Genomic DNA, 288,358 nt, shown 5'->3' with positions numbered 1-288,358 from the left:
TTTTCGTCGGAGTGTGTAGAATTGATGCCTAGAAATGGGATTCTGTTATCCCCTCTCTCAGAGGCACTTTACATTGACTGCTGTGACTTCAGCAACCACATGCAGTACAGGCAACCTCACATCTGTTTATATTAGTGTAAATAGAAGAGCTGTAGACAGTTTTCTAGTTTTCTCTGCAGGCATTTTTGGGAATATATCTGTAGTGTGTTCTACTTTGTATATAGGATAGCAGCACGTCCCAGTTTATCTGTGGACTTTGGGGTCATCGTCTCAGTTGCCCAGTTATATCTTGGCATCAGTCCATCTTTCAGGGTTGGATAGAGACCAAATTTGTTTGTATGACTCAACTTTGATCCCTCCCACTGTCTAAATATAATCTGGAACTTCTTGCCTCAGGATCAGCTTTCCCGTAGCTCAGCCATCCCTCAGCTGTACCTTTATTCACCAACAGGGAAGATAGGTTATCCCTGTCCTGGAGGTATGCTAAACTTTGCCTGCATCTACTGTTCCCCAAACCACTGGTTTCTGAGTAGGCGCTCTAGCTCTTTGTTGTCCTCCCAGCACTGGCTTGATTCGTTGATTGGTGCTTTGCTCATTAGAAAGTACTGTCCGAGTTGTTGAGTGCATCAAGGCTGGCTAGCTGTGTATACAACGTTCAGATGCCATAGAGTTCATTAAATTGTACTGTATTTAACATTCTAATGCCTCTTAATTTTAGCTTTGCATGCTGAAAAGTAGATTCAGAAAGATAAGAAAACTATCTAGAGTCTGTCAGCTCCTTGAGCTAAAAAAGTTAGATATGGAAAGGATTACCTTATATGAGTATTAATCTTCCCATCTCCCAACTTCCAAAACTTGGTTACATTTGGAGAGTACCAGTACAAGTGATCTCTGCTGGAGAAAGGTGGCAAACCACATTTACTTACAGTACTTAACCTGAAGACATCTTTACCCGCTTAAATCCATGGACCACATTCCATTTTTTCCTTGTGTTTACTTCAAGAAAAAAAGATAAACAAATAATGAAAATCACCAACTATCTTGTGTTGACTGTGTAGATGCAGACATAATACAGAAAATACTTCTTTTAAGTTCTGCTTACACAAAAGTAAAGCTTCAATATTGTGTTCCCTCAAGCAATGTATGGTAACTTTAAGATAATACTGGTGGAGCAAAGGAAAAACAGACAATTTTTAAACTTTGGATTCTAAAAAGTAACTACTTCTATTAAACCCAAAAATTGTGTGTGGAATTGTAAAGAAATTGTACCAGGGTGCAATTGGGTTAATTATGCAACGTTTCTTACGAATTGTCTAGCCCTGTGTATTCTAAACACTAAAGCCTCAGTCTTTACGGTCTTCCTGCGAGATAGTTCCTTGGTAGAAGATCCCATGGTCTGTATTCAAGAAGTGCCTAACATTGATTCGTGTCGATTTGTAAGTCCTCTAATAAATTATACATGTTTTCTATGGTATTTAGTATATGTGCTTGTCTTACTGATGACACAGCCCTGTGAGTTTCTAACTCAGTTTGTGCTTTATTTGAGTAAAAGGCCTTGAAATTGAAAATACCCATCATAACCCTCAACAAACTAGTTTAAAGAAACATGAGTGAAACCACTTTCTCTCTTTCCTAATACAAATATTCTGTGACTGCGATGTTAGTTAATGCAGGGACTAGAAAACTGAACTCTTGTTTCTGTTTTAGAAAATAGTTCCAACACACAGAAAATTAATTGTGTGTTGTAAAACCTAGTAAAAGTTTGTTGCTTGTGTAAGAAAAGCCTCAGTTCTCATACTTAGTGGTTAGCGGTTTTGAGTCATTGGTGTCACTGAGATTGGGAGCCATTTCGTGTGTGTGTGGCCAAATCCCTCCTCTTTGTTTAGAATCTACTTAGAAACCAAACTATCTGATAGAGCCCTTTTATGTTTTTTTTAATATTGTTTCTATTTTTTAAAAAACCGTAGAGTATGACTATAAACTCTAGGGGCAAGGACTTGACTGTATTTTCAGTGATTTATAGTTACATTATGTTCATATGTTAAGTCATCCTGCATGGAAAAATGCAATGTGTATGTTATTTTAAATGACTGTAACATATACTGGTGCCCAGAACTTTGCACATCGATTATATACAGAATTCCTCTAATTATTTTTGCTTGAAACTATTTAGATTCAGATATCCTTTTCTTACATGTGTCCCTGTATGCTTCCTTGAGATGAGATGATACCTGCAAAGCACTTTTAAACATATTTTCTGGGTTAATGTTCAAGATAACACATTGAGGAAGAAGCTATAATTATATCTAGTGAGGGCTTTTTTTGGTTGCTAGAGGTGAAAAAATACATACTAATTTGATTTGTGCTTAAAATACATTTTACTAATTATATTGATTTTAAATGACAAATTCTTGTAGATATTAATCTTCCTTGCTCATTCTATTTTCCTAGTGAAAACTAGATGAAAATGTGTTCTAACAAGTTTCTTTGTGTAACTTCCCCTCCCGAGTTGAGCTACATATATTGACATAATTCAAACCACATTTAATGCAACAAACTAGAAACCCTTTTGAAAATTTTTAGGTTTGTTGTATTGAAATTTCTAATATGATTGAAGGTTTTGATTCAAGCTTTGTAAGCAAGGTGAGGCAGAAAATTTGTCTTATCTCTATCATTTTATGAACTTGCGTTTCTCTGTATCCTAGGAAGATTTTACACTCAAGGAATATTGCAAAAGTGATGATTGTAAGAGTCTGTGGGTACTTCCGTAATTCATCAGTGCTGATACGTTAGGTACCTGGGGAGATAATGCTTCAGTGGCTTCTTGATGAGACAGCTTCATGGGTGGTTGGGGGACATTTATGTTTGTTTTCAGGGTGGGAGGGTGTGGCAGATTGGAGTAGGGACTCTCCATTGGTAAAGCAGTGCAATCAGTTCTTTGTAAATGTATTACTTCATTATACTTGTAACAACATTCTTGTGTCCATCCTTAACTTACTGAAATGTTAAGCTACAGAAATGTAAGGCATTGAGTCAGGTGACCAGGAATAGGATCTTGTTTATAATGAAATAAAGGAACAATGTCAAGATATGTTTGATGGGGGGCGGGAAGGGGGGATATGACCAATAAGATTTTACTGGTGAATTTCTATGTTTAATATGTACATTAACTTTTTTTTAAAGTTGCATGTTAACCTGGGATAAAGTATTGTCTTTGCTTTATGCTTTGCTGAGTAAAAAGACAAAGAAAAAAAAGAGTTAAATTGTTACTCTGTTATGTACTATTATATATACCTTTTCTTTTAGAAAGGGCTAATTATAATCACTGTTCACACGTCTGTGTTGTCAGTGTTTTTATTCTGGTTTATTCTTTGAATGAGTGCAGACTTGGTGACGGTCGTTCCATTGTGTTAACTTCCCAGGGCCGGGACCCGTCAGGGCAGGCGCAAGGGTGTGACGGGTGCATGACGGGTGCATGACGCACACGCAGGAAAGGGTTGCCCTGATCTTCTCCAGGAGCATTGTATGGAACGTAGCCAATTGATAGAAGAGTGTTCTATCTCTTACTTCTGGAAATTTGAATTAGACACTAATCTGATACATAGTGACCAGTTTGTATGATTAATTTATTTGTCTTAAAACATGAGGCAAGTCGAGTCATTTAAAATGAGTATCATTAAAGTGAACATTCATAAGAATGGTTGATAGTAATCAAAGGAAAAATGAGGGGCAGGTTGGGGAGAGGAGTCGCCCACAGGCATATGCTTATTTGAATAGTGGTCTCTCTCGCTTCCACTAGAGTGTGCGCTCTGGGGTCCCAGTGACCATAAGTGTCGTATTTATGAGTTTGCATCTCAGGGCCGAGTGCAGTGCCTGGTTTGACAGGCGTTCAATTTATATGTTGGGATAAATGAATGAACTATCAATATTTTTGTGGGGTTCCTCCCCCATGGATTGGTTTTTCTTACCTATGTGTTTACAGCATACTGCCACATTTAATTCTTAATTCATATTTAATTCTGCCTTATTTTAAAAGGGATTCAAGGTGATTATATGCAGAGTTTGCTGTAACCACCTACAGACACTGAACCAGTAAATGGAGCAGTAGCTCTTTTGGGAGAAGGTCTATGTCATCTTCTTGGTCCTTTATCCCCTTCTTTTCTTTAGTGTATACATCTGGAATATCCTCCTTTTGCTAGTAAGTAACTTTTGTCCCATGAAAAGAATGAGATGTTTACACCATAAAATAGTCTTTGGTGGTCCTTTTGAATGTGTTCCTTATGACTGATACCAGGCTTGGGAGAAACCACGAGTTAGGTTGAGTGACCAGTTATTCACATCACTACATGCCTTATATTCTAGCAAAATCATTCTGTGTCAGAGTGGATCGAATCTTTTTGAAATACTTTCAGTGTTTCGTTAATTCTTGTATTTGTAGACCCCAAAATAATATTGTCATATTTCCATTATATTTTTGTGCAGCCTCTAACTTACAGTGGTTTGACTTAACAATTTTTCAACTTACAATGGTGTGGAAGCAATATGCATTCAGTAGAAACATAGGCTATTCAGTAATAACAGGCGAAGCTATGGTGTTGGGTAGGTTAGGGGTATTAAATGCATTTTTGACTTAGGATTTTTGTTTTAAAGATTTTATTTATTTATTTATTTTTAGAGAGAGGGGAAGGGAAGGAGAAAGAGAGGGAGAGAAACATCAATGTGTGGTTGCCTCTTGTGCGCCCCCTGCTGCGGACCTGGCCTGCAACCCAGGCATGTGCCCTGACTGGGAATCAAACCAGTGACCCTTTGGTTAGCAGGCCCTCACTCAATCCACTGAGCTACACCAGCCAGGGAGACTTAGGATATTTTTGTTTTACAATGGCTTTATCAGGACCTAACCCATCATAAGTCAAGAAGCACCTGTGCAAGGAACATGGTGATGGACATCTTTCACTGAAAGCTTTTTTCATAGTTAAGAGCATTTCTTTTTGCTAGACTCCCAGAAATGAAATGACTGGTACAGGATTTGAGAATGTCTGTTCTTCCATGTTACATTAATATTGTATATTTTTCAAAAAGTGCCTTTTCACTTCAATAAGAGGATAAGCATGTTGTCTTGTTTTTCACTTATTTGACTAAGACTTTTTCTGTATGTTTATTTACTCTTAACTGTTTTGTTACTTTGTTCACTTATGTGAATCCTACTGTTTTTCTTGTGAATGAATCATTCTTTAATATTAGCTTTTGGCCATGTTTTTGCAAACTTTCTAGTTTGCCCTTTAATTTTTATAATTTTTTTTAGCATAGAAAAGTTTTTCTTAATGTAAAAAATTACATAAAAAACATGCAATTTCTTTGAGTGAAAAACAGAAAAGAGACATAATAGGCAAAAACAAAATTAAAATTGTTCAGTGTCCCATTATCCTAAGAAAACTAGTATCAGCAGTTTGGAGGATATATATATTTGAGTCAGTGTTTTGAATGCAGAATTCTAAAAGTCCCTGTATTTTTACCACAATAAACTAAGTATTTTTTACATTTAAAACATTTTAATAGATGTATTGTATTTGCTGTTCGAACAGTTATAACTTATTTAACCACTCTACTGTTGATGTACATTAAGTTGTTCCTTATTTTTCACCATTAAAAACAATAGTGCACTTGGTACTCAAATTTATTTTTCACCTAGTTTACAAGTTGAACTGCTGTGTCAAAGTGTATGGATTTTTAGTGGCATTGTTGCCCATGGCCCAGTGCCCATTGCCTTCCCAAAAGGTTACCCACATCTTGGTCAGTTCTTTACTAGTTTCAGCATTACCAATTTTTGGCCATTAGTATTGTTTAAATTTTCTACCTCTTTAAAATTTTAGTTGGCTATATTAGGCTTTCTTTATGGTTTGTGCCTCTTGTTCAACCTGTTCTGTGATGGAGAAGATGAAAAGTAACTATAATCCTTGTAGGGTATTTTTATTTGTACCCCAGTGGATGGTAGTGACTTTCTCTTTATTTCTCCCCTCCCCCCCAGTAAAATGTTTACAGTTAGGACGATAAGATCAGCGAGGAGGACAAGACTGGTTGTTTACCTACTGGAATGTGTGTTCTGCATTTTTAAGTGTTTTTAAGAGTTTGCCTTCTTTGCAGAACCCTCCTTAAGCCATGTATTGAATACACTTTGAAGGTAAGAAGCTTTAAAGTACTGTATTAATTCATTAAAAATATATATATATCTAGTGTCGGTCCATCAATATTAAGGGATTTGTTAAATTAGAAGATGAAACATCCTGCCCTTAAGTTCTTTTTACAAGGAGCTTTAAATCACATGGGAGTGATTGATAGTTGTGACATGTGAGGTGGGGGAAAGGTGCAAACTTTTACACCTAGTGTAACCTCAGCTTGTTTGGGGGAAAAGCGTTTAAAAACAGGGAGAAATGTGTCTAACATTATATAGTATGGGTTGTTGTAAATATTATGTTGATATTTTTCTGATTCTTCATGTTTCTGTGTTTTTCAAATATGCTGCATTGGACACATTCCATTGATAAGTAGAGAGTAGTATTTGATCATTTTTGTTTTTAAAGAATCTTTAAAATGGGGGTGGGAAAGAATACAAAAATTTTCTTAATAAGTAAATAATTTGTAGCTCTGTCTTTGTTTTTATTTTTTTCTTCCTCTAACACTGCATTTGGGGCATTTTGAAGAGAGATGAAGGTGACTAGTAAAAATTAATTCACTGAGGCAATACCGTGCACAACCTCCAGGACAGGTTTCAGTGGTTTTGGTAGGCTCCCCATCACCTGATATTTTACTACATTTAAAGGATTCTTGAGCATAGATAATCTCCATTCACGTGGTTATTTTTAACAGAAAAAAGCAGAATGCAGTGAGAGTTAGAGAAAAAGTGGTTATTTCCAGTGGGAGATTCAAGAAGACTGAATGTGAGACAGAGTAAACCAAACCCTGGGTGGGAGACAGCCTGGGCTATAGACCCAAGTCAGCCATCAGTGTAGGCAAGGTTTTGTCCCAATTTTCCATGCTGTGAGACCTCAGCGTCTCCATTTTTCAGAACCTTTTTAGCAATAGCACTTTTTCCCTAAGTGGTATTCTGTAGAATCTGTATGTAAAACAGAAACATAATATTAATGTTTTATCTCTGTGTATTTTCTCTAAGTTTCCATACTATTGCTGGGTGAGAACAAGGGCAGTTTAATTAAAATTAAATTTAATTTAAAATTTACATTGATTTCTAAATATGTGTTCACTCTTTAAAAGTGGGAAAATAATTGACAAAAAATGGAAAAGATTGATTTGCCTAGACAGAAAGAAATTATAACTTTAAAATATTTAATGATTTTATTGTACATATAAATGGTATTAACATTTTGGCTTCATTTTAATAAGACTTAATTAAATGATGTATTTTAAAGAGAGTGTAGTAATTTTTTTTTAAAAAATGTAAAATCTTATTTCAAATTATAAAATCACCTGCTTGTTTTTATACTTGATAAATGAGACAAATTAAAATGATTTATAGTTTAATGAACTACTTTATTAATATATTTGCCAGATGAGAACATTACTTTAATAAAAGATGTGACATAAATTTATACATTTTAATGGTGAATATGGCATGACTTATTTTTATATTATCATTGAATTAAATAACAGTAATTTTATTCAGACAAAATCAGTTGCTGTCCCTGAAATGAATATGAGCTTGTTCGTGAAAAGACAAAGTTGACATGAGTGGAACTCAGAGGAAATGACCCTAATGGTTAACGGTGGCGTCTCTAGGGAGTGGGGTTGTGGAGATGCAAAATCAGACTTTTATGCCAATTATCAAAATGACTTAGTTGTAACGTAAATTTTTATTTTTACTTAATTTAATCATTAAATTGTTAGAGTATCAAATTAACTATAATTAAACAGTTCAGTCATAATTTTGATGTTAAGTTGGAGCAGAGGAGTATAAGAAATAAATATATCTAATGAATATAAACAAATTTAAAATTTTCTAGTCCTACAACATCAAATATAATTAGTATGCTGTTTGAACATTAGAAAACAAGCTAACATTTTAAACATTAGTAATAAATGTATTAAAATTAAGACAACTTTTACTTTAAAAGATGATTCAGGTAATTTATGCTAAACTTTCTATTGATTTAAGTTGCCAACAGATAGAATGTAAACAAGCATACATTCGTCCCTGCCACGTGGAGCCAGATGCAGTGGTTGCGGTCTTATTCAAGGACACAGTGCTGATGACATCGTTTCCAGAGTCAGGGCAGTGCTGCAGCTGGCTCTGTCAGTCTAGGGGGAGAGCTCACTTGAAAAAGACCGTGATGTAATTTGCAATTCAGGGGCAATATTTCAAAGGAAATGAGCTGGAAGTCTACACATTAGTCAAAGGAAACTGCTTTTTTAAAAAATATTTTTGTTTCTTCAACGTGGAACCATACCACATTACATAGCCCATTATGGATTCAGGAAAAGGGATGGTGTTAAAAGTTCTTTGAAGTTCTTTGAAGGGAGACCTTGGGGAAGAAATTCTATAGGTGTCTGGAATTTAAACCTATATCATTAATTTCATTGAAGACATTTAACATATGTGTTTCACAGACATTTACACCCTCCTTAGCTCAACGGAAACATAAATGAAGTGAGGAGCATTCAATGGACCGATAACGTGGCCAAAAACCCATTAAGTGCATATCTAGTTTCCTTAGGACAATACTTTAGCTACAAATGATTTTTTGGTACAATGTGTATCTCCTCACTCTCCTTATCTAGTATCCCAATAAATGTCCTTGGCTCCTCTGGGGTCATGCTGGACATGGCTCTTCCACTGCCCATAACGGAAGGCTGGCGAGAGGTTCCTTGGCCAGAAGGAATGTGTGTGGCTTTGAAAATGGATTGTAAGCAGTTACAAGAAGACGAGACCTTCGTCCATTGTCCTTTGTATAATTATAAAGTGGTTGTATATCTGAAAGGAGGGATTGAAGCAGGGTGCAGCCAAGAGGAGGGCCCCAAGAAGGGATTTGTAATGGGGTCCGGAGCTCAGGGTGTCCAGGAAATATTAGAAAAAGGTATGTGGGATGTCCTCACCCCCACAGGCTTGAGCCCGGTGGGGATGGGACACATGGAACAGGGCCATTAGCCACAGTCACTCGTAGTGCAGTAGCTAAGGTGCTGGCCCTTCAGAATTACCAGCATCAGTACCAGAAACTACAGCAGACTACTGATGCCCAGGAGTATAGCCAGCTCTATGGTGATGCTAAAGGAGCCCAGACGGCCTTTTAGCATCAAAAGGGGGGAATGTGACAGGCAACCTCTGTGTTAAGCCCCTGTGCTGCCGGGTTTTCTGCACTTTGTTCTTTGTTTTTACCAGCAGGGGGCTATTGTTTTTACCAAATAAGGTAGCTAGACCTAACTTCCGCTTTGGGCTTCTGTAACCTTGCTTTGCCACGTAGGCAGGAAGCAGGGGGCTATTTAAACCCTGGAAGGTCAGAGCTTGGGGCCCAGAATTTGGAGACTGCCTCCTCTGGGTCCACATGTGTAAATAAACTCCACTTCACTACCCCCCAAAAAATAAGTAAATAAAAATTAAAAAAAGAAAATGGATCGTAACTCCCTCCTTATCTCCTTTTGGGAGCAGCTTCTTGTCCTGTGACTGCTTCTTGACCTTTTCTCTCTGCCAGTACACACTGAGGTACTGTAGTTTACAGTCACGGGCAAGATACGTGCCCCTTTGTCAGGGACCCTTTAAAGGAAGTCTGAGACTCAGGGAGGTGCAGTCCTGCTTTGCTGATCTGCGCCATCGGTGCTCCTGGTAATGTGAGTAATAAAAGCTCTATATGTATGCCCCACCCAGTCGTCCTTGTGGTTTTTCCGGCTTACCCGAACTAGCCGTCGAGATCCCTGGACTCGACCTCCTGCATTACAGCTTCCTATATACAACAGCAAAATGCTGTAAAATTCAACAGGTACAAGAGTACCTACCAAGTCTTAGAAACTGCTAGGGGTCAGGGATGTAGAGAACGAAGCAATGTATGTTCTTAGGTAGCTTCATCTGGTGGGGAAGATGTATAAAATAGTTTGTCAGTGTTAGAAACATAACAGATGGAGGTATTTCTGCTTTTAGTCATAAAATTTCTGACCTGTGTACCCTTGTCTATAAGAAATAAGTACGTGCCAGAGCATCTCTCCCTTTTATTAGACATCAGTCATGAGTTTGGTTTTCCATTGGGATTTTTTTTCATATTTGCACCTACTGGCTTCTCTTTCACGCCTCCGTTGTGGGCATTCCTCAAGACATGCCTCCACTCTGCTACTCCAAGTCATTCAGGGTTTTACCAAACCTCCCTCTCCATCCCTGACCTTTTTGCTCTTTTTAAAAAAATTTATTGACTTTAGAGAGAGGGAAGAAGAGAGAGAAACATCAGTTTGTTGTTCCAGTTATTTATATATTCATTGGTTACTTCTTGTATGTGCTCTGACTGGGGATCACACCCGCAACTTAGCATGTTGGCATGATGCTCTAACCAACTGAGCTACCTGGCATGGCTAATGTATTGTTTGAAAAGTAGCCCTGGCTGGTGTGGCTCAGTGGATTGAGTACCAGCTTTCAAACCAAAGGGTTGCTGGTTCGATTCCCAATCTAGGGTGCATGCCTGGGTTGCAGGCCAGGTCCCCAGCAGGGGGTGCAAGAGAGGCAATCACACATTGATGTTTCTCTCCCTCTCTCTCCCTCCCTTCCCCTCTCTACAAGTAAATAAATAGAACATTTTTTAAAAAATGAAGAGTAAGTGGATAGGGAACAGTTCTGAGTTGAATTTTAAACATGTATTTAGAAATTTTCTAGTATCCTGAATATTAGTCTTTCTTCCTTCATATACATGAACTACATAAAAAAGCCTTTTGAATCTTTTAGTATACAAGAACCAAAATATAAAAGGAATTTTCTACAGATTTACCTATTTACCTGTAAACTTGGTATTGTTCCTAACAACTTTTCTGTACAACAAGTGACAGATTCCTTGAAGCTGTTTATTTCTGCCATAAGTGTTCAGGGCAGGTGTTCCATTTTGATGGCCAGGTCCTTCCATCTTGTGGCTCCACCATCCCCAAGGCCTTGCTGTCATCTGCATCAAACCTGAAGAAGGGGACAGAGCTCAGAGGAGGTAGGTCTGCTTCTCAAAGACTTGAGGGCGGCATGCCCGACTTCTCACATTCCATTGGCAAGAACTAGTTACCTGGCCACCCCAAGGTGCAGAGGAGGCTGGGAAATGTCATTCTTGACTGGGCTGTCACCTAACCAGTTACCACCATATCACAATAACGGGAAGAATAAGCTATGGCGGACAACTGCTTTCTGTCATGCAGTGTTTGGACAAATGAACGAGTAATTACAACACCACGTAGAGAATGCATTTAATGTGGTTAACTCAGACTGCGGGACAGATCAAGAAATGCTTTGGGGAGGAGGTGGCCTTTAAGCTGTGTCTTGAAAGAAGAGTGTGAGCTAACCAAGCGCAGAGGATGGAAAGGGTTTTGGACAGAGAAAACGTGCAAGTATCAGGGAGTATGAGAGAACATGCCTATTAGGGGGACAAAAGTAGTGTGATGTAAGTGGCTTGTACTGGGAACCACGATGAAAGGATGAGCCAAAAGATTTTTAGAACATGGGATCCACAAGGTCTGGAATGAGATGCTGCCTAAATGCAGAGAAGTCACCAGGTCGTTGGGTGGTTGGGGCCACCATATGTCAGGCGGAGGGGTTAGCAAGTGCAAAGGCCTCCGGTGGGACCGGGGCTGGAGTGTGTGGGAGGAGATGAGGACTGAGAGGTGGTGAGAGGCCACACCACCGAGGGCCTTTTAAAGCATGGGGACATTCGGGCTTTCATGCTAAATCCAATGGAAAGTTACTGGAAGATTTTAAGCACGTGAGTGAATTCATTCTGCAATAAGACTAAAGTAAGGACATGCAAGTATCTATTCAATCACAACAAATATATTCTGACCCCACTCCCCCAAATATAACATTTTCTAGATGGTGCATGTCAATGTAGTGTACTAGTGCGGAACTCGTTATCTCAGAGTGACACCGACATGTCTATTCGAATTAATGTTCTCAGCCGTCTCACAGTGAGAACAAGTCAGCATGCAACAGGAATAGAGAAACAACAGGTATGGGGGGAGAAAGGAGTGAAAAAAATGCCAAGTGTTCCTAATTTTAATATTTAAAAAGTGAACTAGGTATGGTTTTTGCAAAAGCCAAACCAAGATGTAGTGTTAGGGGAAGTCCCCAAAGAATGTCTCCCTCTCATGCAAGAAAATGGCATCATTTCCCCCAAAGGCTGTACCCTGATTCTCTCGGAGACTATGGAAGGTGCTGGCCCAACAGCTCCGTGCAGAGGATCCTGGGAAGAATTCAAGAAAAGTTCAAGGGAATTGTAAATTAGAAAACTGCTTCTAAAAAAGAATCTGGGACATGATGATCGGAAAATGTACTTTTTAAAAGAACTTTCATTTGACACACACAAAAATCACTTAGGAAAGGGGACAGTCTCAGGTACAGACCAAACCTTGACGCACTTCCTATAGGATGTGATGTGAGAGGCTTTTCCAAGCGGGTCCCTGTTCAAAATGGCTCCCCACAACCCCTTGCCAGCCCCAGAAGCTCTCTGAAGCACTTGGTACTAAACTGTGATTCTGTCAGCTATGGTGAGTTTTTACTGCAGAGTACAATGGAAATGCCCTTACCCTGATGGTGCGGATGCATTGATAACTGAATAACAGACAGGAGACCCATCTTTTACAGAGTGTCTCCCGAAGCACCTGACTCAACACGCAGAGGGGGCTCCCCCTGGCCCACGTGAGGGTATCGCAATACTTTAATGGACAATTCAGGTTTCCTCCTCCACTTCCTTTCCCCATCTTCAGCAAACAACCTTGTTTTATAATTTAAAAAAACACCAACAAAACAATGAAGGCTGTGGGGTGTAAACCTGATGTTCCTGCCCTCTTGTCTACACATTCATCTCCCTCACCCACGTTCTAGAACTAGTTCTCTCCCATCACTGAGGCTGATTCACAGCTCCTTCCTTAACTACACTCTTGGTTCCACTTTCCTTTGCATTAATTCCTTAATTGTTTGCTTCCTTCAAAAAACATTTTATTGAGCTTCTTAGTTTGGTTTTGTTTTTGTTTTAGGTGTGGTTGTTAATAACTGTGAGTTTGCTGTCATTTTTACTGTTCATATTTTTGATCTTCTTTTTCTTAGGTAACTCCCTTTAACATTTCATATAATAAGGGCTTGGTGATGATGGACTCCTTTAACTTGACCTTATTTGAGAAGCACTTTATCTGCCCTTCCATTCTAAATGAAAGCTTTGCTGGATAGAGCAATCTTGGATGCAGGTCCTTGCCTTTCATGACTTGGAATACTTCTTTCCAGCCCCCTCTTGCCTGTAAGGTCTCTGTGGAGAAATCAGCTGACAGTCTTATGGGAACTCCTTTGTAGGTAACTGTGTTCTTTTCTCTTGCTGCTTGTAAGATTCTCTCCTTCTGCTTAATCTTGGGTAATGTAATTATGATGTGCCTTGGTGTGTTCCTCCTTGGGTCCAGCTTCTTTGGGACTCTCTGAGCCTCCTGGACTTCCTGGAAGTCTATTTCCTTTGCCAGACTGGGGAAGTTCTCCTTCATTATTTGTTCAAATAAGTTTCTACTATGTGTGTACCACTGTATTTGATGCTGGGAATATAGCTCTGATAATTAAGATAGTCAAGGTGGAGCTTCCATTCTTACAAGAAAAATCTTCCTCACTGGATTTTCAATCTCTTTCTCTTAAGTGTCTCCATCTCTACAACCTAAAACAGCATCAATTCTCTCCCTATTAAAAATACAGAAAAATATTGAAAGCCACAATTTTATTCCCCCTTCTTGACACTATTGCTTTCCTTTGCTTGTCAATGTGGGAAAACACATTACAGTATCTGTAAAACATGTATTCACATGAACTATTTTTAAAGAATCTTGATCAATATCTAATATTGTGGACCAAAAAAGCCCCTCAAAATGGGATATAAACCTAACTGTAGAACTTAGAACTATACAAATTCATTAAAAAACAATACATGAAAATCTTTGTGACCTTGAGATAAGCGAAGATTTGTTAGACATATTACCAAAGTATGAGCAATAAGAGAAAAATGGCAAATTGGGCTTTATCAAAATCAAAAACTCCAAAAGATGCCCTGACCAACTGGCTCCGTGGGTTGGAGCACCACCCCGGACACCAAAAGGTGGCAGGTTTGATCCCTGGTTGAGGTGTGTGTGGGAGGCAACTGATCGATGTTTCTCTCTGGCATCGATGTTCTCTCCCTCTCTTCCTCTCTCTCTCTAAATATCAATCAATAAATAAATTTTTAAAAACTTCAAAATATTCTGGTAAGAGAGTGAAAAGATAAGCCACACATTGGGACACGGTGCTCCGGGACCCTCAGGGTCTGCATACACCCTCTTACCTTCTCAAGGCCTCCTCCCTGTGTTCTTTACAAGTCTGGCTCACCCCACTGTTACTGAACAGCAAGCGGGGTCCTGCTGCATGCTGCCACCCTCTAGGCAAAATCCCAGAGGCAAAGGTTTGGTGACAAAAGAAAGGAGTCTATTCAAAAACTACACAATTTTGCAATAACAGCTTTCCACATGCATTAGTCACTTAAGCCTATTAATTAAGGCTAAACTCTTTCGTACCTGAGTTCTTCTATCATTTCCCTCTGTTAGTTTTTAATTATCTTATTTCTATAGGGTTAGTTTACAAACTAAGACAACATAAAATACAAAGACTACACAATTATGGGAGAATGGCAGGCTTCTGAACTCGGAGCTCGTCCCCTCTGGAAACGCAAAGAAGAATAACCCTGCCCCTCTGCCAGGCCAGCCCCATCCTTGACTGCACCCAGAGTTTCTTCTCCCACCCAAAACCCATCCACGGTACTGTCCTTTGGGAAACAGGCAGCCACAGCACGATCATTCAGGCATCCTTGAGGAAGAGAGCCTGAGAACCAATCTATGCTCTCCTTTTATTTTAAATCTTCTGGCCCATAATTCCCTGTGCTCTGGAGGCATTCAGCTTCTCAGCCAGTCCCATCCTAGGCTGTTTACCATTGCCTGGGCAACCTCCTCCCATGGCCCCTCTCTGCTCCTCCCCAGTGATCTGCTCAGATCTCTCTGTATCACCATTTTCGGTCTCAACACCAATGTCACTTTCCTGGTGGACCTTCCCTGACTGCTCTAGATAAATAGGTATCACCCTCTGATCCTTGTTATTATCTATTGCGACATCCTGGTGGTTTCTTCATCCGTTTATCCAGTTTTGTGGTTATTCTCCTTTTTGTTTTCATATTTACTATCTATCGTCATGTGGGCGAAGGCTTTATTTCACAAACCCCACCATGTATTTAGCACCCACTTTAATGCCTGAACCCTAGAAGGTCCTTAATTCGAAGGATTAAATTGTAAATGAGATATTTTACAAAAGGACAAAGCTGGTGCCATTTGCTATCATGGTGCCGTTTGCCGAGCAGGCCCGTGACCTTGTTAAACATGACTGCCAGTTTATTCTTCTGCCCTTGTGTTCCCAGGACTGGAATTACTGGAAAAGCGTGAACAGAACATGAGTAACTGCCCCCACAGCCTCAAGCAAATGGTAACATTGGAACAAACTGCAGCTTATGTAAAACCAGCCGAAACCTCCTATGTTGCAAAGCCCCCAACAGCCCAGCGGCCACACAACAGCAAACTCCCACCCATTTATAAGCTCACAGTCCCAACCTTTCATGCTGGTGCATTTCTCCAGCCTAGCCCCTTTCCTCCCTTGGAAAGTGAATCAACTTCGCCCTCTGCATTTTCCTCTCTTTGTTACTTCTTTCACTGCCTGTGTAAACGGCCACCCTAACATTTTACATTTTTTGACCTGTCAGTGTAAGAAACATCCACACCTGTAGATAATTTTTTTCAAGAGTTTATTTGAGTCAAACCAATGGCATGCCTGGAAGCAATATCTCAAATGTTTCAGAAACTAAGTTTATGGCTTTGAAATTAAGGAGGAGACTTAAGGAAGATTGGAGAAAGCAGTAGGGGTTGGGTTATAGAATAGTTAGCAAGATTGTGTGCTCTGTTGAGGGTTAGTACCCACTTCCAAGTATTTGGATGGTATTTCGAAGGTGTGTTAACCTCGAAGCACAAGAACAGTGGACAGAGCTGGCTTAAAGCCTTGCACTACGGAAGTTATGTGCCTGGGGCATGACTCCCCACCGAGACCTGCCCAGTTAGGAATTTATGATCAGATCACCCTGTGAGGTTGCTTTCCATAGAAACCTTTTTTCATCCCCAGTACAAAGGCTTCAAAACTTGTGTTGTATTTTACACTTACAGGACATCTCAGTTTGAATTAGCTGTATTTCAGGTGCTCAGCAGCCACCTGTGGCTAGTGGCTGCTGTAGTGGGTGCAGATCTGGAACATACTAGCGCCCAATATATGGTAGCTGTTGAATAATAAAAATCATGCAAAGTTTCAGAGGAAGAAAGGCTGAGTTTTAGAGCTGGGGAAGAGCTCAACTTCCTAGCCAAGTTCACAGAATCAGTCCTTACCCACCTGTTAGCATCTGGAGTGGCAGTGAGATCTTGTGTGCCCTGGATGGATGAGTAAGGCCGCTGGACCCAGAGCAAGGTGAGTATCTATGGACAGCTCTTCCTTCCAGACAACCACAGAGAGGGTGGGGAGAGGAGGGTACCCAAAGAGCACCAGGCTTGTTGCGTGGGTGGGAGGAGACAGACCAGGAAGGCCTCTGCCAACAGAGTATCTCAAAATGGAACCCTTCTAGGCACCCTCGGAAATCTTAAAGAAAAACATACCACTCCTGGGGTTTGTTGGTGGCACAGTATATAAAGTAGATTTTTTTTTTATCTCTATAAAACTTCCTTTCGCTAATTCGTGGCCAGCATCTTCCACTTGGTAAGCTGGAACAAGCCAACTGGGTTGTCTAATGAGAAAAGTTGTACCCAGGTTTCTGGTTAGGAAATCGTCTTCTAAAAAGTGGCTTTTAGAAGTGCGCCACTCACTAGGTAATACCATCATATCCAGGCACAAAGCTTGGAAGAAAAATCTATTATGTGTATTTAAAACTCATCTTTAATGCTATGAGAGTAAAATGTGTATTGTACAAAGAAATAAGCCACTCACTCTGGTGTTGAAAGCAAGAACCATCTCCCACCCACATTTGACTTGCTTAATGCCATTACCCCTTGTCACTCTGAGTTCCTGAATCAGAGAGACCAAAGGACAATTGGTGCCAAGTCACCAGGCCCATCTCTTTGCTCTGAAGGAGCAGCCTGGGCAGTGGATCTGCATGGTCTCGCTCAGAGTTCCCCAAGACGTCAGTGGAGGTCTGTAAATACGAGCAAGCTGCGAGTGTTTCAGGAAGAACTCTTCTGGGCAGATATGAGGACCCAGCCTGCAGCTCAGAGTGAACAATTTTATCAGTTAGACCTCCAGAAAAGGAAGACCTCCCCAACACACACACACACACACACACACACACACACACACGTTTCAAAGGGTATCTCCCAGGAATATTTTGTTGGTGATCCATGACTTACTGAAGGTTCGATAATTTTGGTGAGAGATTTCGAAAGCAGGGATGAGTGGGGAATGTACAGAGAAAATGTTTCCCCCGCACTGGAAAGTCTGCTCACTTGACAAAGTCTAACGTCAGCTGCTGTTTGACAACAAACAGAAACATACCACGAAAGCACCACTGTTCCTTTCAGGCTGTATTAATAGAAAAAACTGGTAAACAAGAAAGATTAATACATGAATGTTCTACCAAGTAGGTCCAGTGTCTCTAAGGAAATGTTAATCCCCACTCACTACATTAAAAAGAAATGAGTCATCATTGTGTCACTGATTATTTTAAGAGATTTTATAAAGGTTAAATAGTGCTAGAGTCAAATGAGTCTTTTTTATTTCTTTTCTTACTCCTTCTAATATTTGAAAAGAAAGTTGCAGATATATTCGTAATGAAATAAGACGTTAAAATATATTTAAAGATGCTTATGGGCTCTTTGCCAGTATCATCTCTTTTCCCCTAAACATAAACTGTATTATTGTGTCTCAGGTCCATGCATATTGTGTGCTTGCCGTTTATATAGATCCATGGATGAAATGCAGTGTTGCCTTTGCATATTTTAAACTTTAAATGAATAGTAACGACTAATAATTTGTGTCTCCTTGCAAAAAATTCTATGACTATACAAGCATATATTTTTTCTTACATAATCTCATACTATATGCACATTTCTACACCTTGTGTTTTTCACTTACGGTATCATAGAGATCTTTTTATATTCACATATATATCAATCTTATTCAGTCTAACAGCTGTAGGTATTCCATGTTAGATGTGTCTTCAATTTAATTTCTTATCGGTGGGTATTTAAGTTGTTTCCTTTCCCCTGTTACCAACATTCCTCTATTAGGAATATTGAAGATTTTTCTGTGCATGCATAAAAGTTTATCTGTGAAGTAAATTTCAAAGGGTGTATTCATTTTAAATTTCAATAGACATAATTATATTACTCTTCAAAAAGTAGGAATGTTTCTCCATATTCTGGGTATTAGCAAATGATTGAACATTCATGAAGCATAGGTGAAAATGGCATTTTATCATTTGAATTTGCATTTCTTTATGTGTGAGACAAAACCTCTTTTCATTTGGTTTTAGTTCTTTATCTTTTTTCCCTTGAACTGCTTATTCATAGACTTTTCTCAGTTTTAAAAATTAGATTTCTTTTACAAATTGCTATATATGTACTTTTGTATATTAGGAAAATCAATCACATTCTTCTGTGTATTGCAACACTTTTTAACCAGTTTACTTTTGACTTGTGTATGGTATGTTTTAATCTACTAGATTCTGCAAGATTTGATTCTTTCTTACTTCTCGTCCTTACCGTAGACTGGGTCCTTGCCACTCAGAGATTTCCTATCGAACAATCACAGAACCAGTTCGGGGTACTGCCAGGGTACCTGCTTCACCAGACTGAGGAATTCCAGGCCTTGGAATGGTTCCAACAGGCACTAAAATTACCCGGCAGGGACGTTGTGTGGAGGACGGGGAGACTGGGTTTGAAGCTATTAGAGTTCCTTCTACTTTCAACCAACCCCGGGGAGCAATGAAGAGTCTGGTTGCAGTCGTTTTCTAGAGTCGTTCAGAATGAGCATTTTTGAATCCCCCTCATGGTCTGTCGTCATTTCCATTCATTGTAGGAGGGTTTTCCATCTTGGCTGCAATTTAAGCCTGCGTGGCCCTCTGGACAGAAAAGAGGTTGCAGACGTGTGACTCGGGCTGTGGCCATTCCTCCCCACACCCCGCAACACACACACCTCCTCTGCCCTTGAAGGTCCCAGCACCTCCCTGGCCCAGGTGGGGAGTGAGGAGTCGGTTTGTGTGGCCTGTGAGGCCTTCAAGGGTTGTGGTGGGACCACCTGTTGATCAGCCGGGACGTAGTGAATCCCACACTCAGTGTGTTAGCTAGCGTCTCCTTAAAGATGGACGCAATTCCCTTTTTTGTTTAAACCATAGACACAGAATAAACAACAAATGTTGGTTGTCATAATAAGCCATGGTTGCTGCAAAATACGATAAACTCTCAAATAAACCAGCATTAATGGGAGCCAAACAACTGTCACATCTCAGGCGCCGACTGAGCTTGCTATTTGTTAGCCTATGACCTTTCAGTGTGAGCCCACTCCCGCGTACCACTGGAGGAGGCCCAGCTACTTTCCCATAGTGCACAGGGGTGGCTTCTGACAGCTGTGTCTGCCCAACTGTTTGATGTCACCTCTCTATTTAGCCCACGGACTAAATCTGAGAAAAAAAAACAACAGCAAGTTCTAAACTGTAAACATGACATGACAGTGAAAATGGCTTCTTTGCTTAGCTACGGGGAATGCTCCACAAAGCTTGGCCTCGTGAGTCTGGATTGGCCTGGCTGCAGATTCCTCAGATGCGGCCTTCCTGGGTTGACTGGAGAGCGTGAGCCTGGGCTGCTGATGGGGAGAGGCTATTGAAGAGAGAGCAAGGGGTCCAATGGAGTGATGAATCATCACAGATTTCTTCACGGACGAAACAAAGATCCTGTGGTGGTGTGGGGCTGCGATAAAGGACCTGGAGTGTACAGAGTCCAGCCTCCAAGTCCTGGCTCCGCCTTGGCTAAGCTATTTTGTCTCTAGCCCTAGTTTATCTCAGTTTGCCTAGCTGGGTAATTGGTGCACCGGACTTCATTAGATGACGCCTCAGGCGTTTCATGAAACACCTCTGATTCTAAGAGCTTCAGTAACCTTTGCAAAGTTAAACAGACACCAGGAACAATACAGGAGTCCTTGACTTCACCCATAAATAAGAGACTTATGAACATTTTTTTATGTCCTCTGTGAAGTTTACATAAATTTTGCCACTCCATAAACCTCCATACTTCTTGGACTCTGTACTCTGAAGAGGGGTAGGGAGATGATACAATTTTGTGCTTCCATTCATTGGAACAGAGGGAGCTTGCCAAGCTGGAATAGTTGCTCAACCTTTTAAATTCCAAATCCAACTCTTGTCACTGTCATAGATAGCAAACACAAATATTCATAGTAAGAGAGGAACTTACTGTGTCAGGAACTTGGTTAAACACAAAATCAGCTCCATGCCTGACAGCCTCACACTGTCATAGTAGAGGCAGATTTTAAACAAGGTTAAAACAACATAGGGAGTAGCATTTGTGTATTTCAGTGGAAGATGGGGGCCAGAGCTACGGGGATGGGGGGAGCCCTGACACAAGTCTTGAGGAGGCTTCCGTGCAGTGAAGGGGAGCTGGGAGGTGCTCCGAGCCAGGTAGACACGATGAGCAAGGCCACAAAGTGCCATGTGTGGAAGACAGTGGGCAGGTGGGCCTCCGAAAGACAGGACCTATGAAAGTGAGTGCACAATAGATTCAACTGGAAGTGGGGTTTGAGGTTTTGGCTGACACTGCTTGTTACCCACCCCAATAACTTTTCTCTTCTTTCCTGGTAATCTAACACTGATTTTTAGCTAAGCTTCTTGCTGTTCAGAATGAAAGATTACAATTAAGCACCAGCCGGTGTGGCTCAGTGGATTGAGCAGCAGACTGAGAAGCAAAGGGTCACCTGTTCGATTTCCAGTCAGGGCACATGCCTGAATTGCAGATCAGGCCCCCAGTAAGGGGCACTCAGAGGTAACCACATATTGATGTTTCTCTCCCTCTCTTTGTCCCACCCTTCCCCTCTCTCTTAAAATAAATAAAATATTTTTTAAAATAAATATTACAGTTAAGTGTGACCACATCATTGAGTTCTGGCCAATAAAATATAAGCAGAAATGTTCTGGAAGGCTCTGGGAAGGTGTATGTTTATAGTTCCCCTTTTTCCTGCTACTTGGAATGCAGATGTACTGGCTGGAGCTCCAACAGTCATTTTGGACCAGGAGGTTATTTGAGAATGGACATCATGTGTTAAAGTTTATCAAGAAGAAAAGGAGGAAACTGGATCATTAATAATGCTAGGAAGCTGCATACTAGCCTAAGGCTGCTTATCTTTAGATTTTTTTTTTATGAGAGAGAATTTTAAGGCACAGTTCTTTAGTATCTTTCTGTTACACATATATATTGTCTAAAACAGAGCCAAATGTGGTGTGTGTAAGATTTTAGAATGAATTGTTTGGATTTAATCTTTTAGAAACCCTACGGAGTTTTAATCAATCTATCCATTATACTTCAGCATCTACTGTACATCAGACACTGTATAAATGCTGGAGGGATGTTAAGCTGATTTTCTAAAGAGCATAACACAGAGACACTTTTTGTGGTTCGTCTAAATTACAGCTTCCTGTACAGTAAGATATTTATTTTTCACTTTGGCTCATCACGTACCAATTAGAAAAAGGTTTCGTTGTGCTTTCATTGCTCAAGAGCATGTCGAATATAACAAATTCATGAGAATGTTTGGCTGAGGTAGGGAGGTGGGAATATTTTAAGGGGAAATTAATATTTTTAAGGTTGGCTTAAAAATAAACTGAGAGAAAACATAACAACTCCCCTCACATTCCTGTAACATGTACACACACACTAGCAGCTGAATTACAAGTAGGGCAGCCCAAGGCTGATTTCCTGACCAGCTCTCAGATGCTGCTGGTCCACAGGTCATGCTTCCCATAGCAAACTTCTAGGAAATATTACCCATCCCAGAAGTGCTAGAATTCAGCTTCTTATGAGCCCCGAGCTAGCAAGGATGAGACACGGGGGGCAATAAGGAAATGGATGGCCGTGGAAGGTGCACTGTTCCAATGCTAAGAATGTGGAACATCCAAGATGGCAAACCCATGATATTTCTAAGTATTCTTTTTGTAGCAGTAATTTCTAATAAAGATTGTGGTAAAGACGATATTAATGATGTGAAGAGTAATAATTGTAGCTAATCTTTTTTTTGAGTATTTACCATATGTCAGATGTTGCAAATGGTATATTACATGTATTACTTAATTCAATGCAAACAGAAACTCTGTACTAAGTATTATTATAATCTCCATAGTTCACCTGAGGGAACTGAGACTCAGGAAAACCAGGTAAATTTCCCAAGGTCACACGGCAGGTTCACAAGAGCAACAGCAAATATTTGCCTATGCCTTTCAGAAGAAGATAAATGCGTCCTCTCTATTGCCCCAGACAGGTGCAATAGAGGCTCATCTGTCAGGGACGAGGACACCGAAAGAGACACCTGGAGTCTGGTGCAGTCAGGGCAAGGTGGGAGCCCAGTGGTGCAGGTCGGACGAGGGCTCTGGCACCAGCGCTGCAGCTAATCAGCAATGTCCCTTACCTTCTCTGACGGCCAGTGTCTTCCGTGTCTAATGTGGGTGTGAACCCCTGCTCTGCAGGCTTTAGCATGTGACACTTACTCAATAAGTCTTCACTTACTTCCTTGTTGGCTCAAACTTTGACTATTGAGGCAGGAAACCACTTATGGAATATCATTCACTTGATAAGATTTCCCTTGCAGTTCATTAGAAGCAAAAGAAGGAGAGAGACATAGAGAGAGAGAAAGAGAGAGAGAGAGAGAGAGGGGGAGAGGTGATGGGGGAGAGAGGGAGGAATGGAGAAAATACAAAAGGCAACAGGGTTAGGGGTTAGTAGGGTGAATATTGTCCTGGGAGAGTCACGACCCTGAACTCTAGCTTCAGGTTTTACTGCTGACTGTGTGCCCTGGGAAAGCCACTCTACCTCTGTGGGTGGGCTTCATTTTCCTCATTTCTAAAATGAAATCCATAAACAAAGAAGTAATTTTTAGAGTTTTATACTACACAAAAATTCTGATCTTTGTCTTAGTCATTCAAGTTCTTTACCTACCTTTCACATGCCAGGAGCAAGCCCTCGTGTCTCCAGGTGCCTGTGTCCTGGGGAGGGAGGCAGATAATAAACACATAATCCATGGTGAAGGTCAGATAGTAATTAGCACCACTAAGGGCAATGTGATGGAGACAGACAGGGCTGATGGGCGCTGGCTTACACATGGTGGGAGGCAGTGTCGTTGGAGCAGACAGCTTAGTGGCAGACAGAGAGGAGCCCAGTGAGTACTTAGAAGTGTTCCAGCCAGGAGCTGCAGCAGGTCTGAAGCCCAGAGCTCCCAACAAGAAGACCAAGGGACTGGAGTACATTCAGGAGGGATGGGGAGCCTGGAGAGGAAGAAAGGGGGCTGATGGAAGAGACAGGGCTTCATTCCAAGTGTGAGGGCTTTCATTTTGTTTCAGCTCTCAGAGCTGTAGTTCAGTGTGTAACAGGTGAAAAACTGCTTCTCCAAGCCACTCCCCTTCTGGGTGGTGGTAGAGGTCGGGGAGGGGAGGGGAGGAGGAAGAGCATGGGAGAGCTCTTCAGAGAATTCATGAAGTTGATAACTGAAGGAAGGAAGCTGGAAATGAAACACATTCCAGTTCATCTTCTATTTTCAAACTCTGATTCACTGTTTAGAGTGAGAGAAGCTTATTTCCTCCCATCTTTCCTTTGTTCTCCTGGAGGGAGAACACAGAGATAACTGATGTCCATGTCTGTGCTTTGTCTCTTAGCTTATTTTTAAAGTATCTGCTAAGCTGAATAATTACGTGTTGTGCAGAAATTATTCCTGTATTATCTTCCAAAGTTGTTATTTCAATAAAAGCTTTTGAAAGCAAAGAAGAGGAAGAAAAATACTACCATCCCAGCCTTGGTCTTTCCTAAAAGAAATAATAAAATAAAATAAACTGATAAATAAATAAATAAGAGCCAGCCTGGGGTTGGATCAATGACTCTAGAGAAAAGGGCGAATACCAGTGACAGACATGGCGCCGCTACTTCCCATACTCAGATCAGCTGTCGGTTCACACTTTTCTTCTCTAAACTTGACCAAGTTGAAGGACCTGGACTGGCTGACTTGTGGCTTGCATTCTGTCTCACTCCCAGCTCACCTTTCCCAGACTCTACCGAGGAGGGACATCTCCAGAGGGCACGTAACAGGAGGAAAGAGACAGTGGGCTGAGTGAAGCCCATTTTGACTGAGCCCCATAGCATCCAAGACACTTGGATGGGCTCCTCTTCTCCACACGTAACAGTGGCGCTCTGGCCATCCCCGAAAAGTTTGGCAAGGACATTGGCCCAGTTGTCAGAACTAATACCTTTCCCAAGATTATCTAGGTGACACCTAGAAACCACTTCCCTTATCAAAACTTTCCAAAAGCATAGCAAGTGCCGACAGAATCTGACTCTGACATGTATTCCTGAATGGTCCCTGGCTAATCTCCATCTCTTCCTTCCAGTCTCCCTGGCTTGGCTTTCACTTGAATAGGTCGAGCACGTTCCTTCCCCAGGGTCTTCGCTTGTGTTGTTTCCTTTGCCTGGAATGGTCTCCCTCAGACACTCACACAGGCTCACTCCCTCCTTTCGTTGAGGCCTGTGCTCCAACTTTACAGAGCGACTGTGGCTCTCCCAACCCATTTGCCTCTTCGGTTAGAATATTACCGTACTCTTTCCCATGTATACTGTGGGTCTCCCTCACTAGAATGTTAACTCAAGAGGGCAGAGACCTTGTTTTAGTCATCACCACATCCACATCACAGTTCCTAGCACATAGTTGGCACTGGATAAATATCTGCTGGATGCATGCTTTGATTTGTGGGGTGGAGTTACACTTGCTGGTCCACCCAATGTCTGCAGCACAAGCTTGGCTCCTGTGCCTATGAATATCATTTGCATTGATTATATCCCCTGGTTGTGTGTGTGTGTGCATGTGTCCGTGTACATGCATGCATTTGCATGTTAAGAATAGGTCTAATAAAAATGCTACTTTAGCTTGAGGTTTGAAGATGGTGATATAGGTATGGTCTGGCTTGCATTCATAAGCAATGATGTCATTTAGCATCTGCTAATCCAAAATTCACTAAGCACAAATATTTTTAATCTTTTTGTCATTTAAGAACTATTTACTGAGTGCCTGCTATAATGCATTAAATTCTGCCTTGCTTTTCAGGAGCATAATTCCAGGTGCAAAAGAGGGGGAAATGGAGTGGTTCTGTCATATGCCATTATGGGGCAACCCCAGGGGAGTTCTCTACAACCACCAGGGATCTGAAGACTCTGGTCGGAAAACCTCTGGACAAGAATATTTGGGGGGAGGGGGAAGAATATTTTTGAATGCTAGGGAAAAAAGTGTTTTTCTCAGATCTATATCAGTAGCTAACTTTAAATAACATGCCTCCAATTTAAAAAAATATTTTAATTGAACTTACTGAGGTAGCATTGGTTAATGAAATTATATAGGTTTCAAGTGCACAATTCTGTAAGTCATCATCTGTATATTGTATTGTGTGGTCTCCTCTCAAAGTCTAGTCCCCTCCCCTTACCATTTAGCTTCCTTTTACCCTCTCTTACCTGCCCCACCTCCTTTCCCCTCTGGTAATGAAATACTACTCAGCCATTGAAAAGAAGGAAATCTTACCTTTTGGGACAGCATGAATAGACCTGGAGGGTAGTACGCTAAGTGAAACGAGCCAGTCAGAGAAAGACAAGTACCGTATGATTTCATTTATATGTGGAATCTAATGAGCAAAACAAAGAAACATGCATCCAATTTTAAACCACCGCCTGGCTAACCCTCTGGCAAACTACACACACTGTGCGGCAGGTGGACAGGGCCCAGCGCCAGTTCAGAGAAACAAAGGCCTCGCAGTAGCCAAGTGGCACACCTGAGACACTTGTGCCCAGAGCCACGCACTTCGGTCAGAGTCCTCTTCGTTTCCCGGCATCATGTTGTTCAAACTGCCAGTCAGGACTCTGATGGTTGAATGAGGTGTCTTCCCTGTAGTGTGGTCACTTTAGACAGGGGCGGGAAGCACTTCCCTTTCTGGCGACTGGTTTGAAGGCCGGCTGCCCTTAGAGCTCGGGCTTCCTGAATGTGTTCTCAGGCAACCTGGGGGACAGTTGGCGAGCATGTCGTCATCCTCTCCCATCTGACCCTCCAGGCAACCATCGAGATCGGCTGGACGGCTCCAGCGCTCAGGTCACCGAGGTTCTCGGTTAGAAATAACTCAATTTGCATTTAAGGATAAATAACAAAAAGCAACTTTTTATAGTGAGTTATAAATTAGGTGTCTTTGACGTTACATATTGCGAAGAAATTTAAAATATCCAATACTTCTGCAAACACACAAACTTTAATGAGTTCATTTTTGTTTTACCGTTCCTTGTCCTTTCGTTATATAGCTCATCTACGCATAACGGATGTGTTTAGCAGCAGGATTATTTTTGACCAAATGCCTGCCAGTACAGTAATCATTGCCCTGGCCTAATGGGAAAGGTCCTAACGTATCCAATCAAATGGCATTGACACCGACTTCAGAAATTTACACGCATACCCACACACAGGAGTACAGGGGGTTATGTGCTCACACGCATGTGTGCAATGCACTGAGAAGGAGAAACACTGAATTACTTGTTATGTCACCCAGATGTGCACTTAACATCTGGGTGACGTAAGTGATACAAGTGATAACTCATTTTTAATTTTAAACAGTTTTTCTTAGGCAAATCAGTAAGGCAAGTCAGTTGTCTGTAGTTTACTTTTAGGAAGATCCATAAAGGCCAAGTGTGTAGCTCAAGGATGTTCAGAGGTAAGGACCAGATCCAAGGTTGAGGCTGTGTGTCTCAGGTCCCATAATACCCCTCAGGCCCATTTTATTGCTGCCCTCATTTCTCACATCTGGTACCTTTGCGTGCATGCAAAGTTGGGAGGTAGTTCCCTGTTTGAGGGCTGGAGGCTGGATGTGAACTAGCAGCCATGGTGAGTCCCAGAGGTTTTTTGAAACATATTCATTGATTCAAACATGAATTTATTGAGCAACTGCTGTTTGTGGAGAAACAAGTGAAAAACACAGCTCCTGCTCATTGCCTAGTCCAGGAAGACAAACATAATGCATGGCGGGGGATTCTGTTCTAATGGATACCTGGACCGCCAACAAAGGCTGTCAGAAACAGACAGAAAATGTAACCTTGTGTAACAGTATCCAAGGACTGAACGTTCTAACGAAGTACTCCAAACTAGGTGGCTTAAAGCAGCAGAAATTTATTGGCTCACAGCCTTGGAGGCAGCAAGTCTGAAAACAAGGTGTCGCAGGACCGTGGCCCTACAAAACCTGTGGGGGAGAATCCTGTCCTGCCTTTTCTAGCCCCCAGTGTTGGCCAGCAATCCTCGCATTCCTTGGCTTGTGGGCGCAGAACTCGAATCTGTGCCTCCACCTTCACACGGCCATCTTCTCTGTGTCTCTGTCTTCATGTGGCATTCTCTTGTCTCTCCTCTCATAAGGACACCAGGCATACCGGATTAGGGCCCACCCCAATCCACCCAGCACAACCTCATCTTCATTATTACATCTTCAATGCCCCTATTTCCAAACAGTCACATTCTCACATCCTGGGGGTTAAGATATCAGCATATCTTTTTAGAGGGACACTCTTCCACCCATAAAACCCTGAGGTTCATTTTATAAAGTTAACATAACCCTTCAGGAGACTCAGTGCCTGGCCTCTTCCACCTCCTCTTTGGAAGCTCCTGGTCTATTAAAATTTTACCTTTTGCAACAGCATGGATGTACCTGGAAGGTATTAAGCTAAATGAAATAAGTCAGTCAGAGAAAGACAAATACCATATGATTTCCTCACATGTGGAATCTAAAGAACAATATAAACATGAACAACAGAAACAGACGCATGGATACAGGGAACAGACTGGTGGTCCCCAGAGGGGAGGAGGTTTGGGGGGACTGGGTGAAAAAGGCAAAGGGATTAGGAAGTAGAAATTGGTAGTCACAGAATAGATACAGGGATGTAAAGTATAGCACGGGAAATATGCTCAATATACTCAGTAGCACTCAATACATAGTACATACTCAATACTATGTAGAGTGCCCAATGAGCAGTGGAAATATTGGGGAACACTTTGTAAAGTATATGGTTGTCTAACCACTATGCTGTGCACCTGAAACCAATGCAAAATAATGTTGAATGTAGAACAAATGAAGATAAATAGCATGAAACATTGGGGGAGGGGTAACCTACCTCTAAGTAAATAAACAAACAAACGAAACAGGGATCTAGCGTTCCAGTTCTCTTTGACTTCAAAAAATAAATGCTTTTTTAAAATGTGTAGCTGGATTGGCAAGATTGTAAACATGCTGGGGACACTCTAAGTGTTTTCAATCAACACAGTAATTTATAACACAAAAATAGAGGGCAAAATAATTATGTTATCCACAAGATAGCTGCAGACTTTACCTAAACACTTATGTTATAAAAATATACCCAAAACCTTAAGTTCTCGTGTACTCTAAGAAGTGGGAGCAAAGCTTTCGGTCCCCTGGTGAAGGACAACCTATTTTAATCCCGTTGGTTCATCTCGGTCAGTGATTGCGCAATCTCATTAGACATAATGCCAACTCTTGATGCTCTTAGTGAAAATGAGGCTGGGCCCAGGGACCCCCTTCCCCCCTTGGGAAAAAAGCCATTTGGGGTTGAAATGTGCCTACTTCTTTCCTTTCTACCTGCTGAGCCAGCATATGCTGCCTTTGCTCTGGCTCAGCTTTGCTCATATTCTCGTGCCCCTGACTCAGAGCGGTGTCTGCTGTCCCCTGTCCTCGCCCAGCTGCATCCCGCCTGCTCTTCCCCAGAAGGCAGATGGACACCTTAATCTCCAGTCTGCAGGTGGCTGCTATTTGTGGCAGTGAGCTCCATAGTCAGTGCTGACCCCAGGACTTAACCCTGTTTGCTTTCGTCTGGTGACCCAAAGCGGGCTCGAGAGCTCAAGACAATTTCCTCAGTGCTACAAGTGTTCTCCTGAGACATTGTGAATGTGCCTATACATATAGTCTTCATATTTTGATGGAGAGGGGTTGATTGCTTTGCTTGCCCACATTGCTGCTGCCCCAAAGCAGTGAAAATAATAACAAACATTTATTGCACATTCAACATGGATTAGGCACTGTGCTCAACTGTTTACATGTGGTCTCTCACTCAATCTGCACAAAATCTTACGAGGTCTGTACAAGTATCTTCCTCATTTTACACATAAGGAGTCCAAGGCACTAAGCAGGTAGGCTGCTTGCCCAAGGTCACACTGTTAGTATCTTTGCAGAGCCTAGACTTACACTTAGGTGCCCTGACCCCAGAGGCAAGACCCTTCACCACTCTGGCCACCCACGGAGGAAAATGGTTGGGTGATGGCTGAGTAGGCAGACAGACAATAGAGCAATAGACTGGTCCCTGCATGGTGAGCTTGGCTGGCCTGTCTGGGATATGTCAGGCCCTTTGGGTAATGTTACATACACGCAGTCACAGACACGCTGGCGAGGCAGTAGTGCACAAGCGTTGATGAGCCCTGGGTGCCTAGCAATGGACAATTGTAGGGTGGGACCTCGCCCCCAGGGTGAGCTTTCCTCCCATAGGGTATCACTGGTCATGTGGTTCAGATCCTCCTCTGACCCTTTTTTTCCTGGCATGTCACTGAGAGTAAGAATGAGGGGGCTGGAAAATAGTCTCATATGAATCCCATGCAAGCCCCTAACCATTCCCTTAGGCATTAAGCCCCAGAGATAACATCTCGACCTCAATTGTGTTTCAGCTCCAGGCCCAGAAAAGCAGCAAGGCCAGCCAAGGCAGGTCTATGGCTGACATCAGGACAAGCTGCACTGACTAATGACCCTACCTTGGTGCTGACCAATCAGTAGAGACTGTGACCCTGAAAGGACACGCCTGGAAAGCTGGTGAGTATTCTATGGAAATCCTCCCATGAGGCCTCCAGATAAGTACCCCCAAGACAGAGGACTCGCTGTGTGTGTGCTCTCTCTCTCTTGCTCTCTAGAGCACGCCAGGGCCTTTCTCCTCCCTTTCTTCTCTTAAGGCGTGTAGGTACCTTTACTTTCTGTCTCCTAAGCTCCAAGGGCCCTTCTTTTGCCTCTATAACTTGTTTCCTCAGCCCACACAGCCCAGCTGGCTGACTCCCTCCACAGCTCACTTTTTCTCCCTCTGCGACTTTATAAATAAACTTTTGGTTGCATTTAAGCCTTGACTCTGAATCCTTTGCCAGCCAAACTCAAGAACTGAGGCTGCCGAACTGAGTCTCACATCTACTACCGTTTCACCATTAACAGGGCTCAGAGTTTGGGCTCTGGAGTGACACTCCCTGGGTTTAAATACCAGCTCCATCACTTTCAAGTTTTAAGAAAAGTGTGTGACTTTTAGTGAGTTTTTTCCACATCTGCATGCCTCAGTTTCCTCTTATGTAAAATGGGAGAACTATAGTATCTTATTTTTGGAGTGTTAAGAGGATTAAATGAAATGATGCATGTTAAACTTAGATTAAGGCCTGGCAAATAATCAGTGCTCACCAGATGTTGGCTAGTTGCTTTGAATAGTTACAAATAATTCTTACAATTATTTAACGACAATACCTTACTTCTGTCTTGTACCTCAAAGCTTTTAAAGCTTGTTATAAATATGTTCTCATCGGAACCTCAACCAGCTTTCTGCAATAGACAAGGCTAGCATTTATTTATCTCTAGTGTACAGAGGAATAATTCATCTCAAAGAGTTTAGGAACATATGAAAATCTAGAGCCCCGAATAGTAAATGCAGAAGGGGCTGGAAGCCACCAGACCTGACTGGGCCATGAGCGGTAAGACTTATCTTGAGGAAAACTGTAAAAGTGCAGAAAAATATAGTGTTGGCCCCTCACCCCTTTTTCTCTGTTCTCTGCTGCAGCCTAAACTGCTTTAGGCTACTGATCTCCTCCGAGATTTGGTATTGCCTTGAAGGGTTGCTTTTTACACGCCTACGTCTTATTTAAAAAGAGTCACCAGAGGGGTATTTTAGACCCTAAGGAATGCACCTGCAATAAGGACAGTTCAGGCCCCTCTTCGGAGGAGGGGGGATGGAGAAGTGCGCAGCAGATACCTTGGCGGGTCTGTGGTCAAGGAAACTTGAAATAGGCAGGAGCCAAATCACACACAGCTTGCATGCAGATCTTGAGGGTCTTGGATTTACATTTAGATGACAGGAAGTGCTAGAGGGACATAAGATATTTGCGCCCTAAACATATGAATCTAGTGGGTGAAGGAGGATAGATAGGAGGCCTGGACTCAGGGAGACCAGGTGGGAGGTTGCATGGATAATTCAGGTGATAAATACGGGTTAATTTGAATTAAATGGAGAACGTGAAAAGAGGTCAATGTGAGAGATTTTGGAGGTAGCAATGAAAGCTTAAATTGATTAACTAAATGTGAAGATGATGGGGAACTGGAGTTGGAGGTTTTTACAGTCAGGTCAAGGTGACGGGAAATACTTCCTTGGACAGCAGCTACCAGACTTCAGTGTGCATCACAGGCACTTGGAGGGATTGTCAAACCACAGAGGCAGGGCCGCCACCCAACAGTATCTGATTCGACAAGCAAGGTTGGGGCCCAAGAATTTGCACTTCCAGCAAGTTCCCGAGATGCTGCTGGTCCTGGAACTACACCTTGAGAACCACTGTCCTAGAGAACAATGTATTTACTTACATCTCAATGTAGCTTCTAGGAGGAATTTTAACATAGATTGGCTGAGAAGATGGAAGAGAATATTTCAGATTACTTAAGGCAGCACAGGGGAGGCAGTGGAAAGAGGCCCCTACTAGCCCTTTAGAACAGACTCTTGAGAGCCTGAGCATGGTAGGGACGAGAATTTCTGTTTTCACAGGCCCCTTGGCAGGATGGCCTGTTTCTGAGAACCTTTCTCCCTCATGTTGTGAAATGGCCATTGAACAGAACACATCTGAATGTGGGTTGTCCCAGATGCAGACACTGCAGAAGGATTTAAGTGGAAGCACTTCCCGGTCAAGTTGGTGGTGTAGCAGACATGGCTCACCTCTTCGCACAACCACATCACAATTACAGCTAAAATTTAGAAAAACCATCATTCAGAACTATCAGAAATCGAGTTGAATGGAAGTCAGACAACTATGACATTAAAGAAACCACATCTATCCAGACTTGTACTAGGGCCACAGATACGGAATGGGCTGGTCCCTCACCCATGTGTGGTGGATAAAAATTTGGGAGGGATATCTTGGGAGTAAGGAATCCCAGCCCCACACCTGGCCCACCCCCCACCCCCCAGGGTTCTACTGCCAGGAAGATAAGTCCCTACAACTTCTGGCTGCAAAAACCAGGAGCGATTGAGTCAGTGGAAGAAACTGCTGGGACCTGAAGCAGTTCCTCTTAAAGAACCTACTCACCATGAGAACCATGAGAACATGGATTCACCTACTCAGAATTACTCCCTCTGAGCTCAAGCACTGAAGTAGTAGCTTGAAAGGCACCAGTGGCATACAAGGAGGAACTGAAGTGTCTGGCATCAAGGTGAGCAGAAGCCATTGTCCCTTTTCTGAACCTTCCCCCCACAGAGCCCGCAAGCTGGTGCCATATCTGAGACTCCATCAACCTAGCTAACACTGTTTGCTGCACCTTGGAGATCCCTAGAGACTCTGCCTCACCCACCTTCAGGCCCACCCAAGCTGCTTTTCCATACGAATAGCTGGCCTTGGCTCATGCGTCATAACTTCCTAAACCCTCTCAAATAAGCAGCAGCTGGCCTCAGTGATCCCCAGTCCCAGCACTAGCAGCAGCCAGCCTAGATTCACAGCTTGGCTTCCCCTGTGATTCTCCAAGCCCAACACAAGTAGGAGCCACCTCAGATTGCTTTAAAACTCAGTCAGGGTGGCCCTGGGGGAAACACAAGTGGAGGTTGATCTTGGACTGTACCACCTGGGAAATCCCTGGGCCAGCACACCCAGTGGACATCTACAGACCACATGGGAGCACCACTACCCTGCCCCTGCACAGCTGATCCTCCACGGAGGGTGGAGGTTGGTGGCCAGTGGTCACAGCCAATCCTTGCTGCTGACTGGCCTGGGTAAATCCCTCCCATTGATCAGCCAACAGCATCCAAGGCTCAAGTACAAGAGGAGGGTGCACTCAGCCCTCACGAAAGGTGTACATCAAGTATTCAGCTTGGGTGATAGCAAAGGCTGTGCCACTGGACCCTACAGGGCACCTACTACATTAGGCCACACTACCAAGACATGGAGTCAAAGCAGCTCTACCTAATACATGGAAACAAACACAGAGAGGCTGCCAAAACAAGGAGACAAAGAAACATGGCCCAAATGAAAGAACAGATCAAATACCAGAAAAAGAGCTAAATGAAATGGAGATAAGCAATCTGTCAGATGCAGAATTCAAAACACTGGTTGTAAGGGTGTTCAAGGAACTTAGTGAGGACCTCAACAGCATAAAAAAGATCCAGTCAAAAATGAGGATACGCTAATTGAAATAAGGAACAATTTATAGGGAAACAACATTAGAATGGATGAAGCCAAGAATTAAATCAATGATTTGGAACATAAGGAAATGAAAAACAACTGATCAGAACAACAAGAAGAAAAGAGAATTCAAAAAAAATGAGGATAGTATACATAGCCTCTGAGACAACTTCAAGCGTTCAGAGCTTCCCAGACAAGAAAAAATTAAAGGAGTTCATCATCACCAAACCATTATTATATGAGATGTTAAAGGGAAGTATTTAAGAAAAAAAAGACCAAAACTATGAACAATAAAATGGCAAAAAATACATATCTACCAACAATTGACTCTGAAAACAAACTAAGCAAAGAGAACAGAGACAGAATAGTGGATACAGAGAGTTTTGATGGTTGCCAGGTGGAAGGGTGGTATGTGGGGGAATGGGTGAAGAGGTGAGGGGATTAAGAAGTAAAATAAGTAGTTACAGAGTAGCCAAGGGAATGTAAAGTACAGTATAACAAATGGAGTAGCCAAATAACTCATAACCATGGACATGAACAATGCTGGGGGGATTGCCTGAGGGAGTGGGGGATGCTGGGTGGAGAGGGGCAAAGGAGGAAAAGTCAGGACAACTGTAATAGCATAATCAATAAAATATAATTTTTAAAAAAGTGCTGACAACTCCAGTAGAGACAGCCATGTTATACAGGGAAGGGAAAGCAGAGCTATTAAACCACAGTGCAAACTGCATGCCTCAAAATCATCCCAGCCAAGGTGGGAGGGAGCTGGGGTATTTATACAAAAACTCCCGACAGTCATTGAGTGTGGTATCTGCTGACAAGGGGGTGTGTGGTACTTTTTGGCAAGTCTGTTCTACGGTACTCCTTAGTCCCGAGTAAAAGAACTTCAGGCACAGATGGGGCTTTAGAAGTGGTGGAACATATTCAAAGGGCCAAGGAGAGACTACAGTGATAAAGCACCACTTCAGGCAACCTCCAGATGAATGCCAGTAAGGGTCTCTGATGAGGCTCCTGGTCTGGACCTTTAGGTGGCATGGCAACCCAACAACCAGCCTTGTGATTCTGGGTTCACTTCTGTGCATCTGGAGAAAGAGAAAGTCGTTAAGGTGAATTGAGGTGGGATAAGAGGAAGAATTCCTTTGGCTTTGTAAGGATGCCAGGTACTTAGCCTCTGGGAGTAGTGCATTTTAGAGTTAATATTCTCTACCCATCCCTAATATGTAGGACTATTCTCTATCTATTCCTTATCAGTAGAGTTCTGATAGTCCCTAATATGTAGGACTATTCTCTATCTATTCCTTATCAGTAGAGTTCTGATAGTCCCTAATATGTAGGACTATTCTCTATCTATTCCTTATCAGTAGAACTATTTTTTGCTTATTCCAAGAAGCAGAAGTAAGTCTAAGCTTCTGAGGTGGTTAGGATTTGTTTTAGATTGACTTGAGATTAACACATTAATAGTTTAGCTCATAGTTTCTCACTACTTCTTTTCTCGATGAAAATACCACAACTTGGATATTTCTTTAAATATTCTTCTCTGGAACTTATATTTTCCTGGGCATTTAAATTAGATTTGCATTTTATCTTCCATCCCTTCCAGTCTCTGCAGCCTCAGATTCATTTTTAGATCAGTTGGAATGATATTCTATCACCATTTGGAGGTAATCAAAATGGCAGAAAAACCGAATGTTTCAGCTGCTTGTTAAGTTCTCATGGTGGTTGAATAAGGCGCACATGTAACCAATCCAGAAATGTACCAATCACATTGGAAAGTATTTTATTGCTTTTCATAAAAAGCCAAAAGAAACAAATAGAAAGTTTCTAGGTAAAATGTCAACACTGACCTGTGGCTCCCGGCGTAGCTTTAAGGGACACTGGAATGTCTCTCGGTTGTTTTCCTGTCCAGAGAAATTGCTCAGAAAGTATTGGCTAGCTTTAAACTTATTTTTTAAAATAAAAATCAGGACTATAATTCATATTTGTTAAGTAAAAATATACCATTGATTTATAGTGCACTGTAAGGGTTTAAAATAGTGTATAATGTTTTCTCTTGGCAGTTGCATTGGTCTTGTTTGAAAGTTACTGTGTCTAAATCATCAGTTATAAATTCATCCTGAGACCCAAGATATGGAACATCTATTTATGGATGATTAGCTGTGGTGTCTGTCACTCAGCAGCACAAGGGGCGATGGAGAGGTCAAGTTCGAAAGGGAACCTCACACAAGGGAAGAAAAATAATGGCAGAGCTGAAAGGGTCATACAGCTCACTCATTTTACAGATGAGGAAAATGAGTCCCAAAGCAGCAGAGGATTTCCAAGAGTAACACATTTAGTTGAAAAATAAATGGCATGTAGGTCATAGATAGGGAGGATCGTGAACTGACTCTCCTCCCGGCCTTGGGTGCCAGTTTTTCTCTGTGTCAGTCCCAACGATTTGGATTTAGACCAAGGGAGTTCTACAGTTGCTACTCTGGGCAAGTGTTAATGTAGAGTTTCACAAAGTATATTCAAAGGGACAAAATTAACTGACATTATGTAAAGATATTGTTCTGTGGTTGTAAAATTTTCAGACGTTCAAGGAGAACCAAAAGAAGAAGCCAGTAGGTTTCTTTAGTTCGAGGCTATTTCTTGGAGCCATTACAACTGAGTGGGTGCCAGCACACATCACAGAGGGGTGACAACGTCAGTATTTCCCACACTCACTGACAACAAAACCCTCTTCTCATGGACACATTGTGAGGCTAGTGATTCTCAGGACTGTCACTGCGAAAGGCCAGTCCCAATTCCTTTGTCTATTTATGAGGAAAGGAAGCCACTGAGAGGTTTTATGGGACAAGACTTTCATTTTGGGAAAAAATATTCTCAAGTTTAACCAAATGCTAGATCACACCCACTCTAGGAAGCTGTCTACTGGAATGATCATTCCAGGGGTACACTGAGTAAGGCTTTGGTTTGGATTTGAGTTTGTCTCTTAGGATGCAGTGCCATCTTGGCCTTCCCTAAAATGTATTTAGGTCACTGGAGGTAATAGAATTGACCCAGTTTTCCAGGGACTTCGGTAACGCTGATGTTCAGCAGATCAGCTAGACTGTCCCTCTCTAATGAACTGGATCTGGGTTCTAGATCTGGTCTCTAAAGATCTTCCTGGGACTACACTACACTTGCCAATCAATGGGACATTGTCATCCACCATTTCCTTGACCATATTTGCTCCGCTGTCAAACATCCCAACTTCCAGTGCCGTACGACTGATTATAAAAATGTATTGCTGACAAACTCTCCACTTCCCTACTTGGAAAACAACCTGTTCTGGCCCCAGTGACAATGACAGAAAGATGAGACAGCTATTAGCTCAAACTCTGTCAAGTGAGCTAGGCATTGTCAAACTGCGCATGACCTCATTTGAGCGTTAGGAACTATTTAATCATTTTTTTAAAAAGAACTGTTTCATAAATCATTGTCCATGGGTGGTTTAGGTGGGTTGGTTTGGCATATACAGGACCTCAAAAAATGCTGTCTCCTCCACATAGTCTTCTCTTGCTAACTAGAAAGTGACCTGATAGCTTCTTCCCCTAAGACCAGTCTATACAAAAACTAATGAACATGGAAATGCATATGCGTGATGCGGTTCCCGGTCCTCGGCGGGATCCATGTGTTATGGCTGCAGTGGACAAATTCACACGGACTACCGAGTCCTGTGGAGGAAAAAGGACAGCATGGCCACTCTCTCGAGAGGAGAGTGCCCCGACCCCTGCCTTGACAGACTTTTATTGCTTTTCTGGGCACATTACATTGAGGATGATCCTCATTTACAGTGCACAGGTTCGCTTTAGGCAGTTACAGAAAACAAAGGAGAGGGTGTTGCTAATTACATAAAAGAGGAAGGATATTTGCAAATGTAAAGGGAAAAGTGGTTGAACTGGTTACACTTGTCCTTGGAAGGTTCAGCATAGATTTTAGGAAGTTACTTTAAAGATGCAGTAAACTTTTGCTGCCTCAATTCAGGGTGAGGGAGTTTTATAAAAAGCAAGTCTCAAAGTGGCCTAGGTACCATGAGGGCCTGATTCCCCACGGGAGAACCTATCCATGGGTGTGGGTCCTGTGTGCTGGACCTCGCTTTCCACTGGCCTTTCTGAGTGGGAGCTGGGCCCACACCACACAGAATGGTCTCTTATACATGCAAATTTAAAAAATTATTGTCTGAGCTACAGGGACCTTTTATGTTGTAATTTCTTTGGTTGTCTCTATGTTTATGTTTACATTAAATGAATACATGTAATGAATAATTTTCAAACAGTAGACCTTATTTTTAACAGCAATGCAAGGACATATGTTCAAACTGTTATTTGGGAAGTCATTTTTCTGGGGAAAATACACATACACACATCATTTGTGTGTGAAGGTGATTTAGAGGCACTACCTATGAAGCTGTTTCACAAGCCACACAAGAAAATAAGCCTTGCTATTTTATATTTATATTTCACTGGAAATGCCTTAGAAGTCAGCAATTTAAACCTGGCCGTTTTTGAGACCCAGTCATTCGTGAAGACTGGTTAGAGGTGGGCAGTAAATGATAAATTCTCATAATTTACCCCATGACAATTGAGTCCCTAAGGACAGTGGGTTGAAAGAACAGTTTGGGGGGAAGCTGTGAGCGGGGAGAACAGAAGCCAAACATGGAACAGCCTTGGCTGTTCTCATTTCCACGCAGACTTCGAGAGACCCACTGCCTCAAAGTCAGCACTCTCCAAACAACACAGCTTAGCGAAGAGCTCGCATGGAGGACAAGCCCAAGTCCCACGAGAAAGCACCAGCAGAGAAAAAGGACCTAGAAATGGGTCAGAGGGTAATCGAACATTTTCAAATCTCCCTCTCCTATATTTATGTATTTTTCATAGAGTCTGATTTTACGGAGCATCAGAAGAGGAAGTAGGAGTATTTAGAAAGGATAAGTGGGCAACATTGCTGAAAGTTACTGTGTTCAACATGGATTTGGGAAAGCAGATAACACCTGAGAGTTCTGATAATTTGAGAAAGCCCTTATTCATACCTCTATACCCCGCTGTGTTATTGATTCTGCATGATTCATAATTGAATATGTTTAATTGTATACTGTATAATGTGTGTTTCTGATATACTTGCATTTCTACTTTGCTAATGTCTGATGGACTCAAAGCTCTACACTATGTAGAAGAGAATAGCACTGTGACAATGTCAGAACATACCTTTTTCTACTGCTTGGCTGGACACCGGGGCCTCCACAGCATGGCTTCTACCTTATAGTCTTTCATTACTTCTCTTCATATTCCTCACTCGATCTGAGCCAGATTAATCTTCATCCCCCAAGCATGCCACATACTCTTCCATCTTTAAGCAATTGCTTAAGTGGCCATAGATACTCGAGATCTATAGTCACTAACAGTGTGATACTGACACAGAACATCAAATAGATTAACCGAACAAAGGAGACTGTACTTTTTTAGGGAAATTGGTAAGCTGCTTCTAAATTTATATAGAATATCCAAGACAGAAGAGCCAGAATTCTCATAAAGTTAAAGCATATGGTGGGAGGACTTGCTCTTCCAGCTGTCAAGGCAGATCACGAGGAATTACAGGGAAAATGGGACAATAATAAAGAATTACAAGAGCACTGACAGTGTATTGGTGCAAGAGTAGCCAAATAAACAGGCGGAGAGGATAGGGAGCCCAGAAAGGACTCACACACACCTGGATAAGATTGGATGCAGAAGAGGAATTTTAACTAGTGGGAAAACAATGGAATTTTTAATAAAAGATACTGGCACAATTGGCTATCCATATGCAAAAGTAAAAATTAGATGTCTTGTTCATACGATATATGAAAAAAAAATTCCAGGTAGGTTAAAGATTTTAATGTGAACAGTGAAACGCCGAAGCTTCCAAAAGAGTATATAGGAACATATCTTCATGACCTTGAGACAGGATAATTTTTTTATTGAAAGAACTAGTCACAAGGAAGATGGATGAAGGTGACTACATAAAACTTAAGGAGTACTGTTAATCAAATGTCTGTGTGAAAATAATGAAAAGAGACGCCACAGAAAAGGGGCAGATATTCACAACAGAAATAACCACCAGAGCATTAGAATTCAGAATAAAGAAGTCATGTAGATCAATGAGCAAAAGGCCAATAACTCAAGAGAAAAATGGACAAGAGAATTAAATTGACACTGTTTAAAGAAAAAACACAAAACACCCAAATACCCGTAAACATCTGAAAAGTGGTTCAACTTTACAAGCAGCCATGCAAACGCAGATTAAAACCGCAAGATTACACTATCGCACATCCGTCAGAGAGACGACAGTTAGAGAGGTGAATCTTAACCGGTGGTCAGGTAGGAAGCATACACCACTGATGAAAGTATAAACTGGTACCAACGAAAAGAGGTAGCACATTATTTAATGAAGTTGATGAGCATATCCCCGTATGCTTAACATGAAAATTACAGGCCCTATAATTTTCACTTTTACTTACAGACTGATCATTTAGTTGTGTGTAAGCACCAGAATACATGTTCAAGAACATTCATTCCATCTTTGTTCCTAATTGACAAATGCTGGAAATACTCAATTGTCCTTCGACAACAGAATGGGTAAATGGGAGTATATTCATACATGGAATATTATACAATGATAGAAATCAACAAACATGATATTAAGTGAAAAGTTAAGCTACAGAAGTTGCATACAGTATGAATCTATTATAAGAAACTAAAAATAGATGAAACTAAACTATATTGTTTAAGTATGCATACGTAGGTGGCAAAACTGAAAATAAAGGCAAGGAAAGTTACTTGTGTCAAGGTCAGGAGAGAGATGACCTTCCTGTACCTGAGCAGTAGTTGTATAGATGCTCGTTTTACCACCATTTACTAAATTGTACACATAAGTCTTATATTGTTTTATGTATATTATACTTCACAATAAATATAAAATCAAGTAAAGTAAAACCCAAAAACCTAGGTGAAAAAAAACAAAACAAGAAAAAGCGCAAGAGATGAGAAAAAGACATACATTTTAATTCAACATATGCTAAAAATGGCATTTTAAACTCAATGCATTCAATTAGTAGTGTTGAAGCTGGAAGGAAGGGATTGTCAGATTCGACGACAAGTAAATATTAAAACATCTCTATGGCCACGGACACCACAAAACACTTGGAGAGAATGCACACGCACGCCTCGCAGCTCACGTGAGAGACAAAGGGCTAATGCCCCTACTATATGAAGAGTGGCCTATCAATCAATGTAGGAGGGCGGTATGCACAGTCAACACACAGAGAAATGGAAAAAATATTCAATAAACATGAAAAACAACCAACTTCATTAGTAATCGGTAAAATGTAAAAGAAAAAATTAATATATAGGGAAATTTTATTTTTTATTTAATAATTTTTATTGTATTTTTAAACTACTATCTTGTCCCCTTATACCCCCCTCTTCCCAGCAATCACCACACTGTTGTTCATGCCCATGAGTCCTTTTTCCTTTTTGCTCAATCCCTCTACTTCCTCACCTACTCCCCTTAGCTGTCATCCTGCTCTCTATGAGTCTGTCTCTATTTTGCTTGTTAATTCAGTTTATTCATTAGATTCCATGTATGAGTGAAATCATATGGTATTTGTCCTTCTCTGACCAGCTTATTTCACTTAGCATAATGTTCTTCAGGTCCATCCACACTGTTGCAAAAAGTAAAACTTTCTTCTTTTTTATAGCCAAGTAGTATTCCATTGTGTAATTGTCCCATAGTTGTTTTATCCACCCATCTATTGATGGACAATCGGGCTGCTTCCATATCTTGGTGATTGTAATTAATGCTGTAATGAACATAGGGGTACTTCTGTTCTTTCAAATTAGTGTTTTGGATATATTCCCAGAAGTGGGATCACTGGGTCAAAAGGCAGATCCATTTTAAAGTTTTTGAGGTATTCCCATACTGCCCTCCACAGTGGCTACACTAGTCTGCATTGCCACCAACAGTGCAAAAGGGTTCCCCTTTCTCTGCATCCTTGTTGTTTGTTAATTTATTGATGATGGCCATTCTGACAGGTGTGAGGTGGTATCTCATTGTGGTTTTAATTTGCATTTCTCTGGTCATCAGTGACATTGAGCATCTTCTCATATGTCTATTGGCCATCTGATTTCTTCTTTGGAGAAGTGTCTATTCAGGTCCTTTGCTCATTTTTTAATTGGGTCATTTGGTTTCTTGGTGTTGAGTTTTATAAGTCCTTTATAAATTTTGGATAATAACTCTTTGTCAGACGGATCAGTGGATATTTTCTCCCATTCTGTGGGTTGTCTTTTTGTTTTGTCAAAGTTTCCTTCTGTTATACAAAACCTTTTTAGTTTGATGTAGTCCCATTTGTTTGTTTTTTCTTTTGTTTCCCTTGCCTGGGGAGATACATCTGATAAACTATTGTTATGGGATATGTCCGTGATTTTGTTGCTTATGTTTTCTTCTACAATTTTTATGCATATACTGTGTTCATGGATAGGAAGAATTAACATCATTAAAATATCCATACTACCCAAAGCAATCTATAGATTCAATGCAATTCCTATCAAGATTCCAAAGATGTATTTCACAGAACTAGAACAAATATTTCAAAAATTTATATGGAACCACAAAAGGTCCCACACAGCAACAGTGATCCTGAGAAAAAAGAATGAAGTTGAAGGAATAACGCTACCTAGTATCAAACTATACTATAATGACATAGTAATCTAAACAGCATGGTACTGGCATAAAAACAGACACATAGATCAATGGAACAGAATAGAGAGCCCTTAAATAAACCCACACCTTTATAGTCAGTTAATATTTGACAGAGGGAGCAAGCACATACAATGGACTACAGATAGGTGATTCGATAAATTGTTTTGGGAAAATTGGACAGATACATGTAGAGAAATGAAATTAGACCACCTTCTTATACCACACACAAGAATAAATTTGAAATGGGAAATTTTAAGTAATCACTATATATTATCTGTACAATTATATATTAAACTTATTAAATGATAAAATAATTACAAAATATAAAAATTAAAGAAATCAGCCTTGGCTGGTGTGGCTCAGTGGTTTGAGCACTGGGCTACAAACCACAGGGTCGCTGGTTTGATTCCCAGACAGGGCACATACCTGGGTTGAGGGCCACATCCCCAGTAGGGGGTGCTTGAGAGGCAACCACACATTGATATTTCTTTCCTTCTCTTTCTCCCTCCCTTCCGTTCTGTCTAAAAATAAAATTAAAAATCTAAAAAATATTAAAGAAATCATTACATGTAAGGCTTCTTCTAGCTTTATTATTCTTAGTATATGATATATACCCTCATAGCCTCAAGATGCCTGCACTGCCCCAGCCATTACATCTGCATTCCAATAATGGAGAAAGGAAGAATGGCAAGAGGAAAATAGCACATGCCAGTTGAATCTGATCCTGCCTATCAGTCAAATCATACTTCTCCCAGAAGTCTTATTCCCTAGAATTGTACTTAAATGTATTCACAAACTATGTCATTCTTAGGGAATTGAGTGTAGTTTTTAAATGAGCATATTTCTGTTCCAGAGTAAATTGTAGTTCTGCTAATATACAAGAAGTGGAGAGTACACATTGCTTAGTCAACTAGTTGTGCCTCCTGTGTGAAGGAAGCACCTAGAAGAGTGCTTGGTACACTGTACATACACAAATATTAGTTAAGTAAAGGAATTGGAACTTTCATATTAAAATACGCATTATCCCGAGAATAACAGTGAAGAGGAATCAAGAGCTGAGCACTAGCTGCAGAGGAAACTAGTCCAGATGGAACAAAAGGCTCCCTGAGAGATTTAAGATGAAATGGATACAACTGTAGAATGCTACTTAATGTCTTTGAAAAATGCCAGAGCAGATTCAGACGGAAAGTTTTGGTAGTTAGTGATAACGTCTAGAATTGTGCTGCTCAACACTATGGCCACCAGCCACATGTGTCTATTTAAGTTTAAAGTAAATTAAAAAAATATAAAAACTCTGTTTTGTGGTCACACTAATCACTTCTTGAATGCTCGGTAGCCACATGTGGCTAGTGGCTGCCACATTGCATGGTGCTGGCATAGAGCATTTCCCTCACTGCAGGAAGTTGTGCTGGTTTCTGCTCGTCTAGAAAAATTGAACCAAGGAAGGAAAAAAGAAAGGGAGAGAGAGAAATATTGACTCCCAGAAAAACAAACCGTTGTGCAGGAAACAAAAAGTAATCATTAATATGTGGGTTTCAGCTGTGAATAGCATTTTGCTAATCATAATAATGTAGACATTGAATTCTGAATTACACAAACAGAACTTTATTACCAGGATAGAAAATTGGGAGATGAGGTTTTGTTTCATGAGAATGGAGGTTTACAGGACAGAGAGCTAAACCTCATTTTTCAAAGTGGTAACTTAACAGATATTGCCTATGATTGAAAAAAATCAGTAAAGAGCAATATAGACCTTTTATTAAGTGTGTGGAGATAAATAACAAACGATTCAGCTAAAGGAGTTAAAATAATTGTCTCCAGGGAGGATCAAATAGAGGAACAATGAGAATAGGGCATGCTGATTTTAGTAATAAGCCTTGAAAAACTATTTGATTCTTAAATGATGTGCAGATGTAATTTGATTGAGGTAATTAACAAAATGAAATAAACTGCAACGACAAAAACCCTGTTACAATGCCGTCTTCCTCATCGAATCCCTCTGGTCTCCTGACGCGACGCTTCTATGCCTTGATCTTTAGGAAAGCTTCGTCCTGAGCGTGCTGTTGGTGCCGAACTGTATACCCTGCTTTGCTTTGTAGTCAGTTATGCAAGCTCCTAGTCAAACTCCTATCGATTGTAAATTCTTAGACTAACTAATATCTGAATTCAGAAGCTTTGCAATATTTTGGTATTTCAGTCTAATACAAAGGAAAGAGCAAAGAATCTAATACAATGTAAAATATGGTAATAATTGGCAAATAACAATAGCCAACATTTATTGAGCACTGACTATGTACAAGGCATGTGATAAGAACTTACCAATAAACCAGGACATCAGTTTATTCTTCCACAGAACTTGGATAGGCCAGGAAAAAATAGAGCTCTCTTTCATCCCTAGATGGCATAATTCTAGATTAGCATTAGAATGTCTATGTTTATCTGCCCTTGATATAATTTTGTACTATATTTTTTTAAAATGGAGGCTGTATTACTTTTTAATTTGACACCATCTTTTAAAATGCATAATGAATAGTAAGTCCCAGTTCTTCTAGTACGCAGCTACCAAGTGGGTGACCTCATATCACACACTTATCCTTGGTCATAAGACCTGAGAGACGACGCCAAATGAACAGGTATAATTAGTAAACATGACAAAACGATGTTCATTTTTATTTACGACCATATGCATCACAGAAGGGGGGTAGGCACATATGTTTAAACTATGAGACTACTTCCTAACATGCAACTAAAAAAGAACTGTTACCATATGTTTAGTCTTAAATCTGTATCAAGATATGGGGGATCCATGGGGTTTTTGCTTTGGTATAGAGGAGTAGAGAGAGATTAAATCAGTGAAAATTGTCTTCAAGTAGAAAATGTTCAGGTAATTTTTACACAATGTCTTACACCCTGACTTGCCCAATGGAGCATCATCCATCCTAGTAATTTACTGATTTCCATTTTACCTGCTGTTGCTGTTCAGAAATTGCACCCTTTGGGGCCTGCATCCATGCTCTGCTTCTAGGAGCCGTCTGAGCACGTAGAAAATCAATAACCTCACTATGAGAGAGGTTCTGTGTTCCCAGCCCCTAGCCGTACCTGGGAACAGAGGAGACAATGGGCATGATCTTGGCTTGCTCTCCTGGCTCAGCAGCAGAGAAATGATGGGGGCCCATCTCTTTAATTACACCCCGTGGATAGCATATCCAGTGTCACCATCAAATATTTTCACCTATCATTTCACTTTTAAATTATTTTTGCCAATTTGATACTTTCTGGATCTTATTTTTCGGTTTGTTTTACATCAATATCTGTAACTTATCTGTAGTTCACCTGGTGAACTGTACATGGGGTGACAAAGGACGTGAAGAAAGCAGTTACAGAAGGTCAAAGCCAAAGCCCCTCAAAATCATGCTTATTTTCTCCTACATTCTTTTGCACAGATATGGCACTAAACAGGGCTGCAGTAAATGAGAGATTTAATGTAAATTTGAACCCCATATGGTGGAAGTTAGGGGAAATTCCACTACATTTGAATAGTTCTAAGCAAGCAATTTGTTAGCCTTTATCCTTTGGTGGAATTGATGAACAGGTGGTTTTCAGAAGATCACTCAGTATATTTAGCTTCTGAAATTTGAGCAACTCAAGATCTGATTGGCTGCTCTGGCCACATGATAACTCAGAGCCCAGGCACCTCGCAGGCTCTTGCCTGGGGTTCTCAGGAGGGGAGAGTTGGGAGAGGCTTTGCTGCTGAGGAAATTTATTTGATAGATTGAAGGTAAGGCCCGTTTGTGGCTTTTTCTGTAATGTTCTTTCAGGAGACATTCCACAACTTCCCTTGAAGCATTTTCCAAAGTTTCGGGTCATAACGGGGGAAATTAGTGATGGAAACGGGGACTAGGGAAGCCTGTAACCCCTCCGCGGTGCTCAGGCCCTTCTCATTAATATCCGACACGCAGTGTCCTGTTCTAACTCATTTATTGCTTGACTGGGTTGGCTGTCTTGTCTAACAAAATTGTTTTCATTTTTGCCTTTGATTTTTTTTCTAACTATATTAGTACGGAAAAGGATTTATATTTTACGTTCCTATATTTATCCTTTTCTACTGGGCTTCCTTTGCCTCTGGAGTGGCAGTTTCGCTAGCTTAACAAAACCAGCCATAGCAGGGTATTGGTTTACATGACAAATGTCTGGGCGAAGAAGGGACAGCTGCTCCAAGTCATCATCCACTTTTATGAAGAGAGAGTCCCACTCTCTGGCCTCAAACTACAAAGGCCTTGGGAGATCCTTTCTTTAGTTCCTGAATTAGAAGCTTAGGCCAAAGACCCACAATCTTACACATCCTTCAATCAGCGCTTCAAAAATTTGTTATTTTCCAGGTTTGGACAAGAGCTACAGAAACGAGAGAGAAAACTCCGTACAAGCCAATGGTTTTCAGGAAGAAAATACACACGTTGCCTTGAGGTTTCTATTTTTCTTTTCAAATCTATTGGCAGATTTATTTTTATAAGTTCTCATTGGACGCCTAAGTTATACTGTGTGCCGTGTAACCATTAGCGCACATGGCGACCTAAGGCAGCTCCCTTAGAATTTTGGTGCTACGTGGGGAAAATTACAACTTGTCCTGAAAGCCGAGCTGACCCTCCTTGTACTAAAATTTTTGTTTAAAAATATTGTTCTCCAAGCGTTTGGAAATTTAAGCGCTCTGTTCCTTTGACTCTAAACCCTCTCATACCCGTATCCCCACTTCGTTTTACAACTTGAACTAGGTTGATGATGTAGCTACAAGCAGCAACACCCAACATATCCCTGAGGGAATCAAGAGAAAGAAATTTGAAGCTTCAGCTTTTCAAACCTGCTTTTCAATGTTTTTGCTCACTTAGCCTGCAGACATATATGCGTTTGTAGAATGGATGAGTTTTAAATTCTGTTTTTATAATCTTATAAGATGATTCCGTTCTGGGGATCAATTCTAATGTATCTTCATTTGTCTGGAATATGAAAAGTTTGTAGGTGCCACTACTACTCTGAGAAAATGGCAGATGACGAAGAATATGAGGAGGTGGTGGAGGTAAGATTAAAAACAACTGACTCTGACAGCAAAGTATTTTACGTAGCAACAATCAAAGCCGTGTGGGTGAATTAATCATTTTAAAAATACATTGTCTATTATAACTTCACAAAGAGTCACCATTAAAGCAGGAGAAAGGAATATTTTATGTTCAGTCTCACTATAATTATGTAGGATTTAAAATTGGAAAGAAGTATCACTGTTTCCCACTTTTGCTTTTCTTTAAACTCTTGAAAAAAAACAAAGGGACAGAGGAGATGAAGGAAAAGCTCTGGAAACTGAACTCTATTTCTTCGGGTCTGCATAGAAATAGAGGGGAAAAAAATCTTTGCTTTAACCAGGTGATTATCTATAGGGAGATAGGAATGAAATGTTTAGAATAATGTATATGAGATTATATGCACACATGAGATTTTACATACATGTATATGTGCATGCACAAACATGTAAAAATAAACTCCCAGTGCTCCCAAGCGAGAGTTGGAGCCACACTTTCCCACCAACTGCGCTGTATTTACCCAAGAGGACAGAACTAACTTTTGCATTTGAATTTTGAAAAAGAACAAAGACCATAGTGGCATCTTGAAAAATTCCTTCCAGATTATTGGTGGGTGTTTGACACATTTAACAAAGTTGTTGTTTATTACATATATAAAAATATAATTTTGTTTTTATCATGTATGGTTTTTCTTTGCCAACTCTTGCCTTTAGTTTCGTATCCTTAAGTATACTTCCACTGAATATAACAGCGGCTAATAATTACTAATTGATGATAATTTAAATATATATATGTATATATATAAAAACTGGAGGCAGTTTTGAAAATCTGTACTTTTTAAAAAAAATTAAATTAACTTCAAGAGCTACCCAGAATCAAATTTCAAGTGAAAGTGCCAAAGTTTGTCTTCAGAAGTTTATTTTGTGGACCCATCTCTATTTAGATGAAGAAAATTTTATTTTATTCTACAATGAAAATTGCTTTTATTACTGAAGGATACACACAGGGGCCCAGCACAAATAACGCCCCTTTTTTATTACAAAATCATAAGCATGCAATTCTGTAACATAACAATATCACACCCAAGCACACCATATGACATTTTAGGTGAAATGTTGTTCAAATTAAAACTCTAAATTGTTACACCCATAGTATTACCCTACCAACCACACTCAAGCAGGCATCACTTCTGCCAGACCCTGTATGTGTATGAAACCCAGAGTGAATCTCATATAACATTCAAACTCTCCGGGGTCAGTGTCAAAGGCCACATTGCCAATGTTCAAAATTATTACTAGTGTACCTTTGTCATATGTCCCTAAGGGTAGAATAATCAGTCTCAAACTCTAACAAAATTATAAATGAAATCGCCTTTCCTATGATTGTAAAACCAGGAATACTTTTTTAGCTTCCAACTGAAATCCCGTGTCTTTCGTAAAATAATTGTGTTCATTGGTCACTGGACACTGTTCTTAGCACTAGGCTTGATTGATGTAATGAGATGTCATACAAATGGCGGGAGCTATTTTTAGGCATCTCATCCTTGCCATTTTGTTCCCATCACTGCTCTGGGTCTGACCGGCAGGTGCTAAACTAACAGACCTCCTGCCAGGGAGTGTTGAACCAAGGTCTCTCTGACCTCAAAAAAGATGACATGAGAATGGGATGGTGGCAGATTTGAGAAAAAAGTCAGGGGAGAGTTCACAAAACAGCGGGAATTGGCTTTTAAAGTACATCTCCTAGGGATCTTGGTCATCTAAATTAAATTGTACTGTCATTCTCTACTCAAATTTAAATAAACTTGGGAAGAAAGAAGAAGAAGCAAGGATGTACTATCTAATTAGTGTCAAAGCTTTTCAAAAAGTGATGTTTGGCTTACAAGTCAATGCCAACCATTTGGATAATGTTGCCTTTTTTATAAGCTTATTTCTTAGATACATTTAGTAGCCAAGAGAGCCCAGCAAAGGTAAAATTGGATGGCCACCAAAGAGCTGCTTTCACTTGGAGGCTAGCAAAATCCAAAACTGTTGTGAATCATTCACTTAAGTTCCAAGTTTCTTCTCAAGTCCCTGGTGTTTCGTGTGGCCAGAGGAATGATTCCTTGTGGGTCAGCATCAAACGGTGTTTCCCAAAGTGTCCAAATAACGTTTCCCATGTGACGAAGGCACAGGCATGTAAAAGGCATTCCCTGACCTGTCGGAGCTTGTGATTTCTGTCGTGTTGTGTAAGGACCCAGCGATGGAATTAGATTCCAAATTTAAAAACTAGGAAAGAAGCAAAGAAATTGCAAAAGTGAGGGACATTCGGCAAGGTTTATACTAATTTTACTGGGTGTGAAATAGAGCATGTGGTCTATTGACAAGGGTTAAATAATTGGCTGAGAGGTCACTGGACCAAGGGCAGGAGAAGAAAGGGCCACTGAGGGAAATTTTGCGTTCAGTGTTGTTCCATTTCTCTGAGAAAAGAAAAATGAAGCAAAAAATGGTGTACATTTGTGGTTTTTGCTGAGAAAATGAGCCAATGTTTCATTTTTATCCCCTTCCTTGTGTGCCTTGACCTAGCCCAGTCTTCCTGGGCTCCACCCGGTGTTGCTGGGAGAGGCTCGGGGCAGGATTCCACTCCCCTTACACATCTGAAACAAAATGTCAGCCAGTTTCTACCCGCGCCTATTTATTGCTGTGATGTCAGAGGTAGAACAAAAGTAGACTTGATTTCAGGCCCAGCCTGCAGGCATCTCAGAGCCATCAGTGGCAAATTGCTGCTGCCTAACTTTCCCACATTTTGTGATGAGGAATATTTTCATTTTTTCCTTCACTCCTGGACATTTGTAAAATTTCATCTTAATACCCCTTTTAGGGTCATCACGCTATTGGAAGGGATTCGCCCATCACTCTAGAAGAAACTCTTATTACTTAGCAATCAGAGGGGTATTGGGATAATTGAGATGTGTATATGCCTTTGGATCTATTATTTCCATGATACAGTCCACTTAGAAATTTTATTCACGCTGAGGTTTCTGTTGTGTTTTACTGTCAGTCAGCAAACACTGAGTTTTATCAGAGTTCCTCTCTGCACAACCCCCACACCCAAGATACTGTTATTATATTCTTTTCTCAGAAAATTTTACTTGGGTACCAGAAGAAAAACTTTTACTTGTCAAGTAAAGTAGCATCCCGTGAGGAGAAACCAGCCTCAGGTACCTTTCTCATCACGCTGCATCTCCTTGTCCAGCCTGACGGCGTTCACCTGGGCTTCTCAGAAGTTTCACAGGCTTAAAATGGGGTCCAAAATGTGAACAGGCTTCCTCTTCTACTTCCTTCCACACATATAGCAAACCAACTGGGCAAGTGAAATAACCAGGCGGCTCAGCTGAGGCAGAGGAGAGGTGATTTCTGCTTTGGTTCTCACGACCATACCTTTGTGCTCTATTTCTAGTACTACACAGAGGAGACAGTCTACGAACAGGTCCCGGGTAAGGTAAGACCCAACCCACACCTGCACGAACTGTATGCCCCTTCAAGCAGGAAGAGCCTCTTCTCTCTCACACTCCCAGGGCCATAGAGCTGGCAAAAGGGAGAATGGGAGGAGGGATACTCACCTGTGTGTGTTCAGCAGCTGGTGGTACAAGAATGAACGTTACCTGTTTGACAGGTTTTATCACCATTTTTGCTATTGAGCATACCCAAGATGCTGGGGGATGGTTTTCCCAATTGTTCAGCTGGTATTTTTGGTGAAGGTGATGCTAATTAGAGTAATGTCAGTGGCTGTCACCACTCCGACTGCAGCAAAGGAATGGCCTTGGACTTGTGATTTGCATGGGGACCAACAGTGGTGTTGTGTAGAGTTGTAACCTGTGGGGCACCATCTCCACTGACAGGGATGGTGCCATAAAATGCTACTTAGGTTTTAGCACATTAGTAATTCTGAGAAGGCCATTCTCATAAATATCCCAAGTTGGAACTTTCTTTCTCAGGGTGAGATACCTCAGTCATATCTCATTTTCTGCATGGAGCGGTTTCTCTTGAGCGGGACAATGCAATGAATGGTACGGGTGGCTAGCCCTAAAGCCCACTCAGAGAGCCTGCAATCGCATGGAAACTAACACCTGTAGGTGCTGTAAATTGGTTAGTTTCTCACGGTCGACCACCAGTCATTGATAATGAGCAGAAAGCAGCCTATTAGCAACAATCTGACGACACTAGGGGAAGTTGTCTTAGCTACACAATTTCCTTATTACTTAGGTTTTTCTTCTCAGAATCGATGCTGGAACTCTTCCCCTGATTCAGGTGGTATTAGCTGTAAAGAACATTATACTCTGAGGTGGACTGAAGACTAGGCTGCTTATCTTCTTTTATTACAAACAGTATTTTAACCTTGGACTAGACCCAAACTTTGGGCCTCAGTCTCTTCCACGTCAGCTTTTTTTGAAAGAAAGAGTAATTTCCTACCTACCACACACAGGACTGTTGTGAGGATAATTACCCCATTTTGTGTCATCCTTATTGTTGTCCACTTAAGCATTTATTAGTGTGAATGGCATTCCAGTTCACATTCGTTAGGTGACTAAGCCAAAGAATAATAATCGCTTGTAATATTGATGTGATTCATTTTTTATAAGGTTCATTATTCTTTGTCTCCTACTACAGGGGAGAATGCCCAAACACCTGCAGAATAAGCAACTGACTTCCTCAGACTTATTTAAAAGTCTTTGATTGCCTTCATCTTTTTTTCTCTGATCCCAAGTTTGCTTTTACTTTACCCAGAGAATTTAAGAAAAATTTTAAATATTTAAGAATATTTTACTTCTGATTTTTACCCCACCTTAAAGAGTTAGAGTTCCTTTCTTCAAATGGAATTTTAAGGCAATGTCCATTCAGAAGGAGTAACTGTTTAGTCTATGCAATCTTGGACAACCGCATTATGAATATAACATAATGTGCTGTCACAGATGGAGTGTGTGATTTTCTGCCTCGGCTTGTTTTAGTTTTAGAGAAATAACACCAGGAAATGTGTGACAAAGTCAGAATCCCAACATCATGCTTATCACGCTTTTTACTTTTATAACAATGCTGAACTGCCTGTCAAAATTTCAGACAGTAACAGAAATCTATGAAACCACAACCACAAGGACGACAACATCTGACTATGAGCAGTCAGAACCTTCCAAACCAGCGCTGGCCCAGCCAGAGCCAGCAAAGCCCGCGGAGAGGAAGAAGGTTGTCAAGAAGAAAGTGGACTCTTCGAAGTTCATGACCCCTTACATTGCACACAGTCAGAAAATGCAGGATCTCTTTAGCCCAGTAAGTTTCAGCCTGACTTCTTGCTAACCTGGTTTTATGATGGAGAAATTACTGATCTCAACCAGCTCTGTTTGGGATACCGGCTGGATTTTGTTTCTCACCAGTGTGAGACACAACTTATTTTGCAGAAATATATGCTCTTGTGAGTCTTGAATGTTCCTTTCCTATAATTTATTTGTACCATTGCAGCATGAAGAAAAGCATCCTTATGAAATTTTCCTGCAAAATAAGTATAAGGCCAATTATAAAGCATTTACTGGTATTGAATCACAGTTATCAATCTAGAATAATGAAACCATAAATATAGATTTAGTTAACATCAGTTCATGGAAGCGAAATAGCATCTTTTTAAATGATGTCTGGGCAGGATGCCTCTGAAGTGGGTTTCTCAGGGGCGGATAGTGAAGAAGAACATGCAGGGTAGGAAACCAGGACCAGACTAGGGCCCTGCTGACTGGAGCGTTTCCCTGCACCCTGGAGCAGGGGTTGTGAACTGTGGCTACACATTTAGAATCCCCTGAGAGCTTTCACATGAAAAATGCCCAGGCCGTTCGTGTTTAATCGCTCTGGGTTTGGGCAGAGTAGAAGGATTTTTCAAAGCTGCTCAGGTAACTCTAAGATGTAGTCCAGGCTAGGACTCATTGCTCTTGATGGTCCCTGGTCCTCAAAGTTAAGTTACACTGATTGGCAGCAGATTCAGACCCACTCATTAATTGTCCACGGTGGGCTGAGGTCTCATTAGGTAGACTGACTTTATGTCCTCTGGAGGCTCAAAAATTTATAAACTATCTTAGGGAACATTGGATTATATAGGACTAATGCTTTTGTCAAAGCATCCTGTTGTAGTTGGCCAGGAAATACTCACTTTTGGTTGAGTGTTAACTCTTGGGGACTACTTGGTAAATTTCTAGTTCAGATTCATTTTTTAAAAATATATTTTATTGATGATGCTATTGCAGTTGTCCCATTTTTTTCTCTCCTTTATTCCCCTCTACCCTGTACCCACCCCCACAATCATTCTCCCACCTTAGTTCATGTCCATAGGTTGTACATATAAGTTCTTTGGCTTCTTTATTTCCTATACTATTTTTAACCTTCCCCTGTCTATTTTGTACCTACTATTTGTTCCCTGTACCTTCCCCCCTTTATCCCCCTCCCTCTCCCCCCGATAACCCTCCATGTGATCTCCATTTCTGTGAATCTGTTCTTGTTCTAGTTGTTTGCTTAGTTCATTTTTGGTTTTGTTTTTATTTTTCATCTAGTTCAGATTCTTGACTGATCTAAACAATAGACTTCTAAGATTTAGATTTCTAAAAATAATATCATCTTGCCTCTTTTATCACTGTAGTATTCAGTAAAAATAGAAATTATTTTTGCTAACTTATTGCCATAAAATCTCATTAATTTCAGATGCTAATATCCTAGAATTTCTGGTAGACTGAGCAGAATGTTGGCACAGGTTTTTAATATTTTAAAAGTGGTTAGTAAGTAAATCAATAACATAATTTAGATTGTTGACTACTCCACTCAAGAGTACTCTTGAACCATTAATAATGATATATTATGCACATTATATTTAAGGCAAGAACTCATTGTATATTTAGCAGAAATAATTGAATTGCACTTCTTTTCAAAATACTCCATAATTTAGACAGTTCATTAATTCAGATGGTGTCTCAGCTGTCCAAATCACTGAGATTTAGCAGCAACTTCTGAATTGAATATTTTTGCATTGTATCAGCAGTTAAGTCTTTTCACATTTGGTTCAATTTCTATATTTATTTTCTAAAATTATTGCAGTTCAAGCTTTTTTATGTGTGCACTCAGACAATAAAAATGTTGAGAGAATCATTGTAGGGCATTTCCAAGACAATAGTCTGCAATACCATTCCTACTGTCTCCATTATAAACCATGTTTTGGAGGAGCAATTAATGAATCTATTTTAGTGTTTGCTGAGAATCAGGATAGGGGACAAAAAATGCTGTTATAATGGATAATTGTTATAACTCGCAGTACTTTTATTAGAGGGAGATGAGTGCATTGCCTGAAATTTCTTCTGCTGTATTTTAAGGTTTCAGGCTAATATCTGATATTCTTTTCAGAATAAATACAAGGAGAAGTATGAGAAAGAAAAAGGACAGCCAACCGCTATCACGACCGATACCCCAGAACATCGCAGAATCAAGAAAGTGCAAGATCAGCTCAGTGAGGTGGGCTGCATTGCTAAAATAAAACACACATCAAAAATATGCCTCCCCGTGGGAACTGGTTTTAAATAGGTGTGGAGAAAATAAGGGGTTGAGTTACTATGAGCCAGTCCAGAAGTCTAGAGGAAACATTGGCCATAGATGATGTTGCTCTAAATGTGAACCCAAAGAAGCTTCTAAAACGTTGGCTTTGAAAGTTAGCTTAAGAGGTGATACACTTTGGAAGTTCCGACTCATTGTGGTCCTCCATACTGGAGCACAGGGAGGCTGGAATTTGGCCAGGAAAGCAGACAAGCAATAAATACAAGTGCTCTGCAGACCTTTGAAGATCACAATTTTCTACCTGCAATTAAAAAACTTTGCTTTGTGATGCAAACATAGAGTGATTGGGTTGATGACCTTGGGTTATAAGACATTCTTTAATCACATGGTTATGCCTGTCATGAAGTCTAACTGTGCATTTATTTTGCAGGTTAAGTATCGAATGGATGGTGATATTGCTAAAACTATCTATCACATGGATGAAAAAGCAAAGGACATTGAACACGCAAAGAAAGTGTCGCAGCAAGTCAGTAAGGTGAGGTTGTGGTATGGATGGCTGGACACAAAATAGAATGTGTGCCACCTCTGCCCGGCCTTCGAGGGAACGCGGGACAGGCCTGATCCTGCTCACCAGTCCCACTGATCACAGGCACTGTGAGCTCTACATGCACACAGGCCAGCGGGGCTGCCCAGATGACTGAAGTGCCCGGGGCCGCACTGTGGGTTGGAGCCTGTGCAACTCGACCGCAGGCAATTGCTGCACGGAGTGCAGTCCCAGTGTCGTCAGACTTAATTTTTAACAAATTTCAAATTTCAAATGTAGGGAACTAATTAAAAATACTTTTTGAAAATACCATGTCAGTCAAAAGAAATGCATGTATCATCCAAATTTAGCCAGATAGGTTACACCCTTTGAAAGGAATCTGTAAAGAATCAGAGTCATGATTAAGGTTTTTTTAAAAAATAGATATTTTTCCAAGGAAAAGCTTACCAATGTGGGAAAAGTATTATGGGATGCTGACATGGTCAGTGTTTTCCTAATTGGTGCTGGAACCACATTGGCAACCTTTGTACGAGGGCACTTGGAGTGTGAAAAACTCTTCAAGATGCTCTTTTTTGTTACCTAAATCATCATGCCATGGGGGAGACATGAAGCTCTCTGCTCTTTCTGTTTAGGTTTTATACAAGCAGAACTGGGAAGACACCAAGGATAAGTACCTGCTTCCCCCTGATGCCCCTGAACTTGTCCAGGCCATTAAGAACACAGCCTTGTTCAGTAAGGTAAAAGCCTCTCCTCTGTCACCACCTCTATCTTCCTCTGTTCTCCTACCGTGTTGTCTAGAGGAATACTCACCACACTCTTGAGAATCTGAAATACGGTTCCCCAGTCTCTTCGTGAGTAGCCTTGAGACTGGTGTGGCTGCAGGAATAGGGTTTGGCGAGGAAGAACAGAGAAGAGAGTTCTGGGGAAGAGGAGAGGAGAGGGTCCTGTCAGGGACCTGAGCAACCTGGGAAGAGTGGGTGGGAAAAAACGGATACTCCTGAGGTCCAGCTCTGGAGACATGCAAAGTAATATTTAGTTTTTCTGTAGACCCTGTGCTACACTTTGGATATTCCTGCCTATCATTCTTATTAAGGGTCTGTTTTGTGACAGTAACTACACTAAGTACCTTCCTGGCTCCTTACACTTGCACTAGTGCTTGTTGCAGGAGTCAGGTAAACTCACAGAGAGGAGATGAAACAGAATTAGACACATCTGCCCTTCTGTAAGAAAGATTTGTTGGGAGAAGCAAGAGAATCTATTAATAAATATGATTCGAATTGGATGGAAAAGTGGGGGTTATCTGTGAGTTCCATTTACCTTTGCTCTTACCTTGCCCTTGAGTCTTTATGCCATTGATGGACGAGGTAAAAAATATGTATTTTCATGTAACTGTGATTTCATATTCTCACAGCTTTTTACTCTTCTCTGATTTAGAAACTGTACACTGCAGACTGGGAAGAAGACAAAACTTTGTTTTACCCATATAACGACAGCCCAGAGCTGAGGAGGGTTGCCCAAGCCCAGAAAGCTCTCAGTGACGTAAGTGGACTGCAGTCAGCACCGTTTGTAGTGTGGAATCAGGCACCTCAAATTGTATCTTCTGGCCAGATGCTCATTGCAATTATTTAGAAGAGACTAAGTGCCATTATTGCAGAGGAATACATCTAGAATCATTAGAACTTTTGATTCCTACTTTAAATTAGACTTTATAGTTTACATTAGATAGAATTTAGTCGAATCCGCTTTCCTGACAGGTTGAGTCTAAGGTCACGTGAAGTAATTAGTGGTAGACCCCGACTGGAAACCTGGTCCTGTGATCCCAAGACCAGAGTTCTTTCCACTAGAGCATGCTCCCTTCCGTCCCCTTGGCTGGTATTAAAGTTTTTTCTGTATAACAGAGTAACATTTTAAAACCTACTGGAATCATAGCCACCTTTTCAAATACATTAGGTAAATATATTACTGCAAGATTTTGATTTGTTATCCTAATCACGAAGTCAGAATTGTGGTGTGTCTGCCTTTCTGGGCATGGGGGCCCGGACTGGCGTACTTGTCCAGATGTGTGTGTGGTTGTCCCACCAAGACCTCTCGCCACTGGTGTACACAGAGTGTATTGCAGAGTCAGCAAAACACCGGCAGTCCCATTGGCTAGAATTTTAGTATCTTAGACCTTGAAAACTTAAAAGCCCTGATAGGTTTGTTCGGATTGAAAGCAGCAACAGAGAGCCTTGTGTGGGCCTAGCACTTCCCTTGCTTTGAGTTACTTTATTTCTTGCTCCCTACATTTGCTAGAGGCCATGTTGAAAATTCAGAGTGTTCAGGAGACTCTCTATTATAAAATGGCAAGTTGTTTTTCATTTTGTTGTCAGCTAGATCCTTAGAACCTCTTACATTCAATGTGAACTTAACAAGCCAGTTGGCTTCTTAAAACTTATTGGATTTACTTCCAATAGATCTTAGGATTCTATCTTGCTCTGAACTAACTTTATACACATACATTTGAGGTGTATCTGACTTTTGAGGTCTATTTTTTTTATTGCTTCTTACTTGTCATCACCTGCAAATTTAGTGGACATATTTTCTATCCCAGGTTGCATGTAATTGGTTAAAATATAGCAGATATACTCCTATCCTTGCACAGGGTAAGCTAGGAACTAAAGAAGATATAACAAAATTTCAAGGCTATCTAGTGTGCCAATTTCAGTGTGTGGGGACCTCCCATTTTTTTTTTAAGATTAGATTTTTGGTTCTGTATCTGATAAATATGTAATATTGTTTGACCTTTACCAAGTGATCAATCTTAGTCATTGAAAGTCCATTATACATGCATACCTGGCAAGAAAAGTGAAACAAGAAGTTTTCATCCTTTCCCTTGAAAATCTATAACCAAGCTGGTCAGATGAAAGTGCTATATACTAAACCATAAGAAAAAAAAGTTAAAAAGACACACACAAACTCTACAGTCTAATACTTGGTAAGAGAAAGACAAGATACATGTGAGGAATCAGAGAAGGCCACGTGAAGATGGTGATTCAGAGAGAATGGGCAGTGATGAACGGGAAGGGCATTTCAAATAGAGAGCACTCGAACAAAGGGACAGAGGTGCAATGAGCCTGGGGCTTAGGGCACAAAGAATGTGAATGCTGTGGGTGCCGAGTTATGAGGGCACTTGTATGAAACAGACAAAGCAGCTTTGACATGATCTGGTAGTCAATAAGAGGCACCATGAGATTTTGGAGAAATCGCATTACATGATAAAAGTAGAATCTGGAGAAATTGTGATACACAATATGATAGACTGGGACTAGGCACAATTATAGGGGACTATTTGTAGAAGACTGTTTTAGTAAGATGGGTGAATCAGAGGGATGATGGGGACAAAGAAGAGGAAAAAGAAATCTGAAGGTAACAAGTATTTAAAAAGTGTTAATGATATTGGATACTGGGGACGAAAGAGAGAAAGGGGCCACAGAGGAATTTGTGACTAAGACTGGCAGTCCGGGTGGGCAGAGGTATAACTGGTAAGGATGCATTAGTTAAAGAGAACTAGAGTTGAGACAATGGAGGAAATATTCAGATCAAGGCATCCTATGAATCAGTTAGAAATTTAGTACTAGTGCATACATGTGAGATGACAAGAGATTAATATTTGAGAGTCATCAGAATCTAAGTGACAACTGAAGACATGAAAATGTATGGGGGAGGCAAAAGAGGCTGTGACCAAAGGCGGAGTTTTGGAGGACACCCACACTGAGGACACCTGGAAAGGAGCCAGCAAAAGAATGAGGGAACAGACTGTGGGAGACATTGAAGAACCAGGAAATGCATGTCACGTAAGCCTAAAGAGAGGTTTCCAAGAAGACACTTAATCTCATAATGTCTCCCTTTATCCGTAAAGCCTCCATGCCACTGTAGTGCTATGGACTTTGAACAATTAAAGTTGGCCACATTTTTCTTGATAGAAGACGTAATCAAGTAAAACCTTCCCATCCTTGCTCTGAAAGACTTGGCAGTTAGCATAGGCTTTTATTTTCATCAGAGACCAAGCATGCACTAAGCATCAGATCACCGGCACGCCTATTAGTCCTGCTGTCAGTACCATGAACTTCTACAGTTATTGGGCACAGAGCAAGCAATTTGTTCACAGAATATATCACTGGGTAGGCATGGAGGTTTCAAGCTAAGGATTTGGGTTCAGAGGCTCCCTCTTCTCCTGTCCTTCCTGTGTTTGTCTTAACCCTAATTACCATGTTTTCTTTACAATCTAAATAGAGACCAAAGTCTTGGCAAACACTAAGAGAGTCCTTAAGCTGATCCAGAGTGCAGAATTCTAAAGAAACAGAATTCTGCCCGAGGTTCCTGAGAAATTAGGACTGCTAGATCTGATTTCTCTGAAGGTTCTTGACAGGATGTCATCATTAATCAGCATTTCTCCTGGAAGAACATTGTTTTCTCCTCTAGGCCTTAGCCAGAAATGCAAAATACAGGTTGCCTTGTGCCCAAAATAAGTCTTCATTCATTTAAATGCAATTAAGCAGTGAAATTCAATTAACACATTTTAAAATTTGTCTTTTGCATCCCAGTTGATTTAATGGTCACGAAAGCTTTTGTTAGAGGCACTAGGTAGATATTAGTAGGATGAGTTAGAAGGAAACTTGGTTAAAGAGTGAAGAAAATAATTGGGATCTCAGAACTATATACCTCTTTATAAATAAGAATATTGTCACAGGGAAAGAGAAATAATTTGTAGAAGTCTCACAGCTGAGCACTGGATGAATCGGGAAGATAATTCTCCTCTTCAGACTGGCCCCGATGGCCTCCGTGTGTAAACCACACATTCAGAAGTCAGTCACTGAGACCTCGCTCTTGTCAGGTACTGTGTAGGCCACAAAGGTTCCCAGAGGAGAAATTATGTTCTCTGCCATCCCAGAGCTCACAGTCGAAGTAGGGACAGAGGTGTAACCAACCAGTTACAGTATCGTCTGAGAATTTCTTTGAAGGAGGTAAGGGCTAAGTTGAGTGAGAATCTTGGAGAAGGCAATGGAGTCAGGGAGGGCACAGGAGAGGAAACTGTGCTTGTCCTGAGACCCAGTGAACAAGTGGCAGCTTGCAGGCAGACGGGGGGAAGGTAAAGTCGGGGCATGCCAGGGAAAGGGAGCAGCATGGATGAGGTCCAGAGACAGAAGAAGGCTTCATGCGTCTGGGGATCTATGAATACTCTGCATTGTTGGAGGCAGGAGTCAAGACTGGTGGGAGAAAAAGCCTAAGGAGTCAGTAGTGAAGAAAAGTGAAGACAAGCGTGAAAGGGATGCATAATTAGTGGGCAAGATACTTTTTTTAAGGTAAGAGAACTATTTCATAGGCTGAGGGAAAGGACTCACGAAGAGGGAGAGTTGAAGCTGGAAGAAAGAGGAGAGGTGGCTGATAGAGTTAGGCACACAGGGCTGCTGGAGGGAACGGTACCCTGAGTGCTGGGCTCATGCCCTGCTCATGCCTCTCCTCTGGGCCATGCAGGTGGAGGGGAGAGGTGAGAATGAGCGCAGAGAAAGACAAGTGTGCAGCCTTTCTTTACTCTATGGAAGAGGAGGCTGAGGATAAGATGCAATTAATTGGGCTTGAGGACAATGTTGGGGGTTGTCTCTAGTGGAGAATGACCAGAGACACATATGGGATGTTCAAGCTTCAGTAAAGGCAAAGTGGCAGTTGGGTAAATGTACAGTACTGGGCACAGAGCCCCAAGCTGGCTGTTGTTCCCAGAACCTATCATTGTACAGGCATGCAGATTTCAGGCTAAAGGCCCTGCCTCCTCTGTACCTTCTTCCTGTGGCTCTTTTAACCTTGGCTATCATGTTATCACTACCCAATCCATAGAATTGTGTGATTTTCCTCAGTAGCTCTCACATCCTGGATATAAGAACAACAGAAGTGTGTGGTTAAGTTGATGCAGAGCTGGCAGTTTGTTAACAAGTGTAAGGGAAAGAGAAGTCACTGGGAGTTGAGGGTGCTGGTTAAGAGAATAATTTCAGTTGCAGGTTATGACATGGAGCCAAAGGAAGGAAACAGATCTAGGGCCAACAATCTTGGAGAGGAGAGAAAACTCAAAGGGAGCAATCTCCAGGATGCTGAGAGGAAGGACATGCAACATCTACAAGGATAAATTATGGTCACGCAGTACACTAAAGTTTAAGACTTCTAGTCTAGATGAAAACATAGTCTTAAAATGCCAACAAATGGAACATGGACAGTATTAATGGAATAATTATCTATGGTTCATTTGCATCCCTTTTATTTTGACAGATTGCCTACAAAAAAGGTCTTGCTGAACAGCAAGCACAATTCACACCTCTGCCAGATCCTCCAGATATAGAATTTGCCAAGAAAGTGACCAATCAAGTGAGCAAGGTACGTAAATAAGGCTGGAACACTGTTTCCCTTGAAAACCCTGCTTAATAAGCTCAACACTCAGAAAAAGTAACGAAGGTGAAAAGACACAAGGTAAACACTGAGTATTTTTGCAATGACCCTAAAAAATGTAACAGCAAAAGCAATACATTCACAGTGTCACCACTGTGTGAGCGAGTGTTCAGCCAGCGTAACGACTCAGTGATTGATAAATATGAAAGCTGCCTCTGGAAAACAGAACCCGCATCCTAATATCCTTTGACATCTGACTTATGGAAGTGAGGTGAACAGGGAACCAAGTAATCACAGGATCTGACTGTTGCGATTCATTGTGAAGACCCCATATAGTTTTGCGCTCTCAGTTAGATTTGGGGAAAATAAGAATGCATGAGTGGTCTCTCAGACATAGCTTAAATTTACAGCCAGGGGGAGGGCACCTCATAACTTTTAAGGTCCTGGCAAACAGCCTGGTCTGCCTATATTTAGGCTGGTAAACTAGCTCTGAGGAATGCAGAGAAACAGATGTTCAATGATGAATAGACCATGTTAAGTTCTTTTTAAAAAATTAGTCCAAATCTAGCCACTTTCTCCTGGGATACTGCTGCTTTTAAATAAATACTTTTCTTAGCCCTCTGTGAAGTTGAGTCATAATTTGGTCTTAAATTTTGGTGGAACCTCAAGGTTTCTATCTTGTCCAAGTATTTTTTTTTGAAAGAACATGTCCAGTAAAGAAGAAAGAAATGTTATGGATGGTGAGGTCTCTTCAATGATGTTTTTTAGTGTCTGATACTGCAGTTACTTATCTGTAGAACCCAGGGCTACTGGGGTAAAGATCGAATAAGTACAGTAGGAATACCTCATAGGAATACCATGAACCTATTTTGTCAGGGCTAAGCAGAAATTCACTTAGAACTGTCCATAAAGAGATGGCCCACTGGAAGTACTGATATTGTAAATAAGATTGGGGAGCGAAGACCATTCATCTTTTTTGAAGAAAAAGAAAGGCTTTTTTCAAATAGTCACTTAGAAAGAAAAATCTATTTTAAATTTTTTTAAAGCATATTTTAAAAGATACCTTACTAAGACAACATTCTTTTACCTTATTTGAGTATGTAGTGCGGGTACTTAAAGGTGGTAAGAAAAAAAAACATGCTTTCAAACTCCCCTATAATCAATCTCTCTACAAAATTAGGCTTGCCAGCTCGTTTAGAGCTGCACTTTTCAAAATAGTAGTTTTTAGCCACACGTGTCTATTGAGCACTTGAAATGTGACAGATGAACTGAGAGTCCCATATGTGTAAAATACACACTAGGTCTTGAACATGCAGTAGGACAGATAGCTCATTATTTTATATTTCTTACAAGTTGAAACGGAATCTATTTTCTAAATCTATTGGGTTAAGTACAATACATTATTAAAATTAGTTTCCCATATTCTTTTTTACATTTTAAAATATGGCTACTAGATAATTTTAAATTATAGTGGTGGCTTGCCTTATATGCATATTGGACCACACCACTCCAGTTGGATAAGGAGAGGTTATCGGGAATTTTGAAGGCATTCCCAGGGCTGGGTTGCCCTTGTGGAGTAATACTGTGAGCCAAGGGGAGGATGGCTGTGGAAGAATGTCACCAGATTCTGTCACAATGATAGTTAACTCATCCTGGTCTTGCCCAGATTTCCAAGTTCTTTTTTAAAAAATATTTAATTAATTTATTTTTAGAGAGAGGGGAAGGGAGGGAGAAAGAGAAGGAGAGAAACATCAAAGTGGGTGGGAAACATCGATCGGCTGCCTCTTGCACTCCCCCAGCTGGGGACCTGGTCAGCAACCCAGGCATGTGTCCTGACCAGGAATCAAACCAATGACTTTTCAGCTTGCCAGATGATGCCCAACCCACTGAACCGCACCAGTCAGAGCAGATTTCCAAGTTCTTAGTGGCCATTGTGCATCCCAAATAATAGTTATGTTGGAAAGAAATACTTGTGATTGGTCACACCAGTTGAACAGCAAACCATCCAATAAGATAGGTGCAGGGCTGCTGGGGGACTCAGATGTGGGACTCACTTCCTTTCTCTTGACATCTTCCCTGCTGTCAAGCTGCTTTGACCCATGCTTCAGTATCATTTTCTTTCTTTCCCCAATAGGTAACATCTCCTTTACCTACTCACTTTCATGCATTTAAATTCTTACCATTTCCTTGTTGAATCATGTCTCCCAGATCCATCCCTTTGTCTTACAGCCCTCAGTTTCTATGTTAATATAATGTGTACATATCTGTAATGATGATATTGCTGTTACATTCTGTTTACCAGCCTTCCTCACTATACCTGTCAGAATCCCTACTCTCACCTTCGTCTTTGGCCAAAGCCATCAGCTACATGCCAGCACCTCCTCCTGGTTCAGCTCACTTTGTAGCTCTAGCACAGATGGGCAGGCAGGCAGAGTTGTTCATGTAGGCAGGCATTTCAAATGAGGAAAGTATGCCCACAACAACAAGCAACAAATGGGGTCCTGAATGCAGCACTGGGAAGTCCCTTTAGTTTCTCTGTGCCTGCCTCTGTGCTTTCTTCCAGATTCACAATAAGAACTGTAAGATTTCAGGTTGTAATTTCCAGGTAATACCAAATGGGATCTAGAATTAAAAGGAAAAACTCTGTAGTCATAACACTTCTGATAGTCGTGTGGTTAAGCAAGACATTAGGACACCTAATTTACAGTACAATGAAAGCACCCTCAGCTGGCTTCTGGAGAGGAAGGACTATGGTTTGCGGGAGCAAGCTGACTCATCTATAAACTTGTGGTTACCCTCTTGCCCACAGAAGATGTCCCAGAGCTTATAATTGACCTAATGGACTTTCCTCTGTTAAATGAACAAATGCAAAATCCTAGAGCAAGTTAAATCAATGCTTACCTCCAAGTTTCCATTGATCAACCACAAACAGGACAGAGTTAGAGAGAAGGGTTAGGGTGAGGGTTGGGGGAAGTTGGATGTTGGCCCCCTGATGTGGTTAATCCATCTCCATGTACCACACAAACACTCAGGCCTCCTGCAGAGAGAGGCCCTTTGGCTGGCGGTGGGGGCGGGGAGGTCCCATGTGGACATACACCTCTGTCTCTTTTTCATTCGTCTAGTTTCAGGCCTTTATCTTTTCAACTTCTCTTCTACCCCCAAATGAAGGGGAAGGCCGCAACTTCCTCAGCAGTAACAAGCTCCAGCCTCCTCCCTTGTAGTGAAAATCTTCCCAACTTGGAAGTACTCTGGAATGGGTTGTGGGGGATCCAACTCCACCCTGACCCACTTTGGCTCTGGGTGGGTGGAAGAGACAAGCTTTGGACATGAAAGGTCAGAAGTGGGGAAGGGAAGGACCCTAGATGAGGTGGTCTTCCACCCTTCTTTTGCATCTTGTTTTAATATCTTTTTTAAAAAAATCACATATCCGTCTCATGCTGTGAGAATTAATCTCCTACTCAATTTTGCTTAACAAATCTACATATGTGATTCTTATTTCTCTATAATAGCCCACTTTTGGACTTCATTAAGAATATGTTACCTTCTCAATTTTAAATTGTATTAATTATATCTCAATTTGGGGATGTGTCTGACCCGGTTGCCCCCACTCCCAATCCTGGAGTTTTTTTCCTTTGAAGCAGGCAGAGGAGTGTCTGTATCTCTTCAAAAAAAAAATTGTAGATTAGGAGATTGTAACCTCAGGTGTGTGTACATCAAATATCTCTGAAGTTGTAAATATTTATGGGCATTTTACAGCGCTCTCAGATTCCTGATGAGTTCTGTTCTCCAAAAAGATTAGAAACACTTATCTAGGCTGTCTTAGCAAATTGAAAAATCAGTTTTATTGACTTTAATTCTTTAAAACTTCAAAAGAGGAGGGTAGGCAAATTAATCGGTGGCATAAAGAAAGTTTTATCTCATGAAACTTTCCACTGAAGACCACACACATGCATGTGCACAATTTTCTTTTCTTCAGAATTTCGTATTCTCTGCTATGTTACAGTTTTTAACCTTACATTTGCTTATCACTGTTGAGTTTACAAAGCATTCTTTGGTGTATGCATGGTCTTATGTAATCTTCCCAACCATCCTCTGTAAGTATTTTTGTCAGCATGTATGGTTAAGAACACTGAAGCTTAAAGAGACTAAGTTATACCTTTAGAAATCATGGAGTTAAGTCTTGGGTCCAGAGCTTCTGAACTCAGGTCTGGGGCTCTAAAATTTATAGCTATTAAAGCCCCTTGGTTATTGATTAGCATATTAGCTTTTTGAGAAGGAAAGATATAGGGCATTTGAGAGAAGGGTGAGCTTCCTTGAACTCAAACTCACTGGCTCTACACATCAGTTAACCTTGGTACTTGTTCTGTTAAAGGTATACATACCAGAAAACCACCTTCCGCTTCCTTGAAGCATGTGATAGGGGGTTAGGCATATAAACACTCTGAACATTGGTAATGTTTATCAATACATTCTGTGAGCCAAGGAGGGGAATTGCTGCAACCCAGCTCTGACTCCAGCTCACATGCCCAGGTTTGGGGTTGGCTAGGCAAATTCTGCTCAAATAATGTTCATGCCAAAGTCATTCAAAACCACATACATGGCCTCAGTTCAACTTAGTGTAGTTGAACATTTATATGGTAACTTCTACATGCTGCTTTTGTATTAGACTCCGAGGACACAAAATGAAGAAGACATAATTCCTCTCTCCAGGGCTTCCACAGCCTGGGATCAGGTGCTATGGTGTTTGGGAACAAGATGGGGTAGCAGTTTAATTTTTTAATTACTTTCCAGTTCTCAGTAAAATTTCTTGAAGTCTAAACTAGGAAGTCTTAGTCATTGGCGTACAAGCCAAATTTTGTTGTGGTATTGCTTTCTGTATTATTACAAGTTTTATTAAAGCTCAGAATCAATGGCCAAGTTCATCTGGCATGGAAATTTGGGGTTGAGTGGTTTTATTGTAACAATGAATTGCAAATGGGGGATGCTTCTGTCTCTCTCCTTCCTCAAACAGCAGGGAACAAGTTCTGAGATGAAGTAAGTCCCCAAACTCAGTAAGAGGAGGCAGAGTTAGTACTTCTATCCCCTTCATTTAACTTTCTTGTTGGGTAAATTGAGAGTGTATTGGAAGATTTGAAGACATCTATTAAGGATCCAAGAAGAGTCTAGTCAAGATAATTTTGAAAGCTGCCCATGACCATTTATTTTGCTCTCTTATCTGTCAAATCCTGGATTTTGCTTGTCTTATTTTCTTTTTTTTTTCCTTCTAGCTAAAATACAATCAAGATTATGAAAATAAAATCAAAGGCAAATGGAGTGAGACACCTTGCTTTGAAATTGCAACTGCCAAGATGAATGCTGATAACATCAGCACAGTAAGTGGGAAGGGTGGCCAGATATCCTTAGGTTGAGAGGGAGACCCTTCCTTCATGACTTCTAGCCACCTGCTGCCCCTGAAGGGGTTGGTACTGGAACATTTATGTACTGGCACCACTTGTTGGGGGCAAGACTTGTGTAGAGTTCCCATTAAGAAAAAATAACCCCACAATCTTTCCTTTTTTTTGAGAAATACTGTTTTGATCAGATGCCCTTTTTTCTTGCCTCAATTTTCATAGGAATATTGTTTCAAAGTGAGTACAGGTGAAAGGGACCCATTTTAATTAATTCTTTGCTGGGTTCCCAAACAGTACACTTATGAGACTGATTAGTTTCTTCCCAGATTTTCCTCACTGGAAAACATAAGTCCTTTTTTTAATCTCTAAAGTTCTCCACCCCTGGCTTCGGGAGCTCCTTTTGAGTCTGTCTTTAATTCCGATGTTAACTAAGTGGCCTCTGTCCTCCGATGCAGAAGCCTCCCACAGCTTTTCCCCACAGGAGTTCTTCAGTGTGTCTAATGTCTTACAGAGGAAATATCAGGAGAGCTTTGAGAATATGAAAGACCAGATCTACTTCATGCAGACGGAAACACCAGAGTACAAAACGCAGAAACAAGCTGGGGTGGCAGCTAGCAAGGTATGAGAAAGTTCCCTCATTTGTCTTGATGATCTTAGTGTGGGTGAACTTCTTGTAACTCTTGCTTTTGCATGTAATGAAAAAAAAGAGGGTTCTTAGTGAACAAAAAAAGTACTTCAGTATTGTAATAGGGGTACTACATTGTTTAAAATTTTGTCGTGTGAGCATTCGCAATACCCTGTTACCATCTTCAATATTTCATAAAGGACCTTTTGAGACCCGGAAGTAGAAGCGTTATAATCTCAGACAGAAGACAGAAGAGACCTGCTCAGGAAAAGGCAACTGGCAGCCTTATATGAATATAGACACTCCCGCACTCACCACTACCATTATTGTTCTTACATTCTTACTAACTGGTGAAAACCTATAGACAAGACACATGAATCAGGGATAGCTCATATATGCCCTAGAGTGACTTTGGTAAATTGCCAGACTCCCTGGCATTCTACAGCAGGTTGGGCACTAAAAGGAGCATCAACTTCAAAGCCAATCTGACTTGATTCTAACCCCGGCCTTGGCTCTGCTGGAGGAGCGAGAGAAGGAAAATCATGTCACGTAGAAGGCTGTGTCAGTATCCAGGTGCTGTTCTGAACCAGGAGGGTAGCGGGACGAGTGATGAGGAGTATTTTGGAAGTAGAGCTGAACTGGTGTGATGATGACTTAGATGTGGAGTATAAGGACACGTGTTGGTCTAAGCAACTAGATGGAGAGGGTTTCCTTTTATCCAGATAGGAAAGATGAAAACAGTGAATATTTTTTCCTAAATTCTAAAAAAAAATTATTTACTGATTTTAGAGAGAGAAAGGAAGGAAAGAGAGGGAGAGAAACATTGATTTGTTATTTCAGATATTTATGCATTCATTGGTTCTTTTTTTTAAAATATATTTATTGATTATGCTGTTACAGTTGTCCCATTCCCCCCCCGCCCACTTCACTCCATCCTGCCCACCCCCCTCCCTCCCACATTCCCCCCCTATAGTTCATGTCCATAGGTCATACTTATAAGTTCTTTGGCTTCTACATTTCCTACACTATTTTTACCCTCCCCCTGTCTATTTTCCACCTATCATCTATGCTACTTATTCACTGTACCTTCCCCCCCTCCCCCTCCCACTCCCTTAATGACAACCCTCATGTTCTAGTTGTTTGCCTAGTTTGCTCTCGTTTTTGTTTTATGTGTGGCCGTTAATAACTGTGAGTTTGCTGTCATTTTTACTGTTCCTATTTTTGATCTTCTTTTTCTTAGGTAACTCCCTTTAACATTTCATATAATAAGGGCTTGGTGATGATGAACTTCTTTAACTTGACCATATCTGAGAAGCACTTTATCTTCCCTTCCATTCTAAGTGATAGCTTTGCTGGATACAGTAATCTTGGATGTAGGTCCTTGCATTTAATCTTGGGTAATGTAATTATGATGTGCCTTGGTGTGTTCCTCCTTGGGTCCAGCTTCTTTGGGACTCTCTGAGCTTCCTGGACTTCCTGGAAGTCTATTTCCTTTGCCAGACTGGGGAAGTTCTCCTTCATTATTTGTTCAAATAAGTTTTCAATTTTTTGTTCTTCCTCTTCTCCTTCTGGCACCCCTATAATTCGGATGTTGGAATGTTTCAAGGCATCCGGGAGGTTCCTAAGCCTCTCCTCATTTTTCCAAGTTCTTGTTTCTTCATTCTTTTCTGGTTGGATGTTTGTTTCTTCCTTCTGGTCCACACCATTGATTTGAGTCCCAGTTTCCTTCGCATCACTATTGGTTCTCTGTACATTTTCCTTTGTTTCTCTTAGCATAGGCTTCATTTTTTCATGTGTTTTTCGAATAGATTCAACCAAGTCTGTGAGCATATTGATAACCAGTGCTTTGAACTGTGCATCCAATAGGTTGGCTATCCGTCGCTTAGTTGTATTTTTTCTGGAGCTTTGAAGTGTTCTGTCATTTGGGCCTTTTTTTTTTTTTTGTTTGTCTTGGGGCGTCTGTTACTTTAAGGGGCGGAGCCTTAGGTGTTCACCGGGGCGGGGTAATGCTGGTCGCTGCGCTGTGACGCAGTACGTGGGGGAGGGGCTGAGTGGGAGCAATGGCGCCCACCTCACTCTCCTCCGGCTTTCAATCTTTCACTCCGCTACCCACAATCAAACTGGGCCACTCTGGTGCTGGTTCCCGAGTAAATGGGCCTGTGCACACTCTAGGCCCCTGTGGGTCTCTCCAACAACCTCTCCTGTGAGGCTGGGAGTCTCTCCTGTTGCCGCCCCAACCCCCACGGGCGTTTTCAATCAGAGGTTTGAGGCTTTATTTCCCTGAGCTGGAGCCCTGGGTTACGAGGTCTGCTTCGCTCCCCACCGTTCGTCCGGTTTATCTGTGGGCGAATGTGGTGCCGCAAGGTGCTACCCGCTGCTCTGCCTGCCCCGGTCTCTGCCACTCTGAGTCCAGCCCTCTGGGTTTATCTGTGCAAATGTGGGGCCACACGGTCTGCTAGTGCTCAGACTGCCTGTGCCATTTGTCCTACACTCCGCCAGTCTCAGTCCCGCCACAGCCACTCGAGTCCTCTCCACCCCAGTGCCCGTCTCCGCCCCTCCTACCAGTCTGGATGAATGGTTATTTTCTATTTTCTTGGTGTTGGTCCCCCTTGCTGTTCGATTCTCTGTCAGTTCTGGTTGTGCGAGGAGGCGCAGTGTGTCTACCTATGCCGCCATCTTGCTTCTCTCAGCCATTGGTTAATTCTTGTATGTGCCCTGACCAGCGATCAAGACCGCAGCCTTGGTGTATCGGATGATGCTCTAACCAATGGAACTACCTGGCCAGGACTTATTTTTTATTTTTATTTTTTGGAAGAGAGATGTGAGCTCAGCTTAAAACTTGTAAGATTTGAGATACCTTTTAGACATCCAAGTGGAGATGTCAAGTGGGCAGTTGATTATAAGTCTGAAGTTCCAGGGGAGATATCTGGCAAGGGTGTATAAATTTGGGAGTTATCAGCATATGGACAGTATGTTTTTTAAGATTTTTTAAAATTTATTTATTTATTTTTAGACAGAGGGGGAGGGAGGGAGAAAGGGAGGGAGAGAAACATCAGTGTGTGGTTGCCTCTTGTGTTCCCCAACTGGGGACCTGGCCTGCAGCTCAGCCATGTGCCCTGACTGGGAATCAAACTGGCAACCCTTTGGTTTGCAGGCTGGAGCTCAATCCACTAAGCTCCATCAGCCAGGGCAAATAGATTTAATGTCATAAGAATGGAGGCCATCAGGGGAGCGAGTGGGAAAACTCTAAGGGTTGAACTCTGGAGTGTTCCATGTGAAGACATCAGTGAGATGAGATAGGAGAAAAATCTAGAGAGAATGAATTCTTGGGAAGCAAGTCCAGGGAGGAGGGAGTGACCAAATGCATCAAATGTTTCTGAAATGGATTTATCACTGTATGGTCCCTGGTGAACTTAATAAGATCAATTCAGTTGAGTCTGCTTAGAGAGGGTTCATGAGTGAATGAGAAGAGAGAAATAGAAGAATGTAAGTATATTCAACTCTCTCAAAGGATTTGCTGAGAAGAAAAGAAGAAAAAGTTGCAGTAGCTGATGGATAAATGTGTGAGGAGGGGATTTTCTTTTTTAAGATAGGAGACAAAAACACCATATTTCTATGCTGATGGAAAATCCAGGGTGGAGGGAAGGTATGATTGTGTTGGAGGAGGAAGAGTGGCTGGAGAGATGTCCTTGAGCAGGTGAAAGGGAAGGGGCCTGGTGCTTCAGAAGAAGGACGGGTTGGCCACAAGCCCTGACAGTTCACCTGTAAAGAGGAGTGGCGGGGTGTGTCCCAAGTGCAGGTAGGGGAATAGTAGGGTTTGTGGAATTTCTTTTCTGACTGTTCCCATTTTTCAAGGAAATACATAACGCTATGGGGTTATCTGTGTCTTCTGTCCCCTGTGAGTCCTCTGTGTAGCCTATAGGGTGTGGTACCTCTGGGTTTCAGTGGTGTATCTCCTGCCTTTGGATATCAAGCTGATTGCATTTTTTTGTGAGGTTTTTAAATGTTTGAACTTATTTTACGGTTCTATTGCTGGAACAGATGGCTAGCCCTGGAGATCATGGTCAGAACTAGGGTCTTCTCCTTCCATTGGACACGTTCCTGACAGGGGCTTCTGAGCCCTCATGTATAGCTTCTGCTAGAGCTGGAATTAAAGGTGCAAAGTGGGAAAGGCAGAGAGAAAAGCTGAAGGGGCCACCATTCATCCAGCCCCAGCCCCTGCCTTCCCCTCCTGTGTGGGCATTAAGTGCACACTTGCCCACACACACAGTGACAGTTGAGATGTAAGAGTAGTGCATGATGCTTCCTTTCTTTTCAAATGTGTTGGCAGATAGGGTTCTGGAGCAGCAGGCATCTGGTACATGTGCTGTCATTATTTGTGCCTCCTTCTCTCTCCTGTTATTTATGTATCTATCTACCTCCATCTTTTGGGGCAGGGGCTATGTGTTACTTTCTCTTGTATGTGTCCAAGAGCCTGGCATGTAATAGATACTCAAAAATACCATGATGGATATTTTGGAATGAATAAATGAATAAGAAGAAAAGATACCTTGGAAATTTATGCAGTTTCTCTACTACTGTTATGAATTTTATACTTATGCTACTATAAGTATTTTGCTTGTAAATTGTCAAGCTGCCATTTTTCTAAAGAGAACACTGATTTGTGGAACTATGTCATAATTTTGTAATAGAGACAAGAGCAAAAATAACTCTTAGAGTTTCTTTATCACTTTATTTCATTCCTACAGGTAAAATACAAAGAAAACTATGAAAAGAATAAAGGAAAAGCAGATTATAATGTACTTCCTGCTTCAGAGAACCCTCTGCTCAAGCAGCTGAAGGTGGCAGGAAATGCCCTAAGTGACGTAAGTATATTCTTGTCAATGTGTTTTCTTAACTTCAGCTGCAAGAGAGACAAGCTTTCTTGCTTTCTATAATGACTAAATGCAAATACACATTGCAAGTGCTTTAAAGTTGTGATGTAGCAGTTCCCCTGTAACTATCTAACCACGGGAAGGCCTTAGCACCTCTGAGTATGATGTGTGTCAATTTGTGGGGCTGGGGGACATTGGGGTTAAGTTCAATGGGCAGGGAAATCCTCATTTGCTTACAGACTCCAGGTGCTTGTGCCTCCAGGGCTACTGTCCCTTCCAGGAGATGCTTTGTGATTTTGACAGAGGCAGAAGGAGATTTTGAAAGGGGAGGAGAGAAGGAAAGATGAGGCAGTGTTAGCAACCTCCCGGCTGGACGATGTCCTGTTGTGAAAGTTCCCTCCCCGCCTCTGCCATTGGCTCCTCAGATCATGGCCACAAAACCATCACTTGCAGACAGCGGGACTCAGAAGATGGCCCTTAAGTCTTCACAGGAATTTCTACTTGTGGAGTTGTTGAGAGCTTTACTAAACCATTAGCAATGAAACAGATTAGATAAGTAAGAACTGGGCCTGGCATTCGAAGACTAGCAGCCCAAGTCCACTTTTACTGTGTATTTAGAGACTGAACATGTGATCAGTGGCGTGTTTCCCTTATGGTTAGCTTATACTAAGCTTCTCCAACATTTGAGGGTTATATGTGGCTCTCTGGGTGCGCCAGTCTTCTTCTCTTTGTGCCCCGGGTTGTCAGCACTGCAGGAATGAGCACAAGTGATGAGAAGCGGGGTGAGTGAAGTGGCAGGTGAGAGAGTGGAAACGGACCTGTCTCAATAGCTCCACAGGGAATCAACCCTGCTTCCCAAATGAAGGCCATCTTTATCAAACATATAAAAGCCAAGGTTTGAATCCACTCTGCTGATAAAGACAGGACCATAAATATATTAAAAACGAATAGCAGCATTTACAATTTCAAACCCCAGTATGAAAGGCGACAACAATGTGCTTCCTCATGTGTGCATTTACAATCTTAATAATTGTTTATTGTTATTATCAGAGCAAAAGATCCTAGCAAAGGAGATGAGTTGGGAGTTTCATGATTTGAGTTCTTGTATATACTTTATGGTACAGTACTGGGTTTTCCATGGTAGAAGGAGGAAAAAAAGAGTGTGTATTTCTCAATATTTACTGAAGTTTTTCATGCAGGTTTGTTTACAAAACAGGAACACTTGCTGTTGCTCAGAATGTCCCTCTGTGATGTGCCACATCAGGGAGGGAAGTGTGTGTGGGGTGGTGCATGGAGAAGGTGGATGTTCAGAGACACACAAGAACCTCTGCAGCTGAGGGCTTGGTCGGAGGCAGTGTACAGGCTTTTTAATTTTTTGAAGCACATGAAAAACTTAGGCTTTGCCAGAATTGCTCATAGAAAAGGCTTATCACTCGTGACACCCTAGTATCTGATTGTCAGTTCTGAAGACAGTTGATAGGCAATATCTTTCTTCTTCTTCTTTTGTTTAGTGTTAGAAAATACAAGTGTTATAATCAGTGTGGGAGTGACAGAAATCCACTGAACTAGTTTTTTTCTTTACAGAGATTATACAAGGAAAACTATGAAAAGACAAAGTCAAAGAGCATAAACTACTGCGAGACCCCCAAATTTCAGCTTGACACCGTTCTGCAGAAATTCAGCAGTGATGTAAGCAATCCTACCATTACTCCTTTCTAAAAACAAAACACACACAAAAACCACCATTTCACAAATAAATAAATGAAATGTCTTGTCTTTCAGACTAAATACAAGGAGTCCTACTTAAAAGATATTTTGGGACATTACGTAGGCAGCTACGAGGACCCACATTACACACACTGCATGAAAGTCACCGCTCAAAACAGTGACGTAAGTTCTAATACAACTGTGAAGGTTTCCAAGTAACTCAATTTTAGGGCATGAATACAACGGTTGCATCCTTATGTCTGATTTTGTTTTTTCTCACAGAAAAACTACAAAGCAGAATACGAAGAGGACAGAGGTAAATGCTTTTTCCCCCAGACCATAACTCAGGAATATGAAGCCATCAAGAAGCTGGATCAGTGCAAGGATGTAAGTCTGCAGTGTGACTGTGAGCATCACCGCGCTCCATGGCATCCAGTGGTCCAGATATGTTTAAAATTTTGACACTTTTACAAATAAATGCAAACCAATAAATTGTAAGAAAGTAAATTTATTTAAAGTAGATATACTATTTTTTCTTTTGCCCATACATTTCATGAGCTAATTCTAGATTACTTTCCCAGAGAAGAGTTCTTGGGCATCTGAAGTTATGGGAAAGTTTCTTATAAAAGTATCTCTCAAAGATACTGCAGTCTAATTAGAAAAAAAACAAGTGTTTTATTAACTCCAGGTATCTTTTCTTTGGGAGAATGGGGTTCTGCTCACTAGTGTTGTAGGCCTACATGGATTTGACAGGCAATGTTGCTAAACCTGACTCCTTTTCTCCCCCACAGCACACCTACAAAGTGCACCCAGAAAAGATAAAATTCACTCAAGTAACTGACTCGCCTGTTCAGGTGCAAGCCCAGGTCAATGCTAAACAACTGAGTGATGTAAGTTCCTCTGCACTTCCAGGAAGTCCAGTTACGAGGGGCAGTATAGCATAACTCTGCACAGGAAGTCCTGTGACTTGTCGCAGTTACAAAGAAGGCTATGTAAATTGTATATTTGTACAATCCCAAAAATATTTTCTCTTTAGTTGTCTTGCATCCTCTGCATCTTTTCGGGAGGATATTACTTAAAGTAAAATGGTTCTATAAGGGAAACTAACTTAGCTTAATGTACCGGAAAGCACATGAGTCCTGAAGTCAGATAAAACTGGATTCAAATTCCAGCTCTGTCTGGGCAAATCATTTAACTTCTCAATGCTGCATAGTTCCTATTGTGGTTGTTCTGAAAATTGAGTGAAAGGAGAGATGTGCTTCGTCCACACCCTGGCCCCAGAGCAGATATTTAACACCTGGGATTTCTGTCTCTCAAATAAGTATTAGAAAATGGAGTGTTTGCAGTCAGTTTTATTATACGAGTTTTAAGTATGAATTTCCAAACTTACATTGAACTAAATAAAATAAGAGTAACCTCCGGAGATTTATGACCTGAGAAATGAAAGGCTTTCGTTAGAGAATCAACAAGCCGTAATGTACGCATGGGCATGGGAACCACACCAGGAGGAGGGAAAGTAGGGTTACAGTTGTGAGTGCATGAAACAGAGTTTATTCTTGTGTTATTACTTATTAGTTACTATATTATTTACCATATAACCAAACCTACTTTTGCCCCACCCTGTATTTTTTAGAAAACCTACTTTTGCCCCACCCTGTATTTGTTAGAAAAGATTCTCCTGTGAGAACTGACAATGAGAGGGAGGAAAGGGCTGTCCCCCCCCTCCCAGAATCTGCAGGGCCAGTTGTGCCATACGTGAAGGGGACCGGGCGTGAAAGAGCCACCTCCTTCCGTTTGGGCCCTACCGTGGTACCCAACGAGACAACAGCTGCCACATGTCCAGGACACAGGTTGTCAGTTGTGCCAGGTGGCCTACCCTAGCTCTGGACTTTCCTTTTAACAACTTTGTCAGTTTTATTTAAGGAAATTTATTTTACATTTTGTTATGAAAATTTGTTCTTTGGAACAATTCTTCTTCTGAAATCATCCTCTCTCTCTCTCTCAGCTAAATTACAAAGCGAAACACGAAAGTGAAAAGTTTAAGTGCCACATACCGCCAGATACTCCTGCCCTTATCCAGCACAAAATCAATGCATATAACCTGAGTGATGTAAGTTCCTCGCCACCATGCCATGCGGTATACTGACAGCTTGTGCTTTGACTTTTTAATTGTTTCATTAAATCGTTATTTCAATGTTAAAGATGGGAAGAACCGTTAACATTTGTATCATGTTCCTATGCCTCTGCCAATGCAACTGAATTTACCACATAACATGTATGTAGCAATCATGTAAGTAGCTTCATACAACTAGACATTACTATATTTTAGTCAACCTCTGAAATTCTGTCACCCATGTATGTGTAACTGGAAATTCAATGCTAGCTCTGTTAGTCATCTGTTCATTTATACTATGCTATAATTAGTTTTCCTTCAGGATTGCATTGTTTGAAGATTTAGCTTCATTTCATTTATCCTTCAGGTCTGTAATGTTTCTTGTTTCACGGAGATGGTACTTATCTCCACATGTAAGAGTACTTGCACTGGCGAGGATATGGAGCATTCGAAAGGTGTGGGGCTGGCTGTCCATTGCGATCTCTCGTTTCCACACTTAATTCTGTAGAAAAGTCACATTACCCTTAGATGTTTCCATTTCCTCAACAACCCTTTACATAAGTACAAAGATTGTCCAGCATCAATGAGTACTATAACGATTCATGAAATAACCTTTGCAGAGGACTTTGAGATCCAATTAAAGCGGTGCCTTTATATTATAAAAAGTTAACTATTGAATATTTGTGCTATTGTAAAAAATATTCAGTGTTAGGAATCAAACAGTAGTATGATAACTAGAATTAAGTTAATTTGATGAAATAGCCAAATGGAGAGTACATAAGATTAATCTTGTAGAATTAGAAGCTTCAGCTTCAAGAGAATTAGCTAAAATATGCATGATTTCATGGACAATGAAAAGTCCCTTTATATTAAGACAAAGTATTGGGTTCCCTTCTAGTCTTCAAAGTGTGATAACGTGCTTATCCCTTTTGTCAATTCCTTTGTTAAAATTTTCCTGCCCAGAGCATTTACAAGTACGACTGGGAGAAGAGCAAAGCTAAGAAGTTTGACATTAAAGTGGACGCCATTCCCCTCCTGGCAGCCAAGGCTAACAGCAAGAATGCTAGTGACGTGAGTGTGGCCTGGGGACCTGGGCTGGGGGACTCCGTGGTGTTCCCTGATGGGTGGGATCTGACATGTGTGATGTCTTTGCAGGTGATGTACAAGAAAGACTATGAGAAAAACAAAGGGAAAATGATTGGAGCCCTCAGCATTAATGATGATCCCAAGATGCTGCACTCTTTGAAGACGGCCAAAATGCAGAGTGACGTGAGTGCTTTTGCCAATCACCCTTATTTTCAGATGTGGCCACACCTACTGTTGAATGGGAGCTTGGATGTGATGTTAACCTAAATGAAATCTCAGATCAAGGAAGACAATCAAACATGAAAGCCCAGTGCTAAAGGATGATTAACTTCCTCATTTTTATGACCTCTGTGTCCTTTGAGACATCAATGAATATCATAAAGGTTCCCTTTGTCTCCTTAATGCCCTCTGTTTTATCAGAGGGAAATTATCCTAGCAATGTCACTTTCTTTATTTCTTTGCCTGGAAATGGGCTCAGTATCTCAGGATGTATAAACATGTATTCATTCATTCCATGCCATGACCTGACTTAAGGTACTTTGCAAAAATACATACAGAAAAATAAAAGGCGAGAAATGAGAAGATCAGGCTAAACATAAAGTAGGAATCACTAGATGAAGCATAACTTTAAAAGCAAATTATTTTAAGAATTTTATAAAATACTGATCTCACTTTAAAGCCTTTAGATTGCTTATTAAATATAAAATAAAACTCTTTACAAAACTGCATTTCAAATGCATACCCCAAAAAGTAAATACTCCCTAGTCTCTATCATTTAAGATATTCCTGTATTTAGTATGTTTTTGCATTTCTGCATGTGAGACTTAAAAGAGAATGTGAAGGAATATATGATTCATACAATAAAATAGGAAAACCATCTTCCATGTATTATTGCTATAAAGTAAAAGAGTAGGTCTTAATGATGAAAGCTGACTTCCAGAGGTTTCAAGCGCTGAACCGAAAACTTTCCTAAGACTGTGTCTAAGCATCTAAGGCTCATCTTGTACCTTTGACCTCATTTTACCTGCTCTTAAAAAATTAACACATTCAAGAGGAAATAATTATTTCATGACAAAAATTGCTTAGACAGCAGCATTCGTGGGCTCCGATTTATTCTGGATGAGAAATATTACGATTAAGTAGAGCAAACGTATTCATGGTTATCAGCAGAGTAAACCAGCCAAGACGTGAGCCTCTACCGTGTTCGTCCTGCTTGTTTTGCTTTGTGGGAAATCAGTGCTGCTAAACATACAACATTTGCCCTTTGGTTAAAGTATAGTAATAATGTGAATGACTTTTACACCATGAGATTTATTTTTTCCTTTGTTTGACTTCCTTTTTCCTTGGACAGAGATTGTACAAAGAAAACTATGAGAAGACAAAGGCAAAGAGCATGAATTACTGCGAGACCCCTAAATATCAACTTGACGCTCTGCTGAAGAACTTCGGCGAGGTTCGAAAGGCCGGGGTTACCTCGGGGGTTTGAGGGCTTTCCTACTGTCTGACGAATAACTGTCCATTTGAGTGCCATATGTTTTCTTTTCCAGAATAAGTATAAAGATTCGTATGTGCAGAACATTCTGGGTCATTATATAGGCAGCCCTGAAGACCCACATCAAATACACTGCATGAAGGTTTCAGCTCAAAACAGTGACGTAAGTTTGAAGACCATTGCTCTTGCCTCGCAGTGACACTAGGAACAATGACAATAATCATCTGTGTTGTTCTTTCTCATTATAGAAAAATTATAAAGCAGAATATGAAGAAGACAAAGGAAAATGCTATTTCCCTCAGACAATCACACAAGAATACGAAGCAATCAAGAAGCTAGACCAGTGTAAAGATGTAAGCCAGCTGCTCTGAATTCTGGAAATTGGGTTTGGGACTCTTGCGCCATCTAGTGGTAAATTCAGCAGGAGTTCAAATGCTAGCATCCAGTGATTACGTGTTAAATTCTTAATTTTGGCTTTTGGGTGGAATTGGGGAACACAGAAATTACTGCGAGGAAGCCTATTTGTTACAGAATAATTCCAGGAGTTATAAATCTTTGTTTCCACCAATGTATACATGGCTTAGGGGAAGGGGAAGACAGAGATTTGTGAGAGCTAGGTGTTCATTCATGAGGGGCTAGCTGGTGCCTAATGCTGTCCTTGGTGCTGACGAGGTGGGCTGCCTCTCATGGCGGGCCCTTGTGCAGGAGATACAGACAAGAAACTAAGAGCACAGAAGCAAGACAGGTACCAGGCAATGATAAGACAGGTAATGTAGAATGATGCTACAGAATTAAAATACAATGGTTTGGAGAGAAAGATTGGATGGGCATTGTAGTTTGGATGATCAAAGAGGGCCTAAGGCAGGAATGTGCAGCCGTGCCCAGAACAGGGGAAGAGCAGCAGGGAGAACCGTCTGAGGAGACAACAAGCTCCAACAAGGAATAAGGTGGCTGAAGTCCATTGGGGAGGGGGACAGTAGTAAGAGGTAAAATGGTAGGAGATGAAGGAAGGGGTGGTTTTTGTAGGGTGGGGCTGGTAAGCCAAGATACAGTTTAGAGTGAATATGAAGTCCAGTGGAGAATCATGTAGGGCTTCAGCAGAGGGAGGAGTAATCTGGTAGCTACACTGCAGCAGGGAGCCCAGTTTAGAAGCAACTTCAGCAGGTGGAGGGAGCAGAGAAAGAATGTATCAACCAAGTTTTCCAGAAGTAAACTAACTTTTGGCTAGAAACTTTTTATATGTTTGTGTGTGTGTGTGTGTGTGTTATAGTGTGTATACAAACAAGAACATAAAGATACGTTATGAAATTTCATTAAAGGACATCTTTTCTAGCATACCTACAAAGTTCATCCAGATAAGACCAAATTCACGGCTGTCACTGATACTCCCGTACTGTTGCAAGCCCAGCTCAACATGAAACAGCTTAGCGACGTAAGTGCCTTGATTTATGCATGTGTGGTGACCCGGAATGCTTTGATTATCTGAACCACAAGCATTTACATGTGTGATCTTCTTTTGTCCTTCTGTTATCTCAACAATGTCATTAATCAAGATTTCTTTAAAATCTTGGAATGAGGTGGCTGAGAATATGGTGGGGGGACAGTAGTAAGAGGTGAAATGGTGGGAGATGAAGGAGGAGGTGGTCTCTGTAGAAATATGTAACTGCTGGATTGAACTCCTCCCTTGAGAAAAATGGTGTTAGACAATAATTAAAATAAAATGTAACTTTCAATAACTCATCAATTTTTAGTGGGAATTTGCTCATTCCCACTGAAGATTATACCAAATCCTCAGGATTTAGCTGCGTTAATCATTAGGATTATACGAAAAGGAATGCAGGCTAAAAATAATGCATACTAAAGTTCTATGGTAACTTAAATAACAAAAGCATCCACTTTGCGTAGCTAACAAGTGACAAGGCAAGCATTTCCCATTCTTAAGTTTCCTAACAAAGACTTTGTGGGAAGAAAAAAGGCACAGAAACAAGAAAGGTGTCAGATGATAATAAGAAAACTAATATACGATGGAGACACAGAATTAAAATAGGATGACGTGAGGAGGAGGGACTGGGTGGGCACTTTAGATCGGGTAGCCAAGGAAGACCAGTGGCAGAAGGGTCCAGCCCTGCCACGGACAGGGGAAGAGCAGCAGTGTTTCTCAAACATTCACAGTCATGAGGCTCACCCAGGGACCCTGGTAAAATGCAGACTCTGATTCAATAGGTCTGGAGGGACCCATATTCAGACTCTCTGATGAGCTCCCAGGTGATGCCGAGCCTGCTGACTGGTAGACCCGACTGAGTAACAAGGTGCTAACACAGCTAAATCCCGAGGAGTACCGCATCCTTCTCAAGACAGCAAATCAAAACATAGAGTTTGCTCTACTTCGAAACCTGTTTCAATAACTGGAATTAGCCCATGTGCCAATTGGTAAAGAAGGGAATGGCATCAGTAGAACCCAGAAGTCATACTGGTTCATAAGCAATGCTTCCTAGCATATTAATATTTTGTGCCCCAGAAGCAACGGCTAATCATTAACGCCATGGACTCCACTGAACTTGAGGAGATGCAGAGAAATACAGTGCTGTACGCAGTGCCCTGTGCCCACACTCTTCTCGTCGGCCTTGCTAGGCCCCGGACTCTGTTCTGAAGATGCTTATTGCACAACCCTTCTCAATTGTGTCCAGTTGCCGTTAGCTTCACAATTCAACAGCCTATTTGCTCCTTATGCTGTCTTTCTTCCAACTAATGTTACTTTAAAAAAAATTTTAAAGTCCTTTATTTTTGTATTTTAATAAGAATTTCCATATCTCTTTAACAGTGCTAGCATGTTATTTAGAATTATTATTATTTGTGTTGGTGCTCTTGCAGGCTTTCATAGGTTTGGGGTGTTTGTGCCTTCAGCACAGCCTAGAAGTTTAGACCATACACATTGCATCTACAAAATGACGCCCAAAGTCTGGTTAAACCACAAGCCCCGAAAGAGGGACTGAGCCTCTGGGCCCCACGCAGCACTTCAACTGGATGGTCTTTCTTTGGGGTGTTTTTCAAAAAATGGTAGCAATGACTTAGCTATACAGATTCTCCTATGTAAATTCGAGGAAGTTCCCACCTTGAACTCTTTGGCCACCCTCTACTGTGTTTCAGCTGAATTACAAAGCAAAATATGAAGGCGAGAAGTTCAAGTGCAACGTACCAGCAGATGCTCCACAGTTTATCCAGCACAGAATCAATGCCTATAACCTGAGTGACGTGAGTACTAAAGCCACAGAATGAACGAGGAAATGTCATAGGGGCTCAGGAAGAACAGGTTAGGGGTCATGCAAATAAACAACTAGTGAGATCGTTACCAGAGTGTAGGTAGAGCTTCTAAGGCCTAAATGCTCCTAAAGATCTTACTCAGCTGTCGGACTTCATTTTCCACAGTCTCTGGTGCCATCAGAAACATTCTCTCACTTGCCCCTTTGCTCATCCCTAGGGTTTTACAAGAACTCCCCTGTGTAAAGGTCACATTTCACCTTCTCCAGGTGGTTTTCCTTTTATTATTATCCTGTAAATATCAGGCTAGCAGAGTCTAGAAATTTCACAGAACATTTTTAAAAGTATACTATACATGATCAGTGATGGGTGGACAAAGCTGAATGACAGATAAATAAGTAGTATGCTACCACTTGGTAAATACAGTATTTATAGGTGAAATAAGTCCACACATACAAATTTTCAATGTTTTTAAAAAACCTTTACTGTATGAATCTCTGTTAGATGTTTTTACAATTCCTTTGCTAAAATTTTCCTGCCCAGAATATTTACAAGTACGACTGGGAGAAGAGCAAAGCTAAGAAGTTTGACATTAAAGTGGATGCCATTCCCCTCCTGGCAGCCAAGGCTAACAGCAAGAATGCTAGTGACGTGAGTGTGGCCTGGGGACCTGGGCTGGGGGACTCCGTGGTGTTCCCTGATGGGTGGGATCTGACATGTGTGATGTCTTTGCAGGTGATGTACAAGAAAGACTATGAGAAAAGCAAAGGGAAAATGATTGGAGCCCTCAGCATTAATGATGATCCCAAGATGCTGCACTCTTTGAAGACAGCCAAAATGCAGAGCGACGTGAGTGCTTTCGTCAGTCTGTCTCGTTTTTAAGAAGGCATCCCTGTTAACGTGCCCAAGGGCAGTAGCGTATGAAAGGGTTCTATATCCATGGGATATGCCAGGTTCAAAACAACAAACTGCGGGAGAGAACTTCCCAAGTGGAATGATCCCCTAGATTCTTATACCTCTCATGACTGAGGAAAAACATTATTGATTCGTACTTGATGTTTATTTCACTTTGAAAAAATGTGTTAATATTTAATAGGATATCAGTTGTAATTCTTAAAACCTTTTGGAAAACATCACTAGATGTTTGAATACTTTCTTGTAATTGAAAAATGTCCTTCAAAATGATAGTTTTAAAACTGTCTTTATTTTGGAAGAAAATCTCGAGTCACAGATAAAAATCTTAGTGTAGCTATCAATTGCTCCTCATTGACTTGGTAATTAGCACTGGCCTAGGTCCCGGAAAACACTCAGTTGACCACAGGCCCTTTTGAGAATCCGATAAAATATTTGGATCATCCATCCAGAAAAACAAACTTTTTTCATACCTTTTGCCTAAATTTCAGAGAATTTATGGATTTCCTAAGGCTTGTCTATGGGCCATCTATTGTCTTTTGGTTAAACTTCTTACTAGAAAGAAGCAAACATCTACTATTGCAAATTGCAGTATCCAATGTGTTCAAAAAATGTTGAGTGAATCACTTAAGAGTGTTCAACAAAACTTGCAAATATTATTTACTCATAATTAAATAGAAGGATGTTTCTATTATTTGCTTTCATTTTACCCATGTGTTCATGTGATCTATATAATTCTATAATTTACCCCTCCCCCCAAAAAAAACCCCTGGAATTATGTTCTGCAGAGCAGGTCCCTTGTAGTACAGGCTTCATCCATTAGGTGAGTGTTCTAGTAACCCAGCTGAGTCAGTGTACCAGCTGGTGTTGCTCTAAGAGGCTGAGTTGGGCTTCAGTGAAATTTTTTTTGAAGTCTCTTGCAGTGCGTTTGCCCATTTCATGATGGGTGATTGACAAGTGCACCTGCCCACACCACGCTGAGTGCTCAGCAGTTATTGACCCAAAACGGCATGATCCCCATGCCCCACCCTCCCTATCTACCTGATCTCACCCCCAGTGACTCTTTTGTTTCTCTGGTTGAAAAAAGTCCTCAAAGAGAAAGGTTTTGCAAATGTGAAAAACATGAAACAAAAAAAATGACAGAAGCACCAAAAGGCATCAAAATCAGCAAGTTTAAAGAAACAGTGGAAAAAAATGTCTCGAAAGGTTTACTGCATCAAATGCGTAGTACTTTGAAGGTGACTGAAGTCTAAACATGTAAGAATAAATACACAATTTTTAATAAATAAATTCTGGGACTTTTGGGGGTTCCCCCTCATATACTTATAAAGAACTTTAAAATACCCCATTCAGTTACTTTATCTAATAACATTGTGCTGAATTATGTCATATATAGTGCTTACATGCACAAAATTATCTTGTTCTCTAGTTCCTTATCCCTTCTTAACTCAAAAAAGTTATAGTTCTCTCTTGAGAGCACATGTATTTTATCTTTGTTTTGCATCCTATCACAAAACCCATTAGAACACTAGGCACATAATAAATGCTCAATACATACTTTTTAATTGATTGATGTCAGCAACCAAATGTGGAGATAGTCAATAATGAGTCGTTCTCACATAAAATCCAAGTTCAACACTAAGCTACAGGTCTAGAACATGCATAGCTTTTTAAAAAGAGCCTTTTAAAGCCATTTGGACCTTTGACAACATTTTATATGTGCAGGTATGTGTGGACTGTGTGAAAATGAACAGGAGCATCAAAACAGTTTAGTCAAAAACACTTCCACATACCACCTGCTGTGCAACATTGCTTATCAGTTTATTTCTTTGGAAAGTTTTTTTTTAAAGGTTTTATTTATTTTTTTAGAGAGAGGGAAAGGGAGGGAGAGAGAGAGGGAGAGAAACATTCATCAGTTGCCTCTTGCATGTCCCCAACCAGGGACCTGGCCCAAAACCCAGAGATGTGCCCTGACCAGGAATCAAATCAGCGACCTTTCCATTCACAGGCCGGCACTCAATCCACTGAACCATACCAGCCGGGGCTATCAGTTTATTTCTAATAAAGACAAAATGTCTTTATTTTGTTAATGTTTTTTCATACCATTAGAAGATTTCCCTATTTATTTTCATAAACTAGGATCTAGACTTTACAACTAAGTGATACATTTATTCAGTGAAAGTTATTACCCACAAAATGTTAGAAGGAAATCACATTCCCTAAGAAAGCTGAAAGACTGGATCACTTGCAAAAGAAATTTCTACGGAAGATTTATAATATACATGCATACTCGGTAGCTTGGGTTACTGTCTTTAATGCTTATATGACTATGGGGACATAAAATGGGCTTAGAATTTTCCTAAAGGCTCTGGGTCAGAATTTGTCTCTCTGTTAAGGTCACTGGTGAGTGGACCTGATAAAGCTGGGACTTTCATCTAATTAGCAATCTGTCTAACCATTCCAGAGCACCAGCCAATGAAAAGTGCCTTCTGAGGCTCGGTCAGGATATTTGGATTATGAGAACACCGTCCAGAGGGGCAAAGGTTACTTTAATGGCTCGGCTTCCCACACTTCTCTCCTTTGAGGTGTTATAACTGCTGCAATCTGAAGCTTTTTAAAATTGTTACCAAAATTAAACTTGGTATGAAACAACCTTTGGGATTGTCAGTGGGGCTTATCTACTGTCATAAGTAGAACAGTCAGGTTGAAAAGCAGAAAGTACTCATTTAAAGATGACTTTAGAAATCCAAGAAGTCAAATGTACCGTTCTATGTATCAAGTAGCCTTTTTGCAAAATCAGAAGTGTGAAATGATTATCATATGATTTTGGTCAATCAAAAAAAAGAAACTCCCTTATTGGAAGACCCTCAAAGGACAACTTACTTCAGTAAATCATAGTGCGTGTTAGTGGTCTTTGCAACCCCCTGCTTTCCTGTAGAGGAAGACCTGGCGGAAGCAGACGCTGTGGCCCAGTCCTGGTGTCTGTCAGCTGTGCTTCGATCTACAAAGAGATTTGAAAAGATCTGTCCGTGTGATTTTGTGGAGCATTTCAACGATGTGTAACATGTGAACAAAATTTAGGAAAAAATAACCACTCAGATGTTTGAATCTGTTTTTTCTCACTTATATTTGTTGTTGATGGAGAGATCTCTGTGCTTTTCTGGAAATTCGTTAAGGTAATAAATGGAATTTTTTTTATTCACAGCGTGAATATCGTAAAAACTATGAAAAGTCAAAAACTAACTACACGGCACCTCTTGACATGCTCCCAGTCACTCAAGCTAAGAAATCTCAGGCAATCGTCAGTGACGTGGACTACAGGCACCTCATACACAGTTACAACTACCCTCCCGACAGCATCAACCTGGACCTCGCCAAGAAGTCTTATGCACTGCAGAGCGATGTGAGTAATCAGATTCCGTCTCCTCCTTTAAGGTGGAAACTGAAAAAAATTGCTAAGTTGAGTGAGTGTTTTGGCAATTCTCAGAGGTGTCTGCGTGCTTTTGCATGTGGGCAGGAGGTGATGAGGACGTCACCCTGTGGTCCTAGCAGAGCACAGCCTCAGCAGTTAGAAAGACCTGGGCTGGCATGCACCCCAACACTGTTGCCCGCTGGGGAAGCTACCCACCTGGCTGAGTCTAGAGTCCCCCTTGTAAAACTGGAATAAAACTCCATCATTGTTTGGAGGATTTAAAGGTATGCAAAAATACTCAGCAGGGTGCCAGGTTCATCAGTGCTGTAGCATGTACCAGAACTTCCTACCTTTTTGAGGCTGGGTGTTGTTCTCATAAAACATTCACTGTTATATCATCACCACTATCATAATGATCACATACATCAATATCGATAATTTTTTCAAAGATTGCTATCGTGTCTAAAAATAAAATCTATGATTTACAGTATCAATTTTTATAATAGCTGGGTTTTTTTCTGTAGATCAAAACTTGTTTAGGCAAGTTAACTTTAGCTACAGAATCAAATGCTTTATCTTAACAATTTTATTTTCTAAAAATGTGGCAAAATACACTTAACATAAAATTGACCATCTTCACCATTTTAAGTCTACACTTCAGTAGCAGCTCTTTCCATTCACACTGTTGTACAGCCAACCTCCAGACCTTTGTCATCTTGCAAAACTGAAACTCTCTGCACATTAAACAACGACTGGCCTTCTCCTCCTCCCCTCAGGCCCTCACAACCACCCTTTCACTTTCTCCTTCTGAGCTGGCCTACTGTAAAGACCTCATGTAAATGCAATAATCAAGTATCTGTCACTTTTTGTGACTGGCTTGTATCAGTGTTGAAGCGTGTGTCAGGATCTCCTACCTCTTTGAGGTTGGACGTTGTTCCATTTTACGTGACACCACAGTTTGTTCAGCCATTTTTCTGTCACGGGCCATTTGGGCTGCTTCCGTCTTTTGGCTGTTGCAAATAATGCAGATACGGACATGAGATCCCAACATTTCCATCACTAAGAATTCTGTTTTATATATTATCCTATTATTTATTTGCTTACTTTTTGCTATACTTCTGCCTCCCAAATAGATTGTAAGCATCTCAAAAGCAGGAACCAAATGGTTTCTTGATTTGTTTATTCCAGTTAAAAGGCCCACAATAAAGAACAATTTGAATTTTGTTTCTAGAGTGTTTGAGGTACCATCTATGGCCAAATAAGAAGGCTAGCTCATTATCTGAATAAAATGAAGTAACTGTCCTCAAAATCAGACCAGTTCCAGAACATAATTGTTCTCTGCAAGCAAATTAATGAGTGACCTGTGTGAGAGTGTACTGTTAGCCAACGTAGCAAAACTCCTAAGCTGACCATTACACATGAGGGGCACCGTGTGCAAACACTTAGTACAAACAGTGCTATCAAGTCTTACCTGGTCAGAAAATGAGCAAAACATATCCACTCTTACTGTGGCCTTCAGTCTTAATTTGACCTTTGAAATATAATACTTAGAACTCTAGTGAGCAAACATCTCACATTTGATTATCTAAATATAACAATTTCATTTATTCTTTGAAATATAGCTTTGAATTTAGCATTTCCCAGATTGAACTTCCATTCATTTGGAAACAGGGATGAAATGAAACATATGCCAACTGAAAAAACAGCGAAAACCTGAGGGCCGTTAAAATCTCTCACCAAGTATATGTTTAAAATGCCGTTAATGCATGGAGTGAGGAAGCTGGTCAGAAATCTTAACACCCTTTATGAATAAGGACAATGCTGAGCAAAAGAAATTTAAGCTTTCACTTGGTGTTTTAGGTCGAGTACAAAGCTGACTACAACAGTTGGATGAAGGGCTGTGGCTGGGTGCCCTTTGGGTCCTTGGAAATGGAAAAGGCAAAGCGAGCTTCAGACATCCTTAATGAGGTAAAGCCGGCGCCCCTGTCACAGAGGGAGGTTTGGGCACGTGCCCTGTGAACAATCCCCAGAACCATGGCAAGTGCTCCCTTGCTGCTTCATTCTCTAATAAATGGTGCTGAGGGAAAGACTAAGCACATGCTTGAATTATTCTGATATATAAACATACCGTTTTACATCACCAAGACTACCTATGTGAACCATTCATGATAAAAAATATTTTTAACAACTTTATCAAGGTATGCTTTGCATAACACAAAGCACCATGTTAGGTGTACACCTTGATGAGTTTTAATGGGTTTATACAGTTGTATAGTCATCATTACAATTGAATTCTTAAATTCTGCTAGTACTCCAAAAAGATTACCTGAAAAATTCCTGCTTCCATCTGCAGTGTCAGGCAATCCCTCATCTGCTTTCTATCTCTATAGTTATGCTTTTCTAGAAATTTCCTTTATATCAGTCTTCTTCCATTTAGCATAATATTGTTAAAGTTTATCCATATTCTTACAAGTGCCTGTGATTTGTCTCTTTTTCAAGTAGCATTCCTTTGTGTGGTTGTGTTGTATTTTGGTTGTCCAGTTAGCAGGCATGTGGAATTTTCCAATTTTTGGCAATTATGAATAATGCATATAACAAATATTATAGAACTTGTGTGAAGTATTATACCCTATGTCATATTCTTGATGGCTTTGAAATAGTTTCTGTTATTATTCAGTCTAAGAAAAAAAAAATGATGATCTTGCAGTTGTAAAGCAGCCAGGCTGTCTGTCCCTTCTCTGCCCACAGTGAAACATTCCTCAGCTGTCAGGTAAACCATCGTGAAGGACGTTAGACTACATAAAAAAGGGGCAGAGGTGCTCAGCGACAGCTGTCTTCCACACCTAAGATTTTGTTGTTCTTGTTGTTTTTTGCTTTGGTTTGTCTTCGGTGAAAACCATTTTATCTACTCAGAGATTTTTCAGAAAAAGTACTTTTCAGTTGGTAGTTGTCAGAATTCTGAAGTTGAAAGAGTGATGCAACTATGCAGAAGTGAGATATTTAATATGCGCAAAGTAAGAGGACGGGGTGGGGGGGGGATCAATGGAGAGGGATATTGGAATAAGTGTAGCTAGAAGTTGTCAGCTCCCAGTTGGATCACCTTCCAGGGTTCCCTTTCCCCTGCCTTCCCAGCACTTTAGTGACAATCTATATACTGACCGTATTAAGGCTTGCAAAGCCAAAATCCTCTCTATTTTTCAAATAATCTATAGCTGTTGTCCTAATTCTTCAGTGCCTCTACCCTCAACGAGAGAGCTTCTTTTCTTTAGCTGCTGATGGTGTGACAAGGAAAATGGCATCTTCGAAAACTTGGTAGTGTCATGCAAAGACACCCTAGGTTGTTTTTCTGCATGGTTTTCTGTTAATTCTTCACAAAAATTTGGGATGTTTCTGGATTCTGCTTAGCTGAGAGTATTCTCTTTTATGTCATAAGCAAGAAATTGAGAGAGTGACATCTGATTTCTGAAAGTTATATTGACTGTACTGCCCCATTAAATCCAAGATTAAGTCAATTTGTAAATAATGGTTTTTATATTTTATTTATTTTTCCCCCATCCAACCAAACATCAAATGTCTCAACATTTTAAAATCAGGAAAAGTCTTGTCTCCCCAAAATAACTTCAAGGATTTTTATATATTAACCTTCAGTGCAAGTAATGCTATTGTTTTTCTTTTTTTAATTTATCAAACAGAAAAAATATCGCCAACATCCAGATACTCTCAAGTTTACCTCAATCGAAGATGCTCCGATTATAGTACAGTCTAAGATTAACCAGGCCCAGAGGAGTGATGTAAGTGTTAATTTTATCTGTGTCTTAATGAATGTTAATGAGTACAAGTACGTTAGTATTCCAAATGTACTAATCACCTGTAGTTATTATAGAACTTAAAGAGCTTCAGTTACATGAGCAACTGTGCTATTCCCTCAGCTTTTCATTAATAAAACACACCTAATTCATATCTTTAGAGTGTTATGTACAGTGTGCTTACTGTCTTTTAGTATTTTGACCTTGCTTTCCAAGAATAAGGTAAGAGGGGCTTCTCTTGATAACAAGAAACACTAACAAGCCTATTTCTAGGAAAGACCAGGAAAATGAATGGAGGCACTACATCATAAGGAGGAGTTACATTTTAAGTCAGAGCTAAGACAAAAATTGTATGTAATAAAACCTACCTGTAAGCGCCTTTAGGAGCCCACCAAGTAGAATATAGATTGTTGGTGTATCCCACTGTTACTGCTTTCCTGTGCTCAGGAAAGTGTCTGCAGGCTAGCATCTTCATTGGGTCCCCTTCCTGGGCTACTTTCCAGCAGGTGCCCCTACCTAGGCCCAGGGGTTCCCCGAGTGTGTGCATACCAAGGGGCTTTTGCCCAGGCTGAACCAGCACAAAGACAAGACCCTGCGTAAGTGCATATGACACCTTGAATGCCCACATTTGCAGGTGAATGTGGGGACCCCACAAAGCGTCTTTCATAAAAAGCGCCTCTGTGCAACATGATCCTTTCTGAGATTCTTTTCCTGTGTCATTCAGTCCCTTTTCCTACTTTACTAGTTTGTTTATGCGTTTTTTCTCTTTCAGGTTGTCTACAAAGCCAAAGGAGAGGAAATTCTTCACAAATATAGCCTGCCAGCAGACCTCCCCCAGTTCCTTCAGGCGAAAGTTAATGCCTACAACATCAGTGAGGTGTGTGCACCGGGCTGATTGCGTGATAAACTTGTCCAAATGTGCACTGCATTATATCAAAGTGACGTTTTTCTTTCAGAACATATACAAAGCAGACTTGAAAGATTTGAGCAGGAAGGGGTATGACCTGAGGACGGATGCGATTCCCATCAAAGCCGCCAAAGCTGCTAGGCAGGCTGCAAGTGACGTAAGTCCAGCCGGTGGCCGCCGGTGTGTGACTAGCAAATGTAGGCAGGGGGACTTGTTGTCCGAAAGTGACCATATCTGCTATCTCCCACTGCAAGCAAGTCTGCTTGAAAACTGTTTAGAAAAGAAAGTTCCCTAGACAGACCTGAATTTTCTCAGGGGTAAGGATTCATGTAACCTTTACCGATCAGTTCTGATCAAGCACCTTAATCAAAAATTCTCCTCTATACTTCTACACAAATGCACTTTATTCTTCTTGTGGAAATAGATAAGTTACATACTATTTAAGTCATAATAACCTCCTGATGGTAAAATTTTATCTCGGGGCTTGCTTATGAATTCCCTGGTGCTCAAGTGAATGATTCTCTTTTTATTTCATTGCTTCTATGGATGATGACGTGGCTTCAAGTTTTATAGCCTCTAATAGTCAGGGACTAGGTTCCATTAAAGTTAGGAACGTGGTTTCGTTTGCTATCTTACTTTGACTCAGCTGTGGACCGGAGTCACTTTGTTCTTTGAGATTTCAGTAAAATTGACTAGAGCCCCACCTGTTATCCTATAGGAGGTGAGACACTCCCAGTGACTGCTGCAGGTGCCCCGAGCGTCCCCTGTCTCTGGGTTTGCTCACGATGGTTTTGCTCCGGTTTACTTGCCTGGGCTCGCCTTCCCTGGATTCACTTCTCTGTCTGCTCCGCACAAGCCAGGGATGGAACACAGCCCTTTGCTTTTGGTTTCTCCCAAGTCCCAAGCACTACTTTATTGACTGGTTGTTGGAAACGAATTGGCATTGCACCAATGTAAATACTGATGGCTGAATAATAAATGCCTGTGTCCTAATGGCCCTGCCATCCAGAATTCCTCACCAATCCCCTTTCTGTGTGGGTGGTTTCCTCCAGGTCCCCGACCCCTGCCCCACCCTGACTTACACACAAACCTTCCCTCACATCCCTGCTTCTCAGTTTCCCAGGTTCTTCCCAGGTCTCCCCAAAGGAGCCCAGTTCTCCTCACTTTATTATTCAGAGCCAATTAGTGTTTTCACAATGCTGGCTCTGGGCTCCCTTTGAATATGCAGATGCATTACTAATCCAATAGCCAGCTGTTTGGTATCTTTTTTAGCAGCACAATGTAATTGGCAGAGATTGTGAAATGCTTATCTTTTCCTTTGTCTCAAGTGTCTAAGTGGGAAGGAATATATTTTATTTCATCATTGGTATGAATTATAGTAATGCCCCCCATCTCAACTTCTCTCAGGTGGCAGAATCAGCTGTAACCAATCCAATGTGCTCAACATAACATTTTAATTTTACCTGGCTATGTACAAGCGGATATTTCATTGGTTACTGAAGTAATTTCTAGAAAGCCAAATTGCTTCAAACCATGGTCTCATTGTTTAGTAAAATCTTTATTACTACATTTTAAAATATGCCCACATTTACTTCTAATAGGTTCAGTACAAAAAGGCTTATGAAAAAGCCAAAGGGAAAATGGTTGGCTTCCAAAGTCTCCAAGACGATCCGAAACTGGTTCATTATATGAATGTAGCCAAGATACAGTCAGACCGGGAGTATAAAAAAGACTATGAGAAGACAAAGACGAAGTACAACACACCTCACGATATGTTCAACGTTGTGGCAGCTAAGAAAGCTCAGGATATAGTCAGCAATACCAACTATAAGCATCAGCTTCACCATTACACCTACCTGCCTGATGCCATGGACCTGGAGTTGTCTAAAAACATGATGCACTTACAGAGTGACGTAAGCAATGTTTACTCCAAGAATCAGTCCCCCTTCAAGGTCAGAGCCTGTGTGGGAGATCCCCTTGCCCGGGGCACTCACTCCTCTTTGTCCCCTTTGCTGTAGAATGCCTACAAAGAAGAATACAACAACTGGATGAAAGGCATCGGCTGGATACCTATCGGGAGTCTGGAAGTAGAAAAAGTCAAAAAGGCAGGTGATGCCCTGAGTGAAAAGAAGTACCGGCAACATCCAGACACCCTCAAGTTTACCAGCATCGTGGACTCCCCAGTTATGGTCCAGGCAAAACAGAACACACAGCAGGCCAGTGACGTGAGTACCCCAAAGCACAGGCGCCAAGGATGGGGGGAGGCGTTCATAACCTGAGTATCGGCTCACGTTTTTATTCTCCAGAGCCAATGGAGAATAAAATTCTCCATTTTCCTTTTGAAATTACTTAATTGAAAAGTAATAATTACAATTATTTTTAGTTTGGGCACCAATATTTTCTTTTTCTTCTGTTTTGGTTTTTACCTTCCTTTCTGAAACCTCTTCCTCCTTAACTACCTTGAAATACTATGCTATTGGATAAATTTGACATGGTGCAAAAAGTTCTACTCCAGTACTACACACACACACACACACACACTAAATTTAAGCTTAAAATCCCAGACATTTTATTGTGGCAAATTTATCATATCTATTGCTATACAAAGTTCCTCATATTTAGTTTTCATATATAACACAGGGAAATAATACAGAGTATATTATTTTGCTTCATCATGTGCAATTATAGAGACTGTTTTTAGAGACTTTTTCTTATGTCTTGGTGGAGTTTAGTACATTGTTTGCCTGCCTGTCCATGAGCCATGTATAGGGTCTGGCAGAAGTCAGAGCAAAGGTAAGTCTGGTGCATAGAAGAGTTAAAGGGACATCAAAAGCTTTCATTAATTAATTCCTTGAAGGAATGGTTTTGAACACCTTCCCTGTGCCAGACACCGTAGTACGTGCTGACGGTGTAGAGATGAGCGGGGTAGGGGCCGTGACAAGGAAATGGGACAGGGGTGTGAGACAAAGGCAGGGCAGGAGCAGCGCTGCCATACGGAGCGGTTCAAGCTGCGGGGAGGGGGCCTGTGCTGAGTGTGTACAAGGGACGGGGGTAACCGCCCCCCAGGGCTTCCCTGGCAAACAAGGGAAGGAAAAGCGCCTTCCTGGCAAAAGGAGAAACATGACAGTCAAGAAGTAATGAATGGAAGTACAGCGAAGTGCTCAAGACTGTAACCCCATCGTTGAGGGCTTTGTATGCTAATTTATAGACCGGACGTTGTGGGGTACGTAAGGGAATGTACTGAATAATTTTAATCCACGGAGTTGCATGATCTGGTCTTTGCTTTCAAAGAGAACGCTGGCAAACAGTACAGAGGCTGCGTTGGGAAGGCAGAGATTAGAGGCAAGGAGGTGAATTACAAAGTAGTTACAGATGTAACAGAAGGCATATTTAGACTCTAAGTCAGTAGCAATGGGGAGGTGATGTTTAGAAGGTGGAATTAATGGCACTCTGTGAATGCCTAGGAAATGGTTCCTAAAGGCAGTGAGGGTTCCAAAGGCTAGCTCTTGGATTCTCAGAAGACATTATTTAGCATTTGAGGATTTACTTGGATATCAGCCATTTCCGACTTTACCTGTAAAGCATTCACACCGGTTTACGTATGACATTCCTCACACACATGACCGGGACATGGAGGTGCATGTCGTAAATGACAGCCAAGAGACTGAAAATCTACTTGTGATTCTGGTGCTGTTTCAGTTTTAGAAATTATGCAATTTCTTTCTTTTTTTATTACCAAGAGGAGGATACAACATGATTTCTACATTATACTCTTTTGATATCTTTCAGATATCTTTAAAATGACAAGCTGGGGTAAATACAAAATGGTAAACCTTTTGAGTGTACTGGATTTATGTATAAGCACCTTCAATTTGTGAGGAAAGTGTCTGCTTTTCCTGATACGATTATAACTGGAAAATTTTTAGCAGAAGTGAAAAGACTCATTCTAACCATTATTTTCTCTCTAAAAATAAAAAACCCAAACCAAAGAAACCACAAGACTTTAAGAACTACTGACTCTATTAGCGAAGAATGAACTCTTCTGGCTTTGATGAATTATGTGATTCATGTTAGAGTTTCACATTTGAACTTATTTTTCATTCATCTCTGGCAGTAAATGATTCTATTCTCTGAAGGATTTTCTGTCTATTGTAACACACAGAGTTGTTGAGTCCTCCTAAAGATAACAAGATGCTTGAGTGTTAAAAACAGGAACATACCTTTGATACTTTTTAACAATAGAAATAGTGAGGGATTGTGTTAGTAACAACTACAAGCACGAAATTAATGAATTTTCTTTTTTGTACTATTTGTAATGCGTTTTACTTTTGCGGCTGTGTGTTGCAGATCTTATACAAGGCTAAAGGAGAAGATGTGAAACATAAATACACTATGAGTCCTGACCTTCCTCAGTTTCTTCAGGCCAAGTGCAATGCTTACAATATAAGTGACGTAAGTAGGGTCTTTGATGGGGTGTGACATCCAGAACTGATAATAAGTAATAGAATTGCAAGGTATGGCGGGGCCTTGACAATTTCTCAGGTCTGCTGCCCACATGGCCCCCTTGACGTCTCATCCTGGGACGATGGCTCTGTGCCTCTCGAGTCGGCCTTTTCAAGTGTAGGATGATTTTAAAGTATTCTTCTTCGTCTTTAAAAAACACTTTTATTGAACTTATTGGAGTGACATTGATTGATAAAATTATATAGGCTTCTGGTGTACAGTTCTGTAACACATCATCTGTACACTATATTGTGTGCTCACCGCCCCAAGTCGACTCTCCTTCCATCACCATTTACCCGCTCTTTACCCTCTTCTACCTCCCCACCTCCCTTCTCCCCTGGTAATCACCATAAATTATTCTTTATGTAGAGCTGAACACCCAGTTCTCTAAAACTGCTATTTAGTTTTCCTAATTTTGCATGTGAGGAGGTTATTATCCTCCAGAAAAATAAGAATAAAGAAAATCATTTTTCTTTTATTAAAAACAATCCTAAAACTTCTAAAGCTGACCACCAGGGCTTCCCTTGACCTTCTTTTCAGAAGAGACTTCATTTTTTCCAGTTGCTCCTCACGCACCATGGTTTCCAGAACTTGTATTGTCCTCTCCTCCATCCACTCAAGGTTCTCAGTGTCCCTCCCCACTAGGTGCCCGGACAAAGTTTGGGTGAATAATTAGTGCAGAGTCCAGTAATGTCACACTCCAGAAAGTAGGACAAGGAGGTTCTCTTAGCTTCTGTCTGGAGTGCAATAAGACAGTCCCAGCCATGGAAGAATCACATGCGCTGATTAAACCCAGCACGCTGACAACCTTTTCGTTTCTCTGCCCCAGGTCTGTTACAAGCGGGACTGGCATGACTTGATAGCCAAGGGCAACAACGTGCTGGGGGACGCTATCCCCATCACAGCAGCCAAAGCGTCAAGAAACATTGCCAGTGATGTGAGTAACTGTGTTACCCAAAACCTGGGTGATTGCTTTTTTGAAAAGTACACAAATGTGTGTTCGTTTAAATGATATCACATTGAAAACAATGTGTTGAATTAATGACATTCAACTTGTCCACAAATTATTGTTTTGAGAAACTGTCACTTCTTCCATGTTTCGTGATTCTTTTCAGCTGACCCCACTTGGTAGGGGAGTGTCACAAACCCCTCTCCCCGCTTCACAGCCCAAATCCCCTTCACCGACACTGCCCCTGACAGCCCACACTGACCTTCGGTGGGAACGCCCCCGCTGACGCTAACACATGACATTCCGATGCTGCCTGCGCTGCAGTTGTGTTAAGAAGATTGAAAAGATGTTACATAGATGTACAGATTTTATAAAGCAAGTGGGGAAACGGCCCACTTTTCCTGAATGTAATTTTCATTTATGTAAATTGATGCTCATGTCATGTGTAACAGAAAAAGTGCACACGTGTTCTCCTTCCCATCACTGAAATGCACAATTTTTAAAAGCACATAGGCCCCGCAGACTCCGCTGTCACCCACTATCCCAGGGGCTGCAGTCTTGGTTTGAGAAAAGCAGAAAGATGCCATCCATGTGCACAGACCACATGGGGCCTGGGGGTTCCACAGCCTCTCCACGTGGGGCTGCCACTGAAAATGTGTCCCTCAAAGGTTTGCACATCACTGTGAAATACATTCCTAGTTTAAGGAGAAAGTGAAAGTCTAAAGTGTGGCATTATCTTTTTTTCTTTTTAGCACTTGCACAGTTTTTCTAACATGCTTAGAAATTACTTGATAATCCTTTTGCCTGCTAAACTCCCTATCGGTGCTTAAACGGCAGGAGCAGTGTGTCTGTAGAGTTCAGGTGGATTTGAACTTTCTTATGTAAACATTGAGGTTTTGACCTGTTACATACAGTATAGCTCAACCCACGCCGCATTGCCGATTCTAGCAGTGAGAGATTTTGGACAGCAGGGCTTTTGTGGGTAGATTTTACTGACGGGAAAAGCTCACAGCAGTTCCTGTCTTTACTGTAATTCCATTCTTCATCTGTAGCCGTGTCAGCAGTGAGCTTGGAGAGTAGCTGCTAAGAAATAGGGGTGGGCAAAGGCCCAGCTACCTGGCTATGAAGCATCTAAATTGATGCTACCTAGAAAGAAGAGGGTTTTTGTTTTAACTTTACTAGATCAACCTGAGACAAAAATCACAGTAATGATTTCCACCCCAAGACAACCTGAGTGTAAACAACTCACATGTAGAGTTTTTTAGAGTTTCTTCTGCACCTGTTGTGTACATATTACTAGGCCAATTGGAACCGAAATGGAAGGTTTTCTCGATAATTTCTAATATTCCATGATGTGCAATAATATAATAGATTAGGTAAGTTTACATTCCTGGAACATGTTATGTTTATACTCAGTGTGATAATCCATGTGGTTTTGAATAAAGTTCTAAACGCAAATCATCTACAGAATTGATAACATAGGAAAACTGGTCCTGAATGTATCAGAACAGCCGTTTGTAACACAGTAGTGATGGAAATAAATGCTGTCTCTCTGAACTTTCTGGGGAGTGTGTGTTGGGGGGGAGTATGGTTTGCGTTTTTATACAATCTTCCAGAAAGTCACAACGTTCTGAGTGCCTTTGTGTGTGGATACAATTGCTGCACCTCACGTTATCAGTGCCTAGGACTTTGCTCACCAAATTTTGTCTCTACAGTATAAATACAAGGAAGCTTACGAGAAGTCCAAAGGAAAGCATGTGGGCTTTAGAAGCCTCCAGGATGACCCTAAGCTGGTCCACTACATGAACGTGGCAAAGCTGCAGTCTGATCGTGAATACAAGAAGAACTATGAGAACACCAAAACCAGCTACCACACCCCTGGGGACATGGTTAGCATCACAGCGGCAAAGATGGCCCAGGATGTGGTTACCAACGTCAATTATAAACAACCGCTGCATCATTACACGTACCTCCCTGATGCCCTGACGGTCCAGCACACCAAGAACGTGAATCAAATTCAGAGTGACGTAAGTATGTAGGACAGCACCGACCCAGAGATGCTGGTACTTAAGGGATATTCACTTCTTCCTATTTTAGCGGACTTCACAATACAGTAAGATATTTGGAAAAAAAATGTACTTTAAAATAAACAGTCATTATCGAAAGGCTAACAAAGGCATAGTGAACAAGCTGTATTTTAGATGGCTTTCTGTACTCCTATCGCAATCATTGGCATTGCTTTCATTAACTTCTGGATCCTAGAGAAAGCCATGTCCCACTAACCATATAAGCCACCTTGATTCTCAGCAGGAAATGGTTGCTGCTGGGGGAGGCCTACTGCAGGGGTGGGATGTATGATGCAACATAACAGCATTCTTTATTCTTTCTGAATTCAGGAAAGTTATGTTTGACTTTCTGAAACTCAAGGTCACACTCTCATGCGTGTAAGTCTATGTAATGAGTCATCTGAAACGAACCAAGAAAGCTTTGTGATTATAGAATGATTCATGGAGAGCTGCCTAGGGAGGGTGTTTAACATCCAGAGCTTCTCCGTCTGCAGGAGCCAGATTCTATAAGAATCTGCGACGGGGAGAAATGGTGCACATTTATTGTTGCTCAACGCAAGTGTCTCTCCCCAGCTGAGATCAAGAATAGCCTAGGTGGACAGTGAGGGCAAAATTCAAAGTTGTGCTGTTCTCAGCGAAATCAAAAGAAAAGCCCAATTTATTGTCAAAAGAGACACAATATTTTTTAGCAGTACCCATGGAAATAAGTGGCCTAGATTTTCTGTGTTGTGTAATGCACTCTAACAGCAGAACTGCTTTCCCTCATTACCAGATTCTGGGGAAGAAGCGCTGTGGCAGACATAACCAAAGCTCCATTCCAGACACGAGCGTGCTGAAAAGGCTGCTGTTCATCTCCCCCGCAGAAAACTGCAGATGTCAGAAACATTGCTTGACTGTTCTCTAGGATATCTCCTCATATGAGATTACTCTTTTACAGAATGTGTATAAAGACGAGTATAACAGCTTCTTGAAGGGCATTGGATGGATCCCTATTGGTTCTCTGGAAGTTGAGAAGGCCAAGAAAGCAGGCGATGCATTAAATGAGAGGAAGTACCGGCAGCACCCAGACACCCTCAAGTTCACAAGTGTGCCTGACTCCATGGGCATGGTTCTAGCCCAGCAGAACACAAAGCAGCTAAGTGATGTAAGTGGTTTCCCTGCAGAAGGGCTTGTTCATGAGTAACCCCATGACGAGCCACTCCACCATGTATTATATTAACAATACATGGGGCTGCATCTATATTACCAAATCAACTGCTCTCAGAGGTGTAATCAAAAGGGTTTACTTTTGAAGCAACTTGAAGCTTGAACACAGAACAGGGAAGGGAGAAACAGACTGCTTCGAATAGGTTTTCTTTGCCAAAAGTAGAGAGTCCGAGCTATTCATCAGACATATGAAATAAAACTATCCGTATTATTATCTGTCACTTTGTATGAATTGCACACCAAGATCTTTATTGCTCTGAGTGGCAACAACTCTACTGAGCTACCCAGGGAAAAGGCACAGTCAGTGCCCTCGTCCTCGTGCACGACAGCTCCACGTTCTGAGAGGCGGTCTGCAGAGAGGCCTCTGGGAGGGAGATGGGGAGTGTACTTGTCAGGGTCATCATCTGGAGTGTCCTCTCTGAGCCCGGGTCTCTCTGGACCCTTATTCTTCGTCAGGGGCTAATGACAATGCTCAGTGCTTTCTCATTTGGCAACCTCAGAGTTCTATTAAAATACCTCCACCAGCAAGAGGGAGATACATCAAAAGCAAAGGAGGGGAGATTTCATGTTTTTAGTCCCAGATATTGTCAGGTGGCCAATGCTTTGCCTGGCTGAGATTTGAGACTTATCTGTGGATTTTATTTCTCGGGCCAGTCCCTGCTCCCATATTACAACTGATGTTTCAAGATTAATTCTATTTCAGTAGTAATAAATGGCATAGAGTCTTCCAATTTCTTTGTATGGACCAAGGTGTCACTTCTTACTGTTTTTCCAGTTAGCTGGGAAAACTGCTCTTCCCCATCCCAATAAATGCCATCAACATCTGCTTGGTTACTCAAGCCAGAAACCTGGCTGTCACCACCAATGCCTCTCTGTGTGAACCCCACAACCAAAACTTCTGCTGAGCCAGCCTTCTAAATCCATCTCAGCCATTCAGCTGCCACCAACCTAGTTCTGGCTTCCGTATCTCTCACGTGGACAAATGCAATCATCTGTTATCTGGACTCCATGGAGAGACCAGCGATCAGGGAGACCAGCTTAAATCAAATCACATCCCTCTAATACTTAAAACCTTTTAGTAACTTCCTGAACTGAAAACAAAATCTCAACTTACTAGCTTGGCTCAAAAGGCCCCCAGCTCTGTAGCCCTGCTCCCCATCCCATCTAACCCTCCGAGCCTCCTCGCCATCCTGCAGCCCTGTGACGTGATGCGGGCTGCCTTCAGTCCCTCAAGCTGGCTGTGCCCTTTCCACACTCAGGGCCCTGAATGCTCTTCTTCTGGCTGGACCCCCTCCCTTTTCTTCAAGTTTGGGCATAAACATTACTTCCTCAGAGGGCCTTTGCTGACCATCCTTGTTTCTTTCCTAAAGTTATTTTATTTACAACACATCACAAATTCTAACTGTACCTTATAGTCCATGTGTTTATTCTCTGTGCCCTCTGCTGGGCTCTAAGCTCCAGAAGTACAGGTCTGCCTTTTTCAACCCCTTAAACACAGAACCTACCTCCCGACCTGGTCCACAGTGCTATCCGATAATATTAGGGAAATGAGCCAGTGAATATGAATACCAGCACCCCCTCTGCATGATAGTTTAGGTATTTGCCTTACACAGGCACATTTCATTTTATTGCGCTTCGTGTTTTTTACCTCGCAGGTACTGCATTTTTTATGAACGGAAGGTAATACCCTCTCCCAGCAAAAGGATTACAACTCACTAAAGGCTCAGATGATGATCACTGTTTATTTAGCCGTGTATAATGCGCTCCCATGTATGATGCGCACCCATGGTTTTGTGCGCATTATACATGGGTCATGTGATCATTACGCCCATGTTTAATGTGCACCTTTATTTTCTCCTCAAAAAATTGGGCAAAAAAGTGCACATTACACACAGCAAAATATGGTATAATATTTTTAGCAATAAAATATTTTTAAATTAAGGTACAAACATTGTTTTTTAGACATAATACTATTGTACACATAATGAACTATAGTATGGTATAAACATACATTTTATATGCACTGGGAAACCAAAAAATTGATGGGACTCACTTTACTGTGATACTCACTTTGTTGCTGTGGTCTGGAACTTAATCCACAATATCTCTGGGACAGATTTATATTTGAAAAAGCGCAAATGATACCCTTCCTTTTTAAAGGAGTATATGCTTGAGGAAGCTTACGTCACGCCAGTTAATGACATGTCCATGCTGCCCTCCTTTGTTTGCAGTTGAACTACAAGGTGGAGGGGGAGAAACTGAAGCACAAATACACCATAGACTCCGATTTGCCTCAGTTTATTCAAGCCAAGGTCAACGCCCTCAACATGAGTGATGTGAGTATTTATCCTGATGACAGTCTGGGGTTGCTAACGTAGCTCCTTCCTGTCCAGGCCTGGGCAACTGTAGAACTTAGAATTTTAAGGGGAACACACTGAGTGGGGCCCCTCTGAGTCTCTGTTAGAGGAGGTCACAGAGAAGATGTGACTGCCTTTGGCCCTGAGCTGGACCCGGGCAACTGCAGGCTGCTCACCCCTTCGTTGTCCTTGGGATATATGTTCTGCACATTTCCGCAGAGGGAGTCATTTCCAAGAGCACAGCTTTGAGAGAGCAGTGTGTTGCTGGACCACCTGGATGGTATATGGGACCGAACCCCATTAGGGCCTCTATAAAATCTTTTAAGATTCTGGCAGGTGGGTGTGGAAATCCACCATTAGGCCACCCAAGACAAACCTCATGTGTCAGTTCCCTTGCTTGTTGAACCTGCCCCTACAGTCTGGAGTGGCCTGCCTCTTTCTTCGCCTCTCCTTGCCCTCTGTGTTCTGGGGCCGATCACCAGTGTTCAGACTGGACTTTAACCATAGAATATGAGACTAGAGGTTACTGTAAAATTTTGCGTAATGCAGACTGTTCGAAGCTATGGACTACAAAATCATTCGTGGGTTATAAAATCAATCAAGTAGATTGTGTTCCATTTAAAAAATGGAACAAAGTGAGATAGACAAGATTGGAAAATACAGAAGTACATAGTGTGTAGTAAGGTTAAGTTTTGCTTTATTTAACTTTTGTTTCAGTTATTTGTTAAAACTTCTAAGAAAGTTTACTGGAATTTTCTTTAGAAACTCTTTTTTGTATGTAAGTAACCTCTCTCTCAGTTAGACTAGATATGTAATTGATGGTGATGTTTCAATTCACTATTATGAATTGTTTCCTTTTGCTTTTTTAAAAAAGTTGGTAAATTCTAGTTTAAAAACATAATCAAACCTGGAGAAAATTGTTCATTTATTAAAAGGTACCATAGTCATTCTTTCTCATTTTTTAGGCTCTCTTTTATCTCCAAATAAACATTTTTTGGTACTCATATGCCTTTGTTTAATTTAGAATTTTCCCCTGATGTTATAAATAATATTTTAAAATTGAGGTTAAATAAAACTGGGTGGTACTACATCTAAATTTTTAATTTTAGTACCAAGTAACTTTCTATAAATTAAAATACTTTATTATTAAACATACAAGAAAATAAAAATGTTACATGCTTATAGGGAAGTTGGAAATATAGAAAATTATTTTCAAAATTCAATTTGTTAACCCATATTCAAAGCATCACCTTTCCATTGTTCTGTTATGCCAACATATGCATTTTTAAAGCAGTGGAGATCATATGGTGTATATAGTTACTGATGGTTTTGCTTAAAAGAATAATAAAAGGTAAACTAATAGCCCAAACTCCGTGAATTCTCTTAATAGAAATGGGTATATTATGACATGCTTTATAGAAAGATTTTGGCATCCTGTTTCATCCTTCTTTTAATTTTGGCAAACATTAAAATAATATTTCTTTTTTTCAAGGCTTATTATAAAGCAGACTGGAAGAAAACCATAGCTAAGGGCTATGATTTGAGAACAGATGCTATTCCAATTGTTGCTGCAAAAAGTTCCAGAAATATTGCTAGTGATGTAAGTCTATTTTGAAAGTAATAAACTCTCTTTCCATATATTTTAAAAATCTTTACATGGAGGCTATATGAACTATATTAGAAAGCAAATAAAAAAGTCATAATACTAAAATATTTTTGATATCTTAAGTACCATTGATTTTTTTATTTGCTCCACTTTAAAATCTTTAAAAACTCAATACTGTTGTTATGAAGAAGAAAATTCTTTTTTAAAAACTGTAAAATATTTAGAACTCTCAGTATTATGTCATGAAAACTGATTTTTACTCTAAATCAGTCAATAAAAATATCCTTGGTAAACTGAAATGTCACTAAACTGGAAAAGTCTCCAGGTGTTTTTTAAAAAATACAATTTTTAAATAATATAATTTCCACAAAAAATCATGAAATATGAAAAACCAGGAAGAATTATAGATTAAAATGACAGGATTTTAGCTAATTATTTTAAACAAATTAAGTTATAATTTCCATATGAATTGATATAATACCTCGATAGCGTAAAAACATAGTCGTTGAAAGTCTGATACACTAATTTGTATAAGGACCTTGCCAAAATTTACTCAGGATTATGCAAATACTTTATAAGGTAATGCAAAATAACAGTGGAAACATAATTTAAAAATTACACAAAATCTACAATAAACAAACTTTTCAGGAACCTTTGAGCATATTCAAAGCATCTACTTATGTATAATCTAAACAAAAACTACAAATTTTTCCACTCTTGGTTATCCCCAGAGCTCACCTCAAGACCATCCATTAGAAACACTCTGCTAGTTGTTTGTTTAAAAATACTAAAACAATAGATCCAGATTGAATTTATTGCTTAATTTGTCATATAAATTCAGTTTAATACTTTAGTATTTCCTACATCATATCTTATCAAACTTCTGTCTGCCCTTCTTTTTCATATAGTTCAAATACAAACAGGGCTACGAGAAAGCCAAAGGCAAGCAAATTGGATTTCGTAGTCTTCAGGATGATCCTAAACTGGTTCACTACATGAATGTAGCCAAAATGCAGTCAGATCGTGAGTACAAAAAGGGCTATGAAGCCAGCAAGACCAGGTACCACACACCCTTGGATATGTTCAGTGTGACAGCAGCCAAGAAATCTCAGGAGGTTGCTACCAACACCAACTACAGACAACCCTTCCACAACTACACTCTGCTGCCCGATGCCATGAATGTGGAGCACTCCAGGAACGCGATGCAGATTCAAAGTGATGTATGTAATGGTCAACGGATAGCTGGCATAGAGTTATTCATTTCTAGCTGGCATGAGGGAAGATCAAGAAATCGATAATTCCACTCATTTTATCCTAAGCCTGGCTGGACTCATTGTAATTAGGGGTCCTTTCCAGAATTTAGAGCTTCAGGATTTTACTCATTTGAACTCCATGTTCCTTCTTTTGGGGGTTGTTATGTATATACTTTAAAACTTTAGGTGTTACACCCAATATATGATTTATCTTTAAAAAAAGAGAGATTCAAATGGGTGCTATCACATATGTTTTCTAGTGCAAAATTTTGTCACTTTTCCCCCGAGACAGTTAGTTTTTTAAAGGAATTATTGGGTCAGGATTTCCTGTTCGAAGCCACCATGAATGCAATTACTTTTGTAATTAATTGTTTTCCAAGAGACGACAGGGAATAAAAAGTGGGTTATTCTCTCCCAGCTCCTTTTTTCATTCTTTTTGATAATTAGTGAAGCATCTAGCTAATGAAACCCAAGCCCTGACTCTTTCTGAAATGAAAATTCCCTTTTATGTTGTAAAGAATCTGTACAAATCCGACTTCACCAACTGGATGAAAGGGATTGGCTGGGTCCCCATAGAGTCCCTGGAAGTGGAGAAGGCAAAGAAAGCAGGAGAGATTCTCAGCGAGAAGAAGTATCGCCAGCACCCTGAGAAGCTGAAGTTCACCTATGCCATGGACACCATGGAGCAGGCACTTAACAAAAGCAACAAACTGACTATGGATAAGGTAAGGCCTCACCTGCTGGCCTCGGCCCAAGAACCCTCACAGGGCTCATGCCATTGAGCCTGGCACTGCCACCATGATCTGTCTTTGCCAGCATTTCAGTCTCTCTGATGGTCCTGGTGGTGGTGGCGATAGGAGGGGCATTCTATAACTCGCTTCACATCTGGAGAGCTCTCACTTACACTGACCCTTGGGCTATCTGTCCACACCATGCTGAGGGTGTGACCGAACCACAAAACCCATGTGGCGTGAGGTGAAGGCAAGATGGTATTTGTTGTTTCAGTGGAAAAGACTCCCTTGTTTGATCATTTTTCCCTCATCCTGTGTCTAGTCTCATCAGCCCCTGTTGCTATCTCACTCATTTTTCAATATTAGATTTAAACTCTTCTACCATGGGGTTGTGAGTCTCCCCCTCCTGGCAGCACCACTACACACTGGTCCTGCTGTACAATCATGTGCCTGCCCTTCTTGTTGTAGAGGCTCTACACTGAGAAATGGAACAAAGACAAAACCACCATTCACGTCATGCCCGATACGCCAGACATTTTACTCTCCAAAATGAACCAAATCACCATGAGTGATGTAAGTAGATGAACAACAAATATAGGGGAGACGGTGAAGGGAACTAATGTTTATGGAATGTCTGTCTTCTACATGCCCACCACTTTGAAATCAGGATTCCTGTTCTAACCCAAATAACAAGATGCTGATTTTTTTTTTTCTATTTAATCATTTAGAAACTGTACAAAGCTGGCTGGGAAGAAGAAAAGAAGAAAGGATATGACTTGAGGCCGGATGCCATCCCAATAAAGGCTGCAAGAGCCTCTAGAGACATTGCCAGTGATGTAAGTGCTCCCATGGGGCCTGCTTTAGGCTGAGAGGACCAGAGCAAAGGAGCCAAGCTTGTGTGTTCCGGGAGCTGCAGTCGGCTCTACCCAGTGTTGGTGGGACCGTCACCCCATGCAACACACAGCCACATCCCTTCACTCAGTCCACGAACACTCTAATCATTTGTTCATTATTGAATGTGAAAAGTGACTGGGTCTTGTTAAAATAAGTTGCTTTTAGAGTATTCAAATCATTTATAGTTAATTCCAAGCAAAAACATAGGGATGCAAGCTACACATTTACCTAGGAGACCCATGAGCAGGCTTTTCCTAAGTTTAAAGGTGCACCATGAAATACTGGCTCTGCAGCCTTTTCTGCGGGTCAGTCAGCTGAGTGGGAAAAGCTGCTTTCTAAAGCACCCTGAAACAACTGATTTCCACATTTATTTGATTAATCCTGAGATCATTTTCTTTCTATGGACTCAAGTCTGGCAAGAAATTTAGAGTAAAAAGATTTTGCTCCCTGCCCCTATGAACTCTTTTCTTTCTAACTTTAGAGTAGCTTTAAAACTCTACACCTATGCCAAAGCTGATGGCATCTAGTTTACTATATTTTCCTCTCTTTTCTCCTCTCTGTTCATCACCATGCTTTTACTCCTGTCCACAGTTCAAATACAAGCAAGCCTATGAAAAGGCCAAAGGGAAACACATTGGCTTCCGGAGCCTGGAGGACGACCCCAAGTTGGTGCACTTCATGCAGGTGGCCAAGATGCAGTCCGACCGGGAGTACAGGAAAGGCTATGAGAAATCTAAGACATCCTTCCACACCCCGGTGGACATGTTCAGTGTGGTGGCAGCCAAGAAGTCTCAGGAAGTGGCCACCAACGCCAACTACAGGAATGTGATCCATACGTACAACCTGCTTCCTGACGCCATGAACTTCGAACTGGCGAAAAACATGATGCAGATTCAGAGCGATGTACGTCATAGCCACACCGTTTGCAGAGCACTGACTCTGGATAGCAAGCAAATCATTAATGACCATAAGTAATGATATTTTGAGAATCCTGAAAGAAATTCATGTGTAATTTCCCAATGAGGTGTATTTTTTTTTATCTTAGGTTAAATTTATTTTTTTAACAAAAGGGGATCAATTTTAGAAACTAAGTCTTATTTTTTACTCTTATTGCCGTGAGCCTTGCTGGATGCTGGATTCAGCAATGACAAACGAAATTCGGTTTCAGAAAGAATGTATTGAAAGAAGTCTGTCTGACAAAGAGGCCTAAAGGCTCCTAATAAAGAAGTGAGAGGGAAAGCAGCGAGTCAGATAAGTGGAGAGCTCCTGCCCCTCACTCCCAACCGGCCTTCATTCCACTGTGCCCAACTTTGTGATTGCCTGTCTCACCTCCTGAGGAAATATCGAGGAGGCGATGGCCGAGGAGGCTTATCAGAATGAATGTGAAGAAGGCACTGACAGTAGAGACCCAAGAATTCAGCTACAGAGGACACTTGGTGGCTGGAAAAAGTGAATTTAAATTACATATTAAATGCCGGCCACACCAAGACTGTATTTCTCTTTGGGAATGTAAGAGCTGAGCTGTTATCTCATATGTATAACATATATATTACATATATGAGGTACACACGTGTCCAAATGAAAGCAACTGTGTGTATAGTTGTAGAGGAACATGTCAGAGCTGACAGGAGAAAAATGAAATTGTATAAAGTACCAGTGAGGTTCCTGGTATACCTGAGGTTCCTGGTATACCTGGTATACCTGAGGGAGTTGTACCAATGGTGGCCGATGAGAGACTTCTGGGGAAAGAGGGAAATGGGGTCCCCATAAGGCACTTACTAACCAAGAGAACTTGAAAATTTTTGTGAAGTTAAGCTAGCATAGTCACCTTTCCTGAGATAATAGTAATGTGGTAATTTAACCTATTTGGTATTTCTTAGCACTTTTTCTTCAGGAAGGCATTGAGAAAGACAAATCACAAAGATATTAGTGCTTATTTTTAATTCCTCATGCAAAGAAATGTATAAAATATAAAGTTAAGGGATAAAAATAGTTGAAATTCAACACACTATGGTTGAAAACTGAAATGGAACTTATGGGATGTTAAATACCCATGCAGGGTTCTTAGAAGCTGTGGTTTCTTCTCATTCTGGAACTTTTCCTCTTCTGCAGAATCAGTACAAAGCTGACTACGCTGACTTCATGAAAGGCGTTGGGTGGCTTCCTCTGGGCTCCCTGGAGGCCGAGAAAAACAAGAAAGCCATGGAGATTATCAGTGAAAAGAAGTACCGTCAGCATCCAGACACTCTGAAGTATTCCACACTGATGGACTCAATGAATATGGTTTTGGCCCAGAATAACGCAAAAATTATGAATGATGTAAGTCTTTCAATAATCTAGTATTTCATCTGCATCAGGGAGAAGCCAGGCATGTCTTACATTTAATCCACAGATTTTGTTGAATTTTAGGGCATCATAATTAATGTTTACCCTGAAAGAGGGCTTTGTAATTTTAAAAAATTTATATATATATATACATATATATAAAAATTAGTCTTAATAAGTGCCCCTGCCCAAATGCTCAATGAACCACTCTACCCAATAGATGTAACAAAGTAATTTGGAGTCGTGTGTGTCTAAGGTGAGTTTGAGTAGAAGTTCACAAGACTGAATCAGAAGATTGCCTGGTAATAGCCGGGTGCTGCACCCACCCTGCTTCCTACCCACCCACCCACTCTGCTTCCCTGTGATGGGATCGAAGCAGACTCCTGGATCACGTGGCTTACGGCAGCATTCTGAACCACGACCTTCTCTGGGAATTCAATAGTTCCTTGGATTACTAATTATTCTAGCCTTTAGGAAAGTCTTAGTGTATTTTTGTATTTCATAGCTATAAGTTGATGTCAGGACCAACAAGTACATCAAACTTGGACATGTTTTTTAAGTTACAGATAATAAAGTAATTGTAGCAGCATTGGCTATATTATATGGGTCACACTTTCAAATGCTATTGACTAGCAAAAAAGGGGGAAATTATTTTGACTCTAACATGAAATAGTTGCAGGAAATGATAGTCCTAAAAATATAGCTGTATTATGCTAAGTCTCTGAGTAAATCCTCTGGAGTCTTCTGAGAAAACAGGTTTGTCGAGAAGAGCAACCTCCTTGAAAGGAACTTGCTTAAAAGAGGAGGCACACCTCTCAGTGCCCCTTTTAACATTTAGAATTTAAACTATCACAAGCATACTTTTATTTTTACAACATTAACCTTTCGTATTTTTCTTTATTGTTAATAATTACTATTGCAGAATAGTGAGGCCAAGACGAGAATCGCAGAAACAGCAAATGCTAACACTGAGAGGTAGCTTGGGGATCACCAGGGTGAACCCTCCCATTGCAGCTTTGAGGAGAGAGAGAGGCAGGCCCCTGCCCTAAAGGCGCACAGCTGGTGAACTGCTGGGTCCAGACTAGAACCAAATTCTGATGAGCAGCTACTGCTCTTTCCTCTACAATCGTGCTAATACTATAGCCAGTAGCCACATGTGGCAATTTACATGAATTTCAGTTTTGCATATTATCTATGGCTGCTTTCACACGACAACAGTGGAGATGCGTAGTTAATGGCAGAGATCCTTGGACCCACAAGGCCTGAAATATTTACTATCTGGCCCTTTACGGGGAAAGTTTACTGACCCCTGGTCTAGGAGAAGGCTCTATAATTTTTGGTTTTGTTTTCTCATTAAACTTGCTAAAACAAAGGCATAGCATTTTTTTTACCTGCCAGATTGCAAAGATTTAAGAAGTTGTGTTATTTGCAAGGGGGTTAATGTTAACGTAGACTTCTAAAAAGGGCAAGATATAGAACATTATGTATTATATGACTTCATTTATGTAAAAAGGACTATATGTGGGCTTTAATATGCCCAGAAAATTTGGGGATGGAGATGCTGTCTCCAGGCCGTCAAATAAGAGCATAGGACATTTTACTCTGTATCCTACATCCTCTCCACTGTCTTGTTTGAATAAGCACCTTTTTAATTTAAATTTTATAAAAATAAGATCTAGCTAATAAAAAACATAAAATGTTGATGTTTATGAACAATGACGTATGTACTAAGCCAGACTCCTTTTAAGGTGTTAACTTCCCCTGGGATTTTTGTGTTCGTTTTTACTTTCTAGCACCTCTACAAACAAGCGTGGGAGGCTGACAAGACCAAAGTCCACATCATGCCTGATATCCCCCAGATTATTTTGGCAAAGGCAAATGCAATTAACATGAGTGATGTAAGTACAATTCCCCCTATTGTCATCTTTCTTTCCCACCGATCTGAACCAGTGAAAATGAATTGACTAGTAAGTCTTAATTATGAGAGCAAATGTTTTGAAAGTAAGAGTAGGAATCCAAAAATGAGAATCTTTCTCTGTCTTGCTTTGCTGACAGTTGGAGTCAGCCTATCGATGAGACTTGGCCCCGGCAATTAGGAATTTGAAGGGCAGGTGGATTTTGTTTTAGGAGCAAGTCCTCCTGCTCAAACTAAGACACTTGACAAGAAGAGAAACACTTGAGGAGCAGGGGAAGAGGAAAAGCAAGTGAGAATCCTAGGACTTCATTCTTAGAGAGTCCATCCACCAAGCTTTTGAGATGGTCCTAAAGAAGGGGTCTGGAAAAGCTAAATGGAAAAGGAAGATACACATTTTGAAGAATTTGAGGCAAGCCTCATAACAAGAAATGTGCAACACTTAATGTTAGGAAATGCAGAGGGTGTTTTATTCTGCTTCCTTTGTTAGCCTAATCATAGTTGCTAGGAAATCCTCTAATTCTGCCAGTTATTTTTTTCTTTTCTTTGTTTGAATTACATGGAGATCTGGAATTGCTGATTTCTTTTTGGATTGTAGAACCCACACAATTATATAAATAAAAGTGTCAACTGCAAAACAATGAAGTGTTCTTTTGGTGTAAGAATGTGGCTGTTTTGTAGTCTTCCCTTGACTTTTACTTGATAAAATGCATCAATAAGAATCTACTGGGTTTTCACGTTTTAAAAAAGCATATTTATAACCTAACAGAGAACTTTCACTTTTTCTGATTTCTTAAAGGTATGTTTGAGTCTGTAATGAGTTTTTTTCAAACACAATTGTTAATTGTGAGAACATCCAGCCATTGAACCACCAGTGAAACATTCTGTTCCAAAATAAGAATAATGCCACAGTGCTAGTTTACTATTTTAAATAAATCCAGGATTTCTATTTAAAAGAAAACTATTCCTCTGCCTCCCTTACAGAAACTCTACAAACTTTCTCTGGAAGAGTCTAAAAAGAAAGGCTATGATCTCAGAACTGACGCGATTCCTATCAAAGCCGCCAAGGCCTCAAGAGACATTGCAAGCGATGTAAGTCTGAAGGAAAGCAGTCACCTGGCTGGGCGGGGTTTCTTACCTACCAGAACAATAAGGGCTGAATTCTGGAAAAACTGACTGGATAGCATATGGAAGAAAATGTGCCTGCTAACAATAGCCTCACTAGTGCTATTCTGTGAATTCTTCTTAGCTTTGCTCTTTTGTTTTCTCCATTATTTCTGGAAGAAAAAAAAACCCAGAATGCTTTTTGACTGTATGGATGCCTGCTCCCTGACTCATGAGGCCTAGGTGAATTTATCTTGAACTCTGTCACCAAGGCTGAGGCCTGTAGGAACCCAAAGACTTGGATTGTTCTTGCCTCTTAGGATCTGTCTTCCTAACAGGATGTCTCATAAGGTGGTATGCTGGGCGTGCTGATCTTTTGTGCTCATGACAACAGATTATTAACTAACCGGGAATTGTGCAAACCAGTTGTTAAAATGTTGGTAGTTTGACGTTAACCACAGTGGGGATATTTGCACCACAGAAATTGGCAAACACTACAATTTAGGGCTTTCGCCACCAGAAGCTGGTGTGCCAGTATACCACTGCCATAACATACACTCAGTTCTTTCATTTGGTTGTTCCCCCCCAAAATCCACCCATATGGAGTACTTAATGACTTGGGGCTAAAGAGAGGAGCACATTTCACGGCCCTTTTTCCTGAGCCATCCCCCGTCATACTTTCTCTCTCCTCCTCTGTCTCTGTTCTCCACATTTCCTTTCCTACTGATCCATCCCTGTCTCACTCCTACATTTTCCTGAGAACTCCAAATGCTTCTCCCTCTATTAGGCTGGAGGAATTGGCTCTCCCAGCTCCTACCCCCTAACTCGCACACTCAAACCCATAAGAGATAAATAGAATGTATCCATGTGTCAGGTTCTCCCCTCTAAAGAGGGGAATTGGGCAATAAATAGTAAAATTTCTTCCCTATTAGACCAGTATAGAGAGTCTTAAAAGAAAAGGAGCTTCACAAATATAAAGCTGTCTAAATTTATACAGTGAATCTCCCAACTGAACCTATTATGATCAGTAAAAACTACCTCGATGATTTCTCATGGAAGTATCAAGCTGCTGAGAACATTCTGCTTTTTTCTCTCATTTGCTATACTCTAACTGCCAACTAAAGGCCTCTTTGACACTAACAGCAGAGTATGTGTGGAAGGCAGCCTGGAGTATCATCACATGATCTAGGTTCTAATCCTTAGTGACCTTACAAGTCCCTTACCTCTGTCTCCCAGCCTACTCATCTATCAAATGGGGGCGGTAACAATGACTTTGCCATCTACCTGACAAGGTAGAGTTGTGTCAAGTCACACAAATGAATGTGAAACATGTGTTTTGTGAACTGTAGAATTCTGTACAAGTACTACTTGTTATGAAAATATGTAATGCTGACACTAGAATGATTTCTAAGTCAAGGGAATTACCCTGAATAAATGTTCCAATTTTCTTCACAGTATAAATACAAATACAATTACGAAAAGCAAAAGGGGAAAATGGTTGGTTTCCGCAGTCTTGAGGATGATCCCAAGTTAGTCCATTCCATGCAAGTGGCGAAGATGCAATCCGATCGGGAGTACAAGAAAAACTATGAGAAGACAAAGACCAGCTACCACACCCCTGCCGACATGCTCAGTGTCAGAGCCGCCAAGGATGCCCAAGCCAACATCACCAACACCAACTATAAGCACCTGATTCACAAGTACATCCTCCTGCCAGATGCCATGAACATCCAGCTGAGCAAGAATATGAATCACATACAGAGTGAAGTAAGGCTCTTTTCTTTCTGGATGATGGATGGATTCCTAGCATTGGAAAGGAGATCACAGTCTTCTATGCCACAATTTTCTAGCGGGTGAAGGGATTAGCCAAAGAACATACATGCATAACCCACGGACAAAGACAACAGTGTGGTGAAGGCCAGAAGGAATTGGGGTGGGGGGGAGATGAGGGTTGGGTGGAGGTGGGCAGAGCAGGGGAAATAGGGACATCTGTAATAGTGTCACCAATAAAAATAGAGTTAAAAAAGTAAATTGATGTGGTAAAGTAGATTTGCCTCTTCTCTTTATAGAATGAATATAAGCAGGACTACAACGAATGGTACAAAGGGCTTGGCTGGAGTCCAGCTGGTTCCCTAGACGTGGAGAAGGCCAAGAAAGCAACTGAATATGCCAGCGATCAGAAGTACCGCCAGCACCCCAGCAATTTCCAGTTTAAGAAGCTGACTGACTCCATGGACATGGTTCTTGCCAAGCAGAATGCGCTTAACATGAACAAGGTAGACAGAACAGCCGTCCTTCCACACAGTTCCCAGCGGGGCAGGGCTCACAGCTCTGGTTCTTGTCTGCGACATTTGATTCTGGGTCACCACTTCTAGAGGCTGGCAAACAGTCCAGAGCACGTCCTATGCCATTTTCTCCTGCTGCCCACCTCTTAGTTTTATTTCTCCTGCCCTTCTAATTGAGTTAAAAATCACTTTTTTCCCATTTATTGTATCTTCCAGTTATTGTCATTTTGATCCATCCTAGAAGATAGAAAACATTTAAAAGTTTATTTTTAATATCTGAGTTTGATTTCTGTGTCTTCTCTGAATGACATACTATTTTAGTTAATAAATTAATTTATTCTAATTCAAATTGTGTGCATTCAAATACTCTGCTATATTTTTTTCTTTCTGGTTTGTCCTCAAAAGTTATTCAAATTTCAAATGCTTTTTTTTTAACTTCCTAGCACTTATACACCATTGATTGGAACAAAGACAAAACCAAGATTCATCTGATGCCCGACACACCGGATATTTTACAAGCCAAGCAGAATCAAGCCCAGTACAGTCAGGTAAAGCCCCATAAAAACTTGGCTTGAAGCTAATTAAGTTTATTAATGATATAATGGTAAAAACACTGATGTAAATGCTACAGCATTGGAAATGGATGAATCAAACCAACCAGCCAAAATTCCACGGAGGCAGGCACTGATTTGTTTTTCTCAGTACTCATCGTGTTTGGCAGAGAGTGGGAAGGAAATAAATAACTGTTGGAAGAAAATATTGTATCAAACAGACCCAGCGTGAGTTTGGTTTTGCCATTTATAAGTTGTATAATATTGGGTCTAAACCTTAATTTCCTCATCCCTAAAATTGGGGCCATGGAAGTGCCCATGATATTGAACTGCTGTGTGGACCAAATGAGAAATTCCATGTAAGGCCCTCAGCACAGAGCCCGACACATAGGAAGTCCTGAACGGCGTTCAGCTGTTTTTGTTATTATTCAGTTTTCACACAAATGCATCCATTCAATGAATTTGACTCAGAAAGTTTAACTCACTTATTGCGCCTTATAAAAGGCATCTTATCACTTAGATAATTACTTTTAATTAATATTAAATTACTTTTATCACTTAGATAATTACTATTTGTTACCTGACTTTTTATTGTCAATTATTTTAACATCTGTGTTCAAAATATGAGTACACAAGCATGTCAGGTATATCGGGAAAGTTACCCGATATACCTGACATGCCTGTATTGTATCTGAAAAGAAAAGGCCATAGTCTATGATATCCTCTGGTGTTGGGGGTTGTCTCAGAGCCAGAAAATTGAATCCAGGTCACACGGTGCTTAGTCAATGCTCTATTAAACAGCTTGTTTTGTTTTTATCCATATCTTTAGAGATAAGGTGGGTGATGTTAGATTTACCTAGATCTCTATTCTCTAGGTAAATTTTTGTTCAGTAATCTGTTGGGGTTTTAATACACACTGAATAACAAACACTGAATCATGTCTTTAATTTGCAGAAACTCTATAAACTTGGTTGGGAAGAAGCTTTGAAGAAAGGCTATGATCTCCCAGTTGATGCAATTTCTGTACAGTTGGCCAAGGCTTCAAGAGATATTGCTAGTGATGTAAGTACCACTTTGACTTCCATAAGGGCCTGAATCAGGTACCTTAATGCTTCATTTTGTTAATCCCAATAATAAGCCACAAAAAATTCAGAAGACCTTGGCTATACAAAATAAATTACCAGAATTTCATAAGAAAGCACAACCTCTTAATCACAATCTTTCAAACCAAACAAAACAAGGAATTGGTTTGGAGAGAAAGACTGCCTAAAGACAGAATCTAACAACACATTCTAAGAATATAGGGAAGATTCTCCCTAATTCAATTAATTTGGGGCACTCCAGAAGTGTTGGAAAAGTAATTAGATAATGTATTAGTGCTGCTTTCTGGCTCGAAGGTCAGTACCTCATTAAAAGGAGTCAATGTGGTAATGAGACTGGACCAATAATGGCAATGGCGATGATTGCAAGTTCCCCAGAACATAAACCCATTTTCGTTTCAAGTTATGTGTTCCCCGTAAGGTTAAGATAGGGTAGGAATTAAAGAAATAGCATCAGTAACTTCCTAACAATGCAACATTTGATAGTACCTATTTTCTTTCCAAGTGAACCTATTAGAAACTTTTGAAATCTTACACTAAAATTAAATTAACTATAAATGAACTTTCTCACCATTGTACAGATTGTATCTCCTCTCGGTTTCAAATGGTTTTTGTATCTATAAAATTTAAGAACATTAGAGCAATTTTTATAAATACTTAATAAATTAAAATCATAGAATTTAGAGTCAGAGGATAACTTAAAGGTTATTTAATACAATCTCCCCATTCAATGCCCCAACGCCTCTCCATCTCCAACATGTGGGCATCTAGTCTATGACTAGTTATGAATGTAAGAGTTTTTGTGTCCAATTCCTTGTTGGATCATCTTGAATTATTTTACATTTTCTTTTATGGAACCTAACTCTGTTACCAATCAGCTACGGTTCTGTGTTCTAGAAACACCACAAAGTAGCTTATTTCCTCTTCCTCCTGATATCTCTTCAAACATTTCAAGTTTCTTACATGTTCTCCTTTGATTGTAGTTAATAATTCCTTCAGTCATCTGATCATTCTACTTGTGATTTAGATGCCAACATTTAGATTCAGTTGGGAAAACCGCATTAGGACTGGATGTAGAAAATGTAGAATTTTCTTTCTAATCTAACATATTGTACTTAGCTGTTTTTAATCATTTGTGCATTAAGAAATGGATCCTGAACAGGACAAGTTTATAGGACATAACCATGGAAACCACTAAAAATCTTGCAGCTTAATAAATTAATCTTCACTGTTAGGCCTGTTCTTTTTTTTTTTTTTTTTGCCATTCTACTTTCCCATTATTCCCTTAAGGATGTCATAAATACTTTATCAGACAATACCACAAAGTCAGCAAACACAATGCTAGCACACCCCAGAATATATTTCTGTCTCCAATTGGAATGAATTCCTCATCACAATCTCTCTTGATGCTCAGCTACATTATATTTCTTTGGAAGCCTGTGCTTCAGTTTTTACATTTCTTACTAAGTTAACATAGAATCCCTTCTCTCATTTCTGTTTTGGAAAAAAACATACAAACAAAGCAAATTGAGTTTAACATAACCTCTGTTTGTGTTAATAAAAGAACTGTTTCCTCTTATTTCAGTTTAAATATAAACAAGGCTACCGCAAGCAGCTCGGCCACCATATTGGATTCCGGAGTCTGCAAGATGATCCAAAGCTTGTGCTGTCCATGAATGTAGCCAAAATGCAGAGTGAAAGAGAATACAAGAAGGACTTTGAGAAGTGGAAAACCAAATACACCAGCCCAGTGGACATGTTGGGGGTGGTGCTGGCCAAGAAATGTCAGGCCTTGGTCAGTGACGTGGACTACAAGAACTACCTGCACCAGTGGACGTGCCTGCCGGACCAGAACGATGTTATTCAAGCTAAAAAAGTTTATGAACTACAGAGTGAGGTCAGTTTCTGTTAAATCTAATAGTTATATGTTACTTGTTACATCCAATGTCATATGAGTGGCCATTTAGTCATAGAGAGATGGAAACTAGAAAGAGGAGTTATTACTGAATATCTAAAATGCATGTGTTTGTAATGGGTAGACTCACTCGAGTCCAGGGTCTGGGTGAGAATGAGATTTTGATGGCTCACTTTGTGTTTTCACAGAATCTGTATAAGTCTGACCTTGAGTGGTTGAGAGGCATAGGATGGAGTCCCTTGGGATCTTTGGAGGCAGAAAAGAATAAGCGGGCTTCAGAAATCATCAGTGAGAAGAAATATCGTCAGCCCCCCGACAAGAATAAGTTCACCAGCATTCCTGATGCCATGGACATAGTTCTGGCAAAGACAAATGCCAAAAACAGGAGTGATGTGAGTCCAATTCTTTGAAAATGAATAAAATCAATCATAGTGCCAGATAGTTGGTAGGTGCTCAATGTAATTTGCTTAATAAATTAGTAGAATAGCATAGCATCACATCCCACAAAATAGCACAAGACAGCACAGTGTTTTATACTTAGTTGCTTCCTTTGAATTATAAACTACCCCACACTGAATTATGTGAAAATGGGTTAGCATCAGTTATTGTCACCCAGAGCTTGTTTGTTTGTTTGTTTGTTCAAAGTGTAGCAAGAAAACTATTGAACTTTTTTTTCATTGAAACTTGAGTGCATTTAAACCCCAAATTTTGTTGTTGTTGGTGCGTAGTGTATGCGAGGGAGACATTCTGAGTACCTTACACATGCTCAATAGAAATGTTGTAAAGAGATTATTTTCTTCCACATGATAATAATACATTTTGTGTAGCTGAATCAGGATACATAGACAATTATATATAAATATATTTATAAATGTATATAAATATATATACACACACACATATATATATCCCATCATCAACTTCCTTCTGCACAACTGACGCCAGTGTCTGACTTGTGCTAGGTGCTCAGTAAATATTTACTGAATAAAGTAATTTAAAGATAGCAGTATACAGTAATTCTGTGCAAAGAAAAAAAAAGCAGGAAGTAATCATAGTTGCTCAGTTAGAATCATGACCCTGAACATTATGAAAAGTTGAATTATGTGCACTAAGATTCTGGAACTGGTAAGAAAGTTTAAATCAATATGTGATAATAATTATTTGGGTCTTAGAAGGATCTAAATATATGTAATATGCAATATGCTTCATATATGGTTTTTAATATAATATATATAATCTCATAATCAGCTTACAGTAAGCATTTCATAAGTTGTAGCTCCTCACTTCCCAATCCACCTCTCACAGATTCCTTGAAAGTTTGGTATCCAAAATTTATAGTAAATGCTGACCTGTCAATTTTATTATGAAGGTTCAGAGGTTTTTGTTTTGTTTTGTTTTGTTTTTATTATGCAAATTTGAATCCAACCAGCTGGCTAATAAAACAACAAATTTATGCAGAATATTTCCCCCTTTGGAATCCAAGTATTTTTTTCTCCCCATGAAGCAGGACTGTTTACAAAGCTCTGAAGTAACAAGGTGGTCAGGAGAAAAACCCTGGGTCGTAAAATTGATCAACGTCCGTGTCTCAGGACAGACTCCCCAATAGCGTGCCCTGGTTCCAGGTCTCAGGACCGAGGCCCTGAGGCCCTTGAGCGTCCTGTCCCTCCTTTTGAATAGACGAATGCATCCATCTCAGTATAAACAAATATTAGCATTTTTTCTACTTTCCCTTGGATAAAAATGACACATGCTTTTAAACAAATGGTCCAGCTTAATGGTTGTCAACCAGGGACAATTTTGTCCCACAGGGACATTTGGCAACCCTTAGAGACCTTTTTGGTTGTGAAGTGTGAGGGTGGTGTGCTACTGGCATCTAGTGGCTAGAAGGCAGATGTGCTGCAAACATCCCAAAATGTACAAGATGACCCCCCACCCCTGCCCCTACCAAGAATCATCCAGTGTACAGCACTCACAGTACAGGTTGAGAAACTCTGATCTTACTTCATCAGAAAGGTTAGTGCAGAACCAGGATAAATGCATGTGGAAATTCACAAGCCTTGCTTTATTTTTGCCCCGAGGGTCTTAATCATCTTCCCTGGCTGATATGGACTGTAGTAACATGTTCAGGAAGGAGAAAAGGGCCAACCTCACACGCCTACACTGCATGCCTCAAAGGGAAATCAACAAGTTCAAGGAACAAAAACCTCTGAACTTTCATAATAAAACTGAGACTTAAAATGTTTATATTAAAATAATTTCAAGCATACAGAAACTTTGCAAAGAAAATACAAATAATTTACATATAAATCTTCAGCCATATTCACCAACTAACATTTTGCCACATTGCTTTTTTTTGCTTTCTCTCCCCCTCTCTCCTCTTTCATGATGCTATTCTATCCCTAAATTCTTTATTACATATTTCCTGAAAATAAGAATATTCCACAAGAACATAACCACAGTGCAATGATCAAAATTAGGAAATTAATTTTTAAACAATATTAGACTACAGAATTTATTCAATTTTACCACTAATATTCTTTAGAAAAAAATTTAAAAGTTATGACCCAGTATCCAACCAAAGATCACACATTGAATTCACGCATTGAAGATCACACATTGAAGTCATGTCTGTAGTCTCCTTGAGTGCAGACTGGGTCCTCACTATATCTTTGTCTTCCAAGTCCTTGACCTTTGCAAAGAGCACAGGCCGGTTAATTTACAGACTCGCCCTCAGCTTGGGTTTGTACGCTGTTTCCTCATGATTGGATGCAGGTTTTGTATCTTTAACAGGATAACGCATGTTGTATCCTTCTACACACATCACACCAGGAGATAATGGAACATCGATCGGTCTCACTATTGATCATTTTAATCTTTGATCGCTGGTTTAAATTGGTGTCTTCAGGTTTCTCCACTGTCATTACTATTTTATGCTTTGTAATTGATGAGTATCTTCTGGAAAGATTCTCTGACAATGTTAGTATCCTAGTTTTTGTAAATCAAAAAAATTTTTGTTTGGATCTCCTTCTGTGAAGAAAGACAGAGGATTGTTCTGGAACATACAGGAATTATTGATAAAGTCTCATAAAATATTCTTCTGGGAATCCTAATCCCCCAAATAATTATGGGGCATAACTATAAATAATAACATAGGAAATGAGACTCCCTATTTTCTAGACACACCTTGTCTATGTCATCTTTTCAGAAAATAAGTCCATCTCCCAATTTAACACTGAGGGATACTTTTACAACCCAACAGATGGAGAAGTGCTGCTCCGTTTTATCATCTTGGCAAAGGCTCCAATTACTTGGGTTGATTTCTTAGGCAGGGTTATCTGTAACTTGGAAAATCTCTAATTTGAAAGGCAATTATGTCCTAGATAAAGCAAGAAATACTGTAGCTATTTTCTGCTTACTAACTGCTTACACTATCAATCATAAATCTTAATTCAGATGAATTCAGTAATCCTGTTTCAAGTTAACTGTGTCATTCACTAATCTAACAACACCACTGAAAAACTCTTATTTCTCATTTTAGAGACTTTATAGAGAAGCTTGGGACAAGGACAAGACTCAAGTCCACATCATGCCGGATACACCCGACATTATTCTGGCTAAAGCGAACTTAATCAACACAAGTGATGTGAGTTTCCAATTCAGCATATGTTTTCAGAAAGCCAATTTTAACTGCTTCTAAGGCAGTACGTTTATTTGCAAGTTACTTCAAATGCCTGGGTTATTTCCATTAATGAACTACATGGGGCTTAGATTCCTCATTTACTGGCTTTCAGCTTGGACATCAGCACGATGCCACTCCCTGTCTCAGGCAGAGATGGGGTGCTGTCTGTCCCTATAGTCCCTGATTACACCGTCGTCATAATGTGGTGGTCTCTGTCACTCTCCCCTGTGTGGAGAGGAGCTCCTTGGGGGCATAGACAGTTACAGTGCCTCGCTAGGATAGTGCCTGACACACAAAATTCAACGAAATGCCAAATGAATCAGCCTAAAAACACTCTTGCAGGAGAATTTCATTTTTATTTTTATTGTCATCATAGCATAATCTCCTGAAATGTATAGACATAAAAATTAAGTACTTTCAAAACAAATTCTAAACTCTAATAGAAAGGCTTTAATATTAAGTAAGATATTAAAGTAATGCCACAAAGGAAGAAAAAAAATATATATATATACAAATCCAAAAATCAATAGGCATTTTAAACAATCTTGTTTCTAGATAAAATACATTAAATTACATTTTCAATTATGTAATTATGTAACAAATCTGAAAAAACAGCTTATTTCACTTAAGCTTTTAAAATTCAGTTATTTAAATTTCCCTCAAATAATCTTATATTTTAAAAATTATGAAAGACTATGTTCCGTACCTACAGATGTGATCCGACTTTGGTTGGCCTTAAACTGTGAAGTGGACTCCATTCCCCAATGCTTTAGCTGCATGGAAGAGACAGCGCATTAGGCATGATTTCCCCCACTAGAGGTGTTAGATGAAAAGGCACTGATTGCTCTTTGCTAACAAAAACTTCCAATGAAACACTCTATGTTAATTGGAAAACAGCACCCAAATGATATTTTATTTTCTTTCTCTATCAATTTACTTCTGCTCTATTCTCATAAGTATTTGAAAAACACTGACATTTAATTTTGTTGATGTAGGTAATTGAAGAGCTTTGAAGTTTAAAACAGAATCATTAGCAATCAATGGGGATAATTTCCAATTACACTTGGGTATTCTAGATACTATTCCCATGGACTCTTAAAATATTTAGCACATTGGACACATTAGGCTGCAGTTGTTTATTTCCCAAAGTGATCTTAATCTCTTAACAGAAACTCTATCGAATGGGTTATGAGGAGTTGAAGAAAAAAGGCTACGATCTTCCCCTTGATGCCATACCAATCAAAGCAGCAAAAGCATCCCGAGATATTGCCAGCGAAGTAAGACTTTATCCTGTTTCTATTGGTTTGATTGCAATTTATCATTCCCAGTCTCAATTTCATTTTAAATTGAACAAAATCTTTCAAGAAATAACAAATTAAAACAGAGTGAATGATTCCAGACCTGCAGTGTGGGGTGAGGATGAGATCAAGGATGCATTTATTTTGTATGATTTTGAGCTGGATTTAACCTTTAATCTTTCCTATAAAAAAGACCTTAAATCTGTGGCTTTCTAGGCTTAGTGAAATATCTGAAGTTAATGTGTTTTTTAATTTGCCAAAATATGGCAACATAAGTAAATCTTGGAAAGAATAAGACTTTTTTTTTTTCCTTTAGTACAAGTACAAAGAAGGTTTCCGCAAGCAGCTCGGCCACCACATCGGAGCCCGCAACATCAAAGATGACCCCAAGATGATGTGGTCCATGCATGTGGCCAAGATCCAGAGTGACAGGGAGTACAAGAAGGACTTTGAGAAGTGGAAGACCAAGTTCAGCAGCCCCGTGGACATGCTGGGGGTGGTTCTGGCCAAGAAGTGCCAGGGTTTAGTCAGTGACGTGGACTACAAGAACTACCTGCACCAATGGACATGCCTGCCGGACCAGAATGACGTCATCCACGCTCGGCAGGCCTATGAACTCCAGAGCGATGTGAGTCTAAGATTTTCCTTTGGCCAACAAAACAACACATATGCTTTCTTAAGCATCAAAGTTCCCCTAAAGTGAGGGACATTAAGTTTATACAACTGAGTTATACTTCCCTCAACTAATGGTCACACTCTATCCAGTCGCCCAAACATTAATCCACCAAGAAAGAACCAGCAAAGCCCCCAGTGCTTTGGTAGAATCTTCTAGATTGTTGGCCTAGAAGAGTTGGGTCTTTCTCTACATGTTGCCGTTTCAAATGTTTTTCAAAAGATTGCTTCTAATATGAATACTTTGTTGATATACAAGACATACCAAAATGTCTAAATTTCCCATGAACTCAATCATTAAAATATATGCTATCCTATACTATAATTTTATTTCTTTAGGGGCCTATTATTATGCTCATGCTTAGTTATCTGTCATTTATAATTTCAGAATTTGTACAAGGCCGACCTACAGTGGCTGAAAGGCATTGGCTGGTTACCTAGTGGTTCTCTGGAGGATGAGAAGAACAAGAGAGCTATGCAGATTTTGAGTGACCATGCCTACCGTCAGCAGCCGGATAAATTCAAGTTTTCTAGCCTTATGGACTCCATCCCAATGGTTTTGGCAAAAAACAATGCTATTACCATGAACCGTGTAAGTTCTTTCTTATTTGGGAGGAGTATTAATTTTGTCTGTGTGACTAAACACTGAAATCTGTTTTTTTTTAGAAACCTTCAATTCTTTTGTTTTGTATAAAAGTGGTTTTTAAGTGAGTGTTGTGCTTCTTACTGACACAGGACATCTGGACCAGAAGGTGTCACAAATACCAACCCACAGAGCATCCTCTCTTTACTCTTATTAAAAACCAGATTATTTGTAGGTGTGTATGCATTACTGGCCCACACTAGTCATGTCTTCTTTGTTTGTTTTAGCGCCTCTATACGGAAGCTTGGAATAAAGATAAAACCAGTATCCACATTATGCCAGACACCCCTGAAGTTTTACTAGCTAAACAAAACAAAATAAATTACAGTGAGGTAAGCAATGTATTCGTGCTGCATGCTATATTTTCCTTACACTACCTGCACTTTATAAATAAAACTTAAAATAATTTATATCTGTTTCAGAAACTATATAAACTTGGCCTAGAAGAGGCCAAGATCAAAGGCTATGACCTGCGGCTAGACGCCATTCCCATCAGGGCGGCCAAGGCGTCCAGAGACATTGCCAGTGAGGTAAGGGCACCTGAAAAGGTCTTGGCCTTCAGTTTGACAGATTTGTGAGGTTAAAGTTCTTGCTAACTGTTTTTCTCAGTAAATAGTTTAAAATAATGCTAATAAAATTCGCAACACAAAGGCTAAATCCTGGTGATGACTGAGTTCATAGCAACATGCATTTCAAAATTTGTCTATTTCCTGCGAACAAAAGCACTGGATACTTGACTATAGTTCAGACATCTTCTTGGCTTTTCCACAGGATGTGCCTTATATGCAACCAAACTCACTTTAAGGCTCCTTCCACACCCAGCCCATGCCTTAAGAACCAATGACCCTGTAAGGGCTGAATGAAGGGGACATATGATTCTATGTAAAGTCCGTCTGTTCACATGGACCATATGTCCCTGCATCCAGTGATTGGCTACGGATACTTATTTTCTTTAAAGTATAAACTTGCTCAAAATTATTTTTTATTTATTTCCAAAATATGGGAAGTGACCATCATAACTTAAAAATAAGTGTTCAACAATCACAGAAGTGTGAAAAGTATTAATATATACCAATATAATAGAAAATCTGCTGCCATTAAAGTCCATGTTTACAGAGAATATTTAATGACACAGAGAAATGCTTATATGATCATTGAAAAAAGCAGGTAAAAACCCATATACAATATGACTCAAATTTTAATTTTGTTCTCCCCACCCCTTCCTTCTCACTCACCACAAAAAGCAGTTTTTTTCAATTGTTATCCCTGAATGGCAAAATGTCTTCATTTTTATTTTCTTTTCTGTATACATATATATGCTTTATTTTCTAAATGGTTTACACGATATTTAGGGTCAAATCATTATCTTTTTAATGAATAGAAAAATGTGAACTTAGTAATTGCTTTTTACTAAACATTAAAATAGGTGACTATCAGCATTTTTCTTCTTCTAGTTCAAGTATAAAGAAGGCTATCGTAAGCAGCTCGGCCACCACATCGGAGCCCGCAACATCAAAGATGACCCCAAGATGATGTGGTCCATGCATGTGGCTAAGATCCAGAGTGACAGGGAGTACAAGAAGGACTTTGAGAAGTGGAAGACCAAGTTCAGCAGCCCCGTGGACATGCTAGGAGTGGTGCTGGCCAAGAAGTGCCAGGGTTTAGTCAGTGATGTGGACTACAAGAACTACCTGCACCAGTGGACGTGCCTGCCTGACCAGAATGACGTCATCCACGCTCGGCAGGCTTATGAACTACAGAGTGACGTGAGTACCCAATGGTGACAATGACACACGAGGATGGGAAATCAGTGAATTTACACTGCTTGGAGACAGTAGCAACAAGTGGCACCAAGTTCACCCACCCCCACAAAGGGGGGAATAGCATTTCTTTTTTCCTTGTGTAAATTGTTTAACCCTCCAGACCAAAAGGAATATTGTCTGATACCTGCCTGGCCACTAAACTAGATTTTCAAGAGGGCTCTTACTTTATTTCATATCCTTGAGATGAAAATTATTTCCCAATGCAGAGATAAATATTTATTGACTATTTGTGTCAACAGAATATGTACAAGTCAGATCTCCAGTGGATGAAAGGCATCGGCTGGGTTCCCATTGGCTCTTTGGATGTGGAAAAATGCAAAAGGGCAACCGAAATTTTGAGTGATAAAATCTATCGTCAGCCTCCAGACAAATTTAAATTTACCAGTGTGACTGATTCTCTGGAACAAGTGTTGGCCAAGAACAACGCCATCACCATGAACAAGGTGAGGCTTCAAAATTCAGAGAATCAAGGTAGCACTCCTCCTAAAGCTGAATCAAAGGAAAAGAAGCCTCATCAAGTAAAGAAACGAGCACTGAGCCCCACAAGACTATCTATCCATCCATCCATCTCAGTCTGATATGTTATTTACAATATTACTTCTGTGATTGTTTTATGCTTTTGATAAATAGCATATTTTATAGGAAATAATCTCTGCCTAAAAGATATTCTCAACTTCCTTTTGTTAACATACATTTCAGATTATCAGAAATATTTATTCTACTATGAACTGATTACTTGAAGAAATGTGTATATAATACATAATGTGTTAGAGTGCATAGCCTTTTGTTATTTTGTTTATATAGTTCTTGTGGCCCTGAAACTAAATAATTTTACACTGAACTTTTTTCTGATGACAGTGTATGTTTTCTTTGATAGCGCTTATACACAGAAGCTTGGGACAAAGACAAGACCCAGGTCCACATCATGCCAGACACCCCCGAAATTACGTTGGCAAGAATGAACAAAGTCAACTACAGTGAGGTAGGAGCCAATGCTAATTCTATAACATTTGCATGTTGTTTCTAACTTCAATCGATCTATTCCATGGTGACATAATACTAAATGACAACTTTATAAAGAATCTCTTTGTGCTCTGTGTGAACGCCATGTCCTGCATTTCCTAGTCACCATGCTAAACATCAAATTTCAAGTAACACAGACTATCATTTAGGAAGTACAAATTGTAAGAACTAATGATGTAAGCAGTGAGATTAGTTAGAGTATTTCCTTTTATTAATTTTTTAAATATCAATTTATTTAAATTTTTGAAGTGAGAAGCCTCCTCTTAATGGAAAGCTGTAATCTAATACAAAGATGAAATATATGTGAGTAGTGTAGTTATTCTTCAGAGAATCAGAATCTTTTTTAAAACCATAAATATTAGTGGTTGTTTTCATCACGTACAATATAAAATGAACAATAGAATTTAATTAAGAAAAGGATATTGGGCATTTTCTTATTAAGAAATATCAGTTTCTCATTAACGAGGCAAAAATCAGAATAGTACTTTGAGCCACTACTCCTACACTGCGCGGTAGAATCTGCGGGAAATGCCCTCTGTTCCCACCAGGGCCACCCTTGTCCCAGCCCTTACTGCCATCTTGACAAATCTTCTACTGCTGCTGAATGTCTTTCATCTGCTCCTCCAGATGCATTCGCTACCCTTTTCCACCCTGCTGTGCACCTCGGAAGGCTGATTATTAAACTTTGCATCAAATAGACTTCCTTGACCTTTGGCTTTCTGTTAAGTTCATCCAAGAGGAGGCATTGAAGGAGACAAGTGGGTGGAAAGAGAGAGAGGCCAGTGCGTTTATTCCCATGGCTCTCTCCGTAGGGACTGTGGCTTCACAATGGTGCTAGGCAGTTCTTTCCTAAGCCTACAGATCTTTCCAGATTCCAGCAACTTCTTGCCATTGTCCTTTTAGGAGTGTAGTGACCTCCTGTTGTTGCCAAACCTGGGGTTGATTTCCCTTGATCCTGCTCACACCTTTGTAAATAGTCCAGTCCTCAAACTACCTGGAATCAGTCCTTTTGGGCGTACTCTCTGTTTTCTCCCAGAATGCTGGCTGATCGACTCATCCCTTAAACCTGATCCCTTCACTTCTTCAGAGTTCAAGTTGTCAATAAAAAGACCTACTAACCAAACTTAGATTAATGTGCTAACCATGGTCCATGACTTTACTGTTTATCTTAGAAAGAAGTTCAAATGTGAGTCACATCTAACAAACCCACCTGTGCCCTCATTTCCTCCGCTTGGTTTTATTCATTGTTCTATCCCTCCTTAGCTTTTATTAATTTTTTTAAGTTAGGAAATTAGCAATAGACCAAATACACATTTATTTCCTTTCTCTACTACATAGCTGTGCTAAATATATATTTCTGTATATAATTTATTTTCCTGAATTGTAGTTTAAGGTCAAAATGTAAGATTTTTAATGAATGTGATTAAGGTAAGGATGAAAATGACAGAAGTGCTACCAATAACACGGAGAAAGAGGCAGAGAGAGGACCTGCCAGTGTGTGTATTTGCAAGGCCCACTTCCTTACTTTCTGTGAGCACAGGGCCATGTGCCCCCGTCGCAGCACAGATGTTTAGGCTGCGAGGTCAGCCTCTCCTAGTACAGCAGTCGGCACCCAATAAATAGGGTGCTATCCTGCTTTTGCTTAAGTGTTCTCAGTGCTTATCTCCTAAGTCAACCCATTTGTTCTGGAAATTCTGTTAGAAATGCTCCTGGTGTACTGACTCAAAGACTTCTCTCCGCAGACCCACATAGCCCTCTGAGGCCATGCAGACCAATCGGTGCCCGCTCCGTGGAGAGCGCGATAGCAACGGGGTGCCTCCCCTGCCACCGCACCCCGGGTTCTCTTCTAATCCAGACACCCCGAGTTCCTGGGCATTCCTCACATGACACCCCTGCTAGAGCAGGACTCGCAGAACCAAACAAAAGTCTGCAAGTGAGGAACGATCAGTGCAGAATATGGTTGGCGTCCCCTGTCCTCTTTTGGACATCTGGCCTCCGTTTCTGCGCTGTGTGTCTCTGGGCCCGGCGGCAGCTATGTCCCGTCTGAGGCACGTGGAACTTGGGATCAACCGAAACCCTAAGACGTCATGGGCTTAAGCTAGGTTTCCTCTTCCTGCATTTATACATTTGGCAATTTAAATCCCAGTTCAAAGATTAACATTTCTCTCTCTGCAATTTCTTCTTGTTAGATTCAGCCTATTTGTTTAAGCCCATGGAGACTTTTGGGACTCTCAGATTCTGCCAGATGATGTATTAGTTATTTCTCCCAGGTTTGTGCTCCCAGCGAGAAAAATAGTGTTTCTCTGACAGCATAGATCAACAGTATGTCACTCTTATGCAGGATGTAATTTAGAGAATTTAGCTAGGTTAGCCACCATTTTAAGTCATTCTATTTTGGAGGGGTGAAAACTGTAGTTTTAGTGCTTATATAACTAGCTGTTAATTGTCACCAAAAACTAAAAACGCAGAAGGCTTGGAACTCTAAAAAGTAAGATTATAGGCACCGACCTATACAGAACTTAGTGAATTATTTCAGTCCCCATCAGTTTGGGGGCATGAATGTCAACATCTTACTGACTTTTTTTTTTGCCCAAATTTAGAGTCTGTACAAACTTGCCCATGAAGAAGCGAAGAAGAAAGGCTATGACTTGCGGAGCGACGCCATCCCGATCGTGGCGGCCAAGGCCTCCAGGGACATCGCCAGTGATGTGAGTTGTCAGTCTTATTCCAAGGGTGTGATCCATCAGAGATGACATTCTCACTAAACTAAATCTTTAAAAATAACTTTTCTGGCCCTTTTGAAAATATGTCCTGATGTGTTTGTGTGGGATTTTTGGAAACCTAATTTTGAGGGAAGTGAAAAATGTGATATTCATAAGAGGTGTTTATAACCTTTAGGACACAGAATCTTCCATTACAACCGATCCACTGAGAGAGGGAAAGACCCATGTGTGTGGAAGTTGTTAGAGGTGGCTGCAGGCTTGGAGATGCTTGTATGAAAATTATCACAGTGCTTTTAGAAAGTGTAACTGAAAAACTTAAGTTCTCTCAGTGAGAATCAGGGCTTGGCTTAATGTAACATTTTAATATACAGTATTTTAAAAATGTAGATGACACTTGCCTTACAATCCACTGTTATAGGATTACTGAAAGAAGATCTGAACTGGTGGTGGTTGTTAACCGAAGCTCACACCCTTAACAATAGCTCCTGGCTGTGTAGCTCATACCTCCCAGAATAAAACCATCTTCCTTTCCTGGGGACTCAGGGAATTTTCAAGGAACAAACCACTGCTCTAAAAACTGAGACCCATATTCAGGAATATGGAAACACACTCTGCTGGGCCCTTTCTATTGGAAAATTGTGTTAATCACTCACTTCAGTTTATGTATGTTGGACTTCCCCTACAAATAAGTGGATTTATGTCAACAATAATAAATAATGAAATAATGACAACCAAAAGTATTGATAACTCTGTGCTAAGAACTTTGCATGTATTATTTTACTTACTCCTCATAATTACCCTAGGATAATAAACCCTAATAAATAGTGTTACTATCCCCTCTTTGTGGATTGCTTAAGCGGCTTGTCTAAAATCAAACTTAGTGGGTGGTGAAGTTGAAACTCCAGGCAACGTCATTCCTTTCCACTGTACCATGTTGCCTCTTGCTGACTCATCTACATTTTCTCAGCTTTCTTTAAGACTGGAAGCATGCATTTGAGACAACTGGCTCGGATTCCAGGACAAAGCCATTGGACATAGAATAATGAAAACATTGGCCCATGTGGAACCATGCCTTTGCTTGGAACATGCTCTACACAGTTAGGCTGCTGCAAAAGCTTAACTAGAACAATTAGTTTCAAAGTGATGCCAAACATTTGCCACCACCAATGAATGAATGGATCCATTATGAAATAATAAGTTCCCTCTGTTGCTACTGCATGTAGCCCTTGACCTAGAGTACTACCCTTGCAACCAGTCATGTCATTACTTACTAAACACACCGAGTCACCAAGTGCATCCCTTTCCTGACATGCTTTTAGTGCATAAAAGTCATTTCTCCAAGGTTCAAATGGCCTCTTCCCCACTTCCACCAGTAACCTCTCCCCACTGTGTGTACTTCCTGCCTCCAGAACTATTTCTTATTACCAGGCTATAAGTGATTTAGGGTATACACTACAAGTATACTGATTACATCTATTACTGGTTACCTTTGTGAACTTCTAGGGGAAAGGTCAGGGTTAGTGTTTATTAGCAAACATCAAGTTACAACTGAGATGTAAGCAAGATGATTTTGTACAGACTTGGGGCCTCTAAGATTTACAATAAAAACCTATTTGTACATTTTCATCTCAGTACAAATATAAAGATGGTTACCGCAAGCAACTTGGCCATCACATTGGAGCCCGGGACATTAAGGATGACCCCAAAATGATGTGGTCCATGCATGTGGCCAAGATCCAGAGTGACAGAGAGTACAAGAAGGATTTTGAGAAATGGAAGACCAAGTTCAGCAGCCCCGTGGACATGTTGGGGGTTGTGCTGGCCAAGAAGTGCCAGACGTTAGTCAGTGACGTGGACTACAAGAACTACCTGCACCAGTGGACGTGCCTGCCGGACCAGAATGACGTCATCCACGCTCGGCAGGCCTATGAACTCCAGAGTGACGTGAGTACACCCTCTGTAGAACAGATCTGTGTGTAGAAATAAACTACACAGAAATTATTCTTTGTATACAGTTAATGGCCTACCCGAACCAGGATTTACTGAATGATATTTAAATATTTGACATTTGAGTCAGTGTGTAGTTTTATGACTTTATTGTGAATATGTAATAGGATTTATAAGGAAGTGAAGCATATCAACTGGACTAGATCTTATCAAAGTAAAACTGGAATTATGCAAATTTAGAATTCAGGGTCCGCCAGAGGGAGACTTTTTTTTTATTCTTTGAAAGGGAAAAGAACACATTTTAATTTTTTTAAATTACTCTGATACTGGGTTTTAGCTCTCGTTACAAAACAAATGAGGCTGTAATTAATGGAATACTAATGCCTGCTACTTTGCTACATACTACTCTTCTAAATGGTATTCTTATGAAATGAAAAAGCTGCTGTGCCTGGAAGCTATTGGATCATTTAGTGACCCTTGTTCCTCTTAGCGTGGCTCTCTGTGTGGAGGGGTCACATGGTAGTGGCAGGCTTAGCACCTGTGAGAAGCAGAGGCACCCTCTCAAAACAGTGTGAGAAGCCCATTTCCTGCAGCATATATTTTATAAATGTTTAAAGGAATTATTCAACATTAGAGGACTTTGGAGAATAAAGCAAATTAATAATAATAATACATTAATTGGCTGTCCCTAGAAACTGTATAGCCCACCTGTGAAAACTCCTGGTCTGTACACATCTGGTCTATAACGTTGGACATCCAGAACCCTGAGTCTTGAAATTCCTTCCAAAACGAAAGGCATTGCCTGCACAGGAAGGGTAGTTAAAAATGGTTTGTGTCGCATGCAGTGTGACAGCATTGACAAACGGTGTGCGTTCATCTGTGGAGTGCTTTTCCAGATCGCGGCCCTTACACTGTGACACACTCAGAAACGTGGGACCCATCTGAACGTTAAAATGCCCTCCCGCATTTTATAATGTGTATAAAATGTTACTGTTTTCATTTTTCCTGTTGTTATGTAGGGGGCACCAACTACTCTAACTACACAAGGCAACTCCAATAGGCTTTTTGTCTCCACTGCAAAATACCAGCCTATTTTTCTACTTCATTGTTGTTACAAGTAAAATCCTTCAAATGAATCAAGCAAAGGTCCAATCCCATTGTTGTGAAATAGTTATGAATATTTAATGGTACACAAAAATTACTTTTAATAAATACTTTTATTTTTTATTTATTCTTTCAACTGCTGTTTACATTCAATATTATTTTGTGTTAGTTTCAGGTGTATAGAGAGCATCGTGGTTAGACAATTGTATATTTTACAGTGTTCCCACTGATATTCCAGTACCCACCTGGCACCATACATAGTTACTACACTATTAGTCACTATTTTTCCATACTGTATTTTACATCCTGTGACTATTTTGTGACTACCAATATGTTCTTCTCGATTTCTTCACCTTTTTCACCCACCCCTCCCCTCTGGCAACCATCAGCCTGTTCTCTGATCTATGAGTCTGTTTTTGTTTATAAAAATCTTCAGCAGAAAGTAAAGTGAGAAACAAAGATATGAAAAGATGATCCTGGAAAGGAGTCCATACTTCCCATCCTGAGAACCTGCTGGGGAAGAGACTGGGCCCAGGACCAATGAAATTGCCCGTTGTTGTCCTGAATCTCGGACAGTGTTACAGCCGACAAAGTAATGCCCCAGGGAGTCAGGGATTCTACATCATCGTCTTTATTATCATATTTTAACTTCTCTCTCTCGTTTTAAAAATAAGAACATTACAGATATTTTAAAATACAAAAAAAATATATAGATGGCAATAATAATCCAACCACTCCTGCTTATGTAACTTCTCATACAACATAGCTACATAATGCATGTGCTATTCTTTCATTTAATATTATATTAATGACATTTCTACAAGTCATCAATATTCTTAAAAATATGACTTTTAATAGCTGTAGACTATTTCATTTGACTAAGGCCAACATTTATTTCATGGTAACCTGTTGCTGGACACATATGTGGCTTCTCTCACGCGGGCTTGGCATTCTTTTCCTTTGCACGTGGACATCACATTCACCGAACCGACTGACAGAAGATGTCAGTTTGGATCACTTCTGCCCTAACAACCTGAAATATGTGCTCACTTTTGGTTGTGGCCAGGAGACATTTTGGGGTCATTTCTGAACATGGTTCATCTTTTCATCAGCCTAATACTTGTTTTCTATGAAAAGCAGCAACAACCAGAATCATACTTTATTACTGATTTCATTTCCATCTTTACCCTAATTCTTTTGGTTTTGATGAGAGTTTTTGCCTTTTTCCTCTTCACAGAATATATACAAGTCTGATCTCCAGTGGATGAAAGGCATCGGCTGGGTCCCCATTGGGTCTCTGGACGTGGTCAAGTGCAAGAGAGCTGGAGAGATACTGAGCGACAACATCTACCGCCAGCCTCCGGACAAATTTAAGTTTACCAGTGTGACCGATTCCCTGGAACAGGTGCTGGCCAAGAACAACGCCATCACCATGAACAAGGTGAGCCTCAGCTGCCCCAAGCTTCTCGGGGTGCTACGTGGTGTTAGAATGCTTTAATGACTAGTGGAGTAATAATCATCCATGAAACTATGGGGTCTTATTTACCTCCTAAATTATATACTTGAAAGCCTCTAAATAATTTCTATTATTCCTGTTTTTAATCTTGATAACTAGCACTAAGAGTCAAACCTCCAACTGAATACCTTTATTCAAATATGATCTATTTTCCTTCATTCAACCAATAACAATCCTGTTTTAATTTGACACTTTGAAATTCTTATTTCAAATGGTTTTCTATGAACATCTTCTTTGACAGCGTTTATATACAGAGGCCTGGGACAAAGACAAGACTCAAATTCATATAATGCCTGACACTCCGGAGATTCTGCTGGCAAGGCAGAACAAACTCAACTACAGTGAGGTAGAAGCAAAAGTCTGTGGCACTACACTTATTTTGTTGTCATTGTTGTTGTTGCTGCTATTGTTTGTTTTTCTACACTTTCATGGAGGTGTTCAACTCTCATGGTGCGTGTGGCTCTGTGATGTGAACCCGCAGCCCATCCAACCTTTCATATCTGGCTTGCATGTCATATGCTATAGGATTCCACAAGCAAAGTGAAGTCACATTCTTTTTTCAGTTTATGGCCGCTACTAGTGTGAGGTAGTGGAGTGAGCAGTATTTTTGGCATTTCCAAGAGGTAGGATAGCCAGATAAAATTCTGGATCAATATTTATACTAATATATTATCTGTTGTTTATCTGAAATTCAAGTTCAACTGGTCATGCTATCCTTTTATTTGCTAACCCTGGCAACCTAGTAAGGGGGCCCTAATAATATGCACCTCTTCCCCACCTGGATCTTCAGTAAAACCAAGAAGTAAAACTAAGGAGTAGAAATAAAACTCAAATATCACATTTTTACTGCTAAAGTTAGGTTCAAGGACACATTCGTATAAGAGGCAGACGAGCTGCTCACTGGACTGCAGAATTGGGCTGCTCATCCAGGCACAGGCCACGTGGGAGCAGGACAGGCAGCTCCACCCCTCCCAGGGGTGAGGTCCTGCTCAGAGCCCAGAGAAACAGAGGAGCTTGCTCCTGGAGGGAGCAGTTTAGGGCTGAGCTGGGCCTGCCAAGGTATCCCATCCCTACCAGGGAGATAAATCAGTAAATCACTACACCCCTCCAGGGACAGAGCAAGTAAAGGTGCAGTGAAAGGAGTAAAGCCTGAGAAAATAATTGAGCTCCTTTGGTAGAAAGAAAACCTCAGGCATGAAAAGAAGTATTCTCCATGAACAACACTGATTACTTTTTTTTTAAGTAAAATGCAATTTTATAGGTACATGTTTTACTAATATGATACAGCTTAAGGTTAGAATCAAAGTTGTTTTTAAGGCCAAGTTATCTATATCTTAAATTGTATTTCAATCTTTTTCTTATTTGTTTTTTAAACATTATAAAAGAGTACATCATTGTCAAAATTGTCAAAAGTAATAAAGAAATGAGTAAAAGTATACTCGTTTATATATACTCATTTACACATATGAGTACATATTATATATAACATTATATATCATATTGTATATTGTATGTGTGTGCATATATACATATATATGTGTATATGTATGTGTATATATGTATATATACACATATGTATGTGTTCTCGTGTGTGTATACACACACACACATACTCATATATATGATGTCTGCCCAGAACGTATCCAGCCATGTAATATGAAAAACAGAGACATTTATTGAAGAAGATACAAGGTACAAGAAACATTGTACATAGGACAATGGTGCCTCAGTCCCCTTCAGAGTAGGCACCTTGGGACCTCACACAGTTCTCCCAATCGCCATCAGCTGCCCAGTCATATTTTCCTGAATCTTGCTGACAGTCTGAAATCTCTTCCCTTTCAAAGTTAATTTTAGTTTCAGGAAAAGCCAGAGATTGCAGGGCACCATATCAGGGCAGTAAGGGGGCTGAGTCACCTGGATGATTTGATGTTTCACCAAAAAACTTGGCATGAGACATGATGCACAAGTAGGCACATTGTTGTGATGAAGCTGCCAGTCACCAGTTGCCTGTAGCTGTGGCCTTCTGAATCATCCCAATGATTTCTGCAGAGGAATGTTCAAGCTTAACACAAAATTGGATGCATATTTGTTGCTCTACTCACTCAGTCATTTTGAATGCAACAACCACAGTGAATGCAACAGTGAAGTCATCATTGTTCACACATGTACATTCCAGTCCACTCTCCTTGGCTGCCAGATTGCATTGATATCGTGCAAACTGTTCTTGTTATATTAGCAATGGTTGGACTTTTTCTGCACAGACTTCATATATTATAAACAAAGAAATTAAACATTGTTCTATAATTTCTTTTTCTCTTAGAAATATATGTAGATTGATGTTTTGTCCATCCATTTATATTATGATCATATTAATCAATGTTGATATGCCTAATATATCAATAATCTATTACATATCATTGTAGATTAATAATAGATTAATATATCAATCTATGCTATGTAATAGATTAACACATGTGTGTTAATACCCACTCATTTGTTTCTAATGCTATATAGTTTTTTTGGTGAGATATAATGTATTTACTTTCAATATTGCTAGAAATTTCATTGGTTTCCAGAGCCTATTCTTTTTTAAATGATGTGGTGTGTCACTTGATAAACTCTAGGGTCGCTGTCAGACCTTTGCTCTAGCTCTGACTTTCTTTCGCAGACTCTGTACAAACTTGCCAACGAAGAAGCGAAGAAGAAAGGCTACGACTTGCGAAGCGACGCCATCCCGATCGTGGCGGCCAAGGCCTCCAGGGACATCGCCAGTGACGTAAGTAACACCACTCCATGTATGTACGAGGCTGGCTGGGGTCCGGGCTCCTCACGGTCGTTATTACAACAGGAAGATGCATCTGGATGCCAGTTCAAGCACATTTATTGTGATTTAAATGAAACAATGTTCTTCATTTGAAAAAGCTCTTTTGCATTTTTAACTCCAAAAGACTTGAATATTCAGGTCCCATAGGGAGGGGGTGTCCTAATCTTCAGTATAAAATTGAATTTGAATCTACACTTTTCCCTGTCTATGATCCTGAGACATTATCTCCATATTTTGAGCACATGGCCTGTGCAGAAATAAGAAAATGCCAGAAAAGTTTAAAAAAATAACTTGGTTACATATATTGGTTCAACATCAGAAAAAGCCTGGTTACAGTTAGGTCTGGTTACCTTTCCACAAACCTGCTCTGGACTTTTGTCAACTCTGTCTTTGAAAAATTACTTTATGTGCTTCCTTTTGAGTTCTTTTTAAACAAAAACAGAAAAGCAAAGGCAAATACCTCAAAACAACAAAATGGTGAGCCTGACTTTTCTTCCCGCTGTCTCTGAAGGAAGTGGGTCCTAAATATACATTAGGGTTTGTGTGACATTGTCTCCTCGAGGGGAGAGGAAATGTCCAGAGTCAGCATCTACCACCACCTCCAACAATGTGCTTTCCTGCAGTTGTATAATTTGTTTTCTCGTTTGAGGAATCTGAGCAAACCTTAGCGAAATTTGATTTTTGACAGAGCAAGAAGCACAGGATGGAAAAACCAGGCCCATCCTTTTCAGGGAGTCAAGTGACCCAATCGGTAGAAGTCAGCAGAGCTAGACTGGCGAGGGGTAATATGTAGCCTGGAGGGTGAAATGGTACCTGTGGACTCAGGAGTAGTGTTTTCAAAATCATATGTAAAACTTCTGGGTTAGTAGTGACTTTACCGGCCCAAGATGCAGCAAAGGTAGCATACAATCCCAACTGATTTTCTTAAAAGTGTTGCTGCTTTTATTTCCAGGGACTTATTGTCTGCAAACCCTAAAACTGTGTAGTTTGGCATACCTTCCCATTAGAGTACTTTTGTGAAGCCTAATCAGAGTTTAGGATGAGGAGATAAATTCATATTCAGATGACTACATTTCTCTGCAAGAGTTACCAATTTTAAAATAATAAACTTTTAAATTAATAAAACATTTAGCTTTTTATATTTATTTTTGTTTTTAAAATGACTGATTTTATTTCAGTACAAATACAAAGATGGATACCGCAAGCAGCTCGGCCACCACATCGGAGCCCGCAACATCAAAGATGACCCCAAAATGATGTGGTCCATGCATGTGGCCAAGATCCAGAGTGACAGGGAGTACAAGAAGGACTTTGAGAAGTGGAAGACCAAGTTCAGCAGCCCCGTGGACATGCTGGGGGTGGTCTTGGCCAAGAAGTGCCAGACGTTAGTCAGTGACGTGGACTACAAGAACTACCTGCACCAGTGGACGTGCCTGCCTGACCAGAATGACGTCATCCATGCTCGGCAGGCCTATGAAATTCAGAGTGATGTGAGTACTGAGACCCATTAAATACCACCAGTAACCACACTCATGGCAGTAATACGGCAATATTCCTTGGGTGTGGCACAAGATTTTTTGAAACATGCGATACCTGACTATTTAGTCAGGGGCATTGACCTCTTTTCCCTTAAATTGTCAAATACCAAAATGACAACATCCAACACAACAATAGCTGTCCAATGTGAATGAATCAAAATTACACCTATTTTTTTTGTCAGATCAACAAAAAGTATATTTTTGATATACTGCAGAATTTTAGTAATTAGATTATGTGTGCCATGAGATGAAAAAGGTTGAAAATCATTGTAGTAATACATAGATAGTAGTCTAAGATTAGGTAGAGCTCTCAGAAAGAATAATGTTTTTTTCTCTTCACACCTCATTCACTGTGCTATACTTTTATTTCAGAAAGGACATAATATTTTAAAAGAGAAAGACATGAAATTTGGCTATCTGAGTTTTCCAGTCTTTTTCTTTCGTTTCTGAAATCAGGTGTCATTAACAGCTTTAGTAATACTTGCTTTTGTGTTTATCTCACCAGAACGTTTATAAATCAGACCTCCAGTGGATGAAAGGCATCGGCTGGGTCCCCATTGGGTCTCTGGACGTGGTCAAGTGCAAGAGAGCTGGAGAGATACTGAGCGACAACATCTACCGCCAGCCTCCGGACAAATTTAAGTTTACCAGTGTGACCGATTCCCTGGAACAGGTGCTGGCCAAGAACAACGCCATCACCATGAACAAGGTGAGCTCCGGTTTTGGGGAAAGCAAAACAGGGCTATAGGTTCTTGAGAATATTTATGATCAATTAAGTTAATCTTTTTGTTTTATTTAATTGCCACCCTATGTATAGTGATTTGGTTGAGTTCTCTATTCAGTTACATTATGTGTATGAATTTCTGCTTTGACATCTCTTGGGAAATCGAGAGAGTTGAGAATAGGACGGCTATTTGGTGTACAATTTGTTCGAAGTCTATGAGAGTTATTATGGTTTGGTATCAAGTTTTTTTTCTTATTGGGTTCTTATCTAGGTAAGTATATAACAAACAAGTCAAATGTAAATCTCCATAAAATTTATAAAAAAAGAAACCTAGAGATGGCTAATCCAGGTACATTTTATATTTAGTAATACTACTCTTGTAATATCAGAGACTAGAGAGTGTCGGTCTACTGCACACAGCGATGATAGTGAGGACGCTGGCTTCCAGGTTTGTCAGGATGTCCGCGCTGGCAATTTCTGTTTACAGCAAACACTGTGCATCTAATTCACTAGCTTTTTATCTCGTACAGCGCTTATACACAGAAGCCTGGGACAAAGACAAAACCCAAATCCACATCATGCCCGACACGCCTGAAATTACATTGGCAAGACAAAATAAAATAAATTACAGCGAGGTAAGACCACTTATTTTATTGCCTTGATCTGACCACATTGATTTTTGCTGATGTAGATGAAATGTCAGAATTATGGATTTAATTCTCATGTGGACTAAGTAGTTTAGTTTTATTTCTTATGGCCAATATTCTGCCCTGAAGATACTGAAGATATATATAATTGTATTTTAAAAGTAGATAGGTATATAGAGAAATAGATAAATACAAAAATTCTCCATATCAGGAGGGGGGAAAAAGCTCTCAAAGTCAACTGTTAATGATTGAAACAAATTGTAACTTTTTTTATTGCTATTTATCACATTAACAATTGCTTCAAATTTTTTTCTGTGAATTTTTCTTCAGTTACTCACTTGTAAAACAGGATAAAAATACCTTAAAGAATTCTTAAAGAATTTCTGTGATGAACAAATGAGGTTATATATATATATAAACCTAGTCCCGTATAAAAAAACAGTAGTTGTCTAATAACTTTAAATTTTCCCTTCACATTTAAGTCACTGTGAAAATTAGATTTTTAATATGCTCAAAATAACTTGAGGTTTATGCACAAGAACTAAGAGAATTCTTAGATTTGCCCATTTAGAATTGTCTGGAGACAGTAAAACACCCTCTTGCACGCGTTGTCTCCAGCTAAGCTCGTCGTCGCGCGTCTCCGCAGTCGGCAGCGCTGCGGCAGAAGCAGCTTCTTGCCCAGTCGTTCTTGACAAAGAAGCATCTGGTTTATTGAGGAAGAATTCTGATTTCTTATGTGTCTGTCCATATGTCTTCCTTTTTAACAAAAGGGGGAAGGTGGACTTTTCTCCAGTTTGTGAACACTGGAAAATTTAAGTGCTCATTTCAAGGCCTGGCCATATTCATTGTTTCACCCGTAATAATTACTTTTGCCGATAAAAATGTAGCCCTAAAGAAGGAGCATACTTACATCTTTTTAAGTTTTATTTAAGGCTGAATATACTAGTGCAGTTCTGTATCCAAAAGTAGTCTTCTTCTGTCAAAAACACATTTTTAAGAGTGAAAGCGAGTTCCGCATCTAAAAGCTACCACTTCTGTCCTCAGAGCCTCTATCGCCGGGCCATGGAAGAAGCCAAGAAAGAAGGCTATGACTTGAGAAGTGACGCCATTCCCATCGTGGCTGCCAAGGCCTCCAGGGACATTGCCAGTGATGTAAGAGCTGATCAAGTCCCTCCCTTTGTTACCGACAGGCCGGACCCTGCGTAGGGAATCCCATTATTGGGACACAGCTGGAAATCTCTTTAGTCACCATCCATCTTAACCACCTTTATTTCACAGGCAAATAAATTGAAGCTTTGACACTGTAGGTGACGTGCCCCAGATCACAAACATCATAGGACAAAGCCTGGACTAGAATGTGGTTCCTTTGATTCTTGTCGTTTGGGCTTTGCTTAATAAAACTGAATGCCTTGATTAAAGCTAGGCAGACATATGCCGAGCTGCTCCTAAAACCTCATGAGCTCTCCTCAGGATGCACCTAAGGCAACAATTCCAAGGAAGAAGAAAGTTTCACTGCGTTCTCCCCCATGACTTGAAGAAGGACACAGAATAACAAAAAAGCTGTAAATTTCCTTGCTGAGGGGTCCACAAAATCAATATTCCATTACCCTAAAAATAAAAGCATCAGATTCCTTGACAACAATATTAATCTGAGAGTAACACTATTGTCCATTTTTGTAGGTTTTCTTTTTTATCATGATAACACAACACATAACATAAAATTTACCATCCTACCCATTATCGAGTGTACAGTTCCGCAGTGTTAAGAACGTTCTCACTGTTTCGTCTCGCAGAACTGAAACTCTTTACCCATCAATGAAAACTGCCCAGTTGTAAACTGCACCCCAGATTATTTGTGCAGAGATTTCTTCTCAGAATGCCCAGAAAAGTAAAATTGATGAACCATGTAAACACATCTCAGATGTATCCTTCCACATGACTGACTTCTGAGACACTGTTTTTCACTCTACTTGAGCTCACCCTTTCAATGTTCACTTTTAATCGCTTTGGTCGACATATAATTTTTAGCATAGTATACAGGAATCGTCATGGAGTGAGCCTGTGGGAGTGTGAGACCGGGCACACCATCCTCTTCGGTGGAGTCAGCACGCCCACTGTGTCGCATCGCAGCAGCGCGTGATGTAACCCCCCTGGGGCCTTGCCCAGAAACGCATCGCCACAGATGGAACAGCAGGAAACAGCCCCTCATTTACTGGGTTCTCTCTTTCAGTACAAATACAAAGAAGCTTATCGTAAGGAATTGGGTCACCTCATCGGGGCCCGAGCAGTACATGATGACCCCAAGATGATGTGGTCCCTTCACATTGCCAAAGTGCTGAGTGACCGCGAGTACAAGAAAGAATTTGAGAAGTACAAGACCAGATACAGCAGCCCAGTGGACATGCTTGGTATCGTTTTGGCCAAGAAATGTCAGACCTTGGTCAGTGACGTGGACTATAAACATCTTCTGCATGAGTGGACGTGCCTGCCCGACCAGAACGACGTCATCCACGCTCGGAAAGCTTATGACCTCCAGAGTGACGTGAGTACTCCTGGGGCGGGCTCTCCATGTTAAAAGCAGCTCTGAATCACCTCCAGGGGTTCTGACTAGCGCCAATGGACTGGAATTTGTCTGTATCTTTCTGAATAATATACAACTGAATGTTCAGAGACAGTTTCTCACTGGTAGCCCTACAGTTTATTTCATAATTTTTTTTTCCCCAAAAGCTATATGTAAAAAATGAAATAAGGTATATATTATCAATTCTATATAGGTATATTTCTTCCTGGTAATTCAGGCTTTCTTTGTCTGAGTTAGATGAAACTTGGGCCTCAAAATATATAACTATACACTTTGGGGCAGAAGTGGTAGAAATGGATGTATATGTCAATGGAGGGTAGTATGGAGAGTTAGGACACAGAGGTATATGATACTAAATTATTTTAACATTCGTATTTTATATCTACTGACAGGAAAATACTAAGACATTATTATCTTTTTCATGATTTCGTTGAGTTGTCCACTTGACACCTGTGTAGTTTTGTGAGCCAATGCCACCCCAATAAATTCAAGAAAAAATAAAAATAACCTAGAATAAAATAATGTTGGTTCTTAAAAAACAATAATCTAATTTTTATTAACAATTGACCTGTCCTATTAAGGGTAAAATAAAAAGAATAATGAGGGAAATATCTAACATACTACCTTGTGTAAAAGTTTTATAATATACTCAAGGGCATAACTGTGTCTTTCACGTTAAAAAAAATCTCTCATAATTCTTGGTATAATGATCTGTACTAAAAAGTGCTTAGAAAAAAACACACTCATAGTTCAATAATGTTTGTGAATGAGTGACCTACTGTGTGGGGAGCCTTATCTGTTCATCAGTGGTTGTGTTGTCTCTCTAGTGTGAGCCATTTTGTGACTGTGAATCTGAAACACTAATTAATAAATGCGTTATCTGTTGATCTGCAGAATTTGTACAAGGCAGACCTTGAATGGATGAAAGGCATTGGCTGGGTACCCATTGGCTCCCTGGAAGTTGTTAAAGCCAAGAGGGCCACAGAGATACTGAGTGACAATATCTACCGTCAGCGCCCAGACGCCCTGAAATTTACCTGCATAACTGACACCCCGGAGCAAGTGCTGGCAAAGAGCAACGCTATAAACATGAATAAGGTGAGTCTTCACCCCTCACCGTTAGGTATCAGAATTCACCATAGAACAAGGTAAACACTCTGACGTATCACTACATTTTAAAGATTCCTATAGGGTTTATGATACCTTTAAAAATGACTTCCATTGTAAAGCCATAGTTACTTATCAATTCTTCAAAATATTAAACTGATGTTAAAAATATTATGTGCCGTAATTATTTTATAATTACAGATTTTAAACACTACAACCCAATTATACTTTTCAGAACTGTTATAAAATTTTAATAAGAAACAATAAAAACTCTGAGTCCACAAAATAGGGAGCTAAATACTCTTAGAAATAGTAATTTATATACACAAAAGGTAGACATTTATGCAAATTTAATAATTTTATTTCTACTTTGTATAGAGGAGAGGTGACTGGCATATAATCAAAAAAAGTCTGTGAACTCCAAAATAATTTTTCTCACTTTTTTTTCGTAGCGCTTATATACTGAAGCCTGGGACAATGATAAGAAAACCATCCATGTCATGCCTGACACTCCAGAAATCATGCTGGCCAAACTCAACCGAATAAACTACAGTGATGTGAGTGAAGTATTGATCTTATAGGGAACAGAAAGGCAAAAATGGACTGTTGTAACTGTGTCCTTCATGAACTGTTTTGACTAATTTATTATACATACTCCAAGCTAACATTGTTAGTAAAAGGTAGTTCTCCCTTGATTCAATTTTGGGCTATGTGGTAGGTCCACAAAGTAGGCCAGCCTTTTAGCAACAGAATATCAGGGAATGAAATGCTTATGGAGAACTATTCCAATAGGAATTATACTCCTAAAGCCTTCCCCTACATGTCAGTGAGGGTATCACATCATTATTTTATTCGACAACTATTTATTAGGCAGGCCCTGGCTTGGAACTCATTTGATGGTCAGTGAGTTTTTATGCCCTGCATGATTTTGCTGCTTCCTTAAAGTTCTGGTTACCATTTAATGTTATTTGCAAGCATTTTTTAGGCATCTCATTGAGAACCAACATTTTCATCAGGGCAATGGTTCTGAAACCCTACTTTACAGATGGATCATGGTCTTTGGTAATAGTCCACAGTAAAATGAGAAAAAATAAGGACAATTCATTGAGCATTGCATGAATCCAAATATATTCAGTTTTTAAATACTTTCCTTATTCTTCTTTAGTATTAAAATGGCCTTTCTTTAATATTATGATGGTAACTAGTTTTTTTTTTAACATGTGTTTGTTTGGCAACCACATATGGATCTCTCCCCCAAATTTTTGAAATTTGCCAATCAATAAAATTCCAAAGTTTAGAACGTATGCCTTAAAATACTTAAGTCCTATGAAACTAAATTTTGTACAAACCCATCTTAATACTTCACTTTATGGATTTGTTCCTGTAGTTTAAATGAAGATGGAGAAAAAGTAATGAATTATCAGTTTCCTTTGTCATGAAAGGAGGAATGACTTACTGACTCTCTTTTCTGCAGAAACTCTATAAACTTGCTTTGGAAGAGTCTAAGAAGGAAGGCTACGACTTGCGTGTGGACGCCATTCCGATCCAGGCAGCCAAGGCTTCCAGAGATATTGCTAGTGACGTAAGTTGATGTTTTTGGAAGAGGCATCTCATATCCAAAGATGTTCACCAATGGGAGCTTTTATAGTTTCTCTTGACAGAATTTTTGTTGTCCCTATGTCTCAATTTCATTTAGTGATTTCCTCATGTGCAAAATTGCAAATTAAAACAAAGAAAAGCAAAAGATACTATGTCCATTATACCTACTAATCAATTAAAGATAGAAGTATTTTCTTAAATATACATATTTTATGGACACTAAAAATGGGTTCATATGTTTGAAATTGAGCAGCAGTTGACACAAATTTGTAAAAAAAAAAAAACATTGATTGCACATGCCAATCAGGCAATATAAATGTGAACAGTTTTCTGCTACTTCTATCCATTTATTCTGCATTAAAATAAGACTCTTGATGGATGCGTTTTAGAGTTTTGGTTCAGACTTTGTAATGTTTAGTGAGGTTTTCCTACCAAGATGCCTGTAATTGATTACAAGAACAAATTGAGAAGTGCAGCTTTTCCTCTGTACACACTTGTCTCTTCTCTCTAGTTCTTCCTTTCTCATGAGACCCGTCTTGGGAGGGTGTCCAGTGCCCTCATTCTGTACGAGGGCTGCTTAGAACCCAAATCCAGTCATTTCTTGTTCTAGAAGGGCCCCATGCCTTACATTATGCTTTATTCCTTCTATTATTTAAACATTTTCTGGCTGTCCAGTGGCAGAAGCCCACACTATGATCATCTCATGGTAAAATGGACCATAACATGTCATTCTTAAATTTTAAAAGTAGATTGAATGTTGACCCAAGACACTACTTTCTCATGGTGAAAATTTGACAACATTGACAGGCTAATAGGGGAGGTTGTTCCTGGTGGCTCTATCTGAATACAGCCCATATCTTCCACCAAGGAATTCACTATGCATTCTAATTATGAGGAATGTATTCTAAAATATTCTAAATATTAAAACATTTTTTAGAAAAAAATAGCCACATCTCTAAATTCAGGAGATGCTCATTTAAATTATACAAGATGTTCTACCTTTACTTGTTAAGCGATGCCGTGTAAGCCAGGTAGTGTTGTCCCTGGGCAGGGACTGGCCTGGTGCGGGGCTGTCTCAGGCTGGCCTGTGGTGTGTGGGTTTTTGACTTTGTGCAGGAATGATTTCACAACCAACACTAGCCCAGGTGACTTTGAGAATATGTTTATTAAAGGTGGGACAGTGAAACAAAGGAAGGACTTAGGGTAGAAGAAGCAACAGTGGAAAGCCTAGGCAATGCTCTACTTTTGACTCCCTACAAACATTATAGGAAAGAAGTGAGACAAGGCAGAGCTGCCGTTAGCTCACTGGGAAGTCAGAGGAAAAGGGGGCCTTGGAGACAGGATCAGGGGTAAGCTGGGGATGAACTGCCACTTCCTGCTGGTCTCCTGGTTGCAAGTCTTATGGGGACCCTGAGAGTTCAGGAGGAAGGAAGACATCCATACCCGAGAAGGGGCATGGGCATGGTCTAGAGGGAGCCCGTGCTGGTATTCTTTGTGGTGAGGGTTTTTATCTCTTTATCTCTCTTCTGTGGGAGAGACTCTTAGGGGAGGGTTTCAGCAGACTATTCATCAGCTTTTCCAGGTGCATTTTCAATATGCTGATGCATCAAAATAAGCGTATAGGGGAGTGTGGGATTGATTATTCTTTGGTCTGTTTTACCGTTTTACTTTTATCTTAGTCTGTCTGGCTCTAATCAGGATTTTGCTATTTCTTTCCGTGATTTCATCTGCCCTTGGGTTTGGCTGGCACCAATGACATAAATTGGGTCTCTGTCCTCTATCTCTCCAACCAGAGTGATTTGAGCTATGTATTCTCTGGTTAGGCAGAAGAGGTGTGAGCCATTTTTTCCCAAGTGTTCTTGGTTAGGGAAGATAACTTCTTGTGATTCACTAGCTGGCTATAAGTTGTTCAAATTGTTTGGTCTTGTTTAATTTTCTTGTCTCGATTTCTCCATTCCACTTGCCAAGGAATTTTCCTAGCTTCTTGCTATCCTGCCTCACTATAGTTTAGGAGAAAGGGGAAAATATTAGGAACCAATGCTACTCCATTTTAGTCTCAACTCTGCCGCCTACTTGTGATGTGACCATGAACAAAATAACTTATCTCCTCTAGATTTTAGGTTTCTATTTCATAAAATGGGGTTGATAATATGAACCTTTCTCTCTCACACCAGTGGTGGCAAAAATCAAAAGAAATAATGTGTGTATGAAATTGTGAAATGTCATATACATGCGATATTCTTATCATTTGACTAATGTCCCTTTTCTTTTTTGCAGTACAAGTACAAGGAAGGCTATCGTAAACAGCTCGGCCACCACATCGGGGCCCGAAACATTAAGGATGACCCCAAGATGATGTGGTCCATGCATGCGGCCAAGATCCAGAGCGACAGGGAGTACAAGAAGGACTTTGAGAAGTGGAAGACCAAGTTCAGCAGCCCCGTGGACATGCTGGCGGTGGTGCTGGCCAAGAAGTGTCAGATCCTCGTAAGCGACATAGACTACAAGCACCCCCTGCACGAATGGACCTGCCTGCCTGACCAGAACGACGTCATTCATGCTCGGAAGGCCTATGACCTTCAGAGTGATGTGAGTGGGTCTAATATTATTCAGCATGTGTTTAAAAGATTTCAAAAAGATGTTCTAACATATTTTGTGCCATGGAATCTTTTGGCAATCCAGTGAAACCTATGCACATCTTTTCACAACAATGTCATAAAATGTGCAAATTAAAAATTTATAAATATTTATACATATGTGTGTATATGTAGATGTATGCTTTTAAATAAAATATTAAATAAAAAGATCTAGCAATGGGTATAATCACTAGTTTAATTTCAAAGAACTGATTGATGAGCATAAATTTCAAGATGTCTGCAACAACTATAATAGAATATGAAAATATTTGTGAATTCTATTGCTGACCAAGTCCCATGTATTGTTAATACTACTATGATCTCTTGCCTAAACTTATAATCAAAAGAAATGCTATATTTCAGTTACAGGTTAATGAAAATAAATAAATACATATATATTTTTTTTCTATCCAAGTTCATTGATATCAGATTAAGAATTCCTGGTTTAATGCAATCTAATTTTCCAAATGAATTGATTGCATTAGCATTTTTCTGATTGCTTAACTTATAGGAAATATTTATTATAATTTGTAAAAGGAAGTTTAGGAATGAATTATACATTGAGGTAACTTATCTAAGGAGCTGGAAACAATAGCTGCCTAGGAATATGTTAGGCACTTCTATTTTCAGCCTGTAAATTGTCCTTACTAAAGCCACCTCATTGGTTTAGCAGCTCCTTGGGGTTTTTTTTTTTTTTTTTTGATCAGGCTCTAAAAAGTAATCACTTTCAAAAGAATGATAAAAGTAGTGGCATTATAAAAAAGTTTCCCAAAAATCCACAAAAATAAAAAGGATTGTTACCCTTAATAATGAGAAAAATTCTCCTTCAACCAATTATTTTAAATTCAAAGAGGAAAGGTGAAAGAAAAATGAAATATCTTACTTTACTTGAACTATAACAGAAAAAGGGAACTGAGAATAAAATAAAGTAAAAATGTTGGTACCTTCTGGCTCAGAAGCATGTATATAGAATCATATGAAAAGAGACACCCTTTCTGTTGCCCCCGGAAAGCATGTCAGTTCAACCTGAGGTCAGCCAGGAATATTCATCCTCTCTCTCTGCTGCAGGACTGGCTGTGAAGGCCATTGCCCGATTAGATAAGAACAAACTGTGTCCTCCCAGAGTATTAGTCCCACACACGGAGGCATGCACACTCAAATCAGAAAATAAACCCTTTGTATCAGGAGGCAGGAGGTAATTTCCTTAAAATGATTTTGTCAATGAAATTATATATTACTAGAGAGATTTCATAGGTCTTTAAAACTGGGTTATCTTCCAGGGCAAAGTGTTTGACTAATTCCTCTACACCGAAGTGAGTGTTCCAGAAATTTAACACAAACAAGATTTAAAATGACACATTTTCTGTATATGCTAAATGAGAATCAGACACCAGATTGTCTAGGTAATGTCTATAAATATTTGACATTATTTCATTTTCAGGCTATTTACAAAGCTGATCTGGAGTGGCTGAAAGGCATTGGATGGGTGCCCATTGGCTCCATAGAGGTCGAGAAGGTAAAGAGAGCAGGAGAAATCCTGAGCGACAGGAAGTACCGCACGCCTGCAGACAAGCTCCAATTCACATGCATTACAGATACCCCGGAAATTGTCCTGGCGAAGAGTAATGCCCTGACAATGAGCAAGGTTAGTTTTCAGCTATTTCCAGGTGCCTGAGTCATACCTCCCATAAAGTGAGAAATGTGTGACCACTTAGCATTTTGTTCTAACATCCGGGAAACGCAGTGTTTGTAGCCGTGCCAGTGCACAACTCAAGTTAGTTGCTTGGTTTACTCTTTCTCTTGAGGTTGTGGAAATCCATTTTGAAAAATGAGCTGCTATTGTTTTCAGTTTTAATACACGAGATTCATGATAGGCTCTTTTTTCCAGAGTTCTAGCCATCTGTTTATTGAGAGTAAGTTAATTCTTTATCCAATGAGTAGGGCCTCAAATATGCACATTTTAGATGTAATTCAACTGATCTGAACTCTCCTACACCTTCCTGGACATCTTCCAAACATTCACATGGTGAGACTGAGTGCTTGTTCAGTGAAGAATATGAAATTGGCTCTCAGCGAACTCCAGAGTTAGAGGTATTAACACTCCGGAAATTCTATTCTATACCACACCCATCAACAGCAGCCACAGCGACAATATCAATAGAAAATATCATAACATTTGTGAGTGCCTACTACAACGGATGCATTTTATATATATTATGGTTAATCTTCAACCAAAAAAAAACCTCAGTAAAAAAGATATGATTATCTCCCACCAAAAAATGAGGAATACGAGGTGTTATGTGCATGTCTCAAGATCGCACAGCTTGGTGGGCTCTCTCTGTAGTATACCTATGCCTTATCTCAGGCACGAACTTTTTACTTTCTTCCTCCTAAACTCCAAGGGTCCCCATGAGACTTGCAACAGGGGAGCAACGGGCAGTGGCCTCTCGTCCTGGGTTAACCCCCTGAACCTGTCCCCAAGGCCCCATTTCCTCTGACTATCCAATGAGCTGACAGCAGCCCCGCCTTGGCTCGCTTCTTTCCCATTACACTCCTTGGGAGCCAAGCAGAGCACCGAGTAGTCTCTATCCTGTTGCTTCTTCTACCCCAAGCCCTTCCTTTGTTTCACCATCCCCAGCTTTAATAAACGTACTCTAAAGAAGAAGTCACACTCAGACACAGTGGAGTTGGGTTTGAACTTAGGAGTGACTCTGCAGTCTAGGGATTCCTACTGTCTCACAGTCTATAGCCAGGTTCCATCCTTGGAAGGCCTGTGAGGAAGCTTGAGTTTCACTGGATAAAAAGAATTAATAATTGAGATCATTATGTTTTTTCATATTGACTATGAAACAATCATATGGCTGTTTAAATATTACCATGTTTGACTCTCTTCACTACCCTTTTGCTTCCCTCACCATCAAATAACCTTTAAGAGGCTATTTTATAGTTAAATGAGTTAAATTTGATATTAACTATAAACTATTGGCTTTTTAAAAAGGGTTTTACCTCACTTTCTTCACAGCATTTATACACGGAAGCTTGGGACGCTGACAAAAGTTCCATCCACGTGATGCCGGACACCCCAGAAATCATGCTGGCCAAGAGCAATTCTGTCAACATCAGCCAGGTAAGAGATTTTCCAGTTGTTTAAGCCTTTCTGGGAGTAGTTAAAATACTTTTTCTATCTTACCACCTTCCTTTCTGGAACTGGCCTATTAACTTTCTATAACACTTTCATTTTTCTGTTGTGATTATTCTCCATGTAGAAACTTTACACCAAGGGATGGGATGAATCAAAGATGAAGGACTATGACCTGAGAGCTGATGCTATTTCCATCAAGAGTGCCAAGGCCTCAAGAGACATCGCCAGCGACGTAAGTGCCCTCTGTGTCACGCCCTGGGCTTCCCATTGCTGAACAACCTCAGGGCAGCCGGCGGCCGCACTTTGTGGCTGCTTTCACCAGCTCTCCTCTAGCCCTGCTTCCAGCGTCCTAAGATCTGGCCCTCTGCTGTCATACAGAAGAAAAACACACTTGGGAATTGTAGTTTCGGTTGATGCAGGAAAGGGTTCACCCATGCAGACGTATGACTACACTACAGTTATGTTTGTAACAGTATAAAATGTTAGTTTAACGTTATTCAGTGATGTCAAAATGTTTGCAATGTAAAATTTATCTGTTTGTGGGGGCTCATGATGTCTGTAATTGTCTGTGTGTATATGGTTATAACAGAATGGGTTTCTAAGCCTATATTTCTGACATTTTAGTACAAATACAAAGAAGCATATGAGAAACAGAAAGGCCACCACATTGGAGCTCAGAGCATTGAAGATGACCCCAAGATTATGTGCGCCATACATGCAGGGAAGATTCAAAGTGAGAGAGTGTACAAGAAAGACTTCGAGAAGTGGAAGACCAAGTTCACTAGCCCAGTGGACATGTTAGGTCTCTTGCTGGCCAAGAAATGTCAGACACTGGTCAGTGACATTGATTACCGAAACTACCTGCATCACTGGACATGCTTACCTGATCAAAACGACATTATCCAAGCAAAGAGGGCCTACGAACTGCAGAGTGATGTACGTACCGTGAACTTTGGGAAAGGTGGAATGGGAGAACATAGGTTTATTGATCGTCCAGGCGCCACCTCTCTGGACAGATCCAGGGGGCGCCATTCCCATTGCTTAATAAACCCATATTTAGGACTTACGTCATGGGAACAAAGAATATAGATAAAGAACCCTTCTTGGGTCACCTCTTTTATTGCCTGGCCTACATTCCAGACTACTTTCTTTATATTGTTTATATATTTTTTGGCAATGAAAATATATTTCAGACAAATTATATGAATTTTCATTTTTTTGAAATAAAACACTTTTATTTATTTTTTTCTTTAGATTTTATTTATTTTTAAAGAGAGGGGAACAGAGGGAGAAAGAGAGGGACAGAAACCATTGATCTGTTGCCTCTCATGAGCCCCCAACTGGGGACCTGGCCTGCAACCCAGGCATGTGCCCTGACCAGGTATCGAACCTTCGACCTTTGGGTTCGCAGGCTGGTGCTCAGTCCACTGAGCCACACCAGCCAGGGCATGAATTTTTTTCTAAAACCTGCCACTACTGTGCTATATACAAAACACTAAATGGACTTTCCATGGGTCTCTTATTATAGGAGGAAGATGGAATGAGAGTCAACAAAATTTCCTTTTTAAGATGTTTCAGTTATACAATTTTTAAATATCAAATAATTATCATGAAATCTAACATTATTGCTATTGTATTCCTACTTGTGGCCAGTATAAAGAATTATGCTTTTACAAATTACTCTGTCATTTATATTAAAACCCTGAGTCATGCAAAACCTCAGGTCCTACTTTTTTGGAACCATCTCCCCATGAACTTTATCTTTCAGTTAATGGATATGTCTAACATGAGAACAAAATTTCTGTCTAACATCTCTTCAGAGTGTGTATAAAGCGGACCTGGAGTGGCTGCGGGGCATTGGCTGGATGCCAGAAGGCTCAGTAGAAATGACCAGGGTGAAAGGTGCTCAAGACCTGATGAATGAAAGACTCTACCGAACGCGACCAGAAGCCTTGAAGTTTACGTGTATTACTGACACTCCAGAAGTTGTCCTGGCAAAAGCCAATTCTCTGCAAATCAGCGATGTAAGAACCATCTTACCTCAAGCTTTCCTTTTGTGGGGCTCTGTTACCAGATGAGGCCACCCAACCAGACTAGTGGACTGTTCCTCTTCAAAGGCTGTAGTGATGGGAGTGGCTCTGAGAATCTCTTGCCTAGTTCAGGGAAGGCACATGCGAGGTAGAACTGACAAATGCCTTTCTCCTTTCTCCTGCCACACACTTGGAAGCACTAAAATTAGAGAAATGTTACTCCATTGTGATTCAAAAAAACAAGTATAAAATACTAAAACCTGTGGCATAATGCTTCATATAAAGTGGTCTGACATGGTATTAGTCAGGATTCTCCTGAGAAACAGAAACAATGGGATGTGGAGGAGAGAGAGATTGGTTTGAAGGAACTGGCTCACACTGTTGTGGAGGCCGGCAAGTCCAAAATCTGCAGGTGGGCCAGTGGGCTGGAGACCCAGGAAGGAGGTGCAGTTCAAGCTCAAAGGCAGTTAACTGAATTACTTCTTGCTCAGGGGAGGTCAGCATTTTTTTCTATTAAGGCCTTCTACTGATTGGACAAAGCCCACGCTCATTATAGAGGGTAGTCTGCTTTACCCAAAGTCTACCAATGTTAATCTTATCTTAGAAAATACCTTCACAGAAACACCTGGAATAACGTTTGACCAAGTGTCTGAGTACTGTGGCTTATCAGATTGACACATGAAATTAACCATCACAAACATACATAAAAACATTTTCCAGGTTAAATAGTCACCTAAACTTTATGTTTCAGATCTTCATTCTCTATTAAATATTGGAATAATATTTCCCTTCTCTCCACAGAAACTCTATCAAGAAGCCTGGAATAAGGACAAAACCAACATCAGCATTCCCTCCGACACACCAGCTATGCTGCAGGCCCAAATCAATGCCTTGCAAGTCAGCAATGTAAGAGGCATAAATGTGAAGTATAAATGCCTTTATGAGACAACCTCTGTCAGCTTATGCAGTGTGTTATCGAAAAATTACCTGTCTTAGAAATGTTCTCAGCTTTTGGAGTTGCACACTTTCTCTCTCTCTTTTTAAAAAGATGATTTTATTTCTTAGAGAGAGGGAGAGAAACATCAATGTGCCAGAGGAAACATCAATCAGTTGCCTCTTGCATACCCCCCAACCGGGGACCTGGCCAGCATCCCAGGCATGTGCCCTGCCCAGGAATCAAACCAGCAACCTTTCAGTTCACAGGCCAGCGCTCAACCCACTGTGCCACACCAACCAAGGATAGACATGTTCTCTTTAGCTACCATTCCCAATGCAATATGAATGAAAATTCTCTTTAAAACGTTAGTTCAGATACATGGCCGAGTCCCTGCACTGCAGCATTTGGGATACCTGACTTTTATTAGTGTACTCCTTTCAGCCTTAAAATCATTGTCCTATGCCCAATGTTTACAGCTCATTTTCTTTGTATGTTGTTTGAGAATACTGAAATCCTAGTTAAATGCCTATTAGGCAAGAAAGTATTGCCTTTTTTGTATTGTCTCTATTGCCTTTTTTTCCTATTTTCTTTAAAAGGTTTTTGATTGATCCAAAACTTTCTTGTTTGGCATTTAAAGGCCATAAGTAAAGCCAAAAGACAACTTATAATTATATGCAAAGTGCAGGATATGTATGATATCTATGTCACGTCCCATCGACAAAGACCTCTAAAAAGACAAAAGTCAACATTAGGAAGAAAATCTAATTAGATCTTATGTGGTACCTTGTGAAGGTTCACAGTTGATTATTAGTTTTCATGTACTGGTAATGGGATTTCTTCAGATGTGGACCATATTGTGATGAATGCAAATATTCAAACGTTAGTTTGAATACAAGTGTTTAGATTTAGATGTTTAGCTGTTAGTTTTAGATGTTTACCTTTAAAAATTTAATCAGAAGTATCCTGTTTTCCACAAAGTAAATAACCAATAACCAGAAGAAGACCTCAGAAGTGACTGTTGTTTTTCTTAGGTTGCCTTTGTTGACATTATGCCTTATGGTTCACATGACTACTTTGGGTATATTCACTTATTTTCAATTCTTGTCATTAACCCTGTGTTTTCCCTCAATAGAAACTCTACCAGAAAGACTGGAATGAAGCCAAGCAGAAAGGCTATGACATACGAGCAGACGCCATTGAAATCAAGCAAGCCAAAGCCTCCAGGGACATTGCCAGTGAGGTACAGCTCCTGTCTCCTTGTGGTTTTTCTCCTCCATGCAACAAATAGGGAGAGTATTTTTCAAGAATTTAGGTGTTTTAAAAAAATCTTTGTAAACTATTGCATTTTGTCTTACACTAAAGACTGCATTTAAAAACATTAAAATGGGAAGAAAAACATTAAGGTAAACATAGAGGGGGTATATGTGATTTTACCCCCCAAATATTTATGACATTCTACATAAATATAAATCACAGATGAAAGTTTCAAACAAGCAGACTTAAGAATGTGATCACACTTTATAATCAAAAGGTTGTACTCAAGGCTTATGTATGATGCTCTCAATAACATTTTGATTCATTTAACAGTAATTTCAAAACTTACTAACAGTCAAAATAATTATCCTATCAAGTCTCCCCCCACCCCAGTTCCAGATTTTTAAGCCACCTTTGTTCCCTTTCTCCAGGTTCTTCTCTATTTTTTTATTTCATGTGTCCAGCTGTTTCTTCCTTCTTATTCCTCATTTTTATCTCTAAAAACCATAGCAGAGCACAGTATCTGCCTTATTCCCATTCGCTCCCTTTTGTCCAAACTTGCCTATGTTACCTAAATAAAGGGAAGAAAGAGAAATTCTTCCTCTAGTCCTAAGACACTTAGGATAAGTGTGGACCCGATGGAGACTCTTGCCCACAGGTATTACTACTGTCCCAACCTTGCTTTCCGTTCCTGAAACATGCACCCTGTCTGTCTCCTGAATTACACATGACTTTTTCCTACCTGAGGTACCTTCTGTATTCTCTGGGGACCATCTGACTTAATGTTCTACCTGCCAACCAACCTTGGGGACAATGGATACCCTTACTGTGCCTTATTTTCCCCATCTCAAATATGTGATAATAAAAGTACTACCATGTAGAGATGCGAAGATTAAATGAGCTTATAATTGCTACTGTCAACAAATTCAGCAATACCTTATCGATCAACCACATACATTAGAGGCACTCATAATAGTGTCTGGCATATGGTGATTACTCAGTAAATGTTAGCTATTATTATATTTTTATTACTCTTGTTCACCATACTGTTTCCCTCCTGATATACTCACGTCTTCTATAAAACCATCTAAATAGCCCTGTCTAATTTCCTTAAAGTGAGCTTATGTGTATAACAACTGCCAATGTTGAGCCATTTTACATTAAGAAAATATTCTGAAACATTTAATGAAAAATCCTCTTAATACCTTATTTTCATATCTCTTTTTATTTGATCTTCACAACTTCAGTACAAATACAAAGAAGGCTACCGTAAGCAACTGGGCCATCACGTGGGTTTCCGCAGCCTGCAAGACGACCCAAAGTTGGTATGGTCCATACATGCTGCCAAGATCCAGAGTGACAGAGAATATAAGAAAGCTTATGAGAAGTCTAAAGGAATTCACAATACACCATTGGACATGATGTCAATTGTTCAAGCCAAGAAATGCCAGGTCCTGGTTAGCGATGTTGATTATCGCAATTATCTGCACCAGTGGACATGCCTGCCCGACCAGAATGATGTGATCCAGGCCAAGAAAGCCTACGAGCTGCAGAGCGATGTGCGTATATTAGCTCCAGACTCTGGGGGAGACATGTGTCTGCGTGTTTGGTCACAGTGTGTTCCCTAGGGAATTAATTTAACTGGCAATCTTAATAGAACCTAACGTATTTTGTACATTTCATGATAGTAGAGGTTTTCTGAACTTTTTAAAAAATCTTATAGAGGATTCCTTCTCATGCGGCAAGGCCTTATACATCAAGATGAAAATCACTCTGCTACTCTATGTAATTAGGTAGAAAATTTCAGTCCCAGTTGCTCTGATCCTGTATATTTGCATTATCAGGTATCTAAATTTCAGAAAGATTAAGTATAAGAAAGTTTTAAATTTCAAGTTTATTTGATGCATGTAGGAAAACATATATTTATATTTTATAAAGAGAGAAAAGTACATATACACATAGCCATGAGTTTTTTCTCATTGTACGTGAACCTAAGGACATTTTTTTTCTAGATTCCTACAGCTGTTATTCCCAGTGGTACCTAAAAGACAGATTTCCAGTGATGAGCACAGCAGCTCGACCTTGATTTTATGTTGTTGCTATCTGTCATGCCCCAAATGCCCCTTATCAGCCCTGCTCCAATTCCTGTAGGATACTGGGAACTTCTCCCAGAGACGTGCACCAGAGACACAACACCCAAATGTTAACATTTAATGCTGACCCTTGAATTTTGTGGGATTGGCCACCCAGCTGACTTAAATAGAGACAGTGTGGTTTGCTGGCATTGTGCTCTGGTAGGCAAATTTGACTCTCCTGCACTCTGTGGTCCTCTCGTCATGCAGAATGTATACAAATCAGACCTGGAATGGTTGAAGGGTATCGGATGGTTGCCAGAGGGTTCTGTGGAAGTGGTGAGAGTGAAGAATGCCCAAGATATTCTCAATGAAAGGTTGTATCGTACAAGGCCTGAGGACCTCAAATTCACCAGCATTGCTGACACCCCTGAAGTCATTCTGGCAAAGACCAATGCTCTCCAGATCAGTGAGGTAAGTCAGGTTTATGACGTGCTCACACGCATTGAAGAAATCTCAGCGAAAATTCTAACTGTGAACTTTAAACTGCCCATACCAGCAGTAGACACTTGAAGATACATGCATCCAGATAGAATTTTATATAGTCCATCAATGAACAATATCCACATTTCATTTGCTTGGATAACACTTTGGTCAATACAAGTGTGGTGGGCATCTTCGTGCTTCACAGATTCTGATAGGCGCTTTAACACATTCTGAGACTTTGCGTATAATGCAGGTCAACCAGTTAATACCATGCTTGCCAAATAGCCACTTATTTCAGTCATGAAATAAGTTGAGAAGTCAAGAGGCAGCAATATGAGTCACTATGGTAGTTTATTGGAGCTCAGAGAGCCAGGACATTATCAGCAGTGTGGGTTGTTAAAGTTAACCGCGATGTGGGTTTACCTGTCTGATAAAGTACACGTGAATAAATGCAAAGGGGTCACTTCACCACTGTGTCTGACTCACTTTACATTTATATTACATTACACATAAATGTATTCCTCTTTGTAGTTACTATTGGCACTTTCTAAGTCAAAATATGTGATCTATATTTACATAGGAGAACCTCCAAAGAGGTTTTAATTGTCCTTATAATTTTATTCATATTGTAATTGACTTATTTACTAATCCATTATGCTTTGTTTTTCATTCTTACCAGCCGTTGTATCGCGAAGCCTGGGACAAAGAGAAGACTAATGTGAACGTGCCAGCCGACACTCCAGCGATGCTGCAGTCCAAACTCAACGCCATCCAGATCAGCAACGTAAGGCACCACACATCCACTTGGTTTGCACAGCGCTCTGCCTAACTGAACATTCCGGCCATGTGCTCCGGGGACAGTTCAGCAACGGGCATTTCCCCTCCGCTACTTTTACTTCTGGTCTTTAAGCGAATGTGTGTGAGTGCCTACATGTGTGTTTAAAATATGGAGATCTATGTCTTTAGATCTTTGTTGGAAGGAAGAATGCAGTGGTTTTGCCAAAACACAGCATAAGCATACATATGCATGTATAGTACTATTCAGTTCTCTTTTTAGTGGTCCGGCATTGATTTTTTCCTTTTAAAAGCCAAACAATATTTTTTCTCATTTTCACATGATTTACTGTCTCCTAAATTTCTTTGCTTAAGCAAAAGTTATTAGAGAGTACTAAATTTCATTAGAAATCTATTGGAACTTCAGTTCAATATGAAACCAGCCTATTTTATAAATCTTAAGGGGAGATTAATTTTCAGTGTAACTGTTAACATGTTCTTGAGCACGTTGGTAATGCTGACTCAGTAGCTCCCCCTTCAGATTGACTGTGGTATTGCAATCTCCATTTGCAGAAACACTATCAGCAAGCCTGGGAAGACGTCAAGATGACCGGTTATGACCTGCGTGCAGATGCCATTGGGATCCAGCATGCCAAGGCTTCCAGGGATATTGCCAGTGATGTAAGAGCTCCTCCTTGCCCAGCTTTAACAAACACTAACCAGCAGGCACACGGGGAATTAATTCCATCCTAATCTTTAACTTACTCCCTCAGGAATTATATTTAAGTAAAATCGAGGTCATTCTTATTAGAGTCTCGTTTTCAAATCCTGAATTCAAGAACAACGTTTACAACAATTTGATGATCTTCATGCGTCTGCTTAGTTCTGCTCTTCTTACGTTTAAGCACAAATTTTGATTTTCTTTCCAATACCTTCTCCATATAAGTTAATTTATAAGCACTTAGGGATTTATGGGTAGAAGGAATTCTGCTGCTGCTCAAAGTGTGACGTGCATAGGCGGTACCTGTGAAAGGGTTATGCAGTACATAAACAAGCATTTTTAAATGGCTATGTATTTGTTTTAGTGAGTGCTAGAAAAATACAGCTTTTATCCTATTTAGATAGAATTATAAACTTTAAAATAGAAATTAGGTAAGTTTACGCTTTAAAAATAAATTATGTGAACAAAGAATCAAGTTGACTTCAAGTATGAGGTACATGTGGCACGTTTGTGGTGTGTGAGGGTGCCGAACAGTGACTGAAGTGTGGGAAACACCGGACAAGCCTGGACCGGAGGACAATCGAGAAGCACAGTTCTCGCCTTAGAGGTGCTCACAGCGCCCCCAAGAGAGTCATGCAAGGGAATGGAGCTATTTTGAACAGGATGTGTAGAAAAACTAAGTTTGAATAAACAACTCTTCTTTCTTCTGTTTACATCCACCAGTATCTATATAAAACTGCTTATGAGAAACAGAAAGGTCATTATATTGGATGTCGCAATGCCAAGGAAGACCCTAAACTGGTCTGGGCAGCAAATGTGTTAAAGATGCAGAATGACAGGCTGTACAAAAAGGCCTACAATGACCACAAGGCCAAGATCTCCATCCCTGGGGACATGGTGTCCATCAATACTGCCAAAGAAGGCCAGGCGTTAGCAAGCAACATGGACTATCGCCAGTACCTGCACCAGTGGTCTTGCTTTCCTGACCAGAATGATGTGATCCACGCCAGGAGAGCATATGACCTGCAGAGTGATGTAAGTGTGTGCTTGTGAGGGGTGAGCCACTCCCCAGGGAGGAAGCCTTCCACAGCTTTGCCTAGGCACTCCTAGTACTTGAGAAGACACAACTCTCCCTACATAAAAGCTTGTCTTCAGTATATTACCAAGTTTATTAATTGCCTACCTCACTGCTGGGTTTATTCAGAAAGTTTTCATTGTCATTGTTAAGTTTTCCTTTTCATAATTTTTCTATAGATTTGTCACCATGTTCAGTGTTTGTAGTTTATTAGACATAAGAATTGTCAAGGTTCTTCAACTATATATTGAAGAAGGACAGGGCTGTCTTCCTGAAAATTAATTCAAAAAGTTAGCAGTGTGCTCCAGACTCACTAGTTTTCCTTAACTGGGTATGCTTCACAATATAGTGTTCTGAATGAACACTATATTTACAAATTATGAATCCCCTCAGGCTATTTATTTCTCCTATAGAAGGGATACCTTTTATAGATTATGTAAACTAGGTTCCCCTAAGATCCGAGAGATGCTTTCTCATAATGAATGAGCTTCCTACAGGAAAGTATACCCATCACTTGAAATGAATTGCCAACCTGTGGATATAAGGCATTTTCTAAAGAAGTGCAGTCTCTTCATTAATCTGAACTGTGTTAGTATACTGAGAGTGAAGAAGGGAAATTTCAAAATTTGTATGTAATCCTCTTTGAGAATCCCTTCTTTTGAATTCTGGATGTCTATCAAACTTTATACACTAAAACATATAATGCCATTCTTCATTGAGGTAGAAATTTTCCTACATTTTTCGCTTCTCTTACTACCTTTTTAGCCTTGCATGTGTATTTTATTAACTAGTTATTAAAATATCATTTTAAGAACACCATTGTTTTTAGTAAAATTAATAACTAGCATTTAACATAGAGCAATTTTATATGGTTAACCACTTACCTGTGTCTGGAGAAAGAGCTTTAGATAACCAAGAAAATGAAAATCCCAACTCAAAGGGAGGTGCTATCTTGGAAAAAGAAAACCCAATTAAAATCAAAATTGTGGAGATAGGGTAGGGATTGAAGTCTTAGTTACCTTTTAAAAATATGTATTAAACATACCATGTGCCAAGCATTGTGCTAAGCACTCAATATACAATTGTGAAGAAATAAGACCAAGTTCCTTTAGAGAACATTAGGGGTTTCACATTGATAACAAAGAATAGATGTTAGAGAATATCAGTAAGCATGAGATGGCTGAGAAGGAGTGATCTCTGGCCCTATGAGAGGCGGCAAAGCTAATCTAAGGAAGTGCTGATTTAGTAGGGATATGGAGAGAGAGTAGGAGGTGGCTTTGTGAGGAGGACTCAGAGGACTTTCCTGCCGGATGACCAACATGTGCAAAGGGGGCTGTATGCAAACCACACACTGAAAGGTCAACACAAGCAGAATGCACAAGTGAGTAACAGGTCGAGACTTGTGCTAGATCATCCCTCACCTTCCAGTTCATGTTAAAGATTTTTATCTTTATCCTAAGACTAATGGGAAGCCACAGGATGGGGGAATGCTGTGACATCAGGTTGGAATTACAAATTTTGACAAAATCATTCTGACTGCCTGGTGGAGAACTTACTGGAGAGTCCATTATTCTTGTTTTTAAAGTCCACATTGACTAGTATGATGATTACTTAATATTATTAAAAATTTTCCATGCATCCCCCAAGCAGAGAGCTCCTCTACATCTTTCTGCTTTTTAAAATGTGCGCCTGCACCCCAACATAGGCCCGCTGCAACAGAAAACAAGCAGAACAGAACACTGCTGTGCAAATGACAGCTTATGTTCATCAGGACAGTGCTCAGTGTCTAATATGGTCTGTGGAAGATAAAATATAACATACAAATTGCTTCCCTATTTTACTACAGTGTTTTTGAAACCTCTTCTAGCTAATCCTATTTTCTCTCACAGGCTATCTACAAGGCTGACTTGGAGTGGCTGCGCGGCATTGGCTGGATGCCTGAAGGGTCTCCCGAAGTCCTGAGAGTCAAAAATGCCCAGGAGATCCTGCGAGACAGTGTCTACCGGACACCGGTGGTGAACCTCAAGTACACGAGTATTGTCGACACCCCGGAAGTTGTCCTGGCTAAATCAAATGCTGAAAATATTAGTATTGTAAGTCATTTTCTCTATAATAAAATTAGATTCATCTTATAAATAAAGGAAATAACTTGGTAATCTAATAATAATAATATTGATGATCACAAAGATTTTAATAACTAATGTTGACAGGGTTGTCGTATTAGTACTTAATTAATTTTAAACAAAAAATTAAGCATCAATAAAAGGTATTAATACAGATTGCATATCAAATCTGAGTAACTTGTGTGAAAAGACTCAGGAAGTTTGTATTTTAATATGAAAAGATTTTGGATCAGAAAAATTGAAAGTTGTTTATTGGAACTAGCAAAAGTACAGATTATGAAGTAAGTTTGTTATTATTTGTTCTTTCCATAGCCAAAGTACAGAGAACTTTGGGACAAAGATAAAACTTCGATCCACATAATGCCAGATACTCCAGAAATTAATCTCGCCAGAGCCAATGCTCTAAATGTGAGCGATGTAAGTACTGCAACAGACTCCCTTTTTGTCTAAAAGTGACTCAGTTGGTGCTACTCCAGTGGACCTCTCCATAGCCAAGGGAGAGAAGATGGACTGGAGGAGGCAGGTGAGACTCCTTTCCATGGGGCCTGGACCAGGAGTGAGGAAAGGAGCAGGCCCTGGCTCGGAGGCACTGGGCAGGGTCAGTTACTGGTGAGCCAGGGCCAACATGAGAGAAGGAAGAAGGGAATAAGGACAAGAAAGATGAAAGGAATAAAGAGACCCACAAACAACAAAGGGGAATTAATGATAGAGTCAGATGAACTCAGAGTATGAGAATTCTTTGCAAAACTCTGCACATTAATTTTAATGAATCATAGTGATTTTTGTAGGAAATTACACATTACCAAAATTGACCTCAGAAAAAGAATAAAAGCATCCAGAAAGAAATTAAGAGGGTTATTAAAGACTTTCTTCTCTCCTCTCAAATGCTAAGGTCACCCAGATGATTTCACAGAATTCTTTATCAAAACTTTGAGGACAAACAAAATAAAACAAACTACCCTGGAGCCCAAAAGAAAGAAGAGCCACCACAGTTACCAAAACTTGTCAAAATAGTTTCACAAATGAAAACTAGACCAACAATAATGAGGAAGACCTTAAATAAAACATGAACAAATCAAATTCAGTTGTACATAAATATATAACACAAATGACTAGCTTTCATTCGGGAATTCCAAGGGGATTCCATATTCAGAAACCTAATTATGGAATAGGACAAAAGAGAAAAATCTGCTCATTTGATCAGATTCAAAAAGACATATGACAAAACCCAATATCTGTTATTTTTTAAAATCAAATCTTAGCAAAATAAGAATAAATGAGTATTTTATTGATCTAACTAAAAGAATAAATCTCAAATCTAAGGCCAGGCTCATGCTCAGTAACTAAGCTTCTCATTCAAGTCAGGAATAAAATAAGGAGGTCCACTAACATTCGTCCCATGCTTCTAGCTGAGTAAGCTTCTCTTTCAAGCCAAAATCATTGAGTAAGAATAAGGATAAGAGATAAATTTTGGAAAGGAAAAAGACAAAATTATCATATTTTCAGAATAACTCATTGCATGCCGGGGAGAAACAAGGGAATCAACTTAAAAATATGTTAGATAAAATGAGATAATTTAGTTACATGGCTAACTACACAGTTCAGCTATGTTCAAGGAGATACTGCCTTTGTGGGCCACAGAAGTTTCTTCTGTGTAGAATAAGTATGACCTTGGAAGAAGAACGCTATCTTAGTGCAATTCACCATCGTTTGAAACATTTGCATGGACAACAGTGTGGTGATTGTTTTGGAGGGGTGGGCAGAGGGACTAAATGGTTATGGAAAATAAATACAATTTTTTAAAATTCTATTCATAAAAATAATAATAATAATACATCTTGTGTGAGAAGCAGCCTGGCAAGCAGATTCCTCACCATGTGCCAAACTGTGCACCATCAGCTCTATTATAATGAGCCCCTTGGGAGCTAATGTTTTCAAGGATTGAGAAAAACACCAAAAATTTAGGGCACTGCTACCTTTTGGGGGGGACCTGAATCAGTATCATGGTGCAGAGTACTCTTATCAAGTGACTGGAGGGAGAGGCAGTCAGCTCTTCATTTCGGCATGGCCTCCTCAGCAATTTGGTTTGATCCAGAAGCATCTGTGGCAGGAAAATTCTAGAAGTCTCATGTGTTCTCTTTCACATGATGAATTTCTCAGTTGGAAATACCAGAACCCTAGCATTGATATGATGATATAAGCAAGGCTAATATTTGAAACTATGCCAAAAGTAAAGTTATTAACCTTAGATATTTAGCTATTAGACAGGTAGATATTAATGAGAATGGCTTGTGTTTTGGAAGAAAGCAAACATCCTACTTGCATGTTAACCAAAATGTACATTTTTATATATGGTGTCACCATTATTATAATCGTTATAAAAGCCGCTATTTAAAACCCTCTCCATCATTTAGAAAGCACAACAGTTTTAGAATGTTTGTACACAGTTTTAAAGGTAACCAGGCAAATTCATTTTAAATTGATGCATTTAATCTTCAAATTAATCACATGAGTAAAATATGGTTATTTTATTTTATCAGATAGGAATGATGAGACTTTAAACGATTAAGATATTTGTCTGTGTTCTCAAAGTTAGTAGATGAAGTTTGTTCTCAAGCCAGATATTGTTTTAGTTCAAATAAAAAAGATATTTGGCCCTGGCTGGTGTGGCTCAGTGAATTGAGTGCTGGCCTGCAAACTGAAAGGTTGCCAGTTCGATTCCCAGTCAGGGCACGTGCCAGGATTATGGGCCAGGTGCCCAGTTCGGGGATTGCAAGAGGCAACTGACCAATGTTTCTCTTGCACATCAATATTTCTCTCCCTCTCTTCCTCCCTCCCTTCCCCTCTCTCTAAAACTAAATAAATAAAATCTTTTAAAAATATACATTTGACCATATAAGCAAACAAAAAGTAAGCCATAAGAAAAATGATGTAATAATATATGTAATAAAATAAAACATAAATTAAAATAACATGACAAGTTTTCATTGAATGTTCTCTAGTATAATACATTTAAATGTGAAGAATACTTTTTATTTTGCACAGAAAACAATGTCAATTGTGAAAATAGGCCCACCCAAATTCCTGCAAAAGCTTGAATAAAAATTCCTATAAAACATATCAATGCTTACAAAGACAAAATTTGCCTGAGAACTCATGGTTCAGATATGCAAAGGCCGTGAAATTCCTGACAATTGAAATTCACCTGTCCTTTCTGCACTGTTCAAGATCCCATACTGATGGGTATGTTTTCTAAATTATACATGTAAATTACTCTTATTTCTGAGTAATTTTTGACATTGTCAATACAGAATGTGCCTATTTAAATATGAACATATATTTTTTAAGTTATCTGTAAACTAGTCACTTTATTAATTAACTTCTCTTTACAAACAAAAAGACTACATTTTTTTAAAATGTCTATTAATTCCCAATCGTGCTTTAGCAGGAACTTCTAACATCCCCAAACAATGTGCGTCCTCAGTCGCATAAGATCTAGGAAATCATATTGGGGGGAAAACCCCACAAATGTAAAAAGTTTATAATTCTGAAGATTACAAAATTGAATTTAATTTTTAAATTGAATTATTGAATTAAAGAAATTCAATAATAGCCCATTAATGCCTGACCATACATTTACCCCAAAGCTAGCAATACCAGAAGCAACTAAACTCTTTTACATAAATCGTGAACAACTTCTTCGAGGCTATGGCTCAAATTAAAAAGAAAGAACTCTTGTCACGCCCAGATACTTGGATTCCGACCCGATTTTATATTTCAGTGCCAAATGCAGAATGATTCCTTCATCTATTCTCTTTTCTTTACCTGGTTCTGGGACTTCGAAACTGTATCCCTCTAATAATAATTCCATGAGAGCCCTTGGCTGTATTGGTGGATCTGAACCTGGAATGATGCCTTTTGTTCTCTCCAGAAAATTTACCGTGAAGGCTGGGAGGAAATGAAGATGAGCTGCGACGTGCGGCTGGATGCCATTCCAATACAGGCCGCCAAGGCTTCCAGGGAGATTGCCAGTGACGTAAGTGTGGCCTTGTTTAACGTCTCCATTCTTTAAGCAAATGCCCTAGGTGCATCAAGAGAACAAACTGTGATCCATCTGCTTTGTTTTTGTGTCTCCAGTATAAATACAAGCTTGACCATGAGAAGCAGAAGGGCCACTACGTGGGCACCCTCACAGCCAGGGACGACAACAGGATCCGGTGGGCCCTCATAGCTGGCAAGATTCAGAATGAAAGAGAGTATCGGCTGAACTGGGCCAAATGGAAGACGAAGTTCCAAAGCCCTGTGGATATGCTTTCCATCTTGCATTCGAAAAAATGCCAGATCCTGGTCAGCGACATTGATTATCGCAACTACTTACACCAGTGGACATGCCTGCCCGACCAGAACGACGTGATTCAGGCCAAAAAAGCCTACGAACTGCAGAGCGATGTGAGTGGCCTGCATTTCAGGATGAGCTCTTCTCTATTTTGCCATGACTCCCAGAAAGTTTATGTCATTAAGTCCTCATGTCATAACTTTATGTCTTATATACAGCCAAGAATTTGGTTTTAGTTACACCGTATAGTATGATATCAAAATCATCTCTAGACTTGGTGTCAAGAAATAAATGGTAACATGAATGTAGTTCTTAGTCATTACAGGGTAAGGACAATTATATTATTTCTATAGAATTTAAGTGGCAACAGAGGTTTATATCATAAGTAAAATATTGGCAGTCCATGGAGAGGACGTTGGCACAGACATGCTTTTTAGTTGACACAATGTGTAAAAATTTTGAGGTTGCCGAGGTTTTTAGACCAGGACATTTTGTGTGCAAGTCTAGGGTTCCCCATTTCTCTTGAAAAATCAGAGGATGAAGCTCTGAGTGTGTATTAGCCCTGACAACAATAACCTGTAGCTGAATTGCAGTTAATGTCTTTTAAATAAAAAGTATGTCCTTTATTTTATCATACCATCTGGCCTCCTAATTAATCACTTATGTTACCTTCCTGGCTGCTTGAGTGTATCATGCTTAAATTGTATTTCTCCATCAGACCCATGGACAGAACAAAGGACTGTGGCTAGGGTTGCTGACTTGACCCTGGCCTTGTTTTCACAGGCTATTTACAAGGCCGACTTGGAATGGCTGCGTGGGATCGGGTGGATGCCCAACGACTCCGTCTCCGTCAATCATGCCAAATATGCCGGGGATATCTTCAGTGAGGTGCTCCTGCATTTTCTCTTGCCATCTTTTATCCTGAACGACTGAATAGAAATACACAAGCCACAGTTTAGCCATACCCTACCAACAATTCCAACAATTTCAACAATTTCAATTGCTGTCATTTAAGCCAAGAGTACATTTTTTCCCAAAATAATCTCTACTGCTGCTATGACACTATAGGACCACATCCATAATACAAAGTCCAGCACACTCACTGATGCTTGGGACTGTATAAATGAGAAACTTATTTTGGCAGCAATAGGAAAATATTTGAGAGAAGTTTGTCCAGTTGGTAAAATGTGTTGAGCATATCATGCACATAAGATATATAATGATCTATAAGGTGTATAATGATCCATTACATGACTTTGGGAGCTAAGCAAACCTGCTACTTTAAAATCTGTGGGAGATATAAGAAGCCAGCCCGTTTGTTAAAAAATAGCATGCTAAGAAGAAAGCCAAACTGCCAAGAAGACACCATTTGGATATGGCGCTCTATGCTTCTAGCAGAAAAGGATCCTTAAATTTAGCCTGTCGTTCTCAGCTCACATAGGACCAGTGACAACAACTGTCTGTTTTCTTTCCCATAGAGTAAATATCGCACAAAAGTCGAAACGCTGAACTTTACTCCTGTGGATGACAGAGTGGATTATGTCACAGCGAAACAAAGTGGGGAGATCCTAAACGATGTAAGTACTTGGCTGTCATTCTAAAATTGCCCAGTCCTATAGATGTCACCTCCAAAGCTTCTCCGCCTACTTGCACTCAGCATGCAATCATCGCCTGGGATACAGACGTAATCACTGAGATCATTGATGCTAGCTAGCATTTGCTTACGTTTTGTTTTCTTAGCATCAAGTGACTTACCCCTTGCCTCTTGTTTCCAGATTAAATACCGGAAAAATTGGAATGACACCAAATCAAAGTACACCTTCACAGAAACCCCCCTGCTGCACACTGTCCAGGAGGCGGCCCGGATACTGGACCCGGTATGGCTTTTACCCGGATGTCTGGGACTTCGTGTGGGAACAGAGGGCCTTGTCATAACTGTCAGAGATGTGTGCACACGATGTATCCCTCCACGGTGACCTCTCAGTTTAATGCTTCACTGTGGCCCTCTTGTCTTCTAGTACCTCTACAAGGAAGTCTGGGAGAAACAAAAAGCCACAGGTTACATCTTGCCTCCGGATGCTGTGCCCTTTGTCCACGCCCATCACTGCAAAGACGTTCAGAGCGAGGTAATTGATTCCTCCTGCTATGGGCACACTTTGAGAAGGCTGGAACTTGCTCGCGGGGCACCCCAGCTGTGCCAACGCACAGCACAGTGGGGTGTGCCTTGTCGGCTGATGGGGGTGCCTGCTCCCTTCTGGTCAGTTTCCCATGGGCTTTGGGAGTTCCTTTGTTTCTTCCCTTGGCTTTTTCAAAGGCTAGTGTTTGATGCTTTTACTTTTTCTTCTTTCTTTATTTTTTTAGTTTCAGGTGCACAACGTAATGATTTGATATTTGTGTATACTGTGAAATGATGACCACAATGAGTCTGGTTAACATTCATCACCACCTTCACTTTTTCTTCTATTCCCTGACTTTCCTAAGATCTCCAGGCCTTCAAATATAGTATTGCCAGAATTAGAAAACGAATGCCTTTTTTCTCATTTTTAAGTCGATGAATTCTTATCTTTATTTATTTGTTTCAGTGTTTTTTGTTATTTATTCTCGGGTGGGGGGGTGTGGCACAAAAATCTTGGGGGCTGAATTTGATGACATTCAAAGTCCCTTCCGCCCTGTGTGCTTGTAAAAACTGAGGGAATCTCTGTGCTTCGTCCCACCAGCTGAAATACAAAGCTGAACACGTAAAGCAAAAAGGTCATTATGTGGGTGTTCCGACCATGAGAGACGACCCCAAGCTGGTGTGGTTTGAGCACGCAGGCCAGATTCAGAACGACAGACTCTACAAGGAGGACTATCATAAAACAAAGGCCAAAATCAATATACCTGCTGACACGGTGTCGGTGTTGGCCGCCAAGGAGGGGCAGGCTCTTGCCAGTGACATTGATTACCATCATTACCTGCACCAATGGACATGTCATCCTGACCAAAACGACGTTATTCAGGCAAAGAAGGCCTATGACCTACAGAGCGATGTGAGTGGTTTTCATTTCGTAATTATCCAGAAACATATGTTGTAGCCTGCGGATTGTAAGCAGCATGCGGGAGCCACCACTCTTTGAAAGTTGAAGCCGTAAATATTTAGTTTGTTCCTGGAGGGGACGGAAGCTGGATGCAAAGTAGAGGAGGGTCAGGCGCAGGGGTTGTGTGACCGCATTGCCGACTGGCTGCATTTCTGAACTGATTTCAAGGTCATTTTTTTAAAAGCCTGCTGCTTTCATACCATCTCGCATTAGCAACTCATCACTCACATTTGCATGAAAAATTATCAGCTGATATAAGACAATAATTGGCTTGGGTGGGAATTGAGACCGAATTGGGATTTTGACTACACTGCCTGATAGAATAGTCATGGCCCTGGAAATGTCCCATCCTTGCTTTGCCAGGCATGTCATTCCTCAAGGCATTTAGGAAGTAGTTGCTTGCAAAGAATCAAAGCAAAAGGGATGCAAAATACCGATGAGCCACATGAGGGCCCAGAATTTCTCATGTGGAGCTGTGGTACAGCGAGGATAGAGGATGTGACTTAGGCCGCCTGGCACTGAAGCCTGAATCAGGATCTCTTCCTGACACCAGAGGTCTGTAGGGAACAGAAACGATGCATTGGCACCGTGCTCAGGTGCCCCAAGGAGCGAGTTTTCCTGGGTCTCCTCACCACTACCAAACCAGAAACAGAAAGACTGCCTGTAACGCAGGTGCTGAACTTAACCCTCCCACCTCCCAGGGTGCGAAGGACCATTGTGGAACTTGAATCAGATTAGTAACTCCTCATCATTTGTTGTGGCTGAGCTGGGAGAATCCAGGAGCTGGGCGGGGAAGTGTAGAGCAAGCTTAACTTGACACAGACTGAAATCCCCCTACCCTATAATCCATGAGCATTTACTCGTGTAATTTCCTTTATTCTAAATGTCCCATGGACTTCTATGTAACTAAATATACTAAGTTTACTTAAAATGACCACTTCCTTGGTAAAACCTTCGTTTACATTCACAGCTGTAAACGCCGGCTCCCTGCCCTTAACCCCAGGGCACTGAGCGGTCTTGCTCTCACAGCACTCACACTTCCCGCTTTGGAAATGCATTCTCTCTGTGCCTGGGCTCCTTTCGGATGCTTATCCCTCAAAGCACCCAGCACAGTGCGCCATTCACAGTGAGAGGTTCAAATATTGCTCAGTTGTACAGATGAATCACAAGTCAATCAGTGAGACAACAGCTACAAGAGATTGAAATCCTTTAAAAGCTGAAGAAATTTTTTATATTATTTTTTTATCCTTACCTGAGGACATGATTATCAACTTTAGAGAGAGGGGAAGGGAGGGAGAGAGAGGGGGAGAGAAACATTGATGTGAGAGAAACATTAATCAGTTGCTTCTTGTGCACCCCTACCGGAACCCACTCTCAACCCAGCATGTGTCTCGACCGGGAATCAAACCTGTGACCTTTCAGTTTACGGGACCGTGCTCCAACCAGCTGAGCCACACTGGCTAAGGATGAAGAAATTGTTTTTAATCTGCTATCTGTAACCTTGTGTCTGGCTCACTTTTCCCTGCATCACGTCTCTCCTCCTGCTCTCAGATTGTCTACAAAGCTGACCTGGAGTGGCTCCGAGGCATTGGCTGGATCCCCCTGGATTCTGTGGAGCATGTGAGGGTTACTCAAAACCAAGAACTGGTGAATCAGGTACACAAGGCCTGTTATTCTTACCTAATGCCTGGCCTCCTTACCTACCATGTAGGGATAGGTACTCTATAGGGGGACACCTGTCTGCATCATCTCTATTTCTTTGCAGGTGAAATATAAGAAGGCTGCCCTTGACAACTATCCTAACTTCACAAGTGTGGTAGATCCTCCAGAGATTGTCCTGGCCAAGATTAACTCCGTCAATCAAAGTGATGTGAGTTTGCTTTGTGTGCAATGAGGCACATAGACTGGGAGCTAGCTGTGTATCACCGAACAGAGTGGCTTGTGAGGAAATTGAGGGGGAAGGGGTTACAAGATAATCTTTGGGAGAGAATGTCTTAAAAGCCACTAGTAGGTGGTATAACTGTATCCACTTTCAGATATCCATGTTTTTGTCCAAGTTATTCTACTGTATTAGCTGACACGGACTGAAATTAGTCCATTTTAATCTCTTGTCCATTTGTTCATTTCAATCTCTAAATAAATGTAAACATTATATCTTGCTTAGGTAGACCTATAGAGCTTTAAATATAATTCACAGTAATTAAAGGTTTGGTTTGGTTTTGTTTTCTCTCCTTAGATAAAATATAAAGAAACATTTAATAAATTATTAAAGGGCAAGTATACATTTTCACCGGAGACACCGTACATCACCCACTCCAAAGACATGGGAAAACTTTACAGTACTGTAAGTTCCATTTTATGTGATATATGACTCAGTTCCTAAGCTCTTGTCAGTATTCATATTCTTGGATGATTTTGTGAGCAACTGAACTTTGAAGATCTATTATTTCTATTGTGTTCAGTCTTGTTTATTAAAAAATAGCACACTAATCAGACCACATAGCATTTGTTCAGCTGGGGGTTTTTTTGAGCTGCTGTGCTGTGCAGAGCACTGTAGGAGGCGCTGAGGAGCTAATGTTCAAATGAACAGGCCCTTCGGGAATTCACACAAGTGAGAGGAACAGACACACAAACAGATAGATAATAATGCAACACGTGCTATATCAGCTCTGGGTGCACACAGGACAGAGCAACTACCATCAGAGAAGAGACAGAAAAGTTGGCTAATTCCCCAGCAATCATGTACAAACATTTCCAATCAAGGAAAGGAGGACTTGGGTAATTTAAAAGATGATATAAGTGTGCATGCAGTGTGCATGCGTTCAATCTCAGTGGGAAACAGTCTTCAGCGATTCTCTCCCTAGGAGCAAATTTGTTTTCATTTTTATTAGAACTGTAGCTATAGTTAACCTTAGTTATAGTGCCTCAGAGTTTGTAGATTTCATTTGCAATAAGCCAAAAGACTGCCTTGTTCTTAGTTAGGCACACTAACAGTTGTAAATAAAGATTTAAGCTTTGCCCTTAAGCATAGATATTTTACCTTGATTTTGCCACTTTCTTTTTAGTGGTATCTGAAAGCAAAATTTGTTGACACACATTTCTTTGTTCTAGATACTGTATAAAGGGGCGTGGGAGGGAACCAAGGCCTACGGCTACACCTTGGACGAACGCTACATCCCCATTGTTGGAGCCAAGCATGCTGACTACGTGAACAGCGAGGTTGGTAGCACTTTATCCTCTCATAGATTTGAGAGTCTTTACTGGGGAACAAGGATTGGTTAGAAAATCCCAGTGGTTCTCAACGCTGAACCTATTCCACAGCTGAAATACAAAGAGACGTATGAGAAGCAGAAAGGCCACTACCTGGCTGGAAAAGAAATCAGTGAGTTCCCTGCGGTGGTCCACTCTCTGGATTTCCAAAAGATGAGGAGTGTGGTAAGCAAAATTCACTTTAACTTTATTTCTGATCTGCCTCTGGGTTCCAGATTAGCTGCAGATGGGGTGGTGAAGAATGAGGCAATCTGAGGCTCTCCCCCACCTCTGCCAGTTAGCCTGTGATGGCTTTGAGTCCCCTCCTTTCCCTCCTCCTTCAACACCACACAGTGGGGGCTCTGTATTTGACCACACGGTCAGTTTTTGCCCTGTGTCATATAAGGATGGGGATTTTTTTTAAAGAATATATCAAAGCATTGTTTGTTTAACATCTGTCTATCCTCAAGGTATTGATCTATATTGGAAATAAGACCCTAAGAGTTTGACCTAAATATTTTACATTTTCCTTTCTTATTTTTGTCTTTAAAAAAATATTACTCTTTAGTTGAACTACCGAAAAAATTATGAAGACACCAAAGCAAATGTTCATATCCCCAATGACATGATGAATCATGTGCTGGCCAAAAAGTGTCAGTACATTCTCAGTGACCTGGAGTACCGGCACTACTTCCACCAGTGGACATCTCTTCCAGAAGAACCCAATGTTATCCGGGTCCGAAACGCACAGGAGATCTTGAGTGATGTATGTCTCTTCTGCAGCTGAACCTAATTACAGGCTTCACCCAGCCCTACCTTGCACCCCACCCCCTGCCATGCTCTAATTATCCCCATATTCATAAACCCTTATGCTATCCAACACACAATAGCATGAGTAACCACTTTTTGGTGTAATAATTCCCTCTGAGCAATAGACACCTATGTTTAATATTTAGTCTGTTGAAAATGAGACTAAAACTTAGCTACTGTCCTCCTCCTAAGCTTCCACAGGCCAGAGTATTACAAACCTCCCAGCTATTGAGAAGTCCACACTGTGACCACTGAGCACCATGTGCAACCAAGAGCTGATAGGAAATCATCAAAATGTTCAATTGTAAATTCATTTAGTACCTATTATCTTTCACCATTTCTTCCTTGCAGAATGTGTATAAAGACGACTTGAACTGGCTGAAAGGCATTGGATGCTATGTTTGGGACACACCCCAGATCCTCCAGGCCAAGAAATCCTATGACCTCCAGAGTCAGGTGAGCTGGGCTTCCTAGACTAACTAACTGTCTGTGGACCAAAGGAGCCCATGGTGCTCTCAATGGGGCATTGGCAAGGTTCTCCCTGTGTCCGGGCAGAGAAAGCTGCTCTAACAGTGCATGATCAAAGGCAACCAAAGGCCCCCTGCCCAGTAAAACCTCTCCTGGTGGCCTGCTCTGGTGCTGGATCTTTTCTGGTTAAGTCTCTCAATAGTTTAAGGCATTAGACATTTCTAACAGAAAGTTATCTGGGAAGTGTTTCATAGTAAACCAGTCTTGAGCATCAATACCTTGGTCAATCAGGTTGACTGGTAGGTAGTAGAATGCAAATGCATTCTTTGACCATAGGCAGGTAAGCTGTAAAGTAATAAAATAGATATTTGGGAAACCTCCCAGCCCACGGTTCAGCTCTGACGGGGCAGACTAATAGAATGGCGGAACCAAGGGGCTGCAGTCGGGTGGAGCGTGGGCATGGGAGAGACAACAAAACGGGGCGGGGCCGGCAAAGATCCGGGCCTCACTCTCGGTCAGGAGCAGCTGCTGGTCTGACAGCCACACGGAGTCTGCAGGGCTGTGCAATGGCAGCCTCTGTGGTAGGATTAAAGCAGGAAGCCAGGCTACCGATGAGAGCACATCTAAGTTGGCACAAACGGCCAAAGCTGACTGCAGACCTGTATTTTACCATTTTAGATGACTTTTGCTTTTCTTCACAGCTACAATACACGGCATCAGGTAAAGAAAATCTACAAAATTACAACTTGGTCACAGACACACCACTGTACGTGACTGCTGTTCAAAGCGGCATTAACGCCAGCGAGGTGCGTCTTTCTTGTCTTTTCTCCTGAACAAGCCATCATTTGTGTCCACACGTTTTACAACAGAAAAGAATAACCCGCCTTTTTTCATCTGTAGGTGAGATACAAAGAAAATTATCATCAGAATAAGGACAAATATACAACAGTACTAGAAACAGTGGATCACGACCGGATCAAAAATCTGAAGAATCTTTACAGCAGTGTGAGTGGAGTTTTTTTCTCTCTCATTTGAGCTACCCGCCCCCTTTCGAGTCAATAAGAAAATAAAAGGGATAGGCCTTTACTCCCAAAAGTTTGTCCAGTTTTTTCTCCTGGACCTTCAAATTTCTACTTTATCTCATAAATCCTCCCAGTTACAATTAGATGAGCCCCAATTTGAATATTGCACTATTTTATACATTTGACACAAATTCAGCCACTTCTTCCACATTGCAGGCAGGTACTGTTGAAGCTATTCTTTGTTGATCTTGAACTTGTCCTTCTCTGGCTTCTCTAGTAGCCAGTGGCTTACAGACCAACCAAGGCACTCTTTTTCCTCATCTCAACTGATTAAATTCAACACACATTTTTAAAACTTCATTTGGGAATAATTTGAGATTTTCAGGAAAGTTTTAAAAATATTGCATAGAATTCCCCATAGTTCTTTTCTGTAACACAGTGATCAAAACTAAGAAATTAACATTGCTGGAATGTTAATTACAGACTTGATCTAGATTTCACCAGTTTTTCCACCAAAGCTCTTTCTGTTCTGGTGCCCATCCAGGACACCCCATTGCACTCGGTTCTCGTGACCCCACAGCCTCCTCTAAACCATTCGTTTCCCAGCCTTTTCCTCATCCTTTTCTGATCATGGCTTGTTGGGAGAGTACTGGTCGGTTATTTTGTGGAATGTCCCTCCTTTGGTTTTATATGAAGTTTTCACACAATTAAATTAAGAGCACTTTTGGTGAGAATAAGACAGGTCCTGACTGGTGTGGCTCAGTGGGCTGGGTGTCATCCCACAAAGCGAAAAGTCACCAGTCCGATTCCTGGTCAGGACACATCCCCAGGTTGTGGTCCAGGTCCCGCATCGGGAGTGTGCAACCACTCCGTGTCTATCTCACACATTAATGTTTCTCTCCCTAAGTCCCTCCCTTCCCCTCTTTCTATACATAAGCATATAAAATATCTTTTAAGAAGAACACAGAAGTGATGCGCCCTTCTCAGTGCATCACCGAAGGTGGTACGTGATGTCAGTAACTGGCGATGTTGTCCTTCATCACTTGGTTAAGTGGCTCTTTGATGAGCTTCTCCACCATCGAGTTTCTATTTCTCCCTTTGTTATTAGTAAATACCACGGAGGAGATCCTTTGAGACTATGCGACTATCCTGCTTCTCCTCAAACTTTTTTTCATATATTGATGGATCTTGCAACCATTATCACCGTGAAACATGCTTATTGGTTACTTTGTGTCCCTCATTCCTCCTACATTTATTCACCGGAATTCTTCTGTAAGGAACACTATTCCTCCTTCCCTGTTTGTTTGTTCACTTGTTTATAACAGCTTGGGATCATGATGTTTCTTTTATTTCATGGGATTTGGTTTAATACTGTTGTTATTTATTTTGTTACTCAAATTGTTTCAGCTTTGGCCATTGGGAGCCCTTTCAGGGTGGCTCCTGTGTCCACCTGACACACCCCATCATCGTGTGTTTTGAGCACTTCTTACTTCCTGTCACCACAAGATGCTCCATGCTCACCTTGCGTTTCCCCATTTCCAGACCTAGAATCAACCTCTCTCCAAAGAGCCCTAGTTTATTTATTGGAGAATGGTATTTCAGAAACCAAGATCTAAGACTAGGTGTGCTCATTGCTCCTGGGATGTCATTGCTATGCTCCTTTAGGTGCACAGAGCTTAGAAATGCATGTATGTATACCAACCACTGTATACTTACATGTCTGACTTCTGTATTTGTCCAGCTATATCATACTGATACCCCCAATGCAATTCAACACCACGGGGTTCATTTGAGCCTTCTCCCTTTCCTTGTTTGTAACATCTTTCTCCTACTTGTAACTTTCTTCTTCCTTTCCAGTGAAAAGCCTGGCTCTCATTATCTATGATATATTTACTCATCTGCGCTACCCTTGTATGCACATAAAGTATTTTCAAGTTGCTAAGCTATACCCCTGCGAGAAACAGATTTACTAACTAGAGCAGTACTGTGTATACAGTTCTTTTTGTCTATGGTGTTAGAGCATCCCATCAAAATTCCACTTTCCAAAGTCACTTAAATTAGTTGTTTTCTCCCCACTTCCATCTCTGTAGTCTGGTTACGCATTTGTAATACAGTTAGATTTATTTGTTACAGTTTGTGTTCCATTTTAGTCCCCTCCTTCGTTCTGATTGGATCTTCCTTTGCTTTAATTTACAAAAAGTGTATCTCACTATTTGTGGCATATACTGCTGTGGCTTCTGACAAATACAGTCATGTAATTTCACCGCCACAGTCAAGATACAAAAAAATTCTCTGTAGTTTCCCAGTTTCTCTCTTGCTGGCCTCTCCTCTCTCTCCTGGCATCCGCAGAGATGTCTCCTATCCCTAAAGTGTTCTGTTTTCCAGAACGTCGTGTGGATGAAATTGCATAGCATGTAGTCATTGGGTCTAGCTTCCTTCTCCTGGCAAAATCAGTTTATGTATTATGCACAAAACTACTGCATGAATCAGTAGTTTTCTTTTTTATTGCAGAATGGTATTTCACACATGGATGTACCACAGTTTGTTTATCCATTCACAGTTAAAGGAATCAGAGTTGTTTCCAGTTTTTGCCAATCATGAATAAAGCTGCTATATACCTTTACATATAGGTTTTTGTGTGTATGTAAGTTTTCATTTCTCCTGGATAAATAAATGTGCAGGAATGAAAACAAACATATTTTGTGCTTCTACTAGCTACTCAAAAATAGAGAAGGGTAAATAGGTTTTTTTAAAAAAAATGTTAGTGGTTTCCATCCTCCAGGAATTCTTAGACCTATGGGGAATGAATATGGCATCAAAAGCTCTGCTAACTGTCAAACTGTGATAAGTGTGGTCGTGGCATTGAACCAGTGATTCGCGTGGGGTACTTAGAGGCTACAGAGGGAGAAGGTCTGGGGTTGTTCTGGCATGTCTGAGAAGGGCAGAAACAAAGGGGGAAACCTGCTACTCTGAAGCTAACCAGAATATGTTTTTCCATATTCACAAGAAAGTTTTTAACTCCTACAGAACCTGTACAAGGAAATCTGGGAAAAGGTGAAAGCCACCAGCTACATCCTGCCTACCAACACCATGTCCCTGACACACGCCAGGAACCAGAAGGATCTGGCCAGCAGGGTACGTGAAGTATGAGTGTGCTAGCCTCCTGCCCACTCTCTGCCCTCGCCGTCTCTCCACTCCAGGATTGCTCTGGCTGGGACATGTGCTGCCCAGAAGCACCCCCAGCCCTTACATAGGCATGTACACACCAGCAGAGAATCCCAGACACTCGATCATTGCAAGCTCTGTGCACTTGCTGCTTCTTCTCAAGGGCCCCGAAGTCCAGAGAAAATCACAAACACTTGTACGAAGGACAGAGGTGTGGCCTTTTTGGCAGATTGCCTGCAAATGACATCAGCCCGAAGTGGGGATAGACAGAGGTCATACCATGCCACACAAAATAGACTCTTTTCCAATGGAATTGTGTGGGGTGTAGTACAAAAATAAACCAGTAAATGTGATAACTCGTCATTCCACCATCTCTGAATAAGTCATTTAAGAGAAAATAATTATCTTTATAACCATGAAATATAAAAAAAGAACAATTTTTCTTAGGTACAGACATGATTGTTAAAAATCCTAAATCACATGAGCTCTTTGAAATAGTACAAAGTTTTGTTCTCTTTAACCCTTTATGCCTAAAGTGTTCTTAAGTAAAACCTCCTATTAGAAAATTCCCTGTAACCTTCATTGGAGCTCTAATAAACCCGGTTCTCTTTTAGGAACTTTCCCTCCTTAATTGTGAACATTTTATATAACATGTTAGGCCATATTTCTCAAAACTTTTTTTATCAAGACCCACAGTGAGAAGTGTATTTTATATTGCAAGTCAACACACGCACAGCTGGAGTCTCTGTGAGTCCCTTCTGACAGAAATGTTTTATACAAGAGTACTTGCTGCTCCACGGAAAACAATGCACTCCGATCATTTCAGTTCTATTCTATTCATTTAAAATGATAGTGACCTAGAAAGTTGATTTCACTAACCTCTATTGGACCTATAGATACATAATTTTTAAAAAAAGACCTTGTTGTATAATACATGAAATTAATTTAATTCTTACCTGGAGAAAAACTAGTACATATGATTTTTCCCATCTCCAACTATTTGGAAGACTGCAAACAGACTAGCCCAAAGGAGCAAACTTTTCACTTGGGAAGAGAAACTTTGTCAATAGGAGTTTAGCAAGCTTAGCGAAGGATTTATTTTTATTTTCATATTTTTTGTCATGAAAAAAGTTATAGAGGTCTGATTCTTGGGAAGTTGTTCATGGAACAAGGTGGGACACAGAGAAATTAATCCTCCAAAAGAAAGGTTCCAACAGTAGTTTTCTAAAAAGGTGCCTTTGAGTCTACAGCCATACCACCCTGAATGCGCCCGATCTCATCTGAAAGGGTGCCTTTGAATACTACCCTCTTTATAATTGAGGAATGGGTTAGGTATAAGAAGTATGTGAACTAATAATCTGGAAAATTCTGATGGGGATTTTCTTTGGTTTCTAGTCAGTGAAGAGCTTTGCAAGAATTCTAACACAAATACTCCCATCTCCCATTTTTTACAGGGATGTGGGCCTCTGTTCTGAGGCCCAGTTGTGAGAGAATTGTTATTTTTATTGTGTGCCAGGAGACTGTATCTCAGTCTCTGTAAGGCCTTGCCTCCTAACCCAAGAAGTTATGCAGCACTAAATAAAAACCAATACAACTTGCAAACTAAACGTTAGTTTTCCCATGGAAGTTGATTGCATTGTATCTTTGGAAAACCACATAGAAACTAAAACTCAAAGATTGTGTCTCTTACGTGCCAGGTTTGTCAGTTATTAAAAACAAAGGAATTCCTGAACACATATTTCCTCTTTCACTTATGATTAAGAAAAGCAAAGCCATGATCACAAAAGAGATCATTTAAAATTACGTAATCCTCGAAGTGCGGTAGCTGTAGTAGCAGCACAAGTCCTAGTATTGGGATGGAAGAATTACCAACAGTAACTGAAATTGTACAGTTTCAAAAGCACTTTCACACACAGTCTGGATTAAGCCCCAGGATAACCTGTGGCAGGTACAGCTGCTGTGCCTCTGCCTCTGTGCACAGATGAGGAAAGGGACTCACGGAAGTGGTGGCCCCAAGGTGGCTGGACTCAGAGATGGGCTCTTCCTATTAAGTCTCATGCTATTGTGACAGCTGGACCCCCTACTCTCCTGAACGACCTTTCTTCCTCTGTGCTTTCTCTCTATAGGTCAAATATCGGGAAGAATACGAGAAGTTCAAAGCTCTTTATACTTTACCAAAAAGTGTTGAAGATGATCCAAATACAGCGCGGTGTCTCAGAGTTGGCAAGTTTAACATCGATGTGAGTAATTTCTAAGGCCTTCCTTCACATCAAAGCCAAGTAATATAGCCATCTGCTGTAAGTCAGAACGGTTTCTATTAAACAACACGTATGGTCTGACTGTGTGCATGTGAAGAAGTCAGGGGTTACTTCAGCCCACGCTGCTTCTCCCGCCTACACGAATCTGTAGAAAGTGTCGGAAAGCGCCAGTCCCTGCTCTGCCCCCTACTGGTTGCTATAAGTTGGGCGTCTGGACTTCTCCGGTGTATAGGAAAGTCGTAGATGGCTGTGATTCCATGCACAATTTCCCTGACAAGTGGCATGTCATTTTAACTTCACAGCGTCTGTACAAATCCGTGTATGAAAAGAACAAGATGAAAATCAACATTGTGCCTGACATGGTGGAGTTGGTCACTGCTAAGGATTCTCAGAAGAAAGTCAGTGAAATTGATTACCGCCTACACCTCCATGAGTGGATCTGCCACCCCGACTTGCAAGTCAACAGCCACGTCAGGAAAGTCACAGACCAGATCAGTGACGTAAGCCCACTGCTTAAGCAGGTCCACCCCCCCCAGCCCCACATACCCACCCTGACGTGAAGCAGGATGGCTTCCTCCAGGATGGCTTTCCTATGTGCCCATGGGTCTGATTAAGGTCAGAGGTCCCCCTGGGAGCAGGGCTCTGTGTGCCAATGTTTCCACAGCATCCTTGGCCTCATTGCATAAGGCTTTTTGCTTTTCATTCCACGAAGTCAACCTTGGTCCAGAGGGTGCACGTGTCTCTGGTGTTACATTTACAGCCAAATTTCATCTCGCCAATCCTTTCCATCTGTTTCCATTCTGCAGATTGTGTACAAGGATGACCTCAACTGGCTGAAAGGCATTGGGTGCTATGTCTGGGACACGCCTGAAATCCTCCATGCCAAACACGCTTATGATCTACGCAACGATGTGAGTTTGCCTTGTTTTTTTTTTACATATTTTTTTTTTTCTTTACGTAGTCCAGAGTGAAGGAGAGAGTATGTGGATTGTGGACGTTGTCACAGACCAGCCACATCTTAAGTGGTGGTGGGGGTAGCTAAGCTACAGAAAGGTGCTTAGGAATTGAGCGCAGCCATTTCTCGGGAGGCAGATGGCACCCCTACTCAATAACGCATCCCGTTTGAGCTATCCCATTCTTCTCTGGGGGAGAAGGGACACGTGACTCCTCTCTACTTTTTGGGCTATTTTCAGTATATCAATGAGCACATAATTATCATTATAGGAAAAATCTCATTTGCTAAGAGTTTCTGATGCTATAGACAGGATCTATTGATATAGAGAGGATTTTCTTTACTGTAATCAAGATTTCAGTAAGAAAGCTTAAGTGTTCCTAGAATAGCAATTGTCAAACCTCCTAGAAGACTTTTAAAATTCCATATGACTCTAAGCATTGATGACGCCGATTGTCATAATTTCAAACACATCCTGGTCTGTTAAACAAGTGCTAATGAATGTAAATGCCAGGAGTTAAAAACAACCAAACCGTCCATGAAAACCAGCAATGTCTAATGTAATGAATGATCTCACACAGGCTTATTTTCTTCCTCATGGCAGATCAAGTACAAAGCTCATGTGCAGAAAACAAGGAATGACTACAAGTTGGTCACTGATACCCCAGTCTACGTCCAGGCTGTCCAAAGTGGGAAACAACTAAGCGACGTAAGTGCCCATTGGGGATGCTGCTGTGGGCGGAGACAAAGACAAGGCCACCATTCAGGCAGAAGTGGCAAAACCAAAAGACTGGGCAGTGCCTGGCCTTTTTTCACCAGGAAACCAGAGTCAATGCCTTAGAAAGTACTTAAGATTCTGCTCTGCACCTGAAACTAATATAAAATAATATTGAACATCAACTGTTACTGAAAAATAAAAATAAAAGATTCTGCTCTTGTTTCCTGAAATCTGATGTGTTCAAGGAGCCAGCTCCCTGGGGTGGAGTTGTAAGTGATCCAAGTCTATAAAGCAGTTGTCGTTTTAGACAGAGCTTGCAAAGTTGCTTTTTGTATCCTTGTACCAAGAGACACAGTGTACGTGTCCCTGCCTAGACCTTCGAATAAATGAGAGCCAACCGAAGGAGAATGAGAAGGAAGCAGCCTCTGCGGTTAGAGGTGTGGATGGAGTCCAGCCTCTACCAATCTCTGAGGCTTAGGAAAAGCACGAAATCCTCCAAGCCTCAGCATCCTTATCTGTGCAATGAGAAAATGGGCGAAAAGCACCCACTCTACGCCTGACATGGAGCAGGAAGAACAGGCACAAAGCTGCTCTTCTTTCATTAACTCCATGGGTTAATAAGTAAATACTATCCCAGCAGTGAGTTAGAACATTGAGACCTATTACTTTTGAACTTACAGTGGTAAAAAGACCACTCTCCTCCTCTTATGCCTGAGCCAACTTTTACACTTATTCCTCAGGGTGGGGCCCACATAATAATGTATCAGAATTTTTCAGACAAAGGGAGCAGGCTACCTTTTAAAAAATAAATAAATAAAAAGAGAAACTTGGGTTTCCATTGACTTTGCTTCTTTCCAACAAAGCTGCCATAGTCCGAATCAACCCACTCTGCTTGTCTCTGCACCCAGGCCGTCTACCACCATGACTACGTGCACAGCGTCAGAGGCAAAGTGGCTCCAACCACAACAACCGTGGACCTGGACCGGGCCGTGCATGCGTACAAGCTCCAGAGTGAGGTGAGCAGTGAGAACTCTACAAACTCTGGCAGATATCCTGGGTGCAGCTTACAAAGGCCGGGTCCGTGGCCACTTTAGAAGGCACCTCAACTGGGCCTCTTCTCAGCCTGACCTTGTAAATTGTAAATGCTGTTCCGTACTGTACATGCTGTTCCATTCACATGAGCTACAAAAACCAAACCAAAACAAAACACCCAGTACATAGCCTGTCTTCCTTTTTGGCTGGCCAGATCATATTTTTAAGCAAGTAATGGACATTTTTGGAGCAATGTTTACAAGTTACAAAGAATAGGACCAATCTGCTATTGCTGTTCTCAAAAAGCTCAAAATCAAGATAACAAAGACAAGGCTATAATCATAAAAGACTATTAACAAAAAGAAATAAAGCTAGAAATTGCTATTGAAATTCAGACAAGAAAGAACATGGATTCTATTCACGTCTTTAATTATCTCTGTTCTGTGTTACTTGATTGTGCTACTTTGGTCTCAACCTTCAGTGCTATTCTCCTGTTTTGCATGTTAGAAGTAATTTGGTTTTTAATATTTGAAATACTATTCTTACTCCTGCAGCTCCCCTAAGAGACAGATCATTTAAGGTCACAGACGGAAACTCCTTCCGCCTCCTGACAGAACAGGAGCACCCTCCCTGCTTCATAGTCTGACATCGAAGCTGTGTTTGTGGGGGACAGAGGTTTCCAAAGATGTGCCTTGTAATTATGAGTGTCTCCGAGATCGGTGGCAGCTTGAATGTCACTGAAGAGTGTGGTTCAGGACAGAGGTGGCCCTCGGCAGTCTGTTTCTCAGGCCAAACTCTTGCTAGTTGCCGTGCGCTCAGCTGGGCACATGTTCAGGAGCACGGAAGAATTAATTTCTATAAGTCTCTGCACTCATTGGTCTCTTCCTCAAAAACAATCAGTTAAGAATAATTTGATTAATTGCCTGACTCTTAGAATTGATCTAATTTCTTTCTGAAATCAATTCAGTAAGCATTAGTACTTTAAGCGTCTAACCGAAAACCCCGCGTGAGCTGGTTGTGACTTGTTTAGCTTAAATCAGGTCTTTGATGCAGATGTCATGTAACCCATTCTTCCTCCTTCGGCAGAATCTATACCGAGGAGCTGGCAAGCGCTCCCTGCCCACCGGGTACAGGCTTCCTGTCGACACTCCGCACTTCAAACACTCCAAGGACACCCAGTACATGAGCAGTTATGTGAGTGCTCTCCTCCTCATTAAGACGGGATCTGAAGTGGGAGGGGCAGACATTCATCAGCAGCCTATTCTCATCCCCCCAGTCCCACCCTGAAGGTTCAACCTGACATAATGACAGGAGCAGAGGAGAGAAGACAGCGTATTTCCCAGGGGTGCTGTGGCATTGGCTTGCTCCTAGTTTGGCAGTGTGCACATCCTAGCGCATCGGCCTAGGGCGTCCATGGGATTACATCTGCATGACTCAGCCACCGTGGTTTGGGGCTCGTGGCTGCCATGGCACCTGTACTTCTGCTAACCTTGGCACAGAAGCCACCCACTAAGAATTTAAATATGTTCGCTACTGATGTGTGGCGATAGTATTGTCTTCCTTTTGCAATGTTTAATTGAAAGAGGTATAACATCACTGTGTATTTCTTTGAAAAGAAAGACTTCTTGCGGGGCTGCTGGCCCTGGCACTTGCCTTCCTACTCACCCTCGGTACCCATTTCATAGAAAGCGCAGAGGGATAGATAGCTTCTCACTACCTGTGGCTTGACCTGGTGTTTGCTCTGACACCAACCTTCCCCACTTTTTAAAAGTGCCAGTTTGGGATTTGATACCATTTACCTGAAGGACAAGGCCTAACAAAGTTTTGTCTGTTCCGGTGATGCTGGACTGCAGATCATACCCCCAAACCAGCCGTCAGTTGAAGGATAAGCTCTCCCTTCCAAGTTGTCCTTCAGAGTCCTGGGACTCCAACCTGCTGGCCAGGCAGGGCCCAGTATCCATCTGTAAAACCTTTATCTGTCTTTAAAATATTCTCGTTTCTTCTTTGCATTTCCTAATTTATTAGCCATACTGGAGCTAAAAATATAGGGTTTCTTGCATTTTGCATACCTGCCTACAAACAGATTTCATCTAGGCAATCTTGAATTTTATTCCTTTCTATACCTGGCTTTATCAGCCAACAAAGTAATTTTCAAGACTTAGATTATTATTAAAATTTTGTCAATGATTTTTTTCTTATACTAATGCTTATAGAATCATTTTCAAATGAAAGTGACAGCTCTTTTCTATCTGAGAGGTGTAACCCTGCTCCTTGTTTACCCATCAGGGGTCTCATTCTGACTTTGCTTTTGCAGTTCAAGTACAAAGAGGTTTATGAACACATCAAGGCGAACGGGTACACGCTCGGCCCCAACGACGTTCCTTTTGTCAATGTCCGGAGGATCAACAACGTTACCAGCGAGGTACTGTGAATGCCAGTTCTGTGGAGGAAGTCCTACACATCATCAAGACCATGGTTTTGTTTGAAATGCATTAAGAATTCATTGTATTTCTGCCATAAACTTGTACATCAACAAGGAGTAAGAGGGTCTTTATTATCACCATTTTAATACTGGTATCACTTGGAAGTGTTTTTCTATATTTGGTAATGCCACTGAAAAGACCCCATGCCATACATTATAATGCAAATTAATTTCATATTTTGATATTTGTATTCAAGAATCTTTATTAGGGTTACATTTTAGTCTGTCTCATGATCCTAGTTTTCTACATGAATTATTAGTTTGTATATCTGATCTACCATCTAACCATCTGATAGAAAATGGAAGACTTTATGCTCAAAATTTTTTACCTAAATAAAATATTATTTTCTCTTTTGCATAATCTAAATCACTTTCAATATCTTCAGTCTCTCCCCTCATGCCTCTTTATGTAAAATATTTGCTTTTTGATCAGTCAATATCCCACACTAACCACCTGAAATGGTGTCTCCTCCAATGTAGAGACTGTATCGACAACTGTACCACAAACTGAAAGACAAGATTCACACAACCCCTGACACGCCTGAAATCCGCCAAGTCAAGAAGACACAAGAGGCTGTCAGTGAGGTGAGTATTTTCTTAGGAGAGAAGATAGGCCGGGGAACCCTGGGTGACTGTCAGCCATTCAGTCTCTGATGTGTGTATTTCTGGACATTTTTTCTGTAGTTGATCTACAAATCAGACTTCTTCAAGATGCAGGGCCACATGATCTCGCTGCCGTACACACCCCAAGTGCTCCATTGCCGTTACGTGGGAGACATCACCAGTGATGTAAGCATCTTATGGGGCCTTTCTGGAAGACTCTCACCAAGAGTCTGGCTTCTTTCAACACTTAAACCACCCAGTGGCCTTTGAATAGCCCTTTCCACTAAGTATATAACCTGGAGGTGAAAGAGTGTGAGAGCAGGACCCCACATTTTACTAGCTTTGGAAACAGTGGTAAGAGGGCCACTTGCAACATGCAAGAATTGCTGGCCGCCATTCCTCATTCGCCACTGAATCATGACCAACTCCTCACTCTCCAAGTGGCTGTTTCATGTCATAGTTAGGATCTTTCTCCTGCTCAACCTTACTCCCACCCCCTTAAGCAACTTCTTGTTGTCTTTTTTTCTTTTCCCTCCTTGGATGGTTTCTTCTCCTGAAAGACTACTCCATTAAATCTAGGCTTTTCTCCCATCAATACAATAATAAAATAATAGCCATGTCCTCACCTCAACTCAGCATTAGATATTTAAATTTTAAAAACTGTGATTTACTTGCATGCAAGCAAACTAAGAGTAAAAGGTGGATGTGTTGAATTGCAATGAAAGATATATCAATAAAAAAGTGTCACGACTCTGCCTTATTCATCCTTGATTTACATTTGCTCATGACCAGCTATATTTCTATCTTTGCCACACAGATTAAATACAAAGAGGACTTGCAGATGCTGAAGGGACTGGGCTGCTTCCTGATGGACACTCCTGACATGGTTCGCTCCAGGCACCTGCGGAAGCTCTGGGTGAGTGTCCTTCTTCACAACACGTGGCTACTCTGACACAGCTTCAGGGGCCTAGGCAGAACGAATCATTGCCTGGAGCTACTTTTAAGGGGGAATTTGCCATTAACCCTCTTGACCAAGTCGTGACCCACTTAAGATGATCTGTGCCCTCTATCAAAGGCAATTGTTTTTGTCCCTGCGTGGGAAGACATCCAGGGCACATGGAGGGTCAGCTTGACTTACACATATCAGCCATTTGAAAGACAATGTGTAACCATGACCTGCCGTTCCTTGAATGATGAATCAGTTGGTATTTTTATTGTGTTTTTAGTCTAATTACCTGTACACTGATAAAGCAAGGAAGATGCGAGACAAATATAAAGTGGTGGTTGACACTCCAGAACACAGAAAAGAACAGGAACTGAAGACACACCTGAGTGAGGTAAGGATGCAAACCTGGCACTGCCAGGGCATGTTCCTCTAGTGATCTTTTTCAGGCAACTCTGTGAGGCAAATATCTCCCCTTTGCCTTTAATTACAGACCCCTCTTTTAATAAGACGAGGATATTGCCACTTGTTTTACCTGTGACTAGGACTGCTGAGAGTTTACATGATCTTATAGGTCAGAAAGGTGTTCAGTCTTACACTATTGTTGTAGTCTCCAAACCAAACTTATTTCAAAAGTTTCTCTCTCTTTAACTCCTGCTATCATTAACCCTAATCATGGTAGTGTCATTTGAAAAGTCTTCAATGGCTTCCCACTCTGTTCCTGCTCAATAAATTCCAAACTAAAATTTATTAGAGTGCCCATCATTTTCACCTGCCCCGCTTGGCACTGAGGGTCCTGATTCATTGCAGCTCATTGTGTTTAGTTAGATATGCTGTCACCTACACGGTTGATTACTCGAGGGTTGGACCCCACCTTATGCGGATGCATTTCCCTTAGTGCCGCAGCCATAATAGATGCCCATGTTTGCCAATGGCTGAACCTGCTTTGGAAAGGTAAAGGCATTGTACAGATGTCCATGACTGCTCTTATCACAGGTCAGCTGGCCTTTCTCCCTTGGCTCTCAGTTTGTCTGTGGCCTTATCCATGAGGCATCATCAAGCTGAGCCAAGCTTTGACTGCTGGGCCACTTCACTGACTGCCCATTCTCAGTAGCTCCGGTGGCTGCTGGTGACGAATCGTGTAGGCTCTTAGACTTTGAGATGTCCAGCAAACCCAACGTTGCCCTCAATGGAGGGGTGTACAACTTCCCATACTAGGTGAGCCAGAGGCAGAGGATGATTAATTCTTCAGCTGTCATAAGTGCTGCATTGAGCCCACCTGCTCTTCTGATAGGAATGCTTATGAGTTTTTTTTAATCTCAGTAAAGGCACTTTTCCACTCTGGCTAAGTATCAAAATCATGTGTCTGTGAAATACTTTAAAGCTGCCCCCTACTGGGCTCTGATGCCCATACCCACATACCTGATTCTCTCAGCCCGGGCTTTCACCCGCTTCATAGGTGGCTCTAATATGCCGCCAGTGTTAAGAACCACTGCTTTAAAGTATTACATCTCTCCTCCAGCTACCAAATAATAAAGAAGTGTTTGTTCGTATCTCTGAAGTACCCCTACTGCTCTTGGATTGCTGGGTTCAGAATTATCTAAAATGTTAATTTGTCCTCTTCCCAATTCCTGTTGGGAATTTTATACGTGCTGTGCATGAACATTGAGGAAGAAGAGTAGTTATTTCTCAGTAGTGCAGTTTCTCCCACACTTGCCTCACCATGGAATGATCTGGATTTGATAAAACATTGATCCAAGCTACTACGCTGGACTCAGAAGGTCTAGGGAAGCGATTGCAAGTCAGTCCTAATAAGGAACCGGGGGAGGGAGGGTGTTGGATCAGGAAAGTTTGGGAAACACTGGTTTAGTAAAAAGTTTAATAGCTAAAGGAAGTTTAAGTTATTAAGTTTTGAATTATTTTTGAGTTGTGCAGATTCTTGTCACATAAACTTTTGCAGGACTAGGAAGCAGGGGTGTTGTCCCAAGAAGCATAAACAATGCATACCTGTGTACAAGGGAAACACAGCATAAGGGAACTATAGAAAGGACATGGGAGGGTTGGGTCTTAGTCCCAGCTTTACTGCCCATTTGCCATGTGACCTTGTGTGATTCACAACTTCAACACCCCAGTTTCCTCAGGTAGAGATTGGACTGGATAATAATCCGGGTTCCTTTTAACCATAGTATTCTATGGGGTTTTTCTCTTTATTTGACATTTAGCCTGGAAGAATATAAATTTTTAATTACATCCTCTCTTTCAGTAGTAACCTCAGAAATAGACTCAAACAGATAAGCTCATTTTGTTTCAACTTGCACTTGTATGTAATTTAGATTTAAAAAAATAGACATATACATACATGTGTACATACTTATTATTTATTTCCTACATTTTGTCTAATTAGCACTTATGTTCATTATTAGAATCTATTTGTTATCCATTTGTACTTTTTAGTTTGCCTCGTATCAAATTCCCCAGAATTTCTTGGAGAGCTACTAATTTTCGGGTCACTTATCTAAGCACAAGGTGATAACAGAACAGAGCCCCTGCATTCCACAGACCCATAATCTCTGAGAGGACATAGACATCAACATGATAAATGGCATCCTATAGGAATAATCAAGACAGTATGGACCCCAGCAGTTTTCCAGGCCGATAGGAGGGGAAGAACATTCTAAGCAGAAGGGGCAGTATGTGAAAATGGCTGTAATGAGATCTAGAAGTTGGGAATCATTTCAAATAGCACATGGCGAGTGTGGAAGACTGTTGGAAAAGGAGACTAGAGACATAGGATAGAAGCTAGGTTATGAAGGAAACGTGGGTGCTGAATTGATGACCTGGGGCTTGCTGAAAAATCATTGAAGAGTTGCTCCAAGCACAGTAGAGCTGAGCCATAAGATCTGCTTTAAGAAAGATCTCTTTCTCAGACTTGTGAAAGATGATGAGCCATGTGCAGCGTCCAACAGAGGATTTGGGGAAGTGGTTTAGCGGCCTCCTGAGGATGGGTAGTGACACGGGGTGGGGGTGGGGGGACTGAGCCAGGGCCGTGGCAGTGGGAAAGGAGACGGATCAGACTTAAGGACTGTTATGAAGTTGGGAACCCAGGGTTCACAACCTTTTGGATGTGGGGCTGAGGGAAGAGGAGTTGGGATGACTCCCCAAGTTTCTGGCCTGGGTGACTGGGAGATCAGGAGTTGTTTAGCAAAACTGAGAAAATAGGATAAGCAGATTTGGCCTGGAGATGGGGATAACATACAGAAATCTACATTGAACATGGTAAGTCATCCGTGTTCAAAATGTTCTTGAAAATTTGGGCCTGGAGCTCAGGGGAGGCACTGGATATACAGATTTGGAAGTCATTGATCTCAAATTGATGGTTGAGGCCCTGGGTATGAATGAGGTCACTCAAGGAGAATATATATATATATATTTACCATACATATATATATATGGTAAAAGGGGCCGACCCTTAAGTCCAGAGAATAGGAATCTTTGGGTGAGGACAGAACCATAGAAGGAAGCTGAAAAGGAAGTTGCTCCCTAAGCACCCAGGGGAGAAGGGAGGAATGGAAGGTAAAGAGGGTTTTCAGGAATGAAACTGATCAGCTCGCAGCAGAGAGAAAGAAGGAGCTTATACTCTTTGCGACAGCATGGATGGAACTGGAGAGCATTATGCTAAGTGAAATAAACCAGGCAGTGAGGGACAAATACCATATGATCTCACCTTTAATTGGAACATAATCAACAAAAGAAAAAAGCAAACAAAATATAACCAGAGACATTGAAGTTAAGAACAATCTAACAATAGCCAGAGGGGAGGGGGGAGGGGACAGTGGGAAGAAGGGTTTTCAGGAACTACTATAAAGGACACATGGACAAAACTAAGGGGGAGGGTGGAAGCAAGGGAGGGAGGTGGGTTCGGCTGGGGTGGGGAGAAAATGCAGACAACTGTAATTGAATAACAATAAAATAATTTAAAAATTTTTTTAAAAGCATAAAATAAAACTCTAAAAGAAAGAAAGAAAGAAACTGATCAGCAGATTTAGTGGCTACAGAGAAACATTCTTTGACTTGGCAAATGTAAAATTTTGGTAATCTCATTGAGAGTGACTTCACTGGAGTGGTTGGGGGAAGCCAAACATCTCAACTGTAGAAATTAATCAAAAGAGAGGAAAGGAACAAACACATAGTCTGTTTGGTTGTGAAAGGGAGGAGCAAGGCCATTGGTAGAGGTTGGAAAAGGCTTAATGAAGGGAGGAAACTGAGTCTGTTGGCAGACGAAGGGAGGGGGCTGGAGAAATGGAGAGTGAAGACTCGGAGAGGAAGAGGGTAACTGCTGCAACTGGGTCTCAGAAAGGACGGATGAGAAGGGACCGAGATCACAGCAGGAGGCTTCAATCTTGGACAGGCTACAGAGTGTATTTTGATAGGAGGGGGAAAAGTAAAGGAAGCCTAAGTAGGTAAATGAATTACTGGTTTATTGCGAAGAAACTGAGATTGTTGCAGTGGGAGGGCCCCTGCTCCTTCCTTCATGCATACTTCCTTCAAGTATGCAGTAAAAGCATCTGCAGGGAACGTGTCGATGAAGCAGACATGACGGTGAGGACTGTTTTACCTCCAGCTGGTGTACAGAGCTGCAGGCAGAAAGCAGAAGTCAATCTTCACTTCAGTTCCTGATACTCCTGATCTTTTAAGAGCCAAGCACGGGCAGAAGCTTCAGAGTCAGGTAAGATTAATAAACAAAGACTCAAAACACTGCCGCACTGGCATCACTAAGGATGTTACGGGTGCCTGACTTTCCCGGTCAGGAGCAACCTCTCACATGTGGTCGTCCTTGACACAGTTGGGTGCCCATTAACTTCAGGAGGCAGTGTTTGTCCGGGCCCCCATCACCATGGTTTTGTTTTACATGAGCAGGTGTCTTCTTTTTCCAAGTTCTGTACAACTTTTGTCATTGGATGGGTGGTCTGTGGACTCCAGGTAGTGAAAATAAATTGCTTGATAGGACCTGTCTATTGTTCACAGACAAATGAAACTGCACACCGTGCATTCAGGCAAAAATGGGAAAAAAATATCGAAGGCTCTATCAAAGTCCTCTCGTTCGTCTATCAGCATTCTTTGTTATATGGATTTAGACTGAACTACACTCAGCAATAAGACTATTAGTCAATTGGGGTCTGCATATGTGTTTTCAAATGTGAGACACAGACAGAAACAAATGAACAGAAATACACATAGCAAACAAAACCCAGGAAAACAGGTACATACCTGTTGATTAAAGAAGACTGAATACTGAATGAGAAATGTGTTATCTTTATAACATCTGATCTCTATTCTGATCATTTAGTATCTATATGTTGAACTTGCCACCAAAGAGAGACCCCACCATCATGCTGGAAACCAGACCACAGCCTTGAAGCATGCTAAAGACGTGAAGGACATGGTCAGCGAGGTAAGTTGGGAATTTGGCACCAAGACACTGGGTTAAAGATAAAAGTCCTTCCTTAAAACCCTCACCTGGAGTGGCGGGATTGAGCAAAAAGGAAAAAGGACTCATGGACATGGTCAATAGTGTGGTGATTGTCGGGGGGGAGAGGGTATAGAGGACTAAATGGTGATGGAAAAAAACCCTCACCTGCCACCTCTGGCAGGAGAGCCCTTGTCTATTCACCATGCTCAGCAGCATCAAGAGCAGAAGTCAGAGCAATTCTCCTAACGAGCACAATATATTGTGTCTCCTGGGGGGGTCTGTGACATGGTTGTGAATTGTGAGGGATGGAAACATTGGAACTTAATTTTGTCTCTCTCTTTTATCTTTATTTCTTAGAAAAAGTACAAGATTCAATACGAAAAAATGAAGGACAAGTACACCCCGATTCTAGATACACCAGTCCTCATCAGAGCCAAGACGGCTTACTGGAACGCCAGTGATGTATGCATCCCTTCCTCTTCCTTCTGTGGTGCTAGGGACAGCTGCGGTTGAGGTGCCTAAGAAACAGAAGAGGTTACAGTCACATCCACCATTCAAAGTCCTGACCCACAACATGGACCAGGGGGAGAAGTCCCAAAACGTAAAACTCAGGCACAGACGATACCAGTTAGGCAAAGTAGTAGCCAAGAGTAATGCTGAAAGATGCAAAAAGCATATTAATTTTCTCATCGCTCTTCTAGGATGAATATGACCCTTTTTTGTGACTCCTTGGTAGCATTTCCTAGGATATTTGACAACTAGTTGTTACTTACTTACAGAATCATGTTCTTGGAGTCAGAGAGACATGGTTTCAAATCCTGATACTATCACTTGCCTGCTCTATGACTCTATATACTTTGCCTAATTTTTCTGAGACTCTGTTTTCTTGTATTGGGATGAGGATAAGAGTTATGATAATTAAATTAGAGTGAACAAGGTAACATTCCGCACATAGAGCTGGCTTCTTCATTACCCCTCGGAAAGTGTTTGTTCCCTTTCTTCTCCTGATGGTCTAAATCACGTGAACGAAACGCTTGTTAGAATCAGGAGGGACAGACTTTATCTCCCACACCACGTGGTCAAGGACTGCACTGCCATTTAATGGTAATGGGACTATCTGTTAATAAAGACATGAAATGATCAAGCCCGGGTAGACGGCCAGTCCTCACCGGTTCTGCGTCTCAGAGCCCAGCAGCAAATGCACTGCGCCCATTACCACAACCAGAGTCCCAGGAGCACTGGCCATGTGGAAACTTAAACTCAGCCAAAAAAAGCTCAGTCAGCCTCACAACCCCTCAGCTCAGCAACACAGCTCTAGGATTTCAAAGCCTCTTAGAGTAATTATAGTGATCCCAAAACAGAAATGTAAAAAGGTACGCAAATTGGAATAATATTCACTTGCATAATTTTGTCAGAAAATTTTATTTGGAGCTGAAAGGAGTCTGCCATTTGGAAAGAGACAATGACAATTTGTTTCAAATATAAGCCAAGAAAATTATATACTACCCTCAAAATCTATCCCCTGAGATATATTTAATGTTCTTGTGACATCCCTATCTTTACCACTACAAGGTCACCATTGAATATTGATCTGAAGCCAGCTTGCTCTGCATCACCACTGTTGGGAGTGGCCACACAACGAGATTGGCCCCTGGAGCTCACTTTGCCCCATTGTCAATACCAGTACTAATGACTCTAACCCTTAAACTAGTCCAGTGCAGCAAGGGTGGTACCTAGCATTAAGATCAGCCTGTCTACCATGGTTATCCCCGCAGGTAGAGCTAAGCAATCTTATGAGATTATCCTTGTGAAAAGCAGTTAAAGTGAAAGAAAAGACCTATTTTATTATTTGTTTGTTCAGCTACCCAAAAAGAAAAGATTTGTTAAAGGTGGCTGTTTGGAAAGGTACCCATCTTATGTAGATGAGAAGAATCTTCTATGTCATTCTTACGTTAAAGTAAGAGTTGTCGTCCCTTGAAATACAACAAAGGTAAAGATTATAATGAAATGCAATTTCAGGACTGCTTCATGGAGAAGGCATTTTAATACCAGGAGTTAGAAACAAAATCTTTCTCCTCCTTCCAAGTACAACAATATGTCATGGGCTCAATAAGGTTATGTTTTTTTTCTCCTCCCAAATGAGCTCTTTGTCTGTTCAGCATTTTAGTAAACTGTTTTACCCTGAAGTAGTTTTAGGTTTACGGAAAAGCTGCAAAAATCGTGCTGAGTTCCCCTACAGCCTACACCTAGTCTCCCATACTGTTAATACCTTACGTCCCATCACACCTTTGTCACAGCCAGTGAACCAATACTGACACATTATTAACTAACTCTGTACTTTATTCAGATGTATTAGGTTCTTCCTCACGTGTCTTTTCTCCTAGAGGATGGGAAATGAGTTTTTTAATCTCTGCTAAATTTATTCACTAGAAAACCTAAAAGAGAAAACTCAAGCGAGTTTAAGCCTAAAAGACTCAATTATTTAACTCAGTAGTTTTTCATCACCCACGTGCGTTTTCTCTTTCCAGCTACGCTACAAAGAAACATTTCAAAAGACAAAAGGGAAATACCACACAGTGAAGGATGCCCTGGACATCGTGTATCACCGCAGAGTCACGGACGACATCAGTAAAGTGGGTCCCCAGATATTTCTATAATTCCTGTGTGGGGCTCATTAACCCACCATCAGTTTTAAAAAGTGTCCTCCCTTTCCTAACACTCTCTGGACAGAGGAAGATTTTTGTACATTAATTTGGGTAAGATTTTACACCTATCTTTGTGTTTTTACCACAGGTGAAATACAAGGAGAACTACATGAGCCAGCTGGGAATCTGGAGGTCCATCCCCGACCGCCCCGAGCATTTCCACCATCGGGCAGTCACTGATGCAGTCAGCGACGTGAGTCCTCGCATCCTCTGTTTTCACACATAAATTCGTAAGCCCATAGCACTTGGGGAATCAAACACTGCACGGAAACTGATTAAGTACTTGATTCAATGTTATCTCTTATGTATGGAGGTTTAAACCATAAAACTCATTGATAAATTAGTGAACTTCAACTTGGGAGAGAAAAAATATATATTCAAATTTATCAACCTAATTTTTCCTCTAAATACATTATATTACATGACTGGAAGTAGTACACTTCATCTCAGCAATAACCTGTTTCTGGTCTATTGAAGAGACGACTCCATGAAACAATTATATCATGTAACAGCGCTCCCTGAGACAGGGGTTCCAGCTCCTGTATAAAAATACAGCTGCCAAGTTACTGATAGACTCTCTGGGGAAGTACGCCTGTTAAATTTGAAGTCTTTACTTAATATTAAAAATAAAAATTTCCATATATAGTATAAAGGCATACCATAAAATGAGCAGAAAAAGCTATTCCTGGAAACTTGTCTTAAATAATTGTTTTAATACTTTATTATTTTATATGCCTCAGTGGTTAGAGCTTCTATTTGTTCCACTTGCATCGATCCTAACCTACTACTATTTGGAGATAGGTTCTTAAAATTCTTCAATGATGTTCTTCTCCCAGGTAAAGTACAAAGAAGATCTGACCTGGCTTAAAGGCATCGGTTGCTATGCCTTTGACACCCCTGACTTCACTCTGGCTGAAAAGAACAAGACTCTCTACAGCAAGGTATAACTACTTGAGGACGATGGCCACAACCGTCTAACAAACGTCGGTGCCCACAGAGAGAGTTAGCACTGAGGACACGGCTTTTTCATACTTCCACCCCTACCTCGTGTCTGGGCCCCGTAGCTGGAGCAACACTGACTTGGTCACCGTCTCATGGGCGCTGCCCAGTGGCATGTCTCAGACTGCTTTTGGGACTGACCTCATTGACTGTAGTCATCATTTGTTTATATAATTTATTTGAATATGATAAATGGTCTTTTCAGTACAACTCCTCATGTTCCTGCCAGAACAGCCTCCTTATTAATGTGTCTCTGAGTGATTCACCCTATTAGAGTTGACATGGTAGCAAATATAAATTGGGATTATTTTACTCCACAAACCTGATGTTTGACTTGAAGCAAATAACTGTTTTTATGGCTTCATTTTCCTATTTCCAAAAAAAAGTCATTGGATTAGCTTCCTCTGAGTTCTAAATAGGAGTCAGGAAACCTTATTTAAAAGTGCCACATAGTTAGTGTTTCAGACTTTGTGAGCCACATTCATTCTGTTACATATTCTCTATTTATAATCTTTAAAATTGTTGTAAAAACATGCTTAGTTCATGGGGCCACTTAAAAATAGGTGGTAAGCTAAATGTTAGCCTACCCTTGCCCTAAAATAATATGATTATCTGAGTAATTACTGGAAAATTATTTCAAATTAATGGACTAAAATCTGCCTTCAACTGCCCATGGTAATACCTTCAAAGTAAAATAATAATCATTATAACGTGCAGAAACAGAGAAGGAAATGATTTGGATTTTTGCCTAATTTGGAAAATGAGTCTGTTTGTCATCCACTCAATCAAAGAATATATCTGGGGGTGAGTTTTCAAGAGATCCAGGTGTGTATACCCTTCAGTGCCTTGGGAGACAGAGTAAGCATTCAGTAATTACTTGTTTACTCTATGAATTAATTATCACAATTGTATAAGATAAATGGCATGTCTCATTCTCAAGATGATCATAGCCTGCTATCGAGTAACCACATTCTGTTTTCTCTAGTATAAGTATAAAGAGATATTTGAAAGGATGAAGTCAGATTTCAAGTATGAAGCTGATTGTCCAATCAACAGACATTTCAAGCATGCAACTCAGTTGATGAATGAGGTATGTCTGACCTGACCCAATTAAGCCCATTCAGTTCCCTTAAGAAGTCTATAGAGTCAATTGACTATAGCCCAAGAAATAAAATTACAAGAAAGCCATTCGAAGTGTTGATTCAAGATAAAGATTTGGAAAGATCCTTATAAAGTTACCACGTGAGGGGCTCTGCCAAAAGCAGAGTAAGAACTAGTGCAGCGTGGTATGAGGGCCCCACAGCCATCACCACCTCTGTTCGCACTAGCGTAGGGCGGGGAGGGCAAGGCCGTAAAGGATTTTGCTGTCTATCAGCTGAAACCGCTTACCCATGATACTGTGTAGTTGGGAGACACAGAAGGCCAAGGTTAATTTAGTAAACCTTACTAGGGCACAGAAACAGCAGTGGTGGGAAAAGCCACCCCTAAGGGGGTAGTTGTGATTCAGCATTCAATTGTATGGCCATTGTTACTCATTCATGATGCAGAGAAGTATCCATTTGCACCCAAACTATTCCCTTAGATTCTACCCAGTCTTCCCTGGAACTGTCTTTGTAATAATTTAAGTTAAATTTAGCTTAAAAAGACAGAAGTAAGCAAGCTATGGATTAATTTATGTTTGGATGGTTTGGTATTTAATTTCTTATCTTTGGATTTTCCACAGATTCATATAAATTCAAAAACAATGTCAGAAAATTAGTAAAATTATCTAAAATGGAAATGTAGCCAATGGTATATTTATTTAAATGTGTGACATTTTTGTTGTTTTTAAATTTGATTTTGTTCATTTTCAGTAGACTTCCAGGTCGGACAACTCTGAAGAATTACTGTTAATAGCTTCTTAGAATACGGTCTTAATATATTCTGTTTCTATTTTTTACATTCACAAAGGATTTCCAGGTCTCTTTTAGAATCAAATAAATTAACTAGCAATAGAAGACTATTAGAACTTTTCATGAATATTCTTTTTGATTCTCCCAGTCTTAGACTGTAAACCTGTAGATTGTCATGCCTTACTTTAAATACAATGTAAGGTGCCATAAAGCCTAACATTGCTAATGGCATCTTGTGTAGAGAGGGGACATGTTTAGGTACAACATACTCCAATTTCGTTGTCACAAATCAGATCTATCGCAAGGCCCAGCCTTCTCCAGGCCACCTTCCTTTACTTGACTCTCTTTGCCTCCCTGTGTTTATTACCCTGGATGCTTTGGGAGCCCACCTCCCCAAATGACATATTTCTAGCTCTCTGGAGTGTTTATCTTGGGACATTTCTGTATAGCCTTGAAGTTGTACTCTTGCTATAATTTGATCTGATGTCTGAGCAGAAAAAATACAGAGCTGATTATGAGCAGCGGAAAGATAAATACCACCTGGTAGTGGATGAGCCTAGACATCTGCTGGCTAAGATCGCAGGCGACCAGATCAGTCAGGTACTGTGATGGGGCTGGTTGGACAGCCCAGGCAGGATTGTGCTCCAGGTTTCTCATGAGATGTTGTTCTGTCTGCTGCGAGGATGTCATAGGTTCTGCCTATGATATTGGGATGTTCTGTTTTGAAGTATCTGTCTAGCCACCCAAAGAGCCCACGAGCTGTTTGAGTGTGCCAGTCCATGCTCTGTGTCCTCACATGTGCTGTGGTGAAGATGAAAAGAAAAGCTGGCTCCTCCCACGCTTTATTCTCTGGGGGCCTGCTGTTCACCTACAATTGTAAATTGCAAATTGAATTGCAAAAGCAAAAACAAAGAAGCAAAGTAATGGAAGGAAAGAAGACAGAACTCCTACCATATTTTTCTCCTCCAGTGATGTCTTTTTTCCTATCAGGCAATTTTGGTGGCACTAGCTATGTCATTCCCCATTCACACAGACGCCAGATGGTCAACTGCAAGTATTGCAGTCATTCTGCTTGGCTCTGTAATGTCTTTGGTGTCTCCACCACCCAAACATGCGAGTACATAGAGTGTGTCTGCCTACATCTCTTCACTCAGAGGTGACTGGGATATAGAGCCACGTTCTTAAGTCTCTTTTGTGCTTCACTGCTCTTTGCATGAACAGAGAAAGTATAAATCTAGTGCCAAGACGCTTCTGAAACGAGGATGTAATGAACTTCTGCGTCCAGATATGTTGACTGCCCTCTACAACACATACCTTTGGAGCCAGGTAATTTCGGATGTGATGTAAAGAAGAGATTTAGAAGCCATGGGGGCATTCACCTTTATGCTTTCCTTGAATTCCTTCCCCTGCCCCTGCCCAAGGTGGTTTCACATGACAAAGCTGCATAAATACTCATTCCCTGTAAATGATCCGTGGGTGTGACCAACTGTTACGATGCAGCGGCCATCGTCTGTATATGATAGGACACTTTGGAACTCCTGGTAAGAGTAACTGAGACTTTTCCAAAGTTTGTTTCCAAATCAGTGTAATATTTATTGATATTTTTCAATATTTGCCCCCCCAATAGATTCCTTAGAGATTGGGGATATTAAGTAGATTCAACAGCATATAAAAGATCTGAATATTCGATGTTTTCACCTACTTTGGCCATTGTTCAATGGTCACTACAAGTGTACTATTCAGGAGAGATGAGGAGGACCTCTGTGCAGCTCTTTGAATATTGTACACGTTCACCGCCCCCCTTGAGTTCCATGCTGAATTTGCCAGGTCGGGCCCCGCACAGCTGTCCTCTCACGCACTTGTTAACAATGTTGCTGATAGCATTACCTTCCTACAAGGTCAAAGGAAGCACATGGCACCACCTTTCCATCGTATGCTGAGAGATAAATTTGAAGCAGCAGAAAATGGTGACAATTGCTTAACTACCAGATACAATGTTAATAAAATGCCATTGTTTCCACACACAAGAGTTTTTCATCAATCTTTTGTTTTAGGAACTTGTTTTGTCACTTTAGTTTGACATGAAATCAACACGTGAAGCAGGGGGATGAGGCTGCCCTAGGAATACCCTGTGTGCCTGCTCCTTTTCTTTTGTCGTGATGTAGTCATCGAATAGTCATGCATGAGGCTTTGTTGTGCTCTCTGTATCTGCCCTGCTTGGAGCAGCTTATGTGCATGGAAAATAGTGATGACTTGGAAATTACAGAAATGAATGTCTTTTTTTAATGTTAAATCCTTTAAACCGTATATACTCATTTTTTGCTTTACATCTATTTTATCTTTGATATGGAAACATACCTTAAGAGGTCTTACATATTCAATGCAGCAGAGTTCAGCAAAAGTAGGTTTACACTTGTCAAGTACCCAAAACACAGAGTTTACTCTTGTATATTATTCATTAATTATTGTATTATTTTCCATACGAACAACAGTAAACCTACTTTTGCCTCACCCTGTGCAGTGAGTGAATCACTAGTTGTCAGAGTCCAGACAACAAGGGTCTGGGCCTGGCTCTGAGATTCACTCTGTATGTGCCCTTCGCTTCGTCTCTTAGCCCTTCTGGGCCTCAGTTTCTGCATGTATGAAATATATGCAAATTACATTTACTATTATCATTATTTGCTCACTCCATTACACCATTGCTGTCAAATGCAGGTTTATATTAAACATTTTCAATTAGGAGTTAAAGACAAAGCATGATGACCCCACTTCCCCACGTCTGTGCCTTGGATAATAATAATCCTACTATTTGCTGGGGGACTGTCTCAAGAGGAAAATTATATTCTTTAAAGCCCTCTTTCCTACTTTGTACAGTTAATTTGTTCTTCCCTTTCACCATTTAGATTAAGTACAAGGAAAAGTATGAAAAATCTAAGGACAAATTTACCTCAGTTGTGGACACTCCGGAACACCTGCGCACCACAAAAGTCAACAAACAAATCAGTGACGTAAGTACAGGAAACAGTACGGACACTCAAACTCAGGGGGCATTTGCAAATGTGGAGGGACATTTTATTTTATTTTATTTTATTTATTTTTTTAAGATTATTTATTTATTTATTTTTAGAAAGAGAGGAAAGGAAGGAGAAAGAGAGGGAATGAAACATCAATATGTGGTTGCCTCTCATGCCCCCCTACTGGGGACCTGGCCCGCAACCCAGGCATGTGTCCTGACTGGGAATTGAACCAGTGATGCTTTGGTTCGCAGGCCCGCACTCAATCCACTGAGCTACACCAGCCAGGGTTGGAGGGACATTTTAGATTGCCACACTGTCCGGAAGACCCTCCTGCCAGTAGGTGGGAGTGAGGCAGGGGTGATAAGTGTCCTGCTGTGCTCGGGACTTCCTCTACGATAAAGAACTGTTCCAACCGAATTGGCAGACACCCCTTTTGAGAAGCATTGGAGCTTTAGCAGAAAGCATGAGAGCACCTGTTGAATTTATAGGATTTTCTCTCCGTTACATACACTCAAGAAAACTCTTTGCATTTATAGTTTTATATTACATTCCATTGTAAATTGAGATGTATGACATTGTCCTTTTCTGTGTTTTCATCTCCTTTAGATACTTTACAAACTGGAGTACAACAAGGCCAGGCCGAGAGGCTACACCGCGATCCACGACACGCCCATGCTACTGCACGTCCGGAAGGTCAAAGATGAAGTCAGCGACGTGAGTACCAGGATGGCTTTGCAGTGCCTCTCATCCTGCCTGGGTCCAGTTGTCGATTTCTGAACAACAATCTCCCTAAAACTTAGTTTCTTAGAACAACAACCTTTTTTTTTTCTTATGACTCTGTGAGCTGACTGGACGCAGCCAAGTGGCTCATCTGTTCCACATGCTGTTGGCCGACAGTGGAGGCTCGGGTGGGCCCAGACCTCAAGACGGCTCACTCACGTGGCTACCAGTTGATGGCTCTGGGCTGGGAGCTTGGCTGTTGTATAGACAGGAACCACTCCCCACCCATGTGGCCCTTCCATGTGATTTGGACATCTCACAGCCCAGTGGACAGGTGCTAAGGGGCTGGAATGGAAGCTTCCAGACCAATTCAGGGCTATTCCTAGAGCTGACACAAGTCACTTTTGCTGTATGTGACTGGGCACTGTGGACACTCAAGTTCAATGGGTGGAGAGATAAATGCCACCCCTGGATGAACAAATGACAAGGTTACATTGTAGAAAAGTGTGGAGGGGGTATATTGCAGAGACCATTTTGAAAAATGCAATATGCCATAAATGCTACTAATACTCTATAAGCTTTATCTTGAGTAAGACAAACAAGGTGGCTGTTAAATTCTAATACCCTGAATTTGAGGAGATGTTGTATTCATAAATTTTCAGATATATAGTTAGATTCTATGGTTGAAAACTGTCATGATTGTTTACTTTTAAAAAATTAAAGAACTCCATGGCTACATGGGCACCCAAGAGAATATTAAAAGCAACTGTAGAGTAAACTCATCCTTACCCCAAAGTGTTGCATTGACTGTGGCCGGTGTTCGGGAATTCTCTTAGAGAGAAATGAATGCGGTCACAGTGTTGACCTTGAGTTGCCGTGAAAAAGTGTTAAACACGTTCAGTGTATCGTTTCTGCAGGCAGAAATGTATAAAATATTTTTTAAATACTTTTTCATATTTTTCATTTTAAGTTGCAGCATTTGAAACATAAACATCAGCTATTCATAAACATCTATCAGGCAGATCCTTTGTGTGGAGCAGCCCATCCCCTTTCACTGTAGAAAATGAAGCATTTCTGTGTCTACTCTCCCACATTTTCTGATTATAACAATAACCTGAAATATTGATGAAAAATATGGATTCCCAGACCTCTCCCCTAAATGTATTGATTTAGCCTGTGTATGATGAAGTGCAGAAAAGTATGATCAATCAAATTTAGTAATACTACTGGGCTTCCTTAGAACATGTTTACTTCAGATTTAACCACCTTAAAACCTAGGATCCTTCAGCAACCATTACTGAGAAAACCCAGACGAGGCTCCGGGGCCCTGAAGTTTAAAAGGAGCAAAATAGAGCGAAGCTAGAACTTCCAGGCCCAGAGTGGAGAAACTACCTATTAGGCCCACAGGGACTAAATCTCCCCCGACACTGTCCCTCCCACCCAAACCCACAAATGTCCAGACTTGCTAGATGTGGCTCCAGTGATGATGGTAGCAATGACTGCATCCATCCATCACCTCATCATTCAATCATCAAATATTTATTGGTTTCTATGTGCCTGACACTAGGACTAGGACACGCAGTCTTTGCCCTGGATGGGTTCAGCTTTGTGGAAAGAACAGACAGATGAACAAATAATTACAACATGAGGCGGCAACAGGCGGGGGCCCAGAAGGAGGGAAAGACTCATTCCATCTGGATGGGAAAAGCTTCCCTTCCATCAGCAGTTTTCGAGATGTTCTGAACTCAGAATGTCCTGATTTGGAAAAGGGAAAGCATGCAAGGGTAGCGTGCAGCTGGCTCTTTCAGCACAACCTCGAGGGACGTCAATGCCACGATGGCACTAGTGAACAAACCCTATGTGTCCTGGGAGTCGGTTTTGAGATCTGAGATGCATTGCTTCCTCCTTTCTACACACAGATTTATTCTGTCTTAAGGAGCATTGTGTACTATAGTCCTGGTTTTAATGCTGTCTTTTAAAGAAGAACATAATGCTCAGGAGGCTGCTATAAAAAGTTAAGCTTGTCATTGTGTTTCCTGCCACAGCTGAAGTACAAAGAAGTTTACCAAAGAAATAAGTCCAACTGCACCATTAAGCCAGACGCTGTTCATATCAAAGCAGCTAAGGACGCCTACAAAGTCAACACCAATGTAAGTACCAGAAACTTCCCCAAGCTTAATGGGGATTGATCAGCTCTGCAGGACACGTGATCTCGTTCACGTCTCTACAGGTGACTGAGCTCTAATGAGTCCCGATCAAGAGTTAGGCCCCAGGAACACATGTAATGATGTTGAAATCTACATGCTGCCTTTGGTTCTCACAAAGGACAACAGGGAGAGCAAGCGTGTCCAGCCAGTGCCACGGACACTACTGCACCCACTCAGCCTTCGTGCTAGGTGGCTAAGAAATAGGAGACTCACTTCAAAATGAAAGTTGCATTTTGAAAATTGTCTTAAGCATCTGTCATTGCCTCCATCCTCCATATTCTCTTCCTGCCCCAAACCCTAAAGCCTGCTTCTTATGAAAAAAAAATTGTTTTAGTCACTTGGTGCTGTCAGGAGTTGGCCTCAACCTTCCTTCTGCTCAGGTCTCCTGTACTGACTCAGTTCCTTGTGGTGGGCCATCTTAAAGCCTCAACCACAAAACCATTTGGGGGCATTTAGGTGAGTATTAGCTTTTTAAAAAAAATATGTAAATGGTTATATAATGAAACCATTATAACCCAACTAGTGCTCACTAGTGCCAGAGAGAACATATGTTTATTTGAGCCAGCAAACTGAGATGCCTCCAGGGACTGGCAGGTAACTTACAGGTGTCCTGAGTATGGATTGAGGGGTAGGTAGCAGGATGGACATGAGAAAAGGCAAATGCAGTAAATGTACATTGTAGTCCTGGCTGGGTGGCTCAGTTGATTGGAGCATCGTCCCATACACCAAAAGGTTGCAAGTTCAATCCCCGGTCAGAGCACATACCTAGGGCGTGGGTTAGATCCCCAGTCAGAGTATGTGTGGGAGGCAACCAATCAATGTTTCTCTCTCACATCCATGTTTTTCTCTTTCGCTCTCCCTTCCTTTCTCTCTAAAATCAATAAAAAACAATTAAAATATTCTCAGATGTGGATTTTTAAAAAAATGTACATTGTAGAATGCAGGTGGTGGGTATTTTCTAGAAGTTTCTTGCAACTCTCTTGTATGTTGGAAAAATGTCTCCATAATATGGGGGAAAACTCATCAAATAGTATATCACAGATACGTGCACATTTTATATACAAATTAAACCTTGACAAAAAGAGAGAAAGTATGAGTAGAGAAATGTGGCCAATAGAGAGGGCTCTTCCCTAAGAAAATCAGCTTAAATTACAGACACTTCAGTGCCTCAGATTTGGCTCAAGACAGCCAGCTCAGATGAAAATCTACCAAGTGCACAAGCACCCTAAAGCCAGATCACCTGGGTGTGAATCCCAGCTCCACCTTTTACTAGCTGTCTCACCTTGGGCATCTCACTTAGCCCTTCTAGGCAGTACCTCAGCGGTCGATTTCATGCAGTTGTTACAAAGATTAAATACGTTAATACGTATAAAGCACTTACAAAAATGCCTGGCACAAAATAATTTACTATAGTGTCCAAGATTTTTTAAATTAAGCCTGAATTTAGTTAGAAATTAAAAGTTTTCAAGTTCTGAAGATGATTAAGCTACACTGGCAGAGTTAGAAAGATTGTAGAAACATTTCACCCAGAGGCCTTTAAATTTTTTAGCCCCTGTTTTGGGACCAAAGGGTCCCTCACAAAAGATGACCTCTTGAGTGGATGACTAGCTACATAAACTATAGAGAAATTTTAATTGTGGCTTTCTCCTGCATAAAGATGAGTCCCTCTGAGCCATGCGTGTGGTTAGGAACTCAGCCCACTGACTGACGTGACTTGTTTTCCTCTTGTGAAAAACAGCTGGACTACAAGAAGCTGTATGAAGCCAACAAGGCCCACTGGAGGTGGACCCCTGACCGACCGGACTTCATCCAGGCCGCCAAGTCATCCCTGCAGCAAAGCGATGTGAGACAGGAGAGACATGCCTGCGACAGAAAAATGAATAATTGTTTCAATAACCACTGCCGTGGGCTTTAACCTCACTCATTTGAGGTCCAAGAAGGACAGGAGGGTTGTCGGGGGTGAAGGGCAAGCTCGGGAAGCAGACCTGGCCACAGGGCCTGGTCTCCTGTGGCTGGGCCCAGACACAAAAGGTTCAGAGTCCCAGGCGAGGCTGGGGTGGGGCTTGCGGCAAGCAGGCTGGGGACTTGGTCTTGGCCCCAGAGCTAGAAAGGAGTTCAGCACCAGCTGAGGGGCCAGGAAGACCCTGCCCCATTTGAGTAGCAAGCCCTCTTTAAGGGGAGGACTACTAATGGATTTAGTCAAATCCTGGCTTTCCCCTGCACCTGTCCCCCTCTCCCATATTCCTCTGCTTTTCTTCTGTGACAGTTTGAATACAAGCTGGACCGAGAGTTCCTCAAAGGTTGCAAGCTTTCTGTCACTGACGATAAAGACATGGTGCTGGCCCTGAGGAATTCCTTAATAGAAAGTGATGTAAGTACCCAGTCTCTTCTATGATACTGGACCTCACTCAGGGCCATCTTCTGCAGCACAGTCCCCAGGGACACCCAGGAAAGGACCACAGGCTGCTGCTGGGGGAGCTCAAGTATGGGTCCTCAAATATGACCTTGCCCACCCCCCCCCCCCCGCCCAGGAACACCAATGACATGGCAGAGGAGGGCGGCCACAGGGGGAAGCTATTCAATCCAGGTGACCGTTTTTGACCGTTCTCCAGCCACACAGCAAGAATTGGGAATCTGAAGGCACAGCTGGATCCATAAGGAATCTAATTCATGTTTGTGGGATCCTATTCTTCCTATGCTGCAGTTTCCTAATCTGGAAAGGAGGAATAATAATGCCTCCTGGGCTTTGGGAAGGGGAGCCGGGTCAATGTTATATTTGAAAGTACTTTGAACTACGCTGTATGTATAAAAATTATCACGAGACCCACTGTGATTGTTATTAAAGTCACAACTTGCAAGAGATAGATTATTACTGCATATTTCCCAAGATTTCGAAACATCAAACCTGTTATTGAGTGTTGTGTTCCTACTGTGTCAACAATGCTGTTCTCCCAGCTCTATCTAGTGACTTGGGAGCCTAATAAAAACATGCAGGAGATTCAGAGGAGCCGAAGATATGCTTTTTTTCACCCCTGCAGCTGAAATACAAAGAGAAACACGTCAAGGAACGAGGGAGCTGCCATGCTGTGCCTGACACTCCTCAGATCCTCCTGGCCAAGACCGTCAGCAACCTGGTGTCCGAGGTACCCCTCCAGCTGCCCTAGGCTCTGCTTTCACCTTGGGCTAATGTCCAGCCAGACAGTCTAACAAGCTTTCTGTGGGTCCCCTCAGAACAAGTATAAGGACTACGTGAAGAAGCACTTGGCCCAGGGCTCATACACAACACTGCCGGAGACCCCGAACACTATTCGCGTCAAGGAGGTGACCAAGCACGTCAGTGACGTAAGTGACCAGCCCCAGGACTCCGGGCTGCAGCAATGCTACTTTACCTTAGCAACCAGCAAAAGACTGCAAGCTGCCGTTTTGCTCACAGACACTTTGCTTTATGTCACTTCGCTCTTACCGTCAATACCTGTCTGGGAATTTTGAACTCTGATCTAAAAGACAAGTCATTATTAATTGGCTTTCCAATTATGGCAACTGTGGCAGATGTGGGTATTGCCACAGGACGTGGTATCCAGAAATGTAAGATGTTGTTAACCTAGAGTTAATAAAGGGGAGAAAAGACTGCTGATGAAGACTGACCGCTCCTAACATTAAACTGCTACACAATTTTAGAGAAGTAACATCATCTCTTCGTATCTCGGTAGTCTCTGCCTACTACTTTAATAATCATGGCGTCATATTTTATGAGCCTTATATAGTTCCATATATTTTTAAAAGGTAGAAATGGTGCATTAAAGAGCTTAAGTTCCTTGTAGTCATTTCCCCAAAGATTGGTATGTGGTTCAAGTATTGGGTTATAGGGCAGAAATCAGAGAGAAAACTAGAATATTGATTGGAGATCCAAGTTCCAGACCAATCCATGATGAGGAGCCCCAGTTTTTCCTGGAGATATTCTCAAACTTCTTCAAGTAAATCATTTCTGTTCCCAGCTTCCTCTGCTCACATATGTAACTCTGGCTATTTTTAGACAAATTACAAAAAGAAGTTTGTCAAGGAAAAGGGGAAATCCAACTACTCCATCATGCTGGAGCCCCCCGATGTGAAGCATGCTATGGAAGTGGCCAAGAAGCAGAGCGACGTAAGTTTTTCCTCTCGACCCTCTTGGGGGCCCACTGAGCCCATGGACCACAAACCGGTGCATGCTGGTTCCAGTCCCCCTAATATCTGCATCTCCTAGTTTAATAAATATGGTGGTGGGATTAGTTTGGATTTAATGAAAAAATTTTCTTTCACTTAATGAGGACTTTGAAAAGATAGGATAGCTCTCCAAGGAGTAAACGTTTTCTTCCCCCTCATATAAAGGTCGCTTACAGAAAAGATGCCAAAGAAAACCTGCATTACACCACAGTGGCCGATCGGCCAGACATCAAGAAGGCCACTCAGGCAGCCAAACAGGCCAGTGAGGTAAAGACGTCGTTAAAATGTACCTGGTCCCCAGTGGTCACTGCCAACAGTAGTGCACGGCACCCACCACCCAGAATGCATCACCCATTTTGGTTTTCTTTGATCCAGGTGGAGTACAGAGCCAAGCACCGGAAGGAGGGCAGCCATGGGTTAAGCATGCTCGGTCGCCCAGACATTGAAATGGCCAAGAAGGCAGCCAAGCTGAGCAGCCAGGTAATGCAGATGGGCAGGAGGCAGCTCTAATGTGAGAAGATTTAAAAACCTTGCAGCGGAAGGGATTCCCAGAAGGAAAGTACAATACTAGTGACTAAATTGATGCTGGGTCTTTGATAGCACTGCAGAACTTTGGAACATCGGGTCAGGAAAGGTGTGTTAGAACCTTCTTTCTTGTTTCCAGCTAACATCTCTAGGCCTTTGTTTTTCTCCACTTCTCCATTTATGGGTATGTGTCAAAAACATCAGCTTGTGAGCTCCTTTTGGAACCTCTCTTCAGGCACTAAGAATTATATCCCAAGGGCTTGCTTCATACTTCACTCACCTATGGGATCTTGTTGACATGCAAGAGTCATGAACTTCTAACTTGTAGAATCCATCTGGATGCAGGAACCCTTATGCATTCATTGAACAACATAGAAAATGCCTGGGCTAGGAACTAGGGTGAGTAGATGCCCTCCGACGATATGTCCATGGATAAGTAAATATGGGTGGGATGATAAGGAAGGGGGAATGCTTCATTCTAGCAGATTTCCTATTACTAAAAAGATAGACTCAGAAACGTGTTGCCCAGACCTGATTGCCACATTACCGAATGCCCCTTGTTGCACCAGTTATCTAGAACAGCCCCGAGGATTTTAGACTTCAGCTCTGAGACCCCGTGATCCGCCACCAGCTCCTTCAGAGAGCAAGTTCTAGTCCTGTAGGACTTGAGCTCAAGCATATCTTATTTTTCTCCAATTTACAGGTCTTACCTGCTTCTTCATTGTCTGTTCTCTCAAGTATCTGTTTGAGGAAAGAGGTTTGGGATACATTTGGCTACTGTATGTGTGACTTTCAGCCATGGCACACATGGGATTCCGATCTTCGGGGAGATAGAAAGTAGTAATATCAAGGGACAAAACAAGTCATGATTATGAGGAGGAAAAAGGTCCAGATGACTGATGACAAGCAAATATGACTTTTAAAAGTTTTTTAATTTCAAGCTCCTATGCAATGTTTTTATTATAAATTGATGGAATTGCACAAGCATTTGAGACCAAGATATGAAATCACCAACAAAAACAGTGTGATCTCTAAAGTAATGAAATGTAATGAGAACTTCTTAATGTAAACATATTTAATATGTTTAAAATTTCCAAAGTCATACCATTATTAAGTTGAAAACAAAATTTATTTTGATGTTGAAATCTTGAATACTGTGCTGTTTTTCAAAATCAAGAGGTTCATATTTCTAATTCTAAGTGAGTGCAATGATGTGGAGAATGAGACCCTACCAGGTCTTTTTATGAGCTCAGCTTCCTAGGTTCACTTCCTGTGAAATGCTTGCCTTGGGACGCACAGTGTCAGGGTGTGACCCCTAGCCCGGCAGGGCTTCACCTCTCTGCGGGCTGTCCCCGTTCTGACTTCGCTGTCTTGCTGGCACTCTAGGCAGAATACCTCAAAGGCCAAAGGAGAGGACATGGGCATGGCGCCGCATCTTACGACACCCCTATGATGAGGCATCTTAGGAAAATTAATGTGCTCATCAGTGATGTAAGACTGGCACCAGCAAGCCGAGACCTCTGTCTTTCTCTTTTTCTTGTCAACTTTCCTAGCCTTGGTCAGGTGACTGACCAAGCTGCCTTCTTATCTGTTGGTTTTGTGTTGGAATGTGTAGAATGCTGTGGAAATTTGTGAAAGAATATACTTTTGCACACAGCCATCTTTTCTTGCATGAAGCTTTCCCTCTGGAACATACCATTTGGAATAGGAAGAGAGACTAGACTTGGACACAGCCTTCCAGTGTTTTTTGGGTCACTACCAAGATCAAATTAAAAGATGAAAACAAATGAAGAATCTCAACTTCAACCACACAGAGAAAACCTCTGCTGATGGCCAATGTTGATGTTTAATACACATAAGACTGGCACTTAATACCGTCTCTCAGTTCGGTATTCTGAGAGAATAATATTCGGAACTATAATATTCTGTTGATATTATAGATCAACAGAATAGACTCCTTAAAATGTATTTACTCACAGTTCTTTCGCCCTTTGTTTTACAGTTTTAATAGCAAGAAACGTTCTAATTCTTGGGCTTATTCTTCAGTCTTTAGAAGTACCAAGTCCCTGATAAGGAGCTGAATGAGGGTGTTAGACCTTTAAATTTAATTAAACATTGAAAGAGTAATTGATTTGAAACCACTTCCTGGACTACATCCATATAAGCTGATACCAGAGCCCGATGGGATCACAGACACTGGTGTTGCAACTGCTGACACGTGGCGGTGCACGGTTGGCGCTCAGCCTTCCAAGGCTAACAAGAAGAGGAAGGCTTTACCATTCCATAGGGCACTCGTATGTAGCTTTACAGTACTCACTGCTCAGTCCAGTACCAGGAATTTACTGTGTTTAGTGCCCAGTCCAAGAATCCTGGGAGTCCTGAATCTGATGTACGTCCATGTCTTTCCAGGTGTACTAAGTAGTTCTTAAGAAGATCCATTCGAAAGCAAAGGCAGAATTTTTGTGCTGAATTCAGATTCATATTAGTAGTTCTATAGGCTGCACTTGCTGAGGGACCTTCCTATGGGAAAAGGAGGCACAGATTTTTTTAATTAAAAATTTGAAAATTTAAGTTCACTTGAAATTAACAGAAGAAAAAGATACTGAAGCAAGACCAATGGATTTGCTGCTCTTCGAGTAAATATCTCTTCAGAAAGAAGTTGTTTTCTAAAAGATAGAAAGAGGAATCTAATGTACTTCTAAAATAAGTAAACTTACTCTCATTCAAGATGGACCTTTGTAACTTTTCTTCCTCAGCCTGACTGTGGACATCTAGTTACTTTGCGTGTCTGTGTTCCGTGGCTCTTGGGATCAAGCCTGGTCTCACAGGTTCATACATCCCTTAGAAAAGGTTCCCTTTGGGTCCAGACACCAGCTCACCCCCTCTGACTTTCTTTGGCAGGCTTTTCATTCCTTTATTTTGAGAAGGAATTTTTTTCAGACAGGAGACATTGTAGCATTCATTTACATTTTCTTTTCCTTTTATGTTGTGTTTCTGCCTCTTCCTGTGTCTGTCTCAGTGCATACAGTACTGTTTTGCATGCTTATTTTTTCCCATGCATTTCCACTGTAGGTTTTTTCAGTATAAGTGAGTCTCAGCCTTGTGAATGCATTTTCGCTGAGGTGACAGATGTCATTGTTCTTAGCATTTGAGTGGTCTCATTTTGTGTCTGTTCTGATGAAATGTCGAGTTGTGGGGAAGTGAAGTGATGAAGCATGAGGGGTACTGGTTTGAAATGTCTGTAGAGTAAAGTATTGGAGTGGCCGGATCCTGGTGTGCTAACTTTGAGTGAGTCTTTCATCTTACCCATAACATCTAGAGATAGCTCATTTTTCATTCTTCTGTGTCTACACTTAATCCTAGAATACTCTTGACAAAGGCGTCAGTCCGTTTTTCAGTAAGGAAATGTCTCTGTCAGTTCCAGTTTATTCTGCTGAATTTTCTTATCAATGAAACATCTTCTTTAGCTATTTTACCTGGGCATAATTCTTCCTTTCAATCAAATCACATTTATTGAACAACTATTAGTGCCAGGCATTATGCTTATTTTTTTAATTGAAGTAATTTAGTTTTTTGCATAGTCTTACTTTTCTGTATCCAAAAAGTATATTTAATCCTATTTTCTCATTATTCTAGAGTAGCTCACTTCTTTCTTTCTTCTAACCTGAAATGATGTGGAAGCCATTATCTCCTAACCTATGTTCTTTTTACTCAGAAGCTATGCCATTTTTTGCCAAGTTTAGAAAATTAAGATGATACAGCCAAAGTACTATTTTAAAATAACAATAAATTCTTCTAATTTAACAGATTTCTAACATCTCAGCCTTCTCAATTATAGACAAACCCTGTTGGAACTCCTTGCAAAGACCTAAAATGCTTTCAGCTTTCTAGTTAGGAAGGCTGAGGTGCTCCAAATCAAACACTTCAGATCACGCCTCTGAATTCAGCTTGATGCGTTTTCCACTTACGTTTGTTTTGCATTAAAAAGAGGTGATTATCTTTCATACCTCTGGATGATATAAAAATGAGCAAGCCAAATACTATATCATTGGATCTTATTCTTGATTGATTGCTTTCCCAACTGAATTACTAATAGTGCCCCTTTTACTAATAAAAATGTCCTAGTTTGGATAATAAATTATATGATCACTTTATGTATAACACATATTCTTTTGCATTTGTGTTTCTTCCATTCCTCAGTCCTCAACATCATTTATGTTCAGGAATAATTTGGATTTTTGCATTTGCTCTTAGGTTAAATACCGAGAAAATTTCGACAAAGAGAAGGGCAAGACACCAAAATACAACCCAAAAGACAGCCAGCTCTACAAAGTCATGAAAGATGCTAATAATCTCGCGAGTGAGGTATGTTTTTATTATTATTATTATTTTGAGTTATGTTTTTTTAAACCGGAGTAAAACACATAACATGAATTTTGTCATTTTAATTATTATTAAGTGCACAATTCAGTGGCATTAATTATACTCACAATTTTGTCTAGCTACCACCATCATTTCCAGAACTTTTTCATCACCCCAAATAGAAACTCTTTATTAAGCAAATAACTCTCCATTCCCCCACAATCCAGACCCTAGTAATCTCTAATCTACTGTGTGTCGCTATAAATTTGCCTATTAGAGGTTTCATACACGTGGAATCATATAATATTTGTCCTTTTTTCCACCTGATTTCACCTCACTTAATAGTTTCAAGGTTCATCCATGTTGTGGTATATATCAGAATTTCATTCCTTTTCATAGCTAAATAATATTCTATTGTGTATATAAACATGTTGTTTGTTCATTCATCTGTTGATGAATTGTGCTTCCAGTTTTTGGCTACATGAATAAGGAATGGCTTTTCATTACCATTTCCAACATTTGTGTCAGGATGAGTCTTACTGTGGTTTCTATTCATACTTTTTGCCATGTCCTACTTATGTGATTTATTTTCCTCTTAACATACAGGTTAAATATAAGGCTGACCTGAAGAAACTTCACAAACCTGTGACTGACATGAAGGAATCCCTGATAATGAATCATGTCCTGAATACAAGCCAACTAGCCAGTTCTGTAAGCTCATTTACTCCAGAAACAGCTTCTTTCACCCGCTTGCACCAGATCCCTTCTTGAGCTCACCTGCGTCTCCACCTCTGCTCCTGAGACACTGGACTCATCAGGAAGCTCTCACCTCATTTGAGTGCATTCTTCCAACTTACATTAACCTACACTTCTCCATTGACTATAACACCTCTTGGAATTTTTTTAAATGTTTTTACTTTTAGAATATTTAAATTTTTTCCATTTAACCAATCCCCTTCCTCCTTTAAAGAACTTCTTTCACTTTTAACTTTTCACCCTTAAAGCCTGCTTTGAATGAGCCATATAACCTAAGTACTTGCATCCCATATTAGCTGACAATGTTGAACATGGATGGACCTTCATCCTTTAAAACGTTCTCTTAACCCCCGAATTCATGTTTGCTCATTTTAATTTGGTTTTCCTGCTGCTGCTGTGTAAATGTGTAATCTTCAGAAGAAAAATAGGAAAGCCAAGCAGCTCTGACATCCCTGTGCCCTCTTTGCCATTCCCCCTCAGTACCAGTACAAGAAGAACTATGAGAAGAGTAAAGGCCACTACCACACAATACCCGATAACCTGGAGCAGCTTCACCTAAAAGAGGCCACAGAATTACAGAGTATAGTAAGTTCAAGGTTGACCTTTTCCCTGATGCTTATTCATCTATAGTGTCAAAAACTTTCATGGACTCCCACAGGATAGTAGTTATAGTTTCAGTAATACTGAGAAAATGACCAAAGATATAAGGGGTGTTGAATTTAGTAACATTCTGAAACAAATGTTTATGTTATAAATGATAACAGCATCAACATATGTCAGGAAAATAGTTCATGTACATGCAATATGTGTGAGACAGGTGACTGAATGGGAGGAGGCATGATATTATGCAGTACGGCAAACCCCTTACGATAACTCCCATGTGCCCCCATGAGCCTGCCCGCAGGTTGGGAAACGATGGAAGACAGGGGGGCTTAGGAAGATTTTAAGCAGAGAAGTAACATGATCAGATCTACCATTGAAGTAGTCTCTGGGTATTTCAGAAACTGCAAATTTCGTAAAGTAATTAAGATTCTTAAGATTCTAAAGTAAAGTAATTAAGGAAAGAACTAAGAGAAGGAGCTTGCTCTCACATGACACCCCATATTGCAAATTCAGCATTATTAAGGTCCCCTGTTGGGCATTACCCAAGATGGTGAAATTACTAGAAATGTCCCCGTGTCATCTATAGAGCAGCACATGCCCCTAAGCCTCTATATTAAAGTGTTGTTACAAGAAAAAGAGTTGATATTGAGCATTGCCACCAAGGTGCTGCATGAACAAGGGCCTTGCCCTTTAATCCCATGAGGATAAGGGAATTCTACTTGTAAAATGGTGTTCGGGGTGTTTTAGAGGATGTCACATTTATTAGTAAGTCAGTCAACATGTAAACTAGTTTTCGTTTTTATATCAGTTTTGGTTGCATTAAATATGTGACCGGTTATGACCTAGATAGAGTTATTAACCTACAAAGTTTCATGTGTTATCTATTAAATCAAGACCCCAGGTGTCTAATAACAGTTCTTATGAAAGAAAAACTGGAGATTTTCAAAATCAGAAATACTGATTAATGCCGTGGTTAAAATGTTCACATCTATACATATCAGACCTTGGCCAACCTTACCCATGGTGATTTTCCCGTGCATTTCCTCACCTCAGCGTTTCTCTCTGCTGGTCCTTCAGCAGTGATTCTTTGTCTCAGAGAACCGAACACAAACCCTGATCATCCTTGTAAACAGTCGTGGCATTTTCCCCTAGGCAGCAACAACAAGGTTCTGGGTCTGTTTTGAGTGGCAGAGATGCTACTCAATTAGACATAGGTATCAGTTAAAAGTACAATCCTTAAACTGGTGTCTGCCTACAAATTGACATGAGGAGAGATATCTGATGAGGCTTTTCATCACTAGGTGAAATACAAGGAAAAGTATGAAAAGGAACGAGGAAAGCCCATGTTGGACTTTGAAACACCAACGTACCTCACCGCCAAAGAGTCTCAGCAGATGCAAAGCGGGGTAAGTCCTACAAAACCACACCACACAACAAACACACCATCTACCTGATGGGAACAAACTCTGCCCACGAACGTTCCCAGCCTTCTGTTATCCAAAAGGGGTAGACAAGGGGATTTTTTAACATGTGATCACTAAAATATTTCCCATCTCAAAAATCCTATGGCTCAGTTATCAAAAATAATCAGAATAGTAAAATTTACCACATGTTTTATTTAAACTCATTTTTATAGAATTAAAACATAGCAAACTACTCCTAACACTGAATAAATTATATTGAATACATATATACACACACATTATATATATATAAAATCCATTTTATATATATATATATATATGAATTAAATATTCCCTCTGCACAGACTTACCATCAACTTTGCATTACTCTTCTCTTAATAGGTAGCCCTAACCCAAACAAAAGGAAATTAGTGATCAATAAATTTATCAAAACATAGAGAGTCAAGGTGCCATAATTCCTATTTTAGAAATATAAGCAGAGAATCTAAAAATAACTTTGTCCACATAACATATTTAGTGATTAAAAATAATAGATCATGCCCTGCCTGGCATGGCTCAGTGGGCTGGGTGTCGTCGCACAAAACAAAACGTCAGTCACTGGTTTGATCCCAGTCAGAGCACACGCCTGGGTTGCAGGTTCAGTCCCCAGTCAGGGCACGGATGAGAGGCAACTGATCAATGGTTCACTCTCACATTAATATTTTGCTCCCTCTCTTTCTCCCTCCCTTCCTTTTTCTCTAAAAACTAAAGAAATAAAATCTTTTTAAAAAATAATAATAGGTCATGATTACAAAAAAGGCCATGTTTTTATTTGGTGACCTCAGGTTTCCTTCCTCTAGTCACTTACTTATAATTCAGAAGTAAAATCTTTCGTTGCCTTAAGCAAAATGTCATCCAGAGAGATGACGGTGGACTAAGAGTATTGATGGCACGTAGGTGCTTCCTTCTGCTCTCTGGAGGGCTGGCCCCAGTCACGGCTTGAATGCTGGGCCCATCAAAGTTTCTCAGCCTCTGCACTTCCTTGGGGCCACTTGCTCTATACAATCAGGCATGTTTCAAATGTGTGACTATCAGCAGAATTATGATCAAGTTAAGAGGCAAACATAGAAGGAAAATGTAATATTTTGTCCTCCTAAAATTGAGAAATAAATTATAATAAAGATTTTTCTCTTAACTTGTCTTTTCTTCCTCCTCACATTAGAAAGAATACAGGAAAGATTATGAAGAGTCCATCAAAGGCCGAAACCTGACTGGTCTGGAGGTCACGCCAGCTTTATTACATGTCAAATATGCAACCAAAATAGCCAGCGAGGTAGTGCCCACCTGGACCTTTCTTTCTTGAGCCAAATAGCTGCACTAATGCCACTCATCTGTATGTCCCTTCTGCCGTTTTCAACACCACCTAACTTTGTGGGTTTCAAGTTGAGTTCACATTTAGTACTGCTATCTAATCTATTACCCATGTTAATGTTTCTAATTTTTTAAATGAATACCTAATAAATGCTCTTATCTTACTACTTTGTTAATTTCTAGTTTTTATTGGATATTTAATATTAACTGATGAAGCTTATACCTTGCTTTTATTGATATCTTTATTTACTAAAATGCAACTGTTTAAAATGTGAAGCATTTTTTATCTTCTGGTTTTTGGCTCTTTACTTGAGAGGAACAATCCAGGATTTCTGGTCATCATTGCTGCTTTTGTTTTGTGATATAGAAAGAGTACAGGAAAGATCTAGAGGAAAGCATCCGTGGGAAGGGTCTCAATGAAATGGAAGATACTCCCGACATGCTAAGGGCAAAGAACGCCACTCAAATCCTCAATGAGGTGGGTTCTCAGCCAACTGTGTGCACTTAATTCACAGAACATCTTCCTCTTAGCCAAGTGACACACACGCGCACACACACACACCCCAAAAGGATGAAAAAAATAGGTTTTGAATTTCAGATTCTATATCTGACATGATTATTACTATTAAATAAAATATATCTTCATTTCTAATGAGTTGATATTATAAGTCTGTGTCTATAGTGGCTATTGCTATCATAACCTGTGATTTATCTAATAGTATTTGATTTAACCTTGATCCATTTTGTGGGCTCATCTAAATAAAAACACCACATGAGAGTGGCGTGCACCTAAGTTTAATTCTAGCTTGGGTACCAAACTTGATTTAAAATTTGCTTTATACATTAATGTTCTAGATAAAGGATGCTAAGGTGTTTGAAAGGAGGCCTTTAAGTGGGCTTTGGTGGTCACCACTGCCTCCTACCACAGGGAAGGATGAGCACAAGGTGGCATGTGATGTGCGTTTATATTCACTCTGTACATTTATTACATAATCGTGGAGGTAAGGTAATTTTTTTTAATGCTACTATAGAAAGAATATAAGAGAGACCTAGAGCTGGAAGTCAAAGGAAAAGGCCTGAACACCATGGCCAACGAAACTCCTGATTTCAAGAGGGCCAAGAATGCTACTGATATTGCCAGTCAGGTCAGTGTTACTATTTTATGTCAATCTTTCGAAAAAGTAGCTGTGATTACAAGGACACAAATTGTCCTTCTGTTATCTTACTTGCTGGTCAATGACAGACAAATGCGTGTAGTGTCATTCTTAAACATCCGCATGGGGAATCCATTCTCGTAAAAGGATCAGAGATTCTGCCGGGCCTGCTTCCTTCTGCCTTTCTGAGCTATAGTCACAGGAGACGTGCAGAGCAAGGGGCCGAAGTTGGGGACCCAAATAGCTGCTCGGACATGGGCAGACTCTGACATCCTGGCCTTGTTTCTTAGTCAGTTCACTCCTCCTTTGGCACAAAGGATTCCTTGCTAGAATATTTTAGAAGTACTTTCTTTCCCTCCTTTCAAGGCCTAAATTTAAAACACAGTTTTTAGGCATCTCACATTGTCTAATAGTGATCAGTATGGGCATTTTGCTTACTTGTCCTGCTCGAGCTCTTATGTATGTAAACAATCCATGCCTTACTATCTGCTGGTTCTCTCTCTCATTGCCCATTGCCCCTCCCCCCTTCACCCCTTTCCTGTTTCCATCACTTGTCAGTTTCTGTTGAACTTAGAACTCAGTCATTCTTTCTGAATTGCACTCTGTAGTATAAAGCTATAGACATAATAGGAAAAATGTCTATTGAATGTCAAGTGAATGAATTTTTTTTGGAAAAGAATCACTGAGCACCTCTTAATCAAACTAAACCAACAGGTGTTGTGTACATTGTAAACATTTACCCAATTGTTGGGTGTTCTTTTGCAGATTAAGTATAAGCAATTAGCAGAAATGGAAAAAGCCAATTTCACATCTGTGGTTGATACTCCGGAGATCATTCATGCCCAGCAAGTCAAGAACCTTTCAAGCCAGGTAAGGACATTCATCAGAATGCCATCACTCATTGACCCCAGTCATGAAGAACAAAGTTTTTCCATTAATTCATAGGGAGATTCTTTCAAATCACGGTTTTGCCCAACAAAAGAGGAAGAATCTATGATGTAAGTTTGAGTCAAAGTTGAGATTTTTGCATCAGAATTAAAATAAATTGCATGAGAGAATTTTAGGGTACTGAAGAACTCTTACATGGAACCCATAATTAATGAATCACGAACTTAACATGCAAAGTCTCTGAAAACATGGGTGTAAAATTTGCGTTCGAATCTGGAGGAAACAGAGTAGACAGTCCACGTTTGGATTATCAGTTTCTTCAACAATATCAAGATTATGTCATCCATGCTAACCACACGATCTACCCCGACTCCTCCCATGGTGGATAACTCTCCATCATCCTAGAGACGGAGAGAGGAAGAGATGTAGGATGTCCTCCCTACACCATGATGTCCCTTCATTTGTTTTAATCTCCCATGGTATCAGGAGTACAATTCATTTGAGTAGCCCTGAACTAGAATGTTTTTGTCCTCTGATTAGCAAGTTCTAAAACAGTAGTTTTCTGGCCTGGTGAAGCCTTATAAACCCCCAGGAGTATAGACTTTCCCAGGTTCACCATGGAATTTTGAATTTTAAGTCTGATGTAGGTGCTGGATATCTGTGTTGTTTATTTATTTGTTTTTAATCTTCAGAGATGATCTCTTAATGGCAATCAGGTTGGCGGACTCATAAATATAAACACTTTATTAGCAACACATAATTTTATGTCATAAAGTTAGACATAAAAAATATAGTTGTCACCACACAGTAGCTTGATTAGGAAGCAGATATATTCAAAAGGAAGAACTAGATGTTTTATTTAGGAGGTGGGGAGTAGAGAAGAATTTCATCAGCAAAATTATATGGGCCCCAAACCATGTTGTGTTCACTGGGGGAGCCACGGAAGCCAAAATTCTTGGGCTGGGAGAGGCTCACCAGCCAAATAACCTGTCTGCCTCTTGACTTTTTAAGGAAAACCCCAGCCTCAGCGTTTGGACCTTTTCCAGGGAGGATTAATTCACTTACTCTGCTCTTGTGTGCCTTCCTAGGCCTCTGCTGGGCTAGTTCCCCAACACCTAAAGTATGGCCAGGCAGGTTACTTCCTTCCCGGTTTCGGTCGGCATCTTCCTCCCGGTGATGATGGAGCAGCGCTGGGGCTGGGCTGTCCACAAAGCTGCTTCCGGTTCCCACTGGGGACTGTATATTTTATAACATACACTTCACACTGGGGGGTCAAACCAGCAGTGCGAGCCGACCCACAAATTCCGAATAATACTCTGAAGGTCTAGAACTCCCTCCTCTCAGAATACCCCTAAATTCTCTGTGCGAACTGATCCCCCCTCTTAGGGACTAACAAGCACTAACTCTGCAAACCAGTTAAAACAGGTTTTGCCAGAGAAGAGGAGGTCTGGTTTCTCTCCTTTTCCCAGGACCAGGAGAACGCTTTGCCTTACTTACATTTGTAGAACTGAGAAGAATTACTCAAGTGACTTCTCCCTGAAGGAAAACATCTGTTCCCAGTGAACTGCCTTTACTTCCAGAAATCTGCTTTTACTGGCTCCCTGTTAGATGAACAAAATCCAAGCCAAAATCTCTTATTGGTTCAAACTGCATCTCGTTTGTTGTTCTTGAGGAGATTAAATTTTTCAACACTTATAAATGTCATTTGTTTACAGGGTGGGGCAAAAGTAAGTTTACAGTTGTTTGTATGGAAAAATAATACAATAATTAATAAATAAGAACACAGGAATAAATTGTGTTTTGTATACTCACAGCTGTAAACTTACTTTTTCCCCACCTTGTATAATACTATTTAGAGAAATATAAATAGAAAGAATGGTTTTATCCCCATTATAAAAGTAGCTAGTTTCAACTCTCAGCCCTGCACACCCGTACTTCCCTGAAAAGTGGCAGAAGTAGAGCTAAAGAGAAAGGTGGAAGGACTTAGTGACAAACAATAAAAGAAAAACTGGGCTTTAAGGCAGAGTAAGTGTCCAGCTTTTTAAAAACTGCGGATGATTAGTTTAGTCCCGGGGGATGGGCAGCGTAGGTGTCTGGGAGGAGACCAGCCCCTTCGGGAGGAGCAAGAAAGCCCAAGAAAAGTTGTGGCTGGCTCAGAGCAGTCCTTGGCCAATTGGTTGGTCAGCTGGTCGTGGTGGTGGCCCCAGGGCGGATTGGTGGAGCCACCAGTCTGGCCAGGCCAGTTCCTGCAATGTCAGAGGGGTGTTCTGGAGGCGCCTGCTGGTCCTGCCTGCCTGCTCAGTCCTGTAGCCAGGAGCCCTGACCGCCTGCTCAGTCCTCAGCAAAAATGTCCTTGTCACCAGCTAAGTCTGGCTCTCAGGGGGCCTTGTTGATGGCCCTAACCCTCCTGCTTTTCTCCACCTGCCTTTTGCATAGTCTGGGGCCATCCAGTTCACTGCAGGCATCCCGTCTCCCTGCCAGGAGCCTTGCTGGCTGTCACCTCCCTCATGTGGACCAGCCAATAGTACCTTCCTCTGCCAGCTTTGCCATGAGAGTGGGTCCTATTAAATACCTGGGCTCGCTTCTCCAGGAAAGAAAAGGCATGGTTCTTGCTCACCGAGGGAGCTCTGCTTTGCAACTCCCTAGCATCCTTGCACAGTCAAGAAAATACAAAAGACTTTCCCTCTGCTGAGCAGAAAGGGCTAGTTTAGGTCCCACTGGTTCATGTCCCTCTGGTGTTCGCCATCCTGATTTTGGAATCTGTTTCCAGAAAAAGTACAAGGAAGATGCAGAGAAGGGCATGTCATATTACGAAACAGTTTTGGACACGCCGGAGATGCAGAGAGTTCGGGAAAACCAAAAGAACTTCAGCCTTGTAAGTTTGGTTGAATCTACAACACAGCCCCCTGGTACCTGAGATGAAACAGGGCAAGGAGGCCGCCTCTGGGCACACACACTAGGGCATCCAGCCTGCAGTGGGGCCACAGGGCAGCCCCCTCACCCCCACCCTCTGCCGGAGAAGGAGTGCACTGTTCTTCTCCGGGCCCCCCTCACATGTCAATCCCAAATCAAAGCACGAAAGCCCCGTGTGTCACTTTGTTGGTGACTTCCTGTCACTGAAAATGAACTATCACCATTTTCTGTAGTGGGAGCATCTGTTTTTTTCTAAGTTAATTCTAGGTAAGGTATACATTTAAAAAAAAAAAACAACCCTAATTTGGCATAGGTCTAGAAAACCTTAGCTTTAGAAAAGTTAAGTTTTAGGGTTTTTAAAAATCAGTCTTTCCTCAATATTCTTATTAAAGAATTTCACTTTGATTATAAGATCGTGACCACTGTGGTACAGACATATATTTTTTTTAATTTATTTTTTATTGTTATTCAATTACAGTTGTATGCCTTTTCTCCCCTTCCCTCCCCCATCCCCACCATCCCCCGCGATTAAATACAGAATTTTAACTTCATTTACACAATAGAGGACAATTAAAAATATACAAAAGAATGTTGAAATGTTAACAAGATATTTACTCTTTCTTCATAGCTGCAATACCAGTGTGACCTTAAAAACAGTAAAGGAAAAATAACAGTTGTTCAGGACACACCAGAAATACTTCGTGTTAAAGAAAATCAAAAGAATTTCAGCTCGGTATATTTACTGTTCGTATTCCACCCGATGCTAACCGAATAATTCCATCCTCTGCTCTAAAAGTGCGCCAGCCTCACGTGTATGTGCTGGCCTCAGATAGCACCTAACCCCCCCAGGTGATGCCGGCGGTTATTTGTTGAAATTCCACGTACCGTGCTCTAAAATCATCATCCCAGAGACCACGTGAATAACAACTTAAACCTGCTAACAAAATAACTTCTTTCTCTAATTTTTTTTAATCCCATGAGTAACACATGAGTAACATGTGTTGTCTTGCTCCAGGAAGGTGGGTTTCTTTTTGACCTTGTGATTTCTTTTGTTACCCGCCCCACAATAACTGACTGACTTCATATTTCTTTAATGGATGTTGTGTTTCATATGAGCGAGTTTTTCACAAAATCAACCTTTTCTGGTTTTTTTCCCATTCTGCATTAACATGGTATAATAATCTTAAAAGAAATCTCAACATCTGGAAAGTGGCCCATTGTCGTGTGTTGGGGTTACTGATGCTGGTGTGGGGACCTCAGACCCCCCTGGCACTTGCCTGAGAACAGTCTCTAGTGTCTTTTGTTTTCACAGAAGCCATGCGTCCTAGGCTTTCTCCAGGAATTGCTGGGTTTTCCTTTCTTCTGTATAACGCTGCCTTGATTCTGAATGTCCAGGTCTTATATAAAGAGGACCTCTCACCAGGAACCGCGATTGGAAAGACGCCTGAGATGATGAGAGTGAAGCAAACACAGGACCACATTAGCGCGGTAAAGATGCCCACCGTGGACTCGCTTCCGAAATTTTCTGCCCCCTTTTGATAATTTACACTGCTGTCTGAGCTGCACTCAAATCTTTGTCACCAGAAGCAGCTAAGTTGCTAAACTTGGGGCCTGTAGTTCGGGCCATCTCGCAGTCAGTGTGGGGCTGGGTGGTCCTCGTGAGGGAGGTTAGACAAGGAACAGGGAGAGGCCTGTGTCCCAGCAAACAGATGGTCAAGTGTAGAAACCCGTATTTATTCAGAACTGGACTCCATTTCAAATACAACGAGAAAAAGTGGGGATTTATGGCTGGAGGGTTGGGGTGGGTGGGGAGAGGAGCAGTGGGTGGAAAATTATCAGAGAAAACATCTCAGCTAGGAAGGCTTGTGGCTAAACCCACCTAACAAGATTCTTGCTGGAGACAGGCCAGGGTGATCAGACCTTGCCCGGGGTCAGGAATGTGGTTAGATGTGGAGGGTGATCAGATATCAAGGGAGGGAGATTCTGGCTAAACTGACTTATCAAGATTTTTGCTAAAATTGAGCGATGTAAAGATGGATGCTGAAGTCCAAAAGTTGAGGGTTCAGAGGAGCCTGACTAAAGTCTGGTTAAGTGGAGAGCCTTTGCCACTTGTAAGAAAATAGAATTTGTTAGAGTCACAGAAGTAACCTTCCTGGATATACCAGGTCTGTCCAGAAGGTATCCAGCCATGTAATGTGAAAAACAGAGACATTTATTGAAGAGGATACAAGATACAAGAAACATTGTACATAGGACCGTGATGCCTCAGTCCCCTTCAAAGTAGGCGCCTTGGGACCTCACACAGGTCTCCCAATCACCATGAGCTATCTCATTGTATTTTCCTGAATCTCATAGATGGTCTGAAATCTCTTCCCTTTCAAAGGTGATTTTAGTTTTGGGAAAAGCCAGAAGTCACAGGGTGCCAAATTTAGGCTGTAGGGGGGCTGAGTCACCTGGGTGATTGATGTTTTGCAAAAAAACTGTACATGAGACGTCATGCATGAGCAGGCACGTTGCCCTGATGAAGCTGCCAGTCACCAGTTGCCCACAGCTGTGGCCTTCTGAATCATCTGAATAGTTTCCCTGGAGGAATACTCAAGCTTAACGCAAAATGTGATGCGATTCATTGCTCTACTCACTCATTTTGAATGTGACGGCCACACAGCACACATGCTCACTCAACAGCATCTACCAGCCCCACTGACTAGTACAGTGAAGTTGTCATTGTTCACACATGTACATTCCGGTCCATTGTCCTTGCCTCCTGGGTTACATCAATGTCACGCAAACCATTCTTATTATATTAACAATGGCTGGACTTTTTCCTGCAGACCTTGTATGTATGTGAATGTATCTGTCCTCATCAAATGAACTGTTGGGTATAAAAACACTGAAGTATACAGAAAAGAGAAGGGGCTACAATTGAAGTATGGAGCCCCACACTTACTGTGCCTCCAAAAAGACAACAGAACAACCAAGAGTCCTTGTCTTGGGCATTGTTCCCCTCTGTCCCAATATCAGAATGTGGCCCCATTCAAATTAAGTGTAGAGCTGGTGCTCTCTAAGAGTGATTTGAAAAATGTGGGACTACTAATCAAACACACCACACACGTTCCCTGTTTTATATCTGCAGGTGAAGTATAAGGAAGCAATTGGACAAGGAACCCCAATCCCTGACCTGCCAGAAGTGAAACGTGTCAAGGAGACGCAGAAGCACATTAGCTCGGTAATGGTCCACATGCTTGGCCCACATACGTTTGCACAACCAGCCCCGTCCCGTTCGCTACCTACCTCCATCTCACCCCTTCTTCCTCCCACCAAGGGCGTCCCATGCCTTGGGGATGGTGTGGGCCTGAGCACACAGCAACTTGCAAAAGTAGATAAGACACCTCTGTCTTCACATGATCAAGGAGCAGAAGGGACTTGGCTTCTAGATTAATCATCACACCTGCAATTTTGAAATGTGCCAACAGTAGTCATAAGGTTATTGGAATGATCTCAGGTTCATTAACCAAAAGATGTACATATACACATGAGAGTAATATGAAATAATGTTTACACATCCATATATGTGTGTGTACACATGTGTATATATCTCAGCACATTCACCGTCGTCCAGGAGACCCTACGTAGTCTTGTGAAGTCGCTGCAGCCTTCTCCCCTCCCTTTCAAGATTCCTTGTCCTGTGTCCTCTGCTCTCTCCTTGTAAGTGCAGCGTGTGTGGAAGGTGCTAGCCGTCATCTACCTACAAGGCTGAATTGTGCGTTACGCCTGTTCTCAAACAGGAACTTCAGGTGCACACACCACACGTTCTCATCCATAAGCGGATTCTAAGCAATTGCTGGCTACTGGCAAGAGACTGTGAAGTTTGAGTAATAGTTTATGGCCCATAAAAGGCAAAGACCTTGTACTTAGAGATCCTTCTAGTCCCTGGAGGACTGACTTCTCATGTAGTTTCCATTAGAAAACACTTCATAGTTCTTTTGCATGTCAATCTGGTTATTTAGACCTCATTCCCTCTCACTTCCTGCTTACACTCTGGTTTCCTGGTGCTTGAAGCTTCACTTAGCGTTCTGTGTCCCCTAATCCAAGAAAACCAGCCCATAGCTGCTTCGTCACTTTTCATTGCACACACCTGTCTTTGGGACTTTCTTCTGCTCTGCTGTCCACGGTCCGTCCTGCTGCCTTGCTGGGTAAAGAAACGTAACTTTGTACAAGATGGTCGGCTTTTAATGATCCCTAAAATTTCCTTGTAATGTCAACACCAGTTGGTCTGTGATTGTTAGGATTTCACCTGTGACAAAACTCCCTAAATTATCATGTTGCTCCCACCTCAGGTGTGAGTACACTATAGAATCCATCCACTTAAAAGGAGTTTATTCATTCCTTTAGGCTACAAATTCTTAACATTCAGTGTTGAGAGGAAGGAGGCTAGAGGTTCAGGAAGTTTCTCACTCTTCATGAAAATGTACAGTCCTCTGATACCACCACTAACAAATAGGGACTTACCCCCAATAGCAAAATAGCAGTTTACATGATCCAGCAACCACCAGTAAGAATTTCAGGTAAAGATGCTCCTCCTGAAGAAGTAAACCACGTAAGTCTCCTCACATTAAGGGTACTTACAGACTAGTGGCCACTTAGGAATTTTCAGTAGAAAATACAAAGCAAACAGAAAATTCTCAATAACCTTCAAGGAATAGAGTATCATGTAATTAGAAAATTTTAAACCAAGAAACCTATTTATTAAGTAAAATAGATTTCCATTTATTAAAAATATTAAAAGCACTAAAACAAGATATTACAGAATGGATTTTTCTCATTGTTGAATTTATTACTATTTAGTGCATTTCAGGAACTCACTAAGTGCTAACTATAGAAAACATACAATTTAGTGGGCAGTTTTCAAGGTAGTAAAATTACTACTTTTAAAGACAGAATGTAAAATGTTTGTGGAATTTCTTTTCCTTTTTCCTTGAGTGTCATATTTGAAAGTGAGATGATTTTTATGAGTTTCCACCAAATAGCAGACATGAGACTGTACTACACAGGATTCACGGTCATTTTACCTTCTTGGGTGTTCTAATTATCTCCTACAGGTTATGTACAAAGAAAACCTGGGAACAGGCATTCCAACCACTGTCACTCCCGAGATTGAGAGAGTCAGACGCAATCAAGAGAACTTTAGCTCGGTATTTATAAATATGTCAAATAAGAAACTCCATTTCCCGTTAAAAAATTACCAGAATAACCCATCATCCTTTTTTGAAAAGTAACATCTTAACAACAATTCTGTGTGTACTTGTGTGTCTGTGTGTGTCTGCGTCTGTGTGTGTATGTGTGTTATTACCTGCCCTAAACCATCTGGACTCACACAAAGTGACTCACTTTCCCGATGTTACTTTAACACTTCCAGCAACTGACAAGTGTGAGCACTCAGATGTGAAATACTGTGAGTAACATTAACACAAGACTCCTTATCACTATACTCATATCCTATAACTCAGTGCTTTCCATTGTACTTTTTTATTCTCAGAATTAGCATTGTAGAGTTCATTAAAGTTGGAAGTAAAAGCACTATCCTTACTAAATATTATTCACTAAAGAACTTCCCCCTCACACATCCCATCTTTAAATTTCTCCCTTCCTTAATCATTGTGCTCATTTTGAATGTCTTCTGGGTACTTTCTTGTATCTCACAGGTTTTGTACAAAGAAAACTTGGGGACAGGAACCCCAACAGCTATCACTCCAGAGATGGAGAGAGTCAGACGCAATCAAGAGAACTTTAGCTCGGTATTTCTTAGAGGGCGGAAATAAAATCCCTTAATTCTTATTTAAAATAATATTTTAACACATTACAAACATCTGATTTTTCTTCCTGTAAAATTACTAAATTCATATTCAAATAATGATACCAAATATTGTCTCAGTTTCAATCTAAATCTAATTTAGTATTTACTTTAGTTCTGGTGTGAAATTTTAACTGTTTTCCCTAAAACATAGTGTCGATTAGTTTCTGTAAATGCCTGTCATACTCAGTGTTTCCTTCCTTGCATCGCCCGTGAATAACAGTAGGTGTTTCTAACTGGCGGGGTAAATGTCAAAAGTAAAATCTAACATGCCTTTAAAAGGTCAATGTTAAGTAGAATTTTAGTGGTATTTATTCTGACTCTGTTTGATTTTTGAGTGTGTGTGTTTACAGCTTTTCTTGAAAGAATGTGATTCTTAAACATTTTCACTCAAAAGGCAACATAGAAATTTTTAGTAACTCAGAAACACAAACTTCCTTGACTTAACTATTTTTGCATACGATGCAAGACATAACTGAGCTTTCCTTTGGAATAGTTTCAGGATCATTGAAAGCTACTATTTATTTAGCTTTTAATATTTGATAATATTTGTTTTATTCCCCCAAACCTCTCTCTCATTCCCTAAATTAGAGTTACCAACAACTCATTATGGATATTAATTTCAGTGAACTTGAATGCTATGTGATAAGGCCTGATCCCTCTGCCATTGAGAGAAGGCCCATGTAAGTAAGTGACTTCAGCCTGCATCCAGGCAGCTATGTCTGCATTAATGCTGCTGATTGACATCCATCATACTGTGTGTGACTAAATGTCCAGAGGTGGCCTATAGTTGTTCTGTTTCCTAAGTCACTTAGGCCTTTTTACATAATTATGAAAACAAACAAAAATACTTTTAGAGACTATTTTAAAGATTACATCTACCTAAAAGATGGGTCCAGGCTGACTTGATTGTTGGTTTTGTGCACACAGATATTGTACAAAGAGAATCTGAGCAAGGGGACCCCCATACCTGTCACTCCTGAGATGGAGAGAGTCAAACGCAATCAAGAAAACTTTAGCTCGGTATTTGGCAGAAAGCTCCTTTAACTCCATATTAAAAAAATAATAACTTTCTATAAATCCAAACTTATGAGTCCCTTTAAAAATATCAGTTTAACAAATTCTTTTTAATCTCACCAACTGAATCCTTCTGTTTTCTGGATCTTTAACCACTATTTGATTCTAACACTTTATACTTTCTATAATAGTCCCTTAAAACGTTTAATTGGTTCCTTCCCTTCTCTTTTCACCTTTTATGTTACTACTGGGACTTTTGAAGTTAACTGATGTCCGAAACAACCCCAAACACTGTAGCTCTTATTTATTTGGAACTCTTTTTATTCAATGTTTCTGGGTTAGCATTGCAAGAAAAGACAGGACTGAGGCTCCATGTAAAAATAGTAGCTCTTGCTTGGGAGCAGGGATTACCTGAACAGAAATCCTGTAGACAGCAGTGCCGAGAAAGAAAACTATTTGGTATCGGGACCCAAAGAAATCTCATCTTGATACCTGTCCTAAACAAGCCATTCCGTGAACTATAAATTCAAACCTTCTGATTAGTTTTTAGCACACAAATCAGATCATATGCGTACACTGAATGTTGTTTTCTCTTGTATTATTCTTGCTGAAAACCTCTATAATCCTCAAAGAGTATGTGCAACATCTACAGAAGGGTTTTAGATTCAGATATAAAAATCTGAATCAGATCTAATCAAATGTTATTAGGAAAACTTAGCCGGATTTTTAAAAAATGTGTATGTGTTTTTTAAAAAGATTTTACTTAGTTTTAGAGAGGGGAAGGGAGGGAGAAAGAAAGGGAGAGAAATATTAAATGTGGTTGCCTCTCACATGATCCTCACTGGGGACCTGACCTGCAACCCAGGCATGTGTCCTAACAGGGAATTGAACCAGCAACCCTGTGGTTTACAGCCCACCCCCAATCCGCTGAGCTACACCAGCCAGGGTCTTAGCTGGATTTTTTTTAAGGGGGATGGGAAGAAGTTTGATCCAAAACATTTTTTAATTGTCAGTTTAAATATTTTCTTAAAGTTTGATTCTTTCACCTAATGAGATTAATAACTTTCGTTGGTCCCACTGTCTTTTTTAAATACATTTTTTTTTATTTTTCAGTGACAGTTGACATTTATATAGCTTACAAAGTGATTACCCCGATAAGTCCCACTGTATTTAAATTTTGTTTTCCTCCGTTTTTAATTACTATTTACTAACAATCTTTTGATTTTGTTTAAATTTTCAATGTCAATTAATATTACTTTTGGAATTTTATAGCCACTGTTTTCCTTGTGAATTTATTATAATTATTCTTTCCTTTGCAAAAGTTTGCATTAATTTTTCAAAATTATTTTCAATTGTTTTCTTCTACATTAGAGTAAGTATATTTATTTATACTGATATTATTTATAACTATTTAAGATCTTGATTACCCCGATGATCCTGGAGAATTTCTTTCCTAAAGTAAGCTTTTGTGTTCATTTTTACACAAGTCACATTTAGGTAATGTCTGGTGGTACACGAAGCCTTGATGATACCGTGAGAAAGAAACAGTGCTGTGTACTCAAACTGTGACTTGCAGACTTGACCGCCTCCGCAATATGCATTTACTCAGCAAAGACCAATTTTGCCGCATTGCATAGGCTTGGCCTGGGGTTTTAAATATCTATTATTATGTTAAACGGATGTTCTGTGTAGGGAAAATAAATACTTGCCAATCTAATTTAAAAATAATCTTTCTTAAAAAAATCTTTCTATTGTGCACTAAGCATCTTAGTGCTCCTATGAAATTAGCATTTGTATTTTTTTATTTCCTGGTACAGGAAACAAGCATTTAATGTATGAGTTAGACTAAAAGTTGCGTGTCAGACACCCTGGCACTTTAGCTGAGGATGTGTGGAGCATGTCCTCGTCCACTCTGTGCTCGAAGAGACAAGTTGACTCCGTGAGGCCGCCTTTCCTGTTCGATGTCGTAGTCTCCTAGTAGGTCCCCTACACGATGGAGAGGAGAGGGCCGCGTTGACCGCTCTTGTTTCCGGATGCTTTCTTGTGTCCTGCAGGTGTTGTATAAGGACAACCTCGGGAAGGGGATTCCGATTCCCATCACTCCAGAGATGGAGAGAGTCAAACACAATCAAGAAAACTTTAGTTCGGTATTTAAAAGAAAAAAAAATCCCTTAACTATTTTTAAAATGGTTTTAAAATCTAATTAACTTACCCCCATAAAAACTTGGACACGCCTTGTTTGCAACATAATGCTACCATTTCCCCTGAATTAGATTCCCTATTTTGTTTAAACATTAATATGATCACTTGACTTAAAAAGAAGTGTGTTGAATACTATATTCCAGGCTTTAAAAGCATAACATTCCCAATGTCTAAGCACCCACATTTATCCTGCTTTGGCAAACTGGATCTGAATGTAATCTTACAAAAATGTATTCTGCAACAATGAGACTGCTGGCCTCGTTTCCTACCCTAACCTTCTCTGTCCCTACTGGTATCTGTACACGTATTTTCAAGTTTATTTTTTCTTTTCTTTATTATTAATACTATTTTTTGCATCTTGTCATTACTCTCCATTTGCCTTAAAAATGATTAATTCTTCCCAATATGTTCACCCAAACTAAAAATTAAATACTTGAACTTCTTTTGGAAGTCAACAAAAGAAGATGTGTGTGTACGTATCTTCGTATATGCAGCGTTTAAAAAACCCAAATATCCTTATGTGGTTTATTAATAACATTTCCAAACCAAAAATAACTTCCTTGGTTTTCCTTCTCTCTCTTGCCCTTTTAACTTCTTCCCCTCATAACAAGCTGAGAAAAGCTACTTGTTCCCTTTCGTGGTGCTATCCATTGCTCGGCGCTGCAGAGACTAGTTCAAACAACACAGATCGTGAAACTTTCTTATCTCTTCGTTTTCACTGCTCTTTCCTGCATTCCCTTGCTTTTAAGGATGTCTCTAGGCTCATCCCAGTTGGATCTAGAAGCTTGTGGAATTTCCCTTCCTTCAACTGACCCTCTTCCTCTTTGCCCCTCTGCTTCCCCGCCGCATGGAGGGGAAAGTGGCTGACCGCTGTCTCTGTTCTGGATGCTTTCTTGTCATACAGGTGCTATACAAAGAAAACGTGGGGACAGGGATTCCAGTCTCCATCACTCCTGAGATGCAGAGAGTCAAACACAATCAAGAAAACCTTAGCTCGGTATTTTGGACAGAAAGGGAAAAGAGATGCCGTTTAACTTCATAATTAAATTGATACTAAATGTGTCTTTTTTTTTAAACCCACTTCCCTTCCTTTGCTTCTAATATACCTCACTCAGCAAAAAAGACAGATGGACTTATGCATTTCTGTGATACTACTATTGATTCTAATTTTTTAAATTTCAGTTAATTCTGATTTCTATTCCATGGGGTATTTTAAAATAATTTTTTAAATGACCTTATCTTTTAATTTGCTTGGATAACAATAAAACTGAGTTCTAACCATCTTAAATCCCCACCTGATTGTTTACTAGGTACTGTGCTCTTAGAGATGAAAAAATAACATGGATAACTCCGATAGCCTCACCCACTCCCCTACCCGCCGCAGCTGAGGTCTTTGCACCCTGGAGCGTGTTTCCCTGTTGCAGGAATGGCTGCCGTTAAAGTAGTTTGTAGCATCTTGTCAGTATATGACTCCTGGCTTCTTAGACTACAGTGTAATTTGGTAACAAGGAAGTTGAACTCACCCTTAAAAATCTCACAGCAAATGAAATGGTGCTTATGGTTGTTTTCTGGATGCTTTCTCATCACACAGGTGTTATACAAAGAAAACATGGGCAAGGGAACCCCTTTAGCTGTCACTCCAGAGATGGAGAGAGTCAAACACAATCAAGAAAATATTAGCACGGTACTTTGGCAAGAAAAGAAAAACAACTACTCTTTAATGATTTAAAATAATATGTATTAATGCTACCTTTTAAAAACAACTTAAATTTTCTGAATTTCTTTATTACATTTATCCTTTCTTCCTATAGGGCTACTCAGCCTTAACCCCATAATAACAAGATTGCTTTAATCCGTAATTTAAAATTCTAATATCAGGAAGTAACAAATTTTCCAATAAAATACTGTTTTGCTCATCTCTCCCCAAACTTACTCTCTAGTCATGACCCCCAAGGTCTCTTTGTTTTATGTTCTCGTGAAATTTGGGAGGTGGCATGGTAGGTGTGAAAGGGGCGATTCCTGGTACATTAGAGCTGTGATTTTTTGTGTCTATGACTTTAGGTTCTAATCTACCCTGTCAGATTTGGACAAAGAGACCTTGGGAAAAATAATCCCAACTCTGTCCTTCAGAAATAATGACATAAATTAAGATTCAGTAGTGGTTTTGGCAAATGGTTATCAATTAACTTAAAAAGGAAAGTGTCACTTGAACTGTTTTTTGTTTTACCAAAAACAAAATTTTAGTTCTTTTTGTTCTTCTGTCTTTATCGTGATTTTTAACTGCTAACTGAGCAAACCATTTTCTGTAAGCCTGTGCTCTGTGACATTATGTATGTTGATAAATTACCGGGGTAGGGGTTGGGGTTTGTGTTGGGATGACTTCAGCTTACGTAGTGAAGAACCTCGTGCCCGCCCCCCCCCCCCCGTACCAGCACTGTCTACAGCTGGGCACAGTGCTTGGGAAGCCTGAGTGTGCCAATGTCACCTGGGGTTTGTTAAGCCAGATTGCTGGGTCCTGCCCCCAAAGTTTCTCACTCTGTGAGTCTAGTGTGGGCCAGGAAATGTGCATTTCTAGCAAGTTCTCCTATGATGGTGACCTTACTGCTCAGGGACCCCACTTTGAGAACCACCACTTTAATAGAAGTCTTCCTTTAGGATGGCATTTCCCACAGCCTCCCTGTCCCCAAGAATGACACTGTGGGAAGACATGGAGGTTGAGGGTTTGTCATGACGTGTTAATGATTTTTATTGGTTTACCATGATGGTGAATTAATTGCCGAAAACATTTTCCCTTACTGATAAGTTTGATGTTGTGGTAAACTAAAGCAAGAGGCACAACACAGATGATAGCAAGGAAAAAAGAGAAGAGAAATCCTTTGCTTGTTTGAGAGCCCATGGTTTTACTGAGGTGTCTATATGAGTTTAAATGCTACAAAACGGTTGTGCTTCCCAATGTGAAATCAGGAGCAGCCTCAACTGTCTCAGTGGTATTCAAGCCCAGGCCCCTAAGTCCTGTTCAGATGATTTATCAAGGGGTGGAAATTCATAGACGAGGGGAGAGTGAAGGAGGTCCCTCATCCCCTTGGGGCACACCGCGTTTCTGTCTTGCAGGCTGCAAGGGTATCAGTGCAGGGTGCTACCCTGGGAATCTGTGTCTTGCTGGAGTTACCACATCAACTTCCTTTGGAAGCTTATTTCTTTCCATCTAACTCACTGCCCAAATGTTTTGGCACCCTCTGCCTCCTAACAAGTTATCTGTTCTGTTTAATCTTTTGGTGACTGTAATTCTTTTTTTTTTCTTTTTGGCTTTTTGGGTCCATTGGACTCGTGTAGGTTTTGTACAAAGAAAATATGGGGAAAGCCACCCCAACCCCTGTCACTCCAGAGATGCAGAGAGTCAAACGCAATCAAGAGAACATTAGCTCGGTATTGTCTTGAGAAACGGAAGTGCTTTTAAGTTTGCAAAGTAACCCCTGCAGTTTGGCCTGCTCCTAACTCCATCCCAGGTTAAAAATAAGCAAAATGCCAGTTTTTTAGAACCTCCTCCAATGACGTACTACACCTAGCGTTGCCATTAACCGTTTTTAAAGCTTTCTTCTTGAGAGCTATTCTCACTAATAATAATAGATTAAACATGGAATTTTCTCCCCCAAATTGCACTATATTTAACAGCCTGAAAATTGCCTTCCAGTGACTTTTGGTTCCAACTTTGTATCTCACAGGTGTCATACAAAGAAAACCTGGGGAAACCGACCCCCACACCCATTACTCCCGAGATGGAAAGAGTCAAACGCAATCAAGAAAACTTTAGCTCGGTATTTAAGAAAAGAAAAGAAATTGTTACACTTTTAACAAGTCTGGCAAACATGGTTATACCACTAATTCATCTCACAGTCTTCCCCACACTTTTGTTTATCTATTAAAATTCTCCTTTACCCGCTGTAAACAACAAACCACCCCCTGCAGCCCAAACTTCACCTTTCGCTTTATTCAATAACATTTTAATGGCTTCATCTTCCTGAGGTGTTTCTTATAGAGTGTGATATAATGGAACCATAACACCAGCTAGATGACGGTTTTCACAAATGGTTTTCTGCTCTCTGATGTCTGGATGCTCTCTTGGCTCCTCTAGGTTTTGTACAAAGAAAATATGAGAAAAGCAACTCCGACACCTGTTACTCCAGAGATGGAGAGAGCTAAGCGCAACCAAGAAAACATTAGCTCGGTATTTTCTAGGATTACAAAAAAAAAAAAAAAAAAAAAAAAAAGGAATGCAAAACAACTTGGACAATAACACTTTAACATCATAAAAATGTGCTTTTCTCATTCAACTGAAAAACACACTAAAATGAAAAGAAATAGAAATGCAATATCTTAGAAAATAACATTTAACACCATAAAAATGTACACTTTTTTATTCCACTGAAAATTTACAATAAAATTAACACAACTCTTTTAAAATTCAAAATGATCATACTAAGACATAACAAGTTAATTGCTGATGTTTTTTTCACCTTCTTACTTTACTCTGAGGCAGTTTTATGTAACCAACTGTAACAAATTGACTTCCCTAACACCCCTTAGCCTTCAGCTTTCCTTTATTTTTATGGTATGCTATGAAACAGGTAATACTCTACAATGGATGCCTTCTCTGGTTTTGATGTTTTGCGTTTTTCATGCCTGGGGGACTTAGATTTTTTTTTTTAATTGTTGTTCAATTACAGTTGTCCCCATTTCCCCTCCATTACTCTCCCCTGCCCTAATCACCCTCACCTCCCACATTCAGTCTTCCCCCCTTCCATTGTCTTTGTCCATGGGTCCTTTATGAATGTCCCTTGACTTGACCCTTCCCCATCTTTCCCCTTTATTCCCTGCCCCCTCCCCTCTGGTCACTGTCAGTTTGGTCTTTATTTCCATGTGTCTGGTTCTATTGTGCTCACTTGTTTGTCTTGTTGATTAGGTTCCACTTACAGGTGAGATCATAGGTATTTCTGTATTTGCATATTGGCTTATAAAATCAGGACATAAACCTACAAAAAAATGATCACTTGTTTGAAAGGATAGTTCTTTCAAGTGTCAGGATCACACTTAGCACCAAACACCATCCAACATGCTCGTGCTCATGCTACCGTTCCCAGCAAATTCAAGAGACCACTTGCTTCCTTTTCCGTTCAAAATTACACTTGTGCCTCTTCTCCTTTGAAAGTGAAAGTTACATTTTCGAAGTCAAAGCAGATCCTCTCTCCCTGGATGCGAGCCCTGCCCACTGTCCTCATGCTAAGCGGCGCCCCGTTAGTCACGGATCGTGCTGGGTCCTTTCAGTCGACTCAGCTTCCCTCCCCAGCTCCTTCCTTCTCCATCTGTCGGAAAGGTTTTTTGAGGCTTCAGAATGAGGACAGCACGGCGATCTATACTCACTCGTGGTTTCTCCTCCATCAGGTTCTTTATTCTGACAGCTTCCGGAAACAAATACAGGGCAAAGCTGCCTATGTCCTGGACACCCCAGAAATGAGACGGGTGAGGGAGACCCAACGCCACATCTCCACAGTGAGTCGGGGACTCTTCCGGATGGCACGGCCAGCCTGTGGGAGCAGGGGAGGAAGGAAATGATCACACCATCCCGTTTCACAAAGCGAATTCATGAAATTTCAGGTGAAATATCATGAAGACTTTGAGAAACACAAGGGCTGCTTCACACCAGTGGTGACAGACCCTATCACGGAACGAGTAAAGAAGAACACACAGGACTTCAGTGACATTAACTACCGAGGGATTCAGAGGAAAGTGGTAGAAATGGAACAAAAGCGCAACGACCAGGATCAGGAAACTATTACAGGTGATTGAGCGCTAGCGGGAGAAATTACCTTTAAGTTAAGGGGGTAGAAGAACAGAAGTGATATTGTCTATGTCAAGACAGAGGATAAAAACCCCAATCTGTACTTTCATTAGGTGTGAAAGAAAATCTCTGTTCATTTACAGTTTGCAAACCTGACCTCTCTTCAGCCTTATCCTTTCATCTCCTCTGAGGAGAAGACAGGACCAGAACCCAAGCTCAATTAGTGTCACTCAGTCCTCCTATGATTAAGTGCCTACCTTCGTTTCCAAGTTGCTGAGAGAGCCCAAGGGCCCCTGCTCTGACCTGCGGTCTCACTTTCAGGTTTACGCGTCTGGCGCACTAACCCCGGCTCAGTGTTTGACTACGACCCCGCAGAAGACAACATTCAGTCCCGAAGCTTGCACATGATTAACGGTATGGGACGCCACACAAGGATTAGTGTCACTGTGTGCCGGGCCAGGGTCATGACTTTCTGAAGTTCCTCTTCTCTCGGGTTTTCAGTTTCCTGAGTGGACCCTTCAGCATAAAAACACCTTGACTAGTGGGCCAAACTCCTTTTCTAGACAAGTTTCATTGCTTTGGTGTAAGTCTCCCTCAGGCCCCATTATTATTTTTTTCCTAAAGAAAAAAGGGGTAGCAGATCTTTCTATGAGAGAAATAATGGAAAAAAATGCATAGGCAAAGGGAAGAGAGAATGGGTTTAACCTATAGTAACTCTCGGAAAACTCCTTTATGTCCAGGAAGATTAGTCATTCAGCAAAGGAGAACACACGCATGTCTTTGTGCCTTGTGTTCATGGTAATACATAGAATAAGGTGTCGCGCCTGCCTTTCAAGGGTCTGTACTCTGGTCCACTGATGGAGACAGAAGAGCAAATCCGGGGTTACACCCTGACGGTGCAGTTTGGAAGGTCTGGACACGGACCGTGGGAACACAGAGAAAGGGCATCTAAATTGATCTGGGGGTTAGGGAGGACTTTCTGGAGAAGTGAGAGGTGGAGTTTGAATGTGACTATTACTGTCTGTTTGTTTGGGTGAGCCAGGAAAATGGGCTGGGTGGCAGAGAGGAGTGATCTCAAGGACAGACTCCGGGCTTGGTAGCCTGGCTGTACCAGTGACCTGTTATCTGCCCTTTGGTACTTTACTTAAACTCTACCCTGGAAAATGAGGATGACGCTATATACCATAAGAGTTTTGAGGGGTTCATCCATGGAAATCTACTTAAGACCGTGCTTGGTAACAAACAAAAACGAATGGAGATTCAATTACTGTTAGAGATTACTGCCATCAAAATTTCATCTCTACTCCCTCTCAAAATCTCACCTCCCCCAGCTCAAGCTCAGCGCCGGAGCCGGGAGCAGTCGCGGTCGGCCAGTGCGTTGAGCATCAGTGGTGGTGAGGAGAAGTCTGAGCACTCAGAGGCTGCCGACCACCACCTGTCCACCTACAGCAATGGCGGCATCTTCTTCTCTGCAACCTCTACAGGTACCAGCACATGGTGCTGACGGACCGCATGACCAGACAGCGCACTGGCACTTACTAGAAGAGATGCTTTGAGTAATATATGTATTATAAAAATTATACATACATAATCTTTCTTCCCAAATTGTGGAGGGGTACATGAGTTAAATGTTTCCTTTTCATTTCTCCTTTCTTAACAATCATTCTTTTTAAAGCGTGGAAAAAGACAGCACGGCTGAGCTGCTAAACACAGATTTAAAGATGTCTGCTTATGGTTGCTTCTTCCAAACTGTTTTTTCCTTCCCTCAGCTTACAAACATGCAAAAACCACCGAGCTCCCCCAACAACGATCATCTTCAGTTGCCACGCAACAAACCACGGTGTCCTCCATCCCGTCTCACCCCTCTACTGCTGGAGTAAGTAATAATAAAGAACTTACTCAAATCACTCTTACTTTTTGATATATGCAAAAATAATGATAGGTATTCTGGATTTTTAATGAAAACTTCTGTTTTATATAATGCCTTTTTTCCCTACACATCTCAGGTTCATAGTAATATCAAAAAACTTTCATTACAAAACTATGGTTAAACAGCACTATTCATCCCTGCCCGGTGTGGCTCAGTTGACTGGGAGTAATTCCACAAAAGGAAAGGTCACCGGTTCTTTTCCCGGTCAGGGCACCTGCCTGGTTTGCAGGTTTGATCCTGGCCAGGACGCCTATGGTGGGCAACAAATTAATGTTTCTCTCTCACGTTGATATTTCTCTCCCTCTCTTTCTCCTTCCCTTCTCTGTCTCGAAAAAAATAAACAATAAAATTAATTTTTAGAAAAGCACTATTCAATGATTTAAAAAAAAAAAAAACTAAAGCAAATGATTTAGCTTAAAGCAAATTTGGGCTCTTTGGTCCCACCCACTAAACTAAAACACGTGCTGCTTGGAATCATTCTTCAGGAATCTGTCAGTTTGTATAATACACATCACACATACAAACATGTCACATCTTAGACCTGTCCTATCAATATATATTAAAGAGTTAAGTCAAATCATGTTCCCAATTCACCAGAGTACTTTAATTTTTGTTTTATTTCTTAGAGAGAGGGGAAGAGAGGGAGAACAAGAGAAAGGGGAAACATCGATGTGTTAGAGAAACATCGATCAGTTGCCTCCTGTATGCCCCCAACCGGGGACCCAGTCTGCACCCCAGGCGTGGGCCCCGACCAGGAATCAAACTAGTGATCCCTTGGTTCGCAGGCTGGTACTCAGTCCGCTAAGCCACACCAGCCAGGGCTCAACAAAGTAAGTTAAAACCCTGTTTAAGGCCCTGGATCTTATTCGTAGTATCACAAAAACATAATTCTTTAGGATTGAAATAAATATTTGTACAAAGAAAACTATCTTTACTCAAGGATGTAATTGGAGATTCTAAAAAGTATCGAAAGCCATTATATTTCAGGAAGAGCATCTTGTAAAGTTATCATGTCTCCTAAAATAAATCCATAAATTCAAGGCAATTCCTATCTAAATCCCAATAGCATTTCTTAAAATTTTGTATTCTTATCCTAAAATTTATCTGAAAGAGTAAAAGGGCAAGAATAATCAAATAAATATTGAAAATGACAGTAAGAAGGACTTAACCATAATGAGTAAAACATATATAAAGCTATTATAATTAAATATGGATTTAGCATAGGGATAGATGAAAGAAAGATAAACTCCAAAATTGGACCTTAAATAATTATAAATCTTCAGGGAAAAAAAGCCAATTGTAAACTACTACAGCATACTACTGGTACGCTCCCAAACTCCCAAAATGAGAGTTATACCTGCCATAGTACTATGGTTTTGCAAATTCTTCTCCAAAACATGAATGTCCTCCTCCAAAGGGAATACCTGGCCACATATAAAATAAGCACACTCTTTTTTTACAGACACATACATATCCATACTATTAATATACTATGAAGTTCATCATTTGAAGTGTGCAAGTCCAATGAATTTTTGTTCATTTACACAGCTGCTCAACTTGACCATAATGTAGTTTTAGAACATTTTTACCACCCTAAAAAATACCCTTGTATCCATCAGCATCACTCCCTATCATGAGCCCTTCCCTCCGCCCTCTACCCAATGCTAGGCAGGCATCCACCGAAGTACTTTCTGTATATTGGTACTGCCATTTCATAAAAACGAAATCATACAATATGTGATCTTTTGTAATTGGCTTTTTTTACTTAATGTTTTACATTTCATCCATGTTGTATCATACATCGGTCCTTCATTCCTGTTTATTACCAAGTAATATTCCAGTGTATAGAAATAGCAGTTTTATAAAATTTATTCATTTTGGTGAGCATTGCAGTTGTTTTCACTTTTTGGCTCGTATGAATGATGCCACTACGGATAAATACGTGTGCACAAGTTACTGTATGGACCTGTGTTCTCATTCCTCTTGGGTCGAGACCTAGGAGTGGAATTGCTGGGTCATATGGGAACACTATGTGTAACGTGGGAGGAACTCCTAAAATTGTTTATCCAAACTGCACATTTTACATTCCCATCAGCAATTTATAAAGGTTCTAATTTCTCCCCATCCTCTCCAGCATCTGTTATTGTCTTCTTGATTATCACCATTCTGCTGCGCGTGGAGTGGTATTTCAATGTGGTGGTGATTTGCAGTTCCCTGATGACTAGAGATGCTGTGCATCTTCTCACGTGCTTATTGGCTCTTCGTATACTTCTTTTGGAGAATTCAGGTCCTTTGACCCCCTGCTTTTGTTGTTGTTGTTGTTGTTATTGAATTGTAGGAGTTCTTTATATATTCTGGATAGTAATCCCTTATCAGATATATGATTTGTAAATAATTTCTTCTATTTTGTGAGTTGTCTTTTTAATTTCTTGGTGGTGGTTGCACATCTCTTTGGGGCAACTTAATTTATGGAGTAAATCATGAAGACCTGAACATTGGGTGCTTGGGTTAATTGTTTCAAATCTAATATGTTTCCCCCTTGTTTCCATCTTCACGAATAGAAAATCTTCCGTGCCATGTATGACTATATGGCTGCTGATGCTGATGAGGTGTCCTTCAAAGATGGAGATGCTATAGTGAATGTTCAAGCTATTGATGAAGGTTGGATGTACGGCACCGTGCAGAGGACTGGCAGGACCGGCATGCTCCCAGCCAACTATGTTGAAGCTATTTAGGCATTTCGAAGCATCATGGCTGTCTACAGCACCTACAAGCCCTGCAGTCCGTAGTGTTTCAGTTCAGAGTCTCCACTCTTACCCAAGTTCTCAAGCTGCCTAAAGACTTTTCTGTGTCACTAAGATTTATGCTTCTACCAGCCTTTAATCTGTTCATATATGAACCCAAGTGAGCATCACTAATCTGTCCAATTATTAAACTGGTTTTCTTCCTCTTTATCTTCTGGACTTGCACATAAAACAAGAGACAACACTAAACCCGTGGGTTCATTATTTTTTAAATTGCCACTATCAAATTTTCTTTTTGGTTCTAAAATAAGTTTAATTTCAGAATAGACATTTAAAAAGTTTCTATAATACTATATTATTTCTGTATCAATCCAGACCTTTCTCAATTATGAAAATGCTTAACATTATTTTTTTCTTAAACAAGAATTCTGAACATGTACACATTAAAGAAAAATGGCAGAAATTATCACTTTTTCCTTGTTCACTGAATGCTGATGCTTTTATTTCTAATCCAGTTCTGAAGTTCTAAGCTGATAGTAAATATAAACTGGTGTAAACTAGTAACTAATAAAAGCTATAATTCTGCAACAAACATCACTGATGGAATGACCATTATTTAAATAGTTTTATGATCTACAAATAAAAAATTTTAATAAAGCAAATATCTTATACTAGATTTCACTAAAAAATAAATAAACTTTAAAACAGTGTATTGTTAAAAATGTACAAGTGTAGACTTTCTCAAAACTTGCATACTTGTGTTCAGCAAGCATCCCTTATGGCTCAGCTTATGAAGTTTTAGAAACAGTAGGAGATCCAACCCTAACCTCAGGGGATCATTGTCTGCCGTGTCCAGTGGGCTGGCAGTACGTGACAAAGGCATTAAATAGGCAAAAGGTGGAGTGCCAACTAAAGACGACTTAATGCTCAAGCTTGCGGAGCACCCTTTTTAAAAAGCAAAAGATCTGTCCATGTGACTTCAGAGCTGTAGTAACAGTGTCATCCTCATGAGGCAGGACAGTAAGGTGCCAGGAAAATTCCCTGGCAAGTAGAATATGGAAACGGAGATGGACAGCTGATTCAAACTGGCCTTGCCCAGCACCCTGGCTCACCTGCCTCCTTCTCTGTTGCACAACCACCCTCTTAAGCATTAAGGCTTCAGGACAATGAGCTTCTGATTGGCATCAAATAATCTTAGGAACGAAGCCTTCCTGTTGACACAGAGACAGAGTTGAAGACAAACTAGAGATAACATGCAGGGCTCAGTTGTGTTTCAGCTCCAGGCTGAGAAAAGCAGCAAAACCAGATGAGCAACACCTTGGGCTTCAGAACCAGATGCAATGACAAATGACCCCCGGCCCTAGCACTGAACAATCAGTGGAGACCACGACCCCAACCCTATATGCTCATTTTGATGCTCGAGCATATTAAAGGAAACACCTGGAAAGCTGATGAATATTCTATTGACATCCTCCCATGAGATCTTCTCTAAAATTCCTGCCTTTAGAAACAGATAAGAACCCTTAAGACAAAGGCCCAGGGCACACTCTTTCTCTAGAACACACCCACGCCTTTGTTTTTCAGATGCGTGCCTTTGCTTGCTTTCTCCTAAGTGCTAAGGGTCCCCACAGGGCTTGCAACCAGGGGAGCAGCAGGCAACAGCCACTTGTCCAGGCTAACCCAATGAACCTGTCTCCAAAGGCTGTTCTTTGGCCTCTGTAACCTATATACTGAGCCCAGAAGCCCAGCTGGCTCGCTTCTGCTTCCATGACTTTCTCTAAAAGGCCAAGGCAGCTCTCTGAGCAGACCACTCAAACCTTGTGTTTGAGTGTGCTTTCACTTTGCATGGTATATAAACTTCCTCTTTCTTGTGCTAGAGTTCTTGACTCTGAATTCTTCCTTTGAGGAACTCAAGAACCGAGAGCCAATACTGCAAGTAACACTCAGACTTCTTTTTTTAATCCACTTTATTAATGAGGCAGGCGAGATGCCAGAGTCTGCCAGGGGGAGCAGATCCTGAAGGGTGGTTCAGGATAACTCCCTGAGACCCCTCCCCTTCCTCTTACGGGGAGCTGGGACCCAGAGTGGCCCCCACCCATTGCCAGCAGCACAGACAAGGGTGACAGGTGGTCTCTGCCACTCCAGACCCCTTGCATGCTGGCACTGGGTGGAGCGGCCCCTGCAGGCCTGAGCACGCAGTGGGAGGAGACAGGGAGCTGAGGAGCCATCGCTGGAGGGAGGTCGGGAGGGAGTGGCCTGCTGGAGAGCTCTGGAGCAGCAGTGGTACAGTGGGCAGTAGGAGGTGAGAAGTGGGTGATGGGGAGCCAGTGTCTCAGGCACCATCAGGTAAGAAGCCTGGGGCTGGAGGATCTCAGTAGGGCTGGAGGACACGGAAGGATGGGCCATGGCCTCCTCTGCCTGTCCCTCCTGTGTTTCTTGACTCTTAGCCCTATCTGCCTGTCTGTCCCTCTTGCTCTTACCATCTGTCCATTTCTCTTCCCATCTGATCCAGTAGGCGGTTCTGCCCTCTCAGCCTTCACCACCAGGGTATCAAGGGATGGGTGATCCTGAGTCAGCCTGGAGACCACTGGAGCAGGGGACATGGAGCTGGCAGGAGTGGAACCCTGGGGCATCCAGGGTGAGACAGCTGTGGTCAGGAGTAGGACCTGGGTGAAAGACAGCAACGGAGCTCAGAGATGGGAATGTGGGAGGCAGGGGTGGGCCTTGGAGACAGAAGTGTGACTGTGGGGCACAGAGATGCAACCATGGGGACAGAGATGTGGCCATGGGGACAGAAATGGGACCCTGGAGACAGTGCAATGAGGGTAGAGAGGCCAACAGTGGCTAAGGGGAGCTGAGGGCATCATGGATGGGACTGAAGTAGAGGTGACAAGATGACTGTCAGACATGGGACAGCAGGGTCATGTGGGACCTGGGATCAGAAATGGGTCAATGAGTATCAGATGGGGCCAACGAGCAGGGATTTGCTGTGGTGTAAATGGGCGGTAGGTCCATGAGGTTTAGAGGCAGTGACAGACAGGAGGGCTGGATCCAGAGGAACCACAGTGAAGAGAGAAGGCAGAGTAAAGCTGAGAGCAAGAGCCAATGGTAAGAAGCAGAGGAGGAGGAATCAGGAAGAGGGAAGCCAGGGACATGGAGTTGTCGCAGGGTACATGGCCCTGATGTTCTGAGAAAGGACCACTGCTGCTCCTAGCCCAAAGGTGCGCACTGTGCCTGGGTCAGCCTCAACTAGCCCCCCTCTTCTCGCCTGTCCCATCCTCAGCACATGACATGAACCCTTATGAGCCCTTCAACGTGAGCCTGGAGGGCTAGGAGAGAATGTATGGCGCCTGGGGACCCCAATGCCTGGGCTGGGCCACAGTCGGGCCCTGGGGGCACATCCTGGCACTGCTCACCTTCTCCATGAATGCTGGCACTGGCGGCGCCGCCTCTCACCCCACTGGCCTCTGTGGCCTTAGCTGTGGAGCTTCTGCTTCTGGCAAACAAGCCACTACGAGCTGCAGTAGCAGGGCACATGGTGCTTCACTGGCCTGGGTGCAGTGGCTGGCTTGTGCCAGGCCTCAAGGGTGGGTCACGTGACCGGAGGGAGGCTTGTGGTGGGGGAGCCTGAGTGCCCATGCGAGGCCAGGTCTAGGCCCGAAAACAGCCAGCCGAGGCTCGGAAAAAGCCATCTCCTGGTGGCCTCCCCATGTTCTCCCAAGCGGAAAGGGGGACCCCTTTAGGCATGGAAGAACAGGGGGATCATTTCAGTGGTAGGGACGGGGCGGAGGGGTCTGAGGGTTTGCCTCCACGTACGTCAGGTGCTCGCACACCGGGCCCAGGTGTTTGAGCCCCGTGGAGGCAGAGGGCTGCTTATTGCTGGATGCAAGTGTCCTGCAGGGCAAGGGACAGCATGGGCATTCCCCAAGTGACCCAGGGCACATGGCCTTTAGAGAGATCCCTGCAAAATCCCCCGCCCAGGCCCCGGTCCCCAAGTCTGTCCTTCGCACACTGTCTGTGCGGGGGTTGGGAGTGCTGCTGGTCAGTGTGGTCCATGGGAAATTGCACAGTCCTCTGGGTGGCAAGGTGGGCTTCCGTTTCCCAGACAGGTGCCTAGGGACACTGTGCAAATGGTCTGACAGCTCAAGGGTGGGTCCCGTGACCAGAGGGAGGTGTGTGCTTGGGAGCCTGAGTGCGCATGCGCGGCCCACGTGTAGGCCCGAAACGAGCCAGCCGCGGCTCGGAGAAAAGCTATCTCCTGGGGCCTCCCCATGTTCTTCCACTTCTCAAGCGTGACCCCTTTACGGATGGAGGAAAAGGGGGATCTTCGCAGTGGTGGGTTCGCGCCAGAGGGGTCTGCGGGTTTGCCTCCACGTACGCCAGGTGCCCGCACACCGGGCCCAGGTGTTTGAGCCCCGTGGAGGCAGAGGGCTGCTTATTGCTGGATGCAAGTGTCCTGCGGGGTCAAGGAACGGCATGGGCACTCCCCGGGCCACACAGGGCACCGGGCCCTTAGAGAGTTCCATGGGAAATCCCCCGCCCATGCCCCCGGTACCCAAGTCTGTCCTTAGCACACTGTCTGTGCGGGGCTGAAGGTAATGCTAGGCAGTGTGGCCTGTGGGAAATCGTGCGGTCCTCTGAGTGGCAGGGAGGGCTGCTGTTTCCCCGAACAGGTGCGCAGGGACCCTGTAAAACAGCTGTGACCTCTCAAGGTGGGTCATGTGACCCCTCAAGGGTGGGGCACGTGACCTCCCAAGGGTGGGTCACGTGAACCCAAAAGGGTAGGTCACGAGACCCGTCAAGGGTGGGTCACGTGACCCCTCAGGGGTGGATCACGAGACCCCTCAGGTGTGGGTCACGTGACCCCCCAAGGACGGGGCACGTGACCTCCCAAGGGTGGGTCACGTGACCCCAAAAGGGTAGGTCACGAGACCCCTCAAGGGTGAGTCACGTGACACCTCAGGGGTGGGTCACGTGACACCTGTGACACCTCAGGGGTGGGGCACGTGACCTCCCAAGGGTGGGTCAGGAGACCCCACAAGGGTGGGTCACGGGACCCCTCAAGGGTGGGTCACGAGACCCCTCAAGGGTGGGTCACGTGACCCCTCAGGGGTGGGTCACGTGACCCCTCAGGGGTGGGTCACGTGACCCCTCGGGAGTGGGTCACGAGACCCCTCCGGGGTGGGTCACGTGACCCCTCGGGAGTGGGTCACGAGACCCCTCCGGGGTGGCTCCCGTGACCCCTCCGGGGTGGCTCCCGTGACCCCTCAGGGGTGGGTCACGAGACCCCTCAAGGGTGGGTCACGGGACCCCTCAAGGGTGGGTCACGAGACCCCTCAAGGGTGGGTCACGTGACCCCAAAAGGGTAGGTCACGAGACCCCTCAAGGGTGGGTCACGTGACCCCTCAGGGGTGGGTCACGAGACCCCTCAGGGGTGGGTCACGTGACCCCTCAGGGGTGGGTCACGAGACCCCTCAAGGGTGGGTCACGTGACCCCAGAAGGGTGGGTCACGAGACCCCTCAAGGGTGGGTCACGTGACCCCTCAGGGTGGGTCACGTGACCCCTCGGGAGTGGGTCACCAGACCCCTCAGGGGTGGGTCACGTGATACCTCTGGAGTGGGTCACGAGACCCCTCAGGGGTGGGTCACGTGACCCCTCCGGGGTGGCTCCGGTGACCCCTCAGGGGTGGGTGACGTGACCCCTCAACAGTGGTTCAGGAGACACGTCAAGGGTGGGTCCCGTGACCCGAGGGAGGCTTGTGGTGGGGAGCCTGAGTGCGCACGCGCGGCCCGCTTATAGGCCCGAAATGAGCCAGCCGCGGCTCGGAGAAAAGCCATCTCCTTCGAGCCTCCCCATGTTCCTCCACTCCTCAAGGAGGACCCCTTTATGGATGGAAGAAAAGGGGGATCTTCGCAGTGGTGGGTTCGGGCCAGAGGGGTCTGCGTGTTTGCCTGCACGTACGCCAGGTGCTCGCACAACGGGCCCAGGTGTTTCAGCCCCGTGGAGGCAGAGGGCTGCTTATTGCTGGATGATAGTGTCCTGCAGGGTTAAGGGACGGCGTGGGCACTCCCAGGGCGACAGAGGGCACCTGGCCTTTAGAGAGTTCCCTGGAAAATTCCCCGCCCAGGCCCCTGGTCCACAAGTCTATCCTGCGTACAGTGTCTGTGCGAGGCTGGGAGTGCTTCTGGGCAGTGTTCCCCAGGGGAAATCGCGAGGTCCTCTAGGTGGCAGGGAGGGCTCCTGTGTCCACGGACAGGTGCCCAGGGACCCTGTGGAACTGCTGTGACCTCTAAAGGGTGGGTCAGGTGAGCCAAGGGAGGTGTGTGCTTGGGAGCCTGAGTGCGCATGCGCGGCCCAGGTGTAGGCCCCAAACGAGCCAGCCGCAGCTCGGAGAAAAGCCATCTCCTGGGGGCCTCCCCATGTTCTTCCACTCCTCAAGCGTGACCCCTTTAGGGATGGAGGAAAAGGGGGATCTTTGCAGTGGTGGGTTCACGCCAGAGGGGTCTGCGGGTTTGCCTCCACATACGCCAGGTGCCCGCACACCGGGCCCAGGTGTTTGAGCCCCGTGGAGGCAGAGGGCTGCTTATTGCTGGATGCAAGTGTCCTGCGGGGTCAAGGAACCGCATGGGCACTCCCCGGGCCACACAGGGCACCGGGCCCTTAGAGAGTTCCATGGGAAATCCCCCGCCCATGCCCCCGGTACCCAAGTCTGTCCTTAGCACACTGTCGGTGCGGGGCTGAAGGCCTGCTAGGCAGTGTGGCCTGTGGGAAATCGTGCGGTCCTCTGAGTGGCAGGGAGGGCTGCTGTTTCCCCGAACAGGTGCGCAGGGACCCTGTAAAACAGCTGTGACCTCTCAAGGTGGGTCATGTGACCCCTCAAGGGTGGGGCACGTGACCTCCCAAGGGTGGGTCAGGAGACCCCACAAGGGTGGGTCACGGGACCCCTCAAGGGTGGGTCACGAGACCCCTCAAGGGTGGGTCACGTGACCCCAAAAGGGTAGGTCACGAGACCCCTCAAGGGTGGGTCACGTGACCCCTCAGGGGTGGGTCACGTGACCCCTCAGGGGTGGGTCACTTGACCCCTCGGGAGTGGGTCACGAGACCCCTCAGGGGTGGGTCACGTGACCCCTCGGGAGTGGGTCACGAGACCCCTCAGGGGTGGGTCACGTGAACCCTCGGGAGTGGGTCACGAGACCCCTCAGAGGTGGGTCACGTGACCCCTCCGGGGTGGCTCCCGTGACCCCTCAGGGGTGGGTGACGTGACCCCTCAACAGTGGTTCAGGAGACACGTCAAGGGTGGGTCCCGTGACCCGAGGGAGGCTTGTGGTGTGGAGCCTGAGTGCGCACGCGCGGCCCGCTTATAGGCCCGAAATGAGCCAGCCGCGGCTCGGAGAAAAGCCAACTCCTGGGGGCCTCCCCATGTTTCTCCACTCCTCAAGGAGGACCCCTTTACGGATGGAAGAAAAGGGGGATCTTCGCAGTGGAGGGTTCGGGCCAGAGGGGTCTGCGGGTTTGCCTGCACGTACGCCAGGTACGCGCACAACGGGCCCAGGTGTTTGAGCCCCGTGGAGGCAGAGGGCTGCTTATTACTGGATGATAGTGTCCTGCAGGGTTAAGGGACGGCGTGGGCACTCCCAGGGCGACAGAGGGCACCTGGCCTTTAGAGAGTTCCCTGGAAAATTCCCCGCCCAGGCCCCTGGTCCACAAGTCTATCCTGTGTACAGTGTCTGTGCGAGGCTGGGAGTGCTTCTGGGCAGTGTTCCCCAGGGGAAATCGCGAGGTCCTCTAGGTGGCAGGGGGGGCTCCTGTGTCCACGGACAGGTGCCCAGGGACCCTGTGGAACTGCTGTGACCTCTTAAGGGTGGGTCAGGTGAGCCAAGGGAGGTGTGTGCTTGGGAGCCTGAGTGCGCATGCGCGGCCCACGTGTAGGCCCCAAACGAGCCAGCCGCGGCTCGGAGAAAAGCCATCTCCTGGGGGCCTCCCCATGTTCTTCCACTCCTCAAGCGTGACCCCTTTACGGATGGAGGAAAAGGGGGATCTTCGCAGTGGTGGGTTCGCGCCAGAGGGGTCTGCGGGTTTGCCTCCACGTACGCCAGGTGCCCGCACACCGGGCCCAGGTGTTTGAGCCCCGTGGAGGCAGAGGGCTGCTTATTGCCGGATGCAAGTGTCCTGCGGGGTCAAGGAACGGCATGGGCACTCCCCGGGCCACACAGGGCACCGGGCCCTTAGAGAGTTCCATGGGAAATCCCCCGCCCATGCGCCCGGTACCCAAGTCTGTCCTTAGCACACTGTCTGTGCGGGGCTGAAGGTACTGCTAGGCAGTGTGGCCTGTGGGAAATCGTGCGGTCCTCTGAGTGGCAGGGAGGGCTGCTGTTTCCCCGAACAGGTGCGCAGGGACTCTGTGAAACTGCTGTGACTCTGAAGGTGGGTCATGTGACCCCCAAGGGTGGGGCACGTGACCTCCCAAGTGTGGGTCACGGGACCCCTCAAGGGTGGGTCACGTGACCCCTCAGGGGTGGGTCACGAGACCCCTCAATGGTGGGTCACGAGTCCCCTGAGGGGTGGGTCACGAGACCCCTCAGGTGTGGGTCATGTGACCTCCCAAGGGTGGGTCACGTGACCCCAAAAGGGTAGGTCACAAGACCCCTCAAGGGTGGACAACGTGACCCCTCAGAAGTGGCTCCCGTGGCCCCTCAGTGGTGGGTCACGTGACCCCTGGGGAGTGGGTCACGAGACCCCTCAGGGGTGTGTCACGTGACCCCTCAGGGGTGGGTCACGAGACCCCTCAGGGGTGGGTCACGTGACCCCTCAGGGGTGGGTCACGTGACCCCTCAGGGGTGGCTCCCGTGATCCCTCAGGGGTGGGTGACGTGACCCCTCAACGGTGATTCAGGAGACACGACAAGGGTGGGTCCCGTGACCCGAGGGAGGCTTGTGGTGGGGAGCCTGAGTGCGCACGCGCGGCCCACTTATAGGCCCGAAATGAGCCAGCCGCGGCTCGGAGAAAAGCCATCTCCTGGGGGTCTCCCCATGTTCCTCCACTCCTCAAGGAGGACCCCTTTACGGATGGAAGAAAAGGGGGATCTTCGCAGTGGTGTGTTCGGGCCAGAGGGGTCTGCGGGTTTGCCTGCACGTACGCCAGGTGCTCGAACACCGGGCCCAGTGTTTGAGCCCCGTGGAGGCAGAGGGCTGCTTATTGCTGGATGCAAGTGTCCTGCGGGGTCAAGGAACGGCATGGGCACTCCCCGGGCCACACAGGGCACCGGGCCCTTAGAGAGTTCCATGGGAAATCCCCCGCCCATGCCCCCGGTACCCAAGTCTGTCCTTAGCACACTGTCTGTGCGGGGCTGAAGGTACTGCTAGGCAGTGTGGCCTGTGGGAAATCGTGCGGTCCTCTGAGTGGCAGGGAGGGCTGCTGTTTCCCCGACAGGTGCGCAGGGACCCTGTAAAACAGCTGTGACCTCTCAAGGTGGGTCATGTGACCCCTCAAGGGTGGGGCACGTGACCTCCCAAGGGTTGGTCAGGAGACCCCACAAGGGTGGGTCACGGGACCCCTCAAGGGTGGGTCACGAGACCCCGCAAGGGTGGGTCACGTGACCCCAAAAGGGTGGGTCACGAGACCCCTCAAGGGTGGGTCACGTGACCCCTCGGGAGTGGGTCACGAGACCCCTCAGGGGTGGGTCACGTGACCCCTTGGGAGTGGGTCACGAGACCCCTCAGGGGTGGGTCACGTGACCCCTCGGGAGTGGGTCACGAGACCCCTCAGGGGTGGGTCACGTGACCCCTCCGGGTTGGCTCCCGTGACCCCTCAGGGGTGGGTGACGTGACCCCTCAACAGTGGTTCAGGAGACACGTCAAGGGTGGTTCCCGTGACCCGAGGGAGGCTTGTGGTGGGGAGCCTGAGTGCGCACGCGCGGCCCGCTTATAGGCCCGAAATGAGCCAGCCGCGGCTCGGAGAAAAGCCATCTCCTGGGGGCCTCCCCATGTTCCTCCACTCCTCAAGGAGGACTCCTTTACGGATGGAAGAAAAGGGGGATCTTCGCAGTGGTGGGTTCGGGCCAGAGCGGTCTGCGGGTTTGCCTGCACGTACGCCAGGTGCTCACACAACGGGCCCAGGTGTTTGAGCCCCGTGGAGGCAGAGGGCTGCTTATTGCTGGATGATAGTGTCCTGCAGGGTTAAGGGACGGCGTGGGCACTCCCAGGGCCACAGAGGGCACCTGGCCTTTAGAGAGTTCCCTGGAAAATTACCCGCCCAGGCCCCTGGTCCACAAGTCTATCCTGCGTACAGTGTCTGTGCGACGCTGGGAGTGCTTCTGGGCAGTGTTCCCCAGGGGAAATCGCGTGGTCCTCTAGGTGGCAGGGAGGGCTCCTGTGTCCACGGACAGGTGCCCAGGGACCCTGTGGAACTGCTGTGACCTCTAAAGGGTGGGTCAGGTGAGCCAAGGGAGGTGTGTGCTTGGGAGCCTGAGTGCGCATGCGCGGCCCACGTGTAGGCCCCAAACGAGCCAGCCGCGGCTCGGAGAAAAGCCATCTCCTGGGGGCCTCCCCATGTTCTTCCACTCCTCAAGCGTGACCCCTTTACGGATGGAGGAAAAGGGGGATCTTCGCAGTGGTGGGTTCGCGCCAGAGGGGTCTGCGGGTTTGCCTCCACGTACGCCAGGTGCCCGCACACCGGGCCCAGGTGTTTGAGCCCCGTGGAGGCAGAGGGCTGCTTATTGCCGGATGCAAGTGTCCTGCGGGGTCAAGGAACGGCATGGGCACTCCCCGGGCCACACAGGGCACCGGGCCCTTAGAGAGTTCCATGGGAAATCCCCCGCCCATGCGCCCGGTACCCAAGTCTGTCCTTAGCACACTGTCTGTGCGGGGCTGAAGGTACTGCTAGGCAGTGTGGCCTGTGGGAAATCGTGCGGTCCTCTGAGTGGCAGGGAGGGCTGCTGTTTCCCCGAACAGGTGCGCAGGGACTCTGTGAAACTGCTGTGACTCTGAAGGTGGGTCATGTGACCCCCAAGGGTGGGGCACGTGACCTCCCAAGTGTGGGTCACGGGACCCCTCAAGGGTGGGTCACGTGACCCCTCAGGGGTGGGTCACGAGACCCCTCAATGGTGGGTCACGAGTCCCCTGAGGGGTGGGTCACGAGACCCCTCAGGTGTGGGTCATGTGACCTCCCAAGGGTGGGTCACGTGACCCCAAAAGGGTAGGTCACAAGACCCCTCAAGGGTGGACAACGTGACCCCTCAGAAGTGGCTCCCGTGGCCCCTCAGTGGTGGGTCACGTGACCCCTGGGGAGTGGGTCACGAGACCCCTCAGGGGTGTGTCACGTGACCCCTCAGGGGTGGGTCACGAGACCCCTCAGGGGTGGGTCACGTGACCCCTCAGGGGTGGGTCACGTGACCCCTCAGGGGTGGCTCCCGTGATCCCTCAGGGGTGGGTGACGTGACCCCTCAACGGTGATTCAGGAGACACGACAAGGGTGGGTCCCGTGACCCGAGGGAGGCTTGTGGTGGGGAGCCTGAGTGCGCACGCGCGGCCCACTTATAGGCCCGAAATGAGCCAGCCGCGGCTCGGAGAAAAGCCATCTCCTGGGGGTCTCCCCATGTTCCTCCACTCCTCAAGGAGGACCCCTTTACGGATGGAAGAAAAGGGGGATCTTCGCAGTGGTGTGTTCGGGCCAGAGGGGTCTGCGGGTTTGCCTGCACGTACGCCAGGTGCTCGAACACCGGGCCCAGTGTTTGAGCCCCGTGGAGGCAGAGGGCTGCTTATTGCTGGATGCAAGTGTCCTGCGGGGTCAAGGAACGGCATGGGCACTCCCCGGGCCACACAGGGCACCGGGCCCTTAGAGAGTTCCATGGGAAATCCCCCGCCCATGCCCCCGGTACCCAAGTCTGTCCTTAGCACACTGTCTGTGCGGGGCTGAAGGTACTGCTAGGCAGTGTGGCCTGTGGGAAATCGTGCGGTCCTCTGAGTGGCAGGGAGGGCTGCTGTTTCCCCGACAGGTGCGCAGGGACCCTGTAAAACAGCTGTGACCTCTCAAGGTGGGTCATGTGACCCCTCAAGGGTGGGGCACGTGACCTCCCAAGGGTTGGTCAGGAGACCCCACAAGGGTGGGTCACGGGACCCCTCAAGGGTGGGTCACGAGACCCCGCAAGGGTGGGTCACGTGACCCCAAAAGGGTGGGTCACGAGACCCCTCAAGGGTGGGTCACGTGACCCCTCGGGAGTGGGTCACGAGACCCCTCAGGGGTGGGTCACGTGACCCCTTGGGAGTGGGTCACGAGACCCCTCAGGGGTGGGTCACGTGACCCCTCGGGAGTGGGTCACGAGACCCCTCAGGGGTGGGTCACGTGACCCCTCCGGGTTGGCTCCCGTGACCCCTCAGGGGTGGGTGACGTGACCCCTCAACAGTGGTTCAGGAGACACGTCAAGGGTGGTTCCCGTGACCCGAGGGAGGCTTGTGGTGGGGAGCCTGAGTGCGCACGCGCGGCCCGCTTATAGGCCCGAAATGAGCCAGCCGCGGCTCGGAGAAAAGCCATCTCCTGGGGGCCTCCCCATGTTCCTCCACTCCTCAAGGAGGACTCCTTTACGGATGGAAGAAAAGGGGGATCTTCGCAGTGGTGGGTTCGGGCCAGAGCGGTCTGCGGGTTTGCCTGCACGTACGCCAGGTGCTCACACAACGGGCCCAGGTGTTTGAGCCCCGTGGAGGCAGAGGGCTGCTTATTGCTGGATGATAGTGTCCTGCAGGGTTAAGGGACGGCGTGGGCACTCCCAGGGCCACAGAGGGCACCTGGCCTTTAGAGAGTTCCCTGGAAAATTACCCGCCCAGGCCCCTGGTCCACAAGTCTATCCTGCGTACAGTGTCTGTGCGACGCTGGGAGTGCTTCTGGGCAGTGTTCCCCAGGGGAAATCGCGTGGTCCTCTAGGTGGCAGGGAGGGCTCCTGTGTCCACGGACAGGTGCCCAGGGACCCTGTGGAACTGCTGTGACCTCTAAAGGGTGGGTCAGGTGAGCCAAGGGAGGTGTGTGCTTGGGAGCCTGAGTGCGCATGCGCGGCCCACGTATAGGCCCGAAACGAGCCAGCCGCGGCTCGGAGAAAAGCCATCTCCTCGGGCCTCCCCATGTTCTTCCACTCCTCAAGCGTGACCCCTTTACGGATGGAGGAAAAGGGGGATCTTCGCAGTGGTGGGTTCGCGCCAGAGGGGTCTGCGGGTTTGCCTCCACGTACGCCAGGTGCCCGCACACCGGGCCCAGGTGTTTGAGCCCCGTGGAGGCAGAGGGCTGCTTATTGCTGGATGCAAGTGTCCTGCGGGGTCAAGGAACGGCATGGGCACTCCCCGGGCCACACAGGGCACCGGGCCCTTAGAGAGTTCCATGGGAAATCCCCCGCCCATGCCCCCGGTACCCAAGTCTGTCCTTAGCACACTGTCTGTGCGGGGCTGAAGGTACTGCTAGGCAGTGTGGCCTGTGGGAAATCGTGCGGTCCTCTGAGTGGCAGGGAGGGCTGCTGTTTCCCCGAACAGGTGCGCAGGGACCCTGTAAAACAGCTGTGACCTCTCAAGGTGGGTCATGTGACCCCTCAAGGGTGGGGCACGTGACCTCCCAAGGGTGGGTCAGGAGACCCCACAAGGGTGGGTCACGGGACCCCTCAAGGGTGGGTCACGAGACCCCTCAAGGGTTGGTCACGTGACCCCAAAAGGGTAGGTCACGAGACCCCTCAAGGGTGGGTCACGTGACCCCTCAGGGGTTGGGTCACGTGACCCCTCGGGAGTGGGTCACGAGACCCCTCAGGGGTGGGTCACGTGATACCTCTGGAGTGGGTCACGAGACACCTCAGGGGTGGGTCACGTGACACCTCCGGGGTGGCTCCCGTGACCCCTCAGGGGTGGGTGACGTGACCCCTCAACAGTGTTTCAGGAGACACGTCAAGGGTGGGTCCCGTGACCCGAGGGAGGCTTGTGGTGGGGAGCCTGAGTGCGCACGCGCGGCCCGCTTATAGGCCCGAAATGAGCCAGCCGCGGCTCGGAGAAAGGCCATCTCCTGGGGGCCTCCCCATGTTCCTCCACTCCTCAAGGAGGACCCCTTTACGGATGGAAGAAAAGGGGGATCTTCGCGGTGGTGGGTTCCGGCCAGAGGCGTCTGCGGGTTTGCCTGCACGTACGCCAGGTGCTCGCACAACGGGCCCAGGTGTTTGAGCCCCGTGGAGGCAGAGGGCTGCTTATTGCTGGATGATAGTGTCCTGCAGGGTTAACGGACGGCGTGGGCACTCCCAGGGCCACAGAGGGCACCTGGCCTTTAGAGAGTTCCCTGGAAAATTCCCCGCCCAGGCCCCTGGTCCACAAGTCTATCCTGCGTACAGTGTCTGTGCGACGCTGGGAGTGCTTCTGGGCAGTGTTCCCCAGGGGAAATCGCGTGGTCCTCTAGGTGGCAGGGAGGGCTCCTGTGTCCACGGACAGGTGCCCAGGGACCCTGTGGAACTGCTGTGACCTCTAAAGGGTGGGTCAGGTGAGCCAAGGGAGGTGTGTGCTTGGGAGCCTGAGTGCCCATGCGCGGCCCACGTATAGGCCCGAAACGAGCCAGCCGCGGCTTGGAGAAAAGCCATCTCCTGGGGCCTCCCCATGTTCTTCCACTCCTCAAGCGTGACCCCTTTACGGATGGAGGAAAAGGGGGATCTTCGCAGTGGTGGGTTCGCGCCAGAGGGGTCTGCGGGTTTGCCTCCACGTACGCGAGGTGCCCGCACACCGGGCCCAGGTGTTTGAGCCCCGTGGAGGCAGAGGGCTGCTTATTGCTGGATGCAAGTGTCCTGCGGGGTCAAGGAACGGCATGGGCACTCCCCGGGCCACACAGGGCACCGGGCCCTTAGAGAGTTCCATGGGAAATCCCCCGCCCATGCCCCCGGTACCCAAGTCTGTCCTTAGCACACTGTCTGTGCGGGGCTGAAGGTACTGCTAGGCAGTGTGGCCTGTGGGAAATCGGGTGGTCCTCTGAGTGGCAGGGAGGGCTGCTGTTTCCCCGAACAGGTGCGCAGGGACCCTGTAAAACAGCTGTCACCTCTCAAGGTGGGTCATGTGACCCCTCAAGGGTGGGGCACGTGACCTCCCAAGGGTGGGTCAGGAGACCCCTCAAGGGTGGGTCACGAGACACCTCAAGGGTTGGTCACGTGACCCCAAAAGGGTAGGTCACGAGATCCTTCAAGGGTGGGTCACGTGACCCCTCGGGAGTGGGTCACGAGACCCCTCAGGGGTGGGTCGTGACCCCTCGGGAGTGGGTCACGAGACCCCTCAGGGGTGGGTCACGTGACCCCTCCGGGGTGGCTCCCGTGACCCCTCAGGGGTGGGTGACGTGACCCCTCAACAGTGGTTCAGGAGACACGTCAAGGGTGGTTCCCGTGACCCGAGGGAGGCTTGTGGTGGGGAGCCTGAGTGCGCACGCGCGGCCCGCTTATAGGCCCGAAATGAGCCAGGCGCGGCTCGGAGAAAAGCCATCTCCTGGGGGCCTCCCCATGTTCCTCCACTCCTCAAGGAGGACCCCTTTACGGATGGAAGAAAAGGGGGATCTTCGCAGTGGTGGGTTCGGGCCAGAGCGGTCTGCGGGTTTGCCTGCACGTACGCCAGGTGCTCGCACAACGGGCCCAGGTGTTTGAGCCCCGTGGAGGCAGAGGGCTGCTTATTGCTGGATGATAGTGTCCTGCAGGGTTAAGGGACGGCGTGGGCACTCCCAGGGCCACAGAGGGCACCTGGCCTTTAGAGAGTTCCCTGGAAAATTCCCCGCCCAGGCCCCTGGTCCACAAGTCTATCCTGCGTACAGTGTCTGTGCGACGCTGGGAGTGCTTCTGGGCAGTGTTCCCCAGGGGAAATCGCGTGGTCCTCTAGGTGGCAGGGAGGGCTCCTGTGTCCACGGACAGGTGCCCAGGGAACCTGTGGAACTGCTGTGACCTCTAAAGGGTGGGTCAGGTGAGCCAAGGGAGGTGTGTGCTTGGGAGCCTGAGTGCGCATGAGCGGCCCACGTATAGGCCCGAAACGAGCCAGCCGCGGCTTGGAGAAAAGCCATCTCCTGGGGCCTCCCCATGTTCTTCCACTCCTCAAGCGTGACCCCTTTACGGATGGAGGAAAAGGGGGATCTTCGCAGTGGTGGGTTCGCGCCAGAGGGGTCTGCGGGTTTGCCTCCACGTACGCCAGGTGCCCGCACACCGGGCCCAGGTGTTTGAGTCCCGTGGAGGCAGAGGGCTGCTTATTGCTGGATGCAAGTGTCCTGCGGGGTCAAGGAACGGCATGGGCACTCCCCGGGCCACACAGGGCACCAGGCCCTTAGAGAGTTCCATGGGAAATCCCCCGCCCATGCCCCCGGTACCCAAGTCTGTCCTTAGCACACTGTCTGTGCCGGGCTGAAGGTACTGCTAGGCAGTGTGGCCTGTGGGAAATCGTGCGGTCCTCTGAGTGGCAGGGAGGGCTGCTGTTTCCCCGAACAGGTGCGCAGGGACCCTGTAAAACAGCTGTCACCTCTCAAGGTGGGTCATGTGACCCCTCAAGGGTGGGCACGTGACCTCCCAAGGGTGGGTCAGGAGACCCCACAAGGGTGGGTCACGGGACCCCTCAAGGGTGGGTCACGAGACCCCTCAAGGGTTGGTCACGTGACCCCAAAAGGGTAGGTCACGAGACCCCTCAAGGGTGGGTCACGTGACCCCTCGGGAGTGGGTCACGAGACCCCTCAGGGGTGGGTCACGTGACCCCTCGGGAGTGGGTCACGAGACCCCTCATGGGTGGGTCACGTGACCCCTCCGGGGTGGCTCCCGTGACCCCTCAGGGGTGGGTGACGTGACCCCTCAACAGTGGTTCAGGAGACACGTCAAGGGTGGTTCCCGTGACCCGAGGGAGGCTTGTGGTGGGGAGCCTGAGTGCGCACGCGCGGCCCGCTTATAGGCCCGAAATGAGCCAGCCACGGCTCGGAGAAAAGCCATCTCCTGGGGGCCTCCCCATGTTCCTCCACTCCTCAAGGAGGACCCCTTTACGGATGGAAGAAAAGGGGGATCTTCGCAGTGGTGGGTTCGGGCCAGAGCGGTCTGCGGGTTTGCCTGCACGTACGCCAGGTGCTCGCACAACGGGCCCAGGTGTTTGAGCCCCGTGGAGGCAGAGGGCTGCTTATTGCTGGATGATAGTGTCCTGCAGGGTTAAGGGACGGCGTGGGCACTCCCAGGGCCACAGAGGGCACCTGGCCTTTAGAGAGTTCCCTGGAAAATTCCCCGCCCAGGCCCCTGGTCCACAAGTCTATCTTCGTACAGTATCTGTGCGACGCTGGGAGTGCTTCTGGGCAGTGTTCCCCAGGGGAAATCGCGTGGTCCTCTAGGTGGCAGGGAGGGCTCCTGTGTCCACGGACAGGTGCCCAGGGACCCTGTGGAACTGCTGTGACCTCTAAGGGGGGGTCAGGTGAGCCAAGGGAGGTGTGTGCTTGGGAGCCTGAGTGCGCATGCGCGGCCCACGTATAGGCCCGAAACGAGCCAGCCGCGGCTCGGAGAAAAGCCATCTCCTGGGGGCCTCCCCATGTTCTTCCACTCCTCAAGCGTGACCCCTTTACGGATGGAGGAAAAGGGGGATCTTCGCAGTGGTGGGTTCGCGCCAGAGGGGTCTGCGGGTTTGCCTCCACGTACGCCAGGTGCCCGCACACCGGGCCCAGGTGTTTGAGCCCCGTGGAGACAGAGGGCTGCTTATTGCTGGATGCAAGTGTCCTGCGGGGTCAAGGAACGGCATGGGCACTCCCCGGGCCACACAGGGCACCGGGCCCTTAGAGAGTTCCATGGGAAATCCCCCGCCCATGCCCCCGGTACCCAAGTCTGTCCTTAGCACACTGTCTGTGCGGGGCTGAAGGTACTGCTAGGCAGTGTGGCCTGTGGGAAATCGTGCGGTCCTCTGAGAGGCAGGGAGGGCTGCTGTTTCCCCGAACAGGTGCGCAGGGACCCTGTAAAACAGCTGTGACCTCTCAAGGTGGGTCATGTGACCCCTCAAGGGTGGGGCACGTGACCTCCCAAGGGTGGGTCAGAAGACCCCACAAGGGTGGGTCACGGGACCCCTCAAGGGTGGGTCACGAGACCCCTCAATGGTTGGTCACGTGACCCCAAAAGGGTAGGTCACGAGACCCCTCAAGGGTGGGTCACGTGACCCCTCAGGGGTGGGTCACGTGACCCCTCGGGAGTGGGTCACGTGACCCCTCGGGAGTGGGTCACGAGACCCCTCAGGGGTGGGTCACGTGACCCCTCGGGAGTGGGTCACGAGACCCCTCAGGGGTGGGTCATGTGATACCTCTGGAGTGGGTCACGAGACCCCTCAGGGGTGGGTCACGTGACACCACCGGGGTGGCTCCCGTGACCCCTCAGGGGTGGGTGACGTGACCCCTCAACAGTGGTTCAGGAGACACGTCAAGGGTGGGTCCCGTGACCCGAGGGAGGCTTGTGGTGGGGAGCCTGAGTGCCCACGCGCGGCCCGCTTATAGGCCCGAAATGAGCCAGCCGCGGCTCGGAGAAAAGCCATCTCCTGGGGGCCTCCCCATGTTCCTCCACTCCTCAAGGAGGACCCCTTTACGGATGGAAGAAAAGGGGGATCTTCGCAGTGGTGGGTTCCGGCCAGAGGCGTCTGCGGGTTTGCCTGCACGTACGCCAGGTGCTCGCACGTACGCCAGGTGCTCGCACAACGGGCCCAGGTGTTTGAGCCCCGTGGAGGCAGAGGGCTGCTTATTGCTGGATGATAGTGTCCTGCAGGGTTAAGGGACGGCGTGGGCACCACCAGGGCCACAGAGGGCACCTGGCCTTTAGAGAGTTCCCTGGAAAATTCCTCGCCCAGGCCCTTGGTCCACAAGTCTATCCTGGGTACAGTGTCTGTGCGAGGCTGGGAGTGCTTCTGGGCAGTGTTCCCCAGGGGAAATCGCGTGGTCCTCTAGGTGGCAGGGAGGGCTCCTGTGTCCACGGACAGGTGCCCAGGGACCCTGTGGAACTGCTGTGACCTCTAAAGGGTGGGTCAGGTGAGCCAAGGGAGGTGTGTGCTTGGAAGCCTGAGTGCGCATGCGCGGCCCACGTATAGGCCCGAAAGGAGCCAGCCGCGGCTTGGAGAAAAGCCATCTCCTGGGGCCTCCCCATGTTCTTCCACTCCTCAAGCGTGACCCCTTTACGGATGGAAGAAAAGGGGGATCTTCGCAGTGGTGGGTTCGCGCCAGAGGGGTCTGCGGGTTTGCCTCCACGTACGCCAGGTGCCCGCACACCGGGCCCAGGTGTTTGAACCCCGTGGAGGCAGAGGGCTGCTTATTGCTGGATGCAAGTGTCCTGCGGTGTCAAGGAACGGCATGGGCACTCCCCGGGCCACACAGGGCACCGGGCCCTTAGAGAGTTCCATGGGAAATCCCCCGCCCATGCCCCCGGTACCCAAGTCTGTCCTTAGCACACTGTCTGTGCGGGGCTGAAGGTACTGCTAGGCAGTGTGGCCTGTGGGAAATCGTGCGGTCCTCTGAGTGGCAGGGTGGGCTGCTGTTTCCCCGAACAGGTGCGCAGGGACCCTGTAAAACAGCTGTCACCTCTCAAGGTGGGTCATGTGACCCCTCAATGGTAGGGCACGTGACCTCGCAAGGGTGGGTCAGGAGACCCCACAAGGGTGGGTCACGGGACCCCTCAAGGGTGGGTCACGAGACCCCTCAAGGGTTGGTCACGTGACCCCAAAAGGGTAGGTCACGAGACCCCTCAAGGGTGGGTCACGTGACCCCTCCGGGGTTGGGTCACGTGACCCCTCGGGAGTGGGTCACGAGACCCCTCAGGGGTGGGTCACGTGATACCTCTGGAGTGGGTCACGAGACACCTCAGGGGTGGGTCACGTGACACCTCCGGGGTGGCTCCCGTGACCCCTCAGGGGTGGGTGACGTGACCCCTGAACAGTGGTTCAGGAGACACGTCAAGGGTGGGTCCCGTGACCCGAGGGAGGCTTGTGTTGGGGAGCCTGAGTGCGCACGCGCGGCCCGCTTATAGGCCCGAAATGAGCCAGCCGCGGCTCGGAGAAAGGCCATCTCCTGGGGGCCTCCCCATGTTCCTCCACTCCTCAAGGAGGACCCCTTTACGGATGGAAGAAAAGGGGGATCTTCGCAGTGGTGGGTTCCGGCCAGAGGCGTCTGCGGGTTTGCCTGCACGTACGCCAGGTGCTCGCACGTACGCCAGTTGCTCGCACAACGGGCCCAGGTGTTTGAGCCCCGTGGAGGCAGAGGGCTGCTTATTGCTGGATGATAGTGTCCTGCAGGGTTAAGGGACGGCGTGGGCACTCCCAGGGCGACAGAGGGCACCTGGCCTTTAGAGAGTTCCGTGGAAAATTACCCGCCCAGGCCCCTGGTCCACAAGTCTATCCTGCGTACAGTGTCTGTGCGACGCTGGGAGTGCTTCTGGGCAGTGTTCCCCAGGGGAAATCGCGTGGTCCTCTAGGTGGCAGGGAGTGCTCCTGTGTCCACGGACAGGTGCCCAGGGACCCTGTGGAACTGCTGTGACCTCTAAAGGGTGGGTCAGGTGAGCCAAGGGAGGTGTGTGCTTGGGAGCCTGAGTGCGCATGCGCGGCCCACGTATAGGCCCGAAACGAGCCAGCCGCGGCTCGGAGAAAAGCCATCTCCTCGGGCCTCCCCATGTTCTTCCACTCCTCAAGCGTGACCCCTTTACGGATGGAGGAAAAGGGGGATCTTCGCAGTGGTGGGTTCGCGCCAGAGGGGTCTGCGGGTTTACCTCCACGTACGCCAGGTGCCCGCACACCGGGCCCAGGTGTTTGAGCCCCGTGGAGGCAGAGGGCTGCTTATTGCTGGATGCAAGTGTCCTGCGGGGTCAAGGAACGGCATGGGCACTCCCCGGGCCACACAGGGCACCGGGCCCTTAGAGAGTTCCATGGGAAATCCCCCGCCCATGCCCCCGGTACCCAAGTCTGTCCTTAGCACACTGTCTGTGCGGGGCTGAAGGTACTGCTAGGCAGTGTGGCCTGTGGGAAATCGTGCGGTCCTCTGAGTGGCAGGGAGGGCTGCTGTTTCCCCGAACAGGTGCGCAGGGACCCTGTAAAACAGCTGTGACCTCTCAAGGTGGGTCATGTGACCCCTCAAGGGTGGGGCACGTGACCTCCCAAGGGTGGGTCAGGAGACCCCACAAGGGTGGGTCACGGGACCCCTCAAGGGTGGGTCACGAGACCCCTCAAGGGTTGGTCACGTGACCCCAAAAGGGTAGGTCACGAGACCCCTCAAGGGTGGGTCGCGTGACCCCTCAGGGGTTGGGTCACGTGACCCCTCGGGAGTGGGTCACGAGACCCCTCAGGGGTGGGTCACGTGATACCTCTGGAGTGGGTCACGAGACACCTCAGGGGTGGGTCACGTGACACCTCCGGGGTGGCTCCCGTGACCCCTCAGGGGTGGGTGACGTGACCCCTCAACAGTGGTTCAGGAGACACGTCAAGGTTGGGTCCCGTGACCCGAGGGAGGCTTGTGGTGGGGAGCCTGAGTGCGCACGCGCGGCCCGCTTATAGGCCCGAAATGAGCCAGCCGCGGCTCGGAGAAAGGCCATCTCCTGGGGCCTCCCCATGTTCTTCCACTCCTCAAGCGTGACCCCTTTACGGATGGAGGAAAAGGGGGATCTTCGCAGTGGTGGGTTCGCGCCAGAGGGGTCTGCGGGTTTGCCTCCACGTACGCCAGGTGCCCGCACACCGGTCCCAGGTGTTTGAGTCCCGTGGAGGCAGAGGGCTGCTTATTGCTGGATGCAAGTGTCCTGCGGGGTCAAGGAACGGCATGGGCACTCCCCGGGCCACACAGGGCACCAGGCCCTTAGAGAGTTCCATGGGAAATCCCCCGCCCATGCCCCCGGTACCCAAGTCTGTCCTTAGCACACTGTCTGTGCCGGGCTGAAGGTACTGCTAGGCAGTGTGGCCTGTGGGAAATCGTGCGGTCCTCTGAGTGGCAGGGAGGGCTGCTGTTTCCCCGAACAGGTGCGCAGGGACCCTGTAAAACAGCTGTGACCTCTCAAGGTGGGTCATGTGACCCCTCAAGGGTGGGGCACGTGACCTCCCAAGGGTGGGTCAGGAGACCCCACAAGGGTGGGTCACGGGACCCCTCAAGGGTGGGTCACGAGACCCCTCAAGGGTTGGTCACGTGACCCCAAAAGGGTAGGTCACGAGACCCCTCAAGGGTGGGTCGCGTGACCCCTCAGGGGTTGGGTCACGTGACCCCTCGGGAGTGGGTCACGAGACCCCTCAGGGGTGGGTCACGTGATACCTCTGGAGTGGGTCACGAGACACCTCAGGGGTGGGTCACGTGACACCTCCGGGGTGGCTCCCGTGACCCCTCAGGGGTGGGTGACGTGACCCCTCAACAGTGGTTCAGGAGACACGTCAAGGTTGGGTCCCGTGACCCGAGGGAGGCTTGTGGTGGGGAGCCTGAGTGCGCACGCGCGGCCCGCTTATAGGCCCGAAATGAGCCAGCCGCGGCTCGGAGAAAGGCCATCTCCTGGGGGCCTCCCCATGTTCCTCCACTCCTCAAGGAGGACCCCTTTACGGATGGAAGAAAAGGGGGATCTTCGCGGTGGTGGGTTCCGGCCAGAGGCGTCTGCGGGTTTGCCTGCACGTACGCCAGGTGCTCGCACAACGGGCCCAGGTGTTTGAGCCCCGTGGAGGCAGAGGGCTGCTTATTGCTGGATGATAGTGTCCTGCAGGGTTAACGGACGGCGTGGGCACTCCCAGGGCCACAGAGGGCACCTGGCCTTTAGAGAGTTCCCTGGAAAATTCCCCGCCCAGGCCCCTGGTCCACAAGTCTATCCTGCGTACAGTGTCTGTGCGACGCTGGGAGTGCTTCTGGGCAGTGTTCCCCAGGGGAAATCGCGTGGTCCTCTAGGTGGCAGGGAGGGCTCCTGTGTCCACGGACAGGTGCCCAGGGACCCTGTGGAACTGCTGTGACCTCTAAAGGGTGGGTCAGGTGAGCCAAGGGAGGTGTGTGCTTGGGAGCCTGAGTGCGCATGAGCGGCCCACGTATAGGCCCGAAACGAGCCAGCCGCGGCTTGGAGAAAAGCCATCTCCTGGGGCCTCCCCATGTTCTTCCACTCCTCAAGCGTGACCCCTTTACGGATGGAGGAAAAGGGGGATCTTCGCAGTGGTGGGTTCGCGCCAGAGGGGTCTGCGGGTTTGCCTCCACGTACGCCAGGTGCCCGCACACCGGTCCCAGGTGTTTGAGTCCCGTGGAGGCAGAGGGCTGCTTATTGCTGGATGCAAGTGTCCTGCGGGGTCAAGGAACGGCATGGGCACTCCCCGGGCCACACAGGGCACCAGGCCCTTAGAGAGTTCCATGGGAAATCCCCCGCCCATGCCCCCGGTACCCAAGTCTGTCCTTAGCACACTGTCTGTGCCGGGCTGAAGGTACTGCTAGGCAGTGTGGCCTGTGGGAAATCGTGCGGTCCTCTGAGTGGCAGGGAGGGCTGCTGTTTCCCCGAACAGGTGCGCAGGGACCCTGTAAAACAGCTGTCACCTCTCAAGGTGGGTCATGTGACCCCTCAAGGGTGGGGCACGTGACCTCCCAAGGGTGGGTCAGGAGACCCCACAAGGGTGGGTCACGGGACCCCTCAAGGGTGGGTCACGAGACCCCTCAAGGGTTGGTCACGTGACCCCAAAAGGGTAGGTCACGAGACCCCTCAAGGGTGGGTCACGTGACCCCTCGGGAGTGGGTCACGAGACCCCTCAGGGGTGGGTCACGTGACCCCTCGGGAGTGGGTCACGAGACCCCTCAGGGGTGGGTCACGTGACCCCTCCGGGGTGGCTCCCGTGACCCCTCAGGGGTGGGTGACGTGACCCCTCAACAGTGGTTCAGGAGACACGTCAAGGGTGGTTCCCGTGACCCGAGGGAGGCTTGTGGTGGGGAGCCTGAGTGCGCATGCGCGGCCAACGTATAGGCCCGAAACCAGCCAGCCGCGGCTTGGAGAAAAGCCATCTCCTGGGGGCCTCCCCATGTTCTTCCACTCCTCAAGCGTGACCCCTTTACGGATGGAGGAAAAGGGGGATCTTCGCAGTGGTGGGTTCGCGCCAGAGGGGTCTGCGGGTTTGCCTACACGTACGCCAGGTGCCCGCACACCGGGCCCAGGTGTTTGAGCCCCGTGGAGGCAGAGGGCTGCTTATTGCTGGATGCAAGTGTCCTGCGGGGTCAAGGAACGGCATGGGCACTCCCCGGGCCACACAGGGCACCGGGCCCTTAGAGAGTTCCATGGGAAATCCCCCGCCCATGCCCCCGGTACCCAAGTCTGTCCTTAGCACACTGTCTGTGCGGGGCTGAAGGTACTGCTAGGCAGTGTGGCCTGTGGGAAATCGTGCGGTCCTCTGAGTGGCAGGGAGGGCTGCTGTTTCCCCGAACAGGTGCGCAGGGACCCTGTAAAACAGCTGTCACCTCTCAAGGTGGGTCATGTGACCCCTCAAGGGTGGGGCACGTGACCACCCAAGGGTGGGTCAGGAGACCCCACAAGGGTGGGTCACGGGACCCCTCAAGGGTGGGTCACGAGACCCCTCAAGGGTGGGTCACGTGACCCCTCAGGGGTGGGTCACGTGACCCCTCGGGAGTGGGTCACGAGACCCCTCAGGGGTGGGTCACGTGATACCTCTGGAGTGGGTCACGAGACCCCTCAGGGGTGGGTCACGTGACCCCTCCGGGGTGGCTCCGGTGACCCCTCAGGGGTGGGTGACGTGACCCCTCAACAGTGGTTCAGGAGACACGTCAAGGGTGGGTCCCGTGACCCGAGGGAGGCTTGTGGTGGGGAGCCTGAGTGCGCACGCGCGGCCCGCTTATAGGCCCGAAATGAGCCAGCCGCGGCTCGGAGAAAAGCCATCTCCTGAGGGCCTCCCCATGTTCCTCCACTCCTCAAGGAGGACCCCTTTACGGATGGAAGAAAAGGGGGATCTTCGCAGTGGTGGGTTTCGGCCAGAGGCGTCTGCGGGTTTGCCTGCACGTACGCCAGGTGCTCGCACAACGGGCCCAGGTGTTTGAGCCCCGTGGAGGCAGAGGGCTGCTTATTGCTGGATGATAGTGTCCTGCAGGGTTAAGGGACGGCGTGGGCACTCCCAGGGCCACAGAGGGCACCTGGCCTTTAGAGAGTTCCCTGGAAAATTCCTCGCCCAGGCCCTTGGTCCACAAGTCTATCCTGGGTACAGTGTCTGTGCGAGGCTGGGAGTGCTTCTGGGCAGTGTTCCCCAGGGGAAATCGCGTGGTCCTCTAGGTGGCAGGGAGGGCTCCTGTGTCCACGGACAGGTGCCCAGGAACCCTGTGGAACTGCTGTGACCTCTAAAGGGTGGGTCAGGTGAGCCAAGGGAGGTGTGTGCTTGGGAGCCTGAGTGCGCATGCGCGGCCAACGTATAGGCCCGAAACCAGCCAGCCGCGGCTTGGAGAAAAGCCATCTCCTGGGGGCCTCCCCATGTTCTTCCACTCCTCAAGCGTGACCCCTTTACGGATGGAGGAAAAGGGGGATCTTCGCAGTGGTGGGTTCGCGCCAGAGGGGTCTGCGGGTTTGCCTCCACGTACGCCAGGTGCCCGCACACCGGGCCCAGGTGTTTGAGCCCCGTGGAGGCAGAGGGCTGCTTATTGCTGGATGCAAGTGTCCTGCGGGGTCAAGGAACGGCATGGGCACTCCCCGGGCCACACAGGGCACCGGGCCCTTAGAGAGTTCCATGGGAAATCCCCCGCCCATGCCCCCGGTACCCAAGTCTGTCCTTAGCACACTGTCTGTGCGGGGCTGAAGGTACTGCTAGGCAGTGTGGCCTGTGGGAAATCGTGCGGTCCTCTGAGTGGCAGGGAGGGCTGCTGTTTCCCCGAACAGGTGCGCAGGGACCCTGTAAAACAGCTGTCACCTCTCAAGGTGGGTCATGTGACCCCTCAAGGGTGGGGCACGTGACCACCCAAGGGTGGGTCAGGAGACCCCACAAGGGTGGGTCACGAGACCCCTCAAGGGTTGCTCACGTGACCCCAAAAGGGTAGGTCACGAGACCCCTCAAGGGTGGGTCACGTGACCCCTCAGGGGTGGGTCACGTGACCCCTCGGGAGTGGGTCACGAGACCCCTCAGGGGTGGGTCACGTGACCCCTCAGGGGTGGGTCACGTGACCCCTCGGGAGTGGGTCACGTGACCCCTCGGGAGTGGGTCACGAGACCCCTCAGGGGTGGGTCACGTGATACCTCTGGAGTGGGTCACGAGACCCCTCTGGGGTGGGTCACGTGACCCCTCCGGGGTGGGTGACGTGACCCCTCAACAGTGGTTCAGGAGACACGTCAAGGGTGGGTCCCGTGACCCGAGGGAGGCTTGTGGTGGGGAGCCTGAGTGCGCACGCGCGGCCCGCTTATAGGCCCGAAATGAGCCAGCCGCGGCTCGGAGAAAGGCCATCTCCTGGGGGCCTCCCCATGTTCCTCCACTCCTCAAGAGGGACCCCTTTACGGATGGAAGAAAAGGGGGATCTTCGCAGTGGTGGGTTCCGGCCAGAGGCGTCTGCGGGTTTGCCTGCACGTACGCCAGGTGCTCGCACAACGGGCCCAGGTGTTTGAGCCCCGTGGAGGCAGAGGGCTGCTTATTGCTGGATGATAGTGTCCTGCAGGGTTAAGGGACGGCGTGGGCACTCCCAGGGCCACAGAGGGCACCTGGCCTTTAGAGGGTTCCCTGGAAAATTCCTCGCCCAGGCCCTTGGTCCACAAGTCTATCCTGGGTACAGTGTCTGTGCGAGGCTGGGAGTGCTTCTGGGCAGTGTTCCCCAGGGGAAATCGCGTGGTCCTCTAGGTGGCAGGGAGGGCTCCTGTGTCCACGGACAGGTGCCCAGGGACCCTGTGGAACTGCTGTGACCTCTAAAGGGTGGGTCAGGTGAGCCAAGGGAGGTGTGTGCTTGGAAGCCTGAGTGCGCATGCGCGGCCCACGTATAGGCCCGAAACGAGCCAGCCGCTGCTCGGAGAAAAGCCATCTCCTGGGGCCTCCCCATGTTCTTCCACTCCTCAAGCGTGACCCCTTTACGGATGGAGGAAAAGGGGGATCTTCGCAGTGGTGGGTTCGCGCCAGAGGGGTCTGCGGGTTTGCCTCCACGTACGCCAGGTGCCCGCACACCGGGCCCAGGTGTTTGAGCCCCGTGGAGGCAGAGGGCTGCTTATTGCTGGATGCAAGTGTCCTGCGGGGTCAAGGAACGGCATGGGCACTCCCCGGGCCACACAGGGCACCGGGCCCTTAGAGAGTTCCATGGGAAATCCCCCGCCCATGCCCCCGGTACCCAAGTCTGTCCTTAGCACACTGTCTGTGCGGGGCTGAAGGTACTGCTAGGCAGTGTGGCCTGTGGGAAATCGTGCGGTCCTCTGAGTGGCAGGGTGGGCTGCTGTTTCCCCGAACAGGTGCGCAGGGACCCTGTAAAACAGCTGTCACCTCTCAAGGTGTGTCATGTGACCCCTCAAGGGTGGGGCACGTGACCTCCCAAGGGTGGGTCAGGAGACCCCACAAGGGTGGGTCACGGGACCCCTCAAGGGTGGGTCACGAGACCCCTCAAGGGTTGGTCACGTGACCCCAAAATGGTAGGTCACGAGACCCCTCAAGGGTGGGTCACGTGACCCCTCGGGAGTGGGTCACGAGACCCCTCAGGGGTGGGTCACGTGACCCCTCGGGAGTGGGTCACGAGACCCCTCAGGGGTGGGTCACGTGACCCCTCCGGGGTGGCTCCCGTGACCCCTCAGGGGTGGGTGACGTGACCCCTCAACAGTGGTTCAGGAGACACGTCAAGGGTGGTTCCCGTGACCCGAGGGAGGCTTGTGGTGGGGAGCCTGAGTGCGCACGCGCGGCCCGCTTATAGGCCCGAAATGAGCCAGCCGCGGCTCGGAGAAAAGCCATCTCCTGGGGGCCTCCCCATGTTCCTCCACTCCTCAAGGAGGACCCCTTTACGGATGGAAGAAAAGGGGGATCTTCGCAGTGGTGGGTTCGGGCCAGAGCGGTCTGCGGTTTGCCTGCACGTACGCCAGGTGCTCGCACAACGGGCCCAGGTGTTTGAGCCCCGTGGAGGCAGAGGGCTGCTTATTGCTGGATGATAGTGTCCTGCAGGGTTAAGGGACGGCGTGGGCACTCCCAGGGCGACAGAGGGCACCTGGCTTTTAGAGAGTTCCCTGGAAAATTCCCCGCCCAGGCCCCTGGTCCACAAGTCTATCCTGCGTACAGTGTCTGTGCGACGCTGGGAGTGCTTCTGGGCAGTGTTCCCCAGGGGAAATCGCGTGGTCCTCTAGGTGGCAGGGAGGGCTCCTGTGTCCACGGACAGGTGCCCAGGGACCCTGTGGAACTGCTGTGACCTCTAAGGGGGGGTCAGGTGAGCCAAGGGAGGTGTGTGCTTGGGAGCCTGAGTGCGCATGCGCGGCCCACGTATAGGCCCGAAACGAGCCAGCCGCGGCTCGGAGAAAAGCCATCTCCTGGGGGCCTCCCCATGTTCTTCCACTCCTCAAGCGTGACCCCTTTACGGATGGAGGAAAAGGGGGATCTTCGCAGTGGTGGGTTCGCGCCAGAGGGGTCTGCGGGTTTGCCTCCACGTACGCCAGGTGCCCGCACACCGGGCCCAGGTGTTTGAGCCCCGTGGAGGCAGAGGGCTGCTTATTGCTGGATGCAAGTGTCCTGCGGGGTCAAGGAACGGCATGGGCACTCCCCGGGCCACACAGGGCACCGGGCCCTTAGAGAGTTCCATGGGAAATCCCCCGCCCATGCCCCCGGTACCCAAGTCTGTCCTTTGCACACTGTCTGTGCGGGGCTGAAGGTACTGCTAGGCAGTGTGGCCTGTGGGAAATCGTGCGGTCCTCTGAGAGGCAGGGAGGGCTGCTGTTTCCCCGAACAGGTGCGCAGGGACCCTGTAAAACAGCTGTGACCTCTCAAGGTGGGTCATGTGACCCCTCAAGGGTGGGGCACGTGACCTCCCAAGGGTGGGTCAGAAGACCCCACAAGGGTGGGTCACGGGACCCCTCAAGGGTGGGTCACGAGACCCCTCAAGGGTTGGTCACGTGACCCCAAAAGGGTAGGTCACGAGACCCCTCAAGGGTGGGTCACGTGACCGTTAAGGGGCGGATCACGTGACCCCTCGGGAGTGGGTCACGTGACCCCTCGGGAGTGGGTCACGAGACCCCTCAGGGGTGGGTCACGTGACCCCTCGGGAGTGGGTCACGAGACCCCTCAGGGGTGGGTCACGTGACCCCTCAGGGGTGGGTCACGTGACCCCTCGGGAGTGGGTCACGAGACCCCTCAGGGGTGGGTCACGTGATACCTCTGGAGTGGGTCACGAGACACCTCAGGGGTGGGTCACGTGACACCTCCAGGGTGGCTCCCGTGACCCCTCAGGGGTGGGTGACGTGACCCCTCAACAGTGGTTCAGGAGACACGTCAAGGGTGGGTCCCGTGACCCGAGGGACGCTTGTGGTGGGGAGCCTGAGTGCGCACGCGCGGCCCGCTTATAGGCCCGAAATGAGCCAGCCGCGGCTCGGAGAAAGGCCATCTCCTGGGGGCCTCCCCATGTTCCTCCACTCCTCAAGGAGGACCCCTTTACGGATGGAAGAAAAGGGGGATCTTCGCAGTGGTGGGTTCCGGCCAGAGGCGTCTGCGGCTTGCCTGCACGTACGCCAGGTGCTCGCACAACGGGCCCAGGTGTTTGAGCCCCGTGGAGGCAGAGGGCTGCTTATTGCTGGATGATAGTGTCCTGCAGGGTTAAGGGACGGCGTGGGCACTCCCAGGGCCACAGAGGGCACCTGGCCTTTAGAGAGTTCCCTGGAAAATTCCTCGCCCAGGCCCTTGGTCCACAAGTCTATCCTGGGTACAGTGTCTGTGCGAGGCTGGGAGTGCTTCTGGGCAGTGTTCCCCAGGGGAAATCGCGTGGTCCTCTAGGTGGCAGGGAGGGCTCCTGTGTCCACGGACAGGTGCCCAGGGACCCTGTGGAACTGCTGTGACCTCTAAGGGTGGGTCAGGTGAGCCAAGGGAGGTGTGTGCTTGGGAGCCTGAGTGCGCATGCGCGGCCCACGTATAGGCCCGAAACGAGCCAGCCGCGGCTCGGAGAAAAGCCATCTCCTGGGGGCCTCCCCATGTTCTTCCACTCCTCAAGCGTGACCCCTTTACGGATGGAGGAAAAGGGGGATCTTCGCAGTGGTGGGTTCGCGCCAGAGGGGTCTGCGGGTTTGCCTCCACGTACGCCAGGTGCCCGCACACCGGGCCCAGGTGTTTGAGCCCCGTGGAGGCAGAGGGCTGCTTATTGCTGGATGCAAGTGTCCTGCGGGGTCAAGGAACGGCATGGGCACTCCCCGGGCCACACAGGGCACCGGGCCCTTAGAGAGTTCCATGGGAAATCCCCCGCCCATGCCCCCGGTACCCAAGTCTGTCCTTAGCACACTGTCTGTGCGGGGCTGAAGGTACTGCTAGGCAGTGTGGCCTGTGGGAAATCGTGCGGTCCTCTGAGTGGCAGGGAGGGCTGCTGTTTCCCCGAACAGGTGCGCAGGGACCCTGTAAAACAGCTGTGACCTCTCAAGGTGGGTCATGTGACCCCTCAAGGGTGGGGCACGTGACCTCCCAAGGGTGGGTCAGAAGACCCGACAAGGGTGGGTCACGGGACCCCTCAAGGGTGGGTCAAGAGACCCCTCAAGGGTTGGTCACGTGACCCCAAAAGGGTAGGTCACGAGACCCCTCAAGGGTGGGTCACGTGACCGTTAAGGGGTGGATCACGTGACCCCTCGGGAGTGGGTCACGTGACCCCTCGGGAGTGGGTCACGAGACCCCTCAGGGGTGGGTCACGTGACCCCTCGGGAGTGGGTCACTAGACCCCTCAGGGGTGGGTCACGTGACCCCTCAGGGGTGGGTCACGTGACCCTCGGGAGTGGGTCACGAGACCCCTCAGGGGTGGGTCACGTGATACCTCTGGAGTGGGTCACGAGACACCTCAGGGGTGGGTCACGTGACACCTCCAGGGTGGCTCCCGTGACCCCTCAGGGGTGGGTGACGTGACCCCTCAACAGTGGTTCAGGAGACACGTCAAGGGTGGGTCCCGTGACCCGAGGGAGGCTTGTGGTGGGGAGCCTGAGTGCGCACGCGCGGCCCGCTTATAGGCCCGAAATGAGCCAGCCGCGGCTCGGAGAAAGGCCATCTCCTGGGGGCCTCCCCATGATCCTCCACTCCTCAAGGAGGACCCCTTTACGGATGGAAGAAAAGGGGGATCTTCGCAGTGGTGGGTTCCGGCCAGAGGCGTCTGCGGGTTTGCCTGCACGTACGCCAGGTGCTCGCACAACGGGCCCAGGTGTTTGAGCCCCGTGGAGGCAGAGGGCTGCTTATTGCTGGATGATAGTGTCCTGCAGGGTTAAGGGACGGCGTGGGCACTCCCAGGGCCACAGAGGGCACCTGGCCTTTAGAGAGTTCCCTGGAAAATTCCTCGCCCAGGCCCTTGGTCCACAAGTCTATCCTGGGTACAGTGTCTGTGCGAGGCTGGGAGTGCTTCTGGGCAGTGTTCCCCAGGGGAAATCGCGTGGTCCTCTAGGTGGCAGGGAGGGCTCCTGTGTCCACGGACAGGTGCCCAGGGACCCTGTGGAACTGCTGTGACCTCTAAAGGGTGGGTCAGTTGAGCCAAGGGAGGTGTGTGCTTGGGAGCCTGAGTGCGCATGCGCGGCCCACGTATAGGCCCGAAACGAGCCAGCCGCGGCTCGGAAAAAAGCCATCTCCTGGGGGCCTCCCCATGTTCTTCCACTCCTCAAGCGTGACCCCTTTACGGATGGAGGAAAAGGGGGATCTTCGCAGTGGTGGGTTCGCGCCAGAGGGGTCTGCGGGTTTGCCTCCACGTACGCCAGGTGCCCGCACACCGGGCCCAGGTGTTTGAGCCCCGTGGAGGCAGAGGGCTGCTTATTGCTGGATGCAAGTGTCCTGCGGGGTCAAGGAACGGCATGGGCACTCCCCGGGCCACACAGGGCACCGGGCCCTTAGAGAGTTCCATGGGAAATCCCCCGCCCATGCCCCCGGTACCCAAGTCTGTCCTTAGCACACTGTCTGTGCGGGGCTGAAGGTACTGCTAGGCAGTGTGGCCTGTGGGAAATCGTGCGGTCCTCTGAGTGGCAGGGAGGGCTGCTGTTTCCCCGAACAGGTGCGCAGGGACCCTGTAAAACAGCTGTGACCTCTCAAGGTGGGTCATGTGACCCCTCAAGGGTGGGGCACGTGACCTCCCAAGGGTGGGTCAGAAGACCCGACAAGGGTGGGTCACGGGACCCCTCAAGGGTTGGTCACGTGACCCCAAAAGGGTAGGTCCCGAGACCCCTCAAGGGTGGGTCACGTGACCCCTCGGGAGTGGGTCACGAGACCCCTCAGGGGTGGGTCACGTGACCCCTCAGGGGTGGGTCACGTGACCCCTCGGGAGTGGGTCACGAGACCCCTCAGGGGTGGGTCACGTGATACCTCTGGAGTGGGTCACGAGACACCTCAGGGGTGGGTCACGTGACACCTCCAGGGTGGCTCCCGTGACCCCTCAGGGGTGGGTTACGTGACCCCTCAACAGTGGTTCAGGAGACACGTCAAGGGTGAGTCCCGTGACCCGAGGGAGGCTTGTGGTGGGGAGCCTGAGTGCGCACGCGCGGCCCGCTTATAGGCCCGAAATGAGCCAGCCGCGGCTCGGAGAAAGGCCATCTCCTGGGGGCCTCCCCATGTTCCTCCACTCCTCAAGGAGGACCCCTTTACGGATGGAAGAAAAGGGGGATCTTCGCAGTGGTGGGTTCCGGCCAGAGGCGTCTGCGGGTTTGCCTGCACGTACGCCAGGTGCTCGCACAACGGGCCCAGGTGTTTGAGCCCCGTGGAGGCAGAGGGCTGCTTATTGCTGGATGATAGTGTCCTGCAGGGTTAAGGGACGGCGTGGGCACTCCCAGGGCCACAGAGGGCACCTGGCCTTTAGAGAGTTCCCTGGAAAATTCCTCGCCCAGGCCCTTGGTCCACAAGTCTATCCTGGGTACAGTGTCTGTGCGAGGCTGGGAGTGCTTCTGGGCAGTGTTCCCCAGGGGAAATCGCGTGGTCCTCTAGGTGGCAGGGAGGGCTCCTGTGTCCACGGACAGGTGCCCAGGGACCCTGTGGAACTGCTGTGACCTCTAAAGGGTGGGTCAGGTGAGCCAAGGGAGGTGTGTGCTTGGGAGCCTGAGTGCGCATGCGCGGCCCACGTATAGGCCCGAAACGAGCCAGCCGCGGCTCGGAGAAAAGCCATCTCCTGGGGGCCTCCCCATGTTCTTCCACTCCTCAAGCGTGACCCCTTTACGGATGGAGGAAAAGGGGGATCTTCGCAGTGGTGGGTTCGCGCCAGGGGGGTCTGCGGGTTTGCCTCCACGTACGCCAGGTGCCCGCACACCGGGCCCAGGTGTTTGAGCCCCGTGGAGGCAGAGGGCTGCTTATTGCTGGATGCAAGTGTCCTGCGGGGTCAAGGAACGGCATGGGCACTCCCCGGGCCACACAGGGCACCGGGCCCTTAGAGAGTTCCATGGGAAATCCCCCGCCCATGCCCCCGGTACCCAAGTCTGTCCTTAGCACACTGTCTGTGCGGGGCTGAAGGTACTGCTAGGCAGTGTGGCCTGTGGGAAATCGTGCGGTCCTCTGAGTGGCAGGGAGGGCTGCTGTTTCCCCGAACAGGTGCGCAGGGACCCTGTAAAACAGCTGTGACCTCTGAAGGTGGGTCATGTGACCCCTCAGGGGTGGGTCACGTGACCCCTCGGGAGTGGGTCACGAGACCCCTCAGGGGTGGGTCACGTGACCCCTCGGGAGTGGGTCACGAGACCTCTCAGGGGTGGGTCACGTGATACCTCTGGAGTGGGTCACGAGACCCCTCAGGGGTGGGTCACGTGACCCCTCCGGGGTGGCTCCCGTGACCCCTCAGGGTTGGGTGATGTGACCCCTCAACAGTGGTTCAGGAGACACGTCAAGGGTGGGTCCCGTGACCAGAGGGAGGCTTGTGGTGGGGAGCCTGAGTGCGCACCGCGCGGCCCGCTTATAGGCCCGAAATGAGCCAGCCGCGGCTCGGAGAAAAGCCATCTCCTGGGGGCCTCCCCATGTTCCTCCACTCCTCAAGGAGGACCCCTTTACGGATGGAAGAAAAGGGGGATCTTCGCAGTGGTGGGTTCCGGCCAGAGGCGTCTGCGGGTTTGCCTGCACGTACGCCAGGTGCTCGCACAACGGGCCCAGGTGTTTGAGCCCCGTGGAGGCAGAGGGCTGCTTATTGCTGGATGATAGTGTCCTGCAGGGTTAAGGGACGGCGTGGGCACTCCCAGGGCCACAGAGGGCACCTGGCCTTTAGAGAGTTCCCTGGAAAATTCCTCGCCCAGGCCCTTGGTCCACAAGTCTATCCTGGGTACAGTGTCTGTGCGAGGCTGGGAGTGCTTCTGGGCAGTGTTCCCCAGGGGAAATCGCGTGGTCCTCTAGGTGGCAGGGAGGGCTCATGTGTCCACGGACAGGTGCCCAGGGACCCTGTGGAACTGCTGTGACCTCTAAAGGGTGGGTCAGGTGAGCCAAGGGAGGTGTGTGCTTGGGAGCCTGAGTGCGCATGCGCGGCCCACGTATAGGCCCGAAACGAGCCAGCCGCGGCTCGGAGAAAAGCCATCTCCTGGGGGCCTCCCCATGTTCTTCCACTCCTCAAGCGTGACCCCTTTACGGATGGAGGAAAAGGGGGATCTTCGCAGTGGTGGGTTTGCGCCAGGGGGGTCTGCGGGTTTGCCTCCACGTACGCCAGGTGCCCGCACACCGGGCCCAGGTGTTTGAGCCCCGTGGAGGCAGAGGGCTGCTTATTGCTGGATGCAAGTGTCCTGCGGGGTCAAGGAACGGCATGGGCACTCCCCGGGCCACACAGGGCACCGGGCCCTTAGAGAGTTCCATGGGAAATCCCCCGCCCATGCCCCCGGTACCCAAGTCTGTCCTTTTCACACTGTCTGTGCGGGGCTGAAGGTACTGCTAGGCAGTGTGGCCTGTGGGAAATCGTGCGGTCCTCTGAGTGGCAGGGAGGGCTGCTGTTTCCCCGAACAGGTGCGCAGGGACCCTGTAAAACAGCTGTGACCTCTCAAGGTGGGTCATGTGACCCCTCAAGTGTGGGGCACGTGACCTCCAAAGGGTGGGTCAGAAGACCCCACAAGGGTGGGTCACGGGACCCCTCAAGGGTGGGTCACGAGACCCCTCAAGGGTGGGTCACGTGACCCCTCAGGTGTGGATCACGTGACCCCTCGGGAGTGGGTCACGTGACCCCTCGGGAGTGGGTCGCGAGACCCCTCAGGGGTGGGTCACGTGACCCCTCGGGAGTGGGTCACGAGACCCCTCAGGGGTGGGTCACGTGATACCTCTGGAGTGGGTCACGAGACCCCTCAGGGGTGGGTCACGTGACCCCTCCGGGGTGGCTCCCTTGACGCCTCAGGGGTGGGTGACGTGACCCCTCAACAGTGGTTCAGGAGACACGTCAAAAATGGGTCCCGTGACCCGAGGGAGGCTTGTGATGGGGAGCCTGAGTGCGCACGCGCGGCCCGCTTATAGGCCCGAAATGAGCCAGCCGCGGCTCGGAGAAAAGCCATCTCCTGAGGGCCTCCCCATGTTCCTCCACTCCTCAAGGAGGACCCCTTTACGGATGGAAGAAAAGGGGGATCTTCGCAGTGGTGGGTTCCGGCCAGAGGCGTCTGCGGGTTTGCCTGCACGTACGCCAGGTGCTCGCACAACGGGCCCAGGTGTTTGAGCCCCGTGGAGGCAGAGGGCTGCTTATTGCTGGATGATAGTGTCCTGCAGGGTTAAGGGACGGCGTGGGCACTCCCAGGGCCACAGAGGGCACCTGGCCTTTAGAGAGTTCCCTGGAAAATTCCTCGCCCAGGCCCTTGGTCCACAAGTCTATCCTGGGTACAGTGTCTGTGCGAGGCTGGGAGTGCTTCTGGGCAGTGTTCCCCAGGGGAAATCGCGTGGTCCTCTAGGTGGCAGGGAGGGCTCCTGTGTCCACGGACAGGTGCCCAGGGACCCTGTGGAACTGCTGTGACCTCTAAAGGTGGGTCAGGTGAGCCAAGGGAGGTGTGTGCTTGGGAGCCTGAGTGCGCATGCGCGGCCCACGTATAGGCCCGAAACGAGCCAGCCGCGGCTCGGAGAAAAGCCATCTCCTGGGGGCCTCCCCATGTTCTTCCACTCCTCAAGCGTGACCCCTTTACGGATGCAGGAAAAGGGGGATCTTCGCAGTGGTGGGTTCGCGCCAGGGGGGTCTGCGGGTTTGCCTCCACGTACGCCAGGTGCCCGCACACCGGGCCCAGGTGTTTGAGCCCCGTGGAGGCAGAGGGCTGCTTATTGCTGGATGCAAGTGTCCTGCGGGGTCAAGGAACGGCATGGGCACTCCCCGGGCCACACAGGGCACCGGGCCCTTAGAGAGTTCCATGGGAAATCCCCCGCCCATGCCCCCGGTACCCAAGTCTGTCCTTAGCACACTGTCTGTGCGGGGCTGAAGGTACTGCTAGGCAGTGTGGCCTGTGGGAAATCGTGCGGTCCTCTGAGTGGCAGGGAGGGCTGCTGTTTCCCCGAACAGGTGCGCAGGGACCCTGTAAAACAGCTGTGACCTCTCAAGGTGGGTCATGTGACCCCTCAAGGGTGGGGCACGTGACCTCCCAAGGGTGGGTCAGGAGACCCCACAAGGGTGGGTCACGGGACCCCTCAAGGGTGGGTCACGGGACCCCTCAAGGGTTGGTCACGTGACCCCAAAAGGGTAGGTCACGAGACCCCTCAAGGGTGGGTCACGTGACCCCTCAGGGGTGGGTCACGTGACCCCTCGGGAGTGGGTCACGAGACCCCTCAGGGGTGGGTCACGTGACCCCTCGGGAGTGGGTCACGAGACCCCTCAGGGGTGGGTCACGTGACCCCTCAGGGGTAGGTCACGTGACCCCTCGGGAGTGGGTCACGAGACCCCTCAGGGGTGGGTCACGTGATACCTCTGGAGTGGGTCACGAGACACCCCAGGGTTGGGTCACGTGACACCTGCAGGGTGGCTCCCGTGACCCCTCAGGGGTGGGTGACGTGACCCCTCAACAGTGGTTCAGGAGACACGTCAAGGGTGGGTCCCGTGACCCGAGGGAGGCTTGTGGTGGGGAGCCTGAGTGCGCACGCGCGGCCCGCTTATAGGCCCGAAATGAGCCAGCCGCGGCTCGGAGAAAGGCCATCTCCTGGGGGCCTCCCCATGTTCCTCCACTCCTCAAGGAGGACCCCTTTACGGATGGAAGAAAAGGGGGATCTTCGCAGTGGTGGGTTCCGGCCAGAGGCGTCTGCGGGTTTGCCTGCACGTACGCCAGGTGCTCGCACAACGGGCCCAGGTGTTTGAGCCCCGTGGAGGCAGAGGGCTGCTTATTGCTGGATGATAGTGTCCTGCAGGGTTAAGGGACGGCGTGGGCACTCCCAGGGCCACAGAGGGCACCTGGCCTTTAGAGAGTTCCCTGGAAAATTCCTCGCCCAGGCCCTTGGTCCACAAGTCTATCCTGGGTACAGTGTCTGTGCGAGGCTGGGAGTGCTTCTGGGCAGTGTTCCCCAGGGGAAATCGCGTGGTCCTCTAGGTGGCAGGGAGGGCTCCTGTGTCCACGGACAGGTGCCCAGGGACCCTGTGGAACTGCTGTGACCTCTAAAGGGTGGGTCAGGTGAGCCAAGGGAGGTGTGTGCTTGGGAGCCTGAGTGCGCATGCGCGGCCCACGTATAGGCCCGAAACGAGCCAGCCGCGGCTCGGAGAAAAGCCATCTCCTGGGGGCCTCCCCATGTTCTTCCACTCCTCAAGCGTGACCCCTTTACGGATGGAGGAAAAGGGGGATCTTCGCAGTGGTGGGTTCGCGCCAGGGGGGTCTGCGGGTTTGCCTCCACGTACGCCAGGTGCCCGCACACCGGGCCCAGGTGTTTGAGCCCCGTGGAGGCAGAGGGCTGCTTATTGCTGGATGCAAGTGTCCTGCGGGGTCAAGGAACGGCATGGGCACTCCCCGGGCCACACAGGGCACCGGGCCCTTAGAGAGTTCCATGGGAAATCCCCCGCCCATGCCCCCGGTACCCAAGTCTGTCCTTAGCACACTGTCTGTGCGGGGCTGAAGGTACTGCTAGGCAGTGTGGCCTGTGGGAAATCGTGCGGTCCTCTGAGTGGCAGGGAGGGCTGCTGTTTCCCCGAACAGGTGCGCAGGGACCCTGTAAAACAGCTGTGACCTCTGAAGGTGGGTCATGTGACCCCTCAAGGGTGGGGCACGTGACCTCCCAAGGGTGGGTCAGGAGACCCCACAAGGGTGGGTCACGGGACCCCTCAAGGGTTGGTCACGTGACCCCAAAAGGGTAGGTCACGAGACCCCTCAAGGGTGGGTCACGTGACCCGTCAGGAGTGGGTCACGTGACCCCTCGGGAGTGGGTCACGAGACCCCTCAGGGGTGGGTCACGTGACCCCTCGGGAGTGGGTCACGAGACCCCTCAGGGGTGGGTCACGTGACCCCTCGGGAGTGGGTCACGAGACCTCTCAGGTGTGGGTCACGTGATACCTCTGGAGTGGGTCACGAGACCCCTCAGGGGTGGGTCACGTGACCCCTCCGGGGTGGCTCCCGTGACCCCTCAGGGGTGGGTGATGTGACCCCTCAACAGTGGTTCAGGAGACACGTCAAGGGTGGGTCCCGTGACCAGAGGGAGGCTTGTGGTGGGGAGCCTGAGTGCGCACGCGCGGCCCGCTTATAGGCCCGAAATGAGCCAGCCGCGGCTCGGAGAAAAGCCATCTCCTGGGGGCCTCCCCATGTTCCTCCACTCCTCAAGGAGGACCCCTTTACGGATGGAAGAAAAGGGGGATCTTCGCAGTGGTGGGTTCCGGCCAGAGGCGTCTGCGGGTTTGCCTGCACGTACGCCAGGTGCTCGCACAACGGGCCCAGGTGTTTGAGCCCCGTGGAGGCAGAGGGCTGCTTATTGCTGGATGATAGTGTCCTGCAGGGTTAAGGGACGGCGTGGGCACTCCCAGGGCCACAGAGGGCACCTGGCCTTTAGAGAGTTCCCTGGAAAATTCCTCGCCCAGGCCCTTGGTCCACAAGTCTATCCTGGGTACAGTGTCTGTGCGAGGCTGGGAGTGCTTCTGGGCAGTGTTCCCCAGGGGAAATCGCGTGGTCCTCTAGGTGGCAGGGAGGGCTCCTGTGTCCACGGACAGGTGCCCAGGGACCCTGTGGAACTGCTGTGACCTCTAAAGGGTGGGTCAGGTGAGCCAAGGGAGGTGTGTGCTTGGGAGCCTGAGTGCGCATGCGCGGCCCACGTATAGGCCCGAAACGAGCCAGTCGCGGCTCGGAGAAAAGCCATCTCCTGGGGGCCTCCCCATGTTCTTCCACTCCTCAAGCGTGACCCCTTTACGGATGGAGGAAAAGGGGGATCTTCGCAGTGGTGGGTTCGCGCCAGGGAGGTCTGCGGGTTTGCCTCCACGTACGCCAGGTGCCCGCACACCGGGCCCAGGTGTTTGAGCCCCGTGGAGGCAGAGGGCTGCTTATTGCTGGATGCAAGTGTCCTGCGGGGTCAAGGAACGGCATGGGCACTCCCCGGGCCACACAGGGCACCGGGCCCTTAGAGAGTTCCATGGGAAATCCCCCGCCCATGCCCCCGGTACCCAAGTCTGTCCTTAGCACACTGTCTGTGCGGGGCTGAAGGTACTGCTAGGCAGTGTGGCCTGTGGGAAATCGTGCGGTCCTCTGAGTGGCAGGGAGGGCTGCTGTTTCCCCGAACAGGTGCGCAGGGACCCTGTAAAACAGCTGTGACCTCTCAAGGTGGGTCATGTGACCCCTCAAGGGTGGGGCACGTGACCTCCCAAGGGTGGGTCAGGAGACCCCACAAGGGTGGGTCACGGGACCCCTCAAGGGTTGGTCACGAGACCCCAAAAGGGTAGGTCACGAGACCCCTCAAGGGTGGGTCACGTGACCCCTCAGGGGTGGGTCACGTGACCCCTCGGGAGTGGGTCACGAGACCCCTCAGGGGTGGGTCACGTGACCCCTCGGGAGTGGGTCACGAGACCCCTCAGGGGTGGGTCACGTGACCCCTCGGGAGTGGGTCACCAGACCTCTCAGGGGTGGGTCACGTGATACCTCTGGAGTGGGTCACGAGACCCCTCAGGGGTGGGTCACGTGACCCCTCCGGGGTGGCTCCCGTGACCCCTCAGGGGTGGGTGATGTGACCCCTCAACAGTGGTTCAGGAGACACGTCAAGGGTGGGTCCCGTGACCAGAGGGAGGCTTGTGGTGGGGAGCCTGAGTGCGCACTCGCGGCCCGCTTATAGGCCCGAAATGAGCCAGCCGCGGCTCGGAGAAAAGCCATCTCCTGAGGGCCTCCCCATGTTCCTCCACTCCTCAAGGAGGACCCCTTTACGGATGGAAGAAAAGGGGGATCTTCGCAGTGGTGGGTTCCGGCCAGAGGCGTCTGCGGGTTTGCCTGCACGTACGCCAGGTGCTCGCACAACGGGCCCAGGTGTTTGAGCCCCGTGGAGGCAGAGGGCTGCTTATTGCTGGATGATAGTGTCCTGCAGGGTTAAGGGACGGCGTGGGCACTCCCAGGGCCACAGAGGGCACCTGGCCTTTAGAGAGTTCCCTGGAAAATTCCTCGCCCAGGCCCTTGGTCCACAAGTCTATCCTGGGTACAGTGTCTGTGCGAGGCTGGGAGTGCTTCTGGGCAGTGTTCCCCAGGGGAAATCGCGTGGTCCTCTAGGTGGCAGGGAGGGCTCCTGTGTCCACGGACAGGTGCCCAGGGACCCTGTGGAACTGCTGTGACCTCTAAAGGGTGGGTCAGGTGAGCCAAGGGAGGTGTGTGCTTGGGAGCCTGAGTGCGCATGCGCGGCCCACGTATAGGCCCGAAACGAGCCAGCCGCGGCTCGGAGAAAAGCCATCTCCTGGGGGCCTCCCCATGTTCTTCCACTCCTCAAGCGTGACCCCTTTACGGATGGAGGAAAAGGGGGATCTTCGCAGTGGTGGGTTCGCGCCAGGGGGGTCTGCGGGTTTGCCTCCACGTACGCCAGGTGCCCGCACACCGGGCCCAGGTGTTTGAGCCCCGTGGAGGCAGAGGGCTGCTTATTGCTGGATGCAAGTGTCCTGCGGGGTCAAGGAACGGCATGGGCACTCCCCGGGCCACACAGGGCACCGGGCCCTTAGAGAGTTCCATGGGAAATCCCCCGCCCATGCCCCCGGTACCCAAGTCTGTCCTTAGCACACTGTCTGTGCGGGGCTGAAGGTACTGCTAGGCAGTGTGGCCTGTGGGAAATCGTGCGGTCCTCTGAGTGGCAGGGAGGGCTGCTGTTTCCCCGAACAGGTGCGCAGGGACCCTGTAAAACAGCTGTGACCTCTCAAGGTGGGTCATGTGACCCCTCAAGGGTGGGGCACGTGACCTCCCAAGGGTGGGTCAGAAGACCCGACAAGGGTGGGTCACGGGACCCCTCAAGGGTGGGTCACGAGACCCCTCAAGGGTTGGTCACGTGACCCCAAAAGGGTAGGTCACGAGACCCCTCAAGGGTGGGTCACGTGACCGTTAAGGGGTGGATCACGTGACCCCTCGGGAGTGGGTCACGAGACCCCTCAGGGGTGGGTCACGTGACCCCTCGGGAGTGGGTCACGAGACCCCTCAGGGGTGGGTCACGTGACCCCTCAGGGGTGGGTGACGTGACCCCTCAACAGTGGTTCAGGAGACACGTCAAGGGTGAGTCCCGTGACCCGAGGGAGGCTTGTGGTGGGGAGCCTGAGTGCGCACTCGCGGCCCGCTTATAGGCCCGAAATGAGCCAGCCGCGGCTCGGAGAAAGGCCATCTCCTGGGGGCCTCCCCATGTTCCTCCACTCCTCAAGGAGGACCCCTTTACGGATGGAAGAAAAGGGGGATCTTCGCAGTGGTGGGTTCCGGCCAGAGGCGTCTGCGGGTTTGCCTGCACGTACGCCAGGTGCTCGCACAACGGGCCCAGGTGTTTGAGCCCCGTGGAGGCAGAGGGCTGCTTATTGCTGGATGATAGTGTCCTGCAGGGTTAAGGGACGGCGTGGGCACTCCCAGGGCCACAGAGGGCACCTGGCCTTTAGAGAGTTCCCTGGAAAATTCCTCGCCCAGGCCCTTGGTCCACAAGTCTATCCTGGGTACAGTGTCTGTGCGAGGCTGGGAGTGCTTCTGGGCAGTGTTCCTCAGGGGAAATCGCGTGGTCCTCTAGGTGGCAGGGAGGGCTCCTGTGTCCACGGACAGGTGCCCAGGGACCCTGTGGAACTGCTGTGACCTCTAAAGGGTGGGTCAGGTGAGCCAAGGGAGGTGTGTGCTTGGGAGCCTGAGTGCGCATGCGCGGCCCACGTATAGGCCCGAAACGAGCCAGCCGCGGCTCGGAGAAAAGCCATCTCCTGGGGGCCTCCCCATGTTCTTCCACTCCTCAAGCGTGACCCCTTTACGGATGGAGGAAAAGGGGGATCTTCGCAGTGGTGGGTTCGCGCCAGGGGGGTCTGCGGGTTTGCCTCCACGTACGCCAGGTGCCCGCACACCGGGCCCAGGTGTTTGAGCCCCGTGGAGGCAGAGGGCTGCTTATTGCTGGATGCAAGTGTCCTGCGGGGTCAAGGAACGGCATGGGCACTCCCCGGGCCACACAGGGCACCGGGCCCTTAGAGAGTTCCATGGGAAATCCCCCGCCCATGCCCCCGGTACCCAAGTCTGTCCTTAGCACACTGTCTGTGCGGGGCTGAAGGTACTGCTAGGCAGTGTGGCCTGTGGGAAATCGTGCGGTCCTCTGAGTGGCAGGGAGGGCTGCTGTTTCCCCGAACAGGTGCGCAGGGACCCTGTAAAACAGCTGTGACCTCTGAAGGTGGGTCATGTGACCCCTCAGGGGTGGGTCACGTGACCCCTCGGGAGTGGGTCACGAGACCCCTCAGGGGTGGGTCACGTGACCCCTCGGGAGTGGGTCACGAGACCTCTCAGGGGTGGGTCACGTGATACCTCTGGAGTGGGTCACGAGACCCCTCAGGGGTGGGTCACGTGACCCCTCCGGGGTGGCTCCCGTGACCCCTCAGGGGTGGGTGATGTGACCCCTCAACAGTGGTTCAGGAGACACGTCAAGGGTGGGTCCCGTGACCAGAGGGAGGCTTGTGGTGGGGAGCCTGAGTGCGCACGCGCGGCCCGCTTATAGGCCCGAAATGAGCCAGCCGCGGCTCGGAGAAAGGCCATCTCCTGGGGGCCTCCCCATGTTCTTCCACTCCTCAAGCGTGACCCCTTTACGGATGGAGGAAAAGGGGGATCTTCGCAGTGGTGGGTTCGCGCCAGGGGGGTCTGCGGGTTTGCCTCCACGTACGCCAGGTGCCCGCACACCGGGCCCAGGTGTTTGAGCCCCGTGGAGGCAGAGGGCTGCTTATTGCTGGATGCAAGTGTCCTGCGGGGTCAAGGAACGGCATGGGCACTCCCCGGGCCACACAGGGCACCGGGCCCTTAGAGAGTTCCATGGGAAATCCCCCGCCCATGCCCCCGGTACCCAAGTCTGTCCTTAGCACACTGTCTGTGCGGGGCTGAAGGTACTGCTAGGCAGTGTGGCCTGTGGGAAATCGTGCGGTCCTCTGAGTGGCAGGGAGGGCTGCTGTTTCCCCGAACAGGTGCGCAGGGACCCTGTAAAACAGCTGTGACCTCTCAAGGTGGGTCATGTGACCCCTCAAGGGTGGGGCACGTGACCTCCCAAGGGTGGGTCAGAAGACCCGACAAGGGTGGGTCACGGGACCCCTCAAGGGTGGGTCACGAGACCCCTCAAGGGTTGGTCACGTGACCCCAAAAGGGTAGGTCACGAGACCCCTCAAGGGTGGGTCACGTGACCCCTCGGGAGTGGGTCACGAGACCCCTCAGGGGTGGGTCACGTGACCCCTCGGGAGTGGGTCACGAGACCCCACAGGGGTGGGTCACGTGACCCCTCCGGGGTGGCTCCCGTGACCCCTCAGGGGTGGGTGACGTGACCCCTCAACAGTGGTTCAGGAGACACGTCAAGGGTGGTTCCCGTGACCCGAGGGAGGCTTGTGGTGGGGAGCCTGAGTGCGCACGCGCGGCCCGCTTATAGGCCCGAAATGAGCCAGCCGCGGCTCGGAGAAAAGCCATCTCCTGGGGGCCTCCCCATGTTCCTCCACTCCTCAAGGAGGACCCCTTTACGGATGGAAGAAAAGGGGGATCTTCGCAGTGGTGGGTTCGGGCCAGAGCGGTCTGCGGGTTTGCCTGCACGTACGCCAGGTGCTCGCACAACGGGCCCAGGTGTTTGAGCCCCGTGGAGGCAGAGGGCTGCTTATTGCTGGATGATAGTGTCCTGCAGGGTTAAGGGACGGCGTGGGCACTCCCAGGGCCACAGAGGGCACCTGGCCTTTAGAGAGTTCCCTGGAAAATTGCCCGCCCAGGCCCCTGGTCCACAAGTCTATCTTCGTACAGTATCTGTGCGACGCTGGGAGTGCTTCTGGGCAGTGTTCCCCAGGGGAAATCGCGTGGTCCTCTAGGTGGCAGGGAGGGCTCCTGTGTCCACGGACAGGTGCCCAGGGACCCTGTGGAACTGCTGTGACCTCTAAGGGGGGGTCAGGTGAGCCAAGGGAGGTGTGTGCTTGGGAGCCTGAGTGCGCATGCGCGGCCCACGTATAGGCCCGAAACGAGCCAGCCGCGGCTCGGAGAAAAGCCATCTCCTGGGGGCCTCCCCATGTTCTTCCACTCCTCAAGCGTGACCCCTTTACGGATGGAGGAAAAGGGGGATCTTCGCAGTGGTGGGTTCGCGCCAGAGGGGTCTGCGGGTTTGCCTCCACGTACGCCAGGTGCCCGCACACCGGGCCCAGGTGTTTGAGCCCCGTGGAGGCAGAGGGCTGCTTATTGCTGGATGCAAGTGTCCTGCGGGGTCAAGGAACGGCATGGGCACTCCCCGGGCCACACAGGGCACCGGGCCCTTAGAGAGTTCCATGGGAAATCCCCCGCCCATGCCCCCGGTACCCAAGTCTGTCCTTAGCACACTGTCTGTGCGGGGCTGAAGGTACTGCTAGGCAGTGTGGCCTGTGGGAAATCGTGCGGTCCTCTGAGAGGCAGGGAGGGCTGCTGTTTCCCCGAACAGGTGCGCAGGGACCCTGTAAAACAGCTGTGACCTCTCAAGGTGGGTCATGTGACCCCTCAAGGGTGGGGCACGTGACCTCCCAAGGGTGT

The 288,358-nt window shown here is 44.1% G+C and overlaps 1 protein-coding gene across 15 annotated transcripts; it reads left to right on the top strand.

Annotated features, from left to right (window-relative positions):
* Positions 1 to 46,445: 46,445 nt before the first annotated feature.
* On the top strand, positions 46,446 to 243,714 carry NEB (nebulin). Of its 15 annotated transcripts, XM_045203003.2 has the most exons (165): positions 46,446 to 46,523; positions 47,125 to 47,209; positions 47,752 to 47,816; positions 51,250 to 51,291; positions 52,908 to 53,114; positions 55,218 to 55,325; positions 55,795 to 55,899; positions 56,541 to 56,645; positions 57,343 to 57,447; positions 62,206 to 62,310; positions 67,590 to 67,694; positions 68,224 to 68,331; positions 73,086 to 73,202; positions 74,796 to 74,900; positions 74,994 to 75,101; positions 75,201 to 75,305; positions 75,710 to 75,808; positions 76,924 to 77,028; positions 77,995 to 78,102; positions 78,187 to 78,300; positions 79,469 to 79,570; positions 79,665 to 79,772; positions 79,858 to 79,962; positions 80,943 to 81,041; positions 82,757 to 82,861; positions 83,411 to 83,518; positions 83,603 to 83,716; positions 86,985 to 87,182; positions 89,052 to 89,159; positions 90,884 to 90,982; positions 91,770 to 91,874; positions 91,954 to 92,061; positions 93,506 to 93,817; positions 93,923 to 94,129; positions 96,252 to 96,356; positions 97,237 to 97,344; positions 99,072 to 99,383; positions 100,360 to 100,566; positions 102,860 to 102,964; positions 104,478 to 104,585; positions 105,500 to 105,811; positions 106,363 to 106,569; positions 107,044 to 107,148; positions 107,304 to 107,411; positions 108,061 to 108,372; positions 109,582 to 109,788; positions 111,588 to 111,692; positions 112,691 to 112,798; positions 114,266 to 114,577; positions 114,880 to 115,086; positions 115,539 to 115,643; positions 116,601 to 116,708; positions 118,332 to 118,643; positions 118,850 to 119,053; positions 122,200 to 122,304; positions 123,510 to 123,617; positions 123,955 to 124,266; positions 124,699 to 124,902; positions 125,181 to 125,285; positions 125,376 to 125,483; positions 126,408 to 126,719; positions 127,016 to 127,219; positions 127,654 to 127,758; positions 130,400 to 130,507; positions 132,155 to 132,466; positions 134,811 to 135,014; positions 135,331 to 135,435; positions 137,758 to 137,865; positions 139,092 to 139,403; positions 139,957 to 140,160; positions 140,706 to 140,810; positions 141,867 to 141,974; positions 143,053 to 143,364; positions 144,298 to 144,501; positions 144,963 to 145,067; positions 145,985 to 146,092; positions 148,387 to 148,698; positions 150,187 to 150,390; positions 151,768 to 151,872; positions 152,012 to 152,119; positions 152,512 to 152,823; positions 153,708 to 153,911; positions 154,719 to 154,823; positions 155,987 to 156,094; positions 157,356 to 157,667; positions 158,451 to 158,654; positions 159,346 to 159,450; positions 160,014 to 160,121; positions 160,885 to 161,196; positions 163,126 to 163,329; positions 163,672 to 163,776; positions 167,291 to 167,395; positions 167,497 to 167,808; positions 168,479 to 168,583; positions 169,174 to 169,272; positions 169,471 to 169,572; positions 169,714 to 169,821; positions 170,413 to 170,724; positions 172,324 to 172,428; positions 172,538 to 172,642; positions 173,009 to 173,116; positions 173,884 to 173,991; positions 174,094 to 174,207; positions 174,590 to 174,787; positions 175,183 to 175,287; positions 176,001 to 176,105; positions 176,200 to 176,304; positions 179,349 to 179,456; positions 181,613 to 181,726; positions 182,047 to 182,244; positions 182,551 to 182,655; positions 183,301 to 183,405; positions 184,323 to 184,430; positions 185,533 to 185,640; positions 186,761 to 186,868; positions 187,409 to 187,513; positions 187,613 to 187,717; positions 188,349 to 188,447; positions 188,758 to 188,868; positions 193,096 to 193,200; positions 193,822 to 193,926; positions 194,302 to 194,406; positions 196,473 to 196,577; positions 196,738 to 196,842; positions 197,486 to 197,590; positions 198,634 to 198,738; positions 200,036 to 200,140; positions 200,762 to 200,866; positions 202,444 to 202,548; positions 203,164 to 203,271; positions 205,323 to 205,427; positions 207,223 to 207,327; positions 207,751 to 207,855; positions 208,523 to 208,627; positions 208,716 to 208,826; positions 209,518 to 209,628; positions 209,853 to 209,954; positions 210,063 to 210,167; positions 214,467 to 214,577; positions 215,181 to 215,285; positions 215,811 to 215,915; positions 217,235 to 217,339; positions 218,559 to 218,669; positions 219,075 to 219,185; positions 219,739 to 219,852; positions 220,627 to 220,731; positions 223,520 to 223,624; positions 224,291 to 224,395; positions 225,058 to 225,150; positions 226,796 to 226,888; positions 228,762 to 228,854; positions 229,365 to 229,457; positions 230,444 to 230,536; positions 232,585 to 232,677; positions 233,637 to 233,729; positions 234,324 to 234,416; positions 236,066 to 236,158; positions 236,455 to 236,547; positions 236,865 to 236,957; positions 238,172 to 238,279; positions 238,385 to 238,568; positions 238,890 to 238,982; positions 239,900 to 240,052; positions 240,338 to 240,444; positions 243,060 to 243,714. In XM_045203003.2, exons 3-165 carry the CDS (start codon positions 47,781 to 47,783, stop codon positions 243,231 to 243,233), a joined length of 22,584 nt encoding a protein of 7,527 aa, XP_045058938.2. In that variant the 5' UTR covers positions 46,446 to 46,523; positions 47,125 to 47,209; positions 47,752 to 47,780; the 3' UTR covers positions 243,234 to 243,714. The 15 variants fall into 15 exon arrangements, with proteins under 15 accessions (XP_045058938.2, XP_053774635.1, XP_053774639.1 ...); XM_053918660.1 differs by lacking the exon at positions 200,036 to 200,140; XM_053918664.2 differs by lacking the exons at positions 200,036 to 200,140; positions 224,291 to 224,395.
* Positions 243,715 to 288,358: the final 44,644 nt, after the last annotated feature.

Source organism: Desmodus rotundus, chromosome 2 (assembly GCF_022682495.2).
Source record: "Desmodus rotundus isolate HL8 chromosome 2, HLdesRot8A.1, whole genome shotgun sequence".
Lineage (NCBI taxonomy): Eukaryota > Metazoa > Chordata > Mammalia > Chiroptera > Phyllostomidae > Desmodus > Desmodus rotundus.
This window is presented reverse-complemented; position numbering and strand designations above follow the sequence as displayed.

Coding starts and splice junctions, on each gene's coding strand:
- NEB (XM_045203003.2), top strand. CDS start 47,781: ATGGCAGATGACGAAGAATATGAGGAGGTGGTGGAG. Junction 81,042..82,756: donor ACATGAAACAGCTTAGCGAC/GTAAGTGCCTTG, acceptor ACTGTGTTTCAG/CTGAATTACAAAGCAAAATA. Junction 135,436..137,757: donor ACAAACTCAACTACAGTGAG/GTAGAAGCAAAA, acceptor TTTCTTTCGCAG/ACTCTGTACAAACTTGCCAA.